The sequence below is a fragment of the Colias croceus genome, chromosome 3, assembly GCF_905220415.1.
Source record: "Colias croceus chromosome 3, ilColCroc2.1".
In the NCBI taxonomy this organism is placed as follows: Eukaryota; Metazoa; Arthropoda; class Insecta; order Lepidoptera; family Pieridae; genus Colias; species Colias croceus.
The window spans coordinates 4,675,889-4,910,576 of record NC_059539.1 but is presented as its reverse complement, the minus strand read 5'-3'; the positions used below and the strand labels follow the sequence as shown (position 1 = coordinate 4,910,576).

General features: G+C 33.6%; 8 protein-coding genes and 3 long non-coding RNA genes across 22 annotated transcripts; 5 read left to right on the top strand and 6 right to left on the bottom strand.

The window, feature by feature from the left end:
- Window positions 1-2,076: 2,076 nt before the first annotated feature.
- On the bottom strand, window positions 2,077-36,541 carry LOC123705871 (long-chain fatty acid transport protein 4-like). The gene is made up of 12 exons (XM_045654939.1): window positions 36,366-36,541; window positions 19,748-19,901; window positions 19,154-19,394; window positions 18,778-18,997; window positions 18,445-18,646; window positions 16,512-16,645; window positions 14,623-14,681; window positions 5,753-5,896; window positions 4,307-4,380; window positions 3,426-3,647; window positions 2,861-3,014; window positions 2,077-2,367 (listed from the first exon to the last, which is right to left on the bottom strand). Exons 1-12 carry the CDS (start codon window positions 36,539-36,541, stop codon window positions 2,216-2,218), a joined length of 1,932 nt encoding a protein of 643 aa, XP_045510895.1. The 3' UTR covers window positions 2,077-2,215.
- LOC123705872 lies at window positions 35,897-36,978 on the top strand. The gene is made up of 2 exons (XR_006753345.1): window positions 35,897-36,020; window positions 36,423-36,978. It is a non-coding gene; the product is annotated as an uncharacterized LOC123705872 (long non-coding RNA).
- Window positions 36,979-40,142: 3,164 nt separating this feature from the next.
- On the bottom strand, window positions 40,143-91,724 carry LOC123690732 (long-chain fatty acid transport protein 4-like). Its single transcript, XM_045634828.1, has 12 exons — window positions 91,325-91,724; window positions 90,903-91,053; window positions 89,221-89,458; window positions 56,043-56,292; window positions 52,788-52,986; window positions 50,612-50,722; window positions 49,533-49,614; window positions 49,003-49,133; window positions 48,682-48,832; window positions 42,168-42,325; window positions 40,670-40,823; window positions 40,143-40,487 (listed from the first exon to the last, which is right to left on the bottom strand). Exons 1-12 carry the CDS (start codon window positions 91,486-91,488, stop codon window positions 40,327-40,329), a joined length of 1,950 nt encoding a protein of 649 aa, XP_045490784.1. The 5' UTR covers window positions 91,489-91,724; the 3' UTR covers window positions 40,143-40,326.
- Window positions 62,501-83,520, top strand: LOC123690733. Of its 2 annotated transcripts, XR_006751330.1 has the most exons (6): window positions 62,501-62,561; window positions 62,824-62,930; window positions 81,786-81,847; window positions 82,057-82,227; window positions 82,509-82,652; window positions 83,051-83,520. It is a non-coding gene; the product is annotated as an uncharacterized LOC123690733 (long non-coding RNA). The 2 variants fall into 2 exon arrangements; XR_006751331.1 differs by lacking the exons at window positions 62,501-62,561; window positions 62,824-62,930 and adding an exon at window positions 81,687-81,709.
- A 7,246-nt stretch (window positions 91,725-98,970) lies between the features above and the next one.
- Window positions 98,971-118,802, bottom strand: LOC123706098 (long-chain fatty acid transport protein 4-like). Of its 3 annotated transcripts, XM_045655246.1 has the most exons (14): window positions 118,672-118,802; window positions 105,263-105,441; window positions 104,372-104,619; window positions 103,731-103,881; window positions 103,351-103,588; window positions 102,905-103,154; window positions 102,419-102,620; window positions 102,081-102,191; window positions 101,572-101,653; window positions 101,352-101,482; window positions 100,928-101,078; window positions 100,433-100,590; window positions 99,743-99,896; window positions 98,971-99,584 (listed from the first exon to the last, which is right to left on the bottom strand). In XM_045655246.1, the coding sequence occupies exons 2-14, from the start codon at window positions 105,329-105,331 to the stop codon at window positions 99,427-99,429; spliced, it is 2,103 nt and encodes a 700-aa protein (XP_045511202.1). In that variant the 5' UTR covers window positions 105,332-105,441; window positions 118,672-118,802; the 3' UTR covers window positions 98,971-99,426. The 3 variants fall into 3 exon arrangements, with proteins under 3 accessions (XP_045511202.1, XP_045511203.1, XP_045511204.1); XM_045655247.1 differs by lacking the exons at window positions 105,263-105,441; window positions 118,672-118,802 and adding an exon at window positions 104,930-105,028; XM_045655248.1 differs by lacking the exons at window positions 105,263-105,441; window positions 118,672-118,802 and adding an exon at window positions 104,754-104,882.
- Window positions 118,803-126,050: 7,248 nt separating this feature from the next.
- On the top strand, window positions 126,051-144,792 carry LOC123706075 (uncharacterized protein C05D11.1-like). The gene is made up of 18 exons (XM_045655215.1): window positions 126,051-126,353; window positions 126,639-126,984; window positions 127,235-127,337; window positions 127,506-127,628; window positions 128,147-128,260; window positions 131,371-131,523; window positions 131,894-132,163; window positions 132,477-132,619; window positions 133,004-133,112; window positions 134,491-134,661; window positions 135,062-135,298; window positions 136,032-136,151; window positions 136,322-136,617; window positions 137,094-137,268; window positions 142,485-142,628; window positions 143,295-143,452; window positions 144,152-144,304; window positions 144,557-144,792. The coding sequence occupies exons 1-18, from the start codon at window positions 126,206-126,208 to the stop codon at window positions 144,612-144,614; spliced, it is 3,021 nt and encodes a 1,006-aa protein (XP_045511171.1). The 5' UTR covers window positions 126,051-126,205; the 3' UTR covers window positions 144,615-144,792.
- Window positions 144,793-148,343: 3,551 nt separating this feature from the next.
- LOC123705842 (protein ultraspiracle homolog) lies at window positions 148,344-177,802 on the bottom strand. Of its 6 annotated transcripts, none has more exons than XM_045654890.1 (10): window positions 174,955-175,056; window positions 167,565-167,822; window positions 159,694-159,901; window positions 156,607-156,832; window positions 152,725-152,863; window positions 151,278-151,420; window positions 150,768-150,843; window positions 150,118-150,267; window positions 149,787-149,836; window positions 148,344-149,636 (listed from the first exon to the last, which is right to left on the bottom strand). In XM_045654890.1, exons 2-10 carry the CDS (start codon window positions 167,746-167,748, stop codon window positions 149,415-149,417), a joined length of 1,398 nt encoding a protein of 465 aa, XP_045510846.1. In that variant the 5' UTR covers window positions 167,749-167,822; window positions 174,955-175,056; the 3' UTR covers window positions 148,344-149,414. The 6 variants fall into 6 exon arrangements, with proteins under 6 accessions (XP_045510846.1, XP_045510845.1, XP_045510843.1 ...); XM_045654889.1 differs by having other exon boundaries at window positions 167,565-167,943; window positions 174,955-175,055; XM_045654887.1 differs by having other exon boundaries at window positions 167,565-168,169; window positions 174,955-175,049.
- Window positions 177,803-179,108: 1,306 nt separating this feature from the next.
- LOC123705879 (glucose-6-phosphate 1-dehydrogenase) lies at window positions 179,109-180,967 on the top strand. The gene has a single exon (XM_045654959.1). It carries the CDS (start codon window positions 179,203-179,205, stop codon window positions 180,685-180,687), a length of 1,485 nt encoding a protein of 494 aa, XP_045510915.1. The 5' UTR covers window positions 179,109-179,202; the 3' UTR covers window positions 180,688-180,967.
- Window positions 180,968-184,930: 3,963 nt separating this feature from the next.
- Window positions 184,931-208,370, top strand: LOC123705778 (RB1-inducible coiled-coil protein 1). Of its 4 annotated transcripts, none has more exons than XM_045654788.1 (23): window positions 184,931-184,979; window positions 189,072-189,215; window positions 189,296-189,486; window positions 190,630-190,871; window positions 191,002-191,129; window positions 191,466-191,680; window positions 192,690-192,895; window positions 193,816-193,998; window positions 194,078-194,250; window positions 194,810-194,996; window positions 195,291-195,574; window positions 195,664-195,720; window positions 196,017-196,128; window positions 196,985-197,517; window positions 197,651-197,900; window positions 198,215-198,385; window positions 198,835-198,953; window positions 203,498-203,657; window positions 203,990-204,127; window positions 204,863-204,974; window positions 206,875-206,952; window positions 207,364-207,583; window positions 207,908-208,370. In XM_045654788.1, the coding sequence occupies exons 2-23, from the start codon at window positions 189,148-189,150 to the stop codon at window positions 208,038-208,040; spliced, it is 3,960 nt and encodes a 1,319-aa protein (XP_045510744.1). In that variant the 5' UTR covers window positions 184,931-184,979; window positions 189,072-189,147; the 3' UTR covers window positions 208,041-208,370. The 4 variants fall into 4 exon arrangements, with proteins under 4 accessions (XP_045510744.1, XP_045510743.1, XP_045510742.1 ...); XM_045654787.1 differs by lacking the exon at window positions 184,931-184,979 and adding an exon at window positions 186,601-186,810; XM_045654786.1 differs by lacking the exon at window positions 184,931-184,979 and adding an exon at window positions 186,601-186,818.
- LOC123705781 lies at window positions 187,061-203,314 on the bottom strand. Its single transcript, XR_006753340.1, has 4 exons — window positions 203,085-203,314; window positions 201,792-202,391; window positions 193,663-193,665; window positions 187,061-187,070 (listed from the first exon to the last, which is right to left on the bottom strand). It is a non-coding gene; the product is annotated as an uncharacterized LOC123705781 (long non-coding RNA).
- A 4,783-nt stretch (window positions 208,371-213,153) lies between the features above and the next one.
- LOC123705780 lies at window positions 213,154-217,351 on the bottom strand. The gene is made up of 4 exons (XM_045654790.1): window positions 217,195-217,351; window positions 214,788-215,110; window positions 214,333-214,674; window positions 213,154-214,112 (listed from the first exon to the last, which is right to left on the bottom strand). The coding sequence occupies exons 1-4, from the start codon at window positions 217,203-217,205 to the stop codon at window positions 213,424-213,426; spliced, it is 1,365 nt and encodes a 454-aa protein (XP_045510746.1). The 5' UTR covers window positions 217,206-217,351; the 3' UTR covers window positions 213,154-213,423.
- Window positions 217,352-234,688: the final 17,337 nt, after the last annotated feature.

Below are 234,688 nucleotides of genomic sequence, written 5' to 3'. Positions count from 1 at the left end.
ATTCTTGTACACGATGATTTTAAGACATCAATAAAACCTCAAATGTCATATTATATTACTAGAAGTGTTACAAACATTTCAATTTATTAATTCTTATATTAAATTAGTCAGAAACGGAAATATCATTAAGGAACACTAAGAATATACGACTAGAATCGGAATGTTACCTATGATGTTCTCTACTAAGGTGCTTATGGATTCTCATAAAGAATATCCCCACTATTGACACGTAAGTATATTATATTTAATAGACATTAGTATTATACAAACAATTTGCTCTAATTTTCATCTTCTCCATTTGAGATATCGATTCATTGTTTCATTCCTGTTACATTAATTAAAAATATCACGACACCACATGATGTGTACAAGTTTACAAAAGATCCTTATATTAATAAATATCCTTGTCATCGCTTGTACAATGCATACTACACGTGTGTAATTTTTTTATTTAATTTAAAAATCGGTTGATTTTTTTATATTCCTATCCGTAAACCCGTTTATTGTCTGTCGTTACCGATTTACTGCCTTTAACGCTATTTTTTATCTACAAGGCTACTTGCATATTTCGCAAATAAAACGAGTAGCCAACATAAAAAGATGCAATAAAACATACACTACAACGAAAATATTAAATTGTATTATGTTACCCGACACGCAGACAAGTTTGCCACATTAAAATAAACCCACTTAAAAATAAAAGCACTCCTATCTAGAGCGTGTACATCACAGATGAATTTAACAATTTTCCACGCGGGTCTTTTATACATCTGAGCTACGCAAAACAAACAAAAAAACTTCCTAAACACGTTCGACCATTTACAACAGCTCAAACACATTAGATAGGGAGGCGAGGTAGCTAAATGGCGTAATTAAACGGCGCCGTTGAGACTTATCAAAATCGATAGATAAAATAATTTCGAAAAGAAAAGCTTCTATGGTAAAAACCATTTTAGTGGTGGGTTTAGCGTGTACGGATTTTCAAAAATGTAAAAAAAAATAGTTACTTGGGCATTCTCGAGCGCGTCAGATATTCATACTACGTATGCCCCAAGTGCCTCTGATAACAACGGTATACTAATCTGCCGGTTTGCGTGGTGGGGCTAGGCATATTAATTCGTCAAAAATGCACAAAAAAAAAATTTACTCGAGCGCGTCAGATTTTCGGAAGGGGTGTTAAGTAGGCCCCAAGGAAGCTCCCCTTAAAAAAACTGACGATTTCGGCGTGACGATAAGTTACAATGAATTTTTGAAAATGCAGAAAAAAAAAGTCCTTTTGAAATACTCGAGCGCGTCAGATTTTCATAGGGGAGGTTTATCTCGGTCTCCTGAAAGCATATTTTCTTAATCTGACAAAAATGTTGGTGGGTTCTCTTAATCTGACCGAAAAAGGTTTGAGAGTTTCTTTTTTTTAATCATCGTTATTTCATATCAATTTTTCTTAACACCCTCAGTTTTCGAGATATACTCAAAAAACCGGGAGTTTGAGTTTTTATGATGCTTCAAGTCAAAAAGTTTTAACTTTGGACAAAAATGTAAAGAGACCTTTTTTGTGTAAAATAAAATTACCTTTTTTGTTTATTCAAACTTTTTTTTTTGTAAAATGTATCGTTCGCGACTTATATACTGCAACGCGTTTTTCGGAAGACGAAATGGCTCCTCCAGACTTCCGGTCACGCGGAAACCGGCAGATTTTGTATTTTTAGTAAGTTTTAGATTATATTCTTCAAAATAAAAATAAAAACAATCGCGCTCGAGAATGCCGGATTAACGTTTTTTTTTTACAAGTTCGCGACCCTATAACTTGGCGGCGTCAAGGACTTATCGTCAGATTAGTTAAATTTAGTCTTAAAACACTAAAATCAACCCCCAATATCTTAATCTGACGCGCTCGAGTATTTCAGACTATCGATTTTTTTTTACTAATCTGATCGTCTATCCTGGGCGCGCGTCACTACTTAAAGAGCTAAATAGTTAACAAGGTTGTTCTATTAGGTCTAAGGTATCTCTCATATCTTAAACTGCCACGCTCGAGTATTGCAGAAAATTCCCCTCTTCGCCTCCCTATCTACATACACTGCACACGACGGTGACCATAGATCCGGGCAACTAAAGACGACAATAAATTTTCTAATATAGCTAAACCGCGTCCCTTGGGGCTAAGTGAAAATGCATAAATTTCGATATTTATTATAATTGAAAGTAAAGCGGTCGCCTAGAGCTTGGTCCGTCCGCTGCAGATGTCGCCGAAGAGCTGCGAGGTGACGGGCACGAACTGCGCGCCGCTGCGGAAGTACAGCGGGTCCTTGATCACGTCCGGGTCGAAACCCTCCTTCTGGTACTGCAGCTTCTTTAGCTTGAACGTGCCTGCAATGGGAGATCATACATTGGTTTCAAATATTTCAAATGCAGCGAAATAATGGGTGAACGTGTGTCATATTTATTTTGTGGCTGAGGCTAAGAATTTATTCAAAAACTCTAACAAAAATGTTTCAATACTTAGTGAAACTTGTAATAATTCTAACATTTCGATTACTAATTAAAGTACTAGACTCTAACGGCCTTACCAATAAAAAGTCAAACAATGGATTTTCTACCATTTTCTACTATAGCTTTGTCCTGCTCTTGCTCACATGAAATCAATCATAAAAACAAGACAGGTTATTGCAATAACTTATCCATTGCATAGCGAATGGGTAACATTTTATTAGTAAGACTAACGGTCTTACTAGTATCGTTTGCATATGAACATGCGTGCACATTTCCATGTGTGCGTGCGTGCGCGTGTACATGTGAACGTGTGTGAGTGTATACATGTGTACGTGTGCGTGTAAACGTGTGCAGCTTCACATCTACATACTAGTGATCTCGATATCGTCCTTGATGCGCAGGAAGAGCGGTCGTGCGTACGAGGGCAGCGACGTGTCGAGGTGGTGCGCGAGTGCGGACAGCTCCAGCGACCGCTGCGGGTCCGCGATCGCAGCCATGCCCGCACGGCCTTCTGTTTGCGGGATCTGCGCACGATATTGCATATTAGTATATTACTTTTTCTTATAAATGCTTGATTGAAGCGATTTATAGGAAAATAATGTCTTTAAATTAATTAATTAACTTGTTAGAATAATTATTTCGAAATAATTTTCATAGAAAGAATGAGAGTTTGCATACTTTTCTTCTGTTTATTGACGTTAACGTATAGACTTCCAAAATGGTCTAATGCGAAGCAAACTGGGTAGGTACATTTTAAAATGATTTGTAAGGAACACAAAATGAACATAAACTATCGACTGTACACTGCGCAAAATGAAAAAGAATTTGGGGTAAACTTTTGCTGAACGAAATGTAGGTACTAGGTACCCCATTTACCTATAATAATTATACACAAATATATAATAGTATACAGTTAAATAAGGCAGGCGACATACCGAGACGCCGTACACCACACAATCCCGTCTATCTAGTGCGGGCGCGAGCGCGTCCTCCACCTCAGCGGTGGCGACGTTCTCGCCCTTCCACTTGTACGTGTCGCCGGTGCGGTCGCGGAAGTACAGGTAGCCCAGCTCGTCCGCCACCAGGATGTCGCCGCTGACGAACGCCGCGTCGCCCTTGCGGAACACGTCGCACTCCACCTTGCGCTTGCTGTCGCTCTGCAACACGTTTGACCATTTACAACAGCGCAAACACATACACTGCACACGATGGTGACCGTAGACACCGTATACCGCGTTTTCAAACAAAAAACCGCATAGTTCCCTGTGAGATTTCCAGGATAAAAAAGATGACTATGTCTTACACATAGCAACACTTATAAACCGCGTTTCTAAAGACAAAACCTGCAAAGTTCCCGTTCCTGTGAGATTTCCAGGATAAAATGTAGACTATGTCTTACACGTAGCAACACTTTTAAACGTATGTTAACTTTAAGCTTGTATAAGCTTTGAAATATGTGATAACTAGATTTCATAAAAAGTACTAACTACCTAGGTGTTATTCATTTCCTAAAAAAGTAATAGGTGTTATTCTGGATCGTCAGTTTAACCTAAATACCAAATTTCATTGTAATCGGACCAATAGTTTTCACGTGAAAGAGTACCTAACAAGCATCCATCCTCACAAACTTTCTAGATCTGATAAAGTAAATTTGCGGAACATTTTAGTAAGTATTCATAAGTATTAGACTTCATGTAATAGGAATGTTGTAAAGTTATTTTTGCTACGTGATCTATATTTAGCAAAGATAGTATTAACAACATATCTACAGAGCACTTATTACATGTTATTATTTATAGAAATAAATCACACCAACCTTGTCCACGTAACCGTGGTACGCCCTCGCAGCATTATTCTGCGATATCAGACCGATGAACATTCCCGGCTCATCTGAAACACAATAATTATAGAATCATCAATCTTTAATAGCAACTAGAACACACACAATCAGAGAAGTCTTTATGGTAATTTGTATAAATAATCAATCAATCAAAAAGACTTTAATTCGTACCAATAAGGTTGAATTTATTTTGGTGTATATTAACCGCCTAGCTAGCCGTTTTTTTTGATCCTGTGTTGTGAATAAACATTGAATAAAGCCTATTGAAGCCTTGCCTGTAATAAGCTTGTTAAAGTGAAACTTTTATTACATCGTCTCAAACTTTTTGGTCTGTGTAGCGCATGTCGCGTGACGCACGATACGTACGATAATTATCGTACAAATACGATAATTTTTAGTTAAATGTCTATAGTGTGAAAAAAAGTTTCACTTTTACCGTGGTTTCATAAAACCACACAACATTTTTTTATTATTTATTAACGTTTTCTTTTGACATTTATTGAGGACAATTTTAATTTCGTTTTTTGTAAAGTATTTCTTATCTAGTTAGCTGTGTGTAATTTAACAAATTCACACATTAATCTGGAACACTTCTGTATATTAAACAGCTGACAATCAAATCAGTTGACATCGGCTTTGTAATGTAATTAAATATTCTGTTTCGTGCTCGCTACGATCATGGTTTATTCATTGCACATTCTATTGAGTTACGTCAAATGTAAACTATAATATTTATGTATCTATCCACCATACTGTTAGCGTAGATTCCTAATACATAATGGAGTATTCTAAAAATCAATATAATGAAAATAGATTCGTGGATTAGTATTGTTTGAAAAAAACATTGCGTGAGAGTATTAAATTATATCTAGGTGCGTTGTAATTATGCTACAGAACTTCAATGATAATTCTTAGTAATAATACAGTAATTAGAAGTAGGTATAATGGATTATGTAAATGTTATTTATAAGATTTTAAAGCAAAATTTAAAAACGCATTGAGTGTCGTAAACGTAATCGCTTCAGAAAAACCTCCACTTCTTGAATACAATAATTAATTATTTTTCAACTACATATTTCTATAAGTTCTTCTACAACACGTCCTATTTTACCTTGACAGTACATATTTAAAAAAAAGATTACATTGTACCCTAAACAAAACAATTATTAGAGATCGAATATGAAATATAATAAAACAAAAAAAGTGTGTGCAGAGCATACGTGTCAGAAGTGAAACTTCTTTGGCAAGATTCAAAGACACCAAAATCGTCGCCTTACTCCATGACGTGACCGTATTGCCATGGCACGACTTTGAAACTTTACTCTAAAGATGTTTCAGTTCATAAAAAAAAGATTAGGACGAATTGATAACCTGCTCCTTATTTTGAAGTCGGTTAATAAATCACAAATATGTATCACTCACTCGGCTGGCAGCGCACACAGAACCCGTCGGGCCCGCGCACCACGTTGCCGAGCTCGTCGACGCGCACCAGCGCTATCGGGTGCAAGCTCGTCGGCACCAGCTTGGGTATGAAGCCTACCGCGCCCACCGTGTTGTCCACGTTTACTGTAAGAGTAATTACATTGTTTTAGCTATTATCATACAGGGAAAGACGTAGGTGTAAAATTCACAATAGGTACCAAAATACTAAATAATAGTTATTAACTTATTAAAAATCCCTATAGAACACGTAGGATGACTTCCAATATCCTGAATAACTACCCTCCTAACCTAACCTAACCCAGCCGAAAAATGAGATGAATTCAATCGTGATGGACTAACCCGGCTTGATTTCTTCGATATTTCTACCACTTTGTGATCCTTAGACTGCGTTTTTTTTTTATTTTATATCTATGAGATGCCCTATTTCCTAAAAATATTTTCATTTGAATGCTGTTATTCATGAGTGGCATGTGGAACATGGGTATCTGTATCGAGAATCTGGTTTTAAACGAACTCAATCTAACTGTATAATATGTATATGTCGTGGTCATATCGTAGATTTGATCATTTCATGATATGAGTGGCCATTTCACGAAATGGTCGCATATCGTGAAATGGCCAACATAGTTTGATCAGATCGTTAAATCGTCAACGTTTCACGATTTGGTCATCCACATTTGGCCAGATCGTATAAAATATAAAGAGTCATTGATCATTTCATGAAAAAACCGTGCGTTAATTGGCCATATCGTGAAACGATTTCTTATCATTGATCTGCCCAAACCACATCATGATGTGGCCAAACTAAATTGGCCATTTCACGATATGCGACCATTTCGTGAAATGGCCACTCATATCATGAAATGATCAAATCTACGATATGACCACGACATATACATATAGGTAACAGATGTTATTTGCAACTGCCCCATATAAAGTGGAACAGAAGTCAGAACATTGCTTGTATGAAAGACAATTTGGTACCTACTTATGGTTTAAATAGTAGACCGTACTAAATAAAAATATAAAAGTTCTGTTACTGTTAAACTATTGAAATTACCAATAAAGCTTACTAGCATCTATACATATAATAAAATCGTAGGAAAGTCAAAACTGTACATTGAATATTTTTTTTAAAGAATACCTGGACCGTGATCTATAATCGATATAGAAGCCAAAAACATAGTTTTTAGAATTTTTGTCTGTTTGTCTGTTTGTCTGTTTGTCTGTATGTTTGTCCGAGCTAATCTCGAAAAGTACTGCATAGATTGACTTCAAATTTTGCATGAATATTACTAACAGGTCGGGTGAGGCTATAGGCTACATATTATCAAGCTATCACCTACGGGGGAGGAGCTGTGAACCTTTATTTTTCTTACGTATTCCGTGTATTACGACAGCGTACAATCTAAAGACTCATGTTTAAATGTTGGTTTCGAGTAAGCCATGCTATTATCTAGCTTTACAAAATAAAAACTATGTCATTTACGTAATTTGGGCAGAGAAACAGTTTAATGAATTTAGTAGTATAAAGACAAATTAGAAACAGCGCCATCTATTAAATGTTATAAAAATCAAATCAATTTACACGTTAACTATTGGAAATTAATAATCAAATGACGCATATATAAATGTTGTTTGACAATATCTAGATTGACACTATAAAAATTATGCCATTTAAGTAACTTGGGAAGAGAAACATAGCTTAAAGAATGTAAGTTGTATAATGTTAATTTTGTAACAGCGCCATCTATGAGATTTCGTAAAAATCAAATCAATTTACATGTTAACACTACTGAACACAATGTTAAAAATTAATAATTTAAATATAATTATGTTATTTATTTATTTAACTCTTTAACCCATATCTTCCGTTCCCTATAAGATATTATATTTCGTGTAAATAATAAACTACATTTTTTTTAAAGTGAGGGTACTTAGATGTTTATAGTAAAAATAGACACCATTATCTACAGTTAATCTAATGATTGTGTTCCAAAGAGTATAATAATATATTGTTGTGTTCATTAGTTACAATTTTTAAAATCTTCGTGTTTAATAAATTTACTAGCTTACCGCCCGCGGCTTCGTCCGCTTTGTCTAAAACCTAATAAATTATGTACTAAAACCTTCCTCTTGAATCAGTCTATCTATTAAAAAAATCGCATCAAAATCTGTTGCGAAATTTTAAAGATTTAAGCATACAAAGGGACATAGGGACATAGGGACACAGAAAGTGACTTTTTTTATACTATGTTTATAAAGCAATTGAATGCCATAAAACCAAAAATATCAAATGCAATCTTCGTGTTTTGTGAATTTTCACCATCATGCGTTCCCACAAAAGGTAAGTTGTTACTTACAGGTATTTATTGAAATGAAATGAAATGAATGATTCTTTTATTATTTTGAGGTGCATTGGGAACAGAAGTTTTTGATAAAATTTTATTTGTAAGTAGCTTTTTTTATAGATTTACAGTTAACTTTTGATTTTTTTATTCAATGCTAATAAAATTATATCGCCTTTGGAAGACGATTTCTGCTGATATTTTTACTACACCACTTGAAAATTGAAGATTTGATGATAAAGACAGTAGCAGCGAGGATTAAGTGGAAATTAGTAATCATCCGCTTCGTCAATTTTTGACTGAAGTTAATGTCCAACGTCCAATGGTTCAATCATTGGAAGTATCTCGGGAAATTTTGGAGGATATTTTTCAGGAAGGAGAGGAGGGGCAGCCAACCACATATCAAACTACTACGTTTTAGTACCGAAAAAAATGTTATTGCCAAATGAAACGTAAATTTTGCACTCACAACTTTACAAGTAATGTTTTTATTTTGACTTTGCGGTTATCTGATTATAATATTTATCGTTATGGCTATCAACGTACCGACCGTACTGGGATCAGAGTAGGTACATGATATACAGTTCATCATCCAGGATTGCTTAGAGCATTTTCACACTGAAAAAGATGTTTTCTTTGAATCGTAGTTGCTTCATTTATTTATTTTTAATCATTTTAAATAATATGTTTTCATTATTTAAGTAGATAAAATAAATTATGTAACATTATTTAAGTAGATAAAGTAAATTATGTAGATAAAATAATTTGTTAGGCGACGGTGATTTCTTCCAGGCAAAAGAAATCATCTTCAGGATGGAATCATCCTGGATCATCTTCAGAATCATCTTCAGAATCATCTTCAGAATCATCTTCTGAATCATCTTCAGGATGGAATCATCATCATGGATCCAGATGGGGGTCAAGTGACGCGGGCCACGTACCACAAACATGCTTTGTTTGTGGTATCGAGCGCGAAAGATAGTCATCGTGTTTTTAGTAAAGTTACTATGTAAACTAACGTAATTTAATACTTAGGTACATATTCTATAATGGTGTGCTCAAACTGTTAATCTACATTTAATTTAGATTATTATTTGATACTAAGTAATGTAGAATTTAAACCACATTCATGTTTTCTTCAGATTTTAAGATTTTCTTATCAGAGTGTTCAATTTTAATGTAGTTAAATTTTATAAGAGACAATAATTAAGAAAATTTTAAAATAAAGTGTCACGTATTTTTTTTAAACAACGAATGACGAAAAACGACCTAATCGCGGACGAAGACGCGGGCAACAGCTAGTAGAAAATAAAACTGGCTTTTATTTCCCTGAATTTATTCACTGTCAAAGTGATTGATTACGATTTACGAATAAACGTTTATCCAATTAAATGGCTTATAATAAAATTCAGAAACCATATATACAATTTCGGAGCAGTTAGTCACCGCTTTGTATTTTATAAAAGTATACAATATACATAATATCATAATATATTTGTATACATTTGATATTGCACCGGACGTGGCAATGACCTCAATCGGGAAACGCTTTCCGTCACTCCCAGCCGACGCGTGAACCTAATATTTAAACAGTTTTATTATTAAGGACGTATTTACAAATTGACGCGCATCAATTTTAGGTATTGAGTCTTACTACTACACGTGCACGGCTCACACACACATCGAAATGCGCGAAGCGGCGAAATTATGAGTAAACTGACACGACTTGATAATTGAGCTTATTTTTATTGCTATGTTTTTTTTAACTTTACTTTGATTTGTAAAGTTTGTAACGTTGAATGGTCACAAAAGTAGATACCATTTATCTAATTTCATTGGACAGTGATTGTTTGGTAAACAAGTACTTGCCGAAGTGTACTTCGAAGACTGGTACTGGAACTCATAGACGAGTGGAGCTAGGTGTGCCGAGTTTGGGCTCGTTTTGTTAGTAATGTTGAGACCTTACCTCCGGACTTGATGGAATGACCTGCAGGTGTACTTCGAAGACTGCTACTGGAACTAATAGACGAGTAGAGCTAGGTGTGCCGAGTTTGGGCTCGTTTTATTAGTTATGTTGAGACCTTACCTCCGGACTTGATGGAGTGACCTGCAGGTGTACTTCGAAGACTGCTACTGGAACTAAAAGACGAGTAGAGCTAGGTGTGCCGAGTTTGAGCTCGTTTTATTAGTTATGTTGAGACCTTACCTCCGGACTTGATGGAATGACCTGCAGGTGTACTTCGAAGACTGCTACTGGAACTAAAAGATGGTTAGAGCTAGGTGTGCCGAGTTTGGGCTCATTTTGTTAGTTATGTTGAGACCTTACCTCCGGACTTGATGGAGTGACCTGCAGGTGCATTTACAAAATATGTTTTATTAATTAATGTAATAATATAGTGTCGACTTATAAAAATACTACAGGTTTGCCGGCAGCTTCGCCTGCATCATTTTTAAATTTAACCCAAATTCGGCGCCATTTTGAAATTCTTTGTTATTGTACCGATTTCGTTCAAAATCGATATCTGAGGCTCCCTGGGATCGCAAAACAGGAAACTGGTACCAAAATTTTAAAAAGTCAGCGCCATTTTGAAATTTTCTGTTATTGTACCGATTTCGTTCAAAATCGATATCTGAGGCTCCCTGGGATCGCAAAACAGGAAACTGGTACCAAAATTTTAAAAAGTCAGCGCCATTTTGAAATTCTTTTTTATTGTACCGATTTCGTTCAAAATCGATATCTGAGGATCCTTAAAGGGGTGACAGACGTACGAGTAAGTACGCGAACTTGTGGCTCGACGACCTTTTTCGCTCGTGTGTCACCCCAAGTACGCGTACTTAAAAACCGTCGAGTAAGTTCGTTGACGATCCAACATGTTTGAAATTTTACTCGAAGCCCGCCTTGGCTCGCACGTCTGTCACCGCCGCGAGCCGAGTAAGTACGCGAACTTTAAAACCGCGACTTTAAAGTTCGTACGTCTATCAGCCCTTTTAGGATCACAAAACAGGAAACTGTTACCAAAATTGAAAAAAAGTCAACGCCATTTTGTAATTTTCTGTTATTGTACCGATTTCGTTCAAAATCGATATCTGAGGATCCTTAGGATCACAAAACAGGAAACTGTTACCAAAATTGAAAAAAAGTCAACGCCATTTTGAAATTTTCTGTTATTGTACCGATTTCGTTCAAAATCGATATCTGAGGCTCCCTGGGATCGCAAAACAGGAAACTGGTACCAAAATTTTTAAAAGTCAGCGCCATTTTGAAATTCTTTGTTATTGTACCGATTTCGTTCAAAATCGATATCTGAGGCTCCCTGGGATCGCAAAACAGGAAACTGGTACCAAAATTTTTAAAAGTCAGCGCCATTTTGAAATTCTTTGTTATTGTACCGATTTCGTTCAAAATCGATATCTGAGGATCCTTAGGATCACAAAACAGGAAACTGTTACCAAAATTGAAAAAAAGTCAGCGCCATTTTGAAATTCTTTGTTATTGTACCGATTTCGTTCAAAATCGATATCTGAGGCTCCCTGGGATCGCAAAACAGGAAACTGGTACCAAAACTTTTAAAAGTCAGCGCCATTTTGAAATTCTTTGTTATTGTACCGGTTTCGTTCAAAATCGATATCTGAGGCTCCCTGGGATCGCAAAACAGGAAACTGGTACCAAAATTTTAAAAAGTCAGCGCCATTTTGAAATTCTTTGTTATTGTACCGATTTCGTTCAAAATCGATATCTGAGGCTCCCTGGGATCGCAAAACAGGAAACTGGTACCGAAATTTAAAAAAGTCAACGCCATTTTGATTTTTTTGTTATTGTACCGATTTCGTTCAAAATCGATATCTAAAGATCTCTAGGATCACAAAACCGGAAACTGGTACCAAAATTTTAAAAAATCAGCGCCATTTTGAAATTCTTTGTTGTACCGATTTCCTTCAAAATCGATATCTGAGGATCTACGATCGCAAAATAGGAAACTGGTACCAAAATTTAATAAATTCAGCTGGTAAAGAAGCAAAATATACAATTCTTGCAGTTTCTATGTCAGTTAACTGTCGAATCTTTCTGCCAGCGTAACCAGCAGAGCTGAGTTTGATCCTAAGGATCCTCAGGTATCGATTTTGAACGAAATATGTCAATTAACAAAGAATTTCAAAATGGCGCCGAATTTTTTAAATTTCGGTACCATTTTCCTATTTTGTGATCCCAGGGAGTCTCAGATATCGATTTTGAACGAAATCGGTACAATAACAGAAAATTTCATAATGACGTTGTCTTTTTTTCAATTTTGGTAACAGTTTCCTGTTTTGTGATCCTAAGGATCCTCAGATATCGATTTTGAACGAAATCGGTACAATAACAAAGAATTTCAAAATGGCGCTGACTTTTTAAAATTTTGGTACCAGTTTCCTGTTTTGCGATCCCAGGGAGCCTCAGATATCGATTTTGAACGAAATCGGTACAATAACAGAAAATTTCAAAATGGCGTTGACTTTTTTTCAATTTTGGTAACAGTTTCCTGTTTTGTGATCCTAAGGATCCTCAGATATCGATTTGGAACGAAATCGCTACAATAACAAAAAAATTCAAAATGGCGCTGACTTTTTAAAATTTTGGTACCAGTTTCCTGTTTTGCGATCCCAGGGAGCCTCAGATATCGATTTTGAACGAAATCGGTACAATAACAAAGAATTTCAAAATGGCGCTGACTTTTAAAAATTTTGGTACCAGTTTCCTGTTTTGCGATCCCAGGGAGCCTCAGATATCGATTTTGAACGAAATCGGTACAATAACAAAGAATTTCAAAATGGCGCTGACTTTTAAAAATTTTGGTACCAGTTTCCTGTTTTGCGATCCCAGGGAGCCTCAGATATCGATTTTGAACGAAATCGGTACAATAACAAAGAATTTCAAAATGGCGCTGACTTTTTAAAATTTTGGTACCAGTTTCCTGTTTTGCGATCCCAGGGAGCCTCAGATATCGATTTTGAACGAAATCGGTACAATAACAAAGAATTTCAAAATGGCGCCGAATTTGGGTTAAATTTAAAAATGATGCAGGCGAAGCTGCCGGCAAACCTGTAGTATTTTTATAAGTCGACACTATATTATTACATTAATTAATAAAACATATTTTGTAAATGCACCTGCAGGTCACTCCATCAAGTCCGGAGGTAAGGTCTCAACATAACTAACAAAATGAGCCCAAACTCGGCACACCTAGCTCTAACCATCTTTTAGTTCCAGTAGCAGTCTTCGAAGTACACCTGCAGGTCATTCCATCAAGTCCGGAGGTAAGGTCTCAACATAACTAACAAAACGAGCCCAAACTCGGCACACCTAGCTCTACTCGTCTATTAGTTCCAGTAGCAGTCTTCGAAGTACACATGCAGGTCACTCCATCAAGTCAGAAACTAAATATGAAATTTATAATCCCATATGTATGAAAAACTATAAATAAAATCTTTCCTTGGTGTGCCTTGGTTGTCGGTGCAGAATGCGTCAATGATCAAGTTTATTAGGTCAAATATTTTGTATACGTACAGCGATCTTTTCGTAAACGAGGAGCTGCCTACAAGCGTCACAGCGTCTACTCACAAAGGCGTCCGAGCGCCGACTAAATTACTAAAATATTTCATTACAAATTTTTGTACAATAAATCAAGATAGTGTCAAATAAAATAACCCTTATTTCCATGCAATAAGTATCACGCGTTACAGTTAAATATGTGAAAAAATAAGATTTGATTTTAATTTTTTTCTCAGCTTATTTGTAACATTTTGATAGTTTTAGTTCCTACCTTTTTGAGTTGGACATGTCTGCTTACTTAAAATATTTTTAAATAAGTAAATTTATTTTATTAAATAATAGAAAAATGCTTCTATATTCATCACGATATTGTCAATTTTGTGTGAAGAGGCAACGGAAATTATTTTTTACAATATTATAGACCAAAATTTTCGATTAAATAATTCCTACCATTTAAAGATTAAGGAGTAATCTATCTATGGTAATTATTAGTCAAATTTGGTTTTGTATTATTTTGCCGCAAAATGCATCGAAAAACTGCTTATTTTTGTCAGATTCGTAAACGCGTCCTTAATATCCGAATTTAAACTGAAGATTCATGCAAACATGTTATTTTATGATCTATTTATGGCCTACGTTTCTGGTCCTTTCTAACGATGAGCACTATCCTGATGCTGAATAGTCTAATCTTCAACATCTTTCATCTTCTAGGTACATAATCTTCGAATAAGAAGGATAAAAAAAATCCTTAAGATATATTCGTATAAAATACAATATTTGTCCTAAAACTCTAAAAGGTCAGTGCCATAAAAATAAAATATAGCGACAATAAAATCAGCACACGTCACTTAGAGCGGATAATATAGAACAATGCAAAGTACATACCTACTTCTATTATCTATAACCGATAAGCGGGCCTAGTATTTGCAAACGGTATAACTACGCATTTATAATACATTCAGTCTACTTACTTATATTTGCGTTGCCTTCGGTTGCTCCATATATTTCGTTTATCTGCGGTACTTTGAACCTGTAGTAAATACAAAGACAAACATCGTTAAGCAAACAAGCATAGATACATGTTTCTCTATGTTAACATATTTTTTGTACCTTGATAAGGAAATAATATAACAATCACGATTTACTCGTGAGTATAAGGAAATAATATATTCGAGACTGCCTTTACGAGCACGTAATTACGGACATCCTTTACGAGTTCGCTTTTATGGAAAGCTTATGGATATAATCACGTACCAAAACCATACATAAGATGTAATAACGACAAATTTTGAAAAACAAAGTTGATAACGATGCGGAAGTTTTCTTATTTTTCTGTTTTATTGTTATGGGTAGGTACCTACAGCAGGGAGTCATTGGTGTTATATTACCAAAAAAATATTGCCTTATTTGCTCACTTTAAATACATACGTTTTTATGTCAAGCATATTTCAATAATAATAATTGTTTTATGAGTCACCAATCTTCGTTTTTTATATATTTCCTTTACTCAAAATTGGCGTTATCGACCTTGGTAATAAAATTTATCGCACATTTACCTATAACTATTTATTTTGTGTAAAGTGATCTGTGGTGTTTACTGAACTTATCTAAAGGTTAAATAAATATACTGAATATAAAGTGCAAATCAACAAATTTGGTTTTGCATGTAAGTAGGATTTTATTAGCACGTCGCATATACGTATATATCATGACTATAAATGCTAAAATTAACTGTAAATACAATCATCAAAGTGAATAGAAATACAATCAAAAAAGGCTTAGGATAAGTCAGAAGGGATATTCTACGCATTAACTGAAATAAAGACTTTAAATACAAGTTTAGTAGTTATTAGGTATATTTCGTGCTGTATCTGAAAATATGAAGAAATTTTTAACCAAAAATAAACGTGTTCTATTGAATCCGGATAGTGGTCTATAAAAGTCCATTGACTGCGAAATTTCCTATCATAACAAGTGACCATCATAAAAGGTTTTCACTAGACTTTGTGTTTTTATTATTGTCAATAGGGAAGCGCTTGACCACAATTTCTTGATAATAAAGTTTTTTAACAACTCGCTTAAAAAGACTATATATGATACATGCCTATTACCCTGTTTGTTGTATGGCTGCCAAACCTGGATATTCACAAATAAAATAAAACAAAAAATCAAATGCAGTCAAACAGCGATGGAGAGGAGCATATTAAAAATTAAAAAAATACATAAAGTTAAGAGCGAAAATATTCATCAAAGAACTAGATTCACTGATGCTCTCAGACACGCACTCTCACTAAAGTGGAAATGGGCAGGGCACATCTCACGATATGAAGACCGAAGGTGGACCATGGAAGCTACAAGATGGAATGGACCAAAGGGGAAAAGGAATGTGGGTCGACCATTAAAACGGTGGGCTGATGATATAATACACGTCGCAGGAAAAGACTGGATAAAGACAGGCAAGGCCAGAGAGTTATGGAAAAGGATGGAGGAGGCCTTTACCCAAATAGGGGTCGAAATCTCTTAGATAATATAACTAACACTAATTATAAGTAACCTTAGTTTTTTTAAGTAACTACTTACTAACAAAATTGTATATTAGGTATTAATAAGTGAGATTTCGAATAAATGGCTTATTTATTTATTTATTTACCGCCCGCGGCTTAGCCCGCTTTGTCTAAAACCTAATAAATAATATACTAAAACCTTCCACTTGAATCACTCTATCTAAATAAATAAATAAATCTATTAAAAACCCCGCATCAAAAGCCGTTGCGTTTTAAAGACCAGCATACAAAGGGACATAGGGACAGAGAACGCGACTATGTTTTATACTATGTAGTGATATATAACGTAAGCTCACCTATCCACAATCTGCTGCCATATAGCGGGGCGCATCCCGTTGCCGACCATGATGCGCACGCGGTGCTGCGAGTCCGTCGGCTTGGCCGGCTGCGCGAGCAGGTAGCGGCACATCTCGCCGATGTATTGCGCGACCTGTACGACCATTATAAGACGATCATTTGAAAATGCAATCAAATAATAATTATAATCTATACTATGTTTGAACGCACTAATCTCAGAAACTGTGATTAATGGTAAATGTTAAAAATAATTATGTAATGACGATTCGAAAGTGCTACTAAATAGTAGTCTAATTGAATAAATGAATGTTTGAGTTTGAGTTTGAGTTAACTACTGATCTGATTTGAAAAATTCTTACGGTGAGATACCTAGTCCATTTATCGGAAGGTTATTATATTATATCATTACGCTAAGACTAGGAAGTAGGAGCGGAGCCACGCGGGTGAAACCGCGAAGCGCAGCTAGTCAGCAATATAATTTGAGCTAATTTGAATGCCATTGTATTTCAACCATGCCATTGTATGTATTTCAACTAGCTTTCCGCGCGTGACTTCGCCTGATTTGTAGAAAACTTTAACAATTATATAAAACCTTCCCCTTGAATCACACCAACCATAAAAATAACCCATCAAAATCTGCTGTGTAATTTTAAAGATCTAAACATACAAAGAGACACACTGCGGGAAGCAATTTTGTTTTATTACAATTTCCACTACAAAATATATGTGCTAACATTTCTGAACTTCATCATGTTTAACTTTAGTAGTACACACGTTTTGGATACCCTACTGTTTGCGAATACCAGCTGTTTGATAAACCAGCTAATGGGATCTTTGAAGTGGAACACGATCCAATTAGCTCTGTCGCCTGTTGGATATTAACACCACGTGTTTTTGCGTCATAATAAACATTTATTATAATAGTTAGGTAGGTAATGAGAATATTTATTACTAACTGAATTTTTTTTTTGTTCAATCTCAAGATAATTACCTAAATTATTCCAAAAATATTTGTCCTACAAAATCTATGGTTGGTTCAAAGAGTCCCCCTTTCCAAAGTGTATCGATAACGAGGTCATCATAAATGATTACTAACAAGCTGATTTTTTTGTTTTCACTTAGTTAATGTTTATATAATTCAACAGACATATTGTCCTACAAATTGCGTAATAAATATTTGAGAACCATCAAATAAAAAAATTTTATCCTTGTTATCTCTGTTAGCTACCACAATCGAGAGTTTCGTACACGAAATTATTCGGTGTCTCATCAAAATAAAGCTACAAACGGAAAATCAGCTTGATAGTAGGTAGTCACTTGCAAAAATGGGCGATGTATCCTGAACTAGAAGGTATAATTACAGCCATGTAAATTGTTTTATTAAAAAAACCTAATAGTAATGCCAATTTCTATTGTTTTTTTTTAAATAAAACAATTAGTTTTCTCATTATAAAAGCGAAATTTACTTTCATTCCTTATCTTTACCATTTCATGTACCTAATTTAAATTTATATTACAATATGGTTATCTACTTGAAAGAAAACATACAATTATGTTTTTTGCTCAATAACAAGTATACTGGTTAGTTTTGTAATAATTGTTTTGCAAAACAAAATATTACGTGACTGTTTAGAAAAATCCATTGTGATCAGGGCAGGTCAGGGTCAGGCCATTCTTTAAGGTCAAGAAATACCATAGTGTAAATACCATACTGATATTGAATGCAATCTAGATAGAATTAAGTTAGTTCACAGAACAGACATGCCAGCAACAACAGCGATGGACGTGATCATCAGCCCGCTCTCAAAGCAACATCGGATTGAAAGTATTGCATGCTAAAATCATACATGCAGCGTCGCCTCGAACCTAGCAGCATAACCGTACCCATCCCTTACGCTAAAACATTCCTTAAATCATCCCCAATTAACTCACCGTGCACTCATATTTGATGCAATCCAGCCAGTAATTAGTGGCAGAGAACTTGGTCCGCAGTACAGACGGTATGCCATCCACGATAGCTGCAGATGTACCGACCAGCCCTCCCGCGAGATGGTACAGCGGCAGAGGGTTGTACATTCTGTCGCCCGAGCGCAGCCCCAGCATATGATATGTGGCTACTGCCACTAATAGGTACCTGGAAATATGGCTCTGGTCACTTTCGGGTCGATTTTGTGTAAAATTGGATAATAAAATCAATTCTATAATCTTCGAGATAGGACAGTTTAAGAAAAAAATCGAAATGTCTTTTAACGTATGGAAACTAACTTTGAATTCTTCATCACAGCAGCTTTTGGCATACCCGTAGTGCCAGAGGTGTAGATGTAAAGCAGAGTATCGTTGTACTCTGGTTTCTCAGACACAATTGGATATTCTTTGGACTGTTTCTCCATTTCCTTAACGAGATCAATTGCTCGAGGACCACACTCGCCGTAGAGTTGGAACTGTTTTATACCAGGAGGAAGTTGGTCCTCAATCTCCGCAATGGCTAAAACAATACCTTATATGTACTCACATGCTTTTATAATATTTAGAACATGTACAATATTGTATAGATTAAGTTAATATGTTTCCGGTGCTTTGTAAAATTTCATGTATTTCAGGGTAAATGCAATTGATCTAAAATTAATATGTCATACTCTACCTCCAGCTAAAGAATCAGAGTAGATAATGGCTTTTGCATTAGCCACTTGAATGCAATGCAGCAGTGGTTTATGCCGCAGGTTGCTATTGATGAGAGCTGAGATCACACCGAGTTTGGCCATGCCCAACCACATGTAGACATACTCCGCACAGTTCGGCATAAATATGCATATAACGTCACCGCGCTTTAATCCTAGGTGTTCTTGTATGACCCTCGCCACTTGGTTCGAGTTCTCCGCCAACTGTCAACAAATTTCCGATATTCGATCAGACAGCACTGGTAAGGGTTCGATTCATTACAATAAACCCGGATTAAAACACACTTTACACACAGTAATGTATATTATTGTAGGATATTTTATATCCGTTAATCGTACATCCCGTAATCTGCACCCACGTTTTATTGAAGAACGAGATGATAAAGCAAAATAGTGGTGATTAGAGTTATAATGTGAGACGTCTCCTTGGAAGCGGCATATTGTAAATATGCGGTCAAGCTGATTAAGATTATGTATGCTAGACTGGAAGGCATGTGATGCTCTTTGTTTAAAGAGTCGTGCAATAGTCGTACTGAATTAACTTTAAGAATTTGTACCTCTTTGTAAGTCCAAGTCCGATCTCCAACAACAAAGAAGCATGGTGCATCTGGATGCTCCTTGGCTCTCTTTGTGAACAATTCGGCGACCGTGGTGTTGTTGCGGGCCCACCGCCGCGTACGGATCATAGCATTTGCGAACCGCCATAGGAATCTGTAAAGAATAATATGTTAACATTTTCTAGAATCCCGTCCGATTAGGGCCCTTCTGGCCTCCTCCACTCAAGCGACAGCCCAAGCCGAGGTTCGAGATCCCCGTCAAGGGGGGACGCCCTTGTGCATGTCGCTACCAGGGTGAACCTTCAGTTCACCCCCGCGTCCGCGTTAAAATGTAAAAGCTTTTCTGGCTAACATTGAGAAACACCTTACAAAAAAAAAAAAAATTTTCTAGAAAAATATAATATTATGATTTAAATTAACAGATTATTATTTATTTATTTATTTATTTTACACTTAATTAATTGTACAAATAGGAAACCTTAGTATTAATTACATCTAAAAACAGAGTACAATTAACTTGGCGGCCTTATCACTAAGTAGTGATCTCTACTATCTCTCTATTATTATTCGATTCCACTACCTCGATACTCTGAGTGCTCTGAACTGTAATTCTTGAATGAGGGATTCAAAAAGGAAACCGGGTTTGATTTTTCGTACGAAGAACTTAAAATTTATAACGTTTGTTTAATACATAGGTATGCGATACATGATAATGACCTCAAAGAATCATTAAAACAAATAATAAATACGATTATCTCACATATCTCATGTAACTTTATACTGATAAATTATACACTTTAAGACTTAAGTACTTTTTTAAATTAATTTCTGTCATATAAAAAATATAAACCTTGATAACATCAGTTCGTTAACATCATGTCGTTAGTTGTATTAAAAAAGTGAAGAATCATAGGACATTAAAATTGATTGTAGTGACCTAACCTCTTTACGTTTTTATGTAAACATTATTTTAGTAACCCAGGTACCAAAGGGATACTTTACGTAAGAACATATAGGTTTGCATACAGATAGGTATCTATATAAATTAATTCTTATGAACATTGCGAACACACCGCTGCTGCTCTGCAGTGTATCTCACGTTAAATATTTACACGTGAAATATGTCACATGCGTTCCTATTATACCTCGGTTATCATATGCGCAATTTCGCGTTTTAATGCAGGATAACAGAGTTTAATTTTGTACATCAACTTGTGGCAACTCCATATTCATTATCAATCGATATCAAACACGCGCCCTATCTATTCTCATGCTAATATATTTTGAAATTCATGGTAAAGGCTTTTAAAATGTGTTCTAGTTTTCTAGTGTAATTTTTTTATTGCTTTTAAATAAATGAACCATTTCCTCGAAAACGACTGAGACATGACAAAGGGAATAGAGAGACAAACCCTTTGTAGCAGCGATCTCTGTGAAAATTAATTTTAAATCTTATGAGCACCGCGTTTCATTTTTACTTGGCCAAACTTTAGACATATAAGCAGTTACTACTTTAAAATGTAGTATGTACCCTTATTACAATTCCAGTAGTTTGTACTTTGTACAAGCATTGTTTCAAATCCAGTCTTTTGTGAAAATCAACGTAACAAAACGTTAATGTACTGAGTGACGAGTTGGTTGAGTAAAGTTCACACCGAAAATAACTCGGCTGCCGGGTGCGTAAACAGAATATCTGATACTGTTCAACATCACATATTTGCACAAAGAAAACTATGTTAATATCATTAAATGTACCATTGGGGAAGGAAATAAACAAAGGGCTAAAGTAGTATGAATTGTTATTTTTCAATACAAAAATTCAAGTGGATCAAGACGTAATATCTACACTGCGATAAAGTCTGTGATTGATAGATTGAGTTCATTTTTATCATTACAAACAAAACAACATCTTTGTTGGTCATCGTTCATAAACAAAAATAATTAGCCAAATGTAAACAACACTATGTAGTTACTAGTTATCATGATGTTCATTTTTATAACATTTAAGACCTTCATAAATATAAATAGCTGGGAACGCAAGGTCCCGTTTACATTGATGAGATATATAGGATAGGCACGCGAGATGCAATGGATTACTGATTAGTTATTACAAATATACACATACTACACACATACTCCAAAGTAAGAAATCTATAACTAATGTGCATCTTAATTTTTAACAATACATTCAACGTAAAATTATTCAATCTTGATAGGTTCTGAGGACGTTAAAAATCTCCAAAGTTTACAATATTGTGCTAATCACACAATTCGGACGAATAGAATGTACCTAAGACCCCTCAAGCTATACCCATGAAGCCTTATATTATGTAGTTATGTACTACAGACATAAATAGAAAAAAAATCCTCCTTCTGGCACCTTGTATGTACGAGTAGGTATAAGCTATTATAATATAATATTCAAAGTGAGCCTCCTCCATTAAAGATTATCAAATCCCCAATTATTTTGCTCTTAAATCAAGATAAATTGGTATCTTTAATTCCTATCTTTCCTTCACAGAAAATATGGGTATTTTTTTTTTGTTTATTGTTGCGTATAGATAGTAAGGTACCTATGTCTTCTTTTAAATATTTGTTTATTGAACGTTCACTGATACCTAGTACAAAATGTTGGTCATTCACATTAAAATTAATATTTGGTTTAATAAACAGCACGACAGTAGTTAATCCATATTATATAAATAAACGCTATTTAGATTTACATATGTAACCTACTTACAACTACTTCACTATAAACACAAACTAATTTAAATTGAATCATGATGCATGAATAAATCTTCACGACAATGCCTACCTTGAAGTTTAAATTGTGATTCTTTTTTGTTCGTTCGTGTCTCAGACCTCAGTACTTTGGTACCTGCCCGCTCGAGCTACCTGCTCTACCCTAATTATTGTCGTACTGTTTAAACAATTCTAAGGCCAGGTTAAAATGAAGTACCTACTTAGGTAAATAGAAAGTCTGCGTACGTTTTGTTTTTTTTTAATATATTGATCCATTTTATATATCTCTAGGCTACATCTCTTGGGCTGAAGTTGTCTTGAACTTGACCTACCCTAACATGCATCTCATAACAAATGGCATATTCACGTGTTAAACCTAGTCTATTATGAGCAGTGACTAAGAATTAACGTGGAACAAACCGTTAGCATTCTATACATCCAAAATGTCACTATAAACGCGATTCAGGTTACTTTGTATTCCGCCAGCGTTTCATCGCATTAAGAAAAGGAAATGAATTCTTGTAATAGCGGAATTTGATTTAACTCCTAAGTAAGTACATTGTAAAGATTTTATGAAATCCTAAATTGGCTATAAGCAAATATTTAACTGTTATAACTTTTATTTATTACGCAATAACGCGTCGGAACGCTTTAATAACAACCCCTGACCTAGAAAGTAAGTTTCGATTGCTACCCCTAGCGCTGGAATATTGCCCACTTATATACTGCATTGTATACGTATTACGTGGCCATTTGCCGTAAAGCGCTTGCTGATTGCTTATTGCTGTATGTAATCTATCAAGTATTTGCAATGGCAATACATAATTGGAATATATTGTAGTATTTACACCAAGCCTATTGACGAATACCAGATAAGTAGGTAGGTAGGGACCGTAGGGTCATTGCGCTGGTTTTCGTCCAATTATAGGAGTTGCCAGTAGTTGTGATACGCCGGTTCTGGCGCAAGCGCCAGAACCGGCGTATCACGTATAGCACTCACTCCCAAAGCGATAGGATGCACGGTTTCGAAGATGTGCAGATCGATTAACTCATATCTAATTGATATCCGGTGGGTCATTAGCGTCCCATTGTTCACCTTTTCCTATTAGCTAATTACACCGTCCGGCGTTCTTATCTATTACTCATTGTGCACCTCGCTTATCACTGCTTTTGTATTAAACTTCTTTGTTATGACCTACCTCACTATTCTAACCAAACGATGTATTATTATATTCAAGAAAAAATACGTCTAAAATCCTATAACTATATTTATATATTATCGTACTATATTATTATAATTGCTGTTTTTTTAAAAAGCGATTCGCTTCTGACGTTGTTTATCAAAGTCTAACCTAACCTAACCTAATTGTTGTTTTTTTAAAAAGCGATTCGCTTCTGGCGTTGTTTATCAAAATCTAACCTAACCTAACCTAACCTAATTATTTTTCCGGGTAATCTGATGTATCGAACTTTGTTGCGAGCTACCTCGCTATTCTGAATCATCAATAAAACACATTCATTTTACTGCCATTTTTATTTCCAAAATGTTGTTGCTTATTATCTACTGCTTTGTGTATTTAGCGACCATTTGTCCATTTTGCTATATAAAAATAATTATTGATGAACATTTGAATTGTAGCCTTATCTACTTATAAAATAGGAGCGAAACATCTCATCCACTAAAATATCGTTGTACAGTGTGTTCCCTGTAAATATGCTCGTAAAACTATGCATTGAATATCCCTGAAACTTATATAGCAAATACATTAATATTCACCACAAACTGAAGTCCAATCATTCTGAATCCTATCAACATTCCAGTCCCATCTCTTACAATTCCTTTTCAAAAACTGGAGATGATATCGCTCAGGTGTTCGTCCATATGAATCAAAATATTGACCGATGCCATTCGTATCGATATGTACAGCTACCCAGTGTGAACCTGGTTTATCATCCGCATCCAAATTGCATATTATATACGTTGGTACATGGGTATACATAGGCAGTCTATTAGCAGCATAAACATTATTTTCTAGACTAGGATGAATCTTTTTCATATGTTTTTGTAATTCTAGTGTATCCATGATATTACTGTTATTAGCAGATTATTACAGTACCAATCTATTCAATGGTTGTCATAGGAATGTTCAATTATAGTGTTTTGTATAAGATTAAATAGGAAGTTTGTAATGAAATAAAAAATAGTAAATTGCATACAATTTGTTTTATTTAATTTTATAATGTTTCCTTTAGTTACATATACACAAAATGCATTAAGCATAACACATAAATCTAAAATATAACACACATTATAACCTTAACTACTATAGTCTACAGTAACATTTCTATTTTTATCTATTTCAATAATATTATCAAACTCAGCATAAACAATACAGTTAATTGTTTGTGTTAGTGAGGATTCAAATCGTACTTCTAATCTTACACTACCATGCTTTATGAGATTCCAATGAGCTGATGAGTTAGCTGATAAATCAGGAGTTAAATCAAATGCTAAAAGACAGTAGCCTTTGGCATACTGTTCACGAGAGATTGCATTTCCTTCATTAAGAAAGTGAATACCAGTCCCCGAGAATAGTTTTAATTGGATGGATGATATGCCGATGTGAATATATTATTATTAAAAGATGGTTGCAATGCTTTTGAAGGTATTTGTTGACCATCAATATATAAGCTGAAAGAGTTAATACCATAGTTTTCAAAGTTAAATGGATTTTTAGTAAGTGAGCCATTAAATGCGGAATTGTTAACAAATCCAATAATACATCTTTTGGGTACCTGTCCCAAGAATATATTATCAAGAGTTTTTCCTTGAACACCTGATGGAATTGTTAAAACTTTAACTTCAGCACGAGTAATAGGATATTTAGCAGTTGTAGAAGCTAAAACTTTCTGATGTGCGAGTAATACACTTGGATTAATTCGTGCTCTTCGAACAATAAGAGTTGCATCCGTAATGCAAACTTTAAACTTTTCATCATTTGACCCAGCAATTAAATTAAAACTCTCTCTTGACCGAACTAATTTTACACTCATTTCAACACCATTAATTAAAAATTTATCTTGATTGAAAATGTCACCATGAAGATGACCAATCATTTCTATTTCCCGGCTTTCATTAACTAATTCCTGTCTTTTAGCAAATCCTGTGTTTTTACCATCTGTGGAATCCATTTTGCCTGCTGTATCATCATACCAAAGACTACAAGTAAGATGAGATTGTTTAGCAGCAGGAGCATAGTTTAAAAGGGTTTCCATGTATGCTCGATAGGCATAGGTATTATTAGGTGGTGATACAAGTTTTTGGTTTAAATAAACATCGAGTTGACTAAAAAGTGAATGCAACCAATTATTTACAGGTGCTACTACTATAGTTGATAACAAGTTTGTTGAATCTTGATTTAATACTTTTGCCTTTATGTGGAGTAATGTATGAGACAAATCTATGTAGTCATCGCCTGTTCCAGGAACTTGAAACTCGATAGGTCCATCATCAGCAAGAGATGAAATTGGTTTATAGTGAATCCACAATCCATTTTCAATGCTTGTTTGTGTGGACGGTAATGCAAACAAATCTAATTCTGACTTAACGCACTCACAAGAATGATTATGAAGGAAAGACATACTTAATTTGAAAATATATCTTTGATGTTTTTTGGTTTTAGGCCAAGTTTTTTCGTAGCTTTCACTTTAGCTGTTAGTGGTGGAATGAACGAGGCCAATCGTTTTCTTTTAGTTATATACCCAGATCCTGTCATGTTTAATCGATCAATTTTGTTATCAGCCTTTCGTTTTAAGTTCGTACTAACTTGCTTTAGACGATCTTTTATTGAGGCTTCCATAGGACGGGCTTGAATCATATCCGATAAAAGTCCTACTCCAGCGTTTAATGCCTCCTTACCAACCACTCGAGCACCACTTGAAAGTAAAGGTAAAACTGATCTAAATAACCCTCCTAAGAAGCTCCCAATACCATGACCGCGTTGGTATGGTGAACCCTTATAAATTACTCCAACTCCTGATCCAGCTTGATGTGAATAATAATTTTCATATGGACATTTATGATGATCATGAGGAGAATACATTATTATAATTTGCGGAAATGTAGTTTAATACACACGGTTCGAAACTGGAATGGTATTTTTTGTCCTGCGCTCGATCTTATATCCATTTCCAGCGTGTCGAACTCTCTTCGCATAACGGGTAAGTAGTGAGGTGGAGAGAAAACGTGCATTTTATACGCACCATAAATGTATTTTGAAGGATCTAATGAAATGACTCTTAATAGTGGAGTCATAACATCACCCACAATCTGAGGATCGATAATGTCGCAATATAGAAATAGTTGAGATGGTAACCCTAAATGTAAATTAGCAGGACACTTCCCAAAATTTCTGTCTAGGAGATTTGTATTTGGTTCATAACCTAGTTGTAAACTTAATTTGGGTGATAATGTTACGGATGTTATATTTTTATCCAAAACAGAAACAGACACAAATTTTGTTATTTCATCATAACGAAATTTCAAGTTCTCTCCGATACCATTTAACGCTCTCAAAATATGTTCAACGTTATCGTAGTTGGTAGCGGGAATATGTTTTTTGTAGTACACTGATGATGGTTTATCTTCATTAGGAATTAACATGGTTTTTGTGATGTATACAACATTTTCATGATCTTGAACAGTAAACATTGTGCATGGATATTGAAACTCCACAACTCCAACCAACCATTCACCTTCTAATTTCATAGCTTTTGGTAATTTTGTTGAAAAATTTGTGGTCTTGTTATCAGGAAAGTATTCCATTGAACTATTGCTGAGCAAAGTTAAATAAAAACTTTCTTTATTCATATTTCTTTTAAACTAGAAGCTAAAATCCAACTGTTAAATTTATCTGGATAACCTTTCCACTTCACTAATACTTCTTTTCTGTTGCCCGAATAACGAGTACCAATTATTTTATCTATTTTATATTGTGAGGTGGGGTTGTAAGTGACCTTCTGTAATTCTCTTTCATAAAAAGTACCAACTATTGGTTCATTTTGTAAATCTGTAATTGTATAAACAACCCATGGAGATCTATCAATTATTGAAGATATAATAAATATTTCATCACTCCAATTTGATTCATATCCTTTTTGGAAAACATGTTTATATTTAGTTATTCGAACATAATCACCCACGTTGAAATTTGGTTTTGAATTTACTAAAGAAAGTTTGTTTGACCCTCTATCATAAAGATTAGTCCAAACTGTCATAATATTGTTGGAACTTACATCACATGGGCACATCTTAATACTCGAGTGAATGCTGTGATTATAAGAGTATATTAAATCTTGTAAAACATCTATAAATCTATAAGTATTATTATGAGTGAAATAACGCCACATTTTCATTTTTAGAGTTCTTTGAAATCGTTCAACAATACTAGCCTTAATATCAGGATTGTTTGTGGTATAGTAATTTATCTTTTTGGATTTAAAGTATTTTTGTACATCTTTTGAAACAAATTCTGTACCTTTATCAGATTGTATGTGAGTAGGGGTTGAATTACTTTCAGTAAATATACTTTCAAAACATTCTTTAGTTGTTTCTGAGTTTTTCTTTTTCATTGGTCTTGCAAAAGCATATTTACTAAATACATCAATAACACAAAGTATGTAGTTGAAACCATCATTATATTGAGAATAAGTTCGCATATCACTTAAATCAGCTTGCCACAGCTCATTAATATTTGATAGAATGTACCTATTACGCGGGAATTTTTTCCGAATGGGTTTATGTAATGTATATGTTTCTTGTGATTGTAACCATTCCTTTACTTGCTTTTTATCCATTTTACCCTTCATAGCTTTTGATAATTTATCAATACTACCAAAACCAGCGGGGTTAGATGGATCATAATAAATCCTGTTAATTTCTTCTAGTACGGGGTCCATTTTTCCCAATCGATCTTTTTACGTATTTTAGTTATATATCTTTTATCTCCACTGCTCGGTGTAGAAAATTCTTGAACTTCAATCTCAGAGGTTTTGTTCAGATCTTTCGCTTGAAGTTGGTTAATAAACTCACATCTCTTTGGATTTCCAATATAAGTAAGTGGTACTTTAATATCTTTCAATGCTTTAGCAAATCTATCCCACCCTATCGGATCACTTTTTTTTAAGGGTCTAAGTGAATCATTTATTAAATCAACAATATTACTTCCTGGAATTTTTTCATTATCAATTATGACTGTGCCTTCATTATCCCAACGTATTTTACTTTTACTTGTTCCAATTAAGTTTAATAATGACTCACCTTTTTTATTATAAGTTTTTGGTATTAAACTGAGTATTTGTGTTGGTGAATACAGTGGATTTGCCTCACTTTCTATACTTTTAATGGAACCTTTCTCCTCCAACAAAGATTCAGCATCAACTGAACTTTTTAGATCTCTATCTTTATTTTTAAAACCAATTTTAGACTCATTTGAATATTCATTAGATGTAACAGAATAAATTGGTAATCTGAGTGGTTGACGATCCTCTTCGGTAAAGTGAAGGTATCTTTGTAGTGTTTGTAAATATAACATCCACTTCTTTCGGTCTTCCGTCTTACTATTCATAATATTTTGCATTTCAATATCTAATCGAGACAAATTACTTGTATCCTTATTTTCTTGTTTTAATTTTTCAATCAATCCAGGTTCAATAAGTATCATTTTCTTAGCATTTTCCATGTTAACTGGCTAGTCCACTTACTAATCCACTCAATATTGCACCTAATATTATTGGTAAGAAAGTCCCTCCTTTTTGTATAATAATATTTTTTCTTAGTTTATGTTTACACTTACGCACCAGTTTACGGAGTATATTTTTGTGTTTATTCAATTTTTGTTTATCTTGATCTTTAAGTGGTATCTTTCCTTGTAAAACGTTATGAATACATTCACAAATACAATTTATTTCTTTTTCATCACACGTTTTAAGTAATGCTCTTTGATGTTTTGGTTTAAGCGTATGCAAAGCATTTAGCAAATGTTTATGCGTTGTGACTCGACGATGCATCATTTAGAAATGATTTGAATTGTTTGATTCTTGGTGTATTTAAACTCTTTCGTGGGGACGTAGACTGTACAGTGACCATTAAATGGGAATACATTTGTCTTGATACGACAAAAATCATTTGTATTCTGTTTTAAATCTACCATTAAATATCCATGTGCTTCTAAAGTTGCATCCCTGTAGGCGTCTTCAATGAATTTTGTGTTATCTGGTGACACTTGTCGTGCTAAATATCTTATTTGAGTTTTATCTCGAGGGTTTTTAAAATAAATTATATAACTTGAGTTTAAAGAAATGTCTCTTTGACCTTTACCTTGATGAAATAAATTTTGTGTTAAATAAAATACACTAAGATTCCGGTGATGACTACCTTTTGTAAATATATCCACAATTCTTCCATCAGACTCTCTCATTAGATCATCAATAATAATAAGGTGTGGGTTTTCACCATCAAACATATTAAGATTTGGAATTCCTTGATGATAGTTAACATTTGGTAAATTATATAAAGGTTGCATTTCATCAAAGCACCATGTGATATGATTAAAATCACAATTACATATTTCTTTAACTGATTTTATGAAATTTGTTACAAAATTTGACTTCCCACATCCACTTGGTCCGGCCACAATAGCAGTAAACGGATGGATAAAGTGAAACATTTCACACGTCTAGAGTTTAAAGGGATGAAATAAAAAATGAAAATGTTGGTGTAAAAATTTAATATATATATAATATTATATTGCTAAAAAAATATAACAAAGAAGTTTAATACAAAAGCAGTGATAAGCGAGGTGCACAATGAGTAATAGATAAGAACGCCGGACGGTGTAATTAGCTAATAGGAAAAGGTGAACAATGGGACGCTAATGACCCACCGGATATCAATTAGATATGAGTTAATCGATCTGCACATCTTCGAAACCGTGCATCCTATCGCTTTGGGAGTGAGTGCTATACGTGATACGCCGGTTCTGGCGCTTGCGCCAGAACCGGCGTATCACAACTACTGTTGCCAACTTTGTGATACGAAATAAATATTTTGGAGCACCCTTCCTTAAACATATTATTTTTTTTTAAGTCCTTATATAGTCTTCTTTAAGATAAAATTAAGTAAAAATAAATCATTTTGATGTATCTTTTAATTTAAATTATTTTCTGCAAAAGTAGGGTAAATGCTAGTTTTCGTCCAAAAAAACTGGTTTTCGTCCTAGTGTAAGCTAGTTTTCGACCACCGTGTAGAAAAAGGAGGGTAGGTCAACTATTAAGTTAAAAATCAATTACAGGTAAATATATACTTTTATTTAATTAACATTACAATTTCTCACTACCTTACAGGTTTAGTTTTACATGTGGTTTTACTAATAATAATCAATATAACTAGTCAACACTGAGATCTATGTAGCACTTGGCAGTCCTTATAGGCGTTAGTGATGACTGTATAATCATTCGTAATAAAGAAAGGAATGCGTTCCTTACAATGTAAATGAATAGGCTATTTGACAAGGTTTTGATAACTGTCTCAAATTATTAAGATACGTTTATAGAACACACAAAACACATGTTTCTTAATTTTTTGTAGTTATTCATTGAGAAAATGGAAAATAAAAACATGATATTCAAATATGCCGCCAAAACACAATTTTGAAGAATATGGCGGCTCGCGACCTGGTGACGTCACAGAGGCGTAAACATCAACTTGCTCCTAGTACTTATTGTTCGTATTTGTTTTAATTATAGTATAATTAAGTTAATCTGTTTAAAAACCAGAAAATGAGTTCTTATTGGTGTGTAGTTCCTGGATGCAGAAATACAACTATTAAAACCCCTGACAAACTAGGTATTTATATGTGCTCCAAAAGATATAAAAATGCGTAGAAAGTGGTTGCAGTTAGCTCGCAGAAATCCAAGTGATATTAGATATATCAATTAAAACAGTTATATTTTTTTGTGAAGACCACTTCGATGTAAGTATGGTGTTGAATACCTAGTAGGCAGTTTATTTTATTTGCAATACATAGTATAAATCGTCTCATTACTTAGGTACCTGCTTGAGGTAAGTTAATGATAATATATATTATATAAATTGATGATGACGTCTTTGTATTGATATTGAAAATAATCAATACAAACACGTCAATCCTATAAACTGGATGGCTGAAATGAAAAACAAAGGAACCTAAAAAATGTATACTTCATAATTATTGTGCTATTGTCATTCATGTTTGTAGTTTGTACATTTGACTAAAAAGGTAATGAATGACGATTGAAATATTAACTTACGTAGCTGTTTTCACATTTTTCAATTATTGAGGAGCGTAAAAATCTGGGTTGTTTTTAAAGAACATGCCAACCATTATAGCGTCCACTTTAGGTAGATTTCGACTGCCTGCTTTTTCGAAATTAGGTTCCATGACAAACAAAATTAACACATAAAGAACAAAACTGATTACAGACACCTTGAATCACAAGAAATAAGTTATACAAGAAACAAAACCAAAAGCGAAATTCAGCAACTACGTGAATAAACGTTGGGATCATTTGTTATTTACGCCGCTGTGACGTCATAGCAGATGCAGCCAATCATGGATGTTTTCGGTCACGTGGTAACTTTAAAAAATATGATGTTTTTTCTCGACGATTTATAAATAAATAAATAATTATTTATATCATTTATTAATTTAAATCGCTTCAAAAACCTTATATATATATGGATTACACAAAAAAGTATTTTATTTTTTGTACTGTCAAATAGCCTATTAAGTAATAATTACAGGACTAAGAAATAACATCAAAAAACAACAAGCCGTGTATTCTATCGAGGACCATAGTTTTAGGAATCCCTTAATCTCTACAGACTTGTCTTACTGATGCCTTATTTTTCCGAATTGCCGTTAAAGCCTTTACTAAAGATTCTTCAGTGTACGCAGCGTCTTTTTTTTCTAGATTTCTTAGACTCCTTCGAGGCCATCTAAAAACAATGAGATCTTTCTGAGTATACGTTGAGTAAGTATAGTAAAAAAATACTGCATTGGCAAAACAGACCTAGAATAAAAGATGATACTCAAGTGAATGATAATCAAGAAAAATACAGTGTATTATGTCTGACCTACCCCCATTTATGCTACGAATAATTGACTCTACTTCACATAAGGAGAATGATACATGACTGAATGAATGACAATATTAGGTACCTACAACACTCTGGCCCTCACCAATTATTTTATAAGGAAGATACTGAATAGAAAACTTAATCAATACGTAAAAACTATACGTAAAAATAGACGAAAAGTAATGCAAAAGAATAGCTATATTTAATTTTTGTCTACTCCAATACTCATTCATGGACGAAAACTAAAACATTTAAAGCTAAATTTAGTTTTCGTCCACTTCTTTAAATATTTTTTTATTTTGGCAGCACTGACAAAGCTGTGGACGGAAACCAAAAAATCTGAACTAATAGCAATAAAGATCACTTCGGGAGAAACTATTCAGTATTTTAAAGGTCCGATAAAGTAAAATGACCCTAACAAATATTCACGTAGCTGTTTGAGTTTCCGTCCACTTGGACGAAAACCAAATATTTTGAGAATTTGGTAACCTAGTATCCGTCCACTTAATATTTCGAAGAGTATTATAAAAAAGTATGATAAACACTTATAATTGCGTTTATTATGCTTATAAATAAACATACGTACCAAAAACATTACGTAAACTAGCTAAAACAGTGATTTACCTTACCATGAACTTTTCTCGCCGGCAAATTTTTCTCTCGCGCGATGACATCTGCAAGGCACAGATGCGAAGCGGCCACTTTTACGTTAATTTTTTGAACTCTCTTCTTGTCAAATCAAATTTTCATGTTGATAGTACTGTTGCTTAATCATTATGGACCGTAAAAAGTGCAAACTTGCGCGGGAAGGTAGGTTTGTATTCAAGTTTTACGCACGTGATTGTAGCAGGTCAGTCAAATGGACGGAAACTGAAGCTGGACGGCAAACCAGCGCAATTACCCTACGTATTAGATGAACGCCTTGCATAGGTGCTTAAATGATTTTAATTTTAGCTTCACATAAAGGAAAATAAATTTTACAAGCAGGAAAACCTACGATATAATTGATATTACCGAGCCAAACAATACGTTCCTAACAATGAACAACATTCAAATGTTGAAGACTTATTTAAACTTAAAGATATTTTAATAAAATACGCCCCTAAGTTTTCTTATTCGATAAATATAAGTAAGTGGGTGTAGATACTAGAATATTATAATGATTAAAGTTTTAAAAGTACTTAATAATACTTGTATTTGTATTGTTATCATTATTATGTGAGTCCAAATGAGGAACAAGTACACATAGCCTGTTCATATGTATGCCCAGTTGTATGTACGATAATTGCGCAGTCATAAATATATTAAGCCAGTGTTAAATAGAATAAAACGAACAACAAAGAGCTCTTAAAGTAATTAAAATTTCAATATTTTGTACACCAAGGCTAATACAGATAGGTAAGTATGCCATCGTTTAATTGAACGTAAACCTAGTTTATTATTAGGTAGGTAATTTATTTTATCGAACGGGAGGGTTTTGGTCACTTTTCGAATTTTTGACTAAGTTAAGAAGAATACCTAGGTACCTACTTGAAACTGATTTACGAGCGTCCAAATTAGCAAGTCATATTTAAGAGAATCTTACTGCATAGGTAGGTATGATGATTATTTTTTATTTTTAAACGTCATGTTTTAACACTCGTAACATATACTACAGTAAATCTTTGCATGAAGGTAATATATAGGTGCAAACTATACATTACTCAGAAGTGATATATATATACGGTCTACGTAATCACTTTAACACAACGAGATTTTTAAAATAAATTACATAGGGTCATTGCGCCTGTTCGCGTCCACCTGCCTATTCGCGTCCATTTTGCGGACATCTTTTAGAAAATTCACGAAAATAAGTATACTTTAAGTAAAATTGTAATAAGAAAAATTTCCGATAATACCTCAATGTATAAGAGACATGCACACATATTCAAAATATGCCTGCAGACCGCCTATCCTATTTAAAAAAAATAGTTAATTTTGGCTATTAAATGAGAGAGCTAAAACGCGCGGGATTTTGAAAAAAAAATAGTGCGCAGCGTCGCGTTTGACGGTAAGTATCTTATTGTTAAATGTGAATTTTTGAATATGTAACTGTTTCTTTACTTTGCTAACAAAACATGGAATAGTATGGATTATAAATCAGCTTATTTCTTTTACAATTAATAGCTAAAATAAGGTGGACGCGAATTACTACACCGAATTTGTACAACTTCCATTTTGCGTCCACGGTGGGCGCAAACTATACCTATAGTGCATAACAATAGAACATATTGCGTCCACATTATTTTTCATTACGTAGCAATGAATTGTTTGTTAAAATATGTAATTTAAAATAGATTGTAAATTTTTGACTAAGACCACAAGTTGATAATTTAAATTTTCATTAAAATTAGCAAATTTTGATGCTATTTTTTCATTTTAAAAGGGGTATTCTTTGAATGAGACTTGATCATCAATTTGATATCCGTCCGTCAGTATGTCCGTCTGCCGGTCTTTCTTTCTGTCAAGACCCTTTTTCTCAGTAACGCGTGGAGGTAAAAAGCTGAAATTTATATTGAATACTCAAATCTACGGTCCCTTGAAGCAGTGAAAAAATCAAACTTATAAGCCAAAGAATTCAAAAGATACAGCCGTTTATGCTGCAAATTTTCGCAAATTTCGTCATTCGCAAGGGAATCAAAACCTACAGGGTACTTTTACGTGAATACAGACACTTGAAGTTTGGTACGAAGCAACGTCTTATAGCACAAATAAGGGAAACATTGAAAAAATAATCATTTACAGTTAAAACATACGAAAAAAAACAGGTTAATACGGAAGCCTCGATGTGCAAGTCCCACTCGCATTTGGCCGGTTTTTATTAAATAGCTATATTCGTAAATAAATAATTCATTAAAATCTAATTTTTATTTGCATTTATCTGATAAAATATCACCCAAAACACTCTTAATTCCTTTTCTAAGCTGGTGGACGCGAACTGGTCCACGGGTGGACGCAAACTGGAATTTTTGGACGCGAACTGGGTAAAACGCCTAATTCTGCTATTTGTCTAGATAAATAAAAACCACATGATATTTCCAACACAATCGAAAGTAAATCTTAAAATAGACTATGTAATGAACACGTTACATAAATTTTGCGTTGAAATTTATTCTGGAACATTTTTATTTTCTCCTTCAAACTTTCCAACTGCACTAAGTGGACGCGAACAGGCGCAATTACCCTACCTAACTTACTTTACTTTACTTCGTGATAGAAGACTTTATTTAAATTATTTGGTCCTTATGAAAATTTCTGAATAAATTTAAATCCAGTTTAACATGTTTGGTTTGATAGTATAGACGTTAGGTACAGGTATGTATCTTATAATCTAACGACGTACATATAGCATTATTTTTACTTCAAAGTTGTACTTATTAATACCTATTTCCTTCGCCAAAACCTTGCAAAACTTGTTCTTAGCAAACAGGTCGTCATCTTATAATTAGATTATACATAAAATACTACTTCGTCACGAATTAGACGATTACATTTTAACGATTTTCCGAACGCAGGTGGGCACAGTGGATCTAGTTGGTCTAATGTTTTCAGTTTTGACATTTAGGTAAAATTACGATCAACTAAATCGTGTCGAACCGGGCTCTATGTGACGAAAGGCAATTGGATTTTAAGATAGGTAGCTAATTAAAGTGTACTCACTTGAGATCCCTCGGTAATGTTTTCACAATCACAATAATCCTCTTCCTATATCTGTAGATGCAAGGTGCGACGGCGAGCAGGGCAAATATCGCCGCCTTGGAGAGCGTGCTCAACACGGCGGCCATCGCGGCAGCGAGTGCCATGAGGGCGACGAGAGCTGCCAGCAGAGCGTCCATGCTGGCGACAAGCCCAGTGGGACGCACGACGAACTAACTTTGCACTGAGATCCAAACAATACGAGTAACGCGGAATACGCGCGCCGAGCGTGTCTGCCGGCCGCGAATGTTTTTTCTAAATGCGCCAAGGAACGAACGCGTCAATGGCTGGCTTCCCCTCGGCGCCAGATGCACATGCGCGAACAGCTGATCCCCGAAGGGATCGCTTGATCTACAAAAAAAAAACCGTTCCCTATGTCATGTAAAAATGTAAAATGTTTTAAAAATTTGCGCCAGTGTATTTTAGATTTGACTGAATGCCATTAGTTTTTGTCTTTTGAGTTTTAAAATCTTTTTCTATAAGTAGTTGTAAAAAAAGGTTCTATTGTGCGTTTCAATCTTAATTACATTAGGAAATGATTGCAAGTGGATTTGAATAATAATAATTGATTATCACAGTGTTGTGTACATCTTTTATACCTTAAATATTATGTCCTTTCAGAATAGGTATTCCTTGTAGGTACAACTGTTTTTTACCGACTCAAAAAAGGAGAATAATAATTGTACTTTTTTGTGTTTTAGCAGTTGACTTCGTCGTCCCTTATAAAAATAAAAGGTCAAAAGTAAAATTTAAAAAGAATTCATTAAATTTAAAGATTTGATTGAAAAAGTAATACTTGCCTTATATGGGTATGTACCTACTACATTCACATACTTTGCTTCACAGCTTTGTTGCATTTCATCCGCTTTAGGCGTTCTTTTTTTCAACCAAAACCCAAAAGAAGACTGTTTTGCCTGGTCTTTCTTCACTCTAGAAATCATCAAAATCCGTACATATATTTGGGCATAGAAAACGGAACTTACAGTCTTGGTTATACAGGAGAAGTTATGTATTCTTCTAATATTTACAGTGAGGGGCCAATATTTTTTATTTGAATTAGAAACAAGCGTGATATTTTTAGGATATGAGGGTGATAAAAATAACTTGTTTTTAATTTCATTTAATTTATTCATTCATTGATAAAATCTAGACTGTTAAAAAACCTGACCTGTTAAAAAACCTGACCTACCCATACGCAGTAGTAGGTATTTTCAAAAACTAGTTTAACCACTCCGTAAATAGCAACTTATTGGACTTGATTTCGAATCTAGATCTTGAAGGGATCGTTCTTTGAAAAATGACGATGGACTGACTGGATGACTTTATCTGGAAAAAGAACTGTACAGAATTGTATTGTATAAATAAAAATAATAACAAAACACAGGTTATCTTTATAAGGGTAAGTATGACAAAGTTAATGGAATTTTCAATTGATAATGGTAAAACAGTCCTGTTAAAAACAAGTTTAGAAAACAATGAGAACTTTTATCGAGATCTATACCATCATCCAAGCTCAGCAAGGTTTTCATTGCGGCAACAGGCCACGAAAAACACTTTGTATAAGTGAAGAAATTCGAAAGAAAATGTATTACTACAATTAATAATATTTAACCTTATTTTATAACAAGTGGATCATATGATGGTGACCTTATAATGATTGTAAACTTTATCAAATCTCATCTCGCAAGACTATGATAAGAAAAACAAATAAGATATTTGTCATCCTTATCAATACAGATTGAAAAAGAAACACAATTTTAAAAATATAAATTTATTAGGTACATTACCTAGGTATCAACACCCTTAACCACTACACAGTGTAAATAAATGATTCACATCAGTCTTACAATATGAGACTGGAATTATCAAACAGATAACAACTTTCAATCTATTGCAGTAAGGTTCAAAACTAAGCAGCAAAACCGACAAATGCGACAACAAAGCAGTGTATATTATACTTACAGAAGTTCAGAAAATGGATTATTTTATCATTACTATAAATCAATGAAACAACTGCAAAAACGCCATTAAGGGGAAGCTCCCTAAATTGTATGTGAATTTGCGTTAATATTCTGAAACAGGCACACATACAATCAAAATGGAACTTTAGTATATGATTTATTGGGTCTTTTTCTTTCGATGTACAAGACATAATTGTAACATTTTCGCTCGATTCATTTCTTATTCAAAAATTATGCCTTTTTTAAGGATTATTACATTTTTTTAAAGATTTACTTGGACTTTATGTCTAAAATAAATGTTAACAGTAAGAAAATAGAGTTTACTATCGAATCCCAAGATATTTTTTCTCTAGATCAATTATTACTTTAGTTATAAACTAAATAAGAATTGAGACTTACTTTTCGAGCTCGAACGCGTTCAAAGAGCGCACGCGATATTCAACTTTATTACGGCTGTATTAGCGTCTAGTAACGTAACCGGTCTCTCAGTGCCAAAAATGAGAAAGGGAGCCTCCTCTTAATTCTAATACAAGAAATTCATACCTTGACTTGATGTTCGATACTTACTACTTAGCATCGATACAAAACGACTATTTACATCAAAAACCTTTCGCAAAATATTATACAGCAGTTTATAAATGTGGGAAGTTTCACTTCCATTACCCATTTGGACTATATACAAATTATTTTTACACACCTTCATATTTATTATAATACGTCAATTCCTTGGAAATTATCGTAAAGTAGTATTTTACGAAATAAACAAAATAGGAAAGTTTTCAGTATATAAATACATACTAGTAATTGGAATATATTAATAAATAGCTTTCAGCGTATGCAAACCTATTTAGGAAATTTATGGTGGCAAAAATATAGATAATAAAACCTGCGGAATTAATTACAGAAATTTTAAAAGATCTACACAATATATTTCGTTATTTTATTCATATGTTGTATATTTTGTTTAAACTTAAATAATAACACAAATAAACAATTTGAACATAAAACAATGAATTAAATATTTTCACCTATGAATACCACATTATAACAAATTATAATAAAGATTCACAAATTCTAAAGAGATTTTTCCTCGTCATTGTTTAAAATGTAATTATGGGAAAAAATTATTGTCAATAAAATAGTTATTTCAACATTATTATAATTAAATTAATAGTATTATTATCACCCATAGTTCCCAAATATCAATAGAAACAACCCTTTTCCATTATTTTATTCGAATTTTGTCGTAAAAATTACTATAAACAAATTAGGGATGTAACGATACATGATTTTGCCGATACGATACTGATACCGATATTTGTAATCAAATATCGGCGATACCTACCGATACCGATACCGATATCGATGGCTTGGTAGAAAAATAAATAGTGAATTATGCATAAACGTTACCAACATTTAACAGAGACTCAAATGTAAATCGTATTCTTTTAAATAACAATGCCAAATCAAAAAACCAGAAAACCATTTATTTTAGTATTATTATTTTGCAAAGTCAGTTAAACTTTAAGTTATACACATACAATCAGTTCCTAATAAAAGTTCACTATTGGTAGAGTTTTTTCAAAAAACAAAGTGCGCACGCGCGGGCGGCCTCCCGCATCGTTCATTGGGCGCGGTTTTTTGAATTGTTTGATATCGGTATCGGTTGTTTTATAATCGGCGATACCGATATATCGGCTTGCCGATTATATCGGCCGATATATCGGTATCGGTATCGGTATCGTTACATCCCTAAAACAAATTATTTCATAATAACGCCTTTATAATATGCGTAAATGAAAGATATAGGAATAAAAACATGAATATAACAATTTGGAATTAGACACGTATTTTTCTATTACGATATGAGTACCTCCGATATATGAGACTAATTCGAGTATTTTTGGTAAAGTAAGACGAGAGTATACCAACAATTTGATTGTTTTCATTTATATATTAAAAGATCACAGTCTAATTTTTCCAGTATTAATATTTTCATATTCTTCAGGACCTAGGGGCAAATATTTGTTTTGTTTTACATCTAAGTAGTATAATTTGTCGGTTTTTACTATACTGGGATCGAATCCTTCTTTCTGTAGGTCCGTTTTCTTCATTTTGAATGTTCCTGTAAAAAGAAAAGAAATTGATAAGTAATAATTGTAAGTGACTTAACTACTCATTTATCAATAACTTTGGAATTCTTAAAGGTACAAGCGATCCAAATTTTTGCTAAACAGTTTAAATTATTTTATCATTATCAAATTTTCAATGTAGTGTTTTAATAAAAGTAAGTTTCTATAAACCCACCCGTCATATCCATACTGTCCATGACTCTGATGAAGATAGGTCTCGCGTATGCGGGCAGATCTCTGGCTAGATCTTTGGCGAGTTTTTCTAAATCCAGACTACCATCTGGGTCCACAATACCGCACATTCCCGCTCTACCTTCCGTGTTGGGAACCTGACGATAAAAAGATTATATGTTACTAGAGTGAATTTTTGTATTCGTCAGGTAGGGATATTACTTATTATTAAGGGATACTTAGCACATGTTTTTCTCACACTAACACCGAACTGAGAAACATCGGTGAATGAGTAACACAAAATGAATTTTGGAATAAATTTCCGTTCTCTCGTGATATCTGTCACGCAATACAGGTGTAGGAGTGTTTTAAGATTTTTGGATATTTCTTGTTTAATTAAAAAAAAAATGCCATTTTACTCATTAGGTTAAGTACTTTCAATATCAATTTAAAGTTTTTTTTTATATAATATGCAATAGTTACGGAATAATCGCCTGTGCACATTTAAACCATTACACCTGTTGTAATAATCATTGAGTTACTATGTAACTACGTACTAGAGTAGCTATTCCAAACAAAAACATTGCGCGCGGCCGATGTGGTGGGGTACGTGCGACGTGCGGGACGAGCGGGGCAAGGTTCCGAATTCAATGATTAAGCAATGCGCGCAGATGCGACACATTGTGCAATCATTGTGTACTCGGTACTATCTGGTGGTACCTACTTATACTAGGGAATTAATAAAAAGAGGATTTTATCTAAAACTATGTAATATATTAGTCCTGTTTTTGTGGTGTATTTGTCATCTTCTATAAAATGAATAGAACAAATGCGTGAATATTCTGATGGTAACCATGTGTCGCTTCACTACGATTTTTTTGAACAATTTTTAATTCCGCGCCTCTCTTTTTTCGTGGCCGTGCTGCGGAAACCTATAAACAATTTGAATTAAAACTAAACAGTATGGAAATATTAATAAATATAACCTACCGTTTCACTTTGCGTAGTCGGGTAAAAGTATAAATATTTAGGTACTAGACCACGGTAATCTTTCCTAGTACATATTATTTTATATGTATTCATAGCTAAAAAATCCAGTTACATTTTTTTAACAGACTCATCGATATTGTCACGTCTGTGCGTAAAGGGATTTCTTAGTCTATGAAAACGGCGCGAAATGCAGAACGCAGATTTATCGCAAAATGATATAATATTAGTAAAATGTATGACTTACTGGTGAAAAGTCACTCCTCGGGCTTTGTTTGTATTAAAGGACCTGTTAAAACAGTACGTAATATGTACATAGTAACTCAATGGGTGTAATCGTTAAGTGTGTCTACTAATAAATCCACCTATTTCACGTGGCAGTCGATTGTATAAAAAGTATCTCAGTTAGTGTTCCATCCAAGTGATTGAAGACATTTTAAGGGATAAACAACAGCTAACAGCTGATTTTGCGAATGTGATTTGTGATTATCCCGCGTAATGCCGCTACGACCCACCAGCACGCCGTAGACGACGGCGTCGCGGTGGCGTGCGACGCGCGACACGGCCGCCTCCACCTCGCTGGTGCTGACGTTCTCGCCGCGCCAGCGGAACGTGTCGCCGGTGCGGTCGCGGAAGTACAGGTAGCCCCGCTCGTCCGCCACCAGGATGTCGCCTGCGAGTGTATACAAATAAAGAAAACCACTTTATTCCACCATACAAGGCACACATTTAAAAGTACAAAAAAAATTGGTTGTCTGTAAAGTCGGTTTACTGACGATAGTTGAACGTGACAACGATTGTGCTTCTTTGTCGCTCGTTCCGTGCTCTCGCTTGCACTGGAACGCCTCAGAGCGAGGTAACGCCGCATGAGTCATGTTTTTTCGGGCGTGCAGCCGGCTCTATCGAATTATAAAACGTTGTCACGTCAAAAAGTGTGTGTATTTATGTACACGCGTTAGAAGTTATACTTCTTTGGCGTATGGAAAAAATACTAGAATATGCAACTTGAACATAGTTATCAATTTTCATACCACCTAGAACTAACTTCATGCTGTTAAATTTAGGTGTCGGTGTGCGCGCGCATCTTAAAAATTCACTCTCATCATTTTTCTCCATCGCGCCAAAAGAAGTATAACTTCAAAAAACAATTGTAAGAAAATACGTATAAAAGTATACAAGTTTGTTAGCTATGAATGTTCATTTATCCCGGTCATATGAAACGTAAACATAGTCGTTCAGCTTGCGTATTAGGCGACGCACAGAAGACGACAAACGAGCATGTACATTGTCAAACAAGTCCGCACACGAAGCGTAGTGGCAGCAGCTTTCTTACGATACGTTTACAAGAGGACTACACTTACGTTTCATGAGCCTTGTTAACATAATATAATATGGGAAATTTATTAAACGCGAATTTATTGCCCGAACCTGCGCAGAAGTCAAAACTGTCTTACGGGCGCGACATTATGCATGCAAAGTTCCACATTTCACTCAGCGCTACAGTTACGTGCCGCCTATTATACTTCACTAGCTTTCCGCCCGCGGCTTCGCCCGCGTTCTCAAAAAAAAACCCGCATAGTTCCCATTCCCGTGGGATTTCCGGGATAAAACCTATGTGTTAATCCAAGTTACTACTATATGTATGCTAAATTTCATTGTAATCGGTTCAGTAGTACTTGCGTGAAAGAGTAACAAACATTCCCCTTCCCTCGTCGATCGTAAAGACGTACGGACGTGTGTACTACTTTTCAATCCTGAATTTATTTAAAACAATTGCATAGTAAATATAAGTTCGATCAACTAACAATACAATCTCCTCGCTACGTGTTCTCATGGTACTGCAGTTATCCAGTGAGTACTATCATCATTACATCCCGCTAATTACACTCGAAGCATTAATTACTCATCACTCAAATTGCAAACAACACGTGTGCGGTGTGACACTGAAGCTTTGACAACTGCCCGTACGCAACGAGAGCGAAAGAGAAGCACTGATCGAAGAATTTCTTTCCTACCTTCTGATTTATTTGTTTTTTTTTTTTTTTTTTCTCTCACGTTCTACATTGAATCAGCTATAACGATAAAACAATTTTATCTTAACATGTATCATTCACCTCCGCATGCAAATAAAACGCTTTCGGCGCCACAATTAAATTTGAATCCTGAGGAAAGCGCCTTCGACTCGAATATTACGCTAAGGTGCGAAAAAAGGAGACGATTATCAGGCGATGAAAAGAACGAGTTTGTGATATTCAAGACAGAAATGCATGATATGCTCCTTGAAATGTTCAACAAATTGTCAAATAATCAAAATTGTCGTCTGGATAAGCTGGAAAAAACTATTGCCGAATTAGATAAAAATATAATATCGGTTAAAAACACTAATAAAGACATCGAGGTGTCCATAAACTTTCTATCTGATAAAATAGAAGACTTACATGATCAAATAAAGGTGATAAAAAATGAATCGAAGAATATAGATATTAGACTAAATACCATAGAAGATAGGATGAACAATTTGGAAAGAGGTAACCGAAAAACTAGCATAGAAATAAGGAAGTTGCCTAAAAAGGTAAATGAAAAAAAGAACGACTTATTTGTAAACGCAGAAAACTTTCTCAACAGCCTTTCATTACAATCGCTGTATTCAAACGTACGCGATGTATTTCGCCTTCCAAGCCGAAGAGAAGCCCATGACTCACCTGTAATTATGGAGTTTACTGATACCCAATCGAAGGACAAAATATTGGATGCTATCAAGAAATTCAATAAGAAAACGGGAAGTCCAAAAATTAATACCAATCATTTCGGCTTCGAGGGGCAGCCTTCTCCAGCCTTTGTATCGGACTATCTGACCCCAGTAGACAGACGCTTGTTCTACTGTGCAAGGGAATTCGCAAAATCTGAATCATACGCTTTTTGTTGGATGTCAAATGGAAGAATCTATCTACGTCAAAAGGAAGGAGCACCGCATATACTAATAAGAAATGAAGACCAACTCAGACAAATCAAAAGAGATATATGACTAGTGTTTGTTCTCGTTGTTCTCATTGTTGCTAACGTTTCTTTCATATTTTCATTGTATAAGTTACATCATGTCAATAAAATAGTTATTAATTTAATAAAAGCCAACTCCTATCACCCTAACTCACACACAACACAAATTAAACACAACCAGAATTTATACAAAACCATTACTACACACCACAACTTTATAAATTATACACAATTTCAATTTATAGTGTTTACTAGAGGCTACAATTTAAATTTCTTGCGCCTACAAATTCTCACTTATCAAATACGCACAAACACATATATTTCTTCAAGAACGTGCCAGGCGTTTAAAATTGTAATATTATCATTCTTCCACGAATTATATCAAACACATAATCTTATTAAAACGTACGTGTTTTCATTTACCTTAGTGACATTTATCATATATTACTTTTAACATTCAATGTTTTAGTTAACAATATTAATTCGGATCTGGATAATTACATAAAACCAACATGTGTAAATGTCGATACATATTCAGAATGCCGTTATGTGCTCAAATGGCATACAAAGCGAGGCTTCACTATACTAACAGCTAATATACGAAGTATAAACTGTAACTTCGACCAATTAATAGCTCACATCAGTGCTATGGATATGCAACTAGACGTCATCGTGCTCACCGAGTGCTGGACGAATGCTGACAGTACGCCACCGACAATGGACCAATACGATATGTTCTACTCTCAACACAGCTTAAACCAAAACGACGGCATTGTGGCCTATGTTAAGAGAGGTTTAAATACTTTGTGCCATGAACCGGACATGGTAGAAGGCAACTGCCTCGTATTCACCATTAATGGTACCTGCAGCATCGTTTGTTCCTATAGACCGCCCAGCTTCTCCAACGCCTCACCTTATCTTCATTCATTAGACACAATACTACAAAATATTAAATCTAAAGAAATCATACTCACCGGGGATATGAACCTTGACACAATTAACGAACTAAAAAGTAACCACACAAGCGAATATCTGAATATTATTGCAATGCACGGTTTAATTGAAGGAATCAACATACCAACTCGTAAAAATGCCTGTCTAGACCACTTTATGATAAAAACCTCAAAACCTTTTCAAACTGTTGTATTGCCTGAATTGACTGATCACAAGCCCATAGTTCTCTTTATTGAAGAAACAAAAATATCCAACCAAATCCAGCCTAACAAAAAGTGCAACATTGACATGAAATTACTCGGTGACAAACTAAATGAAAAGCCTTGGTTGAAATTTAACTTTTATGATATGACGGACGTAAACATAGCAACAGATACACTTTTAAATTGTATTAAAGATTCTATAGTGGCGAGCTCTATAAATAAAACAATACCTAAAAATAAACAAATTTTGAAACCCTGGATTACACCTGCAATATTGAGATCTATAAGAAAAAGAGATGCAATGCACAAAAAACTTAAAAAACAACCGAAGAATGAAATTATGCATTTGAATTACTTACGCTATAGGAATACGTGCAACAGAATCATTACGACACAAAAAAATCAATATTACAGAAATCAGTTACTTTGTAATAATCGGAATATTAAAAACACCTGGAATACGATAAAGGAAATTTGCAATATGAACAAAAAAACGCCAACTTCTAATAATTTATTATCTAACAATACAAATGCGGTTGAATCTCTTGATATTGTTAACAAGTTCTTCACTGGGGTAGGGCAGGATTTAGCAAACAAAATTTTAAACTCTATTAATAAAACTGAGGACGAACTTACCAGAAACGCGACAAGTAAGGACGGGCCGCTCCACTCCATGGCTTTAATACCAACAGACTCCTATGAAGTTAATAAGATCATTCACTCAATGAAAAAGAGCAGCTCGCCGGGGTGGGACGGTTTGACTTCGCATATACTACAAAAGTTCTCTCAAATTTTAGTAGACCCAATAACCTTTTTATGTAACCTTAGTATTGGCTCTGGTATCTTTCCTTCGTCTTTAAAAAAATCTGTAATAGTACCAATTTTCAAGTCAGGTGATGCTACAGAACCTTCCAATTACCGACCGATCTCCTTACTACCCAGTATCTCTAAAATCTTAGAAAAAGTTGTTACCAAAAGACTGATTGACTTCCTAAATGTAAATAATATAATTTCACAACACCAGTTTGGGTTCCGTTCTGGAGTCTCAACTGAGGATGCGACGCTAAGACTTACCGAACTTATAACTACATATCTGGATCGTGGTGAGAAGTGCCTTGGAATTTTTTTAGATCTCCAAAAGGCGTTTGATACCGTGTCCTCTGGAATCCTCATTGCTAAATTGCAAAATATTGGAATCAGAGGAGTGGCCTTGAACTGGTTCCAGGACTATCTTACGGACAGATCACAGCGTGTGAAAGTAGATGGCCAGGTAAGCAATGAGGCATCTAGCTCTCGGTACGGTATCCCTCAAGGAAGTACGATCGCGCCAATCTTATTTTTGATCTACATTAACCCACTGTGCATGATGCAGATACCCAACGCGGACATTACTATGTTCGCCGATGACACTGTCATCCTATTCCACCACAGAGACTGGCGTGACGTCAAAATAGTTGCAGAGGCAGGATTGGCGGCGACATCTAGATGGCTTGAGGACAACCTTCTATCACTCAACATAAGAAAATCAAATCTTATCTGTTTCGCAAAAACAAAAACTGGATTGCCTACCAGTGATTTTAATATTAAATTGCATACCTATCCGTGTAACAGACATCATCACTATATCAGTAGTTGTGCTTGTATAAATTTAACGCGTGTAGAGCACTGTAAATATTTAGGCATTCAAATAGACCATAACCTAAGATGGATACCGCAAGCGAATTATTTAGCAACAAAAATGCGGCGCCTGGTGTATATTTTTAAGTCACTTAATGCTTTGGCCAACAAGAACATCTTGATTCTGGCATACAAAGCGTTGTGCGAAAGTCTGCTTCGCTACTGCATATGCACTTGGGGTGGTATGGCAAAAACGCATTTAATTCAAGTTGAACGAGCGCAACGCTGTCTCATTAAAGTTGCCTTGAAACTTCCATTTAGATGTCCTACCACTGCAGTTCTCAAAGAAGCACAGGTGCTTAGTGTCCGCAAATTATTTTTCTTAAATATTCTACAGAGATACCATATCAATACTGTACCCACGCTTCAAGTAACGAATAAACGGATAGATCGATGCCCTGTACCTGCTATTAAAAGTAAATTTGCTAACAAATCATACAGAGTACTAGCTCCTCGCATATACAACAAGTTGAACAATATTAATGTTAAAAAGCTAAATAGGAACGCCTTCAAGAAAACGGTTTTATCATGGCTAGACGACTATGATTACGATGGCATAGAAAATCTCCTTATCTCACAAGTTAAATAAATCATTATTAATGTAACTCAACTCACCGTAATAATACGGATTACACAACATGTTCACTCGTTACCCAAATAAGTTAAACACACACTCCCACAAAAACTCAAACACACATCCACCCACACTCACTCACATACATGCACACACACACAAACACACACACACACACACACACACACACACACACACACACACACACACACACACACACACAAACACTCACACCACACATTCATTGGGTTGGCTATCCCCCTTTTATTTTTAATTTTTGCCTTTGTATAAATTTTCTTTTTGTTTTAACCTTTATCTAGACCACAATGTATTAAGGGAAGGGACTGGCTTTCTTAACACAGGCTATGCCTAGCAAGAGAGCCAGAGCCTCATAATCAATATTGTATATTTTAAAGGTGAAATAAAGATTTATTTTATTTTATTATTTTATACACATCCATCCTCACAAACTTCCGCATTTATAATATTATTAGTAGGATTACTCTTTAACGTAAAGTCTTTAAAATCGCTGCTACATATCTAAGCTAAGCTAAGCTAAGTATCGTGTTAGATAGATCCTAACAAATTGGTAAAATTGGACCCTAAAAATCCAAAATATCACACCTGATATAAACGCGGAATCTCCATGTGAGAACACATCATGTACGACTTTCTTATCCGACGCCGCTTTGTCCACATACCCGTGATATTCCCGGGATGGGTTATTGGGAGATATCTTTCCGATGAACACACCTGGCTCGTTGGGGCCTGCGATCTGGAAAACAATAAACAATGTATATTATCATATAATGATAGGGAAGAAATGATTTTATTACGAGAAACAATAGTATCATATCTATATTGGACCTTAAAAGTATAAAAATTTGTGGAAATACGTTAAAAAAGTTGAAGTTTAGATTAGAGAGGCAATAAGAAATTGTATACCTGACATAATCCTGAAGAATCTCGTATCGGTTCCCCAGTCTCCTGGTCTACTTTTATGATGGCGATCGGATATACACTAGGGAAGATTCGAGAAACAAAACCGATGGCGCCTGGCGTTCCGTCCGTGTTTGCTGGAGATAAAAAAAAAACATTTGTATTACATATTGAATTTTCTTAATAAAACAGTAATTGAAATTCAATTTGAAAATGCGTGGAGACTAATTTGTATTGTTTATTATTCTTAATTATTGAAGTCTTGTTATCTTATTATACCTCAAGAGATTATAGATAAAAATATAAGACGCGTTAACGTGCTAAATTCCAGACAAATTACTCAAGCGCCGTAATATGCTATAATATTAAACTATATAATATTTATGTAACAATTACCTACAATTTATACATTAAAAAACAATTACTCGACAATTATTAGGTTTAATCATTTTTTTTAATTCACCTACATGAAATGCAACTTTGAACTCTATTTATAGTGCACTATGAGTCAAATTACTTAAGTATCTATATCTCACCAATATTAGCATTTCCCTCGGTCGCTCCATAGAATTCGGTCACGTACTTGATGTTAAAACGATTAACAAACTCGGTCCAAATCTGGAAGACAATGATATTCACAACATATAAATTACAAATGGAAACAGAATGCTGATAAAGGGATTACGATTTTCATATCATTTCATTGACACAGTGTACCGTAGTTATTTAATTGTTCGTCATAGTTTGTCCTCTAGACGTTTTTACTTTTTATGCACGGTATATTATAAGAAAGAGCATAAATTGAATAATGTTCAATACTTTTTTTACAACACAGAATATTCAATCCTTATTTAATATGTTAAGTATGTATTTATTATGCATTCTAAATAGCATTGTCATTTTTGCCTTGCATTTTTTATGACAAAATAAATATATTGATAAATTTATTTTTATTTGAGTGACTTAATAGAATATTTAAATATTATGCCAATAAATGCATGTCAAAATAATATGCGCTTCCGCTTTATAAATGAATATGATGATAATTTCATAGTCTTAGGTTGAATTGACTAAATTAATATTATTTTTGATCGTCTCCTTGTTTTAAGTAATGTAAATTTATATCTTTAGTCACTTTACAGTCTTGTCCGTAACGCAAATGTAGGGTTACCCGGACATGACCTTTTAAATATAATTTTATGTATCAATGCCAATGAACTTACACGATTTACTGATTTAAATTCAATTAGTAATAAGCATTACATTGCAAAAAAAGCCTTTCCAATGAATATCCTAAAATGTGTGCCCTTTTAAAATAATTAATAAAACCATAAAAAGATTAAATATTTCGACAAGTCAACATAATCGAGTCAACACTACGAAGTATATTAAATTACCAAAAAATATATGTACATATTATTTTAACCTACATTAAATCACTGTCAGAATCTACCATAGTATCGATAACCAATATGTTTAGGTCGATAAAATGTCAAATATTATGTATTTTTCATAGAAAAAAAGAAAAAAAAAAGTCGCACCGTATTCTAGAACGTTCGCGCGTCACGTGTGCGCGTTTCCCGCCAATTACACAAAGTGACAGATAGTGACGTACCTGCGGCCTCAGCCCGTTGCCGAAGATGACGCGCACGTTGTGCTGCCTGTCGGCGGGCGACGGCGGGGTCGCGAGCACGTAACGACACATCTCGCCTATGTAGTGGGCTACCTAGAAAATATAAGCTATATGTTACATGGAATCGCTATGATGCTATAGGTATCGATCAGTGTGTACACTGTACAGTGTATACCTTGTTTGCGTAGAATGATTTTTTTAAACGTTATTATTTCACCTGCCTTTGTATATCAACAAAATTATACCAGTAAATATTTTTTTCGACATAAATAACGTTTATTTGTTCAAATCTATGTAACACTTTGTTTACCGGTCAAATTGAAAACAACCACCGTTATAGGAAAGGTCAGTTGAAATATAACATTATACAAAATACAGGTCAAGATCAAAATTAAATTTCGCCGTATTCAGGTTTTGAAGACACACTGGTCAAGTTTGAGTACCAGACCACTGACCAGCCTACATCTAGAAATAGTATGTTTTACTATATAAGAGATATTATTGTACAACAACACTACTACAAAACTATTAATTTTAAATAGATCAGCTAACGCTCATGCGTTAATAACATTTACACACACATTTAGAACATGCGTTCGTATTCGCACCGAATGTGTAGGTAGTGTATTACTTGATTATTAAAAGTTTCCAATTTCCATACTCCAACAAGAAAACATCTTATTTTCGGATCTTATAAATTCAGAGGACGGTAAAAAGATTGGAGAAAGATCAATTCTTAATTTATTAATTACTAGATTTCCGCCCGCGGCTTCGCCCGCGTTTGCCAAGGAAAACCCGCATAGTTCCCGTTCCCGTGAGATTTCCGGGATAAAAACTATCCTATGTGTTAATCCAAGTAACCCTCTATATGTGTGCTAAATTTCATTGTAATCGGTTCAGTAGTTTTTACGTGAAAGAGTAACAAACATCCATACATCCATACATCCATACTTACAAAGTTTCGCCTTTATAATATATATTAAGATATTATATTGATTGAAGACTTCAATGCCAACAGGCGAACCTTACAAGGTAGCTGGTAAGACAAGTCGAATTGCATGAAATCTTACAAATTTAACAAAAAATGTTTACGCGGAATTTTCTAGAAACCACAGTACATTACTTTGATTTTTTTTTCGTTTCATTCAATAAATTTAATTTGTGAATTGACCTCGTTTTCCAAATCCAATGAAGTGCTTAGTCACTCAAGAAAAAGGGGCTAATTTAATTCCATTCAGTTAGTTTAATGTAAAGTAGAATTTTACATTTTCAGGTTAATTATAATTTCTTTTTGGAACAAAGTTTCATTTTGTATGCCTTGAAATAATAAAAATAAAATATATCGTTTTAAAAACTAAATGTGCGACTAGGTTTTTTAACCGACTTCAAAAAAAGGAGGAGGTTATCAATTCGGCCGGTATGTTTTTTTTTTAATATGTATGTACACCGATTACTCCGAGGTTTCTGAACCGATTTACGTGATTCGAATTGGTCCCATAAAAATTTTATTCGGATAGGCCCAGTAGTTTTTATTTTATGGGCATTTTTGCAAATGCAAGTTTGAAGTCGGTTGTTTTTAACGCAGTTATCACTTGTTGCATACATATTAACTAATAAATATCTATATTTATAAAATTATTTTTCGATAATAATTTGTATAAGAATGACGCAATTGTCATATTTTTAAATGATTTAGAGCCAGCGCGCACGAGCAACTTTGTCTCCGCAACTATTTTGTCTCTCCCACCTATGGGCTAGTATGAAAGTGCGCGCACGTAGCGACGCAACTCCCCATACAATTGATGGGAGAGACAAAATAGTTGCGGAGACAAAGTTGCTCGTGCGCGCTGGCTCTTATGTGTTGAAGATAATGTTAAAATATGCATTTAAATACATTTGTATAAAATATCCTATAAGCATTTGTGAATTAAATTAGCAAGTCATTAAATGCATGTTATTCTTTAAACTTAGGCAAACTTAAGTCATGAATAGCAACAAAAATCGGCTGTGAACTGTGACGGACCCTTAAAATATATACATATAACAATTTACGTGATAAATCAAGTTGTATATAGAATTGAAAAATACTCGATTATCAACCAAAGACGAAGGTTACTTTGAAAGGTTTAAAATAAAACTGCATTAAAAGAAAACTTACCGTCGCTTTATACTTGGCGCAATCTGGGAAGAACTGTGATGCTGAGAACTTAGGCTTCAACACCACGGTGCAACCAAATAATAAGGCCTGGCCCACACTCACGACCCCTCCAGCAGTGTGATATAGAGGTAAGGGGCAGTACACAATGTCCGACGAGTTAAGCCGTAAATAGTGCACGCCGGATACCATGAAAATTAAACTAAAAAAAAGTTTAATACCGTTATACAAAAATCATAAGAGCATAGTTAAAACTACTAAATCATTTTTTACAACTAACTAAGATTATTATCTTTTATTAATTGAAACGAACATGTATTTCTGTAAGTTTTTTGAACAACAAATATTAAAAAATTAATACGCTTTATTAGCATGTAGCAGCAATATAGATACAATTTGTTATTTCAAATGTTTATGGTGGTAATACAAAAAACTTATGACGTACGTTTTAAAGAAATCTCAAAGAATAAGAACAAAAAAGTATGAAGCAATTTACATAGTAAAACATAATAATATTATATAATATACTAGCTTACCGCCCGCGGCTTCGCCCGCTTTGTTTAAAACCTAATAAATTTTATACTAAAACCTTCCTCTTGAATCACTCTATCTATTAAATAAAATCGCATCAAAATCCGTTGCGTTGTTTTAAAGATTTAAGCATACAAAGGGACAAAGGGACATAGGGACAGAGAAAGTGACTTTGTTTTATACTATGTAGTGATTATGCTATGTAGGTAGACTAGTTAAAGTAATTAATATTAAAAATAATAATTACCTATGATATAAAACAGAAATTATGCTTAGGTATTAGATAGCTCATAGCACCCCTCGTAAATTAGACCTTTTCTATCCAGCTACTACCTATGTCATTGTAGGTTATTAGGAAAATAAGCAATGTACTTGCTATAAACGATTTTAGAAAATGCAAGCAAAAGAGTAGTAAGTATATTTACGCATACTTGTACAAAATATTATATTCCTACCTAGAATAATCTCAATTGAAATATGCTGCGATTATTCAATCAGAGAAATTATTATAATTATTGTAACGAACAAATACAATACTATTATGTATAATATTATATAATAAATGGAATTCATTTCAATTCAATTTAACAATTATCTAGATCTAGTAAACCCGTTTTAGAGCCGCGAGGCGTTGAATCGTTAATTAGCATAGCATCACTGGGTCAAGGTCACTTTCGACCGTGTTGTTTGAACGTGATGCGATAACCAATTTTCTATATTACAAAACATTATACGACAAATAAAATTATAAATTCTTACTTTTACAGATTATCCTCGAATAAGTTAGTACGTTTCATAATAATGAATAGCTAGTAACGTTATTGTGAGTACACAATGTTATTCGAAGTAATTATTGTAAGCAACATAGGTAGGTATTTGCGTATTTCGCATTTATTACTCATCAGTGTGAATATTTCTTAAGCGTGTAAACTACATATATAATTACACACAAATCGGAAGCTTTCCAATAACTTTAACATTTTAACTTAGCATTATAGGTATTAAATTAACTCGAATGATAACAAATCTTAATATGTATCATCATTTTAGTTTTCCTCTTACAGGCATCAGGTATGTCACATACAATGCTACAATAAGATTAAGCCTGCAGTTACGTCTCGAAGGCAATGACCAGGGTCGAAAGAGAAAGTCAAATCGAGAAAGTACCTAGGTACTACCTAACAATATTGAGTCTTACGTATCTAATAATAATTTATGGTCGTGAAAATAGCATGACAAGGAATGAAAGTAGATAAAGCTTTAAGTGGATAAATATACAAATTACACAGTTACAAGTGCGTCAATCTTGGTCGCTATCGCATTTGCATAGAGGGCCTTATTTGGTGACTATAATGAGTTTTTTGAAATAACTTCTAACCTTTAAATTTACTTAATTAGGGCAAGAGGTTACTTACTAAAATGGGACACAGTTATACAGGTATAGGGAGTCTGGTGGCAGATATGTTTTTTTAAAGCAAATACCTAAATCAAAAACTTTTGTGCGTATGATGTTATTTGTTTTTTTAATCAAATCAGGAGTGACGCGAATTTAATTATTTAAAAATTAAATACCCTAACTACTGCGACACACAATTAAATACCCTAACTACTGCGGCATTGTGTTTAACAAATTCCGCACTTTCAGAGACGAATGACACCCATATCACATCTTCTGTTAAAAATGTTTATTTATTTATTTATTCAAAAACTTTGAAATATTTACATATAGGTATCAGCTCAAAAACATAAAAATTTCCACCGGACACCCTTTTTATTTTTTGGAAAATTTAGCTATTTACGTACTTACCGGTTTATAATTAATTATACTTATAACAGGATACCTACTTGGATAGTTCAGTGGTTGCCACAATTTTGTACCTTCTAGGCGCCTCATAGATTTTTTTATTATTATGTTTTTTTTTTAGTTTATAAGAAGCGTAGGTAAAAAATAAACACATAACATCGAAACATCGACATAGAACAAAGTTTATCATATTTGAAATGAACATACATACTGGGCTTACTCATAAATATTGTGTTTGTCATTTCTTCTGTCAATGCGTATTAATTTTTGATAGTAGATAATAAACTTTCTTTATTCGGAAACTATTCAGTACTCTTGTAACATTATAAAGCTAAAGAATTTGTTTATTTGGTTGGTTGAAGGATTATCTAAGGAATGGGTCCGAATTGAAAAAAAGCTTTCAGTGTTTCTATGACTGACTAGACTATAGGTAGGTATATCATGACGCTAATTCCAATTGGAATGGAGCTATGTTGGAAAAACTGCGTACAATGCTAGGTATATAGCGCCTAGTTAGATCATTATCAAGATGCATAACAAGGATAACGTAATTTACAAATAACGTTACTTACATTTTTGTTTTTTCCTAATGTACCTAACTGGTACCTAAATAGTAACATACAAATATTGAGGAAAAACGTTTTATTTTTTTTCGTAGTGTATAATGAACATATCAAATTTAATAGGATGGAAACAATTAAAATCTGGATGCCTACTACCATGTAAAAAAAAATTTAAAACCGACATTGAAAATTATGTTTTACGCATAAATCATCTTAAATATGAAGTGTTGTAGACTTCTAGTACCTACTTAAATATACCAAATACGTTAAAAATACGTGTTTCACACCTCGACAACGTTTAACGAGTTGGTAACGCAAATCTAATAATAATGCAAGGAGTGTTAATCAATGTAAACTTACCGAGAGTTAGAAATAACTGCTGCTTTTGGCAACCCGGTAGTTCCCGATGTGTATATGTAAAGTATCTTTCCCTGGAAACCATATCCGTCAGCCTTGGTCCATGGGGCTGGTGGAGTAGCTTCAAGGAGGTCAGTCAAATTTGGAATACCATCACCACTGGCCTTCTCAGACTTGGGAGAGTTAAGTGGACGGTGTGTGAATTTATAAAGTTTTAGTGACGGATCGAGCTGGCCGGATATTTCTTGTATAGCTGAAATCATGCGCCGCGGATAACGAAAAAAAAATATTTCGTATAAATAACAAATATTATGCATTGTAAAAATCACATAATATGATTTATACGGTACATAAAAGTCACGGCATACGCATTATAAATATGTATGGGCATTTCTCTGTAAACTCGTATTTGGCTGTCCCGACCGACTCTTTCAATAAGTACTTTAATTATTTACTAATAAATCATTCCTAAAGAAACTCTAATCCCGAAACTTTAAGGGCTGATTGTTTTAAGCACCATAACTATTTTAATTTTTTTTCTACACATGTTAGAAGCTCTAAAAACACAGTCCCCTGGCTGTCCCCACCATTGATTTGTTGACTAGATATGGGATTTACGAGAAAGGTATTATAGCTACATACATTTGTCAGTAATTATCATAAAGCAAACATATTAAAATATATTATTTTCATAAAACTAGATCTCATTACGCATTTTATTATTTAGTAAACACCTGCAAACTTTGTCCCCAAAATTTTTATACAGTCCCCTGCCAAAGATTTAAATCCATAGAAAAAAAAACTGTAAGATTAAAAAACATTGTTCTAAGTGAAACGAAACGCAATTGATGTGAAGTTAGCTACGATGCCGAAAGCGGTGACGAGACGCCATCTTGTTTAGTTTCAGAGTGACATTTGTGTGGTGAACACGTGTTTGTTCCGGTACCCCGCACAGTCCTCCGGTAAGTGATAATATCATGTTAATTACTTTAATTATTTAAATCATATAGTTTATTTTTTTATATTTATGTCTAAATTGATCGGTAGGTTCTTAAACAAACTAATCTGCATCAGTTTTTAAGATATTGTGATATTTATTCGAAATACACAGTCCCCTGGCAACAGTCCTCTGTCAGAAAATGTGGCAGGGGACTGTTTTGTATAACAGGGGACTGTGTTTTTGACGTATTGGTATTGTGTTTATGTATTGTTTGTGTAAATTTATACGATAATCTGGTTTATCAATAGGTATCATCAATGTATCATTATATTATAATATATAAAGCTACACTACCACTCACTGACTGACATCGCTTTTCTCGGAAACTACGCGGAAAGTGGGGGGGATAAGGACGTGATTGTGTAGAGGTGCGCCGAGTGACCAGAGGAAAAATATAGCGATCTCGATCATCTTCGAAAACCAAGTGGACCCCTGGAGGTGCGCAAAAACGGTGATACCTGGAGGGGGGGTGTCTGAACAAAAAATGCTCGGAACTGGTGGCGATTACCAGGGGAGGTGGAAAAATGGGGATTTTCGCGAAAACAAGATGGCCGCCGTACTTTGCCAAAATCGCCGTTTATGAATCCTTACATCTCAAATTTGGCACACGTGCTCTGTGCGAGCCGGCGAATCGATCGGTGCCCCGTTCGAGTTGCTCCGGGCCCCCGTTTCCAACTTCCATACAACGTTAACTCCAACGGCCCGCGGAAACGGTGCGAGTTGGGTTGGGGGTCCCGGAACTAAAAATGATCACCACCCTGGGACGCTACCAGGGAGCCACAGTGGGACGCTCGATTTTGGAATTTTTCCATTTTTGGCGCAAACATAAAAACGTAAATTTAGACGAGGTGGTGCAATGGAGAAATACACCAATGATGCATTCGTACTCGCCCAGCTCCCAGGATATCCAGAAAAATCCGAAATCTGAAACTTTCCCTCATCTCTCGAAGACGGTCAACGGCCCGCGCAAACGGTAGCAGCTACATCTGGGGTGCTCAAACTAAACTTGTAGTAGACCTCGAGCAATTACCACAGATAGTAAAAAAAATTCAAAATGGCGGAAAAAATGGCCGCCGCCATACAAATTCTAAAACGGCCATCGCTGGTGTGATCGCGCTGAAACTTGGCACAGGGGCTTTAATCTAGCCTCACATTGAGTTGGCATGCTCATAATTGAGTTTCCATCGCTGGTTTCCGAGTTTCATACAACGCGAAATTCGACGGCTCTCCGAAACGGCGCGAGATAGGTGGGGGGTGTAGAACTAAAAAATGATCAAGAAGATGGGGTGCTACCAGGGCAATCGATAAATTTCAAATTGGACGCAATTTTTTTTTCAAAAATGGCCAATTTTTCAAAGCAAGATGGTGGCGCCGGTTACTTTACGATCGGTCTGAAAATTGACTTTTGTGCTTTGATCGGCTAGATTTACAAAACTGCACACTCAGAATTTCTCTCCGACCCCCGGTTTCCATTTTCCATACCTCACGAAATTCAACGGCTCTCTGAACTGGTGGCACTTAGGTCGGGGTTGCCATAGTAAAAAATGTTCAAAAACTTGGTCCGCTTCCAGGCACATAAAAATTTTTTCTAAAAAGCAGAAATTTTTTTTTTCGAAAATTTTGTATGGAAATTTCCATAGTAGGAACTTAGGAAGGGTAATTGAATAGCATCGGCAAAAGACGGCACCGCGGGCTGCTTGCTGCCCACGCACCGCGCAACTTCGAGGGTTGACAGCCTCCCGGAGTAGAAAATATTTGAATAAGTAGGTTATTTATAAGCAGTTTCGACTGACTGTGGAATCGCTGTTAGCAGATAATAACAAATGGATAGGGAATTATAATGCATTTTCAAATCACTGAAGATTTCGTTACGTAAAGTACAAAATTTTACATAATTAATAATTATATCAATATCCAACTTTTTACTTTCATCAAAAGTTTTAATGAAACTTGAAAAAACACTTGAATGTGATGCGTAAATAGATATAGTCCGTTCGCGTTAAGACAATAGTGAGTCATCAGTGCAACTACAGGATGAGGGTGTATTCACAGTGGAGAAAAAGTACAAACATTTTTTTAAACATTAAATTATTATTAATGGAAAAAAAATGTCTTAAAATTACTTAAATTACTATTCAGTATCGCTAGATTCTTCAGTTACATTTATTATGAAAGAATTTTTACCGCATGCACTTGCTGTTTTTATGACTATGTTCTCCACAGTTGCATTTAAATCACACAATTTAAAGTACTTATAAACATTGTAAATTATGCGTCTCTCTCCGCTATGGATTATTGATCCACTTTTATTCTTTCGAATTGGTGAAGTATTCATTTTCAAAATTTATTGTTGAACGAGTCACGCAAAATACACAACCGTTTTGTTCGAAGGTCAGATTTCAACTGGTCACTGTGAACTCGACTTTCTAATTTGGGGCGTGGCCAGGCCGGCGGACAACGATGACTCACTATTTTCTTAACGCGAACGGACTTATAGGTAGGTATATATTTTTTTTAGCTCTCCGCGCGACAGCAGCTTCGCCAGCGTAGTTGAAGAACCCGCATAGTTGTGAATAAAATAATAATATAGGTAATGAACCGAGATGAGTAATTTCTATTGATGTTATTAAAACAAGTACCTAGGTATTAAAAATCGAGGTTAAACAACCATATTTTTTTTTCTCTACGAACGGATCTCACCATTGTTGAGATTTCGACTCGACATAACGTAAGTTAAAACAGGACGAATAAATATTGACCATTGATTGCTATGGGGTCTATAAACCCATCGTATATTTGCATAACAATTTTTTTCAAAAATATTAAATGTGTAAAAATCTAAGGTAGAAATGGACTGTTTAATTTTTTATTAAATATGTAAGTTACATATCGTTTCTGTAAATTTTGTTTTGTGTGCATTGTACAATAAAGTGTTTTCTATTTCTATTTCTATTATTTTCTAAGTGGGTAGGTACATAGATTTAAATAAAAATTATTCAAGTGCGAGTTGGACTCACAACACTAAGGTTTCCGTATGTATGAAACTTCACTATAAGACCTTGCCAAGATTGCTTAGGTACATCTACGGTTTTTATTATTTTTGTTGTCGAAGCGACATCGACATCATGATCTCTGAAATTTTCAAATGTAGGTATCAAGGTTCATGAGATCAGAGATACAGCCTGGTAGCAGATTGACAGACAGCCAGTCAGTAATATAGTTCCCTTTTTACCCTTTGAGTATAGATTCTTAAAAACAGAAAATTATCATTGTTTATAAATTTTTAAAACAATAATATTCAAGATCTGTAGATCAAGTGTAGAACCTATTATACTATCTCATTAAACATGTAAGTATAGTAATAACTAATAAGTATTTATTTATAATGATTTTTTATTTCATTTAGCTTTTACCAATGTTGTACCTAATAAAAATTAAGTCTGAATAAAATGTACCTACCTACCCTCTTCAAATATTCATATGATTTCAAATCAAATTGGAATAATAAAAATTAATAATCAACAAGCATTCAATGAGAATTTTATAAATCAATATGTACTTACTTTAAAATATGCAATATGTAAAGTTATCTAACATTAAAATTTAAAATTTCTTTTAAAAAATTATATGAAAGCAATTTATATTATTTGTATAGCAATATACCTAAATCATTTGTTTCTACTTATGAATATTATTACTAAGAGACACTAGATGAATAAGAAAATGAAACACATTAAAAAGTTTCCATTATAATATATTTACACTGAAAACATAATATCCAAACCATGATATTTATTTAATTTAATTATATTATTTGACTTTGTATAGACTGTAGGTATAGGTACCATGTTTTAATCAATATTTTAATGATACAGTAACTTTTATTTCATATTTTTGTCAAGACTTTTGCAGGAATCCCAAGTTAAGTACCTAGGTATGTTGTTTTTGAAACATATTTTTTGGATAGATATATTAAATTTATGATGTTTGGTGAATTAAAATTGATAAAGAGTACGGCCACATTACTATACTCGGTTCTTTTTTTCTTATAGCAAACAATGCTGTTTAAAATGTAGACGGCTTATTTGCTTTATATTATAGTAAAAGAACTAAGAAGTATAAAATGTACAGTAACAATAGCTATCAAGTTTTCAGAGACATCATGGTTATTCAAATTGAAATTTATACACTATTTTTTCATCTATATAATACCATCAATGGGTCAATCAGTCTATGTTATTCAATATTAATAATACAAATAACTTTCTGGAATCTTTTACAAATTTAAAATGTGAGCATCTGCAAATCATAAAACATTTCCTTTATGTTTGGTAAATTCATTTTCATATTCTGATCTTATTAGATTTCACTTGTTTTACACTAATTGGCATTGTAGTCTTCTTTCATCATAAAAATATATTATGTTTTAATTCATTGTTAACCCATCGAGTTAACCATTGTTCGATTTTTATTCAATGACATGAAAACTTCTTATCCACTTCTTTTGGAATGATAAATTATTGGCAAAACATATTTTTGTTATGCATAAATAACACATAATATTTTACATTAGACACAAGAAGCCGTTTTCTTATTTGTTTTCGGAAAGTTGTTTGTTGACATAAAATTATTCATTTGACGTTACAATGATCATTTAAAATTTGACATTTATATCAATAGTAAAAAAGTGCATTAACAATTGAAAGACTTTAATTCATTAAATATTTAAAAGAAATATAATGACATAAAAATAAAACAGATTTAATGAAATAAAAAATTACGAGCACGTAATACGTATACCTAACTTTTTTCCAAGTGCATTTAAATTAAAACATTGCTATTATGACCAAAAAATGTATAATGTTGGCAGCATTGGATATATTTTTCTCAAATCAGAATAAACTTGAATAAAATTTATTAATTTGCAATTTATTTAAGACGATACGTTTTTTTTTTACTTTAGAATAATTTTATAAATATTTTAGTTGTGTTTAATAATTATGAAAATATTGATTTCTTGTTTATGTTTATAAAAAGCATAATTTGACTTTTATATTTGATATTCAAGGTATTCATAGACAGAGTCTTCTATAATTATTGTGTATTAATAAAATTGTTATTATTATATTTTATTAAAAGAAATAATAAATATATTTGTATTTAATATATTCAATATAGCATATTTTCGAAAAATAATTAAATATGAAAATAATAAAACTTAAATAATTAATATTAGACTCCTTACTAACAGTTGGATTTTAATATAATACCTACATATTATTATGTTTCTAAATTATTTTATTATTATTTTAATATATTTTTTAGATTAGATTACGTATTTTAAATATTTCTTATTAATTAAAATATATTTTAATAAAAAAAAATACATGACTGTGAAATTGTCTATTCCCACTTTTTTCGTAATGTTTGCAATTATTATTTTTACTTCCGGTGGGAAAAAAGAATAAAACGCCCCGCGCCCGCGCCAATTCTCTTCCATTAACCTTTCGTCTGTTCGCAGGGTAAGTCGATTTACATTTATTATTAATTATTGGTCTCATATTGTACTTGGAGTGATTAATGATTTGAGTTTAGTTGTCTTTCTTTATACATTTTTCTTACTAACAATTAAATTTATTACTTTAGGTAATTATAAAATATAAAAAGACTTCATTTCAATTCATGACGAATTATTCTTTTGTTTTTTTTCAATGGTTTAATAAAAACAAGTGATGTCTGATATTTAATGCTTTGTTTTTTTAAATATTCATTTATCGTTTTCAGTAAGTACCTAACTTCGAGATTCTACGTGACTTCGTGCCTCAACATGTTCCAAGCATCATCAAGCAACAATGGCGGCAACGCAGCGGCAATGGCGTGCATCGCTACCGGTAAGCTTTACCTATTCAATTTATTAGGTTTAAAGTCAATTAATATACCTACATATATTTTCATAAGGCTCTGTTAGGTAGGTAATCAATCACTTTTATCTTTTTTTTGTGCAAATTGAAATGTTCTGAATAAGTTGATACCTACTTTTAATAATAACAAAGATTTTTTTTATAAAATTGGTACCTATCTAATGTTTAACGTTAATCTTAATACCTACGTAATTACCGTTGTTGTCATGTGTGTCTATTTACCTTATAGGTTACAGAATAAAGTCATTTTCTTTAACATAAAATAGAATAGAAGATAATATTTTAAATATAATAATATGTATAAGTGTAGTAGGTAGGTAATAAGTCGGTAATATATTTTTTCCTAATTTGTTGTACTTAAATCGAAATGCGCGGGAATCGCGAACCGGCAACGTGCGCGACGAGCGGGCGGTCAGTCGCCATATTTTTGTGTGATACCTAGATATTATATTTATTATAAAAATAAATTAGATATTAGGTAATTCATTCAAAATTGTAAATATCCTTAAATAGTAAAAATATTAATTATTATAAATCATGAAATTGTCTCTGATCATTCAAACACATGTTAGGTAAGGTAAGTATATCAATGTTCTGTATTTTAACGTATGTTATAAGGATACATACCTACCTATTTTCTTTTCAATGAAAGCTTTCTGCCAGTGAGTAGTTAAAATTGGTCCAGACGCTTTTTAAATTTGTATGTAATTGAACGTATTATATTTTATTTTATATTTATTTATTTTTAACTTATCTGTGGGTATAGATAAAGTATTGATATTTTCGGTTTAATTTCAATTAATTATTCACATTCTTCACATTATGTAGCGAAGTTAATTTACACTATTATATTAGAAAACTAGCGACCCCGGCTTCGCACGGGTGCAATGGCGGCTGGCCGGTAGGTACCGCCGCAAACGCTATGTCCCGCAATTTTTAAATCTGTTATATTTTCGAAAATATTCACTTAAATCATACGGTGTAAAGGGCCATATAGATCTATATTAAATGAACAATGTATTCAAGGTATTTAATTGGTTAAGGATTAATGCTGTATTAGTTAAAATCGCTTCGAAAATTAACCATTATTTGTCGTAAAAAGTAAATGACAGAAAAAAGTTATTGTGGGTTATCCATAAGAGATAGACATATACATATTATATATAACCATCACGGACTTTTCTATAGACCTTTTCAATGTTTACAATACTTAGTATATTATTTTGATAAAACTCGTAGGGTTCAGCCTGCGTTTGCAATGTAAGCGATTTATTTGCGACATCACATTAGAAACCTCAAAAATAACAGTACTTCTCCACTATTTAATGGATGTTATTATACATATAAACCTTCCTCTTGAATCACTCTTATCTACCTATTAAAAAAAACCGCATCAAAATCCGTTGCGTAGTTCCAAAGATTTAAGCATACAAAGGGACATAAGGAAATAGGGACAGAGAAAGCGACTTTGTTTTATGTATGTATATGTATGTAGTGATAGTGATGTAGGTAGGTACTTACTTTCAACATTAAAGCGAGATTTATAAACCAGGTTTTAGAATTACATAGGAGACGGAAGGACGACTAAGTTGTATCTTAAACCTACTAGAGTCTAGAATTTTACTTGATAGGTAATGAGATTAATTTTAATTTGATATTACAAATATATTATAAGTTATATGTATACCTATACATGATTTAATAATTGCCAATAACAGTATGTAAACTATTTCCATAAAAGAATAACATTCCATCATATTACGTAAGTACATATTTTTGATAGGATTAAAATTAACATGATAAATAATTCTATATATATGTTTGATTATACGAGTATAATATTATACTGAAACGTAGATCGTCGCGAATATTTTTTTTTATAGATTGCGGGGTAAGGTAGAATGACGCCACATTTTCTATTCGTATTTCGTAGCGAGCTTAGTATTTTTTTTAGAGTAGTTTTGACTCCTTTTTCATCTTGAATCTCATTCTCAACCCATATCTAATAGACTTAATATTTTTGTGTTACGAAATTTTAGAAATGAAATAGTGATTTCACTAGGGATACTTTCTTTAACATATTTCATACGGATTTGTATTTTATAATCATAGGTACAATGCATTATTCTTTGTTTGGAACATTTCAATTTGCTTAACAAATTATAAATAAATTGTGCGGCATTATATACATATTATGTTACTTCTGACTTGATAAAATCTCATTCTGTTTTTATTATTATTTTAATCGGTCAAATTATTATTAAAGGGTCAACGCATCAAGCCGATCCCCGGTTTAAGGGTAACAACGCACAATGTGTCGCGATGGCAACATGCGCGGCTGTTTATTCTTCTATTCTAAATAGAGCCGTATTTTCTCAGGAAAATATTGACACTATTTTAGACTTTGGTGACATGTTATACATTCAAGTAAGACCACTTGGAGTTGCGCATAATCATCCTCATTTATATCCTGAAGAATTGCCTTCTGATATACGTGTAGGGACCTATTTGGCTAAAATTAAATCGATGGCAGACAACGATAGTTGGATCGACAACGGACTGTTTCCCACATGTGACAGCGACATAGCCACTTACACTTTACAATTAAAATTAATCCTAAAAAATAAAATATTTCACACTGCACACAACGACTCCACACATAGCTACCTTTTCACCGGCGCTAATAATACGATATCTTTTTGGAGGTCAAATAATACATATTTTATCTTTAATAGCCATAAAGTAGACGCGAATAATAAATACGTCCATAACTCGCATTCGGTAGGAGCCGCACGTCTCTTTCAATGCAATAATTTAGATACTCTTGCAAAGTTTTTGTTTTGGAATCCGGCGTTTGGTAGTCAATATCAAATTCATAAAATTATTTTAAATCATTTTCATAGTGTAAATATTATTAATGAATTAGTTAGTGTAGACAACCAATTAGTTAATGTAGACGACCAATTAGTTATTGTAGACGACCCTAAATTGTCTAATTTAAAACCGATAGTTTTAGTTAATAAAGGTATACCCCCAAAATATGACCCTAAATTAAATTCCCTAAAACCAAAAGTTTTAATTCAAAATATTCGCGACCCTAAATTAACAACACTGACACCCGTTGTCTGCATAACAAAATTACCCGACGTTAGGATTGTAGGTAAAAAACGCGGTAGACCGGCTAAATATAATAAATCTAAAGCACACAAACAAAACAATATAAACGTAGATTCAGATAGTTCATCAGTAAATTCAGTAGAAGTAGGACGTAAGAGGGGACGACCAGGTAGGCGATCTATAGATGCAAATTCTCATTTAAAAGCGGTCACAAAATATAATGAAAAACATCCCGAAGTTCATAGGCAGGCCAGTCAAAAGTTTAGTCAAAGTAATCCAGAAGTTAATAGGCAAGCCGTTCAAAGATATACACAATCTAATCCGGAGGTTAATAGTCAAGCAGTAGATAGGTACAATCAAGTTAATCGAAATCTAGACGTTGAATTACGGAATTCAAACAATTTAATAGGTACAAAGAGTGGCGACGGCTTAACTGTCGTCAAATTGTATAGTTTTAAAAACATTTCATTATTAGATAGGGAAGCGTTTTTGTGTAGGCACTGTAATGCTAGATTGTTCTTTGAGGAAAAGAATCGTATCAAGTGGTGCTGTGGGGCTGGCGCTTATAACGTTCAAAATTTCCCGCCTTTAAATGAACCATTTTATAGCTTTCCTTCTTTTTTGCATAAACCTAGGGCTTATAATAATTTATTTGCTTTTAGTGCTTTAGGCGTTACACACGGATTTCAACATCCGACAACGGGGGTATCATTTTTAAAAATTCAAGGGAGGGTTTATCACAGAGTTTTCGATCTTGCGTACTCAGAAACTACTAACCCGGCTGGACTTTACATCTATGATAACAGTGAGCGAGAGAGCCTCGCTACAAATTTAAATTTAGATTTAACTGTCATTCGATCGATTACAAATTTCTTGTATAATCACAACCCTTATATAGAGTGTTTCAAGCGGCTGAGCCAAGAACCATCCGACCACGCACACCTCATTTTTGAGCACACCACACGACGCACACATGGCAACATTCTCGGTGATATGCCTTTAGGCAACGAGATTGCTGCCATTATAAGCAATGAGCAGGAGCGTTACATTCCTCGCGCCATTGCAATCTGGAAAATTGGAGACAAAAAGCCTCACACAGTAGATATAATGCACCCCCTATATGAAACTTTTCAATATCCATTATTGTATCCGCACGGTAACCCTGGATGGTTTCCTAACAAAACGGACAATAATGGAGCAAAACTAACCCAGAACAAATATGTAAGATGTCTCCTTCTGAGCGAACCCCGTTTTAACGATTTTAATCGTTTGTCTGAAGAGTGGTTAGTTGATATGCAATGTAGAATTTTAGAAGAAAGACTTCGTTACCTGTATAACATCCAAAAAGGTAACACGGATAATGCTCTCCGTTCCGCTCCATTAAGAGAAGTAGAGTCAGTTTTACAGCAGATAAGTGTAGATGAGACTATTCGAGGAGAGGGTGGGGTAGTGCCTGGTAGAGTCTACTTGCCAAGTAGTTACACGGGGGGGCCTAGATATATGAAGCAAAAGTATATGGATGCTATGGCAGTAGTTAACAGATTAGGATTGCCATCTTTTCTTTTAACTTTAACTTGCAATCCCAAATGGCCTGAAATACAAAATTCAACAACAGGTCATCATAATACGCCTTCAATTTGTGCTAGAGTTTTTAACATCAAATTACAGCAACTTTTGAGGGATCTTCGCACAGGGGTTTGGTTTGGTAAAATTGTTTATATTTTATATGTAATAGAGTTCCAAAAACGGGGATTACCACACGCTCATATCTGTTTTGCAGTCGAGGGTGGTGGCCCCGTTCACGGTACTGATGTGGATAAATTTATTAGAGCGGATATTCCTGACGCTTCAGAAGTTGATGGAAAATTAAGAAAAGCTGTTTTAGATTACATGGTACATGGTCCATGCGGTCCGCCGCATAGGACAGATTTAAAATGTTGGGATAGTGAAAAAAAAAAATGTACAAGCTATTTCCCAAAACCAGAGACAGAAGTCACATATTGTAATGATAAAGGGTTTATTAACTTAAAGCGTAACAGTAAAAATACAGCCACCATTAAATACAGAGGGAGGGATGTTGAAATTAGTGATTTGTGGATAGTACCATACAACGCTGCACTTCTTCTTAGATACGATTGCCATTTAAATTTAGAATCAGTTTCCACTCGAACAGTCGTTAAATATCTCTTTAAATATATGACTAAAGGTCCAGACGAGGCTCGAGTCGCTATTGTTCCAGAAGAACTAAAAAATAACGAAATAGAACAGTACGTCACAAAACGATACATCGGTTCTGGTGAGGCTGCATGGAGAGTTTTTGAGTTTGACGTTACGGGACGTGAGCCCACTGTAAAGATGTTAGATGTTCATTTAGAAAATCATCAGTCTATTTTTTTTAAGGCGGGAAATGAATCGCGTGCTGTTCAAAATTCAAATTCGGATCTCATCACGTATTTTAATCGTCCCCTCGGTGAAGAATTTGATAGGTTAACATATTTAGATTTTTACGAGAGGTACATAGTTCATTCCAGCCGCCCCTCAACAAAAAATACAATTATTTACGAAATGAATAACGGAAAATTTTTGACAAAAAGACAGAGGGGAGAAATAGTGACGCGTTTATTTTGGGTCGCGCCCAACAGAGGTGAACAATTTTATTTAAGATTACTGTTAGCTTCACACCCCTGTCGTAGTTACAGGGATCTTTATAACTTGGGTGGTCCAAATTGTAACACATTCCAGGAGGCCGCTAAAGCCGTTGGTATCGCTAACGATGAAGCCGAATACGAGATAGCTATGCAGGAAGCTTCATGTTTTTTGACCGGACCACGCCTGCGTAACTTTTTCGTATTATTGGCTGTTAACGGGGTAGCAGTAGCGACACTGTGGGAAAAATTTAAAAATGAGCTAGCTGAAGACATACTTAACCGCGTAAATAACGATCCGGATAGAGCGTACACCCAGGCCTTGGTTCAAATTGACCGTCTATTGCGAAAACATGGTTCGTGTTTGTTAGAGCAAGGTTTGCCTGACGCGCACGATGACACCACCGAACTAGGTCGTGAGAAGGCTCTACACGATGCAGACGGATTACGCGAATTTGTGGATGTTTGGACGCCCAAGCTGTCTCATGACCAGCGGCAAGTGTTCGAATATGTGCAAAATTTGCTCACTGATCACGGTTTTCGCAATAGTAACGAAAGTGCTATTTATATAGACGGTCCGGCAGGCACTGGTAAAACGTTGCTATTAAATACGATAGCAGCGTACGTGAGGGGCGTACTCAACGGTGTAGTTTTGTGCACAGCGAGTTCAGGTATTGCCGCGCAGAACTATGACGGCGGTATGACTGCGCACAGTATGTTTAAGTATCCGTTAAGCGCTATTGACGATTTAGGCTATTGGTATGTTACAAACGGAACCCAGAGAGCTGAACTTATACTACACTCCGATTTAATTATTTACGACGAAGCGCCGATGGTACACAAGTACCTCATTCATTTGTTAGATAGGTCTTTGCAAGACTTGACAAAGTCTAATAAAAGTTTTGGGGGAAAGGTTATCATTTTTGCTGGAGATTTTCGTCAGATTCCGCCCGTAGTTACCAACGCCAAGTGTCATTCAGATATATTTAATGCGTCAGTAAAATCATCGCCCTTATGGCAGAGTTTAAAGACGTTTTCACTAACTACACCTCAGAGGTGTAGTGAAGATAGTGTTTTTTCAGATTTTTTACTTCAAATAGGTTCAAATAATTTGCCTTTACATTCGGTAAAGGTCGGTAGATCTTGTCAAAATTTAATAGACCTTTCACTTTTATCATTTACTACTGATTTAAATGAGTTAATTAATTTTGTTTTTTCGGATTTCCTTTTAGAAAACGAGCCAGAAGTTTGTATAGGTAGGGCCATTCTTTCCACTCACAATTCAAATATTAGAGAAATAAATAGGACTGTATTAGACCGTTTGCCAGGCGACCTTTTACATTTCTATTCAGTAGATAAAACGGCTACGGATGACACTGACGAATTGTATTTAGGCGTAGACGTGTTGAATAGTATGCACCCTAAAGGTATACCAGAACACGATCTCACTTTAAAAGTAGGATGTATTTGTATAATAATTCGTAACCTTAGTTTTTCAGATCATTTAGTTAATGGTACTAAAGTTATAATCGTAGCGACTTCACCTCGATTGATAACAGTTCGCAAACCGGGAATAGCCGAATTGTTTTTTATACCGCGAATCATGTTTAAAGCCCCCATTGATCATAATAGTCCAATAGAAATGTGTCGATTGCAATTTCCCCTTCAGGTGTGTTATGCAATGACGATTCACAAGAGTCAAGGCCAAACCATTAATAAGGTTGGCATAGATTTAAGATCGGACGTCTTTAGTCACGGACAGTTGTACGTGGCATTAGGTCGCGTACGGGATAGGAACGATTTAATGCTTCTTGTACATAGGGAAAAATTAATCGACGGTAAACCTTACGTGAATAACGTCGTCATTCCACAGTTACTTTAGGGATTTCCCACCATGCATTACACTATTCATTTTGCTTGGTAGATTGACGAGTTACACTTGCAAGCATTACACACTCGGCTTCCTGGAATGAAATTGTTCACCTCCGTTCTATATCAGAAATCAATTATTAAAATTAAATCATGTTGCCAACGTTTACATTGTGCGTATTTTTTTATGAACTCTTATCATCATGACGCTAACATTTAAAAACGAATTGATTCTACGTTAAAGTTGAAACACTGTGTAACAAATTATTTGTATTAAAGTAAAATGCGAGAGCGAATGTATAAGTTTGTTATTGGTTTTAAGGTTGTATGCGCATTGTCGAGTATTTATATGTCAGTGGCGGTGACAGTAATTTATAAAATTGACTGAACTTTTCTTATATTTAATAATGCCATGGATATGTAAGTCATAGCAGTTGCTTGGTTCATAGGAATTTAAATGGATTTGATTGGACCTTATCGGCTCGGTGACAGGTGGAAATGCGTGTCGAGAGTCCTCTGCAAGGCGGTAGGTCGTGAGTTCCGGAGCCGGCGGCCGGCCGTGGGAGGCGCAGGAGCGACTCTGTCGCAGAGGTGAGTGCGGTGCCCTAAGTCGCTTTGCATTGGCGCTGCATCGCGCCTGCAGTGATGGCGGTGACTAGATGTAGACAGTGTCGAAACAATAGAATATTACGATTGATAATGCGGGGCGTTTCTCTCAAATTGTATGTATTAATATTTATATTACATCTCATATAATATGTCATAATTGTGCTAACCTAACCAAAATATTTGCGTATTTGAAAAAAAATGGACAGATCACGGATACACAAAATAAAAACAATTTTATGTTCCTATAAATAATTGTTATTTATTCTAAGTATCAAATTTGATAAATGTTGAGTGAATTTTATCACTCTCATGTAAACAAAATTTAAATGGATATGTTTATTAATATTATTTTATTAATATACCGTGAAATATTCACAAAACGAAAAATGTCATTTACTTTAAAAGTCAAAGCAGTATCACGAAAGGTCGGGAACCTTCAGAGGCTGGGAAATGTTACCCAGGAATTTTTTTCTCTTTTTCATATAAATCGCATTTTACTTTTCCAAAAAGCTGGTACACCTCAGTAAAATGAGCATTCTTTCGATTTCTTTTGCTGCAAAGATTTCGTAGTGGGATTATGTTGTAGGCAATAAAAAGACAAAAAAAGCAAAACAGAATATTGTTCATTGACAATTAAATAAAAATAATCATATTTTTACATTTAAGTTGTGCTTAAAATTCAGTGATTTAACTTTATTTACCATGGTTATTTCCGAGATACCAAATTAGTTTATTTTTCCGAAATTAACCGAATAGAAATAATATTTATTAACCTTAGATTACAAAATAAAAGACAGATGGAGCGTTGCCGAACTAATTCGAATAATTTATCGTCATTTTCAATAAACTGTACACTGTACGTACACGGTGCTTCTGTGTGCGTGTAATGTTGCCAGATATTGAAAAATTTCCCAAATTTTTCCCCGACTACGGAAAAAAGAGGATTATGTTTTTCGAGTGTATGTATAATATTTCTTTGACACGCCCGCAGTATAAACCGTTGGACCGATTTTGAGTTGTGAGGTTTCATTGCAATCATCTGAATTATTATGTTAGTGGCGGTAGTGACGTAGGCTATATACATAAATGAGAAGTCAAGTTTTAATTTTTATTTAAATTCTTTTATTACATAAAGTACCTGCCTATAAAGTTATATATGGACAAAATAATTGTATTCAATTTTTTATTAAATAAATTACATAAAAAAAGTTTCAATATTAACTATAATAATTATATTATTTTTTATTTTTCATAATATATGAATACGAATAGCGGTAGTTTTTAGTCGAGAATACGGGACATTTTATTTTCATCATATCCATCATTGAATCGCTTTTAAGCTTTGTAAAAGTAACAAAATAATGTATTATGCTTATTAAAATAATCTTATAATTATCATGAACCTTTAGTGCACTATACAAATAATAATCACATTCACGATCGAAAAATCCAACAGCATTACCCTGAAGATCTTTTAACCATTTTACCGTTTTACCAATAAAAATGGCAAATTCATTTTCAAAATACTGGCAACATACGTTGAAGTTTTGTATTCCTTCATATCTGTAAAATTATTATTCGTATTAAATAAATAAATCAGCCAAATAATCTACAGAAAACCTGTGAAACGATGTTTTATCTTTTTTTTTGTTTTCGGGAACAAATTTTACACCGTTTTATTATCACAAGACGGCATTTTTATACTAAAATTGCAAACCCTTTTTGACGTATTGCATGACACTATATGCGCTATAGCACTGGTGCAGCGACGTATTTGTTTTTGATTTCGTATTTTCTTTGACAAGGGTGACGGGCGGTTGTCATGCTCCATCTGTACTTTATTTTGTAATCTAAGTTATTAACTATCAAATTATGTGGTAATATAAAATGTGCTAACCCTAAGCTTCTTTTGATGCTGAGCAATGTTGTAAAATATAGATCGCTACATTATTAGGTAATTTTGCCCACCACTGTAACTTTTGTTTAAAACAACCTTCAGTGGTAATTATAATATTTCAAACGTTATTTAATAACATATTATGAGTAAAAGTAACCTGTGTTTTCGCCATCATGCACAAACTATCAACTTGAATTTTCACCCTTTTTTTTTCCGCGAAATGACACATGATATTCAATGAGTTACAACAAGTTGCTGATTTAAATTAGCGACACACACAATAGGCAGTGTTGACAAACAAATTAACCAACTATTTTACACCAAATACTTTGAATGTTGCCAAAGTATGAAGGTATTTTAGCAATTTAAAAATTTGCATGAAGTGTTCTTCAAAGCAAAGCTGATGACCCATTGTACGCCAATGATCAAATTTTCATTACCCAACCACTATATTAATTTACCTATGAATATTTTTTTAGTATTATTATTTATCAAAATACAATCTCGATGCCATAAAGCATTGGTAGCACATCTCGTCTCTCTTTGCTTGAAGTGTTCTTCAAAGCAAAGCTGATGACCCATTGTACGCCAATCATCACATTTTCAGTACCCAACCATTTTATTAATTTATCTATGAATATTTTATTAGTATTAATTTATTATTTATCAAAATACAAACTCGATGCCATAAAGCATTGGTAGCACATCTTGTCTCTCTTTGCTTGAAGTGTTCTTCAAAGCAAAGCTGATGACCCATTGTACGCCAATCATCACATTTTCAGTACCCAATCACTTTATTAATTTATCTATGAATATTTTATTAGTATTAATTTATTATTTATCAAAATACAAACTCGATGCCATAAAGCATTGGTAGCACATCTTGTCTCTCTTTGCTTGAAGTGTTCTTCAAAGCAAAGCTGATGACCCATGATTGTACGCCAATCATCACATTTTCAGTACCCAACCACTATATTAATTTACCTATGAATATTTTTTTTAGTATTAATTTATTATTTATCAAAATACAAACTCGATACCATAAAGCATTGGTAGCACATCTTGTCTCTCTTTGCTTGAAGTGTTCTTCAAAGCAAAGCTGATGACCCATTGTACGCCAATCATCGCATTTTCAGTACCCAATCACTTTATTAATTTATCTATGAATATTTTATTAGTATTAATTTATTATTTATCAAAATACAAACTCGATGCCATAAAGCATTGGTAGCACATCTTGTCTCTCTTTGCTTGAAGTGTTCTTCAAAGCAAAGCTGATGACCCATTGTACGCCAATCATCACATTTTCAGTACCCAACCACTATATTAATTTACCTATGAATATTTTTTTTAGTATTAATTTATTATTTATCAAAATACAAACTCGATACCATAAAGCATTGGTAGTACATCTTGTCTCTCTTTGCTTGAAGTGTTCTTCAAAGCAAAGCTGATGACCCATTGTACGCCAATCATCGCATTTTCAGTACCCAATCACTTTATTAATTTATCTATGGGAGACATGCATAGAGTTTATATATATCATATTGTGTACAGGCCGGCGCATTCTTTTTCATAATCAGAGCGCATTCTAAATTTCAATTTCAACATTAGAATTCTGATTGGTTTTGTTTTTGGTCGATTTTTGTATAAATACGTGATAAATACGAATATTGTGTGCATAATAAAATTATTACGATCCGAATAGTCTTTGAGTTCACAACCCCTCTATAGTTGGTGACCTCCGACGGAGCAAAAAGAAAACATGGAAGAAAAAGACTAACTACATCATGAAGAAAAGCACTGCGAGCTGGCCCCCGTCTACATCCAGTCCAGGTTGCTACCATCTTTTACAGAGACTGCCTACCGAACCAAGCACATCTACAAAATGAATTAAACAAGTATCTACATAACAAAAAGAAGAATGACAAAACGCCTATCGAATGGACTACTGCAGCAATTGAAGCTTTTGAGAAATGCCGACAAAGCATCACAGAAGCGACAACATTATGTTTTCCCATTCCTGGCTGCTCCCTTGCCATCATGACTGACGCCTCGGATCATAGTCTCGGCGCTGTACTTCAACAAAAGATTGATGGAAACCGCTAGCCTTTTTCTCTAAAGCAATGAATGCTACGCAATGTCGCTACAGCGTGTATTTTCGCGAATTATTAGCAATATACGCGGCTGTATTACATAAGTCAATTCTGTTCGAGTATCAAGTACATCAAAGGAGAAGAGAACACAGTCGCCGACGCGTTGTCACGCATCGAAGAGATCCAATGCCCTAATGTAATCGACTACAAGCAGTTAGCCATCGACCAAAGTAACGACGAAGAGCTCAGAAAGTTAAAAACTCAAACAAATTTAACATTCGGTGAAGTCACGCTACCCGGACTCGATCGACCAATCACGTGCGAGCTATCAAGCGCATCGCCCCGTCCCTTTCTACCGAAGGCATACCGTTATATGGCATTTAACGCTCAACACGGACTATGCCACCCTGGTATTAGAGCTACTCGGAAACTAATAACATCGAAGTTTTTCTGGCCAGCTATGAATAAAGACGCTACGTTATGGGCCAAGTCTTGTATCAGCTGTCAACGAGCAAAAGTTCACCGGCACGTCGTCACTCCTTTAGCAGAGTTCCCGCCTTCGCAACGCTTCGAACACATACACATAGATATAGTCGGTCCACTACGACTCTCAAGAGATTACCGATACTGTGTTACCATCATTGATCGTCTTACAAAATGGCCTGAAGCAGTTCCAATTCAAGAAATAACTGCCGAAGTCGTCGCGAAAGCATTGTACGAGAACTGGATTGCACGCTTCGGCTGCCCGCTACGCATATCTACCGATCAAGGTCGACAATTTGAATCTGCTTTATTTAAGGCACTCATGAAAAGATTTGGGGTTACAAGAATACGCACGACGGCATTTCATCCTCAAGCAAATGGGCAAATCGAACGATGGCATCGCACTATGAAAGCCGCGCTCATAGCTCGCGGCAGTACTTGTCAATGGACAGACGAACTACCGACAGTACTGCTGGGTTTACGCACAGCTATAAGAGAAGATAACAACTTGAGTCCAGCTATGATGACCTACGGCACTACACTGCGCATGCCCTCCGATTTCTTCGTGCCTACACGGACGGGTATTGAAGACGCTGACTACGTGAAACGCCTGACAGAAACTATGGCTATACTCACACCGACTAAACGATCCCCCGCAAATCGAGCAACATTTATTTACAAGGATTTGTCTACGTGTACTCATGTATTCATACGGAACGATACAGTTCGAGCACCATACCACTCCGCCGTATGACGGCCCTTATGAAGTGCTGAAGCGCTACGACAAGTACTACCAAATACAGTTACCACTTCGGACTACAGTAGTATCAATTGACAGACTCAAGCCTGCATACATATTAAACGAAGAGGTTGAAGGTATGGCAAGCACAGCAGTAGCATCTACACCTACACCTACGAGTGCTACGTCGTCAGTGCCTGCTACAGACTACAACACGGACAAGGCACGTCCCTACACTACAAGAAGTGGACGCGTTGTCAAGAAAAATGTTCGCTTCGCTTGAGGGGGGACACTATGGGAGACATGCATAGAGTTTATATATATCATATTGTGTACAGGCCGGCGCATTCTTTTTCATAATCAGAGCGCATTCTAAATTTCAATTTCAACATTACAATTCTGATTGGTTTTGTTTTTGGTCGATTTTTGTATAAATACGGATATTGTGTGCAAAATAAAATTATTACGATCCGAATAGTCTTTGAGTTCACAACCCCTCTACATATCTATGAATATTTTATTAGTATTATTATTTATCAAAATACAAACTCGTTGCCATAAAGCATTGGTAGCACATCTCGTCTCTCTTTGCTTGAAGTGTTCTTCAAAGCAAAGCTGATGACCCATTGTACGCCAATCATCACATTTTCAGTACCCAACCACTTTATTAATTTATCTATGAATATTTTATTACTATTAATTTATTATTTATCTACTGAATGAACTATATACTGAAGCCCTATGCTTCTCGAGGAGATAAAGGAACAATCATCAACATTATTTTATTATAAGTATCGAAATATAAATTCAGCACCATAAAACATTAGGAGTACATCTTGTCTCCTCTTTTCTATTCAAAGCAAAGCTTATGATTGGGTATAATAATATACAACATTTTCAGTACTTAAATTGTAAATTATACCCGAATCCTCATAAATTGAAACTTTGATAACAGATTATGTATTATAATAATCACACCTGCGCAAAAAGCATGCATATGCATTTACGAGTATTTTATGTAAAAAATATTGTAACAAGAATATGGTTATTCATCACATCGAATAAATTCAAGCATTTGTTACTAACGTAAATAATATAAAGGGTGGCAGTTTCACTTCTTAGATTATTTCGTATGCCTTTAATTTGCATAAATTAAAATATATTTTTAATTATTCTATTTAAAACAGCAAATTGTTTAATAGCTACCAAAAAAAATACATAAAAAATATCAGAAAAAAAGAAATATACAAAAAAAACACAAAAAAACACAAAAAGAACAAAAACAAAAAAAAATATCAGAAAAAAAGAAATATACAAAAAAGACAAAAAAAACACACACACAAAAAAGAACAAAAACAAAAAAAAATAACAAAAAAAAAAACGAAAAAATAATAATGATAGAACATCAAGAATATATTTGCCGCATCAACGAAACAAGAAACAAATACTGGAATTACATACGTTATCTAATTAAAATAGCCATTTTACTATTATAGAAAGCAATGAAAACATTGGTCAGACGCAATAGCCAAACAAACATGAGTGACATGATGACTTTTTCTCACTCCAAAAATGTCTCGAAGCTGACAAAAGAAATTTTCTGTTCACCAAAGGAAACGTCGTAAGTGGACAAAATCCTTGATAAAAGCCATTGTAATCAAAACATAAGAAAATTGACTATCACAGTGAAAGTTCAAGGTAAATATAATATATGTAATTAAAAAAAATGACATTATGATCCAGTTACCGTCGTATGTGAGGTCACAAAGTTTTGGAACTAAACTGAAGTGCAAATTATAACCGAACGAACATGAAACTAAAATCCTAATATTAACGACATCAAATACAACACTGAAGGCTATGCTTTTATGATTGATTTGTATGATAATATTTTCTGAAACGACATCCAAACAAGAACATGAATTCTATCCGGTTGCTGATCGCACTCGCTGGGCTTCCCAAAAGGGTCTCACCCGGTGGGGTTGATCGCACGGATCCTGCAAGCGAGTGGAGTTAATGAATTTTAATTTACATAAAAATACTTAACTGTATTCAGTATTGAAGTATGGTGGAATAGTTCGATATATTATATGTGAATAGCGTATAATTAGTAATTCCAGTATTTTGAAACACCTCAATCAAGCCAGATCAAGATTTATTTTATAATTAAGTAAAAAAAAATGTATTCGTATTAATTTATTCTTTTATCTCGTTTTAAATGGAACTAAAGTTTAAAACATATGTTGGTTGTCGATTATTATGTACTTATGAAAAAAAAAATATTAACATACACGTTACGTTGTCAACAGTTATTTTACAATAAATTAAAGTTATAATATTGTAATTCGTATTGCAAAAATAAAAACTTTCTTCCTTACTTTTACTCTGCCTTCTCTTCTTCGAGAGAAACTTTATTGAATTAAAGTATCAGGCAACTCTTCTATTTTTTCGCTATACCTTCTTATGTAACTCGCCCTTTTCGTTTCGTGTTAATTAATTACACCACTGTGCCTATTCTTCTTTCTCTTCTTTATATCTTCTCTAAATTCTTCTTAATACGTTATAGTTTATACTATATGTAATTTAAAAAAAGTCAACGTTAACCTGTAATATTAAGAACTCATTGTATATAAAGTACATACTATCATTATGTAAAATACATTTTATCTTAATGTACCTAATGTTGGAATACAGCTGGTCGACTGGTTATTTATTTTGTAATTTGAAACATTTCATTGCTTGCTTGCTTAAAATAATTAAAGTGACTATGTAGTAAGTACGGTTATCGTACAAACTCCAAACCTAAATCGAGAACTGAAGAATTGTTATACTAACTACAATCAATTGCTTTTTTCACATGCATATATAATATATCTATAAAATATATTTTTTGTTTTTACTAGATACATAAGTAGAACATTTATGTTTACGTATCACCTATAAGTTTTTGTTATTTACAATATTTTAGTAAGACAATGTAAAATGTATGAAATACTCTAAGAGTTGAAAACATCTTTTGTTAGTATGATAACCATATTCTTGAATATTTTCCAAGGCAAAAAAAAAACTACATTATCAAAAACAATTAATCAATATCATAATTACTTCGAAAATGCATAGTGTCTTATTGTGATTTTTTTACCAAGGATATCTTTGCCCGAAGATCAATTCATAAGTAAATTTTTAAATTGCAAAAATACCGCAACATTCAAAGTATTTGGTGTAAAATAGGTTCTATGTCTGACAACACTGCCGTATGTGTCGCTAACTTAAATTAGCAACTTGTTGTAACTCGTCGAATATCATGTGTGATTTCGCGGGCAAAAATGGTGAAAATTCAAGTTGATAGTTTGTGCATGATGGCGAAAACACAGGTTACTTTTACTCATAATATGTTATTAAATAACGTTTGAAATATTATAACTACCACTGAAGGTTGTTTTAAACAAAAGTTACAATGGTGGGCAAAATTACCTAATAATGTAGCGATCTATATTTTACAACATTGCTCAGCATCAAAAGAAGCTTAGGGTTAGCACATTTTATATTACCACATAATTTGATAGTTAATAAATATTATTTCTATTCGGTTAATTTCGGAAAAATAAACCTAATTTGGTATCCCGGAAATAACCATGGTAAATAAAGTTAAATCACTGAATTTTAAGCACAACTTAAATGTAAAAATATGATTATTTTTATTTAATTGTCAATGAACGATATTCTGTTTCGCTTTTGTCTTTTTATTGCCTACTTGACATAATCCCACTACGAAATCTTTGCAGCAAAAGAAATCGAAAGAATGCTCATTTTACTGAGATGTACCAGCTTTTAAGAAAAGTAAAATGCGATTTATATGAAAAAGAGAAAAAAAAATGCCTGGGTAACATTTCCCAGCCTCTGAAGGTTCCCGACCTTTCATGATACTGCTTTGACTTTTAAAGTAAACGACACCTTTCGTTTTGTGAATATTTCACGGTATATTAATAAAATAATATTAATAATCATATCCATTTAAATTTTGTTTACATGATAGTGATAAAATTCACTCAACATTTATCAAATTTGATACTTAGAATAAATAACAATTATTTATAGGAACATAAAATTGTTTTTATTTTGTGTATCCGTGATCTGTCCATTTTTTTTCAAATACGCAAATATTTTGGTTAGGTTAGCACAATTATGACATTATATGAGATGTAATATAAATATTAATACATACAACTTGAGAAAAACGCCCCGCATTATCAATCGTAATATTCTATTGTTTCGACACTGTCTACATCTAGCCACCACCATCACTGCAGGCGCGACGCAGTACCAATGCAAAGCGACTTGGGGCACCGCACTCACCTCTGCGCCCGAGCCGCTCCTGCGCCCGCCGCGGCGCGCCGCCGGCCCGGCCACGTCTCGCCGCCGAGCGAGGCCGCTCGCGCGCAGCTCCGCCCGACACCGGCCCGGTACCGTCCGCGGATCCATTCCTTCCGTTGGACTAAAAGCGCCCGCTATCGTCTTTCATGATCCATCGTTATTCTATATTCGAAGGGCTATCATTTCATTTTTATAAATTGCATCACGTCCGACGTATATTTACAGTACAACGCGCTACATCATTACTTCTAATATCGTACTTTTACATTTGCTGAGCGCATTTTACAGTAATATTTAAATATTTTGTCTCGCTATGCTTCAATTTTCTATATAGATCAATCAATTTTGTTTTTTAACATAAACTTACATGCACAACACAAACTATATTTTTGTGTACATAAAATCAATTAAGTTTAGTTTATAGGTATATAGACTAGAGTAAACTAGAGTAAATTAATTTAGATCGTGTAAATTATTGATGTAGAATGTAGATATTTTATTCATACATTTTATTTACGTGTATACCTAAGTATGTATTTTTGATAGAATCATGGTTATATTTATTTAATTTTATTTTATTACACGCATAACGCTTTACTTAAACACGTGTCAATCATAACACACTTTACAATTTTTATTTCTTTTATAGTTAAGTATAATAGTAGTAATTAGTGTATATCGAGTACTTAGACGGTAGTTAGGTAACTCCGCCTGTGTTTGAGGGTGAATAGAATAAATTTTATAAGATTATTTTATTCTACCTCATCGCAGCCAGTCCCAAGCCTGGATAAAGGAGGAGGTGGTAGTTTTGCATTAATACAGAAAGTTTCAGATATAATTTGCTCAGTATGATGTGAAACACTTCGCTGCCAGTCAAAAAAATTGAAAACAGTGTTCCTTTTTGCGGATATTTGTCATAGGTTTATATTATCTTTTATAATCTTCTTATTATCTTTCTAAATTTATGATACAACTTATGTATTTCATATTTTCCAGATCGCAGAAGACGGACAAACAACACAAAATAATAGGTTTAATATGACAACATTAAATCACAAGTTAAGTATATTATATTTGTTTGGCATAATTGCTGTTTGTCTAAAAAGGAGCATTAAAAAAACATAACATCTTGATTAAGTTTAGATAACAAAAGTATGCATGCAAAACTCTCAATAAATTTAAAAAAGTGTATTAAAACGTTTAAAATGATTGCCAGTGATAAAAAATGAGGATAATCAAATATTTTATAAATGTTTTTTTTTTTCAGAAACGCCACAATTGATTCCCAGTAGAAATAGGAAAATATAAAAGACCAGTTTCATCCATAGGAAGAAAGATACTACTTATTTTACCAATAAAAGGACTTGAGGGCAAAATATTTTACATATTAGGTACATATAAAGTTTTGATGAAGAATTTTGATGAGAAAAAATATCAAGTTAAGTACATAATATATTTATTGACCTAATTCCTGTTTGTGAAACATTTAAACTGCATAAATATAATAAATAATAACACATCATGATTAAATTTACATTTTAATCGACTTCGAAATTGGACTTATTCTCTTTTTCGCTTTGTTACATCATAATTTTTCACTGGGAAAACCGATTTTGAGAATTCTTTTTTTTATTTGAAATCTGCCTGCAATGTGGTGGTCCCAATTATTTGAGTTTTGACAAATTGAAGGTTTTCATTAAATGTGGATTTTTTTTTCAGAAATGCCACAAATTACTCTATAACATAAAGACAGTTTCATCAGGAGGAGGAATGACACAACCAATAAAAGGAATAATTGAAGTCAAAATATTGTACATATATAAAACAGGCTTTGTATCAGTACAAAATGGAATCACCAGTTAAGTATGTTAATTATATTTTTGGCCTAATTTTTGTTTATGAAACGATCAAACAAAAGTATTGATAAAAAATGGTTTCCTCAATGCAACCTCTGTTACTATTAGAACAAAATATATTTTTTTTTTATAAATTTATACTATTAACTATATTTGTTGTAAAATACATTAAAATCTTTAATTTCTAAGTATAAAACTCTCGTCACAAACAATAAGTCTTGTAATAAACATCGCTGTTAAAAACCAAAGTTGTGACTTTCAAGAATTCATTATATCTATTCATAAATTGAATTTCAATGTAATCTTTATTATGGACTATTCTTGATTTTTGATTGATACTCATACTCATGCATGTGAAAAAGGATAACAAAAATAGGTACCTATTCATATTTTAAACATTTTCAGCCAGACGCGCCAGGTGCTCAAAGCAGCGTCACTAAGAAGAAACACGTGAAAGCACGAAACAGACCACCATCGTGCTCCGTGGCTTAATCCGCATTGTTACGCTCCTATTGGTCTTAGCAAGATGTTATATAATATGTTTAACCTTTAATATGTTGATCCGACCTGTTTTTATAATATCTATTCAAAATTTTAAGTTTATCCATGCACTACTGTTTACGTCTAGCCCGGGGTAGCATATTTTTTGCTTCGATTATTATTTTGTAAATCGCACCCAAAAAATATTCAAGTGTATTTTCCTACGTTTTTTTTATGTATAGATTTTATTTTAGTTGTATGTTATTCGTTTTTTGTATAAATTTATACCTATAGATTTTCTTTAAAAATGAAAAAATGTATTACTGTTACCATTAGTTGAATAATATAGTTATGTTAATAATATAATCATGTTAATAAAACCTTTTAGTTTCAATTATTGTTGTTTTATTCGCAATTCAAAAATAATAATTATTATTGATTTTATGAAACTATATTTTTATATAATATGTAATTAATCTATGTAGATAGCTGTTTTATTATTGAAAATAAATTGATAAGATAAATTGCTTATCATCTACTACACAAGACAATGTTTAGTACTTATTACCTACTTAAAATTAGCTTTTTCTTATGCCATTTACTTAATGATCTAAGTATGCCATAGAAACACATAGAAATGAACTACTAAAATCATTTTTCACATGTTCGATTCAATAAACACAGTGTATGAAGAACTTAACAAATAATCATTGCAAACCGACAGATGGAACTGATATAAATAACTACATATATATTTTTTTATAATAAACGTAGGTATAACTTCCTAACACCTAATTCAGTAAGTACATAAATTAAAAAAGGCACTATACGAGGATTATAAAATGATAGAATTAAAAAAAAACACTGATGAATGAATAAATGAAAATTTTAAGATTTTAACTAATTAATATTAATGGTCCTAACTACTATTTCAATTGTTGGCTTGCAGCTAAATTACAAAATACCTAAGGGACTAGAAATATTGAGAAAACAACTTCAAATAAAAATCAACAAAGTCAATTTAATGTAACTAGATAAGAAAAAATAACGATAAACTAGCTATTATTTCGAGGTTTTACATAACGAACTACCTACCTAACATTTAATTTTAATATCAGCTACACTCCACAGAGGGACTTGTTTATATAATTCAGTTTTTTGTTAGTTTATAAACAAGACAAGAGGTAATCATTATTTGTAGGTATATGAATATGTTCAATGAAATTAAAACACATTATTTAGGTATCTTATTTTGTATTGTATCTTTTAAAAACACGTTTTGCAAATTTCGAGATCATTTTTTCATTAAATAATTTCAATCTTCTATTTTCATTATTGCTTCTGTTAAAAACAATCGCTTTCTATATTATCGAAGTCGTGCAAAACTGAAAGAGAAAGTGATATTTAAATTTTTTGTATTATAATGTTTAATATATTTAAAGACAAGTAATTTATCGGCTGGGATCTTAGAGACTGGGCTGCTCGAAAACTGAGCATTGATTTATTTATTTTTTCTTATATTTCGCTTTTTTATACTTTTGATTAAATAAAAAAAATAGGGTACTTAATATATGATTAATGAATATCGATCAAATTATGAAGTATGGTGGTGTAAGATTTTTAAACATTATTTTTTCAATTATTTATTCTTCAATAATATATCATAATAACAACATTATAGATTGATGTAAGTAACACAACATAAATATACAGGTATTACATATTATATTTAAGTTAAAAAATGTGTCAGTTTGCTATTTTCTTTTTAGTTGGTACAACTATAGGGATGTAGGTACATACAACAAAACTAAGCTACAAAAATACACAAATTACATCGCCAATTACATTCTGTTGTTGAAACATGGATAATGATTATAATAGAAAAAACAAACAATTTCTTAGCGTTTTTTGTCATAATATACCCTATATAAATATTATATTTTATATTTTTTATGATTATGAAACAATTAATTGCGATTAAGTACTTGTTTGTTTAATTAAGTGTTGTCTTGGACTTTTTTTTCTGACAAAATAAAAATTAGAAATTATATTGCTATAGTCCAAGAGCTGATGATAGCTAGAATAGCTAGAATAATTATAGATAAAAAAAAACAACATCGTTTGTTAAAACTCTTAGAGCACACGGAAGCTCGCGGGCTGCTTGCAGCCCGCGCACAACGCACCAGCTAGTTTCTTTATAAAGTTGTATTATTTTACACAGGCCGAGCGAAAACACAATAATATGGCTCCGAGAAAGAAAAAGTTATCCCGAGAGGAATTACTACAGAAGAAGAGAGAAGCAGAACGACTACGTTATGAAAAAAGAAAAAATGACCCACAAAAGAGAGAAGAAATGAGAGAAAAGGAAAAATTAAAGTACCAAAAGAAGAAAGAAAAAGGTTCACGAAAGTTGGTAAAGGATATGACACCTCGTGAGCACAGAGCTGCCCTAAAGAAGTGGAAAGAACATTGTACCGTGTACCGAACCAAAAGATTAAGACTGAAAAGTGTCACTAATACTTTTATACGAGACAATACGCCAATATCAGATCTAGAAGCATCTCCTCCGCCTACAAGACCCACCACTCCAATTCCAGAGCAGTTTTCTTCAGCTCCAAGCCCAGCAGCTTCCAGTGCTAGTCAACAACAAAGAAAGAAAGAAGCCACGACTCGACGAAAGAAGTTTAACAGGAAAAGAAATGAAAAAATTGCACGTTTAGAGAAAAGGCTTGAGAAGTACAAGAAAAGGTTAGCTAGATTTAAAAGTAAAATGCAGAAGAACGTTGAAGATACACCTAAAACAAAGATATTAAAAATGTTAGAAGAGCCTGATCAAAGAAAAGAAGTAGTAAAGAAAGCGTTGTTTGGCGACGTCATTAGTAATCAGTTGAAAGAAAATTATTCTACATTGAAACATACGAAGGAGAGACAAATTTTCAAAAAAGTTGTTACTGGTAGTCTTGTTCGAAAGTATAGGCAATGGATACCTAAAGAAATTAAATCGTTGTCTAGACCCGGAAAAAAATCCAACCTCAATGGCTTAGATGTACCTGTATTGAAACGATGTAAAATACCTGAAAGTTATAAAAGAGCTGTTCACAATTTCTTTGAAGATGATAGTAATAGCCGTATGGGAGCCGGTAAAAAAGAATTTATTACTAGGAAGACTGTAAAGAAACAGAAGAGGTATCTTCTTGACACAGTTATGAATCTTTACAAAAAGTTTATTACAGGCAACTTTAAAATTAGTTACCAAACTTTTTGTCGACTCCGTCCATTTTGGGTTGTTAAACCAAATGCTCAAAACCGCGATACATGTCTTTGCATAGTTCACAGCAACATAGACATGAAGCTCAGCACACTTCATACTGCAAATATATTGGGTTACAACAACCACCAGAAGTTACTGGAAGAGCTATGTTGCGACCGGTATAATGTGAATTGTTTGGCGAGATCCTGTCATACTTGCCTTAATAAGAACCCGAAATATAAAGAATTTGATAACAGAAATGTCATAAAATATAAAATGTGGATTTCGGAAAGGCAACAAATACAAGATTTTAAGACTAAAAAGCCCCGACTCGTGACTAAATGTTTGAAAAAAACATTTGAAGTACATCCAAGACAGCTCATAACGCAATTACAGAAAGATTTAGACAAGTTTTTTGAACACCAGCGAAATATTGTTCACCAATATAAAGCCATAAAGGATTTGAAATCAAACCTACACTGCGACGAAGTCCTGATACACGTCGATTTCAGTGAAAATTATTGCACTAAGTACTCTGAAGAAATTCAGGCCTTTCATTTCGGTGGATCTCGTGCACAGCTGAGCCTGCATACCGTTGTAGTTTATCTACAAAATTCAATCCTTTCTTTTTGCACAGTCTCCGAGAACATAACCCATTCACCTGCTGCCATTTGGACACATCTACGACCAGTTTTCAGGGCTCTTCCATGTAACATTAAACGAGTGCACTTTTTGAGCGATGGCCCTGTAACGCAGTATCGCAATAAAACTATGTTTTTTATAATGGCAACTAAACTCTCTGAAGAAATTCCTGATATTGAAAACTTTACATGGAACTACACTGAAAGTGGCCATGGAAAAGGTGCACCGGATGGAATCGGAGCAACATGTAAAAGGACAGCAGATTTTGTAGTTAGTTCTGGAGGTGACATCAACAATATTGATCAGTTTGTTACAGTTATCCAGGAGCGATGTCTTGGCATCACATGTATCGCGATTGACGGTAAAGACATTCAGGCAATGGTCGATACAGTTGAAGAGGAAGCAGCCGATCAGAAAGGGTTTAAAGGTACTCTAAATGTACATCAGGTCGCAGGTGTTTATTCCAGCTCCATCCCTGGCCTTCCCACTAAATGTAAAACACTTACAATGAAAACTCTCAGCTGCTTTTGCAACCGCGGATCTTGTGATAAGATAGGCAGTATCAACTTTGCTTTAAAGCCTAAATTGACAGTAGAAGAAGTATTTACAGAGTCCGAAGCCGAAGATCTTGAGCCTGCTAAGTCTGAATTGACACCTACACAAACGAAATCCCTTCAAAGATTGGATGATGCTATACCAGGAACGAGTGGCATTCAGAATTCATTTTACAATACAGGAGATTATGTTCTTGTGAAATATACAGCTAAAAATGTGGAATATCGTTATGCTGCTGTAATTAATGGGATTGACGATGAAGAAAATGACTTACGTGTTACTTTCCTCAAGATTTGTGACCAAAAAGCGCAGCTCTTTAGAATAGATGATAATGACATTTCAGACGTGTCATTTGAACAAGTTGTCCTAAAGTTGGATAATCCTGACTTGATTTTAAAAGGAAAAAGAATATTTTATAAATTTCCTACTGAAGTAAAAGTTTTTGAGCGCTAACTTTTTAACGTGTTAAATTAACTGTGATTTATTTGTGCCTTATTTGAATTAATATTTTTAAGGTTTTTGGAGATTTCAGTTTAATTTAATTTGAGAGAAAAGACTTTCTTTATAACCTATGTTAATGATGTAAAGATAGTAGGTGTTTCAATTTAACTGCATAAATTTAATTAATGACTGATATTATAATACTAACTTACTGTTGATCTCAAAAAGTTCAAAATATTTCTAGCACATAAGTTTAATTTTTGATACGAATACTTACATTTTTATATTACAAATTAATATAATAAGTATTTAAATGCATAGCATTGAGCAATCCATATTATAATAAATAATATTATATTGATCTCTTAGCAAGTACAAAATGTTTCTAGCACTTAAGGTTGATTTGTGATATGAATGTTTAAAAAACGTTATGTTTTCTGTTATTTTTCATAAAGAAACTTAGTTGATTATCGTTGCGAAAACATGTCATTTAAATAATAAATGATTGATTAATGTAAAATGACTTTTCTTTCAAACACATCAGTCCCCTGTCTCACTTAACAGTACCCTGTTACGTTCAAAACAGTCCCCTGACGCCCGAAACAGTCCCCTGTCATGGTTTTTTAGAAAATCGCTAATAACTCGAAAAATACGTATAAGTTCAGTGGGCCACCTTATTTTATTAAAACAACAGTTAAGTTTCTTCGAAATAGGAGACTTTTTATTGGCAAATATTTAAAAAAATCGCCAGGACAACATTTATATGGAGCCTGTACGAGCTTACAGAGAAATGCCCGTATAGTAAAAATTCAATGTCAATAGACGTGTGTACGTATTTTATGTACTGGCTCAGCAGTTTAAATAGTTTATGATTCTAAGCAATAATGTAAATATGAAAATCTTTATGTGATTACCTAATTTAACTCTTACATGTAGTTTTTTTTTTCATTTATTACTCGAAAAAATACAGTACATAAACAAACACAAAAAACATTTAACATAGTTAGGTACTTAAAATTCAGTTCCTATACATACTCCAAAGTCAAAAAACTATTTAACACATAAAAACAATTGAAACTCGTACTCGCTTTTATCGCGACAAAATATTTAACGTGCACATAAAACAAAAAAAAACGTTTCTTCTTCTGGGTATTCCAATGTTTACTATGTCAAGAGAATAAGTACAATAGTAGCATAATGAACTTACCTGGCAAGTATTCGTCGGAAAATATGAGGACATTGCATTTGGCAACATTTATGGAGTGAATTAACGCGTTGCCTCGTTGGTTTGTATTGATAAGTGGCGATATTGCACCAATGCGCGCACTGCCGATCCAGAGCGCTGGCATTTGGGCACAGTTGTTGGTCATCAATCCCACAATATCCCCCTTCTTTATACCTTCATGTTTTAGAACCGCTGTCATACGTAAACTGTAGTCTTCCACCTAAAACATAAATAATTCTAACCTTGTAGCTTGTTATCATAAATACAAGTCATAATGTGTTATTGACCTATGACAATTTGTTTACATTTAATTATATCAGCCTATTGTCTATAGTGTTTCTTTCTTATTAAATTGTTATTCAAAGATAACATTTTACAAGTAAATTGATGTTAATTTGTGGCTAGAGTTAAATCTGACAACAACTGTAAAAGCCCTAAAGTACAAGAAAAATTTAACAAAATAAGTGATAAAACCGTTCATTAACACACTTATCTAGTAATTAACATTACTTTGTTTGACATAAGATTTATGTGTTTACTTAATAGAAAAGAAAGTTAAACATCTTCAATGAGAATTGTGTAACTTGTGGCAATGCCTGTTGAATTATCCTTATGTCCTATAATGACCTCTTATTCAGCCTTGAGAACTTTAATTCATTGTTTTAATCCAAGTGCATATGTTATTTCAAGGCTCACATTAAATAAGTATTGGAAATTGTATTTGTTAAAAGTTAATAACTTGGATACTATATTTAAACATTAATTGATACGGAAAATTGCCACCAAATATTATATTCTTACCCAAACAAAAAAATAAAATCTTGAAATTAAATACCATTTAACAACATTTATTGATTTGAAAAATAAATTGCTAAGATAATAAATTTTTATTGTATGTAATTGCTATATAAAATGCATAATACATTGCAATAAAACAAAAATTTAATAAAAAATATGTTCTTCATTTAAATGTACATAATATAATTAATTGTTCATCTTAGTATTATAAATTCATGCATTAAAATATTTTACAACAACACATTCAACTTGTTCTTTATAATAGTGAAGAGATTGTTTGCTTAAACACGCTAATCTCGGGAAACATGGGACCAATTTGAAAAAATATTTCCCTGTAAGATGGTCTATTTTTTATTAGACAAAGACCAATAGGAGGAGGGCAATGTGAGTTAAACTGCAGGCGCGTTTCCCTAGTAGTATGATGATAAATACCAGATTTTTACTCATTTTATTAATTTTTCTAGTGAATGTTTAATGATATCGCCTGTTTCTCAGCCCTCAGGTAATAACTGAATGATCTCCATAATATTTACAAATAATATCACATTGTACATGTTATGTACACTTCTTTAAAATAAATAAGCTTTAATTATAGTAACATTATGGTAGGTACCTAAATTTAAATGTAAATATTTTTGAGACTGGCTAAGAGACACTATTTGAAATGTGATAAAGATAAAATCAAAAATTGTAACAAATATACAGACTGCAGTTTACATGTTATTCTATATATCAGTTGGAATAATCATTTATAGCTTTATAAAAGTAGTATAAATTAATTTATTAGGTATGTTATTTGTACATTATTGTAAAGTTAACTGAATATATGTTTGATAGGTACTAAATGTATGTAACATTACACAAACCTCTTTGAAAGTCCAAACTTCATCTTGAAACAGAAAACACGGCTTTTCAGGGTGTCTTTGAACAACTTCATGGAACAAATCCGGTAGAGTTGAATTATTCCTTTGGCATTTCTTGGCAAGCATTAACACTCTTAGGTAGCACCATAGCGCTCTAAAAATTAACTTTTATTTGAATATACATGTTAACTTTGATGTATGTTAATATAATCATGAAAAGATTTCAATATCATGCTGAATAAAATATTTAAATTATATTCACAACAATATATAAATCTGGAGAAAACATTCCTCCAAGGAATGACCTCATACTATTCTGGTATACATGTAAGGTGTATTTTATGCACTCAGTTAAAATTACTTTATAGACTTGTTACCTATAATAGTATTACAACAAGTTTTTATGCATAAAAGGTTTGCATTACCTAAGATCCCTAGGCGTAGTAACCAACGCGATGTAACACCATCTTGAATGGAAGGTAAGTAGATACAGCACACTCACAATAACAGCAACAATGGTTGTTAAGAGAAAACCCAAATATTGGCACACGGCGATGAACGCCACAGCAATACCGAGTGCCCCAAGCATCGCGACCAGTTTCCGCCACGATATACGGCGAACTGATCGACGAAAGTAGCGAAACCAAACCACTTTGATTTCCACAAATCACTGCACAAATACAGAGTTTCTTTCAGCGATAGCGCTTGCCTTCACGCAAGGTAAGGCGTCTTGAATTACACTGATAACAATATAATAATACTTTTAACTACATCATAAACGTAACTGTCGACTGTCGTAGTGGTATTGGACAATTAATTGTATAGAGATGAGTGAAGAAGCAACGCAAAGCATACGGTGCAGCCGATCGATATAAATTTGTTCAAAATCTTATTTTATATAAAGAATGAATATAGTTATCAAATAGTATTAGTAACGATTTCATTTTAAATTTGCATTTGGGCAATTTATATTAAGATAGAAGGTTTTTTCTATAAAATAATATTATTTTTATCTTGATCTTTCACATTATTAACATGTCATCGTTCCTGACACAGGCTCATAGATAGTGTTGTGACTAATATATTGGTATTAGTTAGGAGATTAGTAATATTCTATGGATTCACGTATTAGTAATCCGACGAACTCTCGTATGCTAATATTTAATATTCACTTAATCTGGGATTCATTTCACTCGGCACGGATCGGATAGCTCACAGAACACTAGGTATCACTTCTAGCGGACACTAATAATATCCACAGAACAAATATACTCCGAACATTATATATAATATTAGTAATATCTAATCTGTGTCCTATGATCGGATTCACTCGAATGCCGAGTAGCAACAAACGAACTTATTGTATGGGTCAAGAAGCTTATATCTAATACACTGGAGATTTCGGTATGAACATTGACGTGTAACAAGAAAATATTGCCCAGTTCATGTTTTTTATCACTTTCACACCTAACTTGGTATTGCCACTGTTAATACGAAGTTTTCCCAAGGCTACTATGTATGCTGTAATATTCTGTGCAAAAGGTTAGTTTTTGTACATGAGTTTGTTGATAAATTGCCAACAACGTCATTCAGAAGCATTGTTGGATGAGACAATTATTATTTATGCTAAATAAACTAAGTATCTGAACCAATTATTAAAAAGCGATACTCCCTGATTATGGGTAGTCACCATAATAAAATTGTAGCAACTCTCACTTTGTCAATATGGCATGTGTGTCAAAAAAATTGCGTCGCTTCGAATATTTAAGTTAATATTGTTGCTTATTTAATGAATATTTTCCGAATATAAAGAATGCATTGTATTGTGCAAAATTGCAGAAGTGTTTGGACACCAAATTCTGGCATAGAATTTCACAGGCAAGTGTATATTTACGTTATTTACAATATTCCTCAATACTCCTGCATTTACCTGTTTAGAATCATTTCAATGGCAAAAATTGTCTAATTTAGCATCATTTTAGTAAGCAGTCATGTTAAATTTGTTATTTCCCTAATACTTTATCATTTTTCAACAAGTTTTCAATAAACAGATTTAACAAGTAAGGTAACCATGATGACGAGTTTTTATGGATAGCGAAGAGAATATATTGTAATAACAATATTATGATGAAAATTTAGAACACCATTTTAAAGATTGTTACTAGTAATGAAACAACACATGACATCGGTATTGCACTCACATGTAGTTATAAGATTGTTCGTTTTTACATTGAAATTTATACTTTTTTAACTTACCTCATATTTTTTTGTTTTACGTATTTCAGCTTTCCAAAAAGTAAAATAAAAAGAAATATATGTGCCCATCAAGGTTACTGAGGATTACGACCCAGAAAAAAATACCTTTTGAAAAATGAACTTTGTAAAGTTAGCTGAAATTTGTGCAAGGCTGCTATAAACAGTTTTTCTTTGATGATTCTGGCTTGAAATTGACCCGTCGAAGCAACGCGTTTAAAAAGAAGATCTGAGTAGCTAACAATTTGGTAAACAGCATCTGATGCAAAACACAACTTTCCTCTATTTACAAAGGATGTTAATGCTATATATCAGTTCATATCCAAGCTTTGTAGCCAAAAGTTATTTATAACTATCATTCTATACCAATTAAAATTGTATGTACCTACCTATAAAGTATGACCATAATATTATAATATAAATACTGTTAAAAATATATGTCGTTATTATTTATAGACCATGATTTTTAGTTTTTTCTATTTTGAAAAATCCTGAATTTACAAACCAGCGTGGTCACTCGACAGAAAGAGACAAATAACATGACTGACGTCATTGAATGTCATAGTTTCTTGTTTCAAGTTAATGGTCATAGTGCAATCTCCAGTGTATTAGAGGATATAAGCTTCTTGGTATGGGTACATCCATCTCTTTCGTATACAAGACGTTACGTACAAGAAGTAAGAACCTACATACGAATGAGACGGATAGAATGTGTCCGGGAGAGAAAAACAGACATGATGGTGGCGATTTTTAAAATTAATTTCACAGAGTAATCCTCACATACTTATTATCTTAATATATATAAATCTCGTGTCACAATGTTTGTCCTCAATGGACTCCTAAACCACTTAACCGATTATAATAAAATTCGCACACCATGTGCAGTTCGATCCAACTTGAGAGATAGGATAGTTTTTATAAAAAAAAAACGTAAACATGTAGGTACCACGGGCAAAGCCGGGGTTTTTTATTAAGTATTCCGATCCCACACCACGACACGATCTATTCATTTTGTATTATTAGTAACAGCATAAACTGCATAAATAATTTGATATTCATAATCCATCCACCTAGCAAACTTATATTATACTAAGATGATGATACAATAAACAGAACTGACCCCTAATCTAATACAGTGTGATACGTATTATTAGGTCTAAGTTTAAATATCACTAATCTCAAATATTAGTTAAGATATTATAATATTACTAGACTAATATATTCATATTAGCTAATACTGATAAATATCGGTATTAACCCATCTCTACTCATAGAATACAATTAGGTACTCCTAGCACAGGCTCCAGACGTTCCGTTGTCAACAGGAAAAGTCAAAATTTGACTTTGTAAAAACATCTTCAAATAAGCTTCAAATAATAGGTATTATAATATTTTAATTAATGTCATGTATTTTTATTTTTTTACTAGCTTTCCGCCCGCAGCTTCGCCCACGCAGTCAAAGAAAAACCCGCATACTTCCCGTTCCCGTGGGATTGCCGGGATAAAACCTATCTTATTTCCCGGGGTAAAAAGTAGCCTATGTCCTTCCTCGGGTATCAAAATATCTCTATAGGTACCTACACCTACTATTACTTGCTCTGTGCTCTATACCAATTACCAAATTTCATGCAAATTGTTTAATTTCAGTAGTTAAAGCGTGATTGAGTAACAGACAGACAGACAGAGTTACTTTCGTATTTATAATATTAGTATGGACATTACGAAGTAACTATTCTCTAATCTGTGGTATGGATATAATATTTAATGTTGTGTGGTTTTATGAAACCACGGTAAAAGTGAAACTTTTTTTCACACTATAGACATTTAACTAAAAATTATCGTATTTGTACGATAATTATCGTACGTATCGTCGTGTACGCGTCACGCGACATGCGCTACACAGACCAAAAAGTTTGAGACGATGTAATAAAAGTTTCACTTTAATAATATTATGTATTGCTTGATTTATCCCTACTATATTGTAATGTAGAAATATTATGAAACTACTAGACTACATAAGTAACTAATCCATTTTTATTTAGTAATACTAATAAGTTACTTTATAATACAATACGCATATTATGATGTACATGCAATATGCGCTATGCGACAAATAAACATAAATTAGTAAGTAAATATTTATTTATTGAAGTGAAACTTCTTTATCGGGGTTGGAAAAAAATTTAGTGTAACATTTTTTAGCATTTTTTCATTACGCGTGAAATTTTTCCGTTTCGCGACATCTTTTTCTTATCCCTACCACGCGTGATTCGACGTATTTCTGTAAAGTTGCATATAAATAATAGTAAGGGCGTAGGGATGTTACGACCCCATCGCCCACGGTTGGGATATCTATTGTTTACATAACAATAGATATTCCACCCGTGCAATCAGTCAACCCGCAGGACACCTTGTGGCGGGGTGTCGGGGAGTAGCGACTCCGCGGGAACCGAGTGCTCCCGGAGGAGGCCCCTGTCTTCATCTCCGGCTTGCCTTTTATCTACACTAATATTATAAAGAGGAAAACTTTGTTTGTTTGTTTGATTGTAATGAATAGGCTCATAAACTACTGGACCGATTTTAAAAATTCTTTCACCATTCGAAAGCTACATTATCCACGAGTAACATAGGCTAGGACCTAGGTTTTATCCCGGAAATCCCACGGGAACGGGAACTAAGCGGGTTTTTCTTTCAAAACGCAGGCGAAGCCGCAGGCGGAAAGCTAGTATTTTATATTTTTAGAGCTTTTACTCGAAGGGTGGTTGCGAATCTTAAGTGGCGAGTGGGCACGTGATGCTGGACCCTCAAGGAGCGCGTGACCGTAGTTTTAAGTCCAGGTACGCCTCTCCACCCTTAGCTGCTCACAATATGTTGCCCCCTTGTCGCAATACTGCAGCGACTTATTTCGGGGCCCATACAGTGAGAGGGCGAGTCACCACCTGCCAACAACTTTTTTGCTATATCTTAGTAGAAAGGCAGGTGACATAGTCTTCCATAGTCCATAGTTCCGGTCCATTAACATCCCATTACATAGCCCCGTTTATTTTGTTTCCTTATCTTGCAATAGTCCTACATTGGCCGCGGACTGCCCAGGGCTGTATCTCTATAGTGCAGTCAAAGGGCAGGCTGCGGCTGGTGTCCCACAACACAGTAAAGTTCTCGAAAGGGCCTCTGCGAGTTGGATCCGTGTCCCCACGTAAGCCTTCCAAAGGACCGGGTACCTTCCTTATGATGGTACCCGAGTATTATGGAATAATAATAATAAATCTTTATATTTTCAGACACCAATATCACAGTTGACAGATATATAGGTACTACGTCCAATATCCATACAATCTTAATATAAATAAATCTCGTGTCACAATGTTTGTCCTCAATGGACTCCTAAACCACTTAACCGATTAAAATAAAATTCGCACACCATGTGCAGTTCGATCCAACTTGAGAGATAGGATTGTTTAAACATGTAGGTACCACGGGCGAAGCCGGGGCGAACCACTAGTATATTATATAATATAGTAATAATAAATTATATAAGTAGTAAATTATTTTTTTAAATATAAGGTCATAAAGAAGTTTCACTTCTTACGTGTGTACACTATTACACGTACACATTTTTTTAAATTAAGTATTATAAAACAGATCTAGTTAACAATAAGTAGGTACTTATTGTTAACTAGATCTGTTGATCTTGTGCCTTTGTGGGGTAAATAATTAACATAAGTATTTAGAAAAATACAGTATCAATGATCAGTCAAGCCTTTTGTCTGCCTGATTCTGCCAAAGCTAGACATTTTTTTGTACACTGTACCAAGGATGCCATCAAAGTTCTAGGTAAGCACTAACCAAAAACGGTCTGAGCGAGAGGTCTCCCAAAAGTCCTTGTCTGACGTTTTTTCAACTCATTACTTAAACTTACCCAAGAACTTAACCAATCCTTGACGATTATTTAGAAATGGTAGTTAGGGTGACCATGAATTTTGTTTGACTTTGCACCATCTCACACACACACTTTTACGGTACAATATACGTACACTATGTTTAAGTTTATTTTTAAATAAGTACATTAAATTAGGTAGCGTATCATCAATGTAATATGTATTGGAAATTTACCCGCGATTAAAAAAAATTTGTCCCTTATTTTGTTAAGCCGTGGTCACCTAGTTAGAAAGAGACAAGTTGGGATAAAAAACGCTCTCTCACGGACCGGTTTTTGCGGCATAGTGGCGGGGCACACAGGCACACTGCATCTGTGTGTGCCTGTGGTGTGCACTGAACAGTCTAGTGAGTAGTTTGTTACTTTGTTTGTTTTTATGACAAAAAACAGCTACAAAATATTATAAATATTAAAAAATATTAATTTTATACATGGTAACCTAAGATGGTAACATACAAAATCTCTGTTTGTTATTTTCACTTTTACACATTTGAGTCATTTGACAATTACATCAATAATCTGTGATCAATAATTAGTCAATTGTGGTCAATGTCAATATAATATGTATATATAATTCTTTCTATGTGAAACCGTTAAAATTTAAATGTGATTTGTGAAATCGAGTGTGAAATGTGAAATGGACATTTGATGGTACCTAACTTGAACCAGAGTATAAACAGCTATAATGTATATTATGTTCTGTGACTCGATCTGTGTTCGCACCCTGCATCTGAAGGACTTTGGGCTAGGCGCCAAGCAAATTATCTGTTTAACTCATTGAGATACTATTACTACCTACGTAGGTTAGTAAATGTTTTAACCACAGGTTTTAACTTTGGTATAATTGCGATAATAGGTATGTTCGCATTGTATTATATAGTCGTATAGTCAAATAGTCCAACGAGAATAACGTTAATTGCAAGCAATTTATGGATTACAATTTACAATTTATCGACATTTTGCCGAGTCGAGACAAAGAACTACGAAAAGTCAGGGTAAAACTGTACATTATAGGGCGTGGAGTTGAGAGTCGACAATTTTTTTGTGGTTAGCTATTGTCCTATGGAACCCAAATCTGAAATTTCACACCAAGGAAACTTTTAGTTTTTGAGTTACGAATTTTTGAAAATCGGAACATTACTATAGAAAGTTACTCCATCTTGTTTTTGTTACGCATATTTATTATTTTGTCAATGTCAAATTTGGCGTAAAGCAATTCGAGACGCTCCGCTCGCTGCGCTCGCTCCGCTCGATTGTTTAAAAAAAGTCTAACATAACCTAACCTAACTTGTTTCGAGTTCGGAGAGTTTTTTTTTCGTAAAAAGTTAAACAAAATAAATTAAGTGTCAAATTTGGCTATTCATTTCACGTAAAACAATTCGAGACGCTCCGCTCGATGCGCTCGCTCCGCTCGATTGTTTAAAAAAAGTCTAACATAACCTAACCTAACTTGTTTCGAGTTCGGAGCGTTTTTTTTTTCGTAAAAAGTTAAACAAAATTAATTACTCTACTTATTGGTTAGAAATGTTGTACTTGAAATGAATCACACTAAGCAGGTACTGTGTGTCAGGTTGACATTGACAAAACAATAAATATTATGCGTAACAAAAACAAGATGGAGTAACTTTCTATAGTAATTTTACGATTTTCAAAAATTCGTAACTCAAAAACTAAAAGTTTCCTTGGTGTGAAATTTCAGATTTAGGTTCCATAGGACAATAGCTAACCATAAAAAAAATTACGACTCTCAACTCTACGCCCTATAATGTACAGTTTAGCCAAAGTCAGAAAGGTAGGTAGGCCGGAAAAAAATAGAAGGTCATTATATTAATTATATATTTTCTTTTGTAAGTTTTAGTCCATATTTTTATAATACTTAAATATTCATAAAGATATATTTTCAGTATTGTACCGCTATAAATATTTTCTTATTCTAGAGGAATTAATTAGGTACCAAAATATCCTCGTGCCCATCATAAAATAATAATCTATTGTTTGTTAAGGCCAACTATCTGAAACATACAATAATTATCCTCTTTGTGTCCTAAAATTAATTGAGCTTAGAAACATTTTATACATTTATACTTATACATTCTTATTAGTTAATTCATGCATTTTGAATGCGGTTGGATCCCTGTATACACATAAAATTTATTTCATTTTGATATAAAATTGTCAATTAAGTATAAATCGTAGATATAAATTCAAATGCACATTGATAGAGTAATTAGCCACAAAGGCCACAAATATGTTTGAACTTAATTAAAGTGTATAATACAAAGTTTATCTAAATACACGGTAAAGGCACCACATTGCATTCATTAAATAAATTAATAATCACAGTCTTATTTGTCCGGACATAATTTTTTCATATTCCTCGGGTCCTAGGCTAACATATTTATTTAACTTTGGATCTAAATAGTAAAGCTTGTCTTTTATTACAGATGGATTGTATCCCTCCTTTTGTAGGTCCACTTTCCTTATTTTAAATGTTGCTGAAAACAAAAAAGTAATTGTTATTTATATTTTAATTTTTAACATGTCGAGTAAGCGTTCATATTTTAAACGGGACGTGATAATTCAATAAGTATTTTATTTCAATGCAGAAATGGGAATATTAAACTTGTTCATCATAAATGCATATTCGACATACCAGTCATATCCATGATCTTCATTGTCCTGAGGATTATTGGTCTAGCATATTTCGGCAAGTCCTTTGACATGTCTTTTAACAGTTTATCCAAATCTAAACTTCCATCAGTATCCACGATTCCACACATTCCCGCTCGCCCCTCATTGTTGGGAATCTAAAAAATATTCTGAGCGTAAAAACATCCAAAAAGGTTAAGGACCTTTAATATAAATTTGAGTTCAAACACATTCAATTGAATACATAATAATTATGTATATTCTTACATTCTCACGGCTATACTGATGTTTTTTTCTGTCAACAGACGGACGGACATAAGACTCAAAAAATTAATTAAGGTGAGAGATACTGAATCACCGAATTATATACCGAAAAAAGATATTATGCTGTACGGTTATCATCGAGCATAACGTTTTACGAAACCAACAAAAGTTTATGTTTTCTTCAGTGTGCTAACTATGGTCCTTCTACCAACATTTTAAATTTTAATCATGTTGAGATCCCTAACATTCAAATATTCCCAGAAGCGTCGAAAATTTAATTTGAAATAATGATTTTTATCTTATTTACTGCATAGATTTAATTTTTGACATTTTATCCGTCCTGTTTTTTTCCTATATTTTATTCTCATGTTTAATAAAGTACACTTACTTAAACAAAATAATGCTATACAAGACTTACTTATTGACTTACCTCAACACCAAACACAACAGCGTCTCGCTGATCAGCTACCCTGGATATAGCAGCCTCCACCTCCGTAGTGCTCACGTTTTCGCCTCTCCAGCGGAAGGTGTCCCCAGTACGATCCTTGAAGTAGAGGTAACCGAACTCGTCGGATATTAGTATATCACCTAGAACAAAGAAACATGTTATGTTTACGATATAAAGATATTATGTTACATGAACACGAGTGACAAGACGAAGATAATATGACGAAGATAAATAATTATCAGTTCGTTTGCGAAATAACAAAAGAAAATGTCGTAACATTTTCTTGTCTCGTTGTCTCGTTGTCTCGAGTTGTCTCGTAACACAACGAAATCTCGTTTGTGAAATAATTACAATGGAAATACTTATGCATAAATAAAATTAACCCATGAAATAATGTATCTCCCAACGTTGATATAAATACATCTTCATTCTTAAACAGTATAAAATATGGTATGGTAATAAATTGTTCTGGCTTACCAGATATAAATGCGGAATCGCCGTGACTGAGTACGTCTCTAACAATCTTCTTTTCTGAAGCTTCTTTGTCGACGTAGCCCAAAAACGCTCTCGAAGGATTGTTCGGTTTTATTTTCCCAATAAATACTCCTGGTTCGTTCGGTTTTGCCAACTGAAAATAAAAATCATTAATAAGTACATAAATTAAAATTATCATTTCTAATAGAAGAATTTGTTGTGTCATGGGAGGGTTAACTTAAGTCTTAAGGTCTTATTCTAGCATATTAAAGCAGTACTTATTCCAGTGGGAACGTGATGACGCTAGATGGCCTGTATAGCTCTGTCTTTTTCCCACAATAGAATTTTTACCGCTTTAAGACGTCATGGCAACCTCCAGATTTCTATCAGATGATATAGAACACTGTATTTAATGATTTGGTCTTACCTGACATAAGCCTTTGGAATCCCTGATAGGTTCCCCAGTTTCTTCATCTACTTTAATAATGGCTATGGGATATACTGCGGGGATGATTCGCGATATGAAACCAATGGCACCTGGCTTGTTGTCAATATTAACTGCAATTAAAGAAACAAAGTTAGAGCAAATTTTTAACAATAATAGTTACTTATACATTTTAAATATAATTTATGTTGTTCTTCTTTACCTATGTTTGCGTTTCCTTCAGTAGCGCCGTAAAATTCGACAACCTTCTTTATTCCAAACCGTTCAACAAAATCATTCCACACCTGTAATGAAAATAATACGGTAATTACTTACATAACACAAGAGATAATATTCTTTTTTAAGAATAATAATTAAGGTTCAAAAATTAACCATAAAACGTGTCATTATAAAATGTAAAAAAGTGAGTTGTAGAACATTAATTTATTTATTTTAATTATTCTTTGGAATTATATTCCCACCAATCTTGTGATAAAATTGGAGATGTGTTCATTGAAAATAAGTAATAAATTTATACGATTGCTTCCGTGAAATACGTATACAGACATCATGTTTTTAGCACATAAAGGTTTCATTATTAATTATTATTAAATACCTACTTGAGATGGATATGCGACGTTGTTGTTTGAATACTTAATAGGTACATTATATAAAATTACAAATGTATCAATTAAAAACTTAAAAAAAACTTTATTAAAGAAAATAATTTACCGTTGGTCTCATCCCGTTTCCGTACACTGTGCGAACTGTATGTTGTCTATCTGTAGCCGTGGGAGGAGTAGCAAGGATGTAGCGGCACATTTCACCGATGTAGTGAGCAGCCTTAAAAAGAATGAAACAATTTTAATACATTCGCTTAGGAATATAGGAAAAGATAGACCATAGAAAAATCTCAAAACTTTCGACTGGGTCAATAATTTTGATGACATTTTTTTTATTTGAAAGCTTGTATATTTGTTTAATTCCTAAGTTTAATTCTGACAATATGAAGGCGTCTTAATTATTTTTCGTTAGAAATGATTATACTATAATATTTACAAATCACTCACTGTAGCTTTGAATTTGATACAATCAGGGAAGTACTGAGACGCTGAGAACTTGGTGCGTAAAGCAACGGTACAGCCGAAGATGAACGCCTGGCCCATTGTGATCACGCCTCCCGCAGAATGATACAAAGGCATTGGACAGTAAATAACATCGGTCTTTCTTAAACTTCCCAAGTAGTGTACGCCTGATGCCATGAAGCACATTCTGAAAGCGAAATATTCAGTCATAGTGAAGACAACGTAGATCCTGATTTATATTTTTAAGTTTGAAGTTTCCAGTCTAGGTTAAAATACCACCATTTGTAATTTTCATCAACTTTTTGATCAACAAATATTTTTCAGTTTGGTTTACATTCAAACCAGTTTTTAACCAAATACAAAAATAATAATAATGTTGTGCAACATTATGATTTCTATATGAAACTTTCAAGTTAATAAAGGCGATTCAATATTTTCGTATTCGAACTTTTACGCGTAATTACCGGTTACCTTGAAGGCGAAATGACGGCCGCTTTCGGCAGACCCGTCGTGCCAGATGTGTAAATGTAAAGCAGCCTGCCATTGAAGCCTTCACCTTCAGCAGGGCTCCAGGGAGCCGGTGCGGTTGTTTCAAGCAAATGCGTCAAGTCGCTCGCCGACTCAGCAACTTTCACACTGTCGTTCGATGTGTTCAATGGCCGACGTGTGAATTTGAAAAGACGTAATGATGGGTTCAGCTCTTTTCTTACTTCATTTACGACTGTAAAAATGTTAATGTTAATTAGTCTTTTGATTTTGAAAGTTTCCGCTATTGCACAATGCACATTCGTATTTATACATAATTCGTATACCTACAGTAGGTATACGTAAAATTTATATCGTCATCACCAGGGTTTTTCGCAAAGTCGCGAGTTATTATTTTTTGTCGATACCACATTATTGAAATGTAAACTCACCGGTTTCAAATTCGCTGCCATAAATAAAAGCATCGCACTTTGCTATATTAATCGAATGAAGAAGTGTGTTTCCAGTTTGATTTGTGTTAATCAATGGAGCTATTCCCCCGATGCGGGTGATGCCAAGCCACATTGACGGCATTTCGGGATAATTACTGGCCATTACAGCCACTGTATCACCTTTCTTGATCCCTTGAGCCTTTAATGCTGCTGATACGCGAAGACTGAAATCTTCCACCTGAAATTTCGTAAAAAATCAAATTAAAATTTACAATTATTAAGACAAAAACTTCGACCGTTTGGAGTTCGACCCCAATAAGGAAAAACTTTATATTGTACATGAGCACATCAAAAAAAGATTGTTATTATTACGTAATTACCTGCTGGAAAGTCCATGTTTCGTCTTCAAATAAGAAGCAAGCCTTATTTGGATGCCGTTTAACAACATCGTGGAAAATATCCGGCATAGACCAGTCAGTTTTCGTGAATTTATTAGCGAGTCGCAATATTTTTATGTAACAGTATAATGCCCTGTAATGGAGATAATGTTGAGTTGCATATTCATTAGATAAAAATTAAAAATAATCTTATTTATTTCAAAATCACTCGCATTTCAATCGTATCTATTATTATTATAAATACAAACAGCACAGAATTTGTTTAGTACTAATTACTATCTAGGTTCTAGTCATACCTATAATTACCTAGGTATATAATTAGATATCACCATACCTACTATAAATCTATTTATAATACTATTGTAATTGTGTAGGTACAGAGTGCAGCCTCTTGTAACTACTACCGTAATTAACACGAACAATACGTAGCTAACCGTCATGGAAAAATTGGATAATCCAACTAAACAAAAAATATTTACGAAAAAGTTACGTGAACCAACTACCTAAATTTTTCATGAAAATTGCTACTTCTAATTTTATTTTTTTATCGGAAGTGCATGCTTATTAAAATTTAAGAGCATAACAAAACGCATATCAAGCAAGCATAAAAGTCCTCTACTCACGATAAATCCCTGGGCGCAGTTTTCACAACGACGTAGAGGAATCTCCGGTAATAAATTAATAAATACACTGGAATCACAACAGCCAGTACAATTAGAGTTGTTTGCCATCCTTGAAGCACCCAAGCCACTGCGCTCGCGGCGACTAGTACAGCTAACGCAAGCACCATTATGATGACGCTCTTCCACGGTATTTGAGCACTGCTTGCTTCACGACTTCCTTTTTCCACGTCCCTAGTGGGATATGCAATCTAGAAAAACACATTGAACCGTTTTAAATTCCATAAACACACTGTTTCATATCGGTACCAAACGCACACTGAGAGATAAGTTTACCGATAACGTGTTACGTAATCGTGACTAATACAAACGCATATTTTATTACCCAATCTCTAACAATCGGTTAAAGGGTGGAAAAATGCACACGATGAACGTATTTCAACGCATGCACCAATTGAACTTTCTACTCGAACTGTTCACAAAACCAAAACTTTCATTTGCGTTCCACTTCGCGGGCCCCTCCAACTATGTATATGATTTTCATTTAAATTAATATAATACCGGTTTTCCACGAGGACGGCTTCTGTAGTCAGATGTGTAGCTAAGACTATCTTATAAATTATTACACTGTTATTATTTTGAACCCAACCGGCAACTAAGCGAGTTGAATAAAATTATAGAATATCAATCATAAACAAGCGTAAAAAACACGATTGCATTTTTCCTTAAGTGCAAATGTTTGTAATTTTAAGTATATGTATTTAACTTCAAACATTTTGAGTAATCAGTAAGCACCTATTGTTTTACAATGTTGGAGGGTATATGCATTATACTGCATTAAATGTGTGAGGTGTCCTGTATGTTTACAACGCGTAAAGACTACAGTATACTTACGTCGAGCTTATTATTTTTAACATCAGTCTTATTCATGTTATTGTCGACGTTCACCTCGACATTTGACATCGTTAAGAGGTACAAACAGCAGTCTCAATAAAAATCATTAACAACTGGCGATGTCCCAACGTGACTTGTCATCAATATCTTCTAACCATCATACATTTTGATCTTCATGTCTGCAACAAAAAATGTACGTACTGACATCAATTTATATTAAGTATATTTTTTTCATTAATATAAATCTATAGGGAAAATGCACTGAAATGTAAATCTAGCTGGACTTCATACCTATATTATTTATATACTAAAACTTGCCTTAAAGGTAACACGTGCCTAATAAATAATACCTATTATAATGTTTATTTGTAATAAACGAAATTCATATCCATATTATATGCAAGCTTATTGTTGGAATGAAGAATCTGAATATTTCTAGAATATTGAGTATCCTTAGTACCTATATGTTATGCAGAAAAATTTGCAAAACTTATTAGCATTGATTAGATGCTATCTAACTATTTATATAAATAAATGAAATTGTAGATCCGCAACTCGTACCGCAACAACAATAATAGGTACCATTTTATAGGGAGTAGCTAGTATGTTTTTAAGCTATTTCTACGTCATTGGGTTCATGTCGAAATAATAGTGGAAAATTCTATAGTTATGCCATATTCACACCTATTTATAATTTGTCCCTTCATTGATTGTGAACATAAAATGTTTGTGTACCTACATGCTGTGCAACTCACGGTATATAATGAGCAGACATAAATAGTACATAAAGAATTCAACATTGTCATTTTGTCACATAACACCTGCAGGTTTTTGACCTCCAAAAAAGTGTCAATGAATTATGAACGTGTTTGCATCTACATTATATTTTGATGTTTGATTTTGTTCAAAATATTTTAAATCCATTTACTTAAATAATGTAATTTGTCTGTATTTTAAAGATACTGCTTGTATAATCAAGGATCTTCAATCAATTGAATGGCCCTAGTCCTAGCTTTGTTGGTACTTTTGAAAACCTAGGAAGTCCGTGTCCCTGCAGTAAGACCATGTATGTGCTGTCGATGATAATGATGTTAGCCTATCTAGCCTATAATTCTAAGTGTAAATTCATAATGAATTTTACAAAAATGTCTCAGTTTTATACGTCACAGAAGGTCACAGACGTAAAAGTGCTAAAGCGTGCGCGTGGGAACTAGGGAGAGAACACAGGGAGAGAAATTACTGAAAAAGATGAATTTGTAAACGACGTTCCTAAAAATGGTCACATTTGTTTGAGGAATTTTTTTTTTATTGTTAAGTATTATTTATGTGCACGTTAATTAAATTAATTGAAATTAAACTGAATTAAACAATGAATGGTTCAGTAATCAGTAGTCTATTTTAAAATTAGAACATTTAATGCTATTTTTTTTTTTTTTTTTTTTAAAGGCACCCGTCATCACAGGGTGTTCGCGCCACCTCTGGATTATAGTCCAGAGACTTTTCTTGTTTTTTTTTTTTTTTTTTTTTTCAATTTTTAGAAATATTAACATACTGGTTACTCACATAATATAAATATAAATAAGTACAATTAAAATTATAAGAGCTTAAATTAAATTACAATATAAAATATTCAAAATTATTAAGTAAAAATTCAATAAAAACACGGCACAAAAACACTCAACTTAATCCTATATCACAGTTAAACTAATATCACACACTACTTATTTCTTTGGTTAACTACGACTACAATATGCTTACAATATTGCAAGAACGCATCCCTACACTTGTCCCCCAGGGCGGAAGGCAATACTTTTACCTAACTGCTATTTAATTATTTATACCTTCTATAATATGGTAGGTACTTAGCCAACAACTCTCTAGTAAGAATAAAAGAACGCAAATTACATTTTATATGTAAATCCATTTACGGATAAGTCCTACGTGAACTTGGTCTTGTATCGAATGAATGTCCTTATTACACACTAGCTTTCGCCCGCGACTCCGTCCGCGCGGATGTCGGTCTTCGCGTGGATGGTTTATTTCTCCATTTTGAGTAACTCTGACAATGACATCTTATAAATATCTATTGGGCCCAAATACGGCTAGGCCTAATATAATACGCAACGTGTGTTCGCGGTTCTACAGAACAACGTCTATGGATAAAACTGAAAAATTAAAATTAATTTTTTTCTACCTATTTTTCCTGAATAAAAAGTATCCTATTTTACGCCCAGGATAATAAGGTATAATTATACCAAGTTTCATCGAAATCGAACCGTTAGTTTTCACGTGATGCCTTCACATACAGACAGACAGACAAAAATTTTTTTAATCACATATTTGGGTTTGGTATCGATCCAGTAACACCCCCTGGTATTTATTTTTTCAATATTTTCAATGTACAGAATTGACCCTTCTACAGATTTATTATATGTATAGATTTATTTATTTAACTAGGTACTTATGGCTAAATGTTGTCTTTTAATTGATGAGTTGTATTACTTGTTCAGAAATAAAAAAAGAAATGGATTTAAAACGCCTGCCCCTCCAATTTACATGCAATTAAAGTTCTCGACAAAATAATGTTTAAAGGCCGTTGAAATTAATTAATTTCAAAATTTACAGAACCAAAGCTGAATAAAAACTGCTTTAGCTTGCCATCAATGTACGTTGTGAAAATATATTGTTATTTCAATATAAATAAACCTACCTGTCGTTAAAGTAAATAAAACTACAGCATATAATTTACTTCTTTCAGATTGAAAATGGCTTACGAATCGATAAGACAGGACGACAACCTGTGTTTATGAGTACTTTTACAACAATAGGTCTATTTGAGTAAGGTTGTTTGCAGCGTAAATCCGTAAATCAAACGCACGCGACGGAAGTTCCAAAAAGAAAGTAAAGGTCAACGAACTTTCATAATATCGCGTTGTGGTAGAGAGTGAAACCGAGGCTATCGAATTTCGTCATAGCTCTAAGCCTTCACGTTCGCTTTCTGTGGTCAAGAAAGCCTTTTACTCGGCTTTAGAAATATCATATTACCTATCAATAATGAAAAGCGAAAGTCATTATCATTTTTCAACAAACTTTTTATTTATCAAAGTTAACATATTTTATAATAAAATTAAATGAATCTAAAAATGCATGTTTAATTTTAAGAGAAACGAATAATCATCAAAATAAATAGCGAGAGTTGCAAGTCAGATGATTATATTTCATTTTTTTATTTTAATTAACCAATTATTATTATCAACTTATCAAGTAGCCATGTTAGACTTTCTGTCTGAGACTCTTGTCATTATACCTATTTTGGGTGCTCTATTATAAGTTTATATAATATTATGTACTATAGTTTTGTTGAAATATCTTTAGTCCATTGAAATTTGAAAAGTTATATTTGGGGTTGTGTTTTTTAGAGGACGCAATTTTATTTTATTGATGTGTAGGGGGGGTCAGTGTGAAGCTAAAACCAAGTTTGTGGGGTCGCCACCCTTGTCCCACGGCCGCCATCTTGAAAATAGTGGTTGAAATGGTTTTTACGATTTATCTCATAAACTATTAATTATCTGATGTAAAAAATTTGTTAACATTATTTCTTGCTGGTAACTGGTTCTAGGTTACTCTAAGCCAAATATGCCATGTTGTTCTCAATTTAATATTTGGATTGGGATCACGTATTTTTAGAGCAAATACATTTTCATATGTTTGCTTAGTTTCAAACAAACCGCAGAGCATGATGTCATTGTGATGTTTCTACGCACAGTATATTTTGAGCTTTACTCTTCTATTCTATTTCCTTTGCTCAAGTTAACAAACGAAAAAAAACATGATAATTTCATTTTAATCAAGGTAAAAGTGTATTTTTAATGATATGTTACATAATAAAGAATATTAATTATATGTACGCACTTATTAATATTTTAACAAAACGCCAGGACAGTTCAGCCTTTACTTTTAATTCTTACAGAAACATGAGAATAATGTGTATGATAAACTCTTACATCATCGTAAAAGTACTGCGTAATAATAGACAGTTTAAGTAACAATGACTTATATTTTATCATTTGAAAGTCATTAAATTTACTAGAGCCTAACAAATTAACATAACTCAGACATCGGAGATATGTGTAGTAAGATCAAATTATGTAACAACAATACATTTTGCAGATAATGAACAAAGGAGAATGGCGAAACTGGGCCTAACTGTTACAAAAATCATAATATATTTAAAATTCATTATGTTATTTTTAGTAATTCTTGGTAAAATATTTACTTCTGATTCTATGGGAAAACAAATCTTTGAAAAAAAAGATAATGTGTTCACTACCGGCATTGTTATTTAGATTTCTATGACTACCGGTCTTATCAAGCAGAGATTGTCAGTGTTGTCAGGACTAAAAAAGTCGAATATATCGATTAATACGAATGAATGTCTATATTTTATTTTTAATTTTATTGAATTCAAATGCTTTATAAATCAGAAGCAAAACTTAACTTATTTTTAACACATATCTTAATTTATTTAGATCATTCTATAAAATAAAAACATGTTTTACTTAATCAATAATAATTATAACATTTTTATTTAGGTAGCTGGCCATTAATAAAATGTCAAATTATTAATCATAATTGTGTCAGTGATGAGTGATTTGTCTATGTTTGTTGTTTGACATTTGAGTGAAGTTTTAGGCCCTTCTCCCATTACGATACGCATAGGCGATTCAAGTATCCTGCAAGTCTCGGAGACTAGTCGCCGCGGAGTATCTCACATACATTTTTATGTTGGCTCGCACACTACGCTACTGGTATCCTACACGTCCGCGACTAGTATAGCACTACTCACCGTGTCGGTCGCTTTTGCATCGCGTCTCGACTCTCGCGCGTATATCTTCGTTAGAAAGATAAAAATATCTAATCATCATGTTGTAGTTCTCGTTCGGCTACAAAAACTCTACAATTTATGTTTCTTTCAATATATGGATGAATCCAGTAGGTACTTCTTACTCTTACGTTGGCGTCTTCTATTACTATAAAAAAGAAAAACTGCAAGAGCTTCTTCGTCACTGGAATTGCTGATTGCTCGACATAACGACGTAATTGTTGTTGCAATAAATAAATGAATTATTTTTATTATAACGTCGGTCCACAAAAACGAGGCACAATAATGATGAATTTATTCATTTTTCAGTCGCATAATATGCGAGCATCGAGTAGCCAGCAAATATCTAAGTAGTATTCTACGCGAGTATCGTATTCTAGAAGTATCGTACCTAATGGCAGAAGGGCCTTAGTAACATTATATTCAAAATTGATCTTAATCAATATCCCAATATCTCTGCTATCCCATAGAAAAGATCTATAATTATTATATTCATAGAGTCTGTATATTTTTATCTATTTAATCACCCATAAATCATCAGTGTAACGATCAGGCCCAGAGTCCTATGGGAGTTTGCCATTCTCCTTTGGTTACACAAACCTTGCTTGAAGATACACGTATTTATCATAAGAACACATTTTGTATATTTTATACATATCTAGTAACTAGTGTAATAGAAATTGAAATTGTAAATGAAAATTCATTTATTCATTATTCATATGAATTCACTCATATCAGACGTAAAGTTAAAAGTTTCTTATTATTTCGTCGTCGTATAGAATCTTATACTTTTAGTTTTGTACAACATTTCACTTAATTTTCACAGCATCGTTATATCTAGCAGTCTAGATTGCTCGCGAAGATGCACTGGGATCCAGTCTATTTTTGAATATCTACTAAACGTATTCGCCTTGCATTGCAAGCAAAAACTTTATACTTAGAATAAAGATATTATCTAATACCTACAAAATTATACGTATTAAAAAGAAAAAGTGCTTATAAATTGATATTGAATGTTAATGATTCTTAAGATCATTGCAAAATATGTATACTTGTATAGGCAAAATTTGGGCTACTTTAAAGTGAAAATGTGTTTCACCATTTCATTAATCCAGGTTATGATTAATGAGATGTTATTTTGTGTTAAGTAAATGACTAGATATACTTTAACCGTTACTGGATTCTTCTTTAGACAGCCGCCGCGCCGGCTGAGCCTCCAATGACTTGTCGACTAATTTCTAGCCTTTTTTTAGTGGGTAAATCTTGCATAGATACACTCGGCCTTCGGGAAAGGGGCCGTGAGTTATGTCAGATTCCTACCGACCAAAACCCTACTGTTCCGTAAGCCCCATCAACGACAGGGCCACGTGTTTGATTTGATGATGTTCTAGAGGTAAGGCGTAAGGAAGGTACCGCCGATCTTGCTCTGAATACCGAATACTAAATTGATAATATGTAAAAAAGCTGAATCTTAAATATAACATATTCTGACGTTTTAACAAATTTGTTCCGATTCTAAAAAAAGGTACCTACCTACCTACTATTACGTCAATCCTCACAACAATGATGAGCAAAAAAGCTAATTCATTTCATACAATATTGTTTTAGAAAAAAAAACATAATTAATGAGTAGGTAGTAAGAAATTATTAGATCTAATATATAAAAATCAATGCCACTTTTCGTTGTAATTCCATAACTCGAGAACGGCTGAACCGATTTCGATAATTCTTTTTTTATTATATTCCTTGAAGTACGAGGATGGTTCTTATGTAGAGAAAACGTAAACATGTACCACGGGCGAAGCCGGGGCGGACCGCTAGTATTCTTATAAGGATGATGTGTAGTGAATACAAAAACAGCTGAAAACCGAGGATTAACCGCATTCGATTAGTATAACTTATTTGTATGCACACTATTGTCTTTCTCTTGACTCAAAGTTGTCTTTGTTCATTGCAGATGGTTAATTTATGTGTCATGGACGACCTTAGGTGTTTGAACTTGGAATTTATAAATACAACCAAAACAACATTGCAATGAATAAACACGAATGCTGATTGGCGTGGAAAGCGAAAGTTAAAGTTATATTTTAACCATTTTTTTTATTGTAAATTTTAAATTCTATAAAAAATACACATAAGTACCTAACTAACTCTCTCTATAATATCCTAAAAAAATAATAATAATATGACTATGGTCAAGAGCGCGAATGAGTTGCATTCAAATCCTAAACCCTTTCGAGTAAAGTTTTTGCGCTGTCTTGCAAAATCATTGTGCAATCATAAAGCTAAAAACAAAAATGGTCTTCCTAAAAACGCAGACATTTTTACAGCGTTAAATTAAAAACATATTCATATTATTTTACATGGGTAACTACCTAGTTGTTTCTTTTACAAATCTAAGAGGTTTACAAAAAATACAGACCTAGGTATATAGGTATATTGTGAATGTGACAAAGATAAAAAGATCAAGGAAATCAATTAATAAGCTATCTTATGATAAAATAATTCAAGACTCCGAAGATCTAGAAGATCATAGGGTAAAATCATTATATAATATAATACATACCTACCATATTTTATGAATTAAAATTCTAATCTTATATATAAAAATGAATCGCAAAATGTGTTGGTAAGCGCATAACTCGAGAACGGCTGAACCGATTTCGATAATTCTTTTTTTATTATATTCCTTGAGATACGAGGATGGTTCTTATGTAGAGAAAACGTAAACATGTACCACGGGCGTAGCCGGGGCGGACCGCTAGTACTCATAAAAAATAATAGTCATGCTGCTCTAGTTGCTATGTAATCAAAATTACGGGTATTTTGCTCAAGTCTTGAAACTAGATGCGGGTAATTGTTGTCTCAATAAGTCAATAGTCAATACTTAGCATTTATAGTATTTCCTATTTTCTCTAACAGCGAAAGTAATAAGAAGTAACCTAAATGAAAAGCTTTCTTTCACAGTCTTGTCAGTTCCTCTTGCATAATTCCAATATAAGTATTTATAGTAGGTAACTAGTGAATTTTATTTTGAAAAACTGTCATATGCCGACCTACACCATAAACCTCAAAACAAGTTGAGTGGCTCTGCGACAGGTTATTACCTAATATCAACTGTTATGCCATATCACTATCGATTGGCATTGACTTTAGATAAAACGTGAAGCTATATTGCAATTGGTTTACGCCATACTCGAAATGGATGTGGGTATTCAATTAATATTTTCATGGACCCAAAAAGATCACGCGATCGTACATGCACCATTTATTAAAATTGCATTACAATTACACAATATACATGCATTTTAATAAGTAATCTGGGTACACATTTTTTCTAAATTTTTTTGCATTCTAATGCTTAGGTTTTTGAAAAATTAGGAATCAACGATACGGTTTATTCTAGAACTAGCTTCCGCCCACGACTTTGTACGTGCATCCCCGTTTTTCCCCGTTCCCGCAAGAATTTCGGGAAATCCTTTCTTAACGGATGCCTACGTCCTAATATCTACCTGCATGCCAAATTTCATCCCGATACGTCCAGTGGTTTGGGCTGTGCGTTGATAGATCACTATATCAGTCACCTTTGAGTTTTATATATATATAGATTAGTTATACCTACAATGTTAAAAAATAACCCCCATTATATTTCTAGCTTAAAAGTGTATTGTTTATTTCAATCTTCATCTACCTAACTACTTACAGGTCAATTAAAGCACAGGTCATGTTACTGAGTGCCATAACTTGCGTCATTTTCTTTTCATGTATTTCTATTAATATTCGCAAGTGTTGTATTATGTAATTCTTGTAATCATTAATAAATAATAACCCTGAAAGTACTCCCAGAGCTGATATCTGATACCTCAACACCGAAACGGTGATGTGGGTAATAAAATATTTGAATAATTAATAGAAACGTATACATAATTAAAATTTATCGTTATAAGTACCTACCTAGTTATACAGGTTTTACTAAAAAAAAAATTTGTGATGTAAAGGCCGAAATTCCACTCATTGACCCTTATACTACCTTGAGAATGCGTGTTACATTTTAGTAACTAGGTAAACCTTTTTAGACCAGTTTCATTAAATCAAGTTATTAGAAGTTTATATGATTCTGTGCGTGTATTTAATTAGTTAACCGGCCTAGATAACATCAAAACGTTACAAGATCTTTGATCAAATGCTCGGTTTTAAAAAAGAGTCTATGTAAAGAAGGCAGTTGACTGTTGATGGGCACCTATTTGCATATGCATACCTACCTATTTGTTAATATAAGGTACTAGGTATAAGGTGACATCAAATAGGTATTTGGAACAACTTTAATCTTTTATTATCTACAGGAATTAAAGGCAACATTATAAAAACAAAAATAGGATTTATCAAGGGATACCTAATGTTTACAAAGGGATCTCATCAAAACAGCAATTTCTATGAGGTAATGGTGCCCGCAAGTCATAAATATCTGGCATTGACGTTCTTATATGGTAACGACAAAGTAATTAGTGTACGTTAGCCCCATAGTTGCATCAAGACCATTGGATTTCATTGTATATGAGGTACGAGTGAAGGGTAGCCTTGAAGACGTCTTTGTTGTATGGTTTGAGCGAAATTTTTGAAGTGAAACTTACGGCGCGTTGAGAGTAAAATTTCAAGATCACGTCATGGCAACACCGTCACGTAAGGCGGCGATTTTGATAGATTTGAATATTGCCAAAGAAGTTTCACTTCTGACATTAATGACTAATGTGCTCAGCACACACGCTCTTATTTTAATAGGTAAAAAATATACTTAATCCATGTTTCTTCTGAATATTAACCACCTACACGTAAATATGTAGGTAGGTACCTATCATTACGCAGTACGCACCTTGCAGTTGCACATTTAATTGGAAGATACTAATCTGACAAACAAAGGTTATTAATTTTTTATGTTTTAAATTTTGTGTATAGAGTTTTAATAGTTCCTTAGTTTTAGTGATAGTTATACAATACACATATTTTATGTATGATGTACCTATGCACTATACAGTGACATCCTTTGTTTGTATGCATATTATATGCATACCAATCCTTCAATCAATTATAAATAGTACAATTATTATGTATTATAAAATCTTTACAACAGGTAGGTAACTGGTTTGAAAATTCGTACCTACCAAATATTAAACATTGATTAATTTTATAACTAAAATTGCTCTTTGGAAAGGATGACCTTTTAGGTAATTTAAAAAGAAATAAATTAAATTATTGACTATATTTTATGCGCCATAAATATAGAGCCACAAAAAAATATAAACTGTTCCGTATTTATCGTGATGGCTTTAAATCGCAAATACAACCTAATATTATAAGGTTTTCGTCAATAAATGCCTCTTCGAGAATAAGCAACGCAGACAATAGGTAATAATTTGTTTGCGTAAAACACAATTATTGGTTTCGTAATAGGAAGCACTTTATTGTGACAAGTGACAACAGCCATACAATATGAATAGTCATTAAATTTTTACCTAAGTACTTAGAGATAAAAATCTCATTATTAAAATATCCGTCATCCATACAGAAACTCTTAACTACTCTTGTCTCCTTTGCTCTACTTCTACTCTCCTTCGTTCAGTTTTTCTTCAATCCAAACCGATCTTTAAATAATTCAGCAATAACACGTAAATATTCTACTATATATAAATAATTTAAAAATAACATTGTTTCTAAATATGTTTGAAGAAATTTAAATAATGTTCTTATCGCAAATTCTAGAAAAACAATAAATGACAGAGAAAATGCACTCAAAATGAAAACTAAATAGCTTTATAATTAACCACATCTTCATTACTTATAGTAGCTGTGGTAGAATAGATTGATCATAATGGTTAAAGTGATTGATTGAAAAAGTTAATGGCTTTACCTACCTATTTATTGCCTACATACCTATTAACTATTTACGTACCTGTAGGTAGGTATGTCCCTTGACTAGAGTAACTAATAATAATCTATGTATTTGCTAATTAGTAATTACTTTAATCAAACGCATCAATCATTCCGTTGTGCTTGTGAATATAATAAGCAAATTATTTTTATACGTTTGGATCATATCTAAATTGATGGATACGAAAAAAATATTTGTATTTATTTAATCACAGATTGTTACAAATAACTGATAAGGATAAAATATAGCAATTAAAGAATCTGTTGTGATCAAATAATAACGTTTACATCAGGCGCACTATTTTAGTTTTTATTATAATATTTTCTTTCTTAACCTTACGCTGTTTTGAACTTTTAGCATATTTTATATTACCTAAGGTTAAATTTAATTTAAATATTATTAAAAAATTCGAGTTATATTTGATTTGCTTTAATTTATTTAATCAAAATCGACCTCTAAGCTTATTAAGGAAGTTTTTTTTGTTCCTTTATTAACTTTATAATTTTATTTACTCATAATAGATGTTAAACAGATTGTTAATATTAGGTTAGCATGATTATAAAAACGGAAGAACATTTTTAAAATAATTTATATTCTCATCTTGTAATGTCTTTGAACTAATTTCTCCATTTAGCAGTACCTACTCATAGGAAGACATGACGACTAGAAATCAAGATGAAAGGACATCATTTGAAAGCAGTAAAAATTGAAAGTAAGTTGGTATAAGGAATTCATATATAAAGGCGGTAAGATCAATAATTTCTCCCATTTTCCGTATCTCTGAGTTGATAGGAATGTCGCCATTAAAAACGAGTCGTTTGTGAAGAAATAGCTTCCGCATGCAATAGTCGCTTCATTTTAGCATAATATTATAATAATAATCGGAACATGGTGCAAGCAGTAGAAACACAATCTGTGTTATTAAAAAAAGTACCTACTGTTGATGTTACGTATGACAACTCCTTTCATCAACAAAGCATGGATTTTAATAGAGAGCATTGTCTCTACCACACTACTTTATTGTAGGTTGTTGAATATTATGATCATTCTGCCTATTTTGTAATACACTAAACATAAGAACATTGGTATCGCTTCAGTCCGTCGCGTCAGTCTATTTTGTTTTCAATTAGCACTTCTTCAATACATTTTAAGTGCATAGAAAATGTCCTTTTTCAAGGTAAACTGCTAAAAAGTCGTAAAGTAAGAATGTTGCGTTGTTTAATTCATGAACACCGGGATTTTTGTTTCATATTTTTAGTGACAATGCGCAGCAAATGTCCTATTGAAATAATATTATGTATGTAAATAATAAGTCACGTACCTAGTGAGTTATGATATAATAATATACTATTTACTAATTACGTAAAAGAAGATAAGACTTAATAAGTTTTTTCTATACGTAATCGTAATCAGTATAACAATCACAATGTGTTATCATCAGAGGATTAGCATTTTGTATAATATCTTTAGAGTAAACGATAAACAAAAATCAATTAAAAATATGCAAAAAACAATGTTTATTTCTTACTAGCGGTCCGCCCTGTGGGTCCGCCCAAAGGTAGCCTATGTTCTTTCTCAAGGTCTAAAGATTGTCTGTGCCAAATTTCATCAAAATCGGTTGAGAGGTTTCAGCGGGAAAGCGTAACAGACCGACAGACAGACAGACAGACAGAGTTACTTTCGTATTTATAATATTAATATGTAGTAGGGATAGGTACCTATTCCATTTTCTCGGTGAAGATTGAAAAGTGAAAATCAATAAACTCATTTTTTAAATGATATCATTTAACTATAACGTTTACATTCAATTTGTAGGTACACAACAATCTCAGTCCTCGAGAAATTAAAATTTTACAGAAGAATCCATATTATTTTGAATGTTCTTAACATTTAATTCACAGAAATAACCATTTAATAAGCTGATTTCACATTAATGGTCCCTAATTCATGTGAAATCAGACTTTTGAATTACCTACAGTGTGAGAAAATATTAATTTTGTGAGACAAACGAGTTATAGCGAGTTAGGTACGAAGTTAGATAAATTTATTGCAATATCTTCATTATTTATCTGTAAGTCTGCTATTATCACAGTACAGTCAAATTATAATATTTTGAAATTAAAAGAAAATGAGGTACCTAACTTAAGTAGGTTTTTAGGTAAATTATTTAGATTGTAGAGACATAGTAGAGATGGCTGAATTAGCTTATGTACCAACCTACTAATTTTCAATCAAAATTCTATAAGCTTGCTGTAGGTAATAACGACGAATAATATAAATTTAAATATAGATACGTACTTTTATTTTAATTAGGTACATAATTATATCCTTTTTGGTTCGCAAAAATCTCACGGCCAGTAAGCAAATTTATTTAATTCGTTACTTATATTAAATTTATAAATCATAATCACTGTTTATCAATTGTTTGATTCTTGGAATAATTATAATTATAAAAGATATCACTTTTTTATTATTTGTAGTTTCTAAAATAAAAAAAAATTAAGCTATATCTACAAACTTCACATAAATTTAAGCGCGTTTAAAATTTACTTAATTTCCAACCACATTAATCATCTAAAAAATTAAATTGTTTACACTTACAATTCATAAAGTCTCCTTTATATATACAATCAAACACGAACTTATTATCGGAACTTATCGTAAAATTGGACGTTAACGCCACCACTGAGCACGCGTGCTTGGTACTGTGTGAATGTCTGAACTATAGGCGGAAAGCAGCGCCCGGTGGGGTGGGTGATCGTAATCAACTGATAATACAGCACCGTGGGAGATAGAAACACCAAGAACGCATCTCACCATTCAAGTGTGCACAAAAACACCAATCAGCCTCCGACACTAGTGCATTCGAAAGTCGAGATGTTGGTTATTGTGCTAAATATGATTGAAGCTATCTCTCACCTCACCTTTCTTCGGCCCGAGCGTGCGATTATGATGGAGGGAGTATTAGCGAATTAAAAAGCTGCTTTGAATATGCACACTGGATACATTTAAACACTTTGATGTGGCTATCGCTTATGGCGTATCAAAGTGAAAGCAAAACTTTCATCTTAGATATTCGTTTATTTAAAACTAGCTTCCGCCCGCGACTCCGTCCGCGCGGAATTTTTCCGGGATAAAAAGTATTCTATTTTATGCCCAGGATAATAAGGTATAATTATACCAAGTTTCATCGAAATCGAACCGTTAGATTTCACGTGATGCCTGAACATACAGACAGACAGACAGACAGACAAAAATTTTTTTAATCACATATTTGGGTTTTGTATCGATCCAGTAACACCCCCTGCTATTTATTTTTTCAATATTTTCAATGTACAGAATTGACCCTTCTACAGATTTATTATATGTAAGTATAGATATAGATTTTATGCCCTCGCTTATCTTGGTGTTATTGAATCTTCTAAAGTTTACGCTAACTTATGTATATGGATTGAATAAGTTTGTTAAAATTGAGAACCCGATGTTTTATCAATACTTAAATATAAAAGGAAATTTTACACAAAATACCTACATAATAAAATATCAGTCATTTTATCGAAATAAATAAAAACCGGTATTCAACAACGGTAACAATTCATCAAAAAAATATAATTTAAATAGTTAATCATAATCTCTGATAGGTACTGAATTAATTAAAATAAACCTTATTGTAATGAAAATATTGTAATAAAATATATTTTTTTCTCAACAATGAAAAATACATATATACATACTTGATGCATTTGACGCTCTACATTTGAAATCTTAACATTTTTCACGAATAAGTATGAAAAACTTTTATTTATTTGTGCTTATTTCTTCATATTAAATATTAAGTAATTAATTTATGTATTTGTATAGTATGAATGTACTTATATAGATACATAACTCTTTATGCAAGAGACAAGGTAGGTAGCGCTATTTCTCACATCCATATGTTATTAAAAAGAAAGTAAAAAAACAAAATATAAACCGTCTGCTCCAAGTCTCACAACAATAGGAACATAATAATTTATGGTGACCGCGTGCACGATAACCATTCCATCATGTTAATATAGTAACTGCTATTTTATAACGGCACTTTGTGTGATTTTAGATTCTTCGCATCAAATCAAGGCAGCTCGATTAAGCCCGATGACATCTATGGCCTTGTAGCACTGATTAACATTATCCACTGTGTTATCCATGTCATGTAGTGGCAAAAAAATGTATTAGGGGCTGTTTTATTGTATAACGATTAAAAGAAGAGAAGAAAACGGGTAAAATGTTATTTTACCTCGTTTTCGACTGAAATCTATTTCTGGCTACAAAAAAAAATACAGTATGAAATCAGATTTTTTGTATTATTCCATTCAATTAATTTCAGTAGCAGATAATTTCATTAGCTACTAATATACTAACTACCTATATTATAATAGCACTATTTTTCCATTCATATTAATTTTCCACTAATTATTAGTTTTACTACCTTTGTAATAAATAGTACCCAATGAGCCTTTATTTAGGTTTTAATGCCAACAAGATTCATTTGGCACTAATCGTTTTGTTTATTAATCTCTAGTTCAATGAAGTCACTGTTTTCACTACAGTGGATAATGGATACTTCAATGTATTTACTATTTACATAATAATTAATAATCATATACCTAGGTAGTAAGAATAACGTAAGATTAAAGAAACCGACGATATGTATTACTATGTAAGTACATACTTCATATAACCGGAGAAGTCTACAGAATTTATATTCAGTTGTGAAACAAGATAAAATCTGCAACACATCTCATTTAACCATAAAATATTGAATATTTTAAGGGCAACTCTCAAAAAATATGATAGTGTGATCGATTCAAATCCATCTAAGTAGATATATTTGTAGATATTTGCATAAGTTAAATAAATTAATCATAAAAATTCACGTTACCAGCTGTTACCATATTTTCACAACAGCTAGGCGATATTATAGAGGAGTATTAAATCAAAGCAAATATATATCAGAGTACGGGCAAACGGCTTAACTGATAAAAGAAGCAAAACGGGAAATATTTATCATGGATATTTAATTCTTTATCGGATAATATTGTTATCAGATGTCATCACTTATTATTAGCGAAGAATTATCGTTACCCGATAGAGTTTAAGAGTACCTAGGTACCTACGTCATACGTGGGCTAGCATCAAATTTTCATGACCGAAGACCGCTTGTGCGTTTATTTGTGAAATGGTTCAGAGAGTTGTATGGTTGGTATGTGGGCAGTGGGAGCAGCGGGTATCTACCTCATACCAATTCGTCCATGCTCATACACACAAACAAAAAATGTCTCATTATTTTCCTCTATTTTAAATTTGTCAAATATCAATGCATATTGTAGTTCACAATAGGTTGAAGAAAAAGCTAAATCGGCTGAATACTGCATCTTGCTTATTACGATTGTAGAATTATATTTTTTACGTTTTGGGTACATAATTGCACGCCTCTTAAGCGAAGCGTTGAGGTGGGTACTACTGTCACTTCGCGCAAAACATCTGATTTTTCAAACTTAAAATGTCTTTATGTATCATACATTGCACTTGTAAGATAATACATACACACACATATTAAGAAAAAACACTATTTTTAACATTCATGATATTTTTGATGTCATTTTTGTTATTTAAACTAGTTAAAAAACAGTTTAAAAAAGTTCTGTCTTGGACGTCCGTGTGTCTGTATGTGCGGAGGATTTTCTTGTTAACACGATAGCGACCGAAATACTTTACTAATCGAGTCTTTTTTTTTCTCTTACGCTTGAGTATGCTCAGGAATAGAACCCTTTCATTTTTCAGGGTCTGATTCGATGTGGTTTAATTGTTATTAAATAAACAAAAAAAAATATCGACTGTTCTCCATAATTTTAGTAATATCTATATATATTCTTTATTTTTTTATATTTATAGTGTACTCAAAATTCACCATTATAAACTCGATTCTTTATACTATACGCCAAGGTTTAAAAAAATAAGTTGGTAGTCAGTCCCTTAAACCTGCGCAGTTTCACATCTAGGTGGGGCCACAAGAAAAATAGCTCAATTATTACGGTACCGCTTTCTTTACTTTTCCAACTGTTTTATTTTATTTCTTTTTTATATTTATAGTGTACTCTTTAAAAATAATCAATTTTATTGTAAAGGATGAGATTATGAGGCGTGCACTTTTGGATTTTCCAAACTATTTTAATTTATTACCAAATGAAAATTTGACAAATTTCATAGATTTTATAAAATAGAATAAAATTCGAAGGTGGGATTCGAAAGTAATAATAGCTCAATGATTCGAACCCGCGTCTTCTGCCAAAGTCCGCCGTCGCCTTTGGAGTTTGGCGGAATACGCTTGTTCGCTTCACGTCCCTGTCCTGATAATTCTTTTTTTGTAATTTTCTTTGAAGTCAACAATACCACCCTCACCACCTTGACTGTTGGCAATCTACAACTGTGCGCTTTAAAAGGTCTTTCTTCCCGCGCACTACAGACATCTGGAACAAACTCCCTCATGCGGCTTTTCCAAACGGCTATGAACTGGGGACCTTCAAGAAAAGAGCATATTCCTACCTGAAAGGCCGGCAACATACTCACAGTGTCTCTGGCACTGTGGGTGCATATGGGCGACGTGGAGCACTTACCGCCAGGTGACGCGTCTGCTCTGTTGCCTCCTATTGCATAAAAAAAAAAAAAAAAGTACGAGGATGATTCTTAGAGCGTTTTCACATTGTCCGGTCCGATATCGGATATCGGAAGCCGATAGCCGATATCCGATATCGGACACAATTTGCCCTTTCACATTATCCGATAATATCGTCCCGATATCATGAGTGTTGCCAGAAACTGGAAAAGTAGATATATGGAGAATTAAAAAAAACAGTGGATGCATTTATGTTACAAAAAATAAACTTTATTTTAAAAAATAAAATAAATAGTAATAAATAAACTATGTTTTTCAAACCGGTTTAATCTGCTGACTGCGGAGTTTGGATTTGTACCCTCTGCAGAGTCAGAATCTAGTTTCAAAACTTTCAATATTCAATTTCATTGTGAGGCTTGTTTTTTTTATATGCTGTTTTTCTTTTTTTAATAATAGAACATGTTGTGTGGTCGTAGTGAATTTTAGAACTTTTTTATATTAAATCATGTACGACTGTTATGTTCTTAAACAAATAAAATAAAATAAAATTCAACTCAGTATTAAAGCGACGAAACTGGCAAATATAAATTCAAATTACATTTACAAATGTAGGTGCTGTTATCTACCATAGAACAGTAAATTATCTACGTAGTACCACAGACTAATAATAATATAGCCATATATATAATCTAAGCATACGAGCCATGACAACCAAAATAGTAAACAAGCCAAACAAGCTCAAAAGTCGCCGCGCTTTCTTGACAAAATGTAAGGTCGCCGCATTCTAATTCTGAAATTTTAGAGAAAACTAAACAAAATTGCCGTATTGTAAATTTTCTTTTCAATAAAAAGAGTTTGATTTAAAAAAATTCAACTGATAGATCGTAGTTGTACATACAGTAAAATAACTACAAAAAAGAAACCGACTTCAAAAACAGCTGGAAAAGTAAAATATAAAAAAGATTTGATATTATTAATTACTTAATATTATTTAGATGTGCTATTTATTATACAGGTTTGATATCGGCGCTAAAACAAAGCACTAAATCTGTGACTCAATGACAACAATACAATAAACAGCTTACAGCACAACAGTAGTCCAAGTAGGAGGAGGAGCGAGGCAGAATGAGTAAATAAAGATAAAAGACACTAATATTTCGAAGATACGGTTGAATTTAAGAACGCAATATATTTTTGTTTACTTCAGTTCAGCCAATTGCCGTATATTATAGGACGGTATTATAATAGCTCCCGTAAAAATAGTATTTTTAATGCCTTTAAATACTTAAATGAATGTTTTCTTAATAAAAAGGTTTAAAGTAAATGAAAGGATATTTTTTTTTACATTTAGCGCCTAGAAATGACTGAAAATACACAAACTAGTGCTTTTTTTGCGGTTGGTATACTACCTTTTCGAAAATTGAGTTGGTAACACTGAACATTATCGTCCGATAGTTCACGGGAATATCGGTGTTGGCTCCGATATCCGATATCGGACCGGACAATGTGAAAGACAGGTACCTAAATCATACATTTTACTTAGCCTCCGATATCGGATATCGGATATCGGCGCCCGATATCCGATATCGGACCGGACAATGTGAAAACGCTCTAAGGATTGGTCTCCGCGCGCGCTACGACTAGGGCTGTTTTCCAATTACAGAGCATAATGCGACTCAGTGGCGCACAATGCCGAATTATGCTGATGCTTAATTGGAACGTGAAACGCAACAGCAGGTTGCGCTAAGTTCAGTGTTGAAAAAAAAATATTCATAGAGTTAGCAACAACCTCATTAATGTGTAAATAAAGTGGTATACATAACAATTGGTTGAAAACTATTTACGGTTATTTTAAGTAATTTGGATTTTGATTATTTCATTAACATTTTTTTCAATGTTTTTACCTTCATCCATACTTATATTTATTTTTTTAACACAATTTGAATTAACTTTGATTATATCGAAAAAACTACAATGAAACGAAAGCTTTAAATTTTTTTCCAACAATTAATGATAAATCGATTGCACGCATCAATTCACGCGCATTAATTTTAAGAGTGCTCGATTGTGCGAAGCGTTGCTGTAGTTGGAACACTCAACGTTAAGCATTATGCCGCATAATGCGCTCTAGTGCTGTAATTGGAAAACGGGGTAGATACCGCCGCCGGCGTACTCGAAAAATGCGGCAACTAAAAGTACGCCGAAATCGGCGTACCCGAGCCAGTCGTGTCACAAGCATTGTGTGGAGAGGGCGTACCGATAGTTTCTAAAGATTTTGGACAAAACCTGAAGTAAAATGCCTGTTTGTGCCATAAAACTGTTTAAAAAAAATACAACAAATAATAAGAAAGACACTGGGATCACGTACCATCAGAAATAATCGTATTATTCGATATTTCACCTGTACTTTGAAAATGTTGTTTACGAAAATACGACGCCATTTAGTGTTGCCGTACTGCATATCCCAAAAACACACTTTTAATTTGAACTTATTTTATTCATAATGTTTTTTTTTTTCAATACTATTACTAACGCATATTATAAAAAAAATGATAACAACAATAATTTATTTCTGTTTAACCTTGTTTAACTGACTCATATAATATATGTTATTTTTTTATTACCGCTTTTTTACTTTTAAAAAACCTTTGTGATAGTAGTGGCATCGCAAGTGGATTTGAGTCACATGTTCATGGGTTCGATTCCCGGCAAGGCCAAAATGAAATAAAAATATTTTTCAAACTTCTTTCCAAGATAGCCCATTTCCCATTTATGGGGTAAAATTTGTGTAGCTGGCAGTACAATTCTTCACACACACTAGCGTCACCTAGCGTCCTTACAAATTGCCTTACACACACTACAGAACTGAGTTGCCGCACTCACGGAGCTATTGTTTTTAGGTGGAGCGGTATCTAGTCGTAGCGCGCGCGCGGAGACCAATCCATAATCTAAGAGGTACATTTTATTTAATAGGTACCAATAATAATTTTTAAACTTATTGCCTTAGTTATTTTGAGTTAAGTTTGATAAACCTTGAAAAAAAATTTTGTGGTTACTTAATGATCTAAGGGTGCAAGGGTCGGTGCCAAGGTCGGTGCCTAAAACAATGTTGCCACTTGTTACTAATTTATTTAAATGTACTCAAGGTCCTCATAATTAGTTACCTAGTTAAAAGTTTACTAAATGATATTATGTTTATCCATGTTTAATCGAATTGGAATTTTTTTTTAGCACAACACTATTCAAGTATATAAATTGACATTGACATATTTTGACGTTGATAACATTTGACTAAACAATTTTAAACGTCAAAGTCATTTTAAACATTTTTTATCTAGGTACACAAGTATTTATTTCTTGATTCTTCTTGTTTTTTCGCATTTCTACTTGTGTATTTACAGATGAGTAGACGGTATTTATTTTAATTAGTTGTAAACTTTTTAAATATCTGCCATATTAGGAATAGGCGATCTCGAGTTTATGTTTAAAATGTCTCATTTTAAACTTACTTCTTCCACTAAAGCTTCCGATGTAATACCGGTAAAAAAGTATGTGTCTGAAAAAACTGGCTTAACCGTTATCATTGCAGACGTCGAAGGTCCTCTTGTAAATGGATTTTTCTGTCTAGGTAAGTAATTTTCAAATATTTAATAATTTATGAAATACCAGCACACGTGCATTTTCAGTAGCAATGATATAACAAAAATATTCTACGCAAACTATTAATTCAAAGAATAAGCTCTAGCCGTGAGAATCTGTAAATGGCTTACTGTGATTATTATATTATGTGACTATATCTAAGAATACAGCTGTAGATTCTCCTAAAATATAAATAAGTAAATTAATAATAAGATGTACTAACATTTTATAATTAATTTAATAATTAATACTAAATTTCTGAATTTCTAACCAGCGACGGAGGCACACGATGATGATGGATTGCCGCACACTCTGGAACATCTCATCTTTTTGGGATCGGAACGATATCCCTATAAAGGAATACTTGATTTATTGGCAAATCGCTGCATGGCCCATGGTACAAATGCTTGGACAGACATTGATCACACATGCTACACGATTTATACGGCTGGTGATGCTGGTATGCTTACATTACTGCCAATATATCTGGACCACATTTTGAGACCCACCCTCACAGATCAGGGCTTTATAACGGAAGTTCACCACATTGATGGAGATGGTGACAATGCTGGCGTGGTTTACTGCGAAATGCAGGGAAGAGAGAATTCAGCAGACAGCAGGTACATTAAAAATGTTATAAGAATTAAAGGGAATATTTTATTTATTGAATACAATATTAGGCACAAACATTTAACCTTTTTTTAATCTTTCATTAAATTCTAATTTCTTATCAAGTTTTCACCTTCTATTACAATTAAAACTAATTAATTTTTTTTCCAATAAGGCAATTATTATTTAGAAATTATAATTAAACTCCGCACTTGAAAATGAATCCAAATCCTTTTACATTTACTTTGGTATTTTTTTCAGATGCCAGTTGAGATTGCAACGTGCCATGTATCCCAACAGTGGCTACTCCTCAGAGACTGGTGGTATCATGAAGAATCTGCGAGAATCTACAACTAACATTAAAGTTAGTCTTTACAATCATAAAAATTGAAATCACCTAAAAATTACCTTGAACCACACAATTTTGGCAGTGTATCAAAAATTCTTGTGCAGTTTTAATGTTTTCCACAAAAGAAAACAGTGAAATTTTAAATTTACATGTTTATTTACAATTCTATAATAATTTTCACAGGTGAGAGATTTTCACAAGAAATTTTATAGGCCAGAAAATCTAACGATCATCTTGACTGGGCAAATTAAAGCGGATGATGTGTTCAAAGCATTAGCCACTGTGGAAGATGACATCATTGCAAAGGTTAGTACCTACTACATACATATCTTGAGATAGTATATCCATTTACCTGCAGTAGATTGATTTAGAACTGGTATTATACCTGTGTGAATACTTGTTTTTATTGCCTTGTGAAGGCTAACCATATTATTTGGAATGCAGATTATTGTAACATTAAGGTTGGCTCTTATAAAATTGGACATGCTCTCCTTCTAATGTTCATCATGACATTTTTCAACACTCAGTATAAAATAAGAATAAATGGAATCAAAACATGAACAATCATTTAATTGAGATTTATTTGTATAGTTATATTTTTATTGAAAGGTTTACTATTGTTTTTACAAAATTATTCCTTATTAATTTGTACCTTTTGTATTAAATCCAGGTATATAAATAACTCATGTTTTTGAAACAATAATCAATGCCAAGAGTTACCATGTATTGGAAAAGTGCATGTGATACAGGAGAACTTTGTATCTTCAACCCTGAATGCATAAATGTACATATGAAATTAAATTTATTTTATCTTTTATTATCAGAGGCAGTTAGAGACCCAAGAAGAATGGGTGAAGCCATGGCAGACCATCCCACCTCCTCCCAACTATGGAGATTTGAGGGAACAGTGGCCAGCTGATACAGAAGACTGTGGACAAGTATGATTCCTGTTTTAATTTTATTGTTCAACTAGCTGCACTCCGTGGTTGCACCCTCATGACTCCGCTACTATTGTTCTTAGCGTGATGATATATAGCCTATAGCCTTCCTTCATGTTATTCTCGTACTACAACGAATATTAAATCTAACAAAAAAATTTCAAATCGGACCAGTATTTCCTGAGATTGGCGCGTTCAAACAAACACACAAACTCTTTAGCTTTATAATATTAGTATAGATAAAAAATTAATGCTATTTAATGAAATATGTATAATGTAGTTTTTTACGAAGCCAATGCTGTTAGTAGTCTACAGATTTATGGCTTACTAAATTCCAAGTTGCTATACATACCATACATAACATGTCATTGTAAGATTGTAATAAAACATTGTATCTGTTATAATTTTACTTACATTTTACTTACAAAGTTGTAATCAACAAAGTGTGATGTTTATAATCATCATGTTTCAACATTTACTTATAATTTAACTAGCTTACCGCCCGCGGCTTCGCCCGCTTTCTCTAAAACGATTTGAGATTTAAACTATCCTATCTCTCAAGTTGGATCGAACTGCACATGGTGTGCGAATTTTATTATAATCGGTTAAGTGGTTTAGGAGTCCATTGAGGACAAACATTGTGACACGAGATTTATATATATTAAGACTAGTGGTCCGCCCCGGCTTCGCCCGTGGTACCTATATGTTTAAACTATCCTATCTCTCAAGTTGGATCGAACTGCACATGGTGTGCGAATTTTATTATAATCGTTTAAGTGGTTTAGGAGTCCATTGAGGACAAACATTGTGACACGAGATTTATATATATTAAGACTAGTGGTCCGCCCCGGCTTCGCCCGTGGTACCTATATGTTTAAACTATCCTATCTCTCAAGTTGGATCGAACTGCACATGGTGTGCGAATTTTATTATAATCGTTTAAGTGGTTTAGGAGTCCATTGAGGACAAACATTGTGACACGAGATTTATATATATTAAGACTAGTGGTCCGCCCCGGCTTCGCCCGTGGTACCTATATGTTTAAACTATCCTATCTCTCAAATTGGATCGAATTGCACATGGTGTGCGAATTTTATTATAATCGTTTAAGTGGTTTAGGAGTCCATTGAGGACAAACATTGTGACACGAGATTTATATATATTAAGACTAGTGGTCCGCCCCGGCTTCGCCCGTGGTACCTATATGTTTAAACTATCCTATCTCTCAAGTTGGATCGAACTGCACATGGTGTGCGAATTTTATTATAATCGTTTAAGTGGTTTAGGAGTCCATTGAGGACAAACATTGTGACACGAGATTTATATATATTAAGATTAATATTAGTGTTTTTATATGCTTAATTTTAATTCTTACAAGAATTTGAAATATGTAGGTTAGGCTGTTGACGCACATTTGGCTGGGTAAAATGCTTCGACTTAAAAATACTTAGATTAAAATTGATATAACAAAGAATAAAAAACAGTCATTATCTCACTCACCGGCACGGAATCTTGGCCACTGCAAATTTTTGCGTAAAATAACACTATTTATTTTCTACTACAAAATTCAATAAAAATTTAATCAAAACTAGTTTCTTTAATGTTTTTACTAACTTTTAGTAATAATTGGAAGTTTATAAGAAGTACTACCGCGTAGATATGAATTAAACAAGAATTTACGCTTTTCCTGTGAAATTTAAATGATTTCTTAAAAAATGTACAAAAATTAGAAATAACGTTTCCATAAAAAAAATTTGAACATTTTAATATAGGGTGTTTCCTTCTCTTGCCTTAAACAATGTTTGCATCCAGTCTGGCATACTCTAGAAGACATTTTTGATGTCCACTTGAGCTATAGTGTACCAAACGGCCCCAGCTGTATTTCTAAGCTCATCTTACATTGGTGCTGGGTTGGAATCGAACTTTATGTTTCTTTTAAGCATGTCACAGGTCTGTTCTATTGGATTAAGATCCGGGCTACGAGCTGGACACTCCAATTTTTCAATAATAACCTCTTGAAGGTACTCTTATACGCATCGTACGACACGCGGACGTGCGTTAAAGTGTATTAGTAGCAAATTTTCTTCACTGATAAACCTGTAATAGGGCTGAACATGTTCCTGGAGAATTTCCTCAATATACCTGATTACATTTAAGCCATTATCTACGATAACTAACTCCGTGCGAGCATCAGAACTTATACCTCCCCATACCATTATTGACCCTCTATGAAAAATCGCAATTTGAGTGTGGTGATGGGTGAAAACCTCCCTTCTCGTGTCCTCTATACTGACTCTTGGCTATCAGAAGCTCGTAAAGTGCCTTAGTAGTCATCTGTGAACAATTCACGAACGCACTGGGCGTGGGTCCAGTTTTCATGTTCTCGTGCAAAACGAAGACGTGCTTCTCTGTGATATCTGAGGAGTTCTGGTCGGCGTGCTGGTCTGCAAACCTTCAAATTAACTTCCTTTATTAGTCTTCTTACGGATTGCTCACTCACATTTATTATCCTGGTGTTTTAAAGCCGTTGGCGTATCTCAAAAACTGTCAGAAAGCCATTTGAGAGTATCTCTTGAACAATAAAGGGGTCTTCTCGAGCTGATATGCACCTCACGCCTTCATTTTCTGGTCTGCACGTGTAGCTGCCAGTCTCCTGGTATCTTCTCCATGCACAGTGCATCGCTGAACGTGGTATGTACTGTACATTAGGTACTTTATGTTGCGGCAGTCATTGGTCTAACATTGTGATGGCCTGAGCATGATGTTCAGATTTTAACGGCATTTTATTGTTTGTTATGATCATTGACTACATTACAACAATAACAATGTCTTAAAACGGCATAAACGATATCGAAAAAAGTTTAAAACGAACAATTCGTAACTTCGTCTTAACCGCACAAATCACAAATTTCGAGAAACTCTTAAAAAGTGGTAAAAGATTATTCTTAAACTTAATAATTTCTTACCATAAAATTAAACAAATAATATGTTATATCTGCATACAAAAAAATCGTGAAAAACACTCCAAACTTTTTTTATCGGCAAATTTGTAAGTGGCCAAGATTCCGTGCCGGTGAGTGTATGATCAAAAACATTCCATTTTCAAACAGGTTCTGTTCGGTTGGCGCGGACCGCTGCTCACGGAAGCGAATTCGATAAAGGAACTAACGGGTTGTGCAGTGTTGCTGAGGTATCTGTGTGATACTGCTGCGGCACCCCTGCAGCGCTGCCTGGTGGAGCGGGAAGATGCTTTAGCGGGTGATGTGAGTTTGATTTTTCTAAGATTGATATGAGTAATACAAAGATAGTAATACATACAAGATACATATATTGTCAAATTGTATATTGTTTAACAGAATTTAATAAATGTCTTCATTGATTATTTCAATGTTATTATATTAATATTTTTGTAGCAGCATAATATTGTCTACACTTCTACAGCATCTGTTTATTAGTAATTTCAAGATTCAAGAATTTAATTATTAAATATGCATTCGATGATTGTCGTTCAACTTGGTTTTATAATATTGCAAATTACAGAACACACAAAATTTCTCAAATGTTGATATGCGCTTCATATAAAGTTAAATCACACTTGTTACATAAATTTATAATATGTACTTAATTCCTCAGGTCTCATACAACGTAACCGAGAACATTGCGTCCCTACTCAAAATAGAACTAGACAATGTACCGATCGACAAGCTCGAAGCTGCGCGGGCGCAAGCACAAACATGCTTAAAGAGCCTCCGTAATGGTGAAGAAGTTATTGATATGGAGCGAATGAAAGTGTTGTTAAGAAAGCAGTTGAGAGAGAGTATAGCGAGCTTGGAGTCAGACCCGCATCATGCTGTCGCGTTCCGGTGTATTGGTGACGCGTTGTACTCACAGAGTGAAGAAGATGTAAGTTTATTGTATAGAAATAATAGTTTGTTTTTGACGGGAGTTCTATGATTCGGTTTGTGTGTGGCAGCAATTTTTATGCAAATCTCCATGCCTATTAATATTTTTATTGTTTTGTTTTCATCAATAACAATAGCCTATCCTTCTCGATACTTTGATTTATACATTTTAATATTCCATTTCCCAGATTAGATGCATTTATGGTTTAAACACATTTAAATACATTTTTCATTTATTTCATCATAAAACAATTAATCAAATTATTATCTCACATCTCAATTTCTCTTTTTATCAAGTGTCTATATATTTACAGTTCCGACTAAGAATGAACCCCCAAGAATCAATGTATGAACTGCTAGAGGAAAATTCCGAGTTTTGGTTGGGCTTACTGCAGAAGTATTTCACAGATGATGTGATTACTATTGTTGGGTCGCCAAGTATTGAACTGCAAGCTATGTAAGTATTTTGTGATAATTCTAAAATTGATATCAAAACTAAATTACCTTGCCAATTCATCTATGAAAAATATTACTCTGATTGTAGTATTTAAATTATAGACCGTGTCTGAAGACTGCAAAATTAATGAATATTGCCAGTTTATTAACCATTCTTGAATCCTGACTCTCATTTATATTTTAAACGAGCGGTTCTCCTATGTTTCGCCCGTGGTAAATGTTTTCGTTTTCTCTCCATAACAACCATACTCGTACTTCAAGGAATATTATACAAAAGGATTAATGAAATTGGTTCAGTCGTTCTCGAGTTATGTGCTTACCAACACATTTTGCGATTCATTTTTAGATGTTATATTAAAGAAATTGTTTAAATCACTTTCTTCAGAATGGCAGAAGAAGAAAAGAATCGCCTGGAAGAACAAAGAGCGCAGCTAGGAGAAACGGGTTTGGCACAAAAAGCCAAGGAGCTGGAACAAGCTATGGAATTCAATGAGGTTGGTTCAACGGTTATTGTGATTTACAAGAAAATTCTAAATATAAACATAATATTGATTGATGTATCTTTATATTGTTAAGTTTATTTTATTTTTGTTACATTTATGAAGTATGTGTCATTTGATGATAATATTTATATTGCTTATTATAGAATACATTATCATAAAAAATAATATCTGTGTTAGTCATATATGATATAATTGCTTTTTAGAATTGTTTGTTTGTATATCATGCTATTTGTATTATTTCTCATTAAACTCAAACTCAAACATTTATTTATTCAATTAGACTTCTTTTAGAAGCACTTTTGAAACATCATTACATATTTTAACATTTACCACCGATTCGGAAAGCAGTATCTACGAAGAAGAATCGGCAAGAAACTCCATAGTTGCTCTTTTTAATCATGTCAGTTTTACAATTTAATTTTACAAAATACATTATATGTGTTATATGTACATTATAATCATAATATTATGCCAAAGAACTGTCCTGTGGTTTTTACGCTATTATAATAAAATCACTATGTGTGATAATTTAATGTGTTACAAACATTAATAAATAAATATTTATTTTATTTATCAATTTAATATACCACACCAAGTAATATTTACAATTATACAAAGGTACATCAAAAGGTAGGTACATAAGGCGGCCTTATCGCTTACTAGCGATCTCTTCCAGACTGCCCAAGGTAGAAGATAAAGAAGAAACGTACATGTTACGCGGGTGGCTGATATAATAAATAAAATAATAATGTAGATTATAGAAGATAGAATACATAAAATATATAAATTAATAATAGGAAAGGATAAAATACATAATATTAAGTAGAAGGATATGCTAAATTGGAGAGGTGCTTATTTAAAAGAGTTTTAAAAGATTTATATAATATTAATTCGTTCGTTATAATATTAATTAATATTATAACGAAGAATCATCATACTACAACATACATCCTTTTTTTTTTTTTTATAGTGGGGAAATCTTCCAAAGATACCCACTGCCCCCGGGGAAGGAGCCGTGGGTTATGTCGGATTCCTACCGACTAAAACCCCACGTGTTCCGTCGAGCCGCTTTAATGATGGGGCCGCGGGTATTTGTTAGAATTCTTCCGCGACACAACATACATCCTGCGACTTAACTAGCATGGTACACGGATAAAATGTAGTCTATGTATATGCAGAGTATTATCTATATCTCTGTACCAATATTGCATTCAGATCCTATCAACTGTTACAATAAACATTTTAGTGACTAACTCAACTCAAAACTCGTGTTCTTTCTGCCGAGCCGCATTAATGACGGTGCCGCGGTTCTTGTATGGAATTCTTCCGGGACCATATAATTAGTATGTACTATAATTTATTTTTACAGCGTCCTCCCCCTCCAGGCACGTTAGCATCAGTCCCTGTGCCATCATGTGACAACCTGAAGTGTCACAACATCACCACTTGGAGTTCAGACTCGGAGCCCTGCCCATACTTTGATTTGAAGGAGGTGCCACTCTACACTAGAGTGCATACCTTGAAGACTAACTTTGTTTATGTGAGTTAGTTGGCTAATTGTGTAATTTATTCATTGTTGGTAAAAAAAACTATCTGTGTTTATATTTTAATCGATAATTAATTTAAGATTTTAAGGAAATGTCTGAAATGAAACTATGTAATTTGATGTGATTGGCATTTGATAACTGAACTTTTGACTGAATTATCTTCGCCTTAACCCATAAACTGCTTAGTAATAAATAGACTCATTTTTTGTTATGAGTAATCAATTATCAAATGTAGTCAATTCTATGAAGAAAAAAAACTGTTAAACATAGGAAATATTTTGACAAAATTTTCATCTTTAGTGAACTGTTTACTACATAAAAATAATATGATGTCTATGTAATTTAATATTTCTTAATAAATACATTCAATAATAATCTTTTCTCCTATCATAGATCAACATAGTCCTAGACACGACGTCCATAGACCAGCGCACACGCAAGTGGCTCCCCCTACATCTAAACGCCCTAGCCGAGTGCCCAGTAAGACGCGGGGATAAACTGATACCACACGAAGAAGTTATCGCTACCACAGAACAATTGACGGTCACTTTTAGCAATGATATTGGCTTTGGGAAGTCGGGGAACTTCACTGTGGGACAGTATGGCAACTTTGTGCATATTGAGACGAAGGTAAGTGTCTGTTTCTTTTGTAAATCGTAAAAAAATTTAAATTTTTGCCCCTTTTATTGATTAAAGCCCAACAGGGTTTTACTTCATATAAGATACTTACTTGCAAAAGTGGATATCCACATAATAAGAGTAAAAATCCTTACCAGAAATTGTAAATCTCCCAAATTTCTTAAATATTGTTTGCATTGTGTTATAAATTTGGTTATCATTCTCCCAAAAAAGGGGTTTGAAACTTTTTATATGGACGCTGGCATATCGACCCGCCGCCATTTTGATTTTTTTTTCAAAATCGCGGCGCACGATTAAAGTGGTATGTATGGATAGAGGACACATAGACGAACCAAAAATAATGTTGAGAGACTCAACAATCAACATTACCTAAAGCGTCACATTACCGAGATATTTGGAGGTAAATATTCACTTATGAGTACAACGACAAACACTAAAAATAGACTTATTACGTGTCTATATGTATAATATTATCTCCAAATAATCACTCCCAGGTAGATTATTATTTGTTTGTCTATGTATCCTCTATCCATACATACCACTTTAATCGTGCGCCTCGATTTTGAAAAAAATACCAAGATGGCGGCGGGTCGATATGCCAGAAAGTTTCAATGCCCTTTCTACTCTTTTTTATATTTGAAGGAATTTGAGCTTCATTTATGAGTTGTATAAGTATTCCTAGTATATTTTTTTTTGTATACAATTTATGGTTTATGGTTTTCAGTGTGAACCTGCAGACTATGTACAAGTAGTGAATCATTTGTACGAAGTATTGTATGCTGCTGAGTTGACGAAGGAACGCTTGCTTGTGTTTGCACAAAGAATGATAAATGATGTGGCTCAGGTATGGATATATTTTTCATACAACTTTCTTATACCAAAATTTTACCATTAAAAGAGTCATTTTATTCTGGTAATTTCATTGGCGGAATTAGGATATTTTATTGCATTTTTTTATTGTATTTTATTTTATATTTTAAAGGTTTTTAATATAAAATTATGTTCATTTTCCAGGTCCGTCGCAACGGACACAAAATGGTATACGACATTCTACGCGATTCCCTATACAGCAAGGATAGTAACGTACATTGGTCGTCAGTATTACGTCAACAGAAGTTCCTCAAAGAGCTCATAGAGACACTAAACGCTGGTGGAGACTCAGCTGAGAACGCATTGAGTGAAGCTAGAGAAACACTTAACAATATAACGGCTAAACCGTGGTTGCATCTGGCGAGTGACTTGGAAAGATACACGCTTAGCACGGAGCCGTGGAAGCAGTTTGCAAGGCCGAACGAAATTGTACCTGTTGAGTAAGTTTTATTGTATTTATTGCAAATGAAAGATAGAATTTAAGCGGATTTTTTGAAATCCTTACTAACGTTATATAATATGTGAAAGCAACTTTGTTTGTTTTTTCGGATGCTAGAAGGGAAATCAAGGGCTACTTTTTAGAAAGGTTCCTCTCTTTGTTATCGGAAATTCTTGGCTTTAATAAATTTCGAATATTGAAAATCATAAAAATCATGTTTTATATTACATAGTTTAAATGAATGAATGAATAAACAACATTTAAACTATGTACCTAATATAAATATGACGTGGGGTATCAACATAAAAGCGAAGGAAATTCAATTTCTAAAGTGAATGGTGACAATGACGATGCGTCGAGCGTAGTGACCACGCGTAGAACATTGCCACGGTTAATCGAAGAATGCGAGTTTAAGTTCCGGGAATTCACGAATTTTTTCTATTTTTTTTTCAATTATCCTCCATTTTATTATCTTAGGCCGAAGCTATACAGCGATTCAGACCTAATGTCAGGTTGGGGCGGCGGGTTCGTTGTGGGCGTGGGCGGGCTGGAGTCGTCCTTCCTCGCGCAGCTCAGCGCTGGGCCCAGCGGCTATCAGCTGCTGGAGACCGCACCGCTTGCTGTCGCTCTTAACTACTTTACGCAGCTAGAGGTAATATTAAATAGCTAAGAATAGACTGAGTATACAGCGAACTAAAAACTTTGTAGACTAGGATTAAAAATGTATGTATAGCGAAAAAATCATTGTGCGGAAATATTTTAGTATTTAAAATAATTAAGGCTGGTTGCAGAGCTTGACTGACCATCAGTGCGTACGTCAGTCGCGCTTGTCATATGTATGGAAATTCATAAAATCGTTCATAGCTAGACCGACCATACGCACGCGTATTGTCATGCGCATTATTTATTTATTTATTTATTTATTTATATTTTAGGAGAATCTACAGCTGTATTCTTAAAAAGTAGTCACGTAATATAATAATCACAATAAGCCATTTACAGATTCTCACGACTAGAAAAACACTAATATGTAACAGATTCAAATGTAAGCGATTACGCACACGAATCAAATGCTTTCGAAATTACTAATACTATTGTAACACTAAATTAAATTACATATTAACTCGACCACCAAACTGACGAAAGAACTCATTTGCTAACTGACGCTTAATTGAGTAAGGACTGCTGCAGAATAAGTCAAAATCGAACTGTTTTGATAGCTTGTTAAAGTTATTGCTTACGCGCAGAATAAACGAGTTTTGACGATAGTTAGTGCTGACTGCGGAAGTAAAGATAGGAGTATATTTACGAGATACAATTGAGGGTGTGTATAGTGAAATTTTGGCTAGTAGATCTGGGCAGTCTATTTTGTTGGATGTAATACCTAAAAGTAATAAGATATCAGCAATCTCCCGGCGATTTGTAAGAGGTAGAAAATGAAATTTGCTGCAGACCTCGAAATAATCTTCAGATTTGTACGGGACATGTAATCGGTAACATAGGAATTTCAAAAACTTCATCTGTATTCGTTCTATTCTAGTTATATATTTATCGTATCTCGGATTCCATATTGGCGACGCATATTCTAAGATGCTGCGTACGTAAGCACAAAATAGAATTTTAAACGTTTTCGCCTTTTTGAAATCAGACGAAATTCTCATTATAAAGCCTAAAGCTTTAGATGCTTTAGCTAGAATACAATCAATATGTTTATCAAACATGAGTTTTGGGTCATGTATTACTCCTAAATCTCTTATGTCAGGGCTAGTTCCAAGATCTTGATTTTTTATTCGATAGTTGAAATGCAGTGTTTGTTTTTTACGACTAAATGAGACAACTGTGCATTTACTAGGATTGAGATCTAATTTATTTTGAGAACAATAGAAGTCTAGATTATTAAGGTCCTCTTGAAGCATAGCAGCATCAGCAGAAGAATCAATAATCCTAAATATCTTCATGTCATCAGCAAAGCAAAGAAGATTTGAGTATGTGAGGCAACTTGGGATATCGTTTATGAATACGCAAAACAGAAGAGGACCTAAAAGGGAGCCCTGAGGTACTCCACTTGGTATTACAACCCAGCTTGATATGTAGTTACTTATTACAACTGCTTGAGATCTATTGTTGATATACGAGGAAAACCATCTTAGTAGGTTACCTCTAATGCCCATAATGTATAACTTATGCAAGAGAATCTTGTGATCTATGCGGTCAAAACATTTACTGTAATCCGTGTAGATTACATCAACCTGATGGCCTGTCTCCATAGCATCAGTAATATAATCATTCAGAAGCACCAGGTTAGTCACGGTTGATCGACCTTTCAAAAATCCATGCTGACAACTCATGAAAGTGTTTTTAAATACTGCATAAACCTGGTCGTATACTATTCTTTCGAAGACTTTGGCTATGATACACAATTTAGATATGGGTCTGTAATTGACAACTTCCAACTTAGAACCTTTTTTGTGGATAGGTGTAACGAATGCCCTTTTCCACATTGAGGGGAATTCCATAACAGTAAGTGATTTCTTAAATAAATAGGTTAGTGGAATGGCTATTGAATCAGCACATTTTATAAGAAACAGTGGACTGACTTCATCAGGACCTGCAGATTTTGAAGGATCTAGTTGGGATAATGCCTTTTTTATCGTTTTCAAGTCAATATTAATCGAACAAAGGTCAAAATTTGATTCAAAATTACTAAGTTCCAATTCAGATACATAATTTGATAAGTTTGTGTCAGTTTTATCTAGGAATGTAGTATAAAAATATTCTGAGAATGCATTACAAATATTGTTACCAGATGTGAATAGATTGTTATTATATTTAATATTGCTAGGTAAGCCTTTAGATTTCGATCTACATTTGAAAAAGGACCAGAAATATTTAGGATTCTGTTCAATGGCATTTTCAACAGAATTTATATATTTTAGGTAACAATCATTTTCTACAGTCTTAACTCTATCCCTTAACAGTTTGTATGATTCTAAGCTACTAAGGTTTTTGTAAATCTTGTATTTGCGAAAGTGTTTAAATTTTTCTTTAATTATCTTTATTAAAGCTGGTGAATACCAAATAGGAAACTTATTGTCAACCACGGTTTTGCTTGGGATGTAAGTGTGTATTAAGTTATTAACAATCGAATAAAAATAATTCACACTTTCTTCGATGGAATGAGTCCTGTCAAACTCTTGTGACCAATTAATTTTTAATAATTCTGCATTTATTGCCTCGTAATCCCCTTTGTTAAATAATATTTTCTTCCTTGTATTAGATTTTAAATACGATATGTGAACAAATTCTACATCTATTATGAGCGCTTTATGATAAGGATCAATCGGTAAAAGCGGACAGACACATTCATGCACAACGATTGAATCATTTGATAACACCAAGTCGAGTATTCGGTTGCTAACGTTATGTATGAAGTTGTACTGCTGCAAACCGTGAGTATATAATTCGTCGATAAACAAACACTCATCACCATTCGAGTAGTTTGAAGGAAGAAGCAGACCTTCAGAATTTATATTCCACGATATATTACTCATGTTGAAGTCGCCCGCAATAATTATTTTATCCGAGGGATGATTAAGAATTATATTATTCAATGCTTCTAGAAAGTTATGCAATTGTTGAGAAAATGATCTGCCTAAGTTTTGTTTACAAAGATATAATACACATATATGAATATTTATAATTTCGTTATGATATTTAACACGTAAAGTCAACCAGAGGTCCTCGGCAGATGACTGAAATTGCTCCTGTGACGTTACGATTAATTCCTTTCGGGCTGCGATAAGCACGCCCCCTCCCCGCGTTTGTCCTGTCGTCTCATAATTCCGATCCCTACGCCACACTACATAACGATCATCAAAAAATTCGGAATCCGATATACCATCCACAAGCCATGTTTCCGTTAATAGTATAATATCATATGAGGTTAAACATAAATTACGAAAAAATAATAAGGACTTTGTCCTTAATCCTCTTACGTTTTGATAGTAAATTGATAATTTTATATTTTCGTTAGCCATTTAGTTTTCATACATTCAATAAACGTTTAAAAGGCATTTTATAATCGAATAAAACCATTAGAAGATATAACCGTGCGTACGTATATTTGCAGGATAAAATAATTGTAAGAATGATAATTATTAAAACGAACGTTACACAGTTTGTATCAAGGTCAACACTAACTTCGGCAAAGCAGGCGAATGTAACCATTAATTTTAGTGCGATAAGCAATAAATTAGCGTATTGTAAATAATTTTGACTTACCCTCAACAAAAAGAAATATAGTTGAAATGCGTTAGCAACTACGTCAGTGTTAGGTGTGTTAAACCTTTTTTGCAATCCGGTGATCGTGTATTTTTTTAACAGTAATAATTTATACAAATCAAGTAAGCTAGGAAGTAATGAACAATAATAGCCACACATTAAGAAATTTTGTTTAAATCGCTTTTTCTGGAAATTATCAATACGCGAGAGGTATTATTTTTACGCACGTGGATTTTCCCGTATTTGATCCAGGTGTATTGATAGCCTTTTTCTTTTGCTAACGATTTGACACTATTTAAAAGCAATTTGGTGTTTGAGCTGAGATGGTCGTTAATGTAGATTCTATGGGAAAAGTCCTTAAAACCAATGTTTGACGCACGTAGGTTGGTCGTTGCACGCCCAGCAGCTACAAAGTCTTCTTTAATGTATCTATTCAAAAAGCTAACAATTATAGATTTTTCTTTGGACTGACTACTCTGAATTCTGTAAATATAATTTATTTGATTTCTGTCAATGTTACAGTTTATTGACTTGCTGATCGAATCCAATATAGAGAAAAGATTTTCATCTTTTTTGACCGGCACGCCCTTTATCTCAATATTGTTAAGCCTGGATCTGTTGTCGCTGTCCTGCGCCTGCGTTTTTAAGGTAGATATCTCCTCCTCAAGAGCACGCACAGCTCCATCCAATTTCTCCAAGTTAAACAGACGGTCCTCAAAGTTATTAATTTTGATTGAAAAGTCTTCCAATTTGCCTCCTAAGAATTCGCAGCTTGCTTTTATATCTGATAGCTCAGTTTTTATGTCATTAAAACTTTCGACAAGGTTAGGTAAGCCCGTGAGTTGATTTTTCATGGAGCGAATCTCTCTCATAATGGACTCGAGTGAAACAGATTCCGGTAGCGAGGTGCTGACGGTAGCAGTTTTGCAGGACCCACATTTCCATGCTGCTCTCCGGTCTGCTCCTAGTTTGCGCCAACCAGTTTCAGTAATTTGAGCACACCCATAGTCGAAGTATCTTTTGCAGGTGCCACAGAGGACACCATCATTAAATAAGGCATTGCACATGCAGCACTCCATTATTATTTGTATTAATTTAGAACTTTCGAACCAAGTGTTTACGCCCCCAGATTAGTAATTAGCACAGAATCGAGTAATACGCAACCGCTCACAGCTGTTTCGCGAAGCGAACTGATTAGTGTCATAGTCATACAATTGTTGATGCGTATCGTCAGGACCGACGGTACGCACTGACGGTCGGTCAAGCTCTGCAACCAGCCGTAATGTTCATTGGAATTTGACAAAGTCAGTACCATTTTAAAGATAAATCGACATTTGACAAACGTGTAAAAAAAATATAATTGAACCTATGATGAAAGAAAGTAAGGTTATATGAATTATCTTGCAGCATCGAAAAATTGTCGTAACTCTTCATAAGAGGCCTTTTTTAAGTGGGGAATTCTTTTATAGGCCTACTAACAAGGGAGGAGATTTGGGTTATGTCGGATTCCTACTGACCAAAAACCCAGTCCGTCCAGTCGCATCAATGACGGGGCAACGGCCAAAGTAACAATGTTAATTACTCCAGGGTCCGATGTGGCGTGAGATCCGCGGCGGAGGTCTGTCGTACGGGTACGGGGTACGCACTGCACCCGCTGAGGCCGCGCTCGTGCTGTCGCTCTACCGCGCCACTAACGCACCCGCTGCCTATACTAAGGCGAAGACTATCTTGGTGAGCATTGTTGTAATTAGACATATCACATAGACATAGTCCCGTCCGACTAGGGCCCTTCTGGCCTCCTCCACTCAAGCGACAGCTCAAGCCGAGGTTCGAGATCCCCGTCAAGGGGGGACGCCCTTGTGCATGTCGCTACCAGGGTGAACCTTCAGTTCACCCACGCGTCCGCGTTAAAATGTAGAAGCCCTTTTGGCTGACATTGAGAGACACCACTCAAAAAAAAAAGACATAGACATAGACACACATTTATTTACAAACATAACACACATAATAACTGACAAAACACAGAACATTATTAATTGTTAATCATAATTATTGTGTTTGTTTATATTTCTGGTGAAGTATAGCAATAAGGTAGAGAATGTTATAAAATATGAAAATAATATGAAATTTTTCATTAAGGTAAATAAGAGTAAAATGTAATTGTTGATTTGAAGTGAAACACTTGGCCAATATTCATTATAAAAAGTCATCAAGGTTATGATGAAGTTGACACTATTGGTATTGTTGCCACAGGCAATTTAGTCATTCTAAATTCTCTTAATCTTCTTTGTTGAATATGATAAAGTGTATTAAGTTCAATATCTAACCTATGTACATATTATAAATTATTTTTCTTTTTTGTATTGAGAAAAAATTAAACCAAAAAATAAATTTCAGGAGGACTACCTCGCCAAAGGCAAATTCGACGAGGAACTATTTGCCTCAGCGAAGAGTACAGCTTTGTTTGAAGTTGTAGAAAACGAGAAGTGTCCTGCGGACGTGGTGCGGCAGTCGCTCACTAATTATGTGAAACGAGTTGGGTCTTGCTATAATAGGTGAGATTAATGGAAACTATATTTATTTAGAAAGGAATTGTGTAATAGATAGTAAGTAGTCTTTTACAAATTTATAAATATAAAGAAAAGAATAGAAAAAATTCAATCATGAGGCGGGACTCGATTATAAAGCAGATCGACATAAAAAGCATTTGAATTATATATTAAATTATATCAATTTCAAGTAGTTTTTTGTAAAACACCACATGAATATTGTGTACTTTGTTTCCAAAATCAAATGTAGGCTAGGGACATAAATCCCGTATGGTTGTGGGGTAGGAAATTTTTATAATTGATAATTTGTAGAGAGAAAGAGTATGAAGATTAATTTCATTTTTCTATCTATGTCGACATTTCGTTAAATTCCCTAGTTATTATTACAATATTTATACTATGATAAATTATGCAATTATAATATTAAATTATATTACTAAATAGGTCAAGTGCCCATAATTAAAATAAAATAACAGTGTATAAAAAAAATAGTTCATAAAACACTGTGTCAAACGCTACCAGTACGCGAATTGAAAAAATACAAATCTATAATTCCACAATATGAATCCTTTAATTCAATAGACAATAGACAAACATAGAAAAAATACAAATAAAAAACACGAAACACATATGACAATTTAATACATAATAAATAAATAAGTAAATAGGTTGCTAATGAGTGTTATGGCTGTGAATTCCTTGCAGGGAGCTAATATGTGCCATAGCAGCGGTCACACAGGCAGAAGCGCACGCAGCGGCCGCGCGCTGGCTGCCCGCACTCTTCGACACCAAGCGCAGTAAGCTGGCCATCGTCTGCCATCCCAGCAAGGCCAACGATCTGCAGAATAGCTTTGCTAAGTATGTTTCGTGCATTTGATGTTTTTAATGTATGAAAAAAGTATGGATGTGGTGTGGGAAATGTGTTTTGTATGTTGTAGAGAGGTTATGAGCAGTACGTAAACAAAAGTTAAAAAGTTTAATGTGCACGCTCTAGCGATATTGTTTAGATAATTTTAAGAAGAAATTCGACCCTACGTCTTATTATCTCGGCAATTAATTTTGTTGTTAATTTTTTTTCTTTATACTTAATTAATTTTTTTTTTGTTCCAGAATAAACATTAACTTAGAAGCGTTCGAGTCAATGGAAGCATCTCACTTTAATAAATAAGAAGTACACATTTAGAATTTTAAGCATTTTGTATTTTATATTAATTACTTTTATATGTTGCCTGTTAACACCGAAAGTCATTTATTGCTTGGCTGTGCCTTAAATAATATTATTGCATGACCTCAATTTTGTCCGATATTAAATTTATATCTTTGTTAATAAAGTGATTTACAAGGACTATTCGTATTTTTTCTTTGTACACCCAAGACCAATTCCTTATTATAAGAATGCGTTTTTTATACGTTACTATATAGGAGTAATAGTTACATTACGCGATAGGTATTATAATAATATACAGGGTGTCCCAAAAAGTAGTGATGAACGGAATCTGGGAGGTAGAGGACCTAGAGGGCTATCCGAATAACCCCCATGTATGTTATGCGATTTTTCGTATTTTCGGAGATATGACATTTTTTTCAAATTTTCATCTATCGTTGAGTACGATAAGATTTTTATTTATGGTGACGTGAATTATTGCGCTAGATGCTTGATTTTTTTTTTGTGTGCTAAGCTGAAAGATAGGCCAATTCAGTATAGTAACATTTGCTATCGTTAAATCTTCGAATGGAATAAAAAAAAGAATTAAATGCCAAGAAAGATAAAATTACTCAGTATGTTCACAACTTCAAGGGCCCATAAAAAAATAAAATCACATAAAAAAGTTTTCCATTTGGCTTTTAAAAACTTGCTCTATCTATCAGGTAGCTACCCTAAAAATTTAATTTAATTATTCAGAAGGCTTCAATCGAAAAATTTAAATCTAAATGTGTTTAGTGCAAAAATTGAATTAACATGATGATTAATAAAAACAAATTAAAACCAATAACAAGGTGTTTAATTACCAGAAATTTTTAAAATAACGCCGCTGTTGCTCAATGCAAGTGCGACATCACCGTAAAAAGTTATCTTTTAAATGTCTGAATACCCTTTTATCATTTTTAATGGTTTCTTCTGCTACTATGAATTTCCGGGTTATTTCGTCCAAATTGTGGCATTCTCTCAAGTAGCCGAGGTCTTTTTAGTATCCCCATTGAAACAAATCAATGGGGTTTAGGTCGAGGGACCGTGGAGGCCAGGCTTTAAGACAGGCATCACCGGCGCATGAGCAGGCTGAAACAACCAATCTATCTTTCAGGATATCTTTGCCCTTTAGCCTGGCCTCCACGGTCCCCGGACATAAACCCTATTGATTTTTTCCGTGGGGATACTTCAAAGACGAGAGACTGCCACAATTTGGAAGAAATAACCCGGAAATTTGTAGTAGCAGAAGAAACCATTAAAAATGATAAAAGGGTATTCAGACATTTAAAAGATAACTTTTTACGGTGATGTCGCACTTGCATTGAGCAACAGCGGCGTTATTTTAAAAATTTCTGGTAATTAAACACCTTGTTATTGGTTTTAATTTGTTTTTATTAATCATCAAGTTAATTCAATTTTTGCACTTACCACATTTTGATTTCAATTTTTCGATTGAAGCCTTCTGAATAATAAAATGAAATTTTCAGGGTAGCTACCTGATAGATACCTAGAGCAAGTTTTTAAAAGCCAAATGGAAAACTTTTTTTGTGTGATTTTATTTTTTTACGGACCCTTGAAGTGGTGAACATACTGGGTAATTTTATCTTTCTTGGCATTTAATTCTTTTTTTTATTCCATTCAAAGATCTAACGATAGTAAATGTTACCACACTGAATTGGCATATCTTTCAGCTTAGCACACAAAAAAATCAAGCATCTTCCGCAATAATTGACGTCACCATGAGTGAAAATATCATCGTACTCGGCGATAGGTGAAAAATCGAAAAAAACGTCATAACTCCGAAAATACGAAAAATCGCATAACATACATGGGGGTGATTCGGATAGCCCTCTAGGTCCTCTACCTCCCAGCTTCCGTTCATCACTACTTTTTGGGACACCCTGTATATGATATTACTTCTATATAGTTACGTATAGAAACGCATCTGGTTACATTACGCAATATGTATAGTACACAAATTTACCAAATTATAAGGTTAAAAATTAAAATCATCAACCATCACTTCAAAACTTTATTTCGAGTCATACCTAGAATTAATTTCAGTACAGAAAAATATTAAACAGACAGAATTAGAAAAGAAAAGTTAAATTAAGATATTGAATATTAAAAAAAATATGTATTTAATTTTAATAATTTACGTATTAGCGCAGAAGCCGGGCATAAAATGCCAGGACGCTGCAACTAACTATCGATTAAAGCGTTGCTACATTCTACAATAAAAAATAATAAATCTAGCAACTCGATGTCTGATCAATGCATCGAGAACAAGCACGCGGGCATGTATAACATGCTAGACGCGCTACACCAACGCGGTATAAGGTTATTCATAGGCTAAGGTTATTCATACCATCGATAATTTACACGGTCGAAAACATGACTATGGTCCAAAAAAAACAGGCATACAACTTAGGGCGCTCTGCTCGCATTGAGAAGGGTGCGTCTAGTTAGTTTGTCTGATTCACCGTCAATTGAAAATGGTGTTCTATTATTAGTATTCGTTAATTTACCCGCTTGCTTCCAGAACTTACAAAACTGTTTTTTTCTGCAAGTCTACTAATAAAATCTTTTCATAAATGTTCGTATCGATAAATATATATATCCCTTGAGTGTTGTTATATTATAGAGTATACAATTTATTTTGTACTGTACTGTTATTTAAAAAAAGGAGGCATGCAGGACAGTAAAAGACAACATTTTGATGATTTATTTATTCACCATTAATCTTAAAGCTATCTATGTCTATACAAAAAATATAACTTAAATTTAGTCAGATATTTAGTGAACGTCAATATAAATCATCTCACAACCGCTGCAACATATCCATTTTCAAACCGTCCATAGAAATAAACCAATCTTTAACATCAACAGTTTATTCATACAATATAACAAAATATATTGAATAATTTTATAGATAGATACTATTTTTAGAACGACATTAAACATTTCTATCTAATAATACAGAATTTTAAAATTGAAGTCACTAATTGAGCTGTCTTCTAGAAATTCAAAAAGTGCAACTATTATATTTATTATAACGTTCTTTTCGGTTCGTAATACTGGCTATTTTCAGTAGCTGTCCTCGAAATTCGTACTCGTTCTTCGCGATTAGAAATAAACTGGCCTCAGACGATACATACAGTAATAGGCCCTTCAGTATGTGAAGTATAAAAATTATATGCAATAAATATTTACAAATTATTTATTTTATGTTTTTAACTATTAGTTTGCTACGCATACTGATATGCAATTTAATGCATTTTAAAGCACCAAAATACACGCGCCTACCGAACAAAGACAATGTGATGTAGAAATGTAACTCAGTCGATAAATATTTTACTGCACTTCAACAAGTACTTCATACACGTTTTGGTAAACAATAAACAACTACTTATGTTTATATGCAGAATATAACTATTAATGCGATGATTACATTATAAACTTATGTTACAAAAGAGGCGGCCCCATTTACACTATCTAACGCGTCTCGATCTGACGGGTTTTATTTCTCACTGTACTTCGAATTTCGACTTATGATATTTATATTTGGACACTAAAGCATAAATTTCAACTAAAACAGCCAAAAGATAAGCCGATTGCTTCGATTAAAACAAAACTGGATAAAATTCTTAAAAATTTCACGATATTCATAAATCCGGGGCTTTACACTACGGAATGACAATACTTACAACTGCTTGTATAAGATTTATTAATTATAAATGACACCTAATTCCTTACAATAGTTAATTCTCCTATGATTCTTAGATAGTAAATTTGTATAAGTAGTAAATAAGAAAGTTCTAACTTGAACTAAATGCATAGACGATAAACTGTATCAGAAAAATAAATACAAGAAATTTACGTCATAGACAAAATCTAGCTTTGGTTGCCACATATATTGTGACACAAATTAAAATTAACTTAAAAATATTATTACATTTAATCCCAATAATTAACACGATGCTAATATATTTATACAGTTGGAGCGCGGGTTCAAAAGTTTTAGACCAAAATGTAGTGTAAAAATAATTCCATTCTAAATATTATAGTTATACATTTAGTATGATATAAACAAAAATAGTTTGTACACTGCATGTAAAGCGGCCCCGCCGCATACTTATTTTAGCTATTATAATTAATATGGATAGGTATTTAAAATTACATAATGAAACATAAACTTCAACTGGTTACTTAATGTTACAGAATAACTGCTACATAACTTAACACTGTCTCGAACATTCTAAACAACAAATCCTATAATCCAAACATCGAATCGATCGAAACCTAACGAAACAGATTACAACATGTGAGCCGCGGTCCGTGAGTACTCTATACGTGTAATTAAAATTCTACTGTAATAAATCATAGCTAGTCAGCAGAACAAATTTTATATGTCCAAACTAGTCTTTAGAGAATATAGATTCAAATACTAAGCTCAATAATATTTTTACAAATGAGTAAAACGCAATGACAGATAGAAGGTTTTATCCTGCAACTCACTATGTATTCATAAAGCATACCGCAGCTCACGCGCTGCTGTCCCAAAAACTCTCGAAAGTTCCAGAACGTTCTCGAATGTTCTAGAAGGTTCGGCGCGGTTAGCGCATGTGCCGCGCGAGGTTGCCAATGCGCGCGATAGTTCTCAAGGATTCTACAAGTTTCGAGACGGTTCGGCGCGGTTGCCGCACGTGTCGCGTGTGGTGTGTCGCGCGAGGTTGCCAAGCCGAGCGTTCTGGAACGTTGTAGAAGGATCCAGTGCGGTTACATCATCGAGTTGGCGTCGATGGGCGGCGCGTGGTTGCGCAGCGCCTCGCGGATGAAGCCGCTGATGTTGCCCTCGGCCACCAGGTGGAAGAAGAACAGGTGCTCGAAGCCCTTGAGCGAGATGGAGCGCAGCGCGGGCAGGCGCAGCAGCAGCGACGCGAACCGGCCCTCCTCCGCGCTGTGCGACCGCCGGCAGTACTCGTCCAGGCACGAGAACATCTGGTGATAGCACAAATATTAAAAACATGTCAGTTTGTTAGCTGTGATGAAAATATTTTAAGCGGATATTTTTATTACCTTGATAAAAATATTTTAAGCGGATATTTTTATTACCTTGATAAAAATATTTTAAACGGATATTTTTATTACCTTTTCTCGTAGTACGTCGACTTCCTGGCGATTCTTCAAGCCCTTAACATCTGTAAGTAAAATAATCATCTCTTCATTATTCCCATTTATATTCAAACTAATTGTATTAAGATATACGATTCGATATTTTGTTTTCTATTTATACGATTTTAACAATTATTAAATAGTGAGTCCATAAAACTTTCTAACCATATTTTTGCTTTATCTCTGCTCTAGAAAGCTATAAAAAAATTCCTAAAATTAACACTGTTGGAACAAATTTCGTACAACATTTAGGTAATTCCCCTTCAAGTTAATCAAGTTCCACATAAAAACTTAGTTGCCCACTGACCCGGGTTAAGCAGCACGATGGCCTTGAGCGCGACGTACTCCGCCTGGTCCATGCGCAGTGCGCGCATCTTCAGCGACAGCTCCGACAGCACGCGGTCGAAGATCTGCCCCACGCCCGCCTGCAGCGCTGAGTTGCGGTGCAACGTCATACCTGAAATAATAATTATACATTTATTAGAACAAATTGTAACTCATTCTGTTTCATGGTAATCTATACTAATATTATAAAGCTGAAGAGTTGGTTTATTTGTTTGATTGAACGCGTTAATTTCAGGAACTACTGGTCCGATTTGAAAAATTTATTCGGTGTTAGATAGCCCATTTATCGAGGAAGGTTATACGCTATATCTAAAGCTATAAGCTATATCATCTCATAAAACCGCATTGCACAGCAGGTAAATATATTATGCACAAACGATCAGGATTCGTATCCTGAATTACTGGGAAATAAAAGCACAATATTTTAATACAACAAGCGGTTGTTCCACTTGCTGATAATGTTTCTGATGGCCGATACAATAATTTTGAATTGTCTATTTACTGACCCTTAAAAATCTATGATTATAAACGTAATATAAGACAAGCACAGCACGGTGGAGTAGGGCTTTAGCGGTTTATTGGGTTTAAATAAATCTAAAATAGAATATTAACCTGGCATGAGACACATGAGCTGCGGCGGCGAGACAGTTCGCGTGCCGTCCATATTTTCTCGGTCGTCTTCCAAGTACTGAAATAAAATAATATCCCTTGTTTAACGACACAATATAAGGTGAATTTGTGGGACGGGCAAGGGCAGGTTCCTTAACCGTTATAGCTATAGGAAAACGTTCCTAGGAGAACATCCATAACTTTTTAAGATATTCTGAACTGTATTCACAGAAATTACAGTCAGTAATGAAAACAAACTAAAATATCGAAAAAAAAATGATTCTATCGATCCTATTCCATGTAGGGATCGAAATACTCTATGAGGCCATTTTAGGTTAGAGTACTAGAAATGACAGAAATTGTCACCTTTTTTTCAACTAATATACAAGCTAGTGAATGGAACCTCAACAACATATCAGAGACTGACACAATTATTGCCTTAAAATAATTTTCCGTATATCCAAAAATGCTTTTATTTTTATAATATTATTTTATGATATTTATTCCACCCACCTCCATAGACCGCCAAGCGATCGCGAACAGCAGCAGCTCGTTCCAGGACGCCTTGATGAGCAGCACCTGGTCGTCCATCTCCAGCTGGCTGAAGTGGGGGATGTCGCGAGCCCACACAACTAGCGCGGCTATTTGTTTGTTACCTGCAATTTGATGGCCGAATAATGTAGGATTTGTTTTAAACCATCATTACATGGTAAAGTCGCTTCCCACTGTCTGTCCCTATGTATGGTTAACTCTTTAAACCTACGCAACGGTTTTTGATGAAGATTTTTAGAATGGTTTAAGTCTTAAGAGGGCTTATTCAATTTAACGCAAGTCAAAATCTCCGCGATCTATTACGATAGATCGCGGCTTGCGCTATCCTTTTACTATGAACAGCATAAGTCCACAGGAGAGCGCCGAGCAACATGTCCTCTCTCTGGAAAGGCTCGCTGCCGACTGATTTTAATCGGGTCGCGCGCAGTGTTTTATAGTACTTTAAAAAAAATTGTAGAAAAATAATAGAGGTACCTTAGTTGATTTTTTAAATTTTATCTTATAAGTAAGACGTTCTTTTATTGCAATTTGTAAAAATTATACTTGGTGAAAATAATCATTTTGTCGACTATAATTTCTAAAAAAATTCACATTGTTCGGATTTTAATTTCGTAAGTTAGGAGTCCAAAATAAAAAAATCTTTTAACTAACTATTTTAATCAGGATTTTTGCAGTTAGTTAAAAAAAATTGTGTGTTAGATCTGTCAGCGATTTCAGATATTTTTAGCTTCGAAATTGACACTAAAAGCGAAATCAAGTAATCATCGGCTCAGTTATCTTGATGGTATTCACAAATACTGTATTAATTGAAAAAAACTCTTAACTAACTATATAGACAATAAAATTTCCTAAAATTATTAGTAATTCATATGTTTGTAAGATAAGTGGTTGATGGACAATCTGGTTTGAAAAATCACATATTTGAGCCAAACAGCGCACGGACCGCGTACACGGCCTTAAGAGGAAGGTTTAAAAATCTAGAATAAGTAACAATATGTTAGTGTTGGTTTATCCAGTACAATTATTGTTGATCATTGAATAAACTCAGTACTCAATCATATAATATGTATGACACTGAGAACAAGTTATTATAGCGCCATCTATCGACATTGATGACCAGAATTGTTTATTGCTTGGTGTGCCAATAGATGGCGTTACTCTCCGACTATGAATGGAAATTCCAATTAATCATATTATTAAAAAATAAGGTTTTAAACATATTTGTATTGTTATTTATTTATTTAAGCCTGAATCCTGATAAACAATGACAATTAAATTAAAAATTACATTTGAAAAACCATGATAATAATTTTCAAACACCTAGTTACCTATTTCTGCAGGATCCCAATGTCATCAGAAGTACTTCTAAGTAACAATTGACAAATTTTCATTATAAGATTTTGCTTACCTATTTGACAAAGGCTAGAGACAGGCGCCCGGTACCGCGGCGGCACGTTAGTGTCGGGCCCTACGCGCAAAAACTGAAATTCCTCACTGGGATCCGCTACCAACGACTCCATTTCTAATAGCCGCTCTATCGACAATTCCTGAAATAGATATTAAAATATTACAGTAAAAATATTTTTTCTTTTTCTAGTATTTCCTTCTCACGTTTCACCATAATGGAAGAGTTGTGTTTGTCCTAATTGATATATACCACGATTATAGTTTATTGGTTTTAAAAGAAATTTTATACTATCTATATGTTTCTATATTTTTTAATAATGAATAGGCAGACGTTTGACCACAATGCATTGCCTAGAACGAGCCTATTCTATTTATCTATATCTTTGTCGATATTGCCTATTTTACAGATATACTATACATATATTTAAATTTATCGATCGACATTTAGTGACATATCACACTAGCGGATTGCGAGCGGTTTCAAAGCGGAGCGGGTGCGCAACGAATACGTTGCGGGCGCGCAACGAACACGCCGCGGATGCGCAGCGAACACGTCGCGGACGCGCAACGATTTCGCTGCGAATAGAAGCGTCAACGTCATTTTGTATACTCTCGCACAAAAGCCAGCCCTTCCGCCTTGCCTAACTTCCGTTCAATATTTCCATCGTTTCTGTAGCACTCAATTTTTTAACCGTACTGTGGAAATGCACTTACTTGACTAAAGATGTAATAACAACTGAAGTTGTTGAAAAAGGTGCTATAAAATTGAATTACTAGGACTTTAGAATGTAACATACATTCCAAAAGTATGCAACGACTGACCAGTATAATCTCTCCCATAGCAACGTATGTTATAAAGAGATTTTGTGAACCTAATTATGAGCAAAGTGATAATGAGTTGCTGGTTGCTTGATAAAATTTTCTATTCACTGCTATTTATCTAATAATAAGATAGCCCTGTTTAAGTTAAGGAGCTTTAAACTTTATTTCACTAGTAAACTTTCATAATGAGCAATTAAGTTATCTGATTGCATTTCGACCAAGATTTAATAGATAAAACAATACCCTAAACATTAACATGTTATGAAACTCGTAAAAAATAATGATCTCATAATTATTATACTATAACAAGTTATAAGAAACAACCAGCACGGATTCCATTTTGTTAATGAGTGTACATGACCGCGACGTAAACGTTGCGCATCCGCCACGCGTCCGCAACGAATTCGCTGCGCAACCGCGGCGTGTTCGTTGCGCGCCCGCAACGTATTCGTTGCGCACCCGCTCCGCTTTGAAACCGCTCGCAATCCGCTAGTGTGATATGTCACTTAAGTAAGGCATCACTTATTAGCAATACATGAAAAGCGTAGCTATTTCAGATGCTATTACGAATTGATCAAAATAAAGATGTAAATAATGTTCCCCGATAAAAATATATTCAAGTAAAGATCAAATTCATACAATAAATGTAAATTCATAGTCGCAGGTTTCCTTTTGATACATCATTGATATCTGATAGGTATTTCAACATTATAATATGATGTTATTATTTCCACAGATTTGAATATAAATGTACAAAACCTGTCTCATAGCAATGTGAATAATAATGAAAATAAATAGATATGATGTGATATGTTTTTGTGTAGGTACAGGTCGCTGTATAAGCCGAGCACTTATCAAAGGAAAATAATTTTTTATTCTATCTTTGACAATGTTTGTGTGATTTCTCATTTTAGATGAACTATGACTTCAGCTGCTCATAAAAGCAACTTGTTAAAAACGTTGTGTTCTTCATTCTTATCTGACTTCCGTTCCTACTTATTGACCCTCTAGAAATGCGAATTTTGTGCAGAACTATAATTAACTACCAATAAGTTTATATGTTTTTCGTAAACATTAATATAAAATGTAATTTTATAAATATTATGCTTTAACAGACTATACTTATCGGATTATCCCGCATCCCTAACAAAAGCAAAAAGGCTGTAATATACAATTTAAATTATTTTGCAAGTAAAATGAGGAAATAAAATTATATAACCTGTTATCTCTCAAAATATAACATCATAATATGATGACATGATGCGATACAAACGTCCTTGAGTAAATAAAGGGCCCCGGAAACTAGAGTTGGTCATAACAAATTACACGCAGCAGACAGTATTTATTTGTAATAGCCAAAAGTGGGGTGTCTACGGTACTTCTAGTCATAAAGTATATATCGACTGTGCGTCTTATTTGGCTCTTATGGTATTAACAATTAAAATATACTCTACTAGCGGTCCGCCCCGGCTTCGCCCGTGGTACATGTTTACGTTTTCTCTACATAAGAACCATCCTCGTACTTCAAGGAATATAATAAAAAAAGAATTATCGAAATCGGTTCAGCCGTTCTCGAGTTATGGAATTACAACGAAAAGTGGCATTGATTTTTATATATTAGATTACTAATTTCAAATTTGTATTTGGCTGCTAAAATGAATCCCCAAGGCATGACGCACATTTTCTGTCTCTTACAACACGCCTCACCCTATAATATATTATATAGCTAATACAGACTCTCCATATTATATTATTAAATTATTATAAGTACCTATTAGATAATATTAATATGTTACTCAATAACTTCAAATAATCAGACTTCACTGAAATACGTAGTCCCATCATATTCTAATGTTTGCACAACACATGCTTGTCCTACGACCCACATAAAATTTCAAGGAAAAAGATAAGTGAACCCTTTAACAACAGGAAAATGTAATAACAATTAAAAACATGGCGGAGTCCAGTCGAATATAAACTTGTTGAATTGTCTGCAAGACCGCAGCCTTCACCGAGCGACCTTGATTTACGAAATTAACATAAAATTATTACGTTTATTTGTATGCGAATACCTTTCCCAGTGGCTGTATTAAACATACCTAAAAATAGCCATTATATTAAATTCAGCAAATAATATACAGGCTATTAAATTTGTAATAATTCAGGATCAATCTAGCATTCATGATTACCTAGAAACGGAGCAGATTTATGGTCCCTTGATTAACAAGTAATTCGTTCTCGTTTTATTAACTTGTTTATATTCAGTCACATGTTTAATCGGCAAATAATCTGCGGATCGATGACAATTAAGTATGTAATATAAGTCGTCTTTTGGATAACAAACGAACCCGCATCAGAAAACTAAACCGAATTGAAGCTTTTATCAGCACTCCGATCGTTAAAGACTTTCTGAGAATATGTATTATTGAATTCAGAGGGTTTATGAGACATATTATAATACATTTTGGTTTACAAGTTTATAAAGCGTGAACCCAATGAAAGGCTGGATAGTTAACTACATTGATTGTGCTTAAAATAGCTGTGACGGGGTGGAGATTTATATATTAGTTACATAAGTAGCTACTTTTAATTTTATATGGTTTATTTTTTATTAGACAACACCGTATAAGGTTTTTTTATTTGTATTTAAATAAAATGATATCCTCGCAACACAAAATTCACAAAGAAGTAAGTAAAATATTTATCTTTACTATCAAATAATATGTCAGACTTGAAAATAGATGAACATAATAATAATTATTGTAGCATATTAAATAAAACGTACTTGAGATTCAACAATACTACTGTTCAAAAACAGTTACAGCAGGTTCCTATCTATTTAAAAAAAATAGCATTTTACTATCACCATGGTTTAGGCGTAAATCTACTATGAATGCCTCCTCGTGAACATTAGGACGTCATTCAAGCTCAAAACCACGACAGTTAACAAAAAAACGCTAGGTAGCTATAGGCTATACCGATCTATCCTTCGCTTTCTTTTTTGAATGATTATATGTGTGTTAAATAGTGTAGGTACATATTTTATATTATGTACCTGTACCTGTACAGAACTGCTAGGATGCGCGTCCTCCGCCCCCCGCGCCGCCCTCTGCCGCTCCTCCTGCACCGCCTCCCGCTTCATACCACACGCGAGACATTTCTGGTAGCGGCAGAACTGACATCGATTCCTCTGCCGTTTGTCTATTATGCAATTCCTTTCTTCTCGACACGCGTACGTAAGGTCTTTTCGAACCGTCCGTTTGAAGAAGCCTTTACATCCTTCGCAGCTGAAAATATAAATTTGCGAATTTAATTGAGTTATTTATTTTGAATTTAATTGAGTTATTTATTTTGTACATATTTATTGTAGTACGAGTATTAAAAATGCAGCAGCATATTCAATAAATTGTTCTGAACATAATATAGCTTACTGCTTATCAATAAAATTGTGCCGAAATAAACTACGTAGTTACATGTCATTGTCTGATTTATTCCACACTGTAAGGATAAGTGAATTAATCTCAATAACTTTGATGACATCATATAAAATTCCATACAGCCGGATTTACAGCTAAAGGCTAAACACAGAACATCAATACAATAACACAATATACTATATAAGTCAAATAATTAATAATGTTGCAAAAGAGGGCTATAAAATCAAAACAAATTATATTTAGGTGATATATGTGATCGATTCTGTGATTGACGAGGTTAAACGATAAAACATTTTTCTGGCCATGGTCAGAGCGTTGCGAATCGGTTAGGACGGTCCGGTACAATAATTATTCGTCTGCAATGCGATCTATTGAAAAATGATAAATGATCAACACTGTGACCATGAGGATATTTACTATTTAGCAACTCCCTGAAAACGTGCGGTCTCTTCTCTTGGCGTATATTTTGAATAAACTGTGTCAATTATAGTTGATTTATTTTACATTTCGTTCCAACCGTATTTTCAAGATAGGTTATTTGTAAAAAAATAGAATATTTTTCAGCAGATAGGTATGCACGGATATTAAGGATACATTTATTTAGAAGCAATATTGCGATTTCATGTCAACTATGAATTTATTTTAAACTAGCTTTCCACCCGCGGCATCGCCCGCGCAGTCATAGAAAAACCCGCATAGTTCCCGTTCCCGTGGGATTTCCGGGATAAAACCTATATCCATGTCCCGGGGTAAAAAGTAGCCTATGTCCTTTCTCGGGTATCGAAATATCTCTATACCAAATTTCCTGCAAATTGGTAGTTAAGGCGTGATTGAGTAACAGACAGACAGAGTTACTTTCGCATTTGTAATATTTATAATATATAGTATGGATAAGGGCAAAGCGTATGGAGTTTGTAAGTTAGTCTTTGTGACCACGTCTTATATCCTTGAAAAATGGAATGCTTGTTACACATGAGTACATGGCAAGTAGGTACAGACAGCTGTACCAACATCAGTACTAATGAAGATCGGGTGAATCGCAGGAGCCCTCGCTCTAACCATCATTAGTCACATGATTACTTCTCAAGTGGATGACTTATGCACGATTTAACTGGCATCATATTCCATCTTATTACTTTAGAAATGAAAAGATAAAAATAACATACATTACTATACCTACTTTGTAATTTGATCAAGTCAAAAGAAATTTTGCAATCTGCAATTGAATTAAAAAATGCTTCGTACGTGACACATGTCAGTAGCTGTTTAGAACATTAACTAAACTTAAAAGAGACGACATTTTCATCTTGTCTGAAAATGCAATCACTGTTATGTTTGCACACGCGACGGCACTTGACGCATTTCGCTTAATGCATTAAAGAAGTCAAATATTTCCAAACTAATTTATACCCGCCACCCATGATCCATTTTACCTGCCCTCGACTATATCGTTGTTAACATAAAGCATTCTCAAGGTGAAAATAAAATGTCTCTTGCATGACATTACGAGCGGCCGACGATCGATAGAATTGTAAATTGTTTCAATAATGTATAAATCCAGAATGAGTAAAGGTTGAATAGAATTATACGTACACAGGGCGCCTCCCACGCTACCGTGCTCTTTGGAAAATAATAAATCGATTGAGCATTTCACAGTCAAATCGCTCACTTACATACCACCGACAGTGTACCTGTCTGTAGGAATACCTAACTACATGGTATATACAATTAATTTTAAACTATAGCTGCCGTCTAGGAGTCTAGACGTCTTTATATACAATAATGTTCGAGTAGATATACATTTTTATAGCGAAAATGGCGATAGAACGTGCAGACACTGAAGCTAATCTTTTCATCTCATATGCGAATAATATTCTAGTATTACGTAGCGAATATTATGTTCAATCGTGTGGGAAATAGTTGAAACCGACTTATACTGCAGTTCTCATGATCCCGTAAGCACCTATGTAATGGATAGGCCTCGGTGGGTTTATTTATAACTCTGACTCTGATGGATCGCAATCTATCCACATTTATGGAACATCTGCCATGCGAAAGTAATTGAAAACAAAACGTTAGACTACGAATAACTGTGGTGTGCGGCGGCGGTGTTTCTATTGCATACTTTTCTTTTCAATAGTTATCTGTTATACGAGAACCTGTAAAGTCTCAATAAGTTCAGTTCAATAAATTCCTATTACCTACTATTTTTTATCAATTGGAATCTCATCAGCAGTTTAATATCAGAGACGCAGCTGGTTTGAATGTGGATTTTATGCCTCGCACGCTTGTTTCATAATTTTATGCGCATTGTAACAACTGTATTTGTTTAAATTAAACTACCTAATGGTATATTCATTCCATCTCTATACATTGTTAAGTTAATTGTTGAAACTGTAACCTTTTCTATATCATTTACACAAGTCGAACGCTCAGGTACTTTAAAATAATAATAATATATATTCAATCAATATATAAAATTTAAAATAATAAATATCCAAATGAATTCAGCTATTTGTGAATGGTCGAATTAATTTGAATTTCAGGAAAAGCGGAACGTAATACCCAGATTACCCACTGCGTATTTCGTATTGCCTTCGGCGAAGTTTAATCATACGAAACAGCGCTTTGCGGTCCTAGAAACGGGAGCACAAAATATGTTATAGACGTAACAAGAGATGATCACCGAAAAATGATCTTTTATTACCTACCTGTACACCCCGTAGTGTTTGCCCGACGCTCTGTCGCCGCATATCGAGCATAAGTGTTTTGATCCACTGAGAGGATGGTTCGGCGGATAATTCCTGAGCGCAGGGGGAGACGTCGCGTCGTCACGCATTCCGCCGTCCAGCATCGCTGTGTCCGGCTTCATTTCAGGCGGTGACATAGGCGACATAAAACCTGGCTCCAGGTTCAACCCTGCAATCAAAATCATATCTTAACACAATGCCCTTAGAATTGCTTCACAATACCTAACCGCTAATACCGACTGTAATATTTAGGTCAGCATGAAGACGATCAGTTAATCGCATCCTTTATTGTCGTCGCGACACAGTAACAATGCAGTAAATTATGCTATCGTTGGAATTGAACAAGTACCCATTTATCTTGTCAATATTAAAACAATTTATATCTCTTGAAATTATTTGCTAGCATCGTATACATGTCTTTAGCAATATCTCTTTTAATACGTAAATTTAGACACAACACTCGCTGCAAATTACATAAAACATGGCATGGGTGTAACAACGTCAATCAAACTGAGATAGTTCTAGACGTTATGTTACAGAGTTATACGTCACTATTTATTATATTATACATAGTATAAAACAAAGTCGCTTTTTATATCCCTATGTCCCTTTGTATGCTTAAATCTTTAAACTACTACTACGCAACGGATTTTGATCCGGTTTTTTTTAATAGATGGAATGATTCCAGAGGAAGGTTTTAGTATATGATTTATAAAACCTAATAAAAAGACAAAGCGAGCGAATCCGAGGCCGTAAGCTAGTATTTTATATTTAGAAAATCTTTTATCTATCATACATCACCAACACTTGTTGCATAATATTGTTAAATAATATTATATCAGTGATGAATAATCTAATACTAAGTGTGAAGTTTTCAAAATAAAGTCAGCCGATAGGTAAATAATTTCAAATAACATATTAATTGCCAATATGAAAACAGTCGTAAATGCTATAAACTCACTACAAACTACTTCAAATGATAATAAATATCTACAAAGATCTCGCATATTGAAAACGAAATGTGGTAAGGCGAATGGCGTAGATAATAAAACAAAAACGAAAGTTGGCTGTTCAGAAAAATCAGAAACCGGTCCATTAGACGGGGGGCTCCAGAAGCCCGCAAAAAGTGAACAAACATCCCTCCAGCCTCCTCGTGATGAAAATTCAATGGTGGCACCTTCTCGCTAAATTGGAGGCGTTTGTCTACAAAACACTCGGAAAATATTCGCCTAGGCACAGCCGATGGAAAATTGTTTGCAAACTACATAAATAACTGACGCGTGACTTCGTGAATAATTAAAGCGTATTGAAGTGTATTTTATAAATCATAATATTACATTAATTATCGTTTTGCGTCTCTTTAGGTACGTATTATGAGTACGTCCATTCATCCACACAGTCTTACGGAGAGTAAAATAAAACAATAATTAACTTGAACAATGTTTATAAGAACTTTCTGAATTGTCATAATTATGTAGAACATGAATTCTATAGGTACCTACACGATACAGAAACCATGAGGTAACCATGTATGAAAATGGACCCTTAGCATTCAGAATAATTTTAAATTACAATTGCAAAGTGAAAAAAATACAAATCAGTGAACAAAAGGAGACTTGAATGTTGTTATAAAGACAAACCGAAAATAAATTGCGCAGTCTCTCCAAATACGTATAGAAACAAAACTTACAAAAATTTGTGAAAGGGTTTATGAAAGGAATCTGTTTTCGAGTCGCCGAGATAAAAAGAAAGTTTTAGGCAAACGGATATTTTAATTTAATTCGATTGTATGCTTGGTATCTCCTTTTTTGTTTCAAAGTTAAAGTCTTTATCCATATTTTTTTAAATAACAACATTTTTATCTTTATCAAAGAAAGAACATGGATTTATTATTGATTTATTACTTTCACATAACTTCTATTTGTATCGATGTGCTCATAAACATTCAATTAGTACCTATATCATAAAAAGAACTTAGGAAGGAAGGCACTAACTTACTTTAAAACAATATCTTGGGAGTATGAGTTATAATATTCACGACAAATTTCAATTAACTTATATACTTAAAAAGTCTTAAAAAATACATATTGCTAAATTAATTAGGTATTGACGATAAGAGAGTGAAAACAAATTTTATCAACACAATGAATGCGCATGATAACGCGATCATGCCACATGATGATATCGCACAAAGAAAACTAGACTGCGATATGATGCAGCTCATTTTGACACATTTAGCATATTATGTATTAATTATAATACATAAGTATGAACCAATGACATAGTGGAACATATATTCGTTTCAAATAATGAGCTGGCTATATCTATTTGCGTATCTCCAAATGTAAACAAATTAAAAATAAAAATTGCTCGTAATGGAATATGTTAATTAACGTCGATGAAATCGAGCGTCCACAAGTAATTAATAATGTAATCTAATAAGATATTATGTCGTATCAACTTTCGAAGAAATGAACTATGGAATGTTAAATTATTATTCTTCTACACGATGTTAAGATTTTAAACATTCAACGAAATTAACTTTCATTCCACTACAAGAATACACTCATTTGTGTTTCTTATAATCTATTAGAGAATGCATATAAAACGATTTCATTTCTTAGTAATACAAAGATAAACATAATATACATCATCTAATTATCTACGGACATGGAACTTTTAGAAAACAAACAATTACCTACGTTTCTTTGGCGCAAACATTAAAGACTGTTTATATTATAAAATAATATTGTAGCACTATTTATAAATATTGCTGTACATATTATATTATTTAGTTTGGGTTAAGAATTTCAAAGACATTGTGCATGAATTTTGAAGAAATAAAAGAATTGTTCCTAACTTTTAACATCCCATAAAGCTAGTGATAATCGATTTTTTATAAATGAATTAGGTAAGAAGTAAAACTGCGTGACAATAATATTTTAAAGGATTTGTAGTTAAAGTTATGTAGGTATATATTAATTAAAAAGTATATAATATGATACATAAGTATATATTATATAGTAGTTATTATTTATATATTAATAGGGCCTAGGGGATACCCCTAAAAAATACCTATCATTTCAGAAAAACAAATAAAATTTAATGTAACATAAACGTAAAATTATCATAGGTATACTCAATTAACTTCTTACTATCTTGATAGTGTCGATAAAATTTTTTGTAATAAACCATTTTGCGTGGTATCATTTTAATAGGTACCTACATTTTAAACAAAAAAAAAATTCATTATGATAATAATAATTAATAATTCATAACAAGAATTTTATATTATGAAAACACTGGTGTAGCTTAATTATAGACTTATATATTATATTTAAAAAATGTATAAACTTGTGTACAAGCAATAGAAGGATAAACTGTTTCGCAGTTTCCACGTGTATACTATAACGTTTATGATAAATCTATCTATAAATATATATTATATATTAAAATGTATGGTACAAGTTTCTCCAACATCTTTTCTTTTATTAAAAGACTGACAAGATCATTTCATAGGATAAATACGCGGAAAAGTAATTTCGTGTCACAAGCATCGGAATTCGGAACGATGTGATATCAATTCGGATAGATATTTTCAATCACCAGTGGTAGAAACATGTTACATGGCGACGGGAAAGGGATACTTAATCTGTTAATCATATAAACTAACCATACTGACCATGTTTTGACGGGCTTTCGCATTAAATAGTTTATTAATTATCAATATTATACTGACTGTAATAAAATCGTGTGTACGTTCAATATTTTATGACGAATTAATTCAAGTAATCAAAGGTGGAAATGAGGAAAGTAATAAAATTATAACACTAATAGGGAATGCAGCAAATAAAGCTTAGAGAGTTCAGTAATTATTCATTAATAGTTGTTATTATGACGTAAAGGTACATATATACTCGTAGCACCTCGTAATGATGTACCTAAATAAAATTATTTATTAAAAAGTTATTGTAACTCATTTATTGGTCTCATGGAAACACTAAGAAAGGTTGATCGAGCTTTTACTGCTTAATATGATCAAAGAGAAGTTATGAAGCAGTGCCAATAAACGAAGAAAACTTATAATATCGACATTATTGTTCAACAGATTGGGATAAGTCTGAAACGTGAAAAGTTTACCGCGAAACTTGACAAAATTGATTTGATTTTCATATTACTCTTCTATATATTTCATCTCTTTGCTTTGATATCGTGAACTCTTTTCTAAAAATGATAGTGAAAGTAGTTATATAAATATAGTTTTAATCAAATAAATCTATCATATACTTATACTAGATCCGGGAAAAATAAGCTAATAACTTTCATCATAAAAACAAAATATTATCGGACAAAACCGAGATTATTAAAACGCAAATGAGTGTAAATAACTAATAACAAAACAATGATGTTATAATATATTAATAATATAATATATAGAATGTATTAACATATATTACGATGAATTAATAAGTTTTCAATTTCTAAAAAACTATTCGGGCGGTCTAAAGAATGCAAATTTTTAAAGTAGGTACCAAGATATTTACGACACGATATTAATCTATACTAATATTATAAAGCTGAAGAGTTTGTTTGTTTGAACTATAACTGGTCCGATTTGAAAAATACTTTCGATGTTAGGTAGCCCATTTATCGAGGAAGGCTATAGGGTATATATCATCCCGCTAAGACCAACAGGAGTGGACCACTGCGGGTAAAACCGCAGGGCACAGCTAGTTAAATTATAATATCTCAAGAAGAATTGAAACAACTTCCCTACAGACTAATTTATGTCAAGTAGGATCTCAAATGGCGCAATCACAATATGGCAATTAGGTATACCACAACAAACAAATGCGCACACGCATGTTCGTTTTTTTTATCCTGTCGGTTCACCTATTAGGAAGAAAAGTCTGGTGTCCAGACTTTAGGAGACACCGCAAATTCTGACCCTGGACTGTCAGACAGATTTTATGTTACGCAAGGTTTTGATTAGGAACATTCATGTTTCAGACGACCTGTGTTTATATGTATATAAAGCTGCAGCGTAGATAGTAAGGTCCATTAAATTTCCACTGCATGATAACAAAAAATCGAAGTCTATAACTTCCGATTTAACTTTGTAATTATTATTTATTATACACTTAGTTAAGGTGTACCTAATTTTCCTTCCTGCATTTTGCAAGTGAATAAAAGTTAATATTTTTTGCTCAGATTTAAACTCGGCTTAGACAAAGGCCACGTTTTTAACATTAAAAGCCTAATAAAAAAGATGTTTTTTATCGTTGCTGTTTCACGTAATAGGGGCTAAAAGAGACGATGACGACGATTCATTATCTAAAGAGCCTGTATAATTTTTATATTATACCAAATTAGCTGTTGATATGTTTAAATAGCAAAGGTAACTTGCGTGCCGGTTCTTATATTATGCGTGAGTCGAGCAATCAGAAAAAAACTAATTTGCAGTACCTATATTTTTATATAAACAATATAATAAATGATTAAACTTCTAACACTTAAGTAGTGGTGATTAACAAGCACAACACATCGTAAACATATATTAATCCTAAATGTATACACGAATATAATTTTATTTAAATTTTAATAAAAGTAGAATAGGTATACACAATATTGTATAAACTATAATAAACCAATGACAGGAAATTTATAAACAGGTACATATTATATTAATGAAAAAAATAATAAAAAATACATATTTTATTAGAGTAATAAAAAAAGTCTCAATCAATAATAATTGGTTTGGATATTAATGTATTCAAAATAGGTCGAGTATCATGATTTGTAATATTTTTGTTGATTTAAAAATCTAGAACATTCTACATGCATGCCTGTCTTTTTTCATCAAGTAACTACATATACCTACATAATTATATTGAACATACAGACAACTTATTATTTTATGCAAACAATGTAGCTTCATTATAATGATTTCCGATGAATGTAATTGTATATTTTTTTGCAGTCTAATATCCCAGTATAGTGGTCTCTTGAAACAATGATACAATGACATTCAAAATAAATTTGCAGGAATCGACAGCATGACTTATTAAATTGAATCGGGATACTTAATACTTTTTGCTTGCCAGTGTTGCAAGTGGACGCTTTTCACCGACTTTTATTTTCGATAATTATTAATTACAGGTAGTAGGCATCGCATCGGTAAAAATAAGATTCTATTTTTACATTTATTATAATACAAGTAATACGATTTTTAATTGGAATAAAATGTTTTTGGAAATATGATTGTGTATCTAATTTCTCAACAACAAAGTTTAAAATTCATCATCAGTATCATCAGTCCATACGTATTCCTACTGCAAGGACATAGTCGAATCACTTAAGTAGATATCATTGCAATTTAGTATTTACACATAATATTATTAAAAAAATTTAATAACTGCTTTCTCGAATATAAAATAATTTACTTTTTGAGTAGTCGAAATACGTATTATACCTATTTTTTTAAGTTACCGAACCTCAAAAGTAATAAAACTTCATTATCCTTCTTGTCTGTATGTCTGTCAGTCAAGACCCTTTTGACAGGAACACGTGGATGTATCAAGCTGAAATTTATATCAACATCATGTCAAATACTCAACTCTACGGTCTCTTGAAGCTGTGTAAAAATTAAACTTAAAAGCCAACGCAATTAAAAGATATAGCCGTTGATGCTGCAAATTTTTGCTAATTTAGACACGCGCAAGGGAATCAAAATATACAGGGAAGGAACTTCCCGTAAACACAGAAACTTGAAAATTGGTACGAAGCAATGTCTTATAACATCTTGATAACAGAAACGAAGCACAGATAAAGATAAATTGTAAAAAGTATAAATTTACAGTTACAACAGGTTACGGAACCCTAGGTGCGCTAGTCCGACTCGTACTTGGCTGGTTTTAAACGTATATTTGCAAAATTTACCTATTGCAAATCTTTAGAATCGATTAATATAGCGAATCAAATTCAATTAAAGCGTGTTGAAATTTAATGAATTTTAGTTCGTGTTTTTGTTGAGTTCTAAAGTCTTACTTTAGCAATCTAGATATTATAGAACTTAAATAAATAATCTTCATTGTCTGCGTAGTTTTGTATAAAACACATTATGCTAATATAAATTCAACGATAAAATAACGTAAGCATTTATGTATACTAACAATATTTAATTTAATATGTATGTACCTATTTAATTTAATTTAATATTTTACAAGAAACAGACCGTACGATTTTTTGCAATTCGCAATATTTTCTCAACATCAATTCAGATTGATTAAAAAAAACAGCCAAAGACGGCATGAAAAAATGTTTTCTCAAACCCTTTACTTTCACAGGAAAAATAATCAATCTTGATAAAATCAATATTATTATTATCAGTCTTTGTATGAACTCAATTGCTATCATTCCAAGGTTTTTTAAATTTAAAAAATAAGAATAGATTACTTACTACATATTATGAGCATTGAACACCCCTCGTGTTTTTGTATTAGTACCTATGTAGATAACATTTTCGTTATAACTTGCAAACCTTATTTACATAACTCGACTATAAGATATATATATATAGGTATACAAAGCTGTAAACAATTATTCAACCGACTTATTTTCCTCATTATCTTTGTTGTTGCAAAGTTTCAAACTATCAAATAGATATCAAATACACAGTTTAAACTAAATTCTAGTCTCCAGTTTTCACTCAACAAGAAGCCTAAGTACCTATGGTTAATGAGATATTGAATCTGATCGATCTATATAATAAAATGAAATCTAGACTAGGTATATATATATAGATAGATTTGTAAATGTGTTGAAATAATTACATTGCATGTCGATGGAGTAATCCACGTTGGACATTGTAGGAGTCCCGGGCGACTGCAGCATGTTGGCGGAGGGCGCGGGGGTCGCGGGCGGCGGCTGCTGCGGCCCCGGCGGCGCCGGCCGCGCCCACTGCATAAGCGCAGTCACAGACATCGTCGGCTTGTCTTTCTTCGCCACACTCGACATGACCGCGCACTAACATCCTCACATCACTACCGGCCGACACAACGACACTCGCGTACCGCTCCAATATTTTGCACCTAGACCCGCAAACGAAGACCGTCCCATATAAAACACGATCGCACAATGATGTAAATAATGTGGAGAATACCGCGCACCGGTGTGCCGACGACGGAGATACGCGATACGAAATCGTCGTAGCTGCCGGGGACAAAGATATCGTTATGACATTGTGATAGCGGCTGTTATTGCACTCCACTCCGAGATATCGCGGTGCAACGTGTCAACAATGGCCCGCGAGCACCGACGCTGAAGGTTAGCTTGTGACTAATGCGTGCTAAAATTCAACAAGCTCAAAATTGACAAAAAATGTACCCGTCAACTTCCGCGCGGTTACCAACATGAAGGTCTCAGCTCAACAGGCGCGCTCAAGGTCCGCATACAATCATAAGTGAATAAATCTGACTTTATGTTGAAAAACGCGTTGGCATAATCGACTTTTTGCCAATATCCAAGAAATTATATGGAACCGACGAACGACGACGCGTATATGTTTTATATATTTATGGCTATGATAGAATATGAATCAACTAAATAATTGGAGTTGTTAGGTGACGGCCTTCGTGATCGTGGTTGCGAAACATTTCTGTAATTAAGTTTTACGTCACTCAGACCGAACACCCTAATCTAGCCTCTACCGTCAAATTTTTCGCCATGTCACTCAAACGCATTTATCGCATTTGTTCATATTCGACAAATAATGCTTAATTATATTGAAAACAAAGATTAATATCTGTACTAATCTTTGCCACCATCGATCAAAAAAATCAGCAGTGCATTTTTTTTTAATACCTCCTACGGCTACACGACCACTTTTATCTTTGTTGGAAACGTGAACGGTGAAACGTTGCATTATTCAGTTGAACGATAAAAAAACATATACCTATTTACAATTTTAATAGCCAACTGCGTTTTACTTCGCTCGCAACTAAGGCGAGAATTTTGGCGATTTATAATTTACAATTCAATTGATGGTACACAAAAAGACGAAGCGTCCGCGTCGCTTCTAATATGGTAGGGAACATACACCCTACAGCTACACGTGTGCGACCTTGGTGTTCTTGGCGTACGTGCCTTCCAAATATTTATCTAAAACATTAATTCAAGTTCCCTTAAGTATAACATTCGTAGGTACATTGACAAAATATATTTTACACGTGTACATAGTAATATAAAGGTGTCACGTGGTGTTTAATGTTTATCATTCCGAGTTCCGACAGGATTGGAAAGGACAAAGATAATATAAACATCGATAAACTTGTGCGCACAATTTTGGATAATTGGATTATCTATATGTTTAATAGCATAAACCGATGACTTATTTTGAATTGATGATTCAATAAAAACTAAAAACAACCTTGTCGTGACGTAATCGCAATTTTTTGTGAAGCTTGTCATGTTTTCGATCAAGGCTCGTATTTAATATAATGAATTTGAATTTATCCGTTTGACACGCATTCAAATTATGTAAACAAAGTAATCATGTATGCCGCATGCCGCAAATTTCTACAGTTGTCGCATCTTTATGATACCAACAGACTTGAATCAAATCACCTAAAACACGATTTTGAAATGTTTTTATCATCTTGTAATGTTTTTCAACAAAGATTTCATGATTACCTAGAAAATCACGATTTGAATTTCGTGTGGCTAAATCTCCCGTGAAATAAAAATACTGCTTTGTATTCATTTAAATATAGACCAATTAATATACAGCCAGTGTTTATGCTTATAACCACAGCCATTTTTTGGATATCATCAACTCTATGTAATTTATTGCTGATTCAAGCTTTTCACGTCATAATTTGTAAAAAAAATACGCAAAGTTCATATTTTTAGGGATAAAATTTACCTAATGGACTGATGTTTTAATCTTTCTCATTTGCATCATTCCTTTCACACTTTATTTGAAAAGAAACGCGATTTCACGTAGCTTATATAGACTTAAGGATGATAAGACCTTTTTTTAATATACAGATTTAAAGTACATAGGTATTATGTAAACATTGTGCGAGCGATCGTCTCTTTCATGATTAATTATTATTAACCAAGGTTGACGTTAAACTAAACAATTATTTATTTGGAATAAATATGAACGTTTGTTGAATAAGAAGACGTGATAAAATAAATCAATACTTTCCTCCCACCACACGTGGCAAACGTATTCCTACGCATTTTCTTTCACGGTGATTTCTGATAAATAGATAGGTATCTTGTTATTACTATTGGTAATATTTTATGTATTGCTTTTTCGGGTACTATAATAACTAGGTATTTTATGTATTACTCGGATATTTTTAGAAGAAGTCAATACAGAAAATTAATTTCAGGCTGAAAATATTTTATAAGCATTGAATACTTTGTTAAGTATTCAATTCCTCAAGAAAATCACGTGGAAAATGTTAAATAAACCGCATCAGATCTAGCTGCGCGGAGTGGAATGTTTCTACTTTCATTCACTTTCTTCAACACAGTGATCTTGAACGCACACGTAGGTACGCCGCATGCGAAGAATGCATATTGCAAGCTTGTCCGTCGTCATTCAGCGCTATCGATCTGCTCCGACCTTGACTTCACGCAGCCATAATTAACATTGACAATAGCCGACGAGCGCGTTCGCACACTATTGAACCCGCTTCGAAAGTGACATTGCGTTACGTGTACTTTTTGTATTTTATGGTACATTGCGCGGTTTTATTTAATGCCAACAAGCTTGTTAGCTAATAGCGTAATAACAGGGCTCCAAGTTCCAACCCGGCCCTGTACCTCCAAAGTGAGAGTCAGACGTCCGTCCTAGACTTGACCCGGAGTGCGGGCGAGGTAGCAGGTACGGACGGACTGCGGTGACTCAAGAGCGGGGGCGGTGCGACGCGTGCACTCGCGAGATGTAGGTAAACGGAACGCAGAGAAGCACGCCACGGGGGCCTGCGACCTTGGCGATTCTCTGACGACTACAGGTGGTTTTTGTTTGCACACTTTTAATGCGATCGCAGATTCTCGACAGCCACTCCGCGTACACCGAGCCAAAGAGCGGGACGAGAGAATTCAACCGGAACTCTATCGAAAACAATGGTTTCGCATTGTTCATTTTAAATCGCAATTCGGGAAAGAAATTACCGATATATAGGTATCCATAGATATTAGATATACAGGCGACGGCCATTTTATATTGAATTGTAGGTACCTATTAGTATGCAATAATAATTATAATTAACTTCATAGCCACTTTAGTAATATTATTATTAAAACATACGCATAAAATAACCATTATTTGTTGAAGCCAACACTAATTTATTGAACTTTAAAGGCAATTTGACCAGTATACGGACGCGAAAAAAATAAACTTTGAAAATACCTATTCAAGATTTTTAAGTGCAACAAAACACTTCATGTATTTTTTATCCTAAAGAATGGAATGTATCTAGAAAAATGCTCAAGACTAGAATGGGCTCGTATAACAAGTTTCGAATGTGACAACCAAGTCGCAGTGGTTTTTACATTGCATATTATGTACGTATAAGAATTTCTGGCGGAAAATAAAATATCATTTACCTCTATTTCACATATACACATACAATTAATATTCTACGTAGGTAGTCATTAAATATAGTTTATAACAAGGCAACCTGGAGATTGATAAATTATTTAAATGTTACACAACATGGTTACAATAATAAGGCCTTTATCCCAATACCTATTTATAAATGTTTAATTTTCAGTGAATAGAATAAATATATTCATTCTATATGCTAAAAGCTGATGCATTATTTATCAAGTTTATTTTTATTTTAAAATTTTTCTATAATAATCTGGTTTTACCACAAACAATTTTTTAGACGCACTCAATCAAACTTGTAGAGATATCCACAAGTCTTCACTATGCGCACCATAATTATGCCAATTCACAGAGCATTGCAATACTGATGTTTTATTTAATTTTATTATATCCTTTATGTATTTCTTTATTAAGGTTTTATGGCATTAGCATTTGAATGAATATTTTAACTCCCATTCAGTATGTACAAGTATAATTAATAACTGTACAATAAGGGCTATGAATTATTATTTTAATTCTAAAACAAAAGGGAAATACCTACATTGCATATTTTCCTTTCTTTTAACAATGCCTATATATAGTAACATTAATTTCAATTAACATATAACATCCACAATAGCCCAATTCATGAACCATGCGTCGTTCAGCCGAAATACGTCACGAGCAACGTGATAACGTAATATACTGTATAATGGAGTGGAAATACGAAATATTATCTATCATTTACTGGCGATTATATAACGTGAGACCTTGGCCGTGACCAAACGTTTCCCGAGCCATGACGCTGCCAGCTCACACCCGCGACTATCCGAACGATAACAATTGTTATAACAACATCGATCAGTTATCCGCACTTCATAACAATGCTAGAAAATAATCGACAGCGTTGTCAATGATACGTGTCTTGTGTCCGTGCAGTTTATCTACCGTACTTGTAATTGTACCTACCGAAATGTATTCCTCTATAAAACAGTAAGCCACTTCAAAAAATGTATTGTTTAAATAAAATTAAATATTAATTGTCTATACTATTAATGTTTAGAGTGGCGTACACATTAACTAAGTAACAAAATGCTGCTATTTTGCTAGCATCAGAGGACGTCTTGCAATTGCTCAAAAGTCAAAACTCTGGATAATATAATTACTTAGTATTATTAGGCAGTACAAATCAGGCATTCCATTTTGGTACACTATTGTTAGAAAAAAGTATTAAAAAAAAATACAGAAACCTATTTTTTTTCGCGAGATTAAATATTGCAAAGGAATCTAAAAACAGTTCATAACGCAGTGCAGTATAATCATTGAGTCAATCATATTATTTTGTAACTTTGTAGCTGCTATGTTTACGTGCATTGCACGGACTGAAGGTATGCCGGTCCAAAAGTGAGTTAGCACGAAGGCGGCACCGAATTCTAATAAACTAGAAGGCCTTGATAATGATACAATACACTTGTGGAAGCGCCTTATAAAGTACAGAGCTCACGTCCGCGATTATACGTGGTTTCAATACACAAATTGCAACGTGTAATTTTACCTATTACTAGCATTACGCCATTAATATATACTATTGTTTGTACGCGCAAATCTCAGGAACTACTGAACTGATTTCAAAAATTCCTTTACCGCTGAATATACATACACGTAACTAGGTAATTCCCGAGTGCCAAAGACTATAGAATGTCGCTTCGATACGTAAATATTCTAAACGAATCCAATAGCAATATATAACCCACAGATATAACCTGTTGAAACTATTCTATCAAATATTATCTACGAGGAAAACGCACATCGAACACTATTTCAGTAAGATTTGATACATGTAGTATGTTATGTAGAGCAAGTTAACTTTGAACAACAGGCTTTACAACACACGTAAAAAAGGAATTGCCTATTAAGTTAATGTTTCCAAATTCCAACGAAATATATTTTTAATTACCCGAGACATTCTATAACGAAGAAAGAAATGTAAAGATTTTTTAAATGATACAAAAGTAAATAGTAATAGTAAATAGCAAATAAAATTAGCACATCAGTAATAAATTGACAATAACTCCTTCATTTTACCAATATCCAAGAATTACGAAGCAATATTTTATCTAATCGTTAGTATTTTCTTTGATTTTCAATTTTTCAATGATAAAACATATTATCTTTTATCTCTACAATGTAAAGTAAAGTATGTTTTTATCATTAACGTAAAAAAAATAAAATTTTTATTATAATATCATTTAAAAATATACCTAGTATTTATATTTTCGAGATAACTTAATTAATAATTTTGTAGAGTCGATAGGGACGAGTTAAAAGAAATACGAAATCAATTTCATTCTTTTCAAATCTTACTGTCTATTTGGTACCATTTGTGAATTAAATTAATATTAAATTAATAATATTAAGTATTAATGTTAACGAAATATACTTAGTTAAATTATAATATTTTATAAGCACGTATGATTTCTCCATTAAACAGGTTCACAAGTTTCATTAAATAATTAATACCTACCTACACGTTTCAGTGTTTTTCACTAAGTTAATATCAAAATTCAAAATAAAGTGTGATAGGAATTCATGGTAACTTCGGGTTGATATAAACGGAAAGAAAGTTAAATGTATAATTATTATGTTAATGGTTTCGGTAATAAAATCTTAAATTATTAAATTTAGCACTCAGTTCTCTACCCATTGTCTCCGCTAACGCCTGACTCTACCTACGATTAATCATATGATATTATGAGATATAAATTAGAATTATTGTGAATGAACGTGGAAACACGGTCCTCAATTATCCAGTGATGGTGAAGATAGTTGAAAAATAACTAGATCATGGTACATTTTAGATAAATAGTGCAATTTAGGTTTAGGATGTTTCAAAGATGTACCGGTCTTACATTGGCACGTATTCGACAACCGGTTACATCACCCTGACGTCAAACAACCAAATGGGGATATTACTTCGTTATCTCGTTAAAAATGTTAATCATACGATGTAAATGCAATGCCTAGAATCATATCATATTGAATATATTGGGAGTCAATACACCGCCAACCTTGCAGTGCTCTTTACGACTCGTGTCAGATAAAGACATAGGGCATAAAAACATTACCTACAAGCTTGAGAACACAATGTAGGTAGGTAATTATATTTTATTTCGACTGTCTATTAGGCGTCAGTCTAATTTTAACTCCCGCTATATATCTCTCATGGTATACTTTTACAGGTGGTTAATAGTGTGCAAACATACCCAATCGTCGGCTCAGTTTAACAAACTGCGTTGTGTATAGATAGGTGTTCATGAAATATTGAAAAAACCGGCTTTTGTAATTTAATTTTCGGTCAATTAAAATATGTGGTATAAATACAAACGTTTTCTGAAACGAGATATAAATGTAAGACTTTCTAAAAGCGATTTATTTTAATTTCGATAAAAATCTATACTGAAAAAGAATCCTGTTTTCGACTCGTCAAGTACATTCAACACAACCGACCGTCATAATCTGTGGTCATAATATACAAAACAAACGCATTTCATTTCAAAATGAGGAGCGCATGGGGGACTGCCTTGACGTAGGTCATTATGAGTTACGATCGAAATTACAATGTAATGAGTAGTGGTGAACGCTGGTTGCGGATCGAGCATCGATTTTCAAATTGTCGCGAACGGCGGCGTAAACGCGACGGACGCGAGCGGCGGCGCTGCTCTGACTGCCGCGCCGGGCTCCCCTCCCACCCCTTGCTGCCACCGTTTGTTTTGCTGTATTTTCGTTGTTAATCATTCTCCTTGACCTTGTGCGACGTCGAGTGGTCCACTGCACACGACTGCGCACCCCTCACCCTGCGGTCCGCCCGCGCTGCCTGTCGCGACGCATCACACGTGCTATGGCACCGCAAACCTTACCATGCAATATGATCACATACCTCTTTTCCAATATCCGATTACAGAAAAAGAACACATTCTACTATCTCAGAATCTGTCATTTAACTCTAAGTAAATAATTATGAAAAGTAAAACCGTGTAAAATACAAAGTTAGAGTAAGTAGAGAATGCACAATAACTATACCGTCCCTCACTTAATATAGAGTAATTTAGTTTCTATTCATTATTTCATAACATGATTCAATAGCCTAGCATGGTCTACTATAAGTAGATCTATTTTATTTAATACATAATCTAGACATACATTATTTTTTCTAGACCAACAGACAGGTTTCTAAAAGGTAAGTGGTGATGATATTATAGTGAGTAGAGACGTCTTCTAATTTACTTTGTAATTACCCTCAAAACTAAATGTTTTAACACAATGACACATATTGTGAATTCCAATTAAGCACTGATAGATAAGCAGCATTGTCTGATGATACTTTTTTAGCACAGATTCCTCATAACCTACAGACCTACTTGCCTAGAAATTTAAACTACATTTTATAGGCATAGTTACCTTCTCAATGCTATTTTAAAGCTAATTAATATCAATCAATCAATAATTTGGAGTTGTGACTTAATTAAAATTGAGATGTTTCATCCAGTGCCAATAAATTTTATATTACAAATGTAGGCCATATTAGAGAGTTCATTGATTCAACCAGACATATAAAAAAATTTAAAACGTTCAATTAACCCATTGAGCCCCGAACAGCCTGATCTGACCACGACACAATAGATTTTCTATTGTGTCTGTGATTCCGGGGGCTGAGTTATTACTTAAGGCAACCTAATAATTAATATTATCCTATGATAAAAGTTACGTACAAATTTAATACAATAGCTGTGTACACAAACAGAGAATTATCTTGATATAACGATTTGATTTTAACGCCACCTAGTTTCTGTGCCTTATAACGTGATAAAATGCCATCTGCCTGATGCTGTGGGAACTAAATATTCTACAACTTTACAAGGATAGAAAATACAGTGAACTGATAGTAAAGTGAATGGAAATAATTAAATTGTATAGTTATACATATTTATAAAAGTCTAGAAACTGAATGACATAATTTATATATGGATAAACTCAACTTTTCGTTGAGATTTTTGTTCAAGCCAAGTTTAAATATAGTCTGTATGGCATGCATAGCATTCATTGTATGCTATTTTAAATTATTTATTTATTGATAATAATTGTATGAATTAGAGTAGGAGAAAATGCAAAATAAATTATTTTATTTACTGAATCATAACTACATATCAATTTATTTATTATTAATGTATATGTAAGTGTAAGTGTAAAAATATTTTATTATCCACTCACACACACATGTGAAATGTGCAAACTGGACAATGTTTTGAAATTATTTATTTATTGATAGAAATTATTTAATTATTTTACATTATAAGTTCATATTTCATTACAAGTTTAGAGAAAATTTATTCTCCCACTGTATTACAGATTTTAAAATATGTAAAAACAATAGGTACATACTCCCTTTTCACTCTAGGAAATAGTAAGAAGATTTACATACACAAATAAATTGGTTATTATCTCAAGTAACAAAAGCATATAGCGTTTCAGTAATAAATTCTACAAGAACTTTAACAGATATAATTTATATAAAATATTTTAACTACCTATAAAGGGCACAAACATGAGCAGATTCAATATAAATTAATCCATTTTGTTCAATATGTTCCTATGATTTCTCTATTTTCAATTTGATAAATTTTAATAAGTTGTAAATTTTTTATAAAGGTTGTAAAACATTCATACAATTAAAAAAAAGAAGTTGCCGGGTGTCTATCAATATTCAATACACATTATTGTATTATATTAACTTTGTAACTCCTAAAATGAATACACTAAATAACTTCTATTTGAATGTGAATAATTTTAGTCTAGATACAACATATTCCTACAACATACCCTTTGCAGGTGTTTATAATACAGTTTTCTTTTTATTTATCTATCCCTCTCAACCATTGTTTTTTAATTTGACTCATGTTATTTATATCGTAGTATTTTGTGTCATTCAATAATAGAAAAATATTTAAAAATACGAGAAGGTTGTTTACATGTAGGCCAACTTGGTTATGGTGACATCTTCATTTGAAGTTTGATAGGGTTAACGAGAACAAAACGTTCAGACTTAATAGGTTAATAGATAAGGCATGCTTAGCAATTTACTTACCAGGATCTCTCGAATCCATCCTCAGTTTTTAATTTAAATACTTTGTCTAAACACTATGATACAGTATTTAGTTAACAACGATGAACCTGTCAGTAACAAGGTCGTTGAACTAAATATATCTACAAATGCTTTTCATCCACTCGTTTATCATAGGTAATTGAAAGTTATGTATTAACAAACACAAGGACAGGGGTTCATATAATATTCATCACATTAAAATTATAGCATCTATATATTATCTGAAACACAATAATGATTTTCTTATTTAATATTTCCGCACACAAATGACAAAACCAAAAACACAGAACACTCAGCGTCACGTCATCTAAATGTCATTGAAAAGTACAAATTAGATAGATAATTATTTTTAAATCATGAAAACCTCTAAATTTACAAATACGCACAATATCTTTTTGAATCTACACAAGCAATGATTCCTAAATCACGATAAAACTCATAAGGTCTCAGCATAAGGTACTCAAGCACTCAAACATTGAATTTTTTTTTTTTAATATTTGTTTTTCTATCACTTATTTTTTTATCATGAAGGTCTAACAAAATATCATGAATTAACATAACTAATGCAAAGTAATACTAAAATATAATTTCAGCAAACACTTAATTAGATACAACTTTATTTAAATAATTATACACTATCATATTATTAACATCTGACAACAAAGACTACCGGTAGGTACAAGTGGGTACAAGAGGGTTGAGAAATTTTACAAAATTAATCATGATTCTACTTTATATATTACTAGATTTCCGCCCGCGGCTTCGCCCGCGTTTGCAAAGGAAAACCCGCATAGTTCCCGTTCCCGTGGGAATTCCGGAATAAAAACTATCCTATGTGTTAATCCAAGTTACCCTCTATATGTGTGCTAAATTTCATTGTAATCGGTTCAGTAGTTTTTACGTGAAAGAGTAACAAACATCCATACATCCATACAAACTTTCGCCTTTATAATATAAAATATTAGATTAGAATATATTAGATAGCTTTGTATTAAACTACGTAGTGTATTAAGTGGATAGCAGTTCAAATACGTGTAATCTGAATGGTACTTCTTTATATTATACTTTACAAGTTTACATAGTGTATTCTCTGATTGTTATATTTTACGATGGTGAATTAATAATCGACGAAACATTCGTATACGAGCGTTCACACAAATCACTGCTTACACATTCGTATTCCCATTGATTACGTCCGATAAATTGGTCTTAACACGAATATGCTAAACTGAAGGCGAATAGCGAATAGCAATGTTTACAAATACGTGTTCGATAAATATATTTGTGAATATATTCATCTCGATATACGCGTGATTGTGTAAATGCACCATTATATTATTTGTGTTGCACTATCTCAAATTTATTCTATGACTTGTCTTTTTCTTCGAGCACCTTGTGAGCAACATATTAATAAAAATATATTTAATACATATAATCTAAATTACTAACTTTTTGAAATATTATATCGATAAAGGAATCGGTAACGGTTTTAAAATTTAATTTTAAATCGAGCACCAGCGGACAACTTTTTGATTAGTCATGTTCAAACTTCACAAATCACATTGTAATGCTACTTGACAGTCTGTGACGTCATTCGTCAAAATGTGTATTTGACATCACATTGGATTTCCAATTCCATTCCATTTAGTTTTATTTTAGTTATAGATTTTAAAGGTTGTGTTATAAGTTTAGTTAAAAAGACAAAATGGAAAACAAAGAAGATTTTCAATATCCTCATACATTCGTTCTACTGGGAGCATCAGGTGATCTTGCTAAAAAGAAGATTTATCCCACGATATGGTATTTATACCGAGACAATCTTCTTCCAAAAAACACGAGGTTTGTTGGCTATGCTCGAACTAAACAAACAATTGAAGATGTTCGAGAGAAATCAAAAAAATATATGAAAATTAGACCTGGCGACGAGGAAAAATTAGAAAAATTTTGGGAAGCTAACGACTATGTCGCCGGTTCATACGACAAAAGAATTGACTTTGAGTTTCTAAATCAACATATCAGTAAGCACGAAAAAGAACTAGTAGCGAACAGGATTTTTTATTTAGCAGTACCACCTACAGTATTTGAAGATGTTACAGTTAACATTAAGAATGCATGTATATCAATTAAAGGTTATACAAGGGTCATTATTGAAAAACCTTTCGGTCGCGACGACGAATCCTCGGATAAACTAAGCAATCATTTATGTGGGTTGTTCAGAGAAGAACAAATTTACAGAATTGATCACTACCTCGGCAAAGAGATGGTTCAAAACTTAATGACTATTAGATTTGCAAATCAAATCTTTAGCCCTTCCTGGAATAGGGAAAACATTGCATCAGTGCTTATTTCATTTAAGGAACCATTTGGTACTGAAGGTAGAGGTGGATATTTTGATGATTTTGGTATTCTCCGTGATGTTATGCAAAATCATCTCTTACAGATCCTGTCTCTTGTAGCTATGGAAAAACCAGTAACTCTGTGTCCCAATGACATAAGAGATGAAAAAGTTAAAGTGTTGCGGCACATTAAACCTATTGAGTTAAGTGATCTATTAGTTGGACAGTATATTGGTGACCCTAATGGTCAAGGTGAAGCAAAGTTAGGTTATCTGGATGACCCAACTGTACCTAAAGATTCAGTTACACCAACATATGCAGTTGCTGCATTATATATTAACAACTCTAGGTGGCAAGGAGTTCCATTCATTCTGCGTTGTGGTAAAGCTCTTAATGAGAGGAAAGCAGAAGTCCGAATTCAATATAAGGATGTACCTGGTGACATATTTGAAGGACACACTAAGCGCAATGAGCTTGTGATTAGAGTACAACCTGGAGAAGCCTTATATTTAAAATTAATGTGCAAATCACCTGGTATGAAGTTTGATTTAATGGAAACAGAACTAGATCTCACATACAGTATGCGATACAAGGAGACTGATGTTCCTGACGCTTATGAAAGGTTAATTCTGGATGTATTTACTGGAACCCAGATGCATTTTGTAAGAAATGATGAGCTGAAAGAAGCTTGGCGTATATTTACACCGGTCCTTAAACAATTGGAAGATCAACATATAAAACCTGTTCCTTATGTTTATGGGTCTCGGGGACCACCAGAGGCAGATGAAAAGCTAGCACATTATGATTTTAAATATTCTGGTTCCTACAAATGGCAAAAGCCAACACTTTCTTAAAGATTTCTACTTTTACTGCATTTGGTGATGGTGTTCCTTTCGAAGGTGTGTATTTATAATAAAATAAAAATAATGTTGCATAATATTATGAAACTCAAATGCTATAGACACTGATATTATGTATTGTAAGTAAACATTCCATTTTTTGATAGTTACATGCAAAATTTTCCAAAGGTCATTTTAAGGTCAATGAAGTTATAAACTATGAATATCAGCATTTTCTTTTCTAAGTTTTATAGTATTAATTAAAATTAATGAATAAATGAATAATTTCATATAATGAATAATTTTAATATTTATATTGTATAGTGCTTTAAAAATGACATCACATATAATAAATATTTGTTATTGTACCTATTTCAATTTGTATAGTTGTCAAGCCTAAGTGATTATGCAGAGGTCAAATTGTCACCTTGAAATGCAGATTAGCTCAGAAAATGGACATTGACTTAGACTTTCAACATGTAATGCATTTTGTCTTATATTAATTTAGTTATTTTATTAAGCATAGTGAAAACATTACATTGGTGCTGTTATGAAGCCTTACAATAGTAAAAAAAATATTTTTCATATTGAAATACATCCTTCTGATAATAATCTATTAAAATGTAAATAGTGAAAAGGAATATATGAATAATATGTTAAAGATATTTTTTTACATAGGTACTAACAAACAATTTGTTGCTTTGCTTTAATATTTTTTATAATACTTTTAAATAAGAAGCTTGTGAGCAAAAAGTAAACATAAAAAAGCCTATGAGGTTTACACTTTTTAGTATAAAAAAACTTGTTTTTTATTATCCTATTTATTTTGTCGATTATGGCCTAGTGATAAGGGGGTTTAGTGGGAGGTTTTTGAAAGATTTACAATTTTTTTTCTTATTAATATAAAGTTGAAACAATAATATTTTTTGTTTAATTTATATTATAGCCCTGAACTTTTTCACTTACTTATTTTGTACTAGCTTTCCCCCCGCGGCTTCGCCCGCGTTTTCAAAGAAAAACCCGCATAGTTCCCGTTCCCGTGGGATTTCCGGGATAAAAACTATCCTTTGTGTTAATCCAAGTTACCCTCTTTATGTGTGCTAAATTTCATTCAAATCCATTCAGTAGTTTTTACGTGAAAGAGTAACAAACATCCATACATCCATACAAACTTTCGCATTTATAATATTAGTAGGATGTTAGATGTTAGATTGAAATAATAATACTACTGCTGAAAATAATCTTTATCATTTAAATGTGTTATACAAGACCACTACAAGACCTTACAATCACTACCTATCTGATCTACGCAGTACGCACGGCGCAACTTTTCAAAAAGCTATTATTTTTCCAAACCGTATCTGTTTCTTGAGATAAGCGTGGTCAAGCTAACAAACTCATTTTAAATTTATGAATAGATTTACAAGCTTAAAAATTTTAAATTGACCCTATTGTATTGCAATACCTGGTTGCTAATATGTATGTAAAAATGTATTGCATAAGTACCTTAAATGATTTGAATTTGAAAATATGTATAGTAAAATTCAATGCAACATTAATGAATAAAGATAGATCCCGATTCAAACTCGATCTTACCAGTGCAAACTTAGCACCCCATCTATGGAATTTTGGGTCGAAAATGACCTTGATCGTTAGGTCCCCGTTAGGTCCTTTAAGGTCCCACAATTTTTTCGTTAGGTCCCCTTTAGTTTTTTTTTTAATAATTTTTTAAATTTTAGGTATAAAAAAAGTGCACTTTAGCACCCCATCCATAGAATTTTGGGTCAAAAATGACCTTAATCGATAGGTCTCCGTTAGGTCCTATAAGGTCCCACAATTTTTTCGTTAGGTCCCCTTTAGTTTTTTTTTTAATAATTTTTTTTTTAATTTTAGGTATAAAAAAGTTACACTTTAGCACCCCATCCATAGCAAAATTGGCGAATTTTATCAAAATCGTATTCTTTACCGTTAGGTCCGTAGAGGCCCTTCATTGAAATTGTTAAATTATTTATGTTATTAAAATCTATATATATAAAAGAAAGTCGTGTTAGTTACTCCACTTATAACTCAAGAACGTCTGAACCGATTTAGCTGAAAATTGACAGGGAGGTAGTTTAGAGCCAGGAAAAGGATATAGGATACTAAATACGTACCACGGGCGAAGCCGGGGCGGACCACTAGTTATAAAATAATTGAATCCTGCGCATGCGCCTTAGAGCATTAAGGCATGCGCACATCATACATAAACAGTGCGAAATTTAAATTGGTATCGTTTCATTTATTAAATTAAATCAATAAATAAATCTATACTAGTCACGTCTGGTTCGAAAGATGAAACTGGCTTTTTATTTCGAAAATTTAATGGCAACACTTGCCAGTTAACTGTCATTAAAACCTGAGTTGTTGATGTGTCAAAGCTTGTCAGTGATTTTTTTTTTCTGCGATTTTAGCTTAGGATTTTAGTGATTTCTAAAAAAAAAAATTATTTTTGAAAACTGAGTTGAAAACATGACGAAAACTTTAAACTATGATTAATAAATTTAAAATGAAACAATTTGAAAGAGATGTAGGTAGTTTTTAAGGAAAAACAAGAGTGTTTACAAGAAATATCTCAATGCATTGTTAAGACGTGTGACTTGATATTTTGATGCTTTTCATCTTGATTGCATTGCACATTATTAAAAGTAGTTATGATTTGTTTAATATTATTATTATTATTTTGCATGAATGATACCAGTAATCCAGTTAAAAACTATTCAAGCAACAATATAAAATTGAACGATCTGTCCGTTCAAAATGTTTAAAGACACAAAATCAGTATCTCGACGAAATTTATTCTATGACCGAACCATGTTATTCATATTGAAGAGCAGTACAAAAAAAACAAGATGGAATAACTGCAGAAATGGAAGAGTTAATGATGTCAGAGATAATGATAGTGATTCTTATTCTTTATTCGCGGCTTAAAGCCAGTTTCATCTTTCGAACCAGACGTGACTAGTATAGATTTATTTATTGATTTAATTTAATAAATGAAACGATACCAATTTAAATTTCGCACTGTTTATGTATGATGTGCGCATGCCTTAATGCTCTAAGGCGCATGCGCAGGTTTCAATTATTTTATAGATTTAATAACATAAATAATTTAACAATTTCAATGATGGGCCTCTACGGACCTAACGGTAAAGAATACGATTTTGATAAAATTCGCCAATTTTGCTATGGATGGGGTGCTAAAGTGTAACTTTTTTATACCTAAAATTAAAAAAAAAATATTAAAAAAAAAACTAAAGGGGACCTAACGAAAAAATTGTGGGACCTTATAGGACCTAACGGAGACCTATCGATTAAGGTCATTTTTGACCCAAAATTCTATGGATGGGGTGCTAAAGTGCACTTTTTTTATACCTAAAATTTAAAAAATTATTAAAAAAAAAACTAAAGGGGACCTAACGAAAAAATTGTGGGACCTTAAAGGACCTAACGGGGACCTAACGATCAAGGTCATTTTCGACCCAAAATTCCATAGATGGGGTGCTAAGTTTGCACTGGTCTCGATCTTACTGTGGCCAGATTCTGCCATAAATTCGGGAATTTAGAGACTGTGCCGCGAAAGGAGTCCCGCTACCTATAATTATTATAAAGCGCAGACAGGTGGCTAACAGCCTCGGCTGACAGCGCCTTAAAATAGAGCTGCCGTAGAGAGAGAGAGAGAGCTGCCAGTACCAGCTGTAGTACCTGTGGTAGTACCTATTTAATTTAAATACCCTCAAAAGATGTGATGAGAAACGTATTGAAGTGAAACTTCTTTATCGGGGTTGGAAAAAAATTTAGTGTAACATTTTTCCGTTCCGCGCCATCTTTTTTTTATCCCTTCCACGCGTGATTCGACGTACTTCTGTAAGTTGCATAATATAGTAAATTATTTTTTGAAAAATAAGGTCATAAAGAAGTTTCACTTCTTACGTGTGAACACTAGTACACGCACACATTTTTTATTAATAGAAAATACCCTGAAAATTTCGCTTCATTGTTAGTGTCTTGTTAGTGTGATATAATATAATAACTTATATTATTGATCAATTATTATTTATCTTAAAAGGGCTGATAGACGTACAAACTAAAGGGGTGACAGACGTACGAGTAAGTACGCGAACTTGTGGCTCGACGACCTTTTTCGCTCGTGTGTCACCCCAAGTACGCGTACTTAAAAACCGTCGAGTAAGTTCGTTGACGATCCAACATGTTTGAAATTTTACTCGAAGCCCGCCTTGGCTCGCACGTCTGTCACCGCCGCGAGCCGAGTAAGTACGCGAACTTTAAAACCGCGACTTTAAAGTTCGTACGTCTATCAGCCCTTAAACATGTTGGATCGTCAACGAACTTACTCGACGGTTTTTAAGTACGCGTACTTGGGGTGACACACGAGCGAAAAAGGTCGTCGAGCTACAAGTTCGCGTACTTACTCGTACGTCTGTCACCCCTTTAATAGGTGTTACTAAGTGCAAAAGTTCATCATTTAATGGCTCAGGCATCCTTAAATTATTACGCAAGTCTTCCTTCTACATCGTAGCTCCTTCACCAAAGTTACGTGGGATAAACGCTCTCTTTTTTAAGCCAGTTTTTCACCCACTTTTTCTGATTTAGTTTTCTCTTTTAGTTTTATTTTATGAAAATAATTTAATATAAATAATATGAATGAATATAATATAATTGAATATCGGCGAAGGTATCTTTGAATCACGCCAAGGAAGTTTCACTCCTGACGCGTGGGCTCGGCACACACGCTCTTTTTTTGTAAAGTACCCTCAAAATATAATAGTAAAAAAGAACAAAAGTTAAAGTTTAAAGTTCGTACGTCTATCAGCCCTTTTAAAGTCGCGGTTTTAAAGTTCGCGTACTTACTCGGCTCGACGTCGGTGACACACGTAGAGCTTGGTCAGTAGCTTCTCGCGTGTCACCGATATCGAATGTCTCTATGTCATCAACAGAGGGAATTTTATGTTATTCAGGAATTAAATATAGACATTTTTAATTTAATAACCAGCACTTATTTTTAAGTAAATAGCTTTCTAACAAAATAAATGTTCAAAAATTGAAAGATATTTTCTTTTTTACTATTATATTTTGAGGGTACTTTACAAAAAAGAGCGTGTGCGCCGAGCCCACGCGTCAGGAGTGAAACTTCCTTGGCGTGATTCAAAGATACCTTCGCCAATATTCAATTATATTATATTCATTCATATTATTTATATTAAATTATTTTCATAAAATAAAACTAAAAGAGAAAACGAAATCAGAAAAGTGGGTGAAAAACTGGCTTAAAAAAGAGAGCGTTTATCCCACGTAACTTTGGTGAAGGAGCTACGATGTAGAAGGAAGACTTGCGTAATAATTTAAGGATGCCTGAGCCATTATATGATGAACTTTTGCACTTAGTAACACCTATTATATCTAGACAGGCTAGGCTCGCGGCTCGCGGCTCGCGGCTCGCGGCTCGCGGGCCGCGGCTCGCGGCGGTGACAGACGTGCGAGCCAAGGCGGGCTTCGAGTAAAATTTCAAACATGTTGGATCGTCAACGAACTTACTCGACGGTTTTTAAGTACGCGTACTTGGGGTGACACACGAGCGAAAAAGGTCGTCGAGCTACAAGTTCGCGTACTTACTCGTACGTCTGTCACCCCTTTAAGTGGCGTTACTCATATATTGTATGCCTTTTCGTTTTCAATTTAATTTTCATGCTGATGGTATGGTTTATGTACTTAAATATAAGTTTTTTCAAATTTATGTTATAAACAAATTTCGTAAATATAATTTAGGAATTAAATATGGTACATGATATTATTGAGAGTAAATAGTAAATGTGCTCTATGCTCTTGATTTTTGCTATTTGCTATGGCAATAATACATAGCTGTCAGCTGAGTTTAGTTTACGTCTGTCGTCTAGATTAATGCAATGGTGGTGTTATGAATAAAGGGATATGGAAATTGAACTTGTAAATTGAACAAGCAAATTTTTCAAGAGTTCTTGCCTCTTGTAGAAACAATGATGTTTCAAAATGAAAAAGTGTGTTTAATGCAAAATAGACTAGTGCTGTAATGATTACCAAAATTGGATCAGATGGCTATCAAAAGTATTTGTGTAAGTGTCGAATCTTTGTTTTTCAAAACGTTTTTACGTTCAATTTTTTACTCTGTAATAGATTTGCTTCGTTATGTGTATAATTAGTAATTATATAGTTTGCCGTTGTCTTAATTAATTTTTTATGCTCTGGTTTTGTTAAACATTAATTTTATTTGTTTATTTTGCAGATTTGAAATATTAATGATATCTTTCTAGGACTTACACTTAGAAAATATGTCTATATTATTGACCGTACTTTTCAATAAAGTACTTTAAAATAAATTTATATTTTGAAATGCAAGTCATTATATAATTGAACAGTGATTTGTTTGTCATTTACTAATATTATTTAGTAGGGTCATTGCGCCTGTTCGCGTCCACCTGCCTATTCGCGTCCATTTTGCGGATATCTTTTAGAAAATTCACGAAAATAAGTATACTTTATGTAAAATTGTAATAAGAAAAATTTCCGATAATACCTCAATGTATAAGAGACATGCACACATATTCAAAATATGCCTGCGCACCGCCTATCCTATTAAAAAAATATATTTAATTTTGGCTATTAAACGAGAGAGCTAAAACGCGCGGGATTTTGAGAAAAAAATAGTGCGCAGCGTCGCGTTTGACGGTAAGTATCTTATTGTTAAATGTGAATTTTTGAATATGAAACTGTTTCTTTGCTTTGCTAACAAAACATGGAATAATATGGATTATAAATAAGCTTATTTATTTTACAATTAATAGCTAAAATAAGGTGGACGCGAATTACTACACCGAATTTGTACAACTTCCATTTTGCGTCCACGGTGGGCGCAAACTATACCTGTAGTGCATAACAATAGAACATATTGCGTCCACATTGTTTTTCATTACGTAGCAATGAATAAATTTTTGACTAAGACCACAAGTTGATAATTTAAATTTTCATTCAAATTAGCAAATTTTTATGCTATTTTTTCATTTTAAAATGGGTATTCCAAGAATGAGACCAGTATTTTTGAGAATGAGAGTCAATAAGTCTGTGGTTAAGAAAATAATATAAACAAAAAAGAAATTTAATTCATTAGAAACTAAAAAATAGGGTATTTAGGTAATCTTAATAGAACTGATTATTATTTATTTACATAACGTAACTTTGTTTTTTGTTAATTTTTGGTTCTAATAATGATGAGAAGATAAATATAATTAAGTTTTTCCAGTTTCCTTACACAGTGAATTATATTAATAATAATGTTGATTTTAGGGTTCCGAACCTCAAAAGGAAAAACCGGAATCCTTGTAGGATCACTTTGATATCCGTCCGTCTGTATGTCCGTCTGCCGGTCTGTCTTTCTGTCAAGACCCTTTTTCTCAGTAACGCGTAGAGGTATAAAGCTGAAATTTATTTTGAATACTCAAGTCTACATTCCCTTGAAGCAGTGAAAAAATCAAACTTATAAGCCAAAGCAATCAAAAGATACAGCCGTTTATGCTGCAAATTTTCGCAAATTTCGACATTCGCAAGGGAATCAAAACCTACAGGGTACTTTACGTGAACACAGACACTTGTACGAAGCAACGTCTTATATTATAGCACAAATAAGGGAAACATTGAAAAAATAATCATTTACAGTTAAAACATATGAAAAAAAGACAGGTTAATACGGAACCCTCGGTATGCGAGTCCCACTCGCATTTGGCCGGTTTTTATTAAATAACTATATTCGTAAATAAATAATTTATTAAAATCTAATTTTTATTTGCATTTATCTGATAAAATATCACCCAATACACTCTTAATTCCTTTTCTAAGCTGGTGGACGCGAACTGGTCCACGGGTGGACGCAAAAAGGAATTTTTGGACGCAAACTGGGTAAAACGCCAAATTCTGCTATTTGTCTAGATAAATAAAAACCACATGATATTTCCAACACAATTGAAAGTAAATCTTAAAATAGACTATGTAATGAACACGTTACATAAATTTTGCGTTGAAATTTGTTCTGGAACATTTTTATTTTCTCCTTCAAACTTTCCAACTGCACTAAGTGGACGCGAACTGGCGCAATTACCCTAGTTAATAGAGTGATTAATTATCATATAAGTATCTACGTATTTTTAAATTATTTATCAAGAATGGATTAAACTTCTAGACCTTTTGAATCAAATAGTTTAAATACATAGTAGGTAATGAATATAAACAGTGTAATATTTTGTATTTAAAAAATTGATAACAGTTATATCAATAAATTTCTGCTATCCTGGTATTGATTTTACATTTTCTTGCAGCCATGGAATGAGTGAAGAGACTCCACAGAAGCAGTAACTGTTTAATTTAAAGAGCTGTAACAATAAATATATCATCATGTTGTATGTATTCCACGTTGATGCTGGTTTGATGACCACATATGATATGAATCTCACACTGCAGAGGTATATTTCATACTCTATAGTCTATGTACATTGAGTTAAAATTCAAATTAAGAACTTCTAAAGTTATACTTTTTTTTCAGTGTTGCTAGTTTAAAAGCAGCCATAGAAAGAAAGACAAAGATACCAGCACATTCCCTAGTGCTTCTTGTAAGTGGCGGTGAAGTATTGCAGTCTGACCATATGGTATCATCATACAGCGCTGGGACTGATACCAATCCTATTTATATGTTTAGTAAACCTTCAGTAAAGGAAAGTCATATAAAGCAATCTAGTGAGTATTTCATTTTGTTATATGAATTTTTTCCTAATAAATATAAAACTCAATTATATTATACATATACTGTCAAAGAAAACTATAAGAGTTTAGTATTAAGTTTGTTTTCAAGAAATGCTGGAAGTTAATTATAAGAATATGCTAAATACAATAATCAAGGCACTACTAATTTATTTGGTACTAGCTTCCGCCCACGACTTTGTACGTGCATCCCCGTTTTTCCCCGTTCCCGCAAGAATTTCGGGAAATCCTTTCTTAGCGGATGCCTACGTCCTAACATCTACCTGCATGCCAAATTTCAGCCGGATACGTCCAGTGGTTTGGACTGAGCGTTAATAGATCACTAAATCAGTCACCTTTGAGTTTTATTTATATAGATTTTATATATATAGATAAAAAACTTCTCTGTTTTATTTTTTTCATCTTTTCAAATGGTTCATGTGATACAGGTGCTAAGAGTATGATTTCATTTCGATGACCTATTTTAGCTGCTTTATATTCAAGCATAATGAATTTATTAATATTTTATAAATTTTGAAACAGGAAGCCAAAAGTGCAATACACTTTCCCTAATCTTTAACCCAATGTTATTTGTAATGAAAATGTTATATTTTTAATCATTGATTTAAATAAATTCTCAGTTTATAGTAGAGCATCTCAAACAAGTCAATGGCTGACCATGACATAAATACATAATATATTTACCAAAATTGTGTCGGCACTTATCTAAATGTAATCACTGTATAAAGTTTAATGAGTAATCAAATTTAATTCTACTACTTTATAAATGCTGTGTTATCTTTATATTAAAAAGCATTAAGATGGATAGTGTAATAATTAACCCATTGAGCCCCGAGCGGCCCGATCGGGCCACAACACCACTTTCTATTGTGTCTGTGATTCCGGGGGCTGAGTTATTACTAATGATGGAATAGATTATTTTTGGTGTCTTTGTTGAATATGGGCTACTATATTTTTTTCCGTAGTTAATTTTTTTTACGAACAAGTAAGCGATCAGCCTCCTGTGTTCTGAAAGATGGAGACATTTTTTTAATCACCATAGCGTATCAAAGCCAGTTACTTTCAAATTCTACACTCACATAGTAACTAAGATTTTATATCTGATCGTTTTCTTTATAGTGTGTGGAGATCTCAGTCCTATCGTAGAATTGAGTACAGGGGAGTTTCGTAGCGACTCAAGTGCCTTTGATGGAAAGTCAGTAGCTGAACTCAGGAAGTCCGTGGAAGTATGTTGCTCTATGCAGCCGAATGTTAACACTGTTATGTCATGTGCGTCGCTCGCTAAGCAGTTTAGTGACCTCGCTCATGAGGTGTCGAGAAGTTGTGAACAGCTGGTACATGAACAGCATTTGCAGCATCAGGTGTGTGCCTATGAATAATTGACATTGTTTATTGAAATTGTTCTTTTACTTATTTACTTTACTTTTTTTACTGGTTTAGTAGTACGTGTTAATCATAAATGTTTAAAATAAGTTTATTTATCTAAATTAGGGCTGGGCAGCTGTTGTAGCGAATTTAGAAGATATATTCAACGAATTTTGCGAAAGGTCACGAAGTTTCAAAGAGTCATTTAAAAAACATCGAATTAAAAAGGAGGAGTATCATGAAATGCTAAATACGTAAGTAGTTTATTTTATATAAAAAATATATTTCTCTTTTGCAAAAAATAGAGTTTCCATTAAACCTTTAATATTTTCAATTTATGAATGTGCAACTTTAAGATTTTGGATTCTGATGATGAATGATTGACCCATCCTTTTCATTATAAGAGTAATTTATCTTCATTTATCTTTATCTTCATTGAAATAAATTTTATAAATATCTGTTTGCATGACAAATAAGCAATATCTTAAGGGTCTATCATTCTAGATTAGATAGATTAATGTTTTTCTAAAGAAGCCTTAAAATAAAGTTATATTATAAAGTTCCTACAATAAAATAATGTCTTATTACAGTTTGAACGAAGTGCTTGAATCACTGGGCAAGATTCCAATATTATCGGCGCTGCAATTGCACGCTGAAGCACATCGTTTCTCTGCTTTCGATGTCTTTGAGGAGACCGACTTTGAAGGTCATCACTATGGCAGCCAACAAAGATCGGACACTAGTTCTGAGAATAGAACCGCACAGGATTTCGGTGTTGGGGTCTTTAAGCTGTCTGATGAGGATGGTAAGTTTGTATTATGTTACTATAATAAAATGTAGTTACATTTGATGGATCGGAGGAAAGATGGAGTAAAGCAATATAAATGTTGACTCATTATGTATGATGTGTTGTTTATTTTATTATTCTAAAACTGGTTATAACCTAGACTTGTCTAATAAAAACATGTTAATCAAAAATTATCGATTTTGTATTGCTTCCTTACAAATAATTGACAATTTACTGTATTACAATTGATTATAATTGCAATTAATGAATACAATTTGGAATAAAGTCTATATATTTCTAGTCAATATCATTCTAGATTAGATAGATTAATGTATTATTGTTTCTTTTACTCTATTGTATAGCTCAAATTATTCCACTTGATTTCACACGAATACATTTTCATTGCAATTTTATGAGCATCAACTTGATAAATAATTCCTTATTAGTTGTGTTCAATAAAATATGGATTAGGATTATTAGCCACAGCAATGCGTAATAACAATGTATAAGTCATAATGAAGGAATTCTCATAATTACTGCGTATTATATTCAATTTATACCGTGGTTATAATATTGTTTATGTTTTTTTAATCTAGTCTCAAAGCAACAAACTATAAAATAGCTTTATTTGTAACTATTAAAATATTTTACGCTGTTGCATGTTTATGTACGCCTTATTTAGTAAGAATGTGAAGTTGCATTCCGAAACGTAAGGTTTAGTTCATGATACATACAATATCTATTTTTTCTCAGCTGATATTTATATTTTTTTCCTTACATTTAATATTTGTGTTGCATTCTTCTGTTTTGTTTCTCGTTTATTTTGATTCTTTATAGCACGGTTCTTTTTAGGGCAAAGGAGCCTCTTTTGTAAAAAACTTAGCCCTTTTATGCTATTAAGACTTTTAGCTAATGAAAAATTTCCCGTCTTCCCCAAAATATTTTTTCATATTTTAAAACTCGAAATTTTACTCAGTTCTTCCTGTAATTTTTGATAATCTCAATAATAATATATTACATATCTCAGTGTTCGATCAAAAGAACGCATCGGGTAGCCATGATGAAGTTCTCGCAGAGAGTCATCGGATCGAAGAATCAGACGAAGGTGTCACTTTCAAAGCGCCCTCTGTCGAGAGTAAAGAGGAACCCACGTTGTTGCATTGGATATTAGCGCAGGGGAATAAGGCCTCGCTGCAGGATATACTGGATTACTGCCAGAAGGCCTTGGCTTTGGTAAGTATACTTGGAATAGCTGGTAGATTCATAAATAAAAAGATAGTCTGGCCTAAACAATTACTCTGTTAAACCAAATTTGGTTGGAGAAAAATCTTATTAATTCGATTAAAAATGCTATTTCGTTTTCTAAGTTATACACAATACAATAATATGTTTACCTACTATGTTTTTACGTGTACCTACACTTATTATAGGTGGATGCAAATAATCCAGAAGGAAGGACAATATTTTATCGTCAATTAATCATTGAATAAAGTTCATTACTATAAGCATGTTTTAGATAGTTGTTGTTTTAGGTAAATAACGTACTGCGTTATATTTGAATTACGACAGAAAACTATTAAAAGTCGTGTAACTAATGTTATCGCATAAGAAACCTATTATCAAATTGTGTTTTAAGGTTAACGCAATTTGCGAATATAAATAAAATCACGTGTTTCAAGCGTGCCACACTCCATTCATAATGCAAATACATTAAATTTGTTTACATTATACAGCAGACACATTGGATTTACGAGATATGGGTGTTTTGATTATGACAATGTTTACGCTTTTACATTCTTTATATTTTAACAGGTCTATAAATATTTTAATGGATGTTTTAAGATTTTTACATTATTATTTATTAACGATAAAATAAAATGCAAAGTTTTACACACAGTTATAAGCTTAACGCATAGCAACTGTCGAAAATATCCCGCACTTTATAAGACATTCACATCTATTTATTGTAAAAGGAGAAGTCGAAATATTTCTATACTTACTTACTTCTAATTTTCTTGGTTTTAATTTTGGTTGTATTTTACTCTTGGTAATCGGAATCTTATCCAACTGAACAATCGGACTTCAATAAAAATAGCCAAGTATGCATGATATTTCTGTACCCAATAATTTAGACTTGAGTTGTCTATTCTCAGATTGATGCAGAACCACTAAAAGAGCGTGAAGCCCAATTATACCAAATCTTGGAGTATGCCAATATGCATGGTCTGAAGCAGATAAAAGGCATCGAGGATCGCTTATACGGCCTCGATCAACTTTTGAACGATGTTAAAAAGCTTGAAAAGGACCAACGGGATCAAGCCACTTCTATCATACAAGTAAGAAAATATATTATGTTTAATGTTTATCTTCAAAATATTATATATCTTATTGTAATATTTTGTATTGTACTTTTAGTGTCGTGATCGCCTTAATTCCGCCTGTGATCCAACAGTCCTGCCAACGTTAGTACAATCACATTGTTGCCAACTTGAAAAACTTTTAGTTGGTCATCAGAAAATTGTGGATATTATCCGAAGGATTGCGAAGTCAAAGGAGGAGTTATCACAAGTTTTAAAAGCGCGTTTAGAGTGAGTTTTTATTTTACTCCGTTTTTCATATTGTAGAATTAATAAAAAATATCCGAGGTTTCACATGTGGGGCACTCAATTGGAATGAAGTTTCTTTCGTTTTGAAATAAATATTATAGGAGGTATAATTTAATTAATTAACAATACAATGCGCTCGGAGAGCGCTACGCACTATAGCCAAAGTGTCGTCAGGTTTTTTCGTGACAATCGCCTAGCCTCCTGACAGTGTACCGCGCGATAAGGAACTTCGTTCCAAAACAGTTATTTGCTTTTCAGTTGAAACTTCAAGACTATTTCTTAAAGGAAAACTGTCATTCAAAGTACAGTGTCACCTCGTTAACCTAATACCTACATGAATTTCTTTTATATTTTGAATTTATACGAGGTCACGTATTATTTCTCCTCTCCCCCCCTTTTTATGTTTATATCGATGTTCTATTTCATCTGTTTATACATGTACCATAGCTAATTTTTACTCAACTTTTAAGGCTTTAATCGTCAAACCGTACATAATGTATACTATTTTCGTTAAAAAAAATTGATTTTGCCACCGTTCCAGGGCGGTACTGCGCATCGAGAACTCGATGTCGGTGCAGGACGCGCACGCGATGCTCTCGTTCCAGTGCCTCAACCGGCTGTCGCGGTACTTCAGCATCGTGTGGCAGCTGCACCGCGCGCCGCACGTGTTCGTGCGCGCCGTGCACGAGGTGGCGCGCCGCCGGACCTTCTCGCACGCGCACCTGCAGGTGACTATACGCTCTACTTCTAACTCGTGCTCTTTCTTACACGGTCCCCGCCTCACCACTCATATCTAGGGCGCGTTACAGCGGTTGTGGTCAAGCTATAGTGGCTATAGCTCAAGTGATATCGTATATATAGTATACTGTGTAATGCCTATGAGTCGCCCGAGACCTCACAGTGCCAAGGGAAAATGCAAATCAAAAACTACACCGCTCAAAATGCAAAATATTACATCTTGAATCCTATTCGATTGCTTCTTTGTTGATACAAAAATATCTAATCTCAAACATTAATTTCAGTGGGCGACAGATCTAGCGGAGAAGCTGTTAAAAATACACGAAGAAGAAATTAGTAGACGTCAAGATTTCAATACGCTTTTCGAAGGTCACTTCCTCAAGAGTCTGTTCCCCGGTATGACGGATTTGCCGCCAACGTTTGCAACGCAAGCGCCCCCTACATTTGACTCGAAATTGCCGAAACTAACGAGTGAAGATGTTGAATTCGTGGCAAACGCTTTCCCAGAACTTGCGAAGGATGTTCCCAAATACGATATGGATGCCACGGTGAAATTCTTTCAACAAAGGTCTGAGAGAATATTTTAACTAAAAATATAACATGTTTGTCATTATTTTGATAGATTATGTATAGTATTAATATTCTATTTACTTTCAGGTTATCGACATCTGAGCACGGAGATAGAGATGCAAACGTACAAGTGGATCTTGACAGGTAGGACATTCGTATACTTAAACAAAAAAAATTGTGGCAAAAAAAAAAAATGAATTCGAATGTAACCATATCCGGACCGGACCGAAATGTATCTCAAATAAAATAAATACATGTCTAATCGACAGCGACAAATACGCGCTCTTTCAAAATGCAATTGGGTTTCGTTATTTTGCGTCATATTTCTCGAAATTATTCCTTTAAAATACAACAATTAAATTAAAATTAAAAGTATTTTATTATCAAATAAAATATGTTAAATAAAAACCGTTTTCATTATAAATTTTCCATCATTGCAGAGACTTCGAATCGGACGCCGATTTCGAGAAGCTGGCGGGCCAACCCGTCCCCCGCACGGACACGTCGACCACGTGCGTCCCGGACACGGCGAGCGCGGGCACAGTGACCGAGGTACTGGCTAGTGAGGGGTTCGTCAACTCTGAGTTTTACATCGACGAGTCGCTCGCCGGCAGCCTCGAGTGGGGCCGCGGACGACAGGTGCTCTAGTGTACACGGTGCCCGCTCAGATATTGTGAATTAGATTTTTTTTTTAATTTTTGTTTTGTTTTAAAGTTTTTTTGAGTATTGTGATTTAGAATTTGAAAGGCTATAACGGTGTAGTGGAAATTATAAACTATTTTTAAAGTGAAACTTTTATTACATCATCTCAAACTTTTTGGTCTGTGTAGCGCATGTCGCGTGACGCACGATACGTACGATAATTATCGTACAAATACGACAATTTTTAGTTGAATAAAAAAATAGTGTGAAAAAAAGTTTTACTTTTATCGTGGTTTCATAAAACCACACAACATTTTTTTACGAATTGTGTGTGAATGTGTGAATTGATCCTCCTCGAAGAACCATTTTACGTAGTTAAGAGATGGTGAATAAGTCAAATGTAAATGAATGCCGTTGTAGTCTTTGATATCGGATTATAGTTTAGTTCTGTGCCGTTTATTTTTATCATAAACTAAACAAATTACTATGATCATCTTACAGACGTACCTATTTCATTGTTTATTTATTTATTGTTTTTTGTTCTTTGCACACGAAGTAATAATATCTGAGTGGATTTTTTAAATAACAAATTGTAGTTATTTTTATTTTTGTTGCTCCTGTCTTCGTCGGCCCCATATATAGAATAGTTTAATGTAATATGCTTTATTTATCGTAGTTTAATTAGCTTAAGTAGCGTGGATGACATAAATTTATTTGATAAATAATTGACATTATTCCATGATGAAGATTAACTTTTAAATTTTAGGACAACATGGACACCCATAAAATAAACATTGAAAAATTACAAGATTTCTTAATAAAACTATGTACTTTGTGTAAAGTAAATATCGTTTTAATCAAAGAAGAGTTAACGAAACTAAAAAACGATATGGATGAACAGAAACGGTTCATGCAAGAAAAATGTTTAGAAATAACTGAAGCTTGGAGCCTGAGTAATGAAGAAACACAAATAAGGTTTAGAGAAGAAAAACAGAGGTTAATGGTGGATCACGAATTAGAATTGAGCGATATGAAAGCGACGCTCAGTGAAAAAGATGAGCTGATAGAAACTTTAAAAAGGGAAAAGGAAGAGTTGAAAAATCAACACCAAAAGGACATAGAAAGGTTGGAAACTGAGCACAAGAGTACAAAGGAATTGCTGGAACAGACGCGTGGAGAAATAAAAGCGTTCGAAAAGAAATTTGAAGATGCTGAAGTCCAGAAGGCTAAAGAAATAAAGGAAGTACAGGAAAAAATGCATCTAGAATACAAAGCGGAAATAGAATCGATGCGTTCAAGGTAAGCTTAACTATCGTTAGTTTAAACTTAGCTAAATAATATCTTGACTTCGACAAGCGATATAAATAAAAGAAAATCAAAACTTCTATTCTTTTAGATAATTTTGTAAAGATAAATTCATGTTCTTTTACAGGTTCCGTCTAGTAGCCCTTACAAATAACATGGATAGATCTCCATCAGAATCAAGTCTTGAGAAAATAGAGCGCACCGACGTTATAGAGATAAGTCATCACAACGCAATCGTGATGCAGACAAAGGAAAATGCTGAGGTGGAGAAGGATCAAGCGATCAAAGAAACGGTTGAGAAGTGTAAGGTCGAGTGGGAACAGAAGTTGAACGCTGAAATTGCATTGCTCAAAGCGAAATATGAAGCTGAGAAACAGGTATGCTGTGGTAAACATTGTGTCAAAAGAGAAGCTTAGTCAGGGTATTCAAATAACATCTGTAATAAATTTTGTTAAAAATATTTCTTAGCTAAATAATAGACTTAACACAAAGTTTTTCGTATGTTAGTGTATACTAGATTTAAAATTAAGATTTTATTATTCATTATTGTCATTCTATGTCCTATTTTGGATTTTGAAACAACTCACCGTTAATATCAAAATTGGCTAGCACGTCTCAGAAACAGTCGTAATTTACTAAATTTCAATTCCACGTCATATTGTAATAGTCCGTTTTTTTTAATTACTTTAAGGTAACAATAAACGACGTGACTCGCCGACTACTAATAGAGAAAGATCGACAGCTAGAATTGCTTCGAGAGCGCGAACAAGCGCTAACACGTGAATGCAGCAAGTATCGAGATACCATACAACAACTCACCGACCCGGAGACTAATGATTATGATAGCCTGCTCAAAACACAGGTTTGTGGAGACATATTAAGACCTGTTTTATTTACAATCATACTAGATTTCAAAGCTCGCGTTTTGAAAGAAAAACCCGCATCCGATTTCCGGGATAAAACCTATCCTATATGTCAATCGAAGTTACCCTCTATATGTGTGCGAAATTTCACTATACTCGGTTCAGTAGCATTTGCGTGAAAGAGTAACAAACAGACACATACACATCCTCACAACCTTTCGCATTTATAATATTAGTAGGATTATTAATAAAACTTTTTACATTTGTTAGCTAGAGTTAAAAAACCATGTACGTTTCTTCATTTATTTTCGAAAAGCATTCACTGCAAGGTTAAGATTATTTGAGTAATATAGGACATATTTTTTGTTTATTTGATGATGGGCACTAATTTTGGTAGATAACTTAATATAGTTCTCGTTCATTAATTATCAATTTAAAATGGTTACAGTTTGCGACCCTGGAAAACGAGAAAGCGCTCTTGCAACAACAAGTGGCAGATCTCAAGAAAGAGTTGGAAAAGAGATCAGACGAAGGGGAGAAAAGTAGAGAGGATGATAGCGATGGCAGGTGAGGTTCATGCAACCAATAGCCGCTAATTTTGTAGATCGGTACATTTTTGTCCACTTTTTTGCACTTAGTTTTGTTATGTCCGTAAGGACATTGCGGTACAATTATTAACTAGACTGACAATCACGTTTAGAAATTGTCCTAAGCAAAACTCTGCCCAAACTTATATTAGGCAGAGTTTTCTAATGAACGAAGCAATAGACTTTGACCATTACTTCAACGAAATAAGGCGCTTATTTCAATGAGATTGTGAGTCTAGTTGTTAATAGTACTTTAATGGTTAGGGGATTGTTATTTACTTAGTTTTTAATCTTTACTTTATGTTTTTAGTTATTTTTTTGTGTGTTGTGCACCTGAATTTTTAATGTGAACACATAAATTCTTTTTCCTACCATTCTAACTTTGACACTGCGTGCATTCGTGATTAGGTTTAATTTTTTTAACAAATACATTTTTGTTAAACCTTTACAAATGACGTCCATGCTGCTCAAAAACAATACTAACTTCGTATTGTTTATGTAATAATTTTTTTATATTTAACATATATACAATAAATATAAACAATCACAAATAAAAGACTGATCACAAAACTTTAGCATATAAATAATAATTTTCAAAGTAATAGCATTTGTATTTTATTTTTGTACTTGTAGCATTTATGTATCATGTATACAAATCTTGTCAGTAGTGTATAATTGTTTGTGTTTGTTTTTTGAATACCACAAAATGGATTCAGAAACTGTCCATTTTTTATAGAACATTTTAACCTTTTTCATGTACATATACTTTGTAGTGAAGGTATTTAGGAGTATATTTTTGTGTTTGTTATATTTTTTTTGTAAACATACATTTAACACGTTGCTTGTTATATAATGTGTCATGCCTGTTTGCAATTCAATGTGCAATTTAGTATCTCTTTTTTAAGTTACAGCAATCCTCACATTACATACAATACAGAATAATCGCAGATAGCAAACAGACATTATAAGAATAATCGTGCAATATAATTTATTGATGACTAGATTTTTCAAAGGAAAACCCGCATAGTTCCGGGATAAAACCTATCCTATGTGTTAATCCAAGTTACCCTCTATATGTGTGCTAAATTTCATTGTAATCGGTTCAGTAGTATTTGCGTGAATGAGTAACAAACACACACACATCCTCACAAACTTTCGCATTTATAATATTAGTAAGATTGTATGAACACTTAACTCTGAAATATGATTGTAATTTGAATAAGGCTATATTCATGACAGACATTTGTTTTGCGATGTTAATTTATTTTTCTTAACCGAGGAAGGCAACATACAACATTTAAACAAAGTTTCCAACAACATTGTGTTCATCAATAATTGTTGGTCAATATGTTTAGCATGAATACATGGCTTTAGAACACTATTGTATTGAAGTGAAACTTCATTTGGCGCGTTGAGAGTAAACTTGGCAATACCGTCACGTCATGGAGTAAGGCGACGATTTTGGTATCTTAATCTAGCCAAAGAAGTTTCACTTCTGACACGTGTGCTCGGCACACACGCTCTTTTTTTAAGCATATTTGTTTTTAAAAATGACTGTGCCATAATATTATTTACTTACATGATGTCACAAATTACATTTAATTCTAATCAATAATAGCTTGAATATCACGTATGACTCCATATCCTTTTGACCTTGTTTTGACCCTTCATTCTTATGATGTTTTAACGAAAATATACAAAGAGAGGTAACAAAAGAGAATAGTTTACAGTAGGTAATTAAAGATGAAATAAGTATTTTTAAAATTATTTTAACGTGTTTAATTATGTAAGGTGATGTTTTTACATAGTGATGTAATCCTAATTTTTGTTGTGGTTTTTTATAGTTTTAAGTAGGTATAATCACATGTTTATTTTTGAATTGAAAATGTTTATTTCACGTATTCAGTTGTCTTTAGAATTAATCAATAACAAAGTTTTTGGATGTGTATATTTGAAATAAGTTATCATTTTTTTTTGGATAATAAAACACGAGTCTTCTAATGTTTTCTCTTTGTTTTTGTCCCATATCATATCCTCCACTCATTTTTTTTGCTCTTTATTTTTTTAGCCTAACTTATTAACCTATTAACCTTTTTTCATTAAGCCTTTCACAATTATCTTATTTTCTTGAAATTTAGATGTTATGGTAATATCATACATATTTCAGTCTCAACTCAAATTCATATTTATCGTGAATAATTAATAAATTACATTATTACAATATTTATACGATCAGTCCCATTTAAAAGTCAAAAGTAAATATGTACATATTTAAAAGGCTTGTAATCTCTAATGTAAATAAAATTAAACCTTAGTTCTAAAATTAAAAATAAGAATTTTACTAAGAAAGTAAACAAGAAAGGCACCATTTCGCGAATAAAATTATTACATATAGCGCTTAAAGCGACATAAAAAATGTAACGCAAACACATGTTCACAGCACCGCTGTAAACACAAGAATACTATTTGTTTTTGGCCCATTACGTAAATAAGGTCCATAGTACAAGGGTTATAGAGTTCAGTGATATGTATAGCATATGCATGAGGCGTGAATATTGTCTCTTTGTTAATATAATCTGTAATATATTTTAAGCATGTGACGCATATAATTAATACAATATAGAATTAAGTTAGATATATATTCAAACTTATAAAAGCTGCAAATTATTATAATTGTATAAAATACAGAACCAGGCTATATATTAGATTTCTACAACCGGTATTTATGTAACCTACTTCATACGCTAATATATCGCCGTCTATCTTTATGCATTTCAATATTTTTAAACAAACAAGAGATTGAAAAAAAAAATAAAACTCAATGATATTTTATGTATAGATACGTTATATACTCACAATATATCCAAAAAAAATGCTTCATATGCAGTGTCAGGCACACACAAATACAAGTTTCATTTTACTTAATTTATTACATTGACAGACTGTATAAGAGAGATGGCTCTAATAAAATGATATAAACAAAAAAGACAAAGATAGTTTGTCACTTCCGCGCAGGTGTAAGCAAAAGTCATAAGAATTCACCAATTAAATATAAATAAACAAATAGTTGCCATGGCAATTGGCATAGACTAACGACACAGAAGGTTCAATGTTATAGATATTACGTTTCCTGCACACGTAAACAAATGTGACAATTTCATTTACTATTTAATTATTATTATGAAGTTGTATTAAAATGAAAAAACTTTTTTGGAGATATAACTGTATTAAGCATTTATTACTAGCTGTGGTGTTCGTTTTCGGTCATCATCATTTCACCCGATAAGCACCCACTGCTGAGCATAGTCCTCCTTATAGAACTCCATTCGGACCGATCTTACGCTATTCGTTTCAAGGCAGTTCCCGGAACCCGTACAAGGTCATCACTCCAACTTGTAGGATATAATAATAGTGGTGCCTAGATGAAAAAAATGTTGTGTGGTTTTATGAAACCACGGTAAAAGTGAAACTGTTCGAACGGTTCCGAACACTGCTTTGTGTAGCGCATGTCGCGTGTCGGTCGGCTGCCGAGTAGGTATACCTACTCGGCAGCCGCGATACACGCGACATGCGCTACACAGACCAAAAAGTTTGAGACGATGTAATAAAAGTTTCACTTTAAAAAGTATGAAATAAAAGAAAGGATGAAGTATAAGCCTTTTTTATCTAAAACACAAATAAAATTTATGTTCAATAGCTATTTACAGAAAAGCAAATAGCATTTTTCGTCAGTAGCGATAATCTTTTCTTTAATGTATACCTACGTATATTCAACATCATTTTTGCAAACACACATTTTTGCCATCACGATTTCATGGTATATAATAAATAGATATACATATTTGTTAATTACATGCACTGTGTGGATTTAAATATAAAAATAATCAAGTATTTACCCAAATCGAAATAAATAAAATAACCGTTCTATTTTCAATAATCGTATCTACATGATAATCTTTGAACACAGTGTGCGCTAGCTTTGTCACACTAGTGATTGAAGCAATGTTTTATCCCTTTCATTATTTCAATACAAGTGTCAAGCAAGTGTCTTTCATTAATAATTGCAAATTGTTATTTTTGCTCTAAAATTATAATATTTTAATACATTTACCTGTGATATGATATTCCTCTATCTTTCTTTATTTTACTATCGTAATTTGTGCACTTTCTGAACACACAAGAAGGCATTATTGATAATTTTAACGTTTATATCAGCATGTGCGTTCGCTGTCACAAGTCACAATCTGACTGATTCCACTGGTCCCAATTAGGACCAATTCACGGTTTATGTTTTGGTGCGTTGGTAACGTATCTACCTCTTGTTTCTATATATAATATCATTGATAAAACTACAATCAATAAAATTCACTTAAAAGTATAATAATTATATAATTAAATTTTAATAAAAAAATAAAAAAAATCGACACCTAGACGGCATTCGAACCAGCGTCTTTCGCCTAATCCCGTCTCCTGCTCGTTTTTTTCAAAAAAATTACTACATTTAATACATTTTCTCTATTAAAGATCGTCGTCACCAAAAAAAGAGGAAATCAAGCGGGCACGCACACGCTGTCACACGCCCGTGGGTTTGTCCGCTGGTGCGCTCAGCCTCTCGTCTTGTTTGCCCGGACACACAGTCCTCTTGCTGTGGGACCCAGCTCATTTGAATTATACTGTGCTACAGGTAAGCTTAGTCTACTAGTTTTAAAACGCAATGAAAGTTAGCTAGTCTAGTAATTGTATACTGTCTAGTGTATATTGGTGTTTAAAAAAATCAATATCAAACCTAGGAATTATTTTATATTGTAAGGAGTTCTAGATTGGTCATATTAGGATTGAAGACTATAATTAATTATTAATTGATTAATATTTTTGTGAATGCGTGTTAGGTCCGGAATAATTGACGGTCTACTGCGCCTTCTTGAGTTTGACTTGATAAATTGTTGTTATTTTTAATAAGAATCTAATGGTTCGGGGAACATAATGATTTTTAAAGTATTCCGGTTTATATTTCAGGAAGCATCAATAATGTATTTCGTGCATAGCGACTGCCTCGCCGCGTTAGACCTCAGTATACACGTCAAGAATGAGAGAGAGAGGCGGCTGTATGCCATCGCCACCGTTGAATCTAAAGAGTTTTGTTATGCTAAAAAGGTAATAGTTGACTTTACTTTTACTAAGTACTAGTGGTCCGCCCCGGCTTCGCCCCTGGTACATATTTCGCAATAAAAGGTAGCCTATGTCCTTTCTCGAGTATCAAAATATCTCCATACCAAATTTCATGCAAATTGGTTCAGTAGTTTAGGCGTGATTGAGTAACAGACAGACAGACAGAGTTACTTTCCCCTTTATAATATTAACTAGTTTTCCGCCCGCGGCTTCGCCCGCGTTTTTAAAGGAAAACCCGCATAGTTCCCGTTCCCGTGGGATTTCCGGGATAAAAACTATCCTATGTGTTAATCCAAGTTACCCTCTATATGTGTGCTAAATTTCATTGTAATCGGTTCAGTAGTTTTTACGTGAAAGAGTAACAAACATCCATACATCCATACATCCATACATCCATACATCCATACATCCATACATCCATACAAACTTTCGCCTTTATAATATATATTAGATATTAGATAGTATGGATTAATTTTTCCTTTAAAGAACTGAATTATTCGATTTATAAAGCACCAGCGATAGTATGGAAATTAAAATTACAGAAAAAAAATATTAAATACTTAAAAAAAAATGTGTACCAAGTTTGATGTTCGATTTCTATTTCGTCACTACGTTGCTTTTGATTGAATTCAAAGAGTATCCAAGAACTTTTCGTAATTTCAATCGGATAGTAAAAAAATCATAATTTTATTGATTAGAATTAAGCATTTTTTGTTATAGAGTGGCAATCGTTTTCAAATGCCACGTGGCTCGAAGTTCTACCGAGTGCGCGTGAAACCGCTTAAACCGCACCCGCCACACCCCTCATGTTGTGACCATAGGCATAAACAAGGTAAGGTTTTATCAAAATAAAATATTTTTTTTTATTTACAAAAACTGAGAAGGTAACTTTTTTAGCATTTTATAAGCGGCGTCATCTTACATAAATTTAGAAAATGGGCAAATTTCATTTGATAGTATTATTGAAAAAATTGTTTGACATAAGACGCCGTCTAAAAATGATAATTAATACAATTTATCTTCTTTATGCTGTATCATTGGTTTTATTAGTTATAAATTTTTTTTTCAATAAAATGCCTTTTTGCTTTGCCGCTCAAGTATTAATAGTTTTTGTATAGCAATCTATACAGTTTTGATGTATTAGAGAAAGTTTTGTTTACCAATCAAGCTTCTAACAAAATTTGTCAGGAAAAATAAACTTGAGTTTTCCATGCAAAATAATAATCTCACTGATCCGATTTTGGCTTCAGACAAATGAAACACGTTCTCACTTTAAACATAGATGTTTTCCCTACTGTGCAAGTAGATACCTCACATATCCGTCGTATACCCGGCGCGGCCTAAGATGATCCCTATGACACTGACAGTTATTCTCAAGAGACAAACTTGTAATGGCGTCACCATTAAATTAGAAACGTATTGGAGGCGTCTAAAAATGGCATTTATTAATTTTTACGTAGCTTTATGCTATTACAATGATATTCCGTTGGAATTATAACAATTCTTATCATTTACGAGAAATTATATCAATCTGACTTTACGTTTACGTCCTTCAAAACTTACATCGTTGGCATTTATCGACTAGTGCGGAAAGTATCGATAAACAAATTTCGATAATGGAAAGTCACATTTCGAGTTCACATTTTTTCCATGCTTAAGCTATAGTTCATTCACTATTAAATGGAACAGAAGATCGCAGCATAATTAATTAATTAATTACCGTTCGCGTTAATTTACTTACCTATGAAAATATAAGTTTTTTAGAAAAATTAAACGGGGGATTCCATTTTCATGATAAAATAATATACACTGTGTTAAACGGGTTAAAAATTACGAGAAAATGATAAGGTGCATTTTTATGTTTTGGAAAACTTTCGTTTTACTTACCGTTTCGTTTACATAATAGACGTTAAAAATTCATTTTATAATATTTGTAAAAACATGTTTACCGACGTGGCTGAATGCAAACCACGCCTTTGCCTATAAAATAGTAAAGTATCGACACGATCCATCATACGAGCAATCACTAAGACGAACTGTCATAGGGATCATCTTAGGCCGCGCCGGGTATAAGACACGGTTAAACAGCAATTTAGGTCTTAGACAGCTACATAGTATGTGCATGCGCGATGATCCGAGTCCAGACGTGTGTGACATGTAATGTCATATTATTTTGCGCAATGTGGACGGCACTAATTCAAGTGAACGAATACTGCGAGCGCTTTTGTTGTACAATATTTGTTTCAAATATGTAACGCATATTGTACATAGTTGTATTTGTATTTTTTTTCTTTAATTGTAATTAATTTGAAACTATTCTGTTTTAGTATTTAATTATATGTATTTGTATGAACTTATAAGGGAAGGCACTGTTTTCTGAGACACAGGTATAACCTAGTTCAGAAAACAGAGTAAAATTGTGAACCGAATATGTAATATTTGCTAATCAATGTTTAAGCTATTGCATAGCTTCTATCGCGGGCCTTGATCGCGGGGACCGAATTCAGAAATTGCGTAACGAAAAACCTCACGCTCCCCACTCCGACAGGCACGGAGGTGTGGCTTGAAGGGATGCTATGCAATAGCTTTACCGTGGCAGTCCCCGAGTGCCACACGTATTTTTTTTTATTGTTCGTATTGTGCCATCCACATGTAAAATACACGTTATTACACGTACATTACACGTTACACACGTTAAGACTCGGTTGTACAGTAACACGTGCACGTTACAGACGCGCTGAAGGGCAGCGTGCTCAACGCGCTCGAAGCGCGCCCGGTCAAGAAGTGGCTGACCTATATGCATGCATCAGGTTATTGCTTTATATGTTTTTTTAGTTCTGTCCCCCCCTTGCTTTGTGTTTTGATCGCTTGTTTTGTTGCGAGTTCTTTTATTTGTGCTTTAAAGTTTATGAAAGTTCGAAATTGTTAATTCTGCTATGTTGATAAGAATTATTACCAACTGGGATATTATCATACTTAAAAATGGGATGTGTTTCTGTAATTTGATGATCGAATATATTTTCTGGAGAATTAATTATCACATCATTGAATAACTGAATAGCTCTCTTGATAAAATGTTAATTATACCAGTAAAATATGATTCATTTTGTGTTAACATTCAAGAAACTTTAATTATTATTACAAAACTGGGCTTCAGTATTAATTATTATTACAAAACTGGGCTTCAGTATTGAGTGCTAACTCCTTTATACCGTGAACAGACACCCAAAAGTCAGGAGACACGAGCCAGTCGACTAGCTCCGCGACGGACGAAGCCAGTCGAGTGGGCGAAGTGGCTACAGCTACTCTCATTAACCTGGAGTCACCGGTTTCGTGTGAAATCACACCAGCACCTCCACAGTCGGATTTAGATCAACTGGACTCGATCGAGTCGAGCGAGTGGCAGAGCGCTAAGATGCAAGTGTCGACGGCTAGTGCTTTGTGAGTATGCGAGTCACTTGATTTGGTGTCTTGTAAACGTAAACTAATAAAATGTGATATTTTTGTAGTCTAATAATATAAAACCTTCCATTGCATTTTTTCTGTGATACATTGTAAAGACGTTCCTTAATTCATATATATTTTTAATAGTCTACCAAGAAAACGTTAAAAGAAAGTACATTTTTTCCCCCTGCCTACCCAAGATTGATTTTTTATAAAATTTAGTTAAATTGATCGATTTTTATGCCTTTGATCTCATAAAACAATAATTTACTCGCCTAAAATAGAATCCAGAACAAAGTCAACTATATTAAACATTTTCAGAACGGACATGGAATGCAGCGTGGGCAGGTGTCCAGGGCCCGAGCCTCTCGAACTAACAGTCAGCTCAGTGTCCGTAGTGGCTCGAGGATCAGCTCCTCCCGGCTCCGAACTAGCCGAAGAGGCCACTCCTTGACGACCGAACACTTTGCACCTACGCACCACTACACAGAACTAGAACTACGCGTGTTAGGTGTAAAGGTGGATAATGAACTCTATTTCTATGTGCAGAAGGACGAATTCGCTGTGCCGTATAATATAGATATGGGTATAGAATAACTAGAACGGCCGCGGCGGATTAGAACTATACGCGTGAATTGTTAACTCGGTGTAAAGTAGGTGGATTATGGACCCTATTTCTATGTGCAGAAAGACGAATTCGCTGTGCCGTATAATATTGATACAGTGCTTGTGGGTTTACAACTAGAACGGCGGATAAGAACTATACGCGTGAATTGTTAACTCGGTGTAAAGTAGGTGGATTATGGACCCTATTTCTATGTGCAGAAAGACGAATTCGCTGTGCCGTATAATATTGATACAGTGCTTGTAGGTTTACAACTAGAACGGCGGATAAGAACTATACGCGTGAATTGTTAACGTTGTAAAGTAGGTGCATAATGGACTCTATTTCTAAACGCAAAAGACCGAAATTACTAGACGTATACAGACGGAGTCTACGCCGTGTATTGAGGTGTACACGATTTGGATAATGGACTCTATAACTATACGTAGAAGAACGAATTCGCTATACCATACATGATACATACTTATTACTTAGTGCTCGTGGGAAATTTGAGTGCGATTTTGAGGATATGTATAAGGAAGATTTTAAATAACAACTTTGAAGTAGGTATTAAGTTTTTGGCAGTATTTGGATATAATATGTCGTAAAGAGGTGGGCAGGTGGAATACGAATTTGCGTGATTGCCATCTATTATCGTGTGCGAATTTATTTAAATTACTCAAATGTACAATAAAATCGTTTAGTAGTATTACGGCGTACTCTATAATTGTAAAAGGTAATAAACAAGATGCCAAAAGGGGGAGGAGGGATGAGACGACAAATTTAATAGTCCCCACAAGAAAAAATATTTTTTGAAATAATTTAATACCCACCTCAGTCACAAATCTTGATTCCGTGCCTGCAATCGATCGTAAAATGCGCAAATTGAAAAACATCGATTAACTATTGTCCTGTTTAAACGCAGTTTAATGTTATCGTGTGACAAAACTAGGTTTAGTTGTTGGGTTGTTGCCAAAGGGGAATGGAGAAGAGTTGGAAAGTAAAAATACATTGGGTCGGGATATAATGAAATTCAATAGACAAAGTACATTTCAAAAAAAAAAAAAAACAAAAGATATTGTAAAGTTACTTTTGTTTCTCAAAAAACCTTCTCTATTTCTGTATAAGATTATTTTAATATATTTGTAACATTTAAAGCCTGTAAGAGCTAACCCCCTTTTGATTTCACTTTTCATTATAATATGCTCGTGTATTTTTGCTTACCAACGTCAAATGTTAAATAACTTTGTTAAACAACTATATAATCTAATGTTTATCGCTGTAAGGATCAAAGTTATTCAAAATTAATATGAAAGAGAAAAAAATGCAATATAAATATTTTACATTCATAAAGGATCGAATGTCTTACGGTGCATTTACATCAAACAAACATCGAGCTAGAGCTTGAGCAAGAACATTCTTTCGTGATCTTTTAGTGTAAACGAAAACTCGTAAGTAGGTACTACCTGTTTGATATAAATGCACTAATTTTATATAAAACAAATCTTGAGTACATATACATATGTTATATTTTGTCTGTCAAATCTTTCGAGATCAAGATCTTATCTATCACTGTTTACCTTATTTATTTGATCCATTATTTAAAAAATATATCCTAATTAATTTTATCTCTGCCATCATATTTTTAACCGACTTCAAAAAAAAAGAGGAGGTTATCAATTCGGCCGGTGTATTTTTTTTGGGCTATCCCTCTTCAAATGTAATGTTAATGAAAAAATATTTTCTGAATTTTTATTATGGGAAGTTTTTACGTCAGTATATAAAAGTTGTATATGTATATTTTGCATGTGAATTTGAATGATATTTTTTATTTAACCACGTTAGTATAGCAGCTTTGTTTTAAATCATAAATAAAAAAGCTGTTTTAGAAATTGTCCTAAACAATTATTATTGTACAGATAATTTCTGTATCATGAATTAGGTATTTGTCCGCCATTATAAGGAATATTGAAATATATATCATTGGAAATATTCCACCTATATAGTCTTCCATGATTTAGAAACGAACATGGAACACTTTATTAATTATTTGTATTTTGTAACAAGGAATTATTTTTATTTTACTTATAAATTAAATATAAACTTTTCATTTTTTGTTTAAATGGATTGTATAATTCAAGATGAAGGTAACTTGTTAAAATAAATAGGCAATGTTTAACCAAGTATTGTTTTGTCTCTTTCATTTAAGACTATTTGAGGTAAGAGTGAAAGAGACAAAGCAATGTTTAGGTTGCACATTGAATAAATAAGATTAGAAGGAAGGGGCTTAATCATAGCCTTTTTGGGAGTTTGAAGGCGTTTGCTCGAATTTAAATTCGTGTTTTCTTCTATAGTACAAATTATAATTTTAGTCGCTTCCCAGCTTAACTAGCGTTGTTTTGCGTCACCATATTTTATGTTAATATTCGCGTTGTGTTTTTGGTACGGGAGCTAGCAACGTTTAAAAAAAAGTCATTTTAGTATAGTTGGGTTTTTGATATACTGTTTCTCTTGCTATTTCGGTTAGAGTCCGGGCTGTCTGGCTGGCCGCAGTGGTTGCGTTTATTAGTGCGCATCTTATCTGCACAGGAAAATATCCTTAATTTAAAGTCATTTTTTAACGCGTAATTTTTAATCTTTTGCCTTTAGATAGATCCATCAGACATAATTTTTTTATTGCAAGACGTTTTTTTCGTTGTAAAATAGGTGCCATACGCAATTTTTATTTCAAAATAACTAAAATGTCATCGAAATAAGTGAAATTACATCAACATGAGTCCGCTTAAAAGGTAAGTAATAACTTTATTATTTATATTATATTATCCTTTTTTAATACATAGATTGAATAATTAGTAAACTAAAATTTTTAAAAGATGTTTTCATATTTATTACTACACTTTTGGGTATAAATATGAATTTGATGATATTTGTATATTCTAGTGTTTGATTTTACGCGAGTATTATACATTTTGAAATTAAAGACTCGGGAAAATAATACAATGAATAAATCGCATTTAAAATCCGTTAAAAAGTCTTTAATTTCTTGATGATATTTGGTTTTTATCAAGTTTACATTAACGTCCTATTTGAGGTTCGTTGGGAAAAGAAGGCACCATGGTAGATTGTTGCAAAAAAATTGTAAATAGTAAAATGAATAATATATATAGTATAAGTAACACAGTGATTACTTATCCTTCACGGGGACTCATCTTGATAGAATTTCACTTATTTCGATGACATTTTAATTATTTTAAATAAAAAATTGCGTCTGGCACCTATTTAACAACGAATAAAACGTCTTGCAATAAAAAAATTATGTCTGTTGGATCTATCTAAAGGCAAAAGATTAAAAATTACGCGTTAAAAAATGACTTTAAATTAAGGATATTTTCCTGTGCAGATAAGATGCGCACTATTAAACGCAACCACTGCGGCCAGCCAGACAGCCCGGACTCTAACCGAAATAGCAAGAGGAACAGTATATCAAAGAACCAACTATACTAAAATGCTCACTTGTCAACGTTGCTACCTCCTATACGATTTGTGTTCCTTTAAAACTGTTAACGATGTCACTAATATTTGGTTCTAGTAATTCTTTTATCTAACCATTTAACAATAACTAAAATATTTTTTTGTATAGAGCACAAAATGTTATGATTAACACGTAATTAATTTTATGAAAGTAAAAAAAAAAAAAAATGTTATAGCTTCATGTCTAAATACAGCTGTAGGTAGTTTCGCTTTTCATCTTCAATGTTTGTCCTAACTTTTAAGTCTATATTGATACCTAAGTCATAGTATTAATAGGACTTCTGTCCGCTACTCTACACTTACTATAAGCGTTTAGGCTTCAGCAAACGGAAACGCTTACGTGAACGATCTCGCTTCAAATTAAACTCTAACTTCTAGATAGTTCTATCGTTCTAGCTGTAGTTTATTTGAAATAGTAACAAGTATTTACTCACTGGTAAATTCCAAGGAACTAGTTCCTTTATGGTATTCTTCGATTACTTGACTGGGTACTATGCAATATGGAATATTATACGGTTTTATATAAATACGGTATCATATAGGAACTAATCCTTTTATCAAAGCACAGGTTTCTTGCGTCCGTAATTTTTCTTATAAAATATAGAATGATGCGCAAAACGTTACGTTGTAAAGAAGAGGGCATCGCTTCGAATTGAAATTTGTTTGTGGCCTTATTATGAGCCCTTTCTGGGCTTCGTGTGTCTCTAATCTGGTGAAAGTTACTGCCATGGAAATGAGAAGGTTAGAGGCATCAGTCGGCTTTGTCGAATGCTGTGATAGTGCGTGCTGTGCTCTCCTCACCCCCGATAACAGAAGGGCTAAATACGTCATCTCTATAATATAATCATTGATAGGGCCTATATTAATGAACGTTATATCTAAGGGAGTGATTACATTAAATTGTTCAATTTTATGGCCCTATTTTGCAATATTAAAAAAGCCGTTACGTGATATCGCTTTGTGATTAAATAATGTTAATCTATTTGTCTATTGTTAGCTGTAAGGTTTTTAATAATACACACAATTTGCTATAGTTCACAATTGTCAATCCGATATGATTTTTGTCTTTCTAATGAGCATATAAAGATAATCTTGTATAAACAGGTATCGTTATTGTAAATACTTGTTTGTTGAGATGAGATGTTGAATCAAAATTGTTTTAATATTTCCATTGTGCGCTTCACCGTGTAGCGGCTTCGAGCTATGCGCATGCAGATGGCGTTGTGGGCACAGAGCAGGTCGATCGCTCTGTCGAAATATTAACTCATTTTTGGTATATTGTTATCGATATTGTTTAAAGTTATAGTCGTATGGACAACTTAAGGTACATATTATATTTTGCGATTACGAATGCATAATAAATTTTATCATGTAATCGCTTCGTGGACTATTTTGTAGTGACCAATTTTATCTTTAGAAAATAAAAGAAATGTAAAATTGACAATTTTAATGTAATTTTTATATACAATAAATAGACATTTTATAAAAATGTGCTTTTATTTTCTCCTTAAAACGAATTCATTCTATTCGATCCAGCTTCAATAACAAACATGAAGGGCCCAGAAAAAGGAACTAACATCACTTAATAGTTAACACAAAATCAAAGCCTTACAAGAACAAGAAATAATTCTATTTACAATTATTTACACAATTATTATTATTAACAAGCTATGTACAAATAAAATTTTCTAATAACAGCGAATTATAAAAGACCGCTGAATGCGTTTGCGGATTGCGTGTGTTGGACGTCGTAGTACTGTTTGCATTCAGGAATGTTGTGCGAGGTAAAGGCGCAGTCTGTGTAGTTCCAACCTTGCATCTCTATGTTATTTTGTGAACAGTCTTGACCGTACCTATAATACCGTTGATCTTCCATTTCCATGACTGGTGATTCTCTCGTATTATCCACGGGATAGTACTGCGCTTCTTCGGGGTAAAACTGTTGATGCGCGTACGCCTGTTGATCACAGTACGGTTCCATTTGTTGGTATCCATTCCCAAAAAGCTCGGGTGAAGATGTCTCACTAGACTCTGATCCTCCAGCGGCTCGTTGCCATTCGAACCAATATGAATCTTCTGGTCTAGAGTTTTCGCTGTTAAGATCAGCGAATGTAGGAGGAGATTCTAAGGTGTTTTCTTCCATTGGAAAGTCGAGGCGTATGGGTTGGTCTAGTTGGAATATTTCTTCAGGATGGAATATGTCATCAGATGGCAATGCACTAGGGTCGAATGTCTGTTGCTGTTGGTGTGGGGTTTGTATTGAAGGTGCGATGTAAGTATTGTAGGGTTGGTGTTCAGTCGATGGCCATGTTGTGGGCGTGAATGTCTCATTTGACATTTCAGGACGCCACCGGCAGTTGCACTCGAATGGACCGCAAGTACATGTTAAAGCTGCAAGAGAAAATTTACGTTATAATTTGGATAAGACGAAAGTTGATTGTTTTAATCTTTTCAGTATAGATATTTAATGCAATTCAAAAAAATAAATTGATATCGATAATAAAATTAGATTAGATCAATAATATCTAATGCTTGTAAAATTACTTGCAAGGATCCTCTCTATAATTTGTTATGTCTAATTAAATAAATAAGTTATATAATAGACATTTACCTCTTTGGTTGTCTGGTATCAGCGGAGGTGGTTGAAGATGTGGATTTGTTTTCTGTGGCATTTGTTTTTCGGGCTTAACATTTAGTATTTTGTCGGCTATTGCTGCTTCTCTGGCTAGTAATAAAGCCAGTCCGCGCACTCGTCTGCCAGCGCCGAGTGACCGCCTTACTTCGCTCGCACCTTTTGCTTCTGGTCGGGGATGATCGTGAGATCCTTTGGCTTGGAAGAAGATTGCGTGTTCTGTATGTCTCCAGAAATGTGTGACTGGGTAGCCGCAGTGCCCGCGACACGGTTGCACTTCCAATCTACCACCATTGCATAGGCGATTTGGACACGGTTTACCTAAAAGATAATTTAAATTATTAGGTACTCTACACATTTATAAGATGTTTTCAAAAGAAAATTTCCAATTGTAGTTTAGTTTAAGATTGCAATTGATATATATATTTAATTACCTTGTTGTTTTTTTCTAGCTTTATCACAGATTGCAGGTCGCAAATGAACCCTCGAGCCGTCGGGCAGTCGACACCTCGTGGAGCATACTAGCACACCTAGACAGCTCTTCTTCAAGATATGTACATTATGGTTGTTAGTGTTCCTCATCGCCCATCCTGACGCGTGTCTCCTAGCTTCTTCACAGCCCGGCGGGTAGACCCTCCTCACGTGGCCGTCGCACCATTCGCCGAATGTGTCAAAATGCGTCACTCTGGGGACTACAGCGTCGTTGATATCCCACTCGGGTGTGGCTTGTCCCTCTGACATGTCCGTACTCCTGGTGCTGTAACAAATGCATAGGTAAAGTAAACGCAATGTATATTTATTATAGTTTAAAATTCCCGAACTTTTCAAATCGACTTCTTTTTAACTTTGTTTATGAACATTCGTTTGAAATTCATTTAAATCTAAAAGGCCACCTACATAAATCCTTATTTCTTGGAAATCAAGCCGATTAATTGGTATGTTAAATTCTTAATTAACTAAGCTACGAATAAGTGTTGTAGGTAGGTACTTATTACGAATGCTACCTAAAATCTTTCTATCGAAATGTTGCGATATCCCCTTTGGTTACATCGTTAAGAAAGCTCCCCCTTACAACTCTCGTTAAGCCAATTGCTTTAGAATAGCCCTTTGAGAAGGGGCAGCACGATCTAATTGGATGAAACGATTTCAAAAAGAACTGAAACGATTTTATGTTTGTACTTTTTGTTGATTTTTGTACAATCAATGTTCACCTGTTTTATTAATATAGAATTAGGAGAATTAATAAATTCGAATTACTTTAACAGCGTTTATGTATCTGCTTAGGAATATTTATTTTATACATATTTATTATGTAGGAATATACATAATATATAGGAATACATATATATTATGTAGGAATATTTATTTTATACATTCATAACTTTAGCGACGAGTTATCTTTTTTAAATACTTAAGTTATTATTTTGATCAATTGATTTCCATAATCCAGACGCTCAATGTCAAACTTTGCTCTCCCATTATTATAATTGTGATCCTAAAACACACGATATTATTTAAAAAAAATGTTTTAATTACTGGCTTTCCTTCTAATAAAACTACATAAGTGTAAAGCTCTAATATATAAGTGTAAACAAATAAATCGCTAAACACAAAACATAAAGCTTTACTTCAAATTTTGAATGTCTAGGAACTTTTTATGTAGCGTTCCCTTGTACGTTTTCAATGAGTTTCAATTAAAACCAATTGCCGTCCCCTGACACCTTCAAGCAACCCCGGGCGATTTCAATATACTCGCTGAGTCATGTTGTTTAAGTTAATACAAGTTAATAGACCGTGCCTAACGAGAGACTGGTTGGGACTTGGGAGTAAGAGAATGTTAGTAATTTTAGTGCTCGAGAATAAAGCTCTTATAAAGCTGTTGTTATACTGTGCGATTAAAATAAGTTTTTATGTATATGTATAACTATAAGATTTTATGGATTACTATTTTAAAATTTTAATGCACATGAGTAGGCCGTAGGTATCTATCTGAACTTAATTATGATCCTTAATTGTGTTTATAGATACCTTATAATTATGCATTAAAATATTATAATTCAAAAATAAATCTTGATTGAAAGTTACAATATTTTTTTATATGTTTTTATGAAAGCAACCATCGATATGATTGTAATTCATTTTAAGAAGAGATGTTAAAACTACTGTTTGCACAACAAAATCAAAAAAAGTTAACATCGTGTGAGTTATCATAATATGATGGTCCCGCATTTTTTTTTTGTTACCAAAAAATAATAATAATAATACTTATTTTAAGCTCTCTTTAAAACACTGCAAAACATTAACTTCGATTCATGATAAGCAGAATAATCAAGAAGAAAAAAAAAAAGATGTAGACCGTACCTAGATCAAAGATAAAGTCGAGTTTGGAATAAGAACCCCTTTTTGAAAATAAAAATAAGCTCTCTTAATTATGCAAATAGAACATAAAACATATGATTTTTTTGAGAGTAAAATTACAAGTAGGTAAGGTAGGTAGGTAGGTAATTACAAGTAGGTAATTGCATTTTTTTTCAAATACCTAAACCTATTTTTATCCACACCTAATTTAATTAAATTTCGGCAATCATTTTCAAATTGTAATTGTTTTTTTTTGTAGTTAAGTAGGTAGGTAAGTATATTTTAGACGTAGGTATCCACATTATTACTTAAGTATTACTTAAACATTGTAAGATTATTATTAGCATTGCAAATTTAACGAAACTATGAATAAAGCTCTCATTAATTAAAAACCTTTTTTTAACCCGCTAACCCGAACTAGGTAATGGATTTCAATAAAAAGCATCTTTTCATACAAAAATAAAAATATGTAGGTATACTTACAGGATAACCATCTCCAAAAATGTAGAGTCAGGAAATAAACACAATGTCCTTAAACAACCAATATCACAATCACGCACAACACGTATTAACTATCAATAACTATTAACAAATCCTGCAAAAGCACGCATGCAGTCAACGCGTTGAAAGCTCATAGCTCACTGACTTTAACAACAAAAATAAACACAGGGATGATTCTCCCCACCATCGACTCCTGTAGGGTAATGTTCCTCGACCAATCAGAAAGCAGCATTGCAATACGCCCGCCCACTAGCCAATGGGAAAACGTATGTCGTTTCAATCTCTCGACCAATGGGAACGAGCTGTTGCTTTTCAGGAAAAGCCGATGTTGGGAAATTTCAGTGATACATCACCTAGTTACATACTTATCGGTTCGTATTGATTTTTATACGAGTTAATTGTACCTTGGTAGCGATAACTCATTCGACTTAATATACCTTTTGTTTGCTACATTCAATTTATCTTAGTGTGCAAGGGACATTAATTATATTGAATTTGATTGTAGGTAAATGCTATCTGTTGTACCTAATATGCTGTATCTTATAATATTATAATCCTTAAAATTTTAATCCTCTTGAACTTCTGGCTGGTTCACACTTTGATTAGTGCGAGTGCAAGTGATTAGTGCAGGTGTTTAGTAACTACGTGTGGACAGCGACTGTTTAGTGCAAGTGTTTAGTAGGCTGTGTAGTAAAGTGAATAGAAGCGTGTTCTATTTTTTTGCGAGTGGACTGCGAGTAGCCACGTCCCGCGCGCCCTCCCTCCCCTCACTCGCAGCGTGCCTGCCACTAAACACGTCTGGACAGGAGTGTTTAGTGTTTAGTGTTTAGCGTAGTGTGTAGCGTCGCACGCGGCACGCTTGTTGTTGTACAAAATGGCATTCGCACTAATCACCTGCACTCGCAGTGAATTGGACACTACTCGCACTACACACCTGCACTCGCACTAATCACCTGCACTCGCACTAATCAAAGTGTGAACCAGCCTTTCGGAAGTCGGTAGGTAATTGCGTGAGGTATCTACCTACCTAATAGGTATATAGGTACTTAATCTAACTTATCTGAATAGATATTTTTAACGCTTTTTTATTATAATTAGACAACCGATTTCCTTATTTGGCGAAGCACTTAAAATCAGAAACATAAAATGTCATAACGTAGGTAAATTAAATTATACAGGGTGTCTCAAAAGAAAGTTTATATTATGTGGATGAATAAAAAAAAAAGTAAGCGGTGTATTGAAAAAATGTTTATTAATTATTACAGTGCATAATATGGGAATTTATTTCTTAAAAATAATATCGTCCAAATGCAGTCCATTGCGTTCACGGCACTCATTTAATCGAACAATAAAATTATTTATGACAGCTCGGCAGGTAGACACAGACCTGCAAGAAAAAGTCCATGGGAGTTAAATCAGGGCTGCGTGGAGGCCAATTTATATCACCTCTCCTAGAGATCAATTTTCCCGGGAAAATTTCATGAATTCGAAGTAAAGACATATTGGAAGTGTGTGATGTAGCTCCGTCTTGCTCCAACCATGTTCTCTGGTTATAGCCAGGAAAGTTTTGCAGTGCAGGGACTAAAAACTCGTCTATCATCTTTACATAGCGCTCTGAATTTACTGTAACTGCACGCCCCCTTTCGTTTTCAAAAAAGTAAGGGCCAATAATTCCTCGCTAATTTCTATTCTCGATAATTTCTTGTGGGGGTATCTTAAATCTAAAGTGTATGCCAACAAACCAACTTCTCTAGAGCATTTAAAAGAAAATATCCGGCACGAAATGGCAGCCATCACCGTCTCTACCTCCCGAGCTGTCATAAATACTGTAATTTTACTGTTCGATTAAATGAGTGCCGTGAACGCAATGGACTGCATTTGGACGATATTATTTTTAAGAAATAAATTCCCATATTATGCACTTTAATAATTAATAAACATTTTTTCAATACACCGCTTAATTTTTTTTTAATTCATCCACAAAATATAAACTTTCTTTTGAGACACCCTGTACTTTATACATTGGCCGTTATACCAATCGTCATTTTAAATTGTTTTTAAAGTGCTAAATTTATGTAACTGCAATTGTGGGGATACAAAGTTATAATAGATTTGTAGATATGCAGAAAGCAAGCTGATTGAGAGAGGGAAAATGATGCGGGCGCGCACGTTACACTTTTACGTGTATTCGCTCATTAAACTTGATAAAAATTGGAAAACGCAATAGGTATTTATATGTACAAGGTTATGTTAGTAAAGGAAATTTTAATAAACTCTCTATTGTATTTAGGTTTGTTTTTTAATTAGGTACCTTCAGAGTTTTGGAGAACTATATTGACGGTAACTCATTTTAAAACTGGATGCATAGGTATTGCATAGGTATCTGGATACCTACCTACAGTAAATACGTATCGAGTAGGTACCTACCTCATTTTTTTTAAAGTGGAGTACACTCTTGGTTCTTAGCACACGTCATATCCCAGAACCTCCCTCCTTTGGGCTGATTTCAAAAGCAAAATTTATAAGCAAGTTTTTTACAATTTTAAGATAAAGATAGGCAGGCTTATTTTATTATTTCTTAACCGAATCGGTTTCTTTTGCTTACTTAAAATTATAAATTATACCTAAGAAGGGACCTGCATAATCCTCTTAGCGCTAAGTCTTCGCATGTATATGGTTTACAGAATTTACAGTTGTCTAAAACTGAGAGCTAATACGTAATCCTTACATAAGCCAATATTTTTATTTTTTAAAGAATTAAGAACTGTGTTTTTATTTTTATCTAAGCTTACTTTAATCAATTGTTTGGTACCTACCTACCTATTATGTCATAGGTACCTGCAGCTGTAAGCACTTACTAAATCAAAATAATTTATGCAAATACAATAAAATGAATTATATAAAAAAGTTGATCTAGATTCAAGTTACCTAAGTTTAATGTACCACACTGTTAAAGAATTAAAACATGAAGGTAGACATATTTTTTTTTTTTGTAAGGTGTTTCTCAATGTTAGCCAGAAGGGCTATTACATTTTAACGCGGACGCGGGGGTGAACTGAAGGTTCACCCTGGTAGCGACATGCACAAGGGCGTCCCCCCTTGACGGGGACCACGAACCTCGGCTTGAGCTGTCGCTTGAGTGGAGGAGGCCAGAAGGGCCCTAATCGGACGGGCGCTCACCCGGGTGGGCGCGGGAACGCGGAACAAGGGACGTCGTCTTCGCCGGTGAAGACGGTGTACGCTTTCTGCTGTGGTGTGTGCGGTGTCGCGGTTTGTTCGACGTTGGGCTTCAATCGCCGAGTCTAGCCGTGCGTTAGCTTTGGTAATATCATCGTCGGAGTCGTCCAAGACATGTCTCGGCCGCCTACGACGATGAGTGGGATCGGGTTTCGCGACGTATGCGATGGCCTTTGTCACCAATGGGTTAGGGTGGTTTTTAGCCTTGTCGAAGTAGCGCTTAGACGCTTGCTTCATCCATTGGGCTATGGTGGGGAGTTCTAGGTCCCTATGTAAGTCCACGTTACGCACGAACCAGGGCGCTCCAGTCGCTGTTCTCATGAACCGTGACTGAATCGTCTGGAGCTTGTGTATGGAGCTGGGAGCGCAATGCGCGAAAACTACACTACTATAAGTGAGGATTGGACGGACCACCGTTTTGTAAAGTGTCACCTTATTTCTAAGGGACATTTTACTGCGTCTGTTAATAAGGTAATAGAGCCGGCTAAGAACATAGCTGGCTTTCTTACGGACTGCCTTAATGTGGGCTTTAAATGACATGTGTGCGTCTAGAGTGACGCCTAAGAAGAAGTAGACATAATACTACCTACTTATCTCGGACTCAATAATTTCATTATTTCATCGATAGGTAAGACCAATTTTTTTACGTTAAAAATTTACCATTTAGATATTACCTAGATAGATATTGTGAGAAATGTTTACGGTAGGTACTTTTTTTAGCAAAAGCGTGCAAAACCATAAATAAATTAGCACAGTGTACACTGTAGAATTCTATTTCAATGTATATTTTGCATTTAAAACTTTCCCTCAACATGACGTTACAAGTATTTTATCATAAAAAGAAAGCGCCATAAAACTAAGATAATTTCTCTGATTTCACATTATAATCCCTTAAACAATACCACAGTGGCGACAAACTATTTAGTTGGATTACATTTAATCACTTGCAACACCAAAATCTTTTGTTTGAATACGATGTAAGTAATCTCATTATTACTGTTAGAAGTTTCTAGACTATTTAAGAAGGTTTTCCCAAAATTACACTTGAAGCAGCTTCCGAATGGATTTGAAACAGTAGTTACATTAATACAGTTGATGATTCCGTCGGTTTGTTGATGAAATTAAATCTCGTTCGAAATTAACGTTCTTGGAAATATTATATCCCTCTAATCTTAAAAACATATTCAATAAGCTAAAATGATTTTATTTTTATGAAGTTGTATTACTTAAGGGGTTTTTTCTGTTGCAGCAATAAGTTTTAATTCATTACCAATGTAGAGTCTAGGTGTATAGTACCGTTGCTAAAACCAACATAACATTAACAAAAAGACATGTACTTAATACAAAAGATTATCTCCATAATTAATGTGAATGGTGAGTTTATGTTATTAGACATGAAATATTTCACTGTTTGACTTGATAATTTGTATTAAAGAATGTATTTGATATAATGTAGAGTCGGTATTAAAACTTGTAGATACTATATACAAAGGTACCAATTAGGTAATCCTTACTAATATTATAAATGCGAAAGTAACTCTGTCTGTCTGTCTGTCTGTTACGCCAAAACTACTGAACCAATTTGCATGAGGTATGGGGATATTTTGATACCCGAGAAAGGACATAGGCTACCTTTTATTGCGAAATATGTACCACGGGCGAAGCCGGGGCGGACCACTAGTTATTTATAAAATCGTTGGTATACCACTATTATATTAGGTATTAATTAAAAATCATTTACTGAACTTTCTTATAAGAAAGATATGTACATACCTACACATGTCACATATTTTGGACTGTTAGTATTTCTATTTACGGCAATACATAATAATCTTTTTCCACTCTTATTCATACTGCAAAATATAAAACCTTTTTGCTAATCTAGAGGCGGGGCTGTGCTTCCGTCGCCTCGCTATCAATTGACGCCCAAATAAAAAATAAATTGCACTCGTATTAGCAATTTGCGTCCCCTCACTGCTCCGGAAGTCGCCAATCCGCAAAATTGAAAACAATTCCTTCGCAGAATAAGATGATAGCTTCACCATTCATACTGCGACTGAATCAATTGCTAGTAAGATTATTGACTGTAGGTACATAATTCATATACCTACCTAATATGTATAGATAAGTCGGATGCCATCAGTTCCATCTGTTTTTTGTTGAAATTAAAAATACAGTAGACTCCGTCGTGTTCTTTTAGCAGAGGCTTTTAAATATTCACATACTTACGAATAAGTTTTATAAACAGAATTTATTTAACCAGTTCTGTGCTCAAATTTCTTCCGCAACTGATTAAATGCGCTAACTTGGTATTCTATTAAACTATAGGTAGGTAGGTAAGTATTTCTTTTCTAACATACTATCCAAATAATAACAGGAATTCGTAAAGTAAATGCTCTGAAATTTGGTAGGGAAGGTAGAGAACAAATACCTACCTATGCAAATATGGTAGTTGACCTTACGGAGTTAAATTTGTTGTTGTTTAACCTTAAACTGAAAGTGAAATAAGCAACTGTGCATTGGTACCTATCCTACTAGTTAAACTAACAGTATGTTACTGGGTTACTACTTACTATGTAGAGTAATTTTGAAGTTGGGAAATTATTTTTTATTTAGTTAGTTGACTGGTAGGTAATCAAAATAAACTTATATAAAAGATGAATCTGATAAGTTTTCTATTATATATCGGCTTCATACTAATAATTCTAAAATATTAGACACTATAGTGATAACAAGGTGATATTGTCAAACATCGCCACCCACTGAAAACTACCTACTCCGGTTAATTTTTGTACGATTTCATTTTCACTTTCATCATCATCATAATCGTCATTTCATCATCATATATTATGTTACCACTTCTGGGATACGGGCACGGTATATTAACTTTATAAATAAAAAAATTATCAGACTCTAGGTATCATAAATATATTTTTATAAGTACCTAAATGTATAAATTCTTCTTTAGGACCTTTTATTAATTTTTGCCTCTACTTGATAATTACAATTAAATATAGCACATGCATTTGTACATTGCTACTATTAATTTTAAAACACCAATATCATCATACCAAAATGTAACATATCCAGCTAAAACAGAAGCCCAACAGATTCGCAAATCAAGCGCAGGTCGCTGTCGGTGACACTGCGATAACCCCAGCCGATCGGATCTCATCTGATCCCGCCATAATCCTTTCCACACAAGCGACGCTCAAACAAAGGATCAAATTAAACAAATCTGCAGACAATCGCGTTCCGACGATGCGACATGAAAGAGAGTTCATCAAACAACTATTTTCCGAGCAAATACGTTAATGCGGGGGTGTATTTCGCAACTGTCACACAACAAATGGGCTTATGATTGACCTCGCACCCTGTATCTGTGACGAATAATGATTTGGAAATGCGCAATACCGATTTAATTTTCAGCTTTGCCGGGTGTCAAGTCTGTTGTTAGTGACACGGCTTGAATAATGTAGGAGTATGATGTAGCAGCTTTTTATGAACTTTGAATGATTGAGTTACTTTTAATGGAAGAGTTAAAATCTCTATATCATAACTGTCGTAATTGGATTTCAGTTGGCTCTTACACGTTCTTTGTGAAAATTGTATAAATATGATAGAGTTGTTTACAGACTATGTTTATGTGGCGATTGTAGAATGCATTGGAACAATATATTTATAGATAATTGCTACATTTGTTCTAATAGTAGCTGCCGTCGTCATCCCTTTTCCGCAAATATTAACAGTTATATAACATTATGGATTCCTATAAAACTACATACATTTTATTAGAGATAAAAAAAAAAAATTTAGTAGGTATGTTATTCTGTAGTTTCTAGAAAATATCTATTGGTCGTAAACGTATATACCTTGAAATCGATAGCAAAGCTACAAGGTGAAAAGTGACAAAGTTTATTGTGAAAAGCCGTGTGTTCGTCGTTAATTTATTACCAGCCGTTATCTTAATATGCGGGCGCGCGTGCGCCGATCGCGTAGCCATAGCGATGGCTCTACCTTCTTTTTACACACAGCACGTGACAACTACAAGCATAGATAAAAAATAATTCTGTTAAATTCGTTGAATTAAATATGTAATGTTTAACTTTAAACTAATTGTAGAAAAATGATTGTGAAACAGTAAACATATTTGTTTTTAAGAATTGATGATTTTCTTTCGGCGGTCGTGTATGTAGTCTTTGTAGAAGATCGGCCAAGCACTCCCCTATCGTACAATAAAAAAGAGCTTTTTGAATTAGAACCTAAGGAACATTTCATATAAATATTGAAAATTGTGTGATAGTCTATCGTACGGTCCCGGTAAACATCAATTTGTTGTTCTTACTACTATTCAAACGAGTGTTTCGAAATATATTTCTGTTACACGAGTGTTAGTTATCGACAATATTACGCTATTTGTAGAACCCCTTCCTATTTGCTAATTTAAATTTCCAGAATAGAATAATTTTGCATAAACATGGGCAACACGCTGCACATCCGAAGTATTCAAAGGAAATGTTTTGATTTATGTCCAAATTATACAAATTGCTCTATGTTGAAGATATTTGGCTATTGTTGATTCAAAACTATGAAATTTGTGTTTATTTATTGCGTTCGCGTTAATTTTATTTGTAAATTAAGTGGAACATAGTAAAGTTTTTATTTATTTATTTATTTAATAGCTCTATAGTAATTTAAATTACTCTGCAGCTTTGTTACGAAGATTGAGCTTTTGTTCTCTAAATTAATGTTTAATAAAAACCACATAAAAATTCACACACGTAAGTAATGGGCTCTATTATGAGAGTTAAAACTGACGATTCATAACACCAAAAGTAATTATGGTCAGGCCATTTCACGCTCACCCCAAAACAAAGGGCGGAGAGGTGAGCGTCGAATAATCTAATAAATGAATAAAGATGTTGCGTGATTTCCCGATATCATGACGTGGGAACCGACCTTGATTGGCAAAATTAATTAATGGACTCTAATAGTTCATGTGGTCAGGCGTGGGAAATTGGGAAGAGTAGGTACCTACTATTAAAATGTTTGGACTTTTATAGGAGTTAAATTAATCTGATGACGTGTATGACAGAATTTTGTTTTGATCATTGCAAATAGGTATGAAAGTTATTTGTAGAGATTCACGTTAAAAATGATTACTTACATTTTGTTTCTATATATTTGTGTGTAAATTTCTACTGCAAACTAATAACATTAGGTTTTGTAGTTTTTTGTCGCCGGAATTTAATGTATAATAAGTTATGCATAGTGTACTGAAAGGGAAGATTCTGTGTGCGGTGTGGGTACAGCGATAGAGCAAGAACTTTTTAATAACTCTTTAATATTGCTTTTATATAAATGACAGATTTGTAACATAACCATTCTATTTCTGTATACAAATTTATTTAAACTATGGCAAAATTGAATTTTCTTTCTTTTCACTGATTGGCAGATGCGTTTCCATATTAACTAATCACAAAATAAAACGATCATATAAAACCCGGAAATCCGATATTTCACAAATCACAATACGTTCATAGACAACTTAAAAACGCACCCGACGGACCATTAAATTTTATTTCAACCCGCGAATTGCGAAGGGTGGCCAAATCGGCAGGGCGTTCAAGGCATAAATAATGGCAAAAAACATATTGCATTCGTTGCTCTGCTCATTATGCGCAATTAGCTACGATTGTGACAGCGGACATCATGTGAACGGATTCGGTTTCGTGCCTGCTTCTGGTGCTATCCCGAGCGACGACGCGTGCCAGTATTATTGTTTATAAACATTAAATTTAATGATTACTTTCATTATTTATATTCAAGTTTTTTCTATCGCGAATAATAGTTTGATGGTTCATCGTAACCTTAATGGTTATCTCGGTCTGTTTTATAATATTAAAAGGAGTAGGTACGGTCTACTGACACCGCTTTTCTACTGTTTAGGTACAAAACGAAAAAAAAAAACCGTTGTGATTGGTGACACCTACGTATTATATGTTATTTTGAATATTACACATAACTTATCTCTTGACTATAAATTTCTTTCTTTCTTTCTTATGCCATCTGTAAGCGTAAGGTATATAATACCTATGCTCATTTTTACAGTCCATCCATGTGATATGCTCTCGTGGTTTGTAACATTTATAACGTTTTAGAAGGGAGACTCTTCAATAAAAGATCCATTCAATATTGACATTTCTTACTACAGTATTTATCTTTTAATTTGTAAATTCGAATGTTAAACAACGTTTAAATGCGTTTAACCCAATACTTTTTGACCCTTCTGCTTACACACATTAGTAAAATTAGAGCTGTGGGAAAGGGTTACCGCGAATACTTTATGTTTATTGTTATTAGGAAAATATTTGTTAACTCGAGATCTATGGTTATAGTTATTGCTGACGGTAAATTAGATATCTAATAACAACGCCAAATTTATAATACGCTAAAGTTACAACTAAACTATAAATAACCTTAAATTACTTTGCCACCATGGCAAGACCATATAAATATTATCGATACAAACATGCATTCTTTTAACCAAAAATTAGAAGGTATTCATAGATATTCAATGATCAATCACGTACCCCTGACTGTTTTATATTGAAATTGATAAATACTATTGTAATAGTTCTGATGCTCATTTAACCGTGGTCGGGATGAATTGTCCAGCCATTGGTTTCGCAGGACAATGTCCACGCGTTCCTTTGTGATATCTATCGTTAATTGTGTGCGAATAGTATTTTGACTAACCATGTATCAGCATTCAATGTTCATTTATTTTAACTGTAAATGAGTATCGTTAAAATGTAATTTGTTTCTCAGAATGAGAAGCTGCTTTCTCCTATTCCTGTTAATACAATGTTGCTTCACTATGGTATCGTCGGCTATCCGACAGCGATATTTGCGTCTATTTGTTTTTGTTTAAAACACGTTAGAATCAGTGGATTGTCAAAAGGTATTGATTGGAAATAACAATACGTTAGATGACGGGTTGTTCGAAGGATTTGCGCCGGTAATAAAGTGCACGGGTGCCACTGCGATTAAGGGCTTAAAATAAATCCGTTAACATCCATAGCTTTTTATCCTTTTTATGGTTGGATTCTATGGTAAATTTTAAAGGAATGGCATTGTAATTATTGCATTGTATCTCTCATGTTTATCTAAATAAGGTGTTAAATTCTAGACTAGAGAAACCACACTCTTATCGACTCTTTTCTACGTGAGATCAATTTATGAATATATGAAATTGATCACACGTTTGTGCTAAATTCTTGGATCTATAAAAATGTATCGAAAAATTTGCACTAAATTCCAGTAAACCGGTTTTTATGATACATAATATTTGATCCGTTGGTCTTGTAAAGTTTCATGCTGAAATCTATTAACATATTATATGACCAAGAATTAAAAAAATGTAACCGATTGAGCTACAAAGTTCTTCACCTAAGCCGAACTGGACCGAAATGGGCAAAATTACATTGCATTTCATAAAAAGTTGTACAGACAGAACATATGATCACCAGGAAGGTCTAAGTCTAAGGTGTAGTTCGAAATGTTATCGGCACGCGTCGTGCATTACCTGTGGAAACGCGGCACGTGGACGCGCCGGAGCGTGCGCACACGTGGAGGCATTCGCGTGCATCTCCTGAGTACGAACTCGTGTTGTATGGACAAATGGACTGAGACCAAACTGACCACGTGCTGTGTGATAAACAAATAACATGTGTTGAGATAAGTGGCTTTTTTGGTTAAGCTTTTTCTTTCTTACATTTCTATGGATGGTTTCTCTGTCAAGAATTTTATTGGCTATTATAATAAGGTCCTAATCACGATGAATATAGTATTTTAAGTAATAATTGTAATGGCTAGTCTCTGTTCAGTATGAACGAGAAATGAATGTGTCACATTCGTCCATGTAGAGCTATACTTATTACTTTCATGCATTTACCAATTTAGAAGTTTTTATAATTTTAATTTTTAAATTTTGTTCTGGGGTTTGGAGCATTTTTGTTTGTTAGTAAGTTTTTTGTTCTTATATCGTTTTAGAGGCTTCACTTATTGTGTAAATCTTGTTAATAAGCTTTAGGAAATGTTTATTTTTCGGAGGTTACAATAGAGCAAGTTAACCGCAGTCCGCAATCCGCCCACTTGACATTTGTACTTTTCCAACGTCACTCAAGTTTCGGGCGCACAAAGAGATGGACAATCAAACGGTGTCAGATACCTCAGAACAATATTGAACATCAAATCGATGCGTTTACGTAAATATAGAACGCCTTTTATTATCTGCTAAGTTCGATTGTGGTTACTCACCCCTCCGCCCATTCAGCAAGGATGATTGATCTACGGCAGATTGACAGATTTTTTATAAAACCACCCGAGGGTCGGCACCAGCGAGCGAATATTAAAGGCAATTGTTGTTTAATTTTTACATTGGAAGGGCGATGCGTTTCGAGTGTTGTAATAATGTTTTGATAATAGCAGTATCCGTTCAGCTCATATTTCTTATTCAGGGTGCGTGGGACCGCCCGCGCCCGGTGATTTCATTACGCCGAATGCACTCTTTGAATTTAAAACGTTTAATGAAGTCCGTTAGCTTACACCTTGATCAGCTTATTTGTTCTTCACCCTTTGTTTAAACGGTCACATTATACTAATGTTTTAAAACTACTATCCAGTGTCAAAACAAGTATCCATTGTCCCTATTAATTATTTATCTCTGTAGATTATAAATTACTGTGTTACATTCCTGAGATATTTAGATGGATTATGTGACTGTTCTTTTAACGGATTGAAGTGTCACATTACTAAGGTTTTAGCGGATGGAATTTAAATCCGCTATTGTGCACATGAGTTTTGAATTAAGTCTCGAATTGGCCAAGCTTTAATCTGACATCCATCGACAGCTTGCAATAGAGTGCTGACCCTTGACGGGTGCTGGCTTGGCTAAGTTTTTTTCTAATTTTTATCCCCAATCGGACAATGGGCAAAACCATTCAGTAGTTTAACACAATGTGCCCACTGATCCTCATTGATCGCCAATTACTGGACATTAAGTACCTTAAACGCTTTTCATATCCGCTATTTGTAGCAACAAATCAAATACGAAAAAACACAATGAACCGTTGAAGATTTCTATTCAATATTATTGGGGAGGTTTTATTCCTTTATAAGCTTGTTTTTTGTGACTTGTAACAGTAGCTTGTGGGAGATTATTTTATTCCGTGTGCGGTAACTTTTGACTGCTTTGTTGGTATATAGCTTAGAAGTTATTACAAATACATTTTTCTTATCGTTTGGCTGATCTGCATAGCATTATTAAATTTTGTTTAAATTCAGAGTGGACAAAGAAATAAACTTAGGATTTTATAGTGAAATAGGAATTTAAATATGTTACGGTTAATTATTTTTGTATTTATTCAGTTCTTTTTAAGTATAGTGAGTGATAGTATATGAAAGAAATTTAATAATATTGATTATATGAATTATAAATACCGATAAATTCGCATTACATTCACCTGCGCTGATATTTAAATAACTTTTTTAATAATAAAATAGTATAGTACATAATAAAAAATAGGTCTACCTCAGCTACCAACGCGTGGCCAACAAGGTGCGTCCCGACCCGCGCGCACGCGCCGCTGCCTCCATTGTCACGCCGGTCACGCATGTTGTAAGCTCTTAACACAAGAACACATTATTGCATTTTTATTGCGCATCTTCAAAGCATTGTTGAGCTCATACAATCTATTATTTGTGTTTTTTACGGGACGATGTATGTTTTCACGCTGTAATTTCGTTGTTTCTTTGATGCTTTTATTTGCTGTTCATACACGATTTTTAGAGCAATATTGCTTTGTTAAAAATGTTAGTTTTGTTGATATCGAATTGCCAAGTTAAAAAACTTTGGTAAACATATTTTTCAGTAACCACATGAATCATAGAAGAGATTCCATGATGACGGTTGGACTTGGAATTACGGCATAAGAGAGTAGGTACTATCTTATATTACCTACTTTTATCATTGAATATCTATGAATTTGTCAGCTAAATCCTAAATCAGACCATTCATATATGCTCTACAATGCTCTATGAAACATGAGATTAATTGTTTTTTAAATTAAAGTACACACAGTTAATTCACAATTAATCACGTAGGTATCAATTACAAGTCTATATTTTCACCGGCAGACGGCCCTTGGCGATTCCTTGAAATCCCATCTCTATAATTTGTCCCATGACTAGTCATATCCTTAATTGTGTATCACTTGAGACGTCTTGTGCGTGGTCAGTGCTACCATGAGTCAAGGAGACGAGCCGTCTGCCAGACATGCGGGTTCTTCAGTGGGTCATGTCTGCGTTCAAGATCAACTATCAATGAAATCTACTTTTGATTTGAAGGACGTGTTATTTTATTACTGTTGCATAGTGATCATGAAACTGTATTTAGGTACGAGTTTTATTGTGTGAGCTGTCAAAATTTGGTGAAGATAAAATATCTAGAGTTATAAACGCAGTAAAAGGATCCAGAATGCCTGTGCGCGCTACTGTTTCCAGATCCCACCTCGCACGCATGTTACGCCTTTCTTAAATAAAGCAGGAATACTAAAAATGTCTGCATGTAGACAGCTCCATCTTTATATTCTCCTGCATGGTGTAATAAATCACCGTACACCGCCTTACCTCCATCAAAAATTAACTTGGTCACAAAGTCAAAGGCTCAACAAATCAAGGTCTTTCTCTTGTGTGTTTCAAATCCCTAAGTATAAAACAGCGGCATTTAGAGGAAGCTTTAAATATCGGGCTAGTAAGTGCTGGAACGACCTCCCTCCTCCTGTACGCGACTCAAGATGTCTTGGCACTTTTAGGGCAAGGCTAAAAAACTATTTACTAAAAAAACAAAAGGAACTGTGTCCAGCGGATTAGATTATTATTTTTTGTTATTTTTTGTGTTGTATAATTAAATAAATAAATAAATAAATAATTTATTTCACTTAAAACATTTATTACACAACAATTATTTAAATATTTTAAAAAGATTTCTTTCGCCCAATGTACGAATTGATTGGCTGAATAATGAGGTGACGCTGTATCATGGATATATCTCACCAGTAGGAACGTAATAATAAATCCATTCCTTTAGTTTTAGTTTTAGATTCATTTTTCTATTTTTTATTTTGTACTAAATATTTTATTGATACAAATAACCTGTTTTTCCTGTTTTCCTGAAAATATAATATGTTTGTTTTAGGGGAACCGCTATGTTTGTTATGGTACCGTGTATTTATTAATTTTTTACATGTTTTTTTTTGTCGTATGACATTTGTGGCCACAACAGGTTATGGCTGAAAAACAGCGGTGAAAGCAGTGGCCTTTTGGTCATTGTTTTCTCCATATGCTGAGTCCATACCCTTTTCGTGGTGATTCTTTTATTTTTTATCTGTATTTTTTTTTTATTTTATTTTTTTTTTGTATGTATATCTTGTTTTACCACGAATAAATGAATTCTATTCTATTCTATTCTAAAATATTATAAACTCTACCAATTGTCCTGTTAGGTCCTCCATAATCTATTATATTTTAATGAACAGTATATTATATAGATTGTGTAATATTGTTGATACTAAACAGAGTGATGATTATAAGTATTTTGAGCCGTGTTCAATATTGTCAATTTGAAGCGCTGCCACACGACCGACGCAAAATATTGTGATAATCCGCCTCTTTGCCATTGTCACTCGATGACTTGATATAAAAAGTACAAAATGATCCTCACCGCACATCCCCCGGGACCACTCTCCACTTCAGAACTGCTCCTCTTCCCTTCATTCCCATAATCTATTCCAATTAACTGACAGCAACATATTGTGATATTAACACAATGCATTCATTGCCCCTTCCCTTTATCCACCAATATTGTGATATTGAATAATAGACTCTATTACAATTTATTAAGTATGCCAGTAGATCAAATGTACCTGCTATGTAAACTTTGATTTGTTTAAAGAGATGTTTTGTTATCCTGTTTGCTGCATAATAGTTTGACTTTGTTCTAATGATAACAAAAGATGGCTTGCTTTGTGCGATTCTCGATTGTCACCTTTTAGCAATAATAAACAAACAAACATTTAACAATAGAAATATTTCGATTCATATAAATTTAAACGGTAAAATGAAATTTAGCAATTAATGTATTGGACATTAATTGCTCATAGAATGTCTTAAAAATAAACTTAAATTTGTTATTTGCGTATAGTTAGTAATAAAAAATGTTTCGAAAACTATTCTTTTGTGGGGAGTCAGAAATAATACAAACATAATATGTGGAAGGTAATATTTATCAAAAAAGTATTCACCATTATTTAGAACTAGGTTTCCGCCCGCGGCTTCGCCCGCGCAGTCAAAGAAAAACCCGCATAGTTCCCGTTCCCGTGGGATTTCCGGGATTGCGTTATTTTCCCGGGATAAAAAGTAGCCTATGTCCTTTCTTGGGTATCAAAATATATCCATACCAAATTTCATGAAAATTGGTTCAGTAGTTAAGGCGTGATTGAGTAACAGACAGACAGACAGACAGAGTTACTTTCGCATTTATAATATTATATTATAGTATATAGTATAGTATGGACTAGCAATCTATGACGTCATGACCATCGGTTAATCGTAGCGTGGTATCTATGAGATCGCTAAGTTTGTCCAGTTAATCCTGACTGATAAGCAAGGTACCCCTTAGCCCCACTGATGGGAGCTATTAACTGAGATATAATCGCCATTGTCTTTGCCCTTTCCGAGCATTATACGCATTAGGGATAGATATCAAATGAGTAAGCGAATGACACGTGATTAGTGCTCGAATTACGATTCAGGGCTTATCCATATAAACATATATAGGCCGACCACAGATCTTTGAGGCAAACGGACGACGCTACCTTAAGTTTTATGTTGCAAATTTCATAAGGCTGCTTAATCCCAACAGCTTATCTTATTGTAAAAACAATAATAGCATGTGATAATGTAAAGGAAAGTGTATATTTGAACTAGAATTTAACCAAAGAAATTAGAATAATAATAGAAAATTCAGGAAATACAGTGATAGAACTTGTTTAGAGTGTAGTATGTATCCAATTTCAATAAAACACATCTAATCTAATATCTAGTGGTTATAAAAATTACTTCCACGGGTGTCGTAAATTTGAGGATTTCCCACCAAACCGCAATGGGCGGTAGATAGCATCTACGCCAATTGCGATCGATAAATTTAACGTTGTATCGATTACATAGTTATATTACGGATAATGAGTGGCGTTCTCAGGAGCCACGGGGGTTTCGGGGGTGACCTATCTTCGTGTGAGATCTAGTGACTTTTGCGTTGTAATTGTTTGAGGTTAATTTTTTTATGTTACATTTAAAATTTTGCAATTACTATAAAAAATAAAAACTATTTATATGTACTAGTAATATGTTTCTTTCTTTATCTGGTTTACGTGTCATTAGACGTAGGTATCTGGGTGCATGGCGCTCATGTTAAGTAGTTGGCTAATGAGAATATCATCTTGGTTTTTCAATTTGTAACTTTTGTTTTGTTTCAAAGCGATTATGTAAGGTTATATATAACCTTATGTTATGTTATGGATGGAACGTTCAATATAATAATTATGCTTATAACTTGAATGCATATAATTTACAAAAACTGGAAACTTACCATAGGTACCTTCGCAGTTCGCTCTCGCTGTCATAAAATTGCATCCATAATAAAATCATATCATTCAAGCAGTTCAATACTAACAGCTCCCAAAAGCCGGGGACGCATACGCAGAACTGCACAACGCAGCACTCCCAGTTTGAAAGCCATCGCGCGCAGGTGGCCGATACACGATACCCCATTGATCGACGTTGCTCGCTCATAGCCTCCTTCATTTGTCTCCTTTCAAAGGGATTCCTGAGAGACAACGCTCACTGTGCTACTAATTATGCCTGGCCAAAGATTAACGACAATACAGAACGCCTCTTGCCTCTTCCGAAGAATATTAACATTTTACAGTTCGTATGGTGTTTTAAATTGTAACTGAGATGACAAAGCTTCAAAAATACATATTGTAACTAAAACAAAAGCCTGATCATTAATAATAAAACACACATATTGGAAGAGTTTTCTTAAGCATATCTATTTATTTCATAAGTTTCAAGATGGATGCAGAACACAGATGTTTGTTTATTAAATAGTCATTTT

What these genes read in the sequence shown, in the direction of transcription:
- LOC123705871 (XM_045654939.1), bottom strand. Translation starts at nt 36,541, where the DNA reads ATGGACGCTCTGCTGGCAGCTCTCGTCGCCCTCATGGCACTCGCTGCC. An exon ending in GCTGTGATGAAGAATTCAAA is followed by an intron (nt 18,647 to 18,777) that starts GTTAGTTTCCAT and finishes CCATATTTCCAG; the next exon opens with GTACCTATTAGTGGCAGTAG. An exon ending in TGGCAGCAGATTGTGGATAG is followed by an intron (nt 14,682 to 16,511) that starts GTGAGCTTACGT and finishes TATTTACTACAG; the next exon opens with GTTCAAAGTACCGCAGATAA.
- LOC123705780 (XM_045654790.1), bottom strand. An exon ending in AGCTAGAAAAAAACAACAAG is followed by an intron (nt 214,675 to 214,787) that starts GTAATTAAATAT and finishes ATTATCTTTTAG; the next exon opens with GTAAACCGTGTCCAAATCGC. An exon ending in GATACCAGACAACCAAAGAG is followed by an intron (nt 214,113 to 214,332) that starts GTAAATGTCTAT and finishes TTTCTCTTGCAG; the next exon opens with CTTTAACATGTACTTGCGGT.
- LOC123705778 (XM_045654788.1), top strand. Translation starts at nt 189,148, where the DNA reads ATGTTGTATGTATTCCACGTTGATGCTGGTTTGATGACCACATATGAT. An exon ending in GCCAGAAGGCCTTGGCTTTG is followed by an intron (nt 192,896 to 193,815) that starts GTAAGTATACTT and finishes GTCTATTCTCAG; the next exon opens with ATTGATGCAGAACCACTAAA. An exon ending in ATAGAATCGATGCGTTCAAG is followed by an intron (nt 197,518 to 197,650) that starts GTAAGCTTAACT and finishes GTTCTTTTACAG; the next exon opens with GTTCCGTCTAGTAGCCCTTA.
- LOC123706098 (XM_045655246.1), bottom strand. Translation starts at nt 105,331, where the DNA reads ATGTCAAATGTCGAGGTGAACGTCGACAATAACATGAATAAGACTGAT. An exon ending in GTATCAAATTCAAAGCTACA is followed by an intron (nt 102,192 to 102,418) that starts GTGAGTGATTTG and finishes ATTCTTTTTAAG; the next exon opens with GCTGCTCACTACATCGGTGA. An exon ending in TGAAGGAAACGCAAACATAG is followed by an intron (nt 101,483 to 101,571) that starts GTAAAGAAGAAC and finishes CTTTAATTGCAG; the next exon opens with TTAATATTGACAACAAGCCA.
- LOC123705879 (XM_045654959.1), top strand. Translation starts at nt 179,203, where the DNA reads ATGGAAAACAAAGAAGATTTTCAATATCCTCATACATTCGTTCTACTG.
- LOC123690732 (XM_045634828.1), bottom strand. Translation starts at nt 91,488, where the DNA reads ATGCTTGGGGCACTCGGTATTGCTGTGGCGTTCATCGCCGTGTGCCAA. An exon ending in ATTCTTCAGGATTATGTCAG is followed by an intron (nt 48,833 to 49,002) that starts GTATACAATTTC and finishes ATTGTTTTCCAG; the next exon opens with ATCGCAGGCCCCAACGAGCC. An exon ending in GGACAGTATGGATATGACGG is followed by an intron (nt 40,488 to 40,669) that starts GTGGGTTTATAG and finishes TTCTTTTTACAG; the next exon opens with GAACATTCAAAATGAAGAAA.
- LOC123706075 (XM_045655215.1), top strand. Translation starts at nt 126,206, where the DNA reads ATGTTTAAAATGTCTCATTTTAAACTTACTTCTTCCACTAAAGCTTCC. An exon ending in TTGTGCATATTGAGACGAAG is followed by an intron (nt 135,299 to 136,031) that starts GTAAGTGTCTGT and finishes TATGGTTTTCAG; the next exon opens with TGTGAACCTGCAGACTATGT. An exon ending in AACGAAATTGTACCTGTTGA is followed by an intron (nt 136,618 to 137,093) that starts GTAAGTTTTATT and finishes TTATTATCTTAG; the next exon opens with GCCGAAGCTATACAGCGATT.
- LOC123705842 (XM_045654890.1), bottom strand. Translation starts at nt 167,748, where the DNA reads ATGTCGAGTGTGGCGAAGAAAGACAAGCCGACGATGTCTGTGACTGCG. An exon ending in CTCTAGCCTTTGTCAAATAG is followed by an intron (nt 151,421 to 152,724) that starts GTAAGCAAAATC and finishes ATCAAATTGCAG; the next exon opens with GTAACAAACAAATAGCCGCG. An exon ending in CATCGTGCTGCTTAACCCGG is followed by an intron (nt 149,837 to 150,117) that starts GTCAGTGGGCAA and finishes TTTTACTTACAG; the next exon opens with ATGTTAAGGGCTTGAAGAAT.